This window comes from Manis javanica, chromosome 4, assembly GCF_040802235.1.
Source record: "Manis javanica isolate MJ-LG chromosome 4, MJ_LKY, whole genome shotgun sequence".
In the NCBI taxonomy this organism is placed as follows: domain Eukaryota; kingdom Metazoa; phylum Chordata; class Mammalia; order Pholidota; family Manidae; genus Manis; species Manis javanica.
The window spans coordinates 75141483-75390769 of record NC_133159.1 but is presented as its reverse complement, the minus strand read 5'-3'; the positions used below and the strand labels follow the sequence as shown (position 1 = coordinate 75390769).

The 249287-nt window shown below is 38.7% G+C and overlaps 4 protein-coding genes, 1 long non-coding RNA gene and 1 pseudogene across 20 annotated transcripts; all 6 read left to right on the top strand.

Moving 5' to 3' along the window:
- The first annotated feature begins 48286 nt into the window (after nucleotides 1-48286).
- LOC108407105 (uncharacterized) lies at nucleotides 48287-75872 on the top strand. Of its 8 annotated transcripts, XM_073234251.1 has the most exons (11): nucleotides 48313-48443; nucleotides 60673-60831; nucleotides 61515-61647; nucleotides 61956-62134; nucleotides 63677-63761; nucleotides 64091-64269; nucleotides 65810-65894; nucleotides 66224-66402; nucleotides 69709-69876; nucleotides 73261-73406; nucleotides 75545-75872. In XM_073234251.1, the coding sequence occupies exons 3-10, from the start codon at nucleotides 61578-61580 to the stop codon at nucleotides 73393-73395; spliced, it is 1080 nt and encodes a 359-aa protein (XP_073090352.1). In that variant the 5' UTR covers nucleotides 48313-48443; nucleotides 60673-60831; nucleotides 61515-61577; the 3' UTR covers nucleotides 73396-73406; nucleotides 75545-75872. The 8 variants fall into 8 exon arrangements, with proteins under 8 accessions (XP_073090351.1, XP_073090350.1, XP_073090352.1 ...); XM_073234250.1 differs by lacking the exon at nucleotides 60673-60831 and having other exon boundaries at nucleotides 48287-48443; nucleotides 61563-61647; XM_073234249.1 differs by lacking the exon at nucleotides 60673-60831 and having other exon boundaries at nucleotides 48289-48443.
- A 14237-nt stretch (nucleotides 75873-90109) lies between these two features.
- Nucleotides 90110-108720, top strand: LOC108407108 (guanylate-binding protein 1). Of its 6 annotated transcripts, XM_073234245.1 has the most exons (13): nucleotides 90110-90152; nucleotides 90257-90599; nucleotides 100216-100424; nucleotides 100976-101103; nucleotides 102280-102389; nucleotides 102654-102850; nucleotides 103211-103453; nucleotides 104504-104784; nucleotides 105562-105774; nucleotides 106499-106601; nucleotides 106905-107086; nucleotides 108251-108396; nucleotides 108486-108720. In XM_073234245.1, the coding sequence occupies exons 3-13, from the start codon at nucleotides 100235-100237 to the stop codon at nucleotides 108607-108609; spliced, it is 1917 nt and encodes a 638-aa protein (XP_073090346.1). In that variant the 5' UTR covers nucleotides 90110-90152; nucleotides 90257-90599; nucleotides 100216-100234; the 3' UTR covers nucleotides 108610-108720. The 6 variants fall into 6 exon arrangements, with proteins under 6 accessions (XP_073090346.1, XP_036852262.2, XP_036852261.2 ...); XM_036996367.2 differs by lacking the exon at nucleotides 90110-90152 and having other exon boundaries at nucleotides 90177-90599; XM_036996366.2 differs by lacking the exon at nucleotides 90110-90152 and having other exon boundaries at nucleotides 90177-90677.
- A 13267-nt stretch (nucleotides 108721-121987) lies between these two features.
- LOC140848924 (uncharacterized) lies at nucleotides 121988-152567 on the top strand. The gene is made up of 4 exons (XR_012130231.1): nucleotides 121988-123319; nucleotides 124294-124472; nucleotides 140953-141051; nucleotides 151117-152567. It is a non-coding gene; the product is annotated as an uncharacterized lncRNA (long non-coding RNA).
- A 13215-nt stretch (nucleotides 152568-165782) lies between these two features.
- Nucleotides 165783-191182, top strand: LOC108389119 (guanylate-binding protein 3-like). 2 transcript variants are annotated; one of them, XM_017647687.3, is made up of 11 exons: nucleotides 165783-165943; nucleotides 167491-167686; nucleotides 177395-177522; nucleotides 179396-179505; nucleotides 179694-179890; nucleotides 183636-183881; nucleotides 184730-185010; nucleotides 186374-186586; nucleotides 187599-187701; nucleotides 188039-188232; nucleotides 189117-191182. In XM_017647687.3, exons 2-11 carry the CDS (start codon nucleotides 167497-167499, stop codon nucleotides 189321-189323), a joined length of 1869 nt encoding a protein of 622 aa, XP_017503176.2. In that variant the 5' UTR covers nucleotides 165783-165943; nucleotides 167491-167496; the 3' UTR covers nucleotides 189324-191182. The 2 variants fall into 2 exon arrangements, with proteins under 2 accessions (XP_017503176.2, XP_017503177.2); XM_017647688.3 differs by lacking the exon at nucleotides 167491-167686.
- Nucleotides 191183-197850: 6668 nt separating this feature from the next.
- LOC118967985 (U6 spliceosomal RNA) lies at nucleotides 197851-197944 on the top strand (annotated as a pseudogene).
- Nucleotides 197945-211298: 13354 nt separating this feature from the next.
- Nucleotides 211299-248162, top strand: LOC108389118 (guanylate-binding protein 3-like). 3 transcript variants are annotated; one of them, XM_036996317.2, is made up of 16 exons: nucleotides 211308-211570; nucleotides 214706-214901; nucleotides 216457-216584; nucleotides 218386-218495; nucleotides 218694-218893; nucleotides 219528-219773; nucleotides 220587-220867; nucleotides 221750-221962; nucleotides 223038-223140; nucleotides 223471-223664; nucleotides 224555-224720; nucleotides 229760-229953; nucleotides 230844-231015; nucleotides 232042-232235; nucleotides 243860-243927; nucleotides 247545-248162. In XM_036996317.2, the coding sequence occupies exons 2-15, from the start codon at nucleotides 214712-214714 to the stop codon at nucleotides 243923-243925; spliced, it is 2457 nt and encodes an 818-aa protein (XP_036852212.2). In that variant the 5' UTR covers nucleotides 211308-211570; nucleotides 214706-214711; the 3' UTR covers nucleotides 243926-243927; nucleotides 247545-248162. The 3 variants fall into 3 exon arrangements, 2 of the variants coding, with proteins under 2 accessions (XP_036852213.2, XP_036852212.2); XM_036996318.2 differs by lacking the exon at nucleotides 221750-221962 and having other exon boundaries at nucleotides 211307-211570; XR_012130230.1 differs by lacking the exons at nucleotides 230844-231015; nucleotides 232042-232235; nucleotides 243860-243927; nucleotides 247545-248162 and adding an exon at nucleotides 226435-226558 and having other exon boundaries at nucleotides 211299-211570; nucleotides 229760-229897.
- The last annotated feature ends 1125 nt before the right edge of the window (nucleotides 248163-249287 follow it).

Genomic DNA, 249287 nt, shown 5'->3' with positions numbered 1-249287 from the left:
GCCTACAACAACTACACAGTTTAAGGCAGAGGCTTCTCCCTGTGCATGGCTAACTGGCCCAGATAGGAGAGACAGGAAGGGATTTTGTCCTCCCAGAAGACACCTGCACCACTCACCTGTGACCACTCCCATCACTCCAGGACTATGAAAAGGCAGAGGAACCTTGTTCAATGCAAGATCCCTCAAACACCATCCCTCAAAAACTGAAATAACAATCTTCCTGAAAAAGAATACAAAATAAAAGTCATAAGCATGCTAATGGAGGTACAGAAAAATATTCAAGAGCTGAGGGACAAATTCAGGTAGGGGATAGACAACTTAAAAATACAGTAACTGAAATGAAACAAACAATGGAGGCATCTAAAAGATTAGATGAGGTAGAGGAAACAGTAAGTGGAATAGAAATCAGAGAACAGGAATACAAAGAAGCTGTGACAGAGAGAGATAAAAGGATCTCTAGGAATGAAAGAATATTAAGAGAACTGTGTGACCAATCCAACCGGAACAATATTCGCATTATAGGGGTGGCAGAAGAAGAAGAGAGAGAAAAGAGGATAGAAAGTGTCTTTGAAGAAATAATTGCTGAAAACTTCCCCAATATGGGGAAGGAGATAGTCTCTCAAGCTATGGAGGTGCACAGATCTCCCAACACAAGGGACCCTAGGAGGACAACACCAAAAACATATAATAATTAAAATGGCAAAGATCAAGGACAAGGATAGAGTATTAAAAGCAGCCAGAGAGAGAAAAAAGATCACCTACAAAGGAAAACCCATCAGGCTATCATCAGACTTCTCAGTAGAAACCTTACAGGCCAGAAGGGAGTGGTATGATATGTTCAGTGTAATGAAGCAGAAGGACCTTGAACCATGAATACTCTACCCAGCAAGATTATCATTTAAATTTGAAGAAGGGATTAAACAATTCCCAGATAAGCAAAAGTTGAGGATATTTACCTCACACAAACTGTCTCTGTAGGGTATTTTAAACATACTGCTCTAGATGGAAGTGCACCTAAGGCTAAACAGTTGTCACCAGAGAAAATAAAAAACAGCAAAAGAAGTAGACCAATTAAATACTAACCAAATGCCAAATTAAATCAGCTACCTGCAAAGCTAGTCAAAGGATACCCAAAGAGCACAGAATGTGATACCTAAGATATAAAGAGTTGAGGAGGAAGAAAAAGAAGGGAAAAAAAGAATCAGATTGTGTTTATAATAGCATAATAAGAGAGTTAAGGCAGACTGCTAATTAGTAAAGAAGGTGCCCTTGAACCTTTGGTAACCACGAATCCAAAGCCTGCAATGGCAATAAGTACATATCAATTCATATTCACCCTAAATATAAATGGACTGAGTGCACCAATAAAAAGACGTAAAATAACAGACCTATCTATATGCTGTCCACAAGAGATTCACTTCAAACCCAAAGACATACACAGACTAAAAGTGAAGGAATGGGAAAAGATATTTCATGCAAACAATAGGGAGAAAAATAAAGCAGGAGTTGTAGTACTTGTATCAGACAAAATAGACTTTAAACAAAGAAAACAACAAGAGACAAAGAAGGACATTATATAAAGATAAAGGCATCAGTTCAACAAGAAGATATAAACATTATAAATATCTATGCACCTAACATAGGAGCACCCAAATATGTACAAAAAATACTAACAGAATTAAAGGGGAAAATAGAACAGAATGCATTCATTTTAGGAGACTTCAACACACTGCTCACTCCAAAGGACAGATCAACCAGAGAGAAAATAAGTAAGGAGACAGGGGAGCTGAACAACACATTAGAACAGGTGGACCTAACAGACATCTATAGAACACTCTATCCAAAAGCAGCAGGATACACATTCTTCTCAAGTGCACATGGAACATTTTCCAGAGTAGATCACATATTGGATACAAAAACAGCCTCAGCAAATTCAAACAGACTGAAATTCTAGCAACCAACTCTTCAGATCACAAGGTATGAAACTACAAATAAATTGTACAAAGAAAATGAAAAGGCTCACAAACACTTGGAGGCTTAACAACATGCTCCTAAATAATCAATGGATCAATGACCAAATAAAAACAGAGAGCAAGAAATATATGGAGACAAATGAAAACAACAGCACAATGACCCAACTTCAGGGGGACACAGTGAGGGCAGTTCTAAGAGGAAAGTATATAGGAATCCAGACCTATTTAAGGAAGGAAGAACAATCCCAAATGAACAGTCTAAATTCGCAATTACTGAAACTGTAAAGAAAAGAAAAAATGAGGCCCAAAGTCAGTAGAAGGAGGGACATAATAAAGATCAGAGAATAAATTTAAAAAATTGACAAGCATAATACAATAGAAAGAATTAATGGGACCAATAGCTGGTTCTTTGAGAAAATAAACAAAGTAGATAACCCCCTAGGCAGACTTATCAAGAAAAGAAGTGAATCTATCCACATAAACAGAATCAGAAATGAGAAAGTGAAAATCACTACAGACAGCACAGAAATACAAAGAATAACCAGAGAATAGTATGAAAAATTATATGTTAACAAACTGGGTAACCTAGAAGAAATGGACAACTATCTAGAAAAATACAATCTTCCAGGACTGACCCAGGAAGAAACAGAAAATCTGAACAAACCAATTACCAGCAATGAAATTGAATCGGTAATAAAAAAACTACCCAAGAACAAAAGTCATGGACCAAATGGCTTCCCTGCTGAATTTGATCAGACATGTAGAGAAGACATAATACCCATTGTCCTTAAAGTTTTGCAAAAAAATAAAAGAGGAGGGAATACTGCCAAACTCATTCTATGAGACCAGCATCACTCTAATACCAAAACCAGGCAAAAATACCACAAAAAAAGAAAATTAGAGACCAATATCCCTCATGAACATAGATGCAAATATACTCAACAAAATATTAGCAAATCAAATTCAAAAATACATCAAAAGAATTACACATCATGATCAAGTAGGATTCATCCAAGGGATGCAAAAATGGTACAACATTTGAAAATCTGTCAACATCATCCACTACATTAATAAAAAGGACAAAAATCACATATTCATCTCCATAGATGCTCAAAAAGCATTTGACAAAATTCAACACCCATTCATAAAAAGTCAACAAAATGGGTATAGAGGGCAAGTACCTCAACATAATAAAGGCCATATATGACAAACCCACAGACAACATCATACTTTATACTGAAAAGCTTAAAACTTTTCCTCTAAGATCAGGAACAATACATTGATGCCCACTTTCCCCACTTTTATTCAACATAGTACTGGAGGTCCTAGCCACAGCAATCAGACAACACAAAGAAATAAGAGGCATCCAGATTGGTAAGGAAGAAGTTCATCTGTCCCTGTTTGCAGATGACATGATTTTATACATTACATAAAAAACCCTGAAGAATCCACTCTAAAACTACTAGATCTAATATCTGAATTCTGCAAAGTTTCAGGATACAAAATTAATACACAGAAATCTGTTGCATTCCTATACACTAAGATGAACTAGCAGAAAGAGAAATCAGGAAAACAATTCCATTCACAATTGCATCAAAAAGAATAAAATACCTAGGAATAAATCTAACCAAGGAAGTGAAAGACCTATGCCCTGAAAACTACAGGACACTCAACTACAAGAGAAATTAAAGGGGACACTAACAAATGGAAATTCATCCCATGCTCTTGGGTAGGAAGAATTAATATTGTCAAAATGGCCATCCTACCTAAAATAGTCTACAGATACAATGCAATCCCTATCAAAATACCAACAACACTCTTCAACGAACTGGAACAAATAGTTCTAAAATTCATATGGAACCACAAAAGACCCAAATAGCCAAAGCAATACTGAGAAGAAAGAATAAAGCAGGGGGGATCTCACTTCCCGACTTCAAGCTCTACTACAAAGCCACCAAAATCAAGACAATTTGGTACTGGTTCAAGAATAGACCCATAGATCAGTGGAAGAGAATAGAGAGCCCAGATACAAATCCACACATATATGGCCAATTAATATATGATAAAAGAGCCATGGACATACAATGGGGAAATGACAGCCTCTTCAATAGCTGGTGTTGGCAAAACTGGAGAGCTACATGTAAGAGAATGAAACTGGATTACTGCTTAACTTTTACACAAAAGTAAACTTGAAATGGATCAAAGACCTCAATGTAAGTCATGAAACCATAAAACACTTAGAAGAAAACATAGGCAAAACTCTCTTGAATATAAACATGAGCAACTTTTTCAGGAACACATTTCCTTGGGCAAGGGAAACAAAATAAAAAATGAACACATGGGACTACATAAAACTAAAAAACTTCTATACAGCAAAGGGCACCATCAATAGAATAAAAAGGCATCCTACAGTATGGGAGAATATATTCATAAATGACATATCTGATAAGGGGTTGACATCCAAAATATATAAAGAGCTCACATCCCTCAACAACCAAAAAACAAACAACCCAATTAAAAAATGGGTGGAGTATCTGAACAGACAGTTTTCCAAAGAAGAAATTCATTTGGCCAACAGGCACATGAAAAGATGCTCCACATCACTAATCATCTGAGAAGTGCAAATTAAAACCCCAAGGAGATATCACCTCACACCAGTTAGGATGGCCAACATCCAAAAGACAAACAACAACAAATGCTGGTGAGTATGTGGAGAAAGGGGAACCCTCCTACACTGCTGGTGGGAATGTAAATTAGTTCAACCATTGTGGAAAGCAGTGTGGAGGTTCCTCAAAGAACTAAAAATAGAAATACCATTTGACCCAGAAATTCCACTCCTAGGAATTTACCCTAAGAAAACAAGAACACAGATTCAAAAGGACATATGCACCTACCTGTATGTTTATAGCAGCACTATTTACAATAACCAAGATATTGTAGCAACATAAGTATCCATCAGTAGATGAATGGATAAAGAAGATGTGGTACATATACACAATGGAATATTATTGAGCCATAAGAAGAAAACAAATCCTACCATTTAGAACAACATGGATGGAACTAGAGGGTATTATGCTCAGTGAAACAAGCCAGGTGGAGAAAGACAAGTACCAAATGATTTCACTCATCTGTGGAGTGTAACAACAAAGCAAAAACTGAAGGAACAAAACAGCAGCAAGCAAACTCACAGAACCCAGGAATGGACAAACAGTTATCACAGGGAAAGGGGCTGGGGAGTGTGAGTGGGAAGGGAGCAATAAGGGGATTAAGGGGCATTATGATTAGCACACATAATATAGGGGGGGCACAGGGAAGAAAGTGTAGCACAGAGAAAACAAGTAGTGATTTTATAGCATCCTATTATGCTGATGGACAGTGACTGTAATGGGGTATGTGGTGGGGACTCCATAATAGGGGGAATGAAGTAACCACAATGTTGCTCATGTGAAACCTGAGCATCAGATTGTATATCAATGATACCTTAATTTAAAAAAAACAGTAAAGTTAGCAAATATTTTTAAAACATGATGAACAAATTTAGTTTAATTGTAAATGTAGAGCCCTGTACCCAGCAGTAGAATACGTATTCTTTTAAAGCACACATGAGGCCTTCACCGGAAGTTTACATATTGTAAGCCACAAAGCAGGGTTTATAATGTCTTAGGTCGTATTCCCTAGAAGCAGAGCCTCAGAGAGAAGATTCTTGTGCAGGTGATTTATTGATGGATGACTCTCAGTAGAAGGGGCCTAAGGGAAGCAGGAGAAGGCAAGAAAATAAAAACTAAGAGGCTGTAGCTTCAGGTGGTATCTGGCTTCGGGTTAGTCCCATGGGGTCTCTACAACATAAAAACACCAGAGTTGGTCTCTCCTTGAAGCAAAGGGCTGGATGTGTGTACCCCATGTCAGGTGTTTCCTCTGGACCTCCCAGCTTGAGCAGAGTAACTCCCATTCAATCAAAGGGAATTTTCCAGAGACAAGGGCTAACCAACCAGGTATGACAAGCAAACATGCGTACAGATACTGCCAGATGTCACCTGGGGGGCAATATCACTACTGCTAGGAGCAGGTGAGCTGGAATAATTAAAACCATCTCTATTTAATTATAACCCAATCTTATAATAGGTGTTCCAGGGTCGAAACTTCCATAAGGGTTGGAGAAAATCCTGGAAGGAGGGGCTACTGAACAGTACCTGAGGAAGATGTCAGGAAATATGAATGATGCTGACAAGCTGAAGCTATTCTTACCATACATGATTGGTTGTTAAGGGCTACCACTAAGCAAACAGTTCTCTTCTAAGTGAAGAGAAGTTTATTTCTGTTGAAACAGCAGAGTTGTTTGCAGTTTGGCAATGACCTATATTTTAAAGTTTATCTTTTCCTTCAGGTGAGGAAGTGTATATGCTGTTTTTTTAATGGCCTCCCAGCTCCATTTTTAAATAGCTCTCTTGATAATACTGACTCCATTTTTATCTTTTTTGCACAGTGTACAAAATTTCTGATTGGAAAATAGTTAGGTGTATTTGGTACCTGAATGAAGGTCCATGTGCTGAAGCTAAGACACATGTGATTGAAAGAGGGGCAGGTGGAAACCAGATGTTGTAGAATCTTACAGCCATGGTCTGGAGAAGAAAAGCTTTTAAGACATTTATGCAGCAAAGCAACATGACTTATTTGTGTTTTACAAGGCTCACCCTGACTACTGCATGAAAATGAATTGGAGAGTTCAAAAATGATTATTTCTGGCCACGCTATCAGCCCTAACATGAGCCTACTGGTGGCTTCTTAAATTTACTAGCCTCTTTGCAAAGAATTTAAAATGCTAAGTGCCATACACTTGCCATTGAAAAACAAGAGGTGCTGGAACTCTTAAATGTAGTATTTTTCCCCTTGCTTCCTCCAAATTGCACACACTTCCAGGCATTACTTTTTTTTCCTCAGCTTTAGTAAGATAAAATTGACAGATTACATTGTGTAAGTTTAGGGTAAACAGTAACTGGCTTTTAAAAACATCTAGTGTAGAGATTTTCCATTCAGAAAAACAATCTCAAGTTCCTTCAAGGCCTTTTGAAATGGCATTTCTTGTAAACATAACTGAGATCGAAACTGGAATGAAGAGCTACTTTTGTAACAGGCTAATTTCCAGGAAACCAGCTGCCTTCTAGTAGAAGCAAAACAAGAGCTTAGTTTTGATCATCTAAATCCACAGCAAAAGGTGTAAAAGGTGTTTAGACAGTTAAACCACTGTCCCTAATTTCCTCACTGTCTTTTGACACCACATTCTTGCACTGGGAACCACCTGGGTGAACCAGAAAAAAAATTCATGAAATATGAACTGCTGCTGGGCTGGGAATTTTACCAAAACTCCAGAGTTGCATAATTCAAAATGTATATTTAATTTAAGCTATATGGCTCTGTCTTCCTGTGGTACATTTTGCCAAACAGTTTCCAAAGTAAAGGTGCCTGGGCACTATTTGAACCCTTAGAGTTTTCTACATGCACAGCCTTCTGTTTCTTACAGTAGAATAGATATTGGGATAACATATAAAAAGATAAAACAAAGGTATATGCATATTTGTAAGAATTAATTGGCATGCCTATTGGAGCAAAGGGGGGAGAATACAAGGATGTTAGTGTCAGCAGAAACCTAAGCAATAAAAAATGGTGCTAAATTGCTTTGTTAGAGAAATGTTCATTGTTCCTAAAAGCAAAATCGTAAATAAAGGAAAGAAGAGAATAGGGTGAGGAAAGTGGCGCCAGCATGATAGAAAGGGTCTGGACTTTGGTGGAGTGAAATGCTCATGGTTCCCTTCGAATATGTGATGGGCAAAGAAGTCTTAGGAAAAAAGATGTCCTCCCTCTTCTGCAATAAAATCTGCCACACTCACTTGAGCTTCATGGACAGTCCTGAATTTGGCCATGAGGATATAGAAGGTGTTGTATGCAGTTCTATCTATGACTGAATTTCCACCTAAAAGGTGAGAGGCCAGCTTCTCTGTGACTGCATAAGCATGCTGCACGGATCAGATGATGACATGGCATTGTCTCAGCCAGCCCTTGAAATCACCCAAACGTCACAGGAAAATAAAGGGAATCACTCTTTGATATGCTTCTTCCTATGGGAGTCTTCGTAATTTGAGACAGTATGTTTGAATTAAATAAACGAGTTTTTATTCCAAAAAATGATCTCAGTAGAGTGAAGAAGTCTGTCATGAATTACAAGCAAGCAAGAGTGAATTCCTAGGAAAAGTAATGGAGGTCCATGCCACACGTTCTTAGACAATTTTAAGTTCTTTATTATGTCTCATGTGTCAAGACAGAATGACCTGGAAACTGGGTTCCCTACATGAGATTAGTCTGGGATAAGTACTGGAGGAAGAGCTACAGATTATGTGCCAACAAAAACCAGGGGTGATTTTTGAAATGTGGAAAACTTGCTTCATCAAAGTGAGCAAGTAAAGTGAGAGAGAGAGAGAGAGAGAGAGTTGGCAATATGGAAATCAGTGTTTTATATTTATATTTATTTTTTATTAAGGTATTATTGATATACACTCATATGAAGGTTTCACATGGAAAAACAATGTGGTTACTATCTTTACCCATATTATCAAATCCCCACCCATACCCCATTGCAGTCACTGTCCATCAGTGTAGTAAGATGCCACAGATTCACTATTTGCCTTCTCTGTGCTACACTGTTTTCCCCATGACCCCCCACACCATATGTACTAAACATAATACCCCTCAATCCCCTTCTCCCTACCTTATGACCGGCCCTCCCTCACCCCTCCCCTTCTTCTTGGAGGGGTTTCTTCTTGGAGTCTGTGTGTCTGCTGCTATTTTGTTCCTTCAGTTTTGCTTCGTTGTTACACTCCACAAATGATGGAAATCATTTGGCACCTGTCTTTCTCTGCCTGGCTTATTTCACTGAGCATAATACCCTCTAGCTCCATTCATGTTGTAGCAAATGGTAGGAGTTGTTTCTTTCTTATGGCTGAATAGTATTCCAGTGTGTATATGTACCATCTCTTCTTTATCTATTCATCTACTGATGGACACTTAGGTTGCTTCCATTTCTTGGCTATTGTAAATAGTGCTGTGATAAACATAGGGGTGCATATATCTTTTTCAAACTGGGCTGCTGCATTCTTAGCATAAATTCCTAGGAGTGGAATTTCTGGGTCAAATGGTATTTCTATTTTTAGTTTTTTGAGGAACCTCCATACTGCTTTCCACAATGGTTGAACTAGTTTACATTCCCACCAGCAGTGTAGGAGGGTTCCCCTTTCTCCACATCCTCACCAACATTTGTTGTTGTTTGTCTTTTGGAATTTGGCCATCCTAACTGGTGTGAGGTGATATCTCATTGTGGTTTTAATTTGCATTTCTTTGATGATTAGCTATGTGGAGCATCTTTTCATGTGCCTGTTGGTCATCTGAATTTCTTCTTTGGAAGTCTGTGCCTGTTTCCTCCTGGGCTCCAGTCTATTCACCTTTTGTTCTTGGGGGTTTTAACTTGTAGCCTTTCACTGTAATGAATGGTAACTTGGAGCATAAAACTTTTCTGAGTTCTCTATGTCCTTCCAATGAATCACTGAACCTGAGGAGTGGTCTTAGAGACTCTTGAGCCCAGGTTGTTCTCAAAATGGTGTTTTCTAGAATGACCCTGACTCCCTGAGATATAGAAAAAGCATGGCTTAGGTAAAGAAAAAATGAATGGTGGTGATTATAAGGTGGTTTCATTTTGCCCCAATTCAAAAGGGTCTTAGTCTTCTTGACATATAATCCTTATATGACATTGGATATAATTATTGCCATAATCATCAAAGAGATCTGAAATAGACCTATCCAATATCTAATGTGTTATTCAGTGTAGCAGATTTGACTTGATATGAAATATGGACTCTGAAAGCTCTAAAATGTGATGCATTTGTTCCCAGATTTGCCCGAGTCACCTTTTAAAGCCCAGAAGAAAATTCTTTCCTTAACCCAGCATGGAGCTTAATAATCAGTTTTCTATACAGGGTCAACATTCCATTATTTTCTAGATGTGGGATGCACCTCAATTGGAATTGAGAATTAATTAACATCAAATCTACATAAGGCATCATTTGGATTGGAACACACTATAGTTCTTGGGCCTGATCTAGTGTCAACCTCTCCCAACCCCCAGGGAGATAGTCTTGAGGGAAACTTAGGAAGGTTCAAACAATGGGTACTCAATATCTAGGTCCAAACGTATGGAAATGTTGAAATCCCATCAAAGAGTACTCTTAGGTGGTAGAGAAGTAGACATACATGCTTAGCTCTTGAAGTCATTAAATACAAAATCTCTACTCTCAGTAATTAGGGATTTTCAGTAGTGAACTTCTTTCTCTTTGATAAGTCCAAGAAGAACTACTTAATGAAAGATTTAAAAAGAAATCTGAGGGGAGATTAAAGAGATAAATCAACTAAAAGAAAAGAGATCAAGACATCAAAAACAATGAAAGCTCAAGGTTTTTATAGTTCCTTAATGCATCGGGCAACATGTTCACTGTGGGACTATACAGTGCTGCTAAGCTAGCTGGCATAAACCCACAAATGAAAGAGTTCCTATTTAGAAAATTATAAAATGAGACTTCTTTTTGCTTTAATGGTGTAATGATGTGATTCACTTTTGAAGTATGCCTAATGCTTTTTTCATCCAACAAGCATTTTAAAAATAGTTTCTGAAGAATATCAAGACCTACAATACAGAAAACAGGTTTCATGTTGATTGAAATAATTAATTTGAACAAATGGGAAACAAGTTAGAAGATGTAATGGAAGAAAGACCAAATTTGTCTATCACAAAAATGTGTACTTAGAATAAAATTATCAAGGTGTATATAACACTCAGAGAAATGTTAAAATGTTACTGAAAGAGAAAAAATATATAAAAATGTATAGAAATAAAATATCAATCCTTATCAGTAAATGTATGCATATAATATAAATATGGCAAAAAGATTTTTTTGGAAGTTGAAGTAGATATGTAAAACTAAAAGCAAGAATATCCAACACAATTCTGAAAAAAAAACAGGTAACAAATGAGGGAGATACTAGCTGTATCGTAAAAACATTTCAACAATTGGCACACTGGTACTGAAACCTGAATATTTAAACAGCAATAAAACAGACTTGAAGGTTTAGAAATAATTCAAATTCATACTGAAATTTAGCATATGATGAATTTGGTGTTTTGCATTAATGAAAGAATATGGAATATTCAGTAAATGGTATTTGAACTATAAGTAGCTATATGAAAGAAATTTAAAGTTGGAGTGGAATCTCCCTTATATCTTTTACTGAAATAAATTTCAGATGGACCAAATTGAAACATGAAAAATTGAGCTAAAAACATGGGTAGATAATATATCTGAGCTTTAAAAAAATAGTATTGTAGTAAAAATGGCCCTCTCTAAGAGTGATATGAAAGAAAGACATAAAATAAAACTTCACCTTCATAAAAATAATGAAATATATGAATGAAACAACATGGCAAATGGCAAAATGAAAGAAAATTTGAATTTATATCAAAGAAGGAAATAATTTCTCCATTGTTATAAGAAACCATTTACATATCAGTGAGAAAAAGAACAACCTCATGAAAAAATGGGCAGAAATCATATAAAAATACATATACTGATATTAAAGAAATGTGTACATTGAAACTGTGAGTTACCTGTTTTACTTTTAAATGAACAGGCAATACTGTTAGGGGGTCATCATGTATTTTCCTCAGTTCTTGTACCCGCCACAACAAAGAATAGAAGGGCAGAGACACAGTAGTGAAGCAGAGTAAAATTTTATTTAAAGTTACTTAGAGAAAAAGTATGGGTGACCTCAGGGAGGAGAGGTGCTCTGAAAGGTTTAAGTTTTATTTAAAGAGAGCAAGGGCACACTTTGAGAAAGGGGAGTGTGAGTTACCTCATAGAAGAGGTACACTGAAAGGTTGAGATAAAGTTTTAAGGCTATGCACTTAGCAAGTGCGGACGACCTCAGAGAGAGGAGCTCACTGAAAGGTTTAGAGTCTAGGGTTTTGTAGGTGGTTGAAGATTTTCAGGAAAGCGACATAGGGCCAGGTGCAGACCAGCCAAATTGGCCCAAAATGTTTATCTTTGCCAAGACATTAAGTTTCCTTTAATTTTGTTTTTAACTTAACACAAGAAATATACTGCTTTGATTCCTTTCCAGGATATCAACTTCTGTCTGGAAGCATATTAATCAAGATCTACCCTGACTCCAAGGTCGGCCACTGTCTGTTTGATTAAAATGCAATCTTAGCTCTAAGATAGAATTCTTCTTCAATAAGTTGAGCCTTTTAGCAGGTGCCAAAGTAAATCTTACAATGGTATGTTCTAATTGACATAGTGAAAACATAGGCTATTCTGAGATACTTTTCTTTATCTGGGGAGTATTCAAACTTCTAGGCCAAGTTGCTCCTGGCCTCCGAGCTTTTTATTTTTAACTGGTTTACTCTTTGAGTCTTTTCTAGTGGACTTACTGGCCTTATTCTCTTTCCACCTGCTCATATCTGTTTTCCTGCCTAACAATACCACACTTGTTGGGACACTGGGTTGACAAGGATTTGGGGAAATAGGCAATCTCTCATTTTGCTAGTGACACTGCAAATTGGTTTAATCAAATATCAAAAACTTAAGTGCACAAAAACCTCTGGCCAGTAGAGGTTTATAAATCTGTCTTATACATATATTTGCCCTCGTGTTCTAGGATATTTGTTGTGGCAATGTTGTAATGTCAAAAGATTGAAACAACTCTAAAGTCCATCTGTCATGTTCTGGTAATGTAAGTTATGGGACATACACATAAAGGAATACTCCACAGTCACTGAAATAAAAAGGGAAATGCTATTATAACAATTATGAGAAAATTTCCAAGATTTATCCTAAAATTAAAAAAAGAAATATGCAGAAACTGTGTAACTTAATTTATCACATGGATAAAATAATAATTTGTTCCAGTTCTAACCGGCTGTTGTTATGAAGCTTTGCTTTCTTATTTGCTCACCGAAATAAATACTATTATTTGGTCTCTGCAACCATATCAAATGTCCAGGTTCTGTCTAAACCACAGAGGCCAGTACAATCCCTCAGTCCAGGCAGCCTTTCCTATCTGTCCTAACTTAACATAAACAACTTAAATGTGCCCAGTTGAGCCCTAATGTGTGACAGAGTTTTGGATGTGTTGAATTAAATACCTCTCTAATAAGTAAATGAGCAATTAACTTGTAATACTTGATATGCAGATATTACTTAGAAAAATCCTACTTGAAATAAATGATACTATTTTTCAAAATGGAAAATATTTTATCATCATATATGTGTACTTTTGTGGTTAAATAATATTCATTGAAATTAAACTTATAAAGAACACAAAACTAAACAATATCAAAATAAATGTTAGTACTTTCAGTGACCTAGAAATTGTTAATTTTAGCATACATATTCTACTGTTTTATTTACAGCTTACTGCTTTATAAATTTTTAAATTTCTACTCATTTAAAAAAATATTTATTTTTGAGGTAAATACAATAAAATGCACAAATCTTAGTGTACAGCTCAATGAATTCATACTCTACATTCCACAAATTAAATTATTCTAACAGTCCAAGCTTATTTGCATGCAATAAATAACTTTAGTTTATCCAGAAATCCAGAAAGAGGTTTGGAGGATAGGCAAGATATTCATCTCATAAAGTTCACAAAAATATTCCATTGTCTCTGGAACTCTTTTTGGCCCCCCGGGTTATTTACAAAGAGTTTATTGGTCAGAAAAAAGGGCAGCTGATTTCTTAGCACCAGTCCTGTTTCAAAGTAGCCCTGCCCTACTTTCACTTTCATTCTGACTTATATTAATAGAAAAAGTATCAAATGTTGTTCTGAAACTGACACCAGAATTTTACATTCAGGAAGAAGGTAAAGATAAGCATTAGTCCATATCATCTGCAAAATGTTGATCAAATTGAAAGTTAGGGAAGGCAAGAAGAGAGACAGTCCGATTTGTTGAGTTCTTTCCAGTTTCTCTCAGATGTTCCATGTGACCCCCAAGCTGATGTGCTGGTCATTTTCACATTGAAACCTATTTTCCTGATAGCTTGGGTAAGATCTGAACTTTTGATTGGGTTTTCAATTGTCCAGATTTTCCACAAAGGCATCCAAATTCTATGCTAACTGTGACTTAAAGCGGCAACTGTTTTTCTTTTCTTCCTTTTCTTTCTATGCTTTGTTTTTGTTTGTATGTTTGCTTTGCTGCATTATAAATGGAGCTCTTATAATGAAATGTGCTAAAGAATACGTTTTATTAGTGTAAGAACTTTTGCCAGCTGTTAAACTTAAAAATTTTTTTAAATTTTTTATTAAGGTATTATTGATATACACTTTCATGAAGGTTTCACATGAAAAAACAATGTGGTTACTACCTTTACCCATATTATCAAGCACCACCCCCATACCCCAATCCAGTCACTGTCCTTCAGTGTAATAAGATGCCACAGACTCACTATTTGCCTTCTCTGTGCTACAGTGTTTTCCCTGTGATCCCCCACACCATGTGAACTAAACATAATACCCCTCAAACCCTTCTCCCTCTCTCCCCATCTGCCCTTCCACACCCCTCCCCTTTGGTAACCACTAGTTCCTTCTTGGAGTTTCTGAGTCTGCTATTTTGTTCCTTCAGTTTTGCTTCGTTGTTATACTCCACAAATGACATAAATCATTTGGCAATTGTTTTTCTCTGCCTGACTTATTTAAACTGAGCATAATATCCTCCAGCTCCATCCATGTTGTTGCAAATGGTAGGATTTGTTTCTTTCTAATGGCCGAATAGTATTCCATTGTGTGTATGTATGTACCACATCTTCTTTACCCATTCATCTACTGATGGACACTTAGGTTGCTTTCATATCATAGTTATTGTAAAAAGTGCTGCAATAAACATAGGGGTGCATATGTCTTTTTGAATCTGAGAAGTTGTGTTCTTTGGGTAAATTCCAAGGAGTGGGATTCCTGGGTCAAATGGTATTTCTATTTTGAGTTTTTTGAGGAACCTCCATATTGCTTTCCACAATGGTTGAACTACCTTACATTCCCAACAGCAGTGTAGGAAGGTTCCCCTTTCCCTGCATCCTCGCCAGCATTTGTTGTTCCTAGTCTTTTCGATGCTGGCCCTCCTTACTGGTATAAGGTGATATCTCATTGTGGTTTTAATTTGCATTTCCCTGATGATTAGTGATGTGGAGCATCTTTTTACGTGTCTGTTGGCAATCTGAGTTTCTTCTTTGGAAAACTGTCTCTTCATATCCTCTGCCCATTTGTTAATTGGGTTATTTGCTTTTTGGGTGTTGAGGTGTGTAAGTTCTTTATATATTTTGGATGTTAACCCCTTGTCGGATATGTCATTTACAAATATATTCTCCCATATTGTAGGATGCCTTTTTGTTCTGTTGATGGTGTCCTTTGCCGTACAGAAGCTTTTTAGTTTGATGTAGTCCCATGAGTTTGCATTCATTTTTGCTTTTGTTGCCTTTGCTCAAGGAGATGCGTTCAGGAAGAAGTTGTTCATGTTTATATTTGAGAAAGTTTTGCCTATGTTGTCTTCTAAGAGTTTTATGGTTTTATGACTTACATTCAGGTCTTTGATCCATTTTGAGTTTACTTTTGTGTATGGGGTTAAACAATAATCCAGTTTCATTCTCTTACATGTCGCTGTCCAGTTTTGCCAACACCAGCTGTTGAAGAGGCTGTCATTTCCCCATTGTATGTCCATGGCTCTTTTATCATATATTAATTGACCATATATAGTTGGGTTTATATCAGGGTGCTCTAGTCTGTTCCATTGGTCTATGGGTCTGTTCTTGTGCCAGTGCCAAATTGTCTTGATTACTGTGGCTTTGTACTAGAGCTTGAAGTTGGGGAGCATAATCCCCCCAGCTTTATTCTTCCTTCTGAGGATTGCTTTGGCTATTCAGGTTCTTTTGTGGTTCCATATGAATTTTAGAATGATTTTCTCTAGTTCATTGAAGAATGCTGTTGATACTTTGATAGGAATTGTATTGAATCTGTAGATTGCTTTATGCAGGATGACCATTTTGACAATATTAATTCTTCCTATCCATGAGCATGGGAATTGTTTCCATTTATTGGTATCTTCTTTAATTTCTCTCATGAGTGTCTTGTAGTTTTCAGAGTAGAGGTCTTTCACTTCCTTGGTTAGGTTTATTCCTAGGTATTTTAGGTGAATGGAATTGTTTTGCTGGTTTCTCTTTCTGCTAACTATTGTTAGTGTATAGGAATGCCACAGATTTCTGCATATTAATTCTGTATCCCACAACTTTGCTGAATTCAGATATTCGATCTAGTAGTTTTGTAGTGAATTCTTTAAGATTTTTTATGTATAATATCATGTCATCTGCAAACAGGGACAGTTTAACTTCTTCCTTGCCAATCTGATTGCCTTGTATTTCTTTGTGTTGTCTGATTGCCATGGCTAGCACATCTAGTACTATGTTGAATAGAAGTGGGGAGAGTGGGCATCTTTGTCTTGTTCCCGATCTTAAAGAAAAAGCTTTCAGCTTCTCGCTGTTAAGTATGATGTTGTGGGTTTTTCATATATGGCCTTTATTATGTTGAGGTAATTGCCCTCTATTCCCATATTGTTCAGAGTTTTTATCATGAATGGATGTTGAGTTTTGTCAAATGCTTTTTCAGCATCTATGGAGATAATCATGTGGTTTTTGTCCTTCTTTTTGTTGATGTGGTGGATGATGTTGATAGATTTTCGAATGTTGTACCATCCTTGCATCCCTGGAATAAATCCTACTTGATCATGATGGATGATCTTTTTTATGTATTTTTGAATTTGGTTTACCAATATTTTGTTGAGTATTTTTGCACCTATTTTCATCAGGGATATTGGTCTGTAATTTTCTTTTTTTGTGGTGTCTTTGCCTGGTTTCAGTATTAGAGTGATGCTGGCCTCATAGAATGAGTTTGGAAGTATTTCCTCTTCTTCTACTCTTTGGAAAACTTTAAGGAGGATGGGTATTAGGTCTTTACTAAATGCTTGATAAAACTCAGCAGTGAAGCCATCTGGTTCAGGGGTTTTGTTCTCAGGTAGGTTTTTGATTACCAGTTCAATTTCGTTGCTGGTAATTGGTCTGTTCATATTTTCTGTTTCTTTCTTGGTCAGCCTTGGAAGATTGTATTTTTCTAGAAAGTTGTCCATTTATTCTAGGTTATCCGGTTTGTTAGCATATAATTTTTCATAGTATTCTCTAATAATTCTTTGTATTTCTGTGGTATCTGTAATGATTTTTACTTTGTCATTCTGATTGTTTATGTGAGTAGACTCATTTTTTCTTGATAAGTCTGGCTAGAGGTTTATTTATTTTGTTTATTTTCTCGAAGAACCACTTTTGCGTTCATTTATTCTTTCTATTATTTTATTCTTCTCAATTTTATTTATTTCTGCTCTAATCTTTTTTATGTCCTTCCTTCTACTAACTTTGGGACTAATTTGTTCTTCTTTTTATAGTTTCTTTAATTGTGAGTTTAGACTGCTCATATGGGATTGTTCTTCTTTCTTGAGGGAGGCCTGTATTGCAATATACTTTTCTCTTAGCACAGCCTTGACTGTGTACCACAGATTCTGTGGTGTTGAATTATTGTCATTTGTTTCCATATATTTCTTGATCTCTGTTTTTATTTGGTCATTGATCCACTGGTTATTTAGAAGCATGTTGTGAAGCCTCCATTTGTTTGAGGGATTTTTCATTTTCTTTGCATAATTTATTTCTAGCTTCATACCTTTGTGGTCTGAGAAACTCATTGGTACAATTTCAATCTTTTTGAATTTACTAAGGCTCTTTGGAAAATGTTCCATGTGCACTTGAGAAGAATGTGTATTCTGCTGCTTTTGGGTGTAGAGTTCTGTAGATATCTGTTAGGTCCATCTGTTCTAATGTGTTGTTCAGTGCCTCTGTGTCCTTACTTATTTTCTGTCTGGTTGATCTGTCCTTCTGAGTGAGTAGAGTGTTGAAGTCTCCTAGATAGAATGCATTGCATTCTATTTCCCCTTTTAATTCTGTTAGTATTTGTTTCATATATGTAGGTGCTCCTGTGTTGAGCACGTAGATATTTATAATGGCTATGTCTTCTTATTGGATTGACCCTTTTATCATTATGTAATGTCCTTCTTTGTCTCTTGTGACTTTATTTTGAAGTCTACTTTGTCTGATACAAGTACTACAACTACTGCTTTTTTCTCCCTATTAGTTGCATGAAGTCTTTTTCCATCCCTTCACTTTTAGTCTGTGTATGTCTCTGGGTTTAAAGTGAATCTCTTGTAGGCAAAATATAGATGGGTCTTCCTTTTTTATCCATTCAGTGACTCTATGTCTTTTGATTGGTACATTCAGTCCATTTACATTTAGGGTGATTATTGATAGGTATATACTTATTGCCATTGCAGGCTTTAGATTCATGGTTACCTGAGGTTCAAGGTTAACTTCCTCACTATCTAAGAGTCTAACTTAACTCACTTAATATGCTCTTATAAACACAATCTAAAGGTTCTTTTTTTTCTCCTCCTTTTTCTTCCCCCTCCATTCTTTATATATTAGGTATCATATTCTGTAGTCTTTGTCTATCCCTTGATTGACTTTGTGGATAGTTAATTTAATTTTGCATTTGCTTAGTAATTAGTGGTTCTACTTTCTTTACTGTGGTTTTACTGCCTCTGGTGACAGCTATTAAACCTTAGGAATACTTCCATCTATAGCCGTCACTCCGAAATAGACTGTAGAGATGGTTTGTGGGAGGTAAATTCTCTCAGCTTTTGCTTATCTGGAAATGTTTAATCCTTCCTTCAAATTTAAATGATAATCTTTCCAGATAGAGTAATCTTGGTTCAAGGCCCTTCTGCTTCATTGCATTATTAAATACATCATGCCACTCCCTTCTGGCCTGTAAAGTTTCTGGTGAGAAGTCTGATGATAGCCTGATGGTTTTTCCTTTGTATGTTATCTTATTTCTCTCTCTGGCTGCTTTTAATAGTCTGTCCTTAACCTTGATCTTTGCCATTTTAATTACTATGTGTCTTGGTGTTGTCTTCCTTGGGTCCCTTGTGTTGGGAGATCTGTGCATCTCCATGGCCTGAGAGACTATCTCCTTCCCCAGACTGGGGAAGTTTTCAGGAATTACCTCCTCAAAGACACTTTCTATCCCTTTCTCTCTTTCTTCTTCTTCTGGTACCCCTATAATGTGACTATTGTCCCGTTTGGATTGGTCACACAGTTTTCTCAATATTCTTTCATTCTTAGACATCCTTTTTTCTCTGTGTGCCTCAGCTTCTTTGTATTCCTCTTCTCTGGTTTCTATTTCATTTATAGTCTCCTCCACCTTATCTAATCTGCTTTTAATTCCCTCCATTTGGATCTTCAATGATTGGATCTCCAACCCTAATTCATTCCTGAGTTCTTGAATGTTTCTGTACCTCCATGAACATGTTAATGATTTTTAGTTTGAACTCCCCCTTAGGAAGATTCATGAGGTTGACATCATTTAAATCTTTCTCAGGAGTTGTATTGATAATTTTACTTTGAACCAGGTTCCTTTGGTGTTTCATATTTGTATATGACACGCTCTAGTGCCCAGAAGCTCTACTTTCTGGAACTGCTCAGCCCCTTAAGCAATGTCAGGGGTTGCAGGGGAGTGGTATTGGTGCCTGCAGGGAGGAAAGCGCTGTTTCCTGCTTCCTGGATGCTATGCCTGTCTCCACTGTCTGAACCAGTGGGCCGAGCACAGAGGTGCAAGCCTCTGTGCTTTCCATTTGTGGTTGCTGTAGACAGATCTTCCCTCTGGCCAGCCTAATGCCAGGGTAGGGTTTGCCAGTTTGTGAGCCAGGTGGGGCTAGCCGGGAGAAAGGCACAGTAGGCTGCTTATCACAGAGCGAGTCCTTGGCACTGTGTAGCCAGCCAGGGAGGTGGAGCACCTGAAGAACGTGAAGCTCCCAACCTGCTGGGCAGAGTGCACCTGGACAATTTGCCTACCTGTCCTTTCTCTTGAGCAGTAAGCTCTTTGGAATCCTTGCCCCTTTAGCAGCCCTCTTGCTAAGTGCTTCCTTGTTAGGAAGTCTCTCAGACTTCCCACCTTTCTTTTGTCCCAGAGAGGCCAGATATGGATCCCTGCTTTCCACGAGTGGCTGGAATCTCAATCTCTCTAGGAATTCTGCCTGTCTTAGCTTTCCAACCCTCTAATCATGAGAGTATCATGCAAGCACCAGGAAATATAGGTTTGTGCTTCCAGAGCAGATCTCCGGAGTTAGGTATTCAGCAGTCCCAGGCCTCTACTCCCTCCCTGCTCTGTTTCTCTTCCTCCCATCAGTGAACTGGGGTGGGGGAAGGGTTTGGGGCCCACCAGGCCACAGCTTTGGTATGTTACCCTGTTCTGTGAGGTCTGCTCTTTTCTCCAGGTTTATGCAGTCTGGCAGAATCCTCTTTCTTGTTGGTCTTTCAGGAGTAGTATTAATTATATTTTTGTATTATATGAAGTTTTAGGAGGAAGCCTCTGTCTCACCTCTCATGCCACCATCTTTAGTCCTCTCCTAAACTTTTAAATTAAAGCATAACACAGAAGCAGAAAAGTGCTCAGATCAAAGGTGTGCAGTATGTTGAACACACAAAATAAACATAACCTGATAATTATTACCTAAATTAAAGAAAAAGAGAATACTCCCAATATCCCAGAAATTTTTGTTAACCTTAAAAGTGAAACAGTCAGTTATCTTACCAGAAAAAATGGCTTATTCAGGAGAGAATTGCAATTTGGGACCTGCAAGGTACAGCAAAATTATAGGCAAGTCCAGCCAACAGAGAAGGGGAATGTCATTTTATTTGAGAAGAAGGAGGAAGTTGGAAAGGAATGGAGAAAAGTTCAAGGTGAGGACACTTCCTCACTGGCTGAGGCTGAGTTACAGGGGTACTTATGGGTGACAGATGCATGTCTTTCCCTGTCAGGAGGAGTAATTGATGATTCCTTCCTGCTGAGAATTGTTTTGTTGGTCTCTGTAATTGACGGCCCTTCCTATAATTGACATGGAATGGTGGGGCTTCCCCTTCTGGCCTCCTGAATCTTTAGTGACATTTCCCTTTATTAATTTTCACATTTCCTTGTGAGCCTTCTACTCAGTCACCCACACATCCTGCCAAAGATACACACTTACCTGACTTTTCTCAGGAGGAACTAAGTTTGTGAACTTCATGAATGTGGAATCAAACTATGTATTCTGTTGTGTCTCCTTATTTTATTCAGTATTATAATGGTGAGATTAATCCATGATGCTCTGTTTAACTATAGTTTGATATTTTCATTACTATAGGACAATCCATTGTACAAAATACCTCAGTTTATTTAGCTATCTCACTAGAGATGGACACGGGTTATGCTCAGTATGTAGCTATATTCATATTGCTACTATGATCATTCCATGTATGTTTTTTATGCATATGTATCCACATTTCTGCATGACATATGCTTGGGAGTGAAATGGTCAGAGCACAGGGAATTTATTTTCAACGTAGTGGATGATTCCCAAGGTCTCAGGAGTAATCTTTAAATCATCTTGAACCTTGTAATGGTTTCTAAAAGAGAAATAGCTTTTCAAGAAGGGACTCCTCAGTCTGAAATAATTTGTATAATTTAATGATTCTATTGTAACCACCAAAGCTCAGTTCCACTGCTGCCTGATTCAGCCAATATATGGGGAGACACAGAGTGTCCAGTAGAGAAAGAGCTTTATTCCACAAGTGTGCAGATTAGAAGATGGGGAGACTATTGTCCTCAAGACCCGTCTTGTTAGCCCACTGTAGGGGACAGTTTATATAGGATGAGAGGGGAAGGGATACTCTTCAGCAGTCCTGGGCTTGCAGATGTGCTGGCATCTGTCCCGTCGATCATTTTGGCAATCCTGGCCTAGTGTGCATCCTGGCTGCTTTGTGGCCAGCAGGTGCAATTATTCTGTGAATCAAAAAGGGAGTGTCGAACTTTCTGCAAAATCCAGGAACAAAGCAGATTCACTAGTAATACTGTTACATCTACTCAGTTAGACTTACCTTCTATTGGTAGCCTGCAAGGACCCAGAGACCTTTGGAGTCCCTTAGGTCCTGCTATACCACCTTCATAGTGGCAGTTAAATCTCAACAAATACAGCTTATATTTGTTGGGAAGTGGTGTACTAGTCACAACTAGAAAAATAATGTGTGGAATGAACTTTGTGGTAAATAGAAATTTCTGATCCAATGGGAACTGTATAATATCCGAAGAAGCAGGAGGAGCAAGATGGCTGGAAAGCAGAGAAGAGGAAGAGGACAAGGTGGAGGAAGGAAAAGAGACAGGTGAAAAGGAACAAAGGGCACTTGTTCTGCCAAACTTTGGTGAAATACACCAGACCTAAAACTCAGCAAAGTTGGGCACCATGGTAAAAATAAGAGCTGTCCTCAGTTACAAAGACTTGATGTCCTCCTTCAGGTTTGGCCATGCCTCTGACAGTTTGGGAAGGATATTTCCTGGGTGGCTGGGCCACTCACTGAGCTCACTGTAGCTCTCAGATTTGGGCTGGATCACCTCAGGTCAGTGGAGGAAGCCGCACTACAACCAGAGCCCATGATGTCCTGGGTACTACGACTCGACTCTGCAGAGAGCACTTGGGAGGAGTTGGATCAGGGAATTCAGAGCCCTGTACACTTACTAGTGTGAGCCCTTTTCTTAGACTGTGCTAAGAACTCTATTAAGTTCTTTTCATCAACACAAATACTGGTTTTGAAGGCTTTAGCAGTGTAATCATGACAAATAGAGCAAATGGTAATCAGTTACTTTTTCAGAAGAAGACTCTGATTGACTTGATACAAATGTCATGAATTAGAAACTTATTTGGCCTAAAATGAATTATCCTTGAAAGTTCTGGACACAGACATTGTTGGCAGTGGAAATCCACGACTATCTGCTCATATACATATTCACCATCACCGACTGGATGTCACAGGCCCCACAGGGAGGACAAACCAGCTAACCTGCTGTAATTTTACAGACAGGGCCTTGGGACCAAGGTGAAGAGACTGTTTCCAATTAGTTTTGTTTGTAAGGCACCCAATCTGTTCCCTGGGAGGGGGGTCAGGGCAAGCTGAGGAAAGCCTAGGAGTCTGGGCTGTACCCTAGAGACCTGGTCATGGTTGTGGATGTGGCCAGAACAATATACTCATTTGGAGTGGAAGGAGGCAAAAGGCACAGCTAGCTGAAGCTGCGATGAAGGACATGAAAAAGAGGGAATATCAGGGCCTCTGAGGGAGAGGCATAAGAGACCCAAAAAGAAGCTTCTTTCTTCCCTCAAGTATATATATCCCCAAAATATGAAATTTCCTAACTCTCATTTCCGTGCTGCTCCCTAAGGCCTAGGCACAGGAATTACTGAACTGAGGGTAGACTTTCCCTCTCATCACTCACAGTGTCAATCCCCCATTCCTTTCTTCTGTATTTCTCCACTCTCAGCAATATCCAAGGTGTTCATTCTGTTGTTTTCAGCTTTATGTCACAGTGGATACTGTCTCTATCTCCTGATCACGAATTCTAAGCCTATAAATCTTGACTCTAGAAAGCATGTCTTCCTTTATTCCCAGATTTGCCCAGCTGACAAATTTCACCAAATGATGACCTGAAACTGCTTAAAGCCTGTGCAAAGGGGTTATCATCAGGTTTGTGCTCCTTCTCCTATTGCACGCTTGCTGTCTGGGAATGCCCAGACTTCCCAAAAATGAAAACACTAGGTGTCAAATAACAACTTATTCCTAGGCAAGGTGCTCAGTCAGCTTTGTCAGCGTTTGAGAATTCTTTAAATTCATGGGGCATGAAAAAACATTACTCCAATTCAATCAAGCTTGTTACTTATTAAATTCTGTCAGCTTAGGAAAACCTTCTGATTACAATTCTAATATACTCTTAACAATATACCAATGAACTTCTCGGTACTTAGAGCTTGTTGAATATCATGTTTAAAAACAGGCTTTTTGTAGCAATTACAAGCCATGGACTGAACAAAACATTCCTAGTATTTTTTTCTTTTGTTGTTTTATTTCAATACTCAAATGTTTACATCTCATGATCAAAGAGGACTTCTTGGCCAGCAGAGGTGCTCTCATTGCTCTGTCATTTGATGAAAATAGAATAAAGGTAATAAATGAGACTGGATGTCTCAAAATGTGGGATGAATTGAATTCCTTGATGGGATTTAAAAAGACAGATTTGTCTAGAAACAATTCATTGGTGTGGGATAAATGTCAGACACTTGCAGAAATAACAGCATCTGCTTAGTTTATACTAATGTATTATAAAGCTGCTATGTGATAATCAAGACAGAATACCCATACCTGATTTATAAAGGGCCCATAGAATTAAAAGAATTGGTAAGAAAGTTCACTTTCAGTACATTTTTGCATCAGATAGTGTGGTAAGAAACTGAGGGAGCAGTGTTTACTTCTGGATTCTGCATCTCACTGTGTAATATTTGGCAAGTCTGTTAGCCTTAATCTACTGAATTTGTCTTATCTACAAAGAAGGAATAAACACCTTTAATATTTAGGGTTCTTATAGGAGTCAATAAGATCATGTAACTAAAGTATCTGGACCAAGTCTGGACAATTCAATTCTATTGAATACTATTGAATAAGTAGTAAACAATATTGTTTAGTATATAGTAGCATGAAAATGTTATTACACAAGTAAATCTTCAGAGATTGGTAATACACCACGAGTCATCATTAGCAATCAGGGCCATGATGAAGAGAGACCGGTGCCGTCTGCCAATGTTGCCCTCTTCCGGAGACATTATGTCAACATGCAGGAAGATGGGTCAAGAGATGGCTTGTCTTGCAGTGTCTTCAGAGACACTTCTGGGTTTACTGAAGTCTGGACCGCTCATGCTGGATCTCATGTGTCTGGTGAAAATTAGCACCTGTCAGTGAATTAGGAAGCATTAAAGAATCCTTACAAGAGTCACAGCTTGTGTTAGTGGGAGTTGTAGGGAATGAATCACAGGAAAATCCAACCAACGCACAAGTTGTCAGGACAGAACAATGGTGAGTGAGCCTTGGTGAAACAGTAGTTAACTCATGAGAGGACAAACCAGCTCATTCTGATAAAGAAAATTTATGTTCCCACATTTATTCTGTCTCTCTCTTCCTCTTTCCTTCTCTTCCTATCTCTCTTCCACTCAAGGAAGAATTAACTTTGTTTCAGTCAAGTAACAATCCACTCCATTAGTCTTCTGCCACTCATATGCACATCCCAAAATAAAGTAATTGAGTTTGGCCCACTTTCAAACGTTATATACATGGAATTATGTTGTATGTATTTTTTTGTCTTGCTTCTTTTGTTCAATAAGATGTTAATAAGATTTAGCCATTTTACTTGCACTTGTAAGTTTATACATTCTATTGTATGAAGATATAACCCTATTATACTTTTGATATATGTCTGGGTTTTTGGTTTTTGTTTATTATGACAAATGTTTTCAAGAATTTTTTTTAACATATATACCTGTGCACATGTACATAAGATCCCCTTGTGGAGTGTACTAGGAAGTGGAATTATGTTTAACCATACGTAAGGTTAAACAGCATTTCAAAGTTGCTAAAGCAATTTAAACATCAACCAGCAAATTATGATTGTTCTCCACCTCAGAATTTTTAACATTTTAAACTTTGGCAGCTGTGTGGTGACATCTCATTGAGACATTAATTTCCACTTCCTTCACTACACATGAGATCGAGTACCTTCACATTAGCTATTTTGTTTTCCTGTGAAATCCCTGCATATGTCCCTTTTTTTTCATTGAGTTGTCTGTCCTTTTCATGTTGATCTGTAGTTTTTTTAAAAAATGTGTTTGGTTTTTTTTTAACTATAGTTAATATACAATCTTATATACCGGCCTCATGTATTTTGGATGAGCTTTTTGTGGATTAGATGATTTGCAAATGTCATCTGTTCTGTAACTGCGTTTTAACACTTTTAATAGTGTTTTTCACGAAAGATTTACTAAATTTTGATGTACTGAAACTTGACAAATACTTCATTGAGGTGGTGGTGGTGGTGGTGGTGTGTGTGTGCATACATGTTTTCTGTAAGAATCATTTTTCTCATTGAAAGTCATGGAATGATTTATGTATGTTAAGTAGTTTTTTTCCCCATCCCTAAGTTTAAATTGTATGGGGAAAATTGGTACCCATTTCCAAAAATATACTTTGGAACAATATTTCTCCCTACATGAAAAAATCAGTTCTCACTGGGTTATAGATCTAAAAGTGAAAGGTAAAATGATAAATATTTTAGAAAATAACATGAGTAAATAACACAGTAACTTTGGATGAGAGAAAAATTCTTCCAAAACACAAATACACCCCCCTCCAGCACAACCATCATAGTAATTTACAAATAATGAGGTTATCTTATGCTCTCCAATTTTTATGCTTTCTTCCTTATTTTACTTTCACACTGCAACAGACAGACCATTCTTACCCTGAAGAGTAGAAGTAATGGAAAATGTCATCCTGTGTTTTTTCTAGTTATAAAAGAGTGATTTAGCCTCTGAATATATTTGCTGTAATTTTTGTAGGTACCCTTTCTTAGATTAAGAAGCTTCCTCTTATCTCAGTTTGATGGGATTTTATACCACAGTTGAATATTAAGATTTATCACACTTTTATTTTGCATCTGTTAAGATGATCATATAATTCACTGTCTTTTAATTATATCATTTAATGTAAGTGATTATTTAGAAGTTTAATCAAAATAGTCTTGTGAGGATAAGCCAGAGTAGGTCATGGTAATTTATCATTGTGTTATATTGATGAATTTTTTTTGTTAATACTTGGTTTAGAATTTTTGCTCTCTACTCATAAGTGATGTAAACTTTTTTCATTTTTGTACACCATTTGGTCATACTTTGTTTTTAGGGATCTCCAGTTCTCAAGTAGTGAGTTTAATAATGTAGCCTATATTTTTTATGTTCTGGAGGAACTTGTGAGAAACAAATTATTTTTACTTGAATATTTGTAGAAATCACAATAAAAAACATAGATTTCTTAATAGAAAGAGTTCTCACTGGTGTCACATTGAGAATAGTTATTAGAAGTTTTCAGGTATTTATATCTTCCTTAAGTCATTTGTGGTAACTTACATTTCTCAGAATTTAGTTTACTCAACTTGTAAATAATTTACATAAAATTGTTCATACTTTATATATTTACTATTTTTAGAATTCACGATAATAGTCTTCTTAATTCCTGATACAGATTTATTTATGCATTGTACTTTATTTATATTAATTGACACTTTTATGACTTCATGCATTTCTCTCATTCGTTTGTGTAGGACTTAGAGCAATCTCTTTTTAGCAACCTTTAATGAAAGTTTGCTTGCAATAAATTCAGAAAGCTTTACTTTGAAAATTGTTTTACATTCTTTTGGAAACACATTTAGGTAGAGGTTTCTGGTTTGACATTCTTTTTCATTCAGTACACTTTAGATATGTTATTCTACTTTTTTCCTCATTTGTGTAGATTCTACGAAGAAGTCATCTGACATTTCTATTTTCGGTCTTCTGTAGGTAATGCTTTTTTTTTTCTCTAGCTGTCTTTAAGAATTTTTCTTAGTATGTGGGTTCACAACTTTGGCTGTGGTGTGCATAAGCCTGTTTCTGTTTGTTGTTCATTCTGCATGAGGTTCTCTAAACAACTGGTATATGGTTTCTTGTTTTTGATTATTTTTGGGAAAATTACATATCCCTTTCCTTTCCCTCTCCTACCTTTGCCGTTCCAATGACGTGTATATTAAATATTTTTATATATTTCTGCAGGATATCCTTTGGATAACTTGAAAGAGAACCCTCCCTCCCACACACACACCCCTTCAAATTTTAAAGTCTCTTAACTTTGATTAAATGAATTCTGATTACTTGAATAACCAAGAAATGATAAAAAAGGAAACATTAAGCTGGGAATAACGTTTCCCTCTTGATCAAAGGGACCTGAAGAGGCTTTAGAGTGTGCAACCAAAGAGTGGTAAACAAGAAACATTCAACTAGGAAAACTGTTTCCTTTGTGAAGAGGCTTTAGCCCATGTAAAGGAGTGCAGAGAGCATTAAGAGTCAGGAAAAAGAACTAATAAAACTTAGCTAAACCTTAACAGCAGACCATTCCGGAATAGTAAGAGATTCAATGTCTAAACTTAGAGAGAGGCCAGATCAAAGGAAGAGAGAGCAAGAGGCCAGCCAAGGGCTATTTGAATCCTGGTTTACTAAATCCCCATGGTTTACAACCCTGATATCCACCCTGGCAGGGCCCTTGCTTATTTTTATACTGCTTCTCACTTTAGGTCCCTGTATCTTAAACTGGCTAATAGCCTTTGTTAGGGAAAGAGTGAGTGCTGTTCAGGTGCTAATGCTGAGACCTCAGTATCATTCACTCACACAGCAGGAAGAAACAAACATTTCATGATTGGAATGGTCAAAGGAAAGTGGGGAAATGTAGAATCTAAGCATTAGTAAGATTAGTAAATTAGCATAAGCATAGCCATCTTAGAAACCTAGAAACCATTTTCTGAGGGTGTGACTCAGGAAGAAGAAGAAAAAAAAACAAAAACTGGGCCTGGGTAAGGCCTTGAAAAACAAGTTAATCATGAGCACCGGGTGGTGGGCAGCTGTGACCCTTGGTCAGCTAACCTTGGTCAGTTAACCTTACATACCAAGCTTATCATGCAGAACCTCCCTAACCATTAAGGGGTAGTCTTATCCTGCCCTTGCTTAACCCCAGGATGTATGTCTTGCAAGAATAATGTATAGTTGTGGAAGATTACTATGAGTTAAGTGCTTTGAAAATGCTATATAAACCCTTGGCTCTGAGTGCTCGGGGTCCTTGTTGAGACCCACTGCGTTGGGCTGACACTTGGACCCCAGCTAGCTGGCTGAATAAAGACTTTGCTTGAATTTACATCTGTATGCCTGTGTAGTTTGTTCTCTGGAGAAGCCTCGGAAGCCCGGACCCTAACAGCCTGAGGCTGTTTAAGTGAGATCTAAAACACAAGTCAGACACGTTCAATTTCTTGTAAGGAACTTACATGTAACATAAATGGGCCAGCCCCTGACAAACGCTGCAAATGTGTAAAGAGAGTACTTCCTGAGATGCAGCCCACAACAGTGTGCCCTTGACACTTGAACAATATTTTTTTGAATTGCACAGGTCCATTTATACATTGGGTTTTTTTTCCTATGAATCTATGGGAGGTAAAATTTTTTTGAGACGTGAAATTTTGAAAAAACCTTTTTTCTAGCATACTTTATTGTAAGAATACAGCATATAATATGTATAACATACAATAACTGTGTTAATTTGCTGCTTATGTTATAAGTAAATGAGCTCTTTTAAGCTCTGTGTTCCAGGTACAGGCAGAACAACTGGGGCTGCACCATCTCTAGGGATGCACTGCCTCTCGAGGGATGCAGTCTCACTGCAGCTTGTGAGCAAAGGGATATATTCACACAGCCAACCCACCAAGCAGGCTCCATGGCCTTACATTTTGTGTGATTCTGAAAGCCCAACCTTTTATTCTATTTCTGTGTCTAGCAGTATCTAAGGAGCTTTTAGTTTTGCTTTGTTTTTACTGTTTCATCACAGTGGGCTGTTCTCTCCAACTCTAGAATTCTTAAGGGCCCATGAATCTTGAGGGTCATTAATTCCTTTACAGCTACTTTTTCTCAGTTAAAAAACTGCACTCAACAGAATTCTGAACTGAAACTGCTTTAAGTTTGTGCTTCTCTGGAAGGTGTGATATATCTGCAGCTTTGCGGTTTTCCACTAAACTCTGTGTACAGGACATTAAAATGTGACACCACCTATCTGAGGATTTCCTCTAGGCCCCAAAGCTGAGTACACTTTGGGCCAAATAAACCAGATGCTTGATCACCCTTCCGGAGGTTAAATGAATGGATTATAAAAAACTTTGTTTCACTTATATCAAGCCTCATTAACCTCCATCAGTGTAGGAAATAATTTCAACAATCTTCCTTTATCAATATAATACTTTTGTGACTTAGATTTAGAGAACATTTTTGTAAAAACATTTTTTCTTTCAATAATTTCCACGATGAAAGCTGGGAGAAAGACTCCAGAGGTATTTTTCTTGGACAATAACAGTCACAAATACAAAATTAAAAATGGTAAAATAATATTAAAAATAAGTTAACAGACATTAAAATACGATAAATAAAAAATAACAATAATATATTATTTAAAGGGTAAACAAACTAGCCTTATATTCCTCATCTCTAGAGTCACGCTTTTATATTTTATAAAAACAAAAATGCAATATATTGGGCATGGCTTCCAGCCTCTGTCATAGGTCACCGTGGGTTTCCAGGGCCGAGAGCAGCGTACGAAGGGCCGGCGAGGCCGCTGTGGACTTGACCCCTGGCTGCAGCGCCAGTGCCACAAAAGTTCACTTCTACCCTTGGCCTTTCCTACATGTTTCCGTCAACTAACAACAGATTCCCAGGTGCACCCACACCTGCAGGTGCAGAGGGAGCAGGGGGACTGCTCTGGGCCTGATGTTGTGGCCCACTGGGCACTTTGCTCTAGGCATCTCCGCATCTTCATTGGCGTCAGGTCCTGGGAGATGCTGCTCCTCCGCGCACACCACCCAGGCTGCAGCAAGGAGCCCCGCATGGGAGGAGGAGGCATGTGACCAACCTGATCTGCCCCACAGACGCTGGAGCCTTTTAGTCACACGTGGAACCAAACCCCTGACACTGGCAGAGGCCCTGGGTGGGGTCGCTTCCTCTCCTCTGTCCCATCTCTCAAAGGTCTGGACTGGTGCCTGACACACACCAGAGAAACACAGGGAAGATGGTCCTCAACATAAAGTTTAAATATTAAAAAACTCGTTAGTTAAATATTAATTAAAGATTAAATATTAATTTCATCTTATTTAATATTCTGAAGATTCTACCGAGTTGTATTTATAGGAAAACTTCATCCTCCCTCTCATCAACTGCTAAAATAATAATAAAACTCATTTTTTTTTTACCTTGCACTGTTTTCAGATGTGTGGTTCCCACCAAAAACACTGCAGGAATTACTTTCTCTAAAAGTTCAGTGTTTTGCTCCAACTCCTTTGTGAGAATGAAAAAACATAAAATTGCAACAGAAAAATGGGAAGACAAAATGGAGCAAGAAAGCACGAGAAACAACCGGGAACTTTTTTTTGAACACAGTGCCTGGAAGATCTGTGCAGCTGAAAGTCTAATTCTTTTGCATGCAGTTTAGTCTTGGCATTATAATTCTCAATCTGTGATTCAAAATGGTATCTGAGGAATGGAGAGTCAGTGCAAGTCTGGGGAAAGGAAATCCCGGGGCGAAATACCTCTAAAAATAAAAATCAGTCAAAGGGAGAAATAAAGTTTAAAAACCCACTTATTGCTCACAAACTGCAGTCCCAGGCTGTCTTTCTTCTCTGCTCAGGCAGCAACCACACCGGCCTTCCCCCTCACCTCTCAGGTACAGATAAGCCCTCTGTTGCCCAGGTAATTACCCATTGATATGGAGATGAACTTCTGCACCCCTGAGGAAAGATGCAAATGCACTAAAGCCATACTTCTTTCCACCTCTGAACGCCTATTGATATGCAGATATACTAAAGCCAGGCGAGATATTCTGGAAATGTTTGAAATGTTTCAATGTCACCCACAGTCCACCCCTCCAGAAATCTCACCTTACGATTTACTCGATCCCCCTCTTCAAACCAATCTAGTAACATGCAATAGCAACGGCAATAAAATCTTGATAATCCTCAAGCCAGAGGATTCAGCCTATGCAGATTAAGTAAATGTACTTTACAGCACAATCTCTCACTAAGCACAAAATACATTTCTACATTTGTTTACTCATTTCTAACAATCATGCTATACTGCTCACAAAACTTCTAGTAAACATTAGACAAAGTCAAGCCTCTCTTTAAACATTATTTTCTTGACAACAGCAACACAATCATAATTCTCAAGCCAGAGGATTCAGCTAGGTTCAAAGTCCCATGCAGATTAAGTCCAAAGCTCGTCCATTCCAGCCATCACGTGGCAGCTACAGCCAGGGGGCGCGTCCAGGACACAAAGACCGTAGAAACAAATAACCGTGATTGTTGGGGGCCAATTTGCTGTTACAGGAATACACAGAAGGCCAGCTTCCAGGCAGGCCTTTTCCCCAAGGTGCCAGAAGAGCCAGCCATCGCCAATCCATGTGTTAAAATGTCCAGGGCCACGTCCATTTTACTCCTAATTGCTGTACCCATCCTTGCAACACATGTCCAATGTAGTGGGTACCTCAATGGCTCCCAGTAACCGGCGACCGACCGTAGGCTGCAGAGAGACGCTCTAGGCCCCTCTTGGTGATTTGCTGATCTGCACAATGTGCAGGGCACTCCTTCCGGGCTCGGCTGACTTCTTCAAAGGTGAAAGACAAGCCACACCGATGGGCCTACTTGTCTTTTGAGGTGTCTGTGCCATGCCACTCCATGGCCTTTGGGTCCAGTCTCTCATCCACCCTGCGATGGGATAGGTGGTTATTACCTTGGTCAGAGCTGTTCTGGTGATGGGCTCTGTAACCAGCAAGGCATGGTACACAGCAGCCAATTGCTTTTCTATCAAGGTGACCCGGACCTCTGCTCCTTTCCATAGTTTGTGGCCAGGCTCCGGCCAGCAGCAAGAGCAGCAGCAGTGGCAGAAGCAGTAGCCTTAGGCTCGGGCCACGGGCCGGGGTCGGCGTGGCCAGCAGTGGTAGTGGCGCCTTCACGACCACACGAGTGTAGATACATGTCCCTTGGAGTGAGCACCACTTCTCCCCATCATTTCTAGGGGCAGCCCTCCCAAAGGTCACACTCATTATGACAGATTTCGGGTTCAGAGGAATCCTGCTGACTTTCAGCAATTGTAAGTCTGGGAAAAGGAAATCCCGGGGCAAAATACCTCTAAAAAACAGGGAGAAATAAAGTTTAAAACCCACTTATTGCTCACAAACTGCAGTCCCAGGCTGTCTTTCTTCTCTGCTCAAGCAGCAACCACACCGGCCCTCCCCCTCACTTCTCAAGTACAGATAAGCCTTCTGTTGCCCAGGTAATCACCCATAGATATGGAGATGAACTTCTCCACCCCTGAGGAAAGATGCAAATGCACTAAAGCCATACTTCCTTCCACCTCTGAACACCTACTGATATGCAGATATACTAAAGCCAGGTGAGATATTCTGGAAATGTTTCAATTTTACCCACAGTCAGATAGTCTGGCCTTCAGGGTTCAGTGGCTGGCTTTAATTTGCAGAAAGCTTCCCTTCTCCTTTTGGAACTGCAGTGGCTGCAAAGTGACAGTTTTGCACCATGTCACATAACTGGGGTAGCAGCAAGTGGAATAGAAAGAACTGTACATGGAGAAATGAGAGTTTAGGGTCTTTATCCCACTCTTTAAAGGGGGCTAATGGGTGGAGGCACTTCCTTCATCCATGCCCCCAATTTTCCTGATTGTAATATGTGTTAGAATTGACTCATTGCTGGTTCTCTACCCTCACTCCATGGTAGATCAACCTCCTATGCTCGCTTTATTTTACTATTTATTTGAGTCAAGGCTCAGAATGTTTTAGCTGCCTTTACTTATTAGAGGGGCAAAAAAAATGAGAGAAAGAAATGCCAGACACAAATGAGCTTCCTGAAGATTGCAGCCTCACTCCCTCGCCTAGCACACACCCTTAAAAAATGGGAAACAAGCTGCTGTCTCCTTGGTCTGGCTGCTACTGCTGAGGCCAAAGCTCGCCTTTGACACCTCTCAGGGTAGCTTCTTTCTTGGTCTGAAAATTGGGAAGTACCAACTCAGCACTTGCCAGAAAATAATTAGTTCTTTCTTCTTCCACAATGTTCTTCCAGACATGATCAGGAGTTATGCAAATCCCCCGGAAGGCGAAGTTTGGTTCTGCGTCTTTTCACATGGATATTTTCAACAGTAACTTGGATGGTATAGAAACTGAGATGTCTTCCTGCTATTATTTATTGACTTTTCTACTAACATATACTATTTATTGACCTATAATAAACGTTTTTCTTGATGTTGATGCATATTTCTAGTTTGAAAAATCAAATCAGTCTCCCATTCACTCATTTCACCTGCACAGGGAATAATTCTTAAAAACTTTGTGGCCAAATGGATTTTGATGACTTCTAAAAAGGAAAAAAATCAGAAGCCATTTTTCTTTGTAACCCAAATCCCTTCAGTCTCTTGAATATCATAAATGGTTGTGTAACTATTACATTTCATTGATCTGTCATATGTCAAACTGGAGTTGTCAATTTAACAAGGCAGATTTTGATGAACACGTGCCATACTCATCACTAGTTCTAAAGCTGTTCTCAACAACTAGGACCAGGAGACAGAAGAGAAGCATGAAATCTGTGGCCTAACATTTCATGGCTTATGGCCCTGAGGTCATCCTAGTCCCAGGTCTTCCCTCAGCATTGGCCTCATTGTCTTTTAGCAGAGGCAAGGTTATCCTGATTTGTTGACTTTCTGAACCAAAATGCTTTAAGGCCACAATCATTTTCTTTTGGGTATGTTCTATAGCTATTTTCTTTGTGGTTGCTATGGGGATAACAGTTAATATCCTAAAGTTCAGTGATGAAAGACTGCAAGCTTTTCCTCTAAGATCAGAAACAAGGCAAGGATACTTGCTTTTACCACTTCCATTCAACATAGTACTGAAAGTCCTAGCCAGAAGTGTTAGGGTCCGGGCTTCCGAGGCTTCTCTAGAGAACAAACTACACAGGCATAGAGATGTAAATTCAAGCAAAGTCTTTATTCAGCCAACTAGTTGGGGTCCAAGTCAGCCCGACGCAGCGGGTCTCAACAAGGACCCCGAGCACTCAAAGCCAAGGGTTTATATAGCATTTTCAAAACACTTAACTCATAGTAATTTTCCACAGCTGCACATTATTCTTGCAAGACATACATCCTGGGGTTAGGCAGGAGCAAGATAAGACCACTCCTCAATTGTCAGGGAGGTTCTGCACGATAAGCTTGGTATGTAGGATTAGCTGACCAAGGTTAGCTGACTAAAGGCCACAGCTGCCCACCATCTGGTGTTCATGATTAGCTTATTTTTCAAGGCCTTACCCAGTTCCAGTTTTTCTTTCTAAGTCACATACTCAGAAAATGGCTTCTAGGCCTTTAAGATGGCTATGCTTATGCTAACTTATTTCTATTCTTACAGAAGTAGGCAAGAAAAAAATTAAAAGCATCCAGATTAGAAAGGAAGAAGTGAAACTTTATGCACAAATGATGTGATCTTATATGTAGAAAATCCTAAAGATTCCACAAAAAATTGTTACAATAATAAACTCATCAAAGTAACAGGGTACACAGACCACATGTAAGAATCAATTCCTTTTCTATTCATGAACAATGAACAAATTGAAAAGGAAATTAAGAAAAATAATACATTTACAATAGCATCAAATGAATAAAATACTAATAAGTTAGTTTAACCAAAGAGGTGAAACACTTGTACAACAAAAATTACAAAATATTGCTGAAGGAAATTAAAGAAGACATAAATAAATGGAAAGACATCCCGAGTTCATGGGTCAGAAAATATTGTTAAGATGTCAATACTAACTAATTGATCTACAGGTTCAATGCAATCCCTATCACAATCCAAATGACTTTTCTTTTTTTTTTTCAGAAATACCAAAATCCAACTTATAATTGACATCAGGTATCCCAAGAAGCACTGACAGCCAGAACAATGTTGGAAAAAAAGAACAAAGCTGGGTAATGTACATTTCTTGATATCAACACTTACAGAACTTACAGAGATACAATAATCAAAACAATGTGGTACTGGCATAAAGACAAGCATATAAACCAATGAAGTAGATACAAAACCCAGAAATAAGCCCTCACATATGTTTAAATAATTTTCATAAACTATGCCAAAATCATTCAGTGGGGAAAGGACAGCCTTTTAACAAATAATGCTGGGAAAACTGGATCTCCACCTACAAAAGAATGTAGATGGACCCTTACCTAATGTCATATGAAAAAAATTAAGTCAGAATTGGTCAAAGACCTAAATGTCAAACCTAAAACTATGACTATTAGAAGAAATCATAGGGTAAAACTTCACAACATTGGCTGGGGCAATCATTTCTTGAATATAACCCCAGTGCATAGGCAACAAAAGATAAATGAGACAGTGTAGGCATCATGAAATTTTGTTAAAATTTGTGCATATCAACAGAGTAGAAATGCAACTCAGATAATGGGAGAAATATTTGCAAGTCACATTTCTGATCAGGGATTAATATTCAGAATACATAGAAAACTTCTAAAACTCAACAACACAATAACAACCCTGTTCAAAAGTGGGCAAAGAATTTGAATAGACATTTATCCAAGGAGGATATACAAATGGCCAAAAGTACATGAAAAAATACTCAACACCACTAATCAATAGGGAAATACAAATCAAAATTAAAATGAGAAAGTACCTCAGACCCATTAGGATAGCTACTGTAAGGAAACAGAAACAACTAAGTGTTGGTGAGGATGTGGAGTTACTGGAAGCCTCATGTGCTATTGGGATTGTAAAAAGGTTCAGCCACTCTGGAAATAGTATGGGTGTTCCTGCAAAAATGAAAGGTAGAATCACCTAAGAGCAAGCAATTCTACTTCAGAGTTGAAAACAAAAATAATTGAAAGCAGACTCTCAAAAATATTTTTATACCCAGGTTCATAGCAGTATTATTCACAATAATAAGGTAAAATGCAGAAGCCACCCAAGAGTCCATCAATGGACAAATGGAACAGCAAAATGTGATATATATATATGTTAGAATACTATTTAACCTTAAAAAATGAAGGAAATTCTGATATAATTAGGTATAAATGAATCTTTAGGACATTATGCTGAGTGATAAAAGCTAGTCACAAAAAGTCAGATACTATGTGATTCCACTTATATGAGATACTTTGAGTAATGAAAGTCATAGAGACAGAAAACAGAATGACGGTTAGCAGGGGCTGGGGAAATGGAACATGGGGAGTTACTGTTTAATGAGCACAGTGTTTCGCTTTTATAAGATGAAAACTGTCCTGAAGATTGATGGTAGCGATGTTTGCACATGACACAAATGTCCTTAATACCACTGAACCATATACTAAAAAATGGCTAAAATGGTAAATATTTTGTGTATTTTACCTTAATTTTAAAAATTGAAAAAAACTAGACCTGTAACAATTTTCAAACTGTTTTTCAAAAGAGGAGGTTCAGTTCTCTTTACAGACCTCCCTAATGAAACACTATCCTGTCACAGACACGGTGGTTTGTAAATTCAGAGAACAAAGTCTTCCTCCAGGAGTAAACTGACCATTGTCACTGGAAGATACTGTTTATTATTTATAGAGCACTGGACAAAGGGCTTTGAAAGTCTTCATATCGGAGTAAATTTAGTCTTTACATCACAGACCTTTATCAGATAAAAATAACTCTCTAGTCAAAACAGAAGTTTTTTCACAGACCATATTTCCCTTAGAAACATCAGAATCACTGGTGGTTTTTGTTACACAAGTGAAGTCTTGGGCTTGAAAATCTGGATTTTACAACCACTCCAGATGAATTTCATGCACATCACATTTCGAACAGGAGTCAACATGCTACTTTGCTAATAAGAAGCTAAAACATGGTTCTTTCACAGCTCAGCCATGACAAGTCTGATACTCAAAAAATGACGTGGCAGTAGAACTCACATCTTTTACAGTTCCCCTTAATCATATCCCTGAAAGAGCTACTGCAAATCCTGTGATTACAATGTGGCTATTAAGCGCTCCTGTATTTCCTCCATGATACTCACTCCTCCGAGACTGAAGACTCCAGTAGAGGAAGGGTGAACAGAAATGGCGTGTTTTCAGCTGATTATACTGTTTTGTTCTGATGAAAAATTTACTTCACACCTTACATCTCTATAAGCTACAGTTTATAGCTCTCATGTGTTCATTCCTTATCCCCAGTCCTATTAGGACTGTCTTTTATTTATTTAAATGCATTAGATAAGCAACGTTTTTGTACCTGAAATTGTGCTTGCTGCCAGGAAAACATTATTTACAAACTCTGTTGCCTCTCTTCAGTGTAATTTTAGAGTAACTCTGGCAGTTAGGGTAGGCTGTGAGAAACAGACAAAACAGTGACTCCTAAACAATTTAAATCCACTACTCTCCTCACAAATCCAGGATGAGTAGTGCATGACTAGCGGGGCAGTTTACTAAACTACATTAATGGACCAATTTGGCACTGTAGTTTTTACCAATGAAATCTCATCTAATTGAACAAGCAGTTACTGAAAGCATGTTTTGTGTTGGACATCAGCTAAGATAAGGCCTTATAACATCTCTTTTAAAACTCAAAACTAATTTTTGAGGTTAGGATTCTAACCCTCATATAGTTACATAAAATGTGACTTAGCCAGGTTATGCACCTTGCTAAGGTCACACAGGATGTCAGCTGTAGAGCTGGACAATTTTGAAAGTACTAGATGTATACAAATAAAATATAAAGGTATTTGGTCATTTTGACCAAATGCTTTTATATATTCTTATAGTAAAAATTTTAGAGATATCACAGAGAACTATTATAACAAAAGAATAATCAAATATTTTCTGGGAGACTCATGCAAAAATGGTACTTTTAATACTTAATTATTACAAATTAAACTTTCACTTTGAGAAAACAATCCTGAATTACAGAGATAGTTTAAGATTACAGGGAGATATCAGGAACCTTTAAGTCAAATTTGCCCCTGGGGACATTTTGTGACAATTGCATTCTCTTTTTAAATAGATGTAGACTTTCCTCTATTTACTTACTTATTCTGATTATTATCTGAGGAGTAATTGGCAGAGGCCTTGACTCTTCACCACTAAATTCTTCAGCAACATCTCTTGACCAGACATCCTCCGACTCTCTCTCTGGGAAGGGAACCGCCCCCTTTGGGTACCCCTCATTCCCACAGAGTGGCTCTTCCCTCCCTCTCTGGCTCCTGTCCATCACTCTGGTAAATCTGGGCTCAGTGAGGCCGTCTGTGGCCTCCCTGCTGACAAGTGCAGTGAAGTCTCCGGGTACCTAACATGGCTGACCTCTCTCCTCCTCTGGAGGCTCACCCTGCCTTCCCTCTGAAAACCACCCTGCCCTCCCAAAACTATCACCCCTTACAATTCCCAAGGCTCTTCTCTGTATTCTTAAGCAACTTAAGTAACCACAATACTAATTCAATTATCCATGTCACTCACATAGACCTCTCTTCTCTGGATTGTTCAGTTTATCAAATCTATTTTGGACCAGCATGGAGACTGAACAGTGAACAAGAGAGACAGGCTTGTTAACTATAGACATGTAGGCTTGTCCTCCAGGCCTAGACTTCAGTGGAGATAGTTACAAGTGTGCTGAACCATGGACTGTGGTCAGTGTTGTACTGTCTGTTCTAGTGTGTGGCAGTTAGTCAGAGACACAGGAGCTGACCCTAACATGCATTATTCCCTTTCCCTGACTGACGGAACTCCAGCTTATTGGCTGTATTCACACTCACCTGAATAATTGCAGGCACTTCCAAGCCCTCAGCCCCTGTAGCTGTGTGTGGCTGACACATTAACTTGAGATACATTGGTTTTAAGCAAAAAAGTAATTCATTCTTAAAGAATGCCCCATCCTTCTCCCCTTTCCCCAGTAGGCTGTTAACATAGAAATATGATGAAAAATCATCTCATAGCTTGGCCTGCCCCTTAAAGATGGCTGAGCATATGAAAGAAGGGTCCTGGGTGCCCCACGGCCAAATCACCCACAGCCTGGAGCACAGACCCTGGAACTTTGTGAGAGAATGGTACATTTCAATGGTTTATGTGACATATTTTTTATTTTTATAACAGCTAATCCTAATCCTAACTGAACATTTACCTTAGTATCACTTTGAGGTGCGGCTATACTTGGTGCATCTTTTCATCTCAGGGAACACGCGCAAATACATAATTGCATATGCAGTGAAAGGCTTATGAAGTTGATCTGCACAGAGGTAGTGGTAAAATTAATAACAAAATTACAAATATTTTGCATTGAACAGGTATGACAGGAATACCATCAACCAACTACCCTAGGTTTTCTAATTTAATCCTCTAAATACTCGATAAGATCTGAACTGCAAGGCACACACAGGGTAAATAAATTGCCTGATGTTAAACATCAAGGACTGGCTGGGAGAGCGGCAGCCCGGATTAGAGGCAGCGTTATACATTGGAAAGCTAATCTAGGAAACCAGGAGGAGTGGTGTAAAGTGAATTTTGTAGTATTTGACATGCTATCCAGGCAGAGATCTTACTGGTGAAGAAAAGCCGCAAGCAGAAAAAGAGAAAATGCAAAAATGTGAATTCATCAGAGTTTAACTGACTTGAGATAACATTCCCTGGTTTACACTGCTGTGTGGGAAGATTCTAGAATGATCTAACAGAGCCCAAATCAAGTGGGGTTCCCAGGGTATCAAGCCAATATTGTAATCACATTTGATCTTATCTAATGTAAACAGGAACTGGGTTGCTTTTCCAAGGTCACTGCCTACTGTCAGGTTACCTTCAGCCACCCGAAGGGCCCAGGCAGACCCATGCTGACTCAAACTTGTAGACGTGCAGAGACACGGGAATGCTGCGCTTGGCCCCAGATGAAGATACGCTGCCTGAATCAGCATGCAGCACAGTAAAATTCTCTTTTCCTACCTGGAAGTGTTTGTATCAGGTTTCCAAATCAGCTAGCAGTTCTCATTTTCTTCAGTTTTCTCTAAAACAATGAGTGAAATTCAGACCAAAAGCTGTCTCGCAGTAGCATCTTTTTGGCTAGAGCATCTGTCTTGGCAATGGGTTTCAGCCCCAGGAAAGTTCGCTATGGATTCAGTGTGACCAAAGGAATCGGCAGCAAAACGTTCTTGGGGTGAAAGGGTTTACTACCTGGCTTGTTCTCTGGGGGAAGGTTGAGCATTAGCATCTCTACCTCCACCCAGAGCACTGGGCCGAGCTCTCTATATAGCGCAATAATAGCTTATTGCCTAAAGGTGCGGAAGTGGTAGACCAGCAACAGGCCAGTTACATCATCAGGAAGTTTAAGTTCAGTGAGAATCCTGGACATAGGAACCCCAGTGTCCCCATAGCATCTTACCAAAATTGTCCTTTTACTTGACTTAGTACCCCAGCAATAACTGGGTGATGAGGGAATATTAGGAGGTTTGTACTGCCTTTCCTCTCATTTTCCACATCCAAACCACAAATAGTCCCTGCCACAAGTATCCTCTTATGCTCTAATGAGACAGAGAGAACTTTTAAATGAAAATGCAATTTTACAAATTGTTGATATTAAATTTTGTCCTTGAAATAATGATGATTTTCAACAATTTAAATTCTACTGAACCACTTCCTTTTTTAAGAACCAAAGTGATGAGTTTACATCCCATAACAATACTTATAACACTGTATCACTGAGGCCTACATTTAGAAACACAATAATAGAACACACCAGAAAATAGAATCAAATGCATGCAGGAATCCAGTGTGTGTTAATCCTCCTTCCTTCTGGGTACCCAGTGTTAAACACTACTCTGACCTCTACCATCAAGTGAGGTTTAATCTGTTTCTGAACATCAGATAACATAACCTCATGGTGTTTATTGGCTCAAGATGTTTGAGCATAAACCTGACCTCTCATGGGGCTCACCAATAAACTGGAATGACTCAGAAGTAACTTTTAGGAAATCAATCTTAAAAACCAAAAGAAAACAATTTAAAAGTGTTACTGGGAGGCAGAACCAAGATGGAGGCATGAGTAGAGCAGTGGAAATCTCCTCCCAAAACCATATATATTTTTGAAAATACAACAAATATAACTCTTCCTAAAAGAGAGACCAGAAGACACAGGACAACAGCCAGACCACATCCACACCTATGAGAACCCAGCACCTCATGAAAGGGGTAAGATACAAGCCCTGGCCCGGAGGGACCCAAGTGTCCCTCACCCCAGCTCCTGGTGGGAGGAGAGGAGTCGGAGTGGGGAGGGAGAGGGAGTCCAGGACTGCTAAATAGCCAGCCCTAGCCATCCGCACCAGAGCGCAGACACACAGTGCGTGGGGTGCTGGATACTAGGGAAACAGGACAGTAGGACCTGTGAGTGGGTCCCCACAGCTGGCACCCTGGGGACAAAGAAACGCAAGTGCTTTTTGAAAGTCTTAAAGGGACAGGGACCCCACAGCTGGATGGAAGTGTCCCAGGACACTTAGCCCAGCAGCTGGGGATCCCAGGGAACTCCGGGCACCCTAACCCCCTTGGCTGCAGCACAGCACAGAGGTCCCTCATGGAGATAAATAGCCTCCTGGCCATTTCCCCTCTGACGTGACTCTGCCATATCAGAGCAGCAGCCTGAGGCAGGTCACACCCACAGCAACCGCAGAGCTAAACTCCATAGTGGCCAGGCAAGAATCAGAGGCCCCGTCTGCGAGCAGCTGCCCAGCACAAGCCACTAGAGGTTGCTGTTCTCCCAGGAGAGAAAGGCCACAAACCAACAAGAAGGGATGTTCTCCCAGCCGTCACATACGCCAGCTCCACAAACTATCTCTATCACCATGAAAAGGCAGAAGAATTTGATGCAGACCAAAATCACAGAGTCAACCCTTGAGAAGGAGATAGGCCTAACCAGTCGTCCAGAAAAAGAATTCAAAATAAAGGTCATAACCATGCTGACTGAGCTGCAGAGAAATATACAAGAGCTAAGGTAAGACATCCAGAGGGAGATTACAGAAATGAAACAATCTCTGGAAGGATTTATAAGCAGAATGGATAAGATGCAAGAGGCCATTGATGGAATAGAAACCAGAGAACAGGAACGCATAGAAGCTGACACACAGAGAGATAAAAGGATCTCCAGGAATGAAACAATATTAAGAGAACTGTGTGACCAAACCAAACAGAACAATATTTGCATTATAGTGGTACCAGAAGAACAAGAGAGAAGAAAAAGGGATAGAAAGTGCCTTTGAAGAAATAATTGCTGAAAACTTCCCCAAACTGGGGGAGGAAATAGTCTCTCAGACAATGGAAGCCCACAGATTTCCCAACATAGGGAACCAAGGAAGACAATATTAACATATAATAATTAAAATGGCAAAGATCAAAGATATGGACAGAATATTGAAGGCAGCCAGAAAGAGAAAAAAGGCCACCTATGAAGGAAAACCCATCAGGCTATCATCAAACTTCTCAACAGAAACCTTACCGGCCAGAAGAGAATGGCATGATATATTTAATGCAATGAAATAGGAGAACCTTGAACCAAGAACACTGTATCCAACACGATTATCATTTAAATATGAAGGAGGGATTAAACAATTCCCAGACAAGCAAAAGTTCAGGGAATTTGCCTCCCACAAACCACCTCTACAGGATATTTTAAAGGGCCTGCTCTAGATGGAAGCACTCCTAAGGCTACATAGATGTCACCAGAGAAAATAAAAACACAGCAAAGAAAGCAGACAAATGAAATACTAACTAAAGGCAAAAAATAAAATCAATTACCCACAAAAGCAGTTAAAGGAAACACAAAAGAGCGCAGAATAAAACAATGAACATATAAAGAATGGAGGAGGAATAAGAAGGGAGAGAGATAAAGAATAACCAGACAGTGTTTATAACAGTTCAATAAGTGAGTTAAGTTAGATAGTAAGCTACTAAAGAAGCTAACCTTGAACGATTGGTAACCACGAATCTAAAGCCTGCAATGGCAATAAGTACATATCTTTCAGTAGTCACCCTTAATGTAAATAGACTGAATGCACCAATCAAAAGACACAGAGGAATAGAATGGATAAAAAAGCAAGACCCATCTATATGCTGCTTACAAGAAACTCACCTCAAACCCAAAGACAAGCACAGACTAAGAGCTAAGGGATGGAAAAAGATATTTCATGCAAACAACAGGGAGAAAAAAAGCACATGTTGCAGTGCTAGTATCAGACAAAATAGACTTCAAAACAAAGAAAGTAACAAGAGATAAAGAAGGCATTACATAATGATATAGGGCTCAGTCCAACAAGAGGATATAACCATTATAAATATATATGCACCCAAAACAGGAGCAGCAGCATATGTGAAACAAATAGTAACCGAACTAAAGGAGGAAATAGAATGCAATGCATTCATTTTAGGAGACTTCAACACACCATTCACTCCAAAGGATAGATCCACCGGACACAAAATAAGTAAGGACCTGGAGGCACTGAACAACACACTAGAACAGATGGACCTAATAGACATCTATAGAACTCTACATCCAAAAGCAACAGGATACACATTCTTCTCAAGTGCACATGGAACATTCTCCAGAATAGACCACATAGTAGGCCACAAAAAGAGGCTCAGTAAATTCAAAAAGATTGAAATTCTACCAACCAACTTTTCAGACCACAAAGGTTTAAAACTAGAAATAAATTGTACAAAGAAAACAAAAAGGCTCACAAACACATGGAGGCTTAACAACATGCTCCTAAATAATCAATGGATCAACGAACAAATTAAAATGGAGATCAAGGAATACATGGAAACAAATGACAACAACAACACAAAGCCCCAACTTCTGTGGGAAGCAGTGAGAGCAGTCTTAAGAGGAAGGTATACAGCAATCCAGGCATACTTAAAGAAAGAAGATCAATCCCAAATGAATAGTCTAACATCACAATTATCGAAACTGGAAAAAGAAGAACTCATGAGGCCAAAAGTCAGCAGAAGGAGGGACATAATAAAGATCAGAAAAGAAATAAACAACATTGAGAAGAATAAAACAGTAGAAAAAAATCAATGAAACCAAGAGCTGGTTCTATAAGAAAATAAACAAAATAGATAAGCCTCTAGCCAAACTTATTAAGAGAAAAAGAGAATCAACACACATCAACAGAATCAGAAACGAGAATGGAAAAATCACAAGACTCCACAGAAATACAAAGAATTATTAAAGATTACTATGAAAACCTATATGCTAACAAACTGGAAAACCTAGAAGAAATGGACAACTTCCTAGAAAAATACAACCTCCCAAGACTGACCGAGGAAGAAACACAAAAGTTAAACAAACCAATTACGAGCAAAGAAATTGAAGTGGTAATCAAAAAACTACCCAAGAACAAAACTCCCGGGCCAGATGGATTTACCTGGAGTTTCATCAGACATACAGAGAAGACATAATATCCATTCTCCTTAAAGTTTTCCAAAAAATTGAAGAGGAGGGAATACACCCAAACTCATTCTATGAAGCCAACATCATCCTAATACCAAAACTAGGCAAAGACCCCACCAAAAAAGAAAATTACAGACCAATATCCCTGATGAACATAGGTGCAAAAATACTCAACAAAATATTAGCAAACTGAATTCAAAAAATATATCAAAAGTATCATACACCACAACCAAGTGGGATTCATCCCAGGGATGCAAGGATGGTACAACATTAGAAAACCCACCAACATCATCCACCACATAAACAAAAAGAAAGACAAAAACCGCATGATCATCTCCATAGATGTTGAAAAAGCATTCGACAAAATTCAATATCCATTCATGATAAAAACTCTCAGCAAAATGTGTATAGAGGGCAAGTACCTCAACATAATGAAGGCCATATATGATAAACCCACAGCAAACATCATACTGAACAGCGAGAAGCTGAAAGCTTTTCCTCTGAGATCAGGAACAAGACAAGAATGCCCACTCTCCCCACTGTTATTTAACATAGTACTGGAGGTCCTAGCCACGGCAATTAGACAAAACAAACAAATACAAGGAACCCAGATTGGTAAAGAAGAGTGAAACTGTCACTAATTGCAGATGACATGATACAGTACATAAAAAAAACCCTTAAGACTCCACTCCAAAACTACTAGAACTGATATTGTAATACAGCAAAGTTTCAGGATACAAAATTAACACACAGACATCTGTGGCTTTCCTATACACTAACAATGAACCAATAGAAAGAGAAATCAGGAAAACAATTCCATTCACAATTGCATCAAAAAGAATAAAATACCTAGGAATAAACCTAACCAAAGAAGTGAAAGACCTACAGCCTGAACACTATAAGACACTCTTAAGAGAAGTTTAAGAGGACACTAACAAATGGAAACTCATCCCATGCTCTTGGCTAGGAAGAATTAATATAGTCAAAATGGCAATCCTGCCGAAAGCAATATACAGATTTGATGCAATCCCTATGAAATTACCAACAACATTCTTCAACGAACTGGAACAAATAGTTCAAACATTCATATGGAAACACCAAAGACCCTGAATAGCTAAAGCAATCCTGAGAAAGAAGAATAAAGTGGGGGTAGGGGGTGGTTCTCACTCCCCAACTTCAAGCTCTACTACAAAGCCATAGTAATCAAGACAATTTGGTACTGGCACAAGAACAGAGCCACAGACCAGTGGAACAGATTAGAGACTCCAGACATTAACCCAAACATGTATGGTCAATTAATATATGATAAAGGAGCCATGGACATACAATGGGGAAATGACAGTCTCTTCAACAGATGGTACTGGCAAAACTGGACAGCTACATGTAGGAGAATGAAACTGGACCATTATCTAACCCCATATACAAAACTAAACTCAAAATGGGTCAAAGACCTGAATGTAAGTCATGAAACCATAAAACTCTTAGAAAAAAACATAGGCAAAAATCTCTTGGACATAAACATTAGTGACTTCTTCATGAACATATCTCCCTGGGCAAGGAAAACAAAAGCAAAAATAACAAGTGGGACTATATCAAGCTGAAAAGCTTCTGTACAGCAAAGGACACCATCAATAGAACAAAAAGGTACCCTACAGTATGGGAGAATATATTCATAAATGACAGATCTGATAAAGACTTGACATCCAAAATATATAAAGAGCTCACACACCTCAACAAACAAAAAGCAAATAATCCAATTTAAAAATGGGCAGAGGAGCTGAACAGACACTTCTCCAAAGAAGAAATTCAGATGACCAACAGACACATGAAAAGATGCTCCACATCGCTAGTTATCAGAGAAATGCAAATTAAAACCACAATGAGATATTACCTCACACCAGTAAGGATGACTACCATCCAAAAGACAAACAACAACAAATGTTGGCGAGGTTGTGGAGAAAGGGGAACCCTCCTACACTGCTGGTGGGAATGTAAATTAGTTCAACCATTGTGGAAAGCAGTATGGAGGTTCCTCAAAATGCTCAAAATAGACTTACCATTTGACCCAGAAATTCCACTTCTAGGAATTTACCCTAAGAATGCAGCAATCAAGTTTGAGAAAGACAGATGCACCCCTATGTTTATCACAGCACTATTTACAATAGCCAAGAAATGGAAGCAACCTAAGTGTCCTTGAGTAGATGAATGGATAAAGAAGATGTCATACATATACACAATGGAATATTATTCAGCCATAAGAAGAAAACAGATCCTACCATTTGCAACAACATGGATGGAGCTACAGGGTATTATGCTCAGTGAAAGAAGCCAAGCTGAGAAAGACAAGTACCAAATGATTTCACTCATCTGTGGAGTATAAGAACAAAGAAAAACTGAAGGAACAAAACAACAGCAGAATCACAAAACCCAAGAAGGGACTACCAGTTACCAAAGGGAAAGGGACTGGGGAGAATGGGAGGGATGGGAGAGATAAGGGCAGGGAAGAAGAAAGGGGGTATTACGATTAGCATGTATAATGTGGGGGGGGGGTCCCGGGGAGGGCTGCACAACACAGAGAAGACAAGTAGTGATTCTACAGCATCTTACTACGCTGATGGACAGTGACTGTAATGGGGTTTGTGGGGGGGACTTGGTGAAGGGGAGAGCCTTGTAAACATAATGTTCTTCATGTAATTATAGATTAATGATAACCAAAAAATTTGCTAAGTAAAAAAAAAAAAAAAGTGTTACTGAGCAGAGTCATCAGCAGGCAAAAATGGGAAATCCTCAGACTATAAGGAATTAGGCACTAAACAAACGACCCAAGCACAAAAACAAAGCAGTCCTTCGAGGGAGAATGAGAATCCACAATTACATCATTATGCATTCTCTTCCCTTTTCACTGCTATGCTGGATTTCCTTTCTGAGGGTGTGACATCCTCAGTTTGTTTTTACCTTTTTTAGCAGCAGAACAGGGGGAGGAGAAAACAGAGCAAGGGTTGCTCAGTAGTGACCGGAGCTCTTTCTCCACCAGACCAGCAGTGCAATGGAGCAGGTAAGTCCACTTATAAATTCTCTTCTATTGGCACTTCAGGTTCGGGCTTAAACTTTGACTTCTGAGATAAAAATGGGAGTTGAGAAGAGGAATGGGACACCACCCGGGCAGCCGCGGGTGAAGAGGAAACAGGCTGAAGGAGAGGCTGGGGCCCCCGCAGGGCTCCTCACCAGGGAACGGAGGGGTTTCCTCTGTGCCTTCAGCTTCCTCACTGCAGCGTGAGTCAGGAGAGAGCCCACTCAATAGTCCACACTCTGCCTGTGTTCTGACATCTGAGGAAGTACTGCCCACACCCTCTCTTCTCCCATCTGATTTAAGCATTTGGAAGGGTCCTGCACATCAGTATTTTTTAAATATTTGCTAGGTGATTTAAGAAGCATCTGGATTTGGGAAACCCTGGACTAGAAAGACCATGTCCCAAAGTTCTCTCACCCACAAAGGCCTCTACAGCCCGACTCAGAGCCGTTGGTGTGCTCTGATTTTTAACCACAGCCCGGGGACACATATGATAAAATGCTGACATGTGTGCTGCATAGAAATACAGTGCTCTCAACAAAATTTTCAGAAGTCCTTTTATGCTCATATTCAAACTGATTTTCAAAAGATAAGGCTCAGTTTTCTTGAAAGGACCTCCCTCATCAAATACAACACCTTCACAAAAATGATTGCTTGTGGATACAGAAAACAAATATAGACTTCATCTGGTTTATAGATCCATCATCAGAGTGATTGTTTCTTCTTTATCTTTCTATTAATCACACTTATTTATAGAACATCAGAGTGAGGGCCTTAATCTAGGTCTAGGAGGGATTTTAGTCCCTCCACGCTGACCTTCAACGGTTTGAAATAAGTCTGTACTGAAAACTGAGTTTTTGCATAGTCATGTTTCTCCTGGATCATCAGAATCACAGTGACTCTTGATATAAATGCCGATTTTTGGGTGTGAGCATCCAGAGTTTAACCCCTCTGGGTGATTCTCATGTGCATTAAATTTTAAAAACTGCTCAAAACACAGTAAACAACATGGCTTTGTTCATTTAAGATCATGGCTCATTCACAGTTCGGGAACAGCAGGTTTCGTTTTCATAAATAGGATTTGCAATATAATTCACATCTCCTTTCAGTTCCCTTAATCTTATCTGTGAAGAAGAGGCAATAAATCCAGCAATTCTACTGTGGCTTTCAGGGGCACCACATCCTTATGCCCCAAATCCTGCAGAATCCAACAAAGGATGGTTGAACAGAGGAAATGAGTTTTCAGCTGATTTTTGTTTTGTTCTGGTGAAAAGCTTATTTGTAAATTTGTGTCTCTGTAACCTGGACTTTACAGGATGCAATGAAAGAGAGTATCAAATGCCAATTGTTGATTGAGTTATTGATTATTAATCTTACCTAATCAACAAGCATTTACTGAAACCTTATTTTATGCTGGACACTGTCCTAATATAAAGCTCATATGTCTCAATGATAATTCCAAATATTCCACCAGGTAGGAATAATTTACCCACAATAATTACTTAGGTCAATTCCTTGTTGAAGTCATATAAATAGTCAAGAGGAGAGCCTAAAAATTTTGAATGCAATAAATACATGTTAAATATGTAAGATATAAAGTGAAATATTTGAGACATTCCAACTTAATGTTCTTTACATATTCTTGTTTTAAAAACATAGAGATATCATAGAGAACCAATAAAATATAGTTGCAAACAAGTAATTGCATGGAGGCACATGAAATAATTGCAGTGTAAACTTTATTTTATGAAAGTTACTTTTTTTTTTTTTTTTTGATAGGGCATCTCTCATATTTATTGATCATATGGTTGTTAACAACAATAAAATTCAGTATAGGGGGTCAACGCTCAATGTACAATCATTAATCCATCTCAAGCCTAATTCTCATCAGTCTCCAATCTTCTGAAGCATAACGAACAAGTTCTTACATGGTGAACGAATTCTTACAGAGTGAATAAATTCTTACATGGTGAACAGTACAAGGGCAGTCATCACAGAAACTTTCGGTTTTGATCATGCAATATGACCTATAAACAATCAGGTCAAATATGAATATTCGTTTGATTTTTGTACTTGATTTATATGTTGATCCCACATTTCTCCTATTATTATTATTATTTTTATTTTTAATAAAATGCTGAAGTGGTAGGTAGATGCAAGATAAAGGTAGAAAACATAGTTTAGTGCTGTAAGAAGGCAAATGTAGATGATCAGATGATCAGGTGTGTGCCTATGGACTAAGTATTAATCCAGGCTAGACAAGGGCAGCAAGACATCCACGGATGCAGAAGATTTCTCTCAAAGCAGGGGGGGTGAGGTTCTGAGCCTCACCTCTGTTGATCCCCAAATTCTCACCTGATGGCCCCCCTGCGACTGTGCCTGTCTTAGGTTGTTCCTCCCTTGAGGAATCTTACCCGTCTCTGGCTAACCAGTCATCTTCCGGGGCCATACAGGGAAATGTAAAGTTGGTAAGTGAGAGAGAAGCCATATTGTTTGCAAAGGTTAGCTTTTTACTTCTTTGCAGATTTATGCCCTGTGGCTTCTATGCCCAGCACTTGTCTCGAGGTATCTTTACCACCTGGAGGAATTATGATACTCGGTAAATTCGATATGAGGCACGAATTCTATTTAAGAGTTGTAATTAGGAAGGAAGAAGAAAAGCTATAGATGTAGCATATGAAGGAAACTTGGGAGGATTGATTATTTCTTTGACATATCTTCTTGTATAGTACCTTAAGTATGTATAGGTTTTAAACTAATAACTAATTTGCACACACATATTAACATAATAGGAATACGGTGACATAAACAAAGCAAATCTATAATTACCATCCATCTCCAGTGAAGCCAAGAAAACCATTTAGGCACCCTAGGCATTTGTGAAAATTTATCTATGATATGATGGATATTGTCCAACTGTACTTGAACCATCAGACAAATTAAAGCAGCCCATTTCTGGGATCTGTTCACATCCCATATGTTCTTTTAACCATAGATAGTCTATAGTCATGAGATTTTGGAGTGCTACAACTTGCACCCCTCCCAACTCCTGGTTGAGTTCCAACAGTACAGATCTGGTCAAATTCGTTGTCTCACTGTATGCACATGCCAGCCTAGACATCTCCCTCCTCCTTCTTATGGCAAGTCCAGGAGACGGTGGGCTGGATGCAGCCACAACCGCAGCATTGTCCGGATCCCTGTGGAGGCTTTTTGATGATCATCCCCCGGCACAAGTCCTCCAGAGAGTGCTGATGCCGGAAGATCCTCCTCATATCGTATCTTAGTTCATTTTCTGGGTATCCAAGCTAGGCCTTGATCTTCTGCGTAGAAACAAACAGACCCTTTGCCCACACTTTGACATGCCCTCTATACCACTGTGCAGAACTCATTGGAGGTCAGCACACAGTAACTGCTTTTTTTTTTTTTTAATTAAGAGAAAAGGAATATTATCAGAAAAGAGTACCTCCATAGCTGATCATCTGACACCCTTTAAGTGATCAACATTAAGGATATTTAAAGCATGCGTTGATCTTTGATTTACCAATACTTTTATCCTGTTAAGGAGTAATCCCCCTTTTCTTTCTTTCTTTCTTTTTTTCTTTTTTTTTTTTTAAATTTTTAATCTACACTTACATGAAGAATACTATGTTTACTATGCTCTCCCCTATATCAGGTCCCCCCTAACAACCACATTACGGTTACTGTCCATCAGCTTAGCAAAATGTGGTAGAGTCACTACTTGTCCTCTCTGTGTTGTGCAGCCCACCCTCCCCTTGCTCCCTCCCCCCCATGCATGCTAATCTTAATACCCCCCTTCTTCTTCCCCCCCCTTATCCCTCCCTGCCCACCCATCCTCCCCAGTTCCTTTCCCTTTGGTACCTGTTAGTCCATTTTTGGGTTCTGTAATTCTGCTGCTGTTTTGTTCCTTCAGTTTTTCCTTTGTTCCTATACTCCTCAGATGAGTGAAATCATTTGGTATTTCTCTTTCTCTGCTTGGCTTATTTCACTGAGCATAATACTCTCCAGCTCCATCCATGTTGCTGCAAATGGTTGGATTTTTCACTTCTTATGGCTCAGTAGTATTCCATTGTGTATATGTACCACATCTTCTTTATCCATTCATCTACCGATGGACATTTAGGTTGCTTCCAATTCTTGACTATTGTAAATAGTGCTGCAATAAACATAGGAGTGCATCTGTCTTTCTCAAACTTGATTGCTGCGTTCTTAGGGTAAATTCCTAGGAGTGGAATTCCTGGGTCAAATGGTAGGTCTGTTTTGAGCATTTTGATGCACCTCCATACTGCTTTCCACAATGGTTGAACTAATTTACATTCCCACCAGCAGTGTAGGAGGGTTCCCCTTTCTCCACAGCCTCGCCAACATTTGTTGTTGTTTGTCTTTTGGATGGCAGCTATCCTTACTGGTGTGAGGTGATACCTCATTGTAGTTCTAATTTGCATTTCTCTGATAATTAGCGATGTGGAGCATCTTTTCATGTGTCTCTTGGCCATCTGTATTTCTTTTTTGGAGAACTGTCTGTTCAGTTCCTCTGCCCATTTTTTAATTGGGTTATTTGTTTTTTGTTTGTTGAGGCGTGTGAGCTCTTTATATATTCTGGACGTCAAGCCTTTATCGGATCTGTCATTTTCAAATATATTCTCCCATACTGTAGGGTTCCTTTTTGTTCTATTGATGGTGTCTTTCGCTGTGCAGAAGCTTTTCAGCTTAATGTAGTCCCACTTGCTCATTTTTGCTGTTGTTTTCCTTGCCCGGGGAGATATGTTCAAGAAGAGATCACTCATGTTTATGTCTAAGAGGTTTTTGCCTATGTTTTTTTCCAAGAGTTTAATGGTTTCATGACTTACATTCAGGTCTTTGATCCATTTTGAGTTTACCTTTGTATGTGGGGTTAGACAATGGTCCAGTTTCATTCTCCTACATGTAGCTGTCCAGTTTTGCCAGCACCATCTGTTGAAGAGACTGTCATTTTGCCATTGTATGTCCATGGCTCCTTTATCAAATATTAATTGACCATATATGTTTGGGTTAATTTCTGGGGTCTCTAATCTGTTCCACTGGTCTGTGGCTCTGTTCTTGTGCCAGTACCAAATTGTCTTGATTACTATGGCTTTGTAGTAGAGCTTGAAGTTGGGGAGTGAGATCCCCCCTACTTTATTCTTCTTTTTCAGGATTGCTTTGGCTATTCGGGGTCTTTGGTGTTTCCATATGAATTTTTGAATTATTTGTTCCAATTCATTGAAGAATGTTGCTGGTAATTTGAGAGGGATTGCATCAAATCTGTATATTGCTTTGGGCAGGATGGCCATTTTGACGATATTAATTCTTCCTAGCCATGAGCATGGGATGAGTTTCCATTTATTAGTGTCCCCTTTAATTTCTCTTAAGAGTGACTTGAAGTTTTCAGAGTATAAGTCTTTCACTTCTTTGGTTAGGTTTATTCCTAGGTATTTTATTCTTTTTGATGCAATGGTGAATGGAATTGTTTTCCTGATTTCTCTTTCTATTGATTCGTTGTTAGTGTATAGGAAAGCTACAGATTTCTGTGTGTTAATTTTGTATCCTGCAACTTTGCTGTATTCCGATATCAGTTCTAGTAGTTTTGGAGTGGAGTCTTTAGGGTTTTTTATGTACAGTATCATATCATCTGCAAATAGTGACAGTTTAACTTCTTCTTTACCAATCTGGATTCCTTGTATTTCTTTGTTTTGTGTGATTGCCGTGGCTAGGACCTCCAGTACTATGTTAAATAACAGTGGGGAGAGTGGGCATCCCTGTCTGGTTCCCGATCTCAGTGGAAATGCTTTCAGCTTCTCGCTGTTCAGTATAATGCTGGCTGTGGGTTTATCATATATGGCCTTTATTATGTTGAGGTACTTGCCCTCTATTCCCATTTTGCTGAGAGTTTTTATCATGAATGGATGTTGAATTTTGTCAAATGCTTTTTCAGCATCTATGGAGATGATCATGTGGTTTTTGTCTTTCTTTTTGTTGATGTGGTGGATGATGTTGATGGATTTTCGAATGTTGTACCATCCTTGCATCCCTGGGATGAACCCCACTTGGTCATGGTGTATGATCCTTTTGATATACTGTTGAATTCTGTTTGCTAATATTTTATTGAGTATTTTTGCATCTACATTCATCAGGGATATTGGTCTGTAATTTTCTTTTTTGGTGGGGTCTTTTCCTGGTTTTGGTATTAGGGTGATGTTGGCTTCATAGAATGAGGTTGGGAGTATTCCCTCTTCTTCTATTTTGTGGAACACTTTAAGGAGAATGGGTATTATGTCTTCTCTGTGTGTCTGATAAAATTCTGAGGTAAATCCGTCCGGCCCCGGGGTTTTGTTCTTGGGTAGTTTTTTGATTACTGTTTCAATTTCTTTGCTTGTAATTGGTTTGTTTAACTTTTGTGTTTCTTCCTTGGTCAGTCTTGGGAGGTTGTATTTTTCTAGGAAGTTGTCCATTTCTTCTAGGTTTTCCAGCTTGTTGGCATATAGGTTTTCATAGTAGTCTTTAATAATTCTTTGTATTTCTGTGGAGTCTGTCGTGATTTTTCCATTCTCATTTCTGATTATATTGATTTGTGTTGACTCTCTTTTTCTCTTAATAAGTTGGGCTAGAGGCTTATCTATTTTGTTTATTCTCTCAAAGAACCAGCTCTTGGTTTCGTTGATTTTTGCTATTGTTTTATTCTTCTCAATTTTGTTTATTTCTTCTCTGATCTTTATTATGTCCCTCCTTCTGCTGACTTTAGGCCTCATTTGTTCTTCTTTTTCCAGTTTTAATAATTGTGATGTTAGACTATTCATTTGGGATTGTTCTTCCCTCTTCAAGTGTGCCTGGATTGCTATATACTTTCCTCTTAAGACTGCTTTCGCTGCATCCCACAGAAGTTGGGGCTTAGTGTTGTTGTTGTCATTTGTTTCTATATATTCCTTGATCTCTATTTTGATTTGTTCATTGATCCATTGATTATTTAGTAGCATGTTGTTAAGCCTCCATGTGTTTGTGAGCCTTTTTGTTTTCTTTGTAGAATTTATTTCTACTTTCATACCTTTGTGGTCTGAAAAATTGGTTGGTAGAATTTCAATATTTTGGAATTTACTGAGGCTCTTTTTGTGAGCTAGTATGTGGTCTATTCTGGAGAATGTTCCATGTGCACTTGAGAAGAATGTATATCCTGTTGCTTTTGGATGTAGAGTTCTATAGATGTCTATTAGGTCCATCTGTTCTAGTGTGTTGTTCAGTGCCTGTGTGTCTTTACTTATTTTCTGCCCGGTGGATCTATCCTTTGGGGTGAGTGGTGTGTTGAAGTCTCCTGCAATGAATGCATTGCAGTCTATTTCCCTCTTTAGTTCTGTTAGTATTTGCTTCACATATGCTGGTGCTCCTGTATTGGGTGCATATATATTTAGAATGGTTATATCCTCTTGTTGGACTGAGCCCTTTATCATTATGTAGTGGCCTTCTTTATCTCTTGTTACTTTCTTTGTTTTGAAGTCTATTTTGTCTGATATTAGTACTGCAACCCCTGCTTTCTTCTCACTGTTGTTTGCCTGAAATATGTTTTTCCATCCTTTGACTTTTAGTCTATGCTTATCTTTGGGTTTAAGGTGAGTTTCTTGTAAGCAGCATATAGATGGGTCTTGCTTTTTTATCCATTCTATTACTCTATGTCTTTTGATTGGTGCATTAAGTCCATTTACATTTAGGGTGACTATTGAAAGATATGTACTTATTGCCATTTCAGGCTTTAGATTCATGGTTACCAAAGGTTCAAGGTTAGCTTCTTTAGTATCTTACTGCCTAACTTAGCTCGCTTATTGAGCTGGTATATACACTGTCTGGAGATTCTTTTCTTCTCTCCCTTCTTATTCCTCCTCCTCCATTCTTCATATGTTGTGTGTTTTGTTCTGTGCTCTTTTTAGGGGTGCTCCCATCTAGAGCAGTCCCTGTAGGATGCCCTGTAGAGGTGGTTTGTGGGAAGCAAATTCCCTCAGCTTTTGCTTGTCTGGGAATTGTTTGATCCCACCATCATATTTAAATGATAGTCGTGCTGGATACAGTATCCTTGGTTCAAGGCCCTTCTGTTTCATTGCATTAAATATATCATGCCATTCTCTTCTGGCCTGTAGGGTTTCTGTTGAGAAGTCTGATGTTAGCCTGATGGGTTTTCCTTTATAGGTGATCTTTTTCTCTCTAGCTGCCTTTAAAACTCTTTCCTTGTCCTTGATCCTTGCCATTTTAATTACTATGTGTCTTGGTGTTGTCCTCCTTGGATCCTTTCTGTTGCGGGTTCTGTGTAATTCCATGGTCTGTTCGATTATTTCCTCCCCCAGTTTGGGGAAGTTTTCAGCAATTATTTCTTCAAAGACACTTTCTATCCCTTTTCCTCTTTCTTCCTCTTCTGGTATCCCTATAATACGAATGTTATTCCTTTTGTATTGGTCACATATTTCTCTTAGTGTTGTTTCATTCCTGGAGATCCTTTTATCTCTCTCTATGTCAGCTTCTATACATTCCTGTTCTCTGGCTTCTATTCCTTCAATGGCCTCTTGCATCTTATCCATTCTGCTTATAAATCTTTCCAGGGATTGTTTCACTTCTGTGATCTCTTTCCTGACATCTGTGATCTCCTTCCGGACTTCATCCCACTGCTCTTGCATTTTTCTCTGCATCTCATCCCACTGCTCTTGCATTTTTCTCTGCATCTCATCCCATTGCTCTTGCATTTTTCTCTGCATCTCTGTCAGCATGTTCATGATTTTTATTTTGAATTCTTTTTCAGGAGGACTAGTTAGGTCTGTCTCCTTCTCAGGTGTTGTCTCTGTGATCTTTGTCTGCCTGTAGTTTTGCCTTTTCATGGTGATAGAGATAGTTTGCAGAGCTGGTACAAGTGACCGCTGGAAGAGCTTCCCTTCTTGTTGGTTTGTAGCCTTTTCCTGGGAGAATAGCGACCTCTAGTTGCTTGTGCTGGGCAGCTGTGCGCAGACAGGGCTTCTGCTTCCTGCCCAGTTGCTTTGGGGTTTATCTCCGCTGTTGCTGTGGGCTTGGCCTGGCTGGGGCTGTTCCTCCAAAATGGTGGTGCCCCGTTGGAGGGGGAGCGGCCAGGAGGCTATTTATCTCCGTAAGGGGCCTCTGTGCTCCCTGCTGCCCAGGGGGTTAGAGTGCCCAGAGATCCCCAGATTCCCTGCCTCTGGTCTAAGTGACCTGTCCTGCCCCTTTAAGACTTCCAAAAAGCACTCTCCAAACCAAAACAACAACAGCAACAATGAGAGAGGGAACAGGAAGAAAGAAAAAAAAAAAAAAAAAAAAAGGAAAAAACAAGCGATTTTTTTTTTTTTTTTTTTTTTGTCCTCAGGTGCCAGTCCCAGGCACCCGCTCACTGGTCCTGCTGCCCTGTCTCCCTAGCACCAGGGTCCCTGTCCTTTCAAGGCTTCCAAAAAGCACCCACCCACCGGTCCCGCAGGGAAGGAACGCTCGATATTCTTTGTCCTCAGGCACTGGTCCCAGGCACCCGCTCACCAGTTCCGCCGCCCTGCCTCCCTAGCACCGGGGTCCCTGTCCCTTCAAGGCTTCCAAAAAGCACTCGCCAAAAAGAGAGAAAAAAAGGGGAAAAATGCGCGATTTCTTCTGTCCTCAGGTGCCGGTCTCAGGCACCCACCCACCGGTCCCACAGGGAAAAACGTGGGATATTCTTTGTCCTCAGGTGCCGGTCCCAGGCACCCGCTCACCAGTCCCGCCACCCTGCCTCCCTAGCACTGGGGTCCCCGTCCCTTCAAGGCTTCCAAAAAGCACTCCCCAAAAAGAGAAAAAAAAAAAAAAGGGGAAAAACGCGCGACCTCCTCCGTCCTCAGGCACCGGTCTCAGGCACCCGCCCGCCGGTCCCACAGGGAGAAACGCGGGATATTCTTTGTCCTCTGGCGCCGTTCCCAGGCACCTGCTCACCGGTCCCGCCACCCTGCCTCCCCAGCAACGGGGGCCCGTCCCTCTAAGGCTTCCAAAAAGCGCTCGCCAAAAAAAAAAAAAAAACCAAAACCGCTCCGGTTTCTCTCCAACCGCCGGGAGCCGGGGGAAGGGGCGCTCGGGTCCCGCCGGGCCGGGGCTTGTATCTTACCCCCTTCGCAAGGCGCTGGGTTCTTGCAGGTGTGGATGTGGTCTGGATGTTGTCCTGTGTCCTGTGGTCTCTATTTTAGGAAGATTTTTCTTTGTTATATTTTCATAGCTCTATGTGTTTTTGGGAGGAGATTTCCACTGCTCTACTCACGCTGCCATCCTCATGAAAGTTACTTTTTATTTTGAAAATATCATTCAGAATTAAAGGAAAATGTAAGATTACAATGAAACTCCACATAACTTACTCACCGTGTGGTAATATTTGGCAACTTTTGCATTCTGTTTTTCCATGTAGATGTTGAGCATTTCTGTTGACATCCTTATTCTGATTATTATCTGAGGAGTAAGTATCAGAGGCCTTGACCCTTCACCACTAAATTCTTCAGCAACATCTCTTGACCAGACATCCTCCGACTCTCCCTCTGGGAAGGGAACCGCCCCCTTTGGGTTCCCCTCATTCCCACAGAGTGGCTCCTCCCTCCCTCTCTGGCTCCTGTCCATCACTCTGGTAAATCTGGACTCAGTGAGGCCATCCGTGGCCTCCCTGCTGACAAGTGCAGTGAACTGTCCGGGTACCTAACATGGCTGACCTCTCCCCCCTCCTCTGGAGGCTCACCCTGCCTTCCCTCTGAAACCCGCCCTGCCCCCTCAGAACTATCACCCCTTACAGTTGCCAAGGCTCTTCTCTGCTTCTATTCTAAAGCTCATTTAAGTCATCTCAACACATGATTCGGTAACCCACTTAGCTCACATAGACCCCTTTACTCAGGATTATTTCAGTTTCACAAACCTACCATCTGCACACTGTGTGGAACCAGCAGAGAACAAGTGAGACATGACACCTATCCTTCCAAGCTTAGACCTTCAGTGAAGATAGTTACAAGTGTGATAAGCCGTGGGCTGTGATCACTGATGTATTCTCTGTTGCTCTCACAGTTTGAGATGGGTATTGGGAATCACTGGTCACTGTTCCCTTATATCCATTCTTCCCTTTCCTGCACTAATGGAGCACCTGCTCATTTGCCATGCACAGATGTCCCAGGATAGTGATGATAATTTCACCCTCTCTTATGGTTGTGTATATTACTGTGAGTATTTAAAGACGGAATTTGTTTTGTGCAGACGGGATGAGTTTTTAAAGGAGTAGTAGCCTGTCCTTCTCCTAACGCCGTTCTCTGGTTAGAATATAAATATGACAGCCACAGCCTCTCCCACGAATAGATGGCTGAGCATATGACAGAAAGGTTCTGAGCCCTCAATCCTTTATGAAACAAAATTGTCATACCACCCCTGGGCTGCTGCCCTTGAAATTTTTTATGAGAGAAGAAATAAATGTAAATTGTTTAAGAGCCATTTTTCTCTGTCTTAGCTGAGTCTAATACTAAATGAAACAGTTACCTTCATACCACTTTGAGGGTAGGGACCACTGCTTCTTTATCATCTTTTCCAAGGATGCATGCATAATTTGTGCTACATAATAGGTGCTCAAACAGTGTGGTTAAATACATAAATGAACTGTCATAATAAATAGGACTGGATATCAAGGAATAAAAAAGCATGAAAATATATCTTTCATAAACCTGAGGTGAGCAGGACATGCTGGTGAAGCCCCAGCTGTGCCAGGTGAGAGTCAGGTCAGGAAGCTGCCCAGTGGTTTGTGAGCTGAGGGTCTGACTGACTGCAGGTATAGGAGGGGCCCATCAGTCCACGGAAATGCATTAGTGAGAGTGTTTTGTGGATATGAGAGTCAATACAAGTCCCCTGGAAGTTTACGGATCAAGGAGTATGGGTGAGCAATACTTTAGGGGAAGACTTTTTTGCCAAGTAATTGGTTTCAAAACACAGAATATAGTGAAAGAGACCTTCCAGGTTTCACGTCCTGGGTCTACTGCTTATTCACTATGTACTTTGGGCAAATACCTTTAATACTTGCCCTGTCATGCCCTCTACTTACAGGGAACCATATTGGCCATAGGTTAGCAACAGTTCATACTGGATAAGTCCTGATTCTTCTGAGTGCCAGAGTGATAAAGGACTGTATTAACCTCTTTTATCTGCTTTTCCTCCAACCTAGGCACTTTATCTGAAGATCTGTCTGCCCTCTGAAACCAAACCAGCTTAGACATTCAGATGACCCCCGTGACTGAATACTCACAAATATTCCTTACGTGCTGGGAACATACCTATGTTATTTTGAGTTTGTTCATTTGCTGCGCGCTCTCTCCCATTCAAAGTAACCCAGGCTTCTTTGGATGATTCTCTTACCAGATCCTTATTTAGCACTATTTTGCTTTTAGTTGCACTGCTGTTAATCATACTCTGTAGATAGAATCACAGGATCCCACAGCTGCAAGGAACCACAGGGATTGTGTTATGCAAACCCAGGACGGACCAGGGAGTTAAGAAAGCTAACAATAGTCTCAAAGAGGGTACTTTTTCCGAGATGGGAGCAATTCAAGATTCTTTTCACAATTTTACTGAGAAATAATTCACACACCACAAATTACAAGCATTCAAAATGTACTATTCATACAAATGAAATGAATGTACATGGACAAGTTTACATGTACAGAATGTAAATGTACAATGGTTTCACATGGGAAAGGAAGGTGGCCCAGGAAACCTGCCTGAAAGAAGAGTGTGATATACATTTTGAAAAATCTGTACATACTGTCCATAGTGGGATTTTACCAGAGGAGTTACAAGCAGAAAAACAGCATGTGAAGTACACGAAAAGACAGATTTTCTGTGACAAAATGGCATGTTTTTCTGACCGGGCAGCACGTAGCACGGGTCACTGGCAGAGGAGGCAGAAGGGCAGGGAGGTAGCAGGATTGGGGAAGCTTCGCTCGTAGCCAGTGGGTAGTAACCAGGGAATGATCATCATAACAGTGTTTCTCAACATTTCAATGCAAGGTCAGCTCAGACCGCCCTGACGTGTCTTTGAGCCCCTGTGGCCTCCAGCTCTCATTGCAGGAGATGAAGGAACAAGAGGCCCAGCGCCAGGAGAGAGATGAGCGGCTGCAGGATTCAGAGAAGGCCTTGGCAGGTACGGGCCGGGCTGAGCCCACAGGCGGCTAGGGGCTCCCATAGGAAGACTGTCCGGGAGTAGGGGCTTCCTCTCCTTCCGTGAACACGCTGCTGAATCTGAAAACGGCACGCCACTTGTGGTTGCACATCCAGCCAGATGGTCAGGGCCTCTCCTGATGCATTCTCAACCGCTCTCGGTGGGCGGTCAGCAGGGAATGAGCGCAATTCCACCCTGCTTTTCCCAGATAGTTAGATCTCTGAGAAAATGGGTGCACTGTAGACAATCAGGCCTGACTGCCGTTTTCTCTCCTTTGTAAAATCCTGCAGAAGAGCAGGCCAAAATAAAGGCAGCTGAAGAGGAAAAGGAGCATTTTGCAAAAGGATGTGAGGAGCTGAAGCAAAAGATGGCGGATCAAGAAAGAACCTTCAATGATAAATTTGCCAGTGTGGAAGACAAGATGAGAGAAATAGGGAGTCAGGGGAATGAGAACTCCAGGAAGCTAGATGTAAGTCTGGGCTGGGACTGGGCAGTGACTGGGACACAGACCAGGAACCAGGGAGAAATGGGTGAAAATTAAAGTGAAGTCACAGAGAGACACCCCACCCCCTTTACAGCATTCGATTCAATAGAAACCCAGAGTTTGTCACAGCTCATGTCGCAGACTTGAATTCTGCTCACAGAAAGTCTCTGGAGAGTCCAGTAAGACCTGTTACCTCCAAGCATTTACTGAATATAAATGACCTTTCCAGAGCTTGTGCTGCTGTTCTGAGCAATTCCTGGATGATCACATGGAGCCAATATTAAATGACATGTATGTAACCAGGTGTGTGTAATATAAGCAACAATTGGCTCACTTTACCAAAATCACTGCCAATTGTCAGGAGCCTACTAGCAACCAAAGACCTTAGAGCAGATCCTTGTTGACCTAAAACTTTCAGGTATACATAGCCTTAGAAATGGAGGGACTCACTGCTCCTACCCCCGTGCACTTGCCCCCAGGTTAGAGTAGGCCAGTCAGCACACAGCTAAGGAGAATTCTCTCCTCTCCCACCTTTTAGTATTTATAGCAGATTGCCAGATCAGCTTAGAAGTTACAATTATGTTTAAGATGCAGGTGAAAATTCATGCCATTCAGATCAAAGGCCATCTCCCAAATAGCACAGTTTTGGCCAGAACACCTTGGAACTATTGTCTTCATGCCTGGTTAGTACTCTGCAAAACCCTAGTGAGTGGTGCACAGGAGGGAGGTCATCCCATACTTCCTCTCACTTTCCAAGCTTAAACAAGGAGATATTCCTGCTTTAAGTAATACCCTCTCATGATCTAATATGAGAGAATACTTTTAAAAGGAAAATGTAGACAGATTCATAACTTATATTATAAAACCTTATTCTTGAATGCCTGAGACTTTTTTAAAGTTTAGCTTCTACTTCGCTTCATACTTTTTTAGGAACAAATGAACGATCTGTCTCATGATAGGTGAAATACAGAAGGGTTACCAATACTCACCAGTATTAAAAGGGCATTTTTTCTGAGATGTGAGTAATTCAAGTTCCTTTTAAGAGTTTTATTGAGATATAATTTGCACACTACAAAATACAGCATGTAAAATGGACAATTCATGCAAATATGCAAATGTAAATGTGTGTGGAACTCACAAGGGGAAGAAAGATGGCCTAGGATATATTTCTGGAAGAGTAATGAGTTTATAAATTTTGAAAACTCTGTATACACCATCCATGGTGTGATGTTACCAGGGAGATGCAAGCAGAAAATTTAGCATGTGAAAAATGTGAAAGCACAGAAGATGATGTGTTTGCAAAAAATGCACGTTTTTCTGACTGGTCGCACCTAGCATGGGCCACGGGCAGCTGCACTGGCAGAGGTCATTGGAAGGGAGGGAGGGAGGTGGTATCTTGGAAACTTTACTTACCACCATTGGGAAGCAACTAGGAAATGCTCATCAGAACAGTACTTTTCTCAGATTATTTCAAAGGAAGGTCTGGTTTGACTGCCTGACATGTCTTTGCCTCTTTGTGGTCTCCAGGAGGTACTGCAGGTGATGAAGGAACTAGTGGTAAAGCTCAGTAAGAAAGATGAGCAGCTGCAGAATGCAGAGAAGGCCTTGGCAGGTAAGGGGCGGGCTGAGCACACAGGCGGCAGGGGCTCCCACAGTGTTCTCTGGGGCTCTCACAGGAAGGCTGTCGTGAAGTAAGGGGCTTCCTCTCCTTCTGTGAACACGCTGCTGAATCTGAAAACGGCACGCCACTTGTGGTTGCACATCCAGCCAGATGGTCAGGGCCTCTCCCGATGCATTCTCAACTGCTCTCAGTGGGCAGTCAGCAGGGAATGAGGGCAATTCCACCCTGCTTTTCCCAGATAGTTAGATCTCTGAGAAAATGGGTGCACTGTAGACAATCAGGCCTGACTGACGTTTTCTCTCCTTTACAAAATCCTGCAGAAGAGCAGGCCAAAATAAAGGCAGCTGAAGAGGAAAAGGAGCATTTTTCAAAAAGATGTGAGGAGCTGGAGCAAAAGATGGTGGATCAAGAAAGAACCTTCAATGATAAATTTGCCAGTGTGGAAGACAAGATGAGAGAAATGGGGAGTCAGGGGAATGAGAACTCCAGGAAGCTAGATGTAAGTCTGGGCTGGGGCTGGGCAGTGACTGAGACACAGACCAGGAACCAGGGAGAAATGGGTGAAAATTAAAGTGAAGTCACAGAGAGACACCCCACCCCCTTTACAGCATTCGATTCAATAGAAACCCAGAGTTTGTCACAGCTCAAGTCGCAGACTTGAATTCTGCTCACAGAAAGTCTCTGGAGAGTCCAGTAAGACCTGTTACCTCCAAGCATTTACTGAATATAAATAACCTTTCCAGAGCTTGTGCTGCTGTTCTGAACAATTCCTGGATGATCACATGGAGCCAATATTAAATGACATGTATGTAACCAGGTGTGTGTAATATAAGCAACAATTGGCTCACTTTACCAAAACCACTGCCAATTATCAGGAGCCTACTAGCAACCAAAGACCTTAGAGCAGATCCTTGTTGACCTAAAACTTTCAGGTATGCATAGCCTTAGAAATGGAGGGACTCACTGCTCCTACCCCCGTGCACTTGCCCCCAGGTTAGAGTAGGCCAGTCAGCACACAGCTAAGGAGAATTCTCTCCTCTCCCACCTTTTAGTATTTATAGCAGATTGCCAGATCAGCTTAGAAGTTACAATTATGTTTAAGATGCAGGTGAAAATTCATGCCATTCAGATCAAAGGCCATCTCCCAAATAGCACAGTTTTGGCCAGAACACCTTGGAACTATTGTCTTCATGCCCGGTTAGTACTCTGCAAAACCCTAGTGAGTGGTGCACAGGAGGGAGGTCATCCCATACTTCCTCTCACTTTCCAAGCTTAAACAAGGAGATATTCCTGCTTTAAGTAATACCCTCTCATGATCTAATATGAGAGAATACTTTTAAAAGGAAAATGTAGACAGATTCTTAACTTATATTATTAAACCTTATTCTTGAATGCCTGAGACTTTTTTAAAGTTTAGCTTCTACTTCGCTTCATACTTTTTTAGGAACAAATGAACGATCTGTCTCATGATAGGTGAAATACAGAAGGGTTACCAATACTCACCAGTATTAAAAGGGCATTTTTTCTGAGATGTGAGTAATTCAAGTTCCTTTTAAGAGTTTTATTGAGATATAATTCGCACACTACAAAATACAGCATGTAAAATGGACAATTCATGCAAATATGCAAATGTAAATGTGTGTGGAACTCACAAGGGGAAGAAAGATGGCCTAGGATATATTTCTGGAAGAGTAATGAGTTTATAAATTTTGAAAACTCTGTATACACCATCCATGGTGTGATGTTACCAGGGAGATGCAAGCAGAAAATTTAGCATGTGAAAAATATGAAAGCACAGAAGATGTGTTTGCAAAAAAAAGCATGTTTTTCTGACTGGTCGCACCTAGCATGGGCCACGGGCAGCTGCACTGGCAGAGGTCACTGGAAGGGAGGGAGAGAGGCGGTATCTTGGAAACTTTACTTACCACCATTGGGAAGCAACTAGGAAATGCTCATCAGAACAGTACTTTTCTCAGATTATTTCAAAGGAAGGTCCGGTTTGACTGCCTGACATGTCTTTGCCTCTTTGTGGTCTCCAGGAGGTACTGCAGGTGATGAAGGAACTAGTGGTAAAGCTCAGTAAGAAAGATGAGCAGCTGCAGAATGCAGAGAAGGCCTTGGCAGGTAAGGGGCGGGCTGAGCACACAGGCGGCAGGGGCTCCCACAGTGTTCTCTGGGGCTCTCACAGGAAGGCTGTCGTGAAGTAAGGGGCTTCCTCTCCTTCTGTGAACACGCTGCTGAATCTGAAAACGGCACGCCACTTGTGGTTGCACATCCAGCCAGATTGTCAGGGCCTCTCCCGATGCATTCTCAACCGCTCTCAGTGGGCAGTCAGCAGGGAATGAGAGCAATTCCACCCTGCTTTTTCCAGACAGTTAGATCTCTGAGAAAATGGGTGCACTGTAGACAATCAGGCCTGACTGACGTTTTCTCTCCTTTACAAAATCCTGCAGAAGAGCAGGCCAAAATAAAGGCAACTGAAGAGGAAAAGGAACATTTTGCAAAAAGATGTGAGGAGCTGGAGCAAAAGATGGCGTATCGAGAAAGAATCTTCAATGTCAAATTTGCCATTGTGCAAGAGAAGTTGAGAGAAATGAAGAGACAGGCGAATAAGAACTCCAGGAAGCTTAATGTAAGTCTGGGCTGGGGCTGGGCAGTGACTGGGACACAGACCAGGAACCCAGGGAGAAATGGGTGAAAATTGAAGTGAAGTCACAGAAAGATGACCCACTCCCTTTATAGCATTCAATTCAGTAGAAGCCCAGAGACATCTGATGTCATGGTCTTGAATTTTGTTCACAGGGAATCTCTGGCGTGTCCAGTACAACTTGGTACCTCCAATCATTTACAGAATATAAAGGACCTTTTCAGAGCTTGTGCTACTGTTCTGAGGGATTCCTGGATGATCACTGTCTTGCCAATGGGTTTTAGCCCCAGGCCAGTTCGCTATGGATTCAATGTGACCAAAGAAATTGACAGAAAACCGTCTTTGGGGTGAAAGGGTTTATTACCTGGCTTGTTCTCCCGGTGGTAATTCAAGCAGTAGCATCTCTCTGCCTCTGCCCAGAGCACTGGACCAAGCTGTCTATATAGTGTAATAATAGCTTACTCCCTAAAGGTGTGGAAGTGGTAGCCTAGCAACAGGACAGTTACATCATCAGGTGGTTTAAGTTCAGTGAGGGTCCTGGCCATAGGAACCCCAACTTCCCCACACTCCACCCCTCCAGGATTTTTGCCTTACAATCTGCACACTTTCAATCTCCCGTAATGGTCCCTGTGCGAGAAAGTTGGAACATTGTAACCAGATTCCACAACAGCAACAGAGGATAACAACTTAGAGATAATAACAAAAATTGAGATACAACAAGATTTTGATACAAATAACAAAAATTATAATAGTCCTTAAGCCAGAGGAAGTTCCCAATCCACAAAGACCTTAGGTGTGATAAGACACATGTTTTAATGACACCAACATAGGCAAAGCTTGTCCATCAGGTAGGATGCATGCAAGAGAATAGTCCTGTGATAGGACTGTAGCAGGAAGGGGGTCCTTCCAGGTCTAGTATACCATACTTTTCCTCCTTTCCCCATGGGGGTTACTGAAGGGTCTATATACAGTGCTACTACAGGTGTATGCCCTGGCCATAATGATGAAACAAAACTCCCCAGTAAGATGCTCCTACCTTCTGGCTGTTCAGGATATACTACTGTGACCTTTGGAGGCCACTTAGCTGTTATTCCAGGAATACATAGGAGGCCCACTTCCAGGCCTTGTCCTCAAGGTGCCAGGAGAGCCAGCCATTGTTGGTCCATGTGTCGAAAGGTCCAAGGCCACATCCACTCAATGGAGTCTCTGGGGTTCAGCGCAGTTGGTGCTGGCAGCAAGATGTTATGCTGGTGGCCAACCTCAGCTTCAGTGATTCTTCCTTGGTTTGTACTCGGAGTTATATGGGGAAGGCAGCCATATGTGTTAACATGTCTATGGGGCTCAGGGCTCCCTTTCGGTGTCTCTCGTTCAAACACCATAGCACGATCCATAAGTGGACAGATTATCCCCACAGACTATTGGTATCTGATTTTAATCTGGATTTTAACAAGCCATTGTGCCTCTCTATTGTGCCTGCTGCAGTAGGATTGTATGGCACATAAAACTTCCATTTGATTCCCAGTTGTTGCATCCATTCTTGCAGTGTATGTCCAGTAAAATGGGTGCCTAATCACTGTCAATTACCTGCGGTCTTCCAAAGGCAGCAAAGAGATGCTCCAGGCCTCTTTTGTTCGCCTGCTGGTCTGCACAATGGGTAGGAAAAGCAACCAGAAGTCCAGTAGCTGTGTCCACACAAGTCATGGCATACCGATATCCTTCTGACACAGGTAGAGGCCCAATATAGTCTATCTGCCACCTGACGAGGGGTTTTGGCCCCTTAGCTATTGTGCCATGTTGCTGTGGAACTCGGTGTAAGTCTCTTTTGGAGCACATGACGCACTCCTGCCGGGCTCCACTAACTTCTTCGAAGGTCAAAGGCAAGCCCCACCGATGGGCTACAGCCCACATTGTCTTTTGCCCTGCATGCAACAAACACTGATGAAACCACTGGGCTACATCAGAGGCAGGCTTTCCTTCTAACCAACATATCTGGACCAATTTATCTGCCTCATCATTTCCTGGAGATGTCAATGGCAAATGACCTGTCACATGGTATACTGTAATTATTTTGGTCTGACCACAGGCCCATAAGTCTTGCCACAATTCTTGCCCCCCAAAGGGGTCAGTTGGCTTGGTACCAGGTTGGTAGCCACAGGGTCAGGCCTCGACAGACAGCCCAGCTGTCAGTGCAGAGAACTATAGGGGAGGGCTCTTGGCTGATCACAAGCCACACAGCCCACAACTCTGCCCATTGACTGCTCTTCCCCTCACCATCTTCCATCCATATTGTCTCAGTCTTAGGATGGAAAGCTATGGCCCTCCATTTTGGGGACTTCCCACAGATGGAGCCATCTGTGTTCCATGAATTTTCAGGTATAGGAGCTCTTCCCTCCCAATAGCGACTCTCTGCTACTAATGGTTCAAAAACAAGTTCTTCCTTCTTTTCACTAGTATATGTCACTGGCCCCAATAAGCATTGGAATTCTTCATTCAAGGGGGTACTAGAGAGGACACTATGCTGTAGGTAAGCACACCACTTGGCCAGTGTGGGCATTTGTGCCACACCACTCCTTGGCTTTGGGTCCAGTCTTGTACCCACCCCAAGAAGGGATAGGTGGTTATTACTTTTATCGGTGCCATTCCAGTGATGGATTCTGTAGCCAGCAAGACATGATACATGGCACCAGTTGTTTTTCTATCAAAGTGTATCGTACCTCTGCCCCTTTCCAGAGATGTGACCATAATCCAATCAATTGGTGAGTTTGTTCAAGCTGCTGCCAGAGACCCCAGCCATAACCATCTTCAGTCACATGAACATCCAGCTCACAGGGCCTTGATGGGTCTATCACACTCAATGGCTGCACTGCCTTGACTGCCCATTTTGCTGTAGTAGAGGCAGATGCATATGTCTTATCCCAGTCCCACCTGATGCCCTTTCATACCAACCAGTATAAAGACTTAAGAATTTGTGCCAAATGTGGGATAAACACTCTCCAGTAGCCTAGAAGACCCAAAAACTCCTGCAGCAATGCTACAGTTGTAGGTGTAGGAAAGGCTTACGTATAACTGCTTCTGGTGTAACTTTGGTCTTACCTGACCAGATGACCCCCAAGAATTTGATGGACAAACCAGCTTCCTGAACCTTGGTACTGTTAGCAGCCCATCCTTTCTCCTGTAAATGTTGCAGCAGTCTAGGTGCTGCACCTTCTAGATCTGAAAGAGAATCAGACATGAACGTGACATCATCAATATAAAGGTACAGTCACACTATTGGCGGTTTCTCCCATGTAGCCAAGCCTGGGCTACAAGTCCATGACAGATGGTGGGGCTGTGGAGGTATCCCTGTGGAAGGATGGTGAAAGTCCATTGCTGTTCTTCCCACATGAAGGCAAACTGTTCCTGAATTTCCTGCTCAATGTCAATGGAAAAGAAGGATTTAGCAAGATCTACCACATAATGGTATGTTCCTAGTTCATGACTGAGGGTATCCATCAGGCCTGCAATAGAGCGGACAACTTCATGCATGGGGGTATGACTTTATTCAGTTCTCTGTAATCCACAGTCATATGCCAGGAGCCATCTGGCTTTTTTACAGGCCACCCTGGGAAATTGAAAGGACTATGGGTGGGCTTTATAATACCCACCATTTCCAGCTCCTGGAGAGTTTCCCCAATCACTTTATGCCCTCCAGGCAATTTGTATTGTTTGTATTAGTCACCCATAGAGGCACGGATGCCTAACATGTCCCCTCAGAACTGCCTTCACCACACATACTCTCAGTCTGAACTCACCTGCAGTGGTCTGCAACCATAAACCCTAGAGCATATTAATCCCCAATATATACTCAGGGATAGGAAATATATACACAATATATTCCTTTGGGGGTAGACGCCCTATTCCCAAAGGGATTTGGGCTTGTTTCACTCTGATAGCCTTTTCCCCATATCCATCTATGATAGTGGGGGTCCCAGGGAACTGCTCAGGGTTACCATGAATCAGTGAATATTCAGCCCCTGTGTCCACCAGAGCCAGGACACACTGTATGTTCACTGGGGACCAATGGATAGCTATTTCAACATGTGCCTCCAGTCCCCCCTGGTCCCTCAGGGCAGATACCTTGACCTTCCCCTCAGTCAAACCGTGTTCCTGAATCATTTTTCTGTGTGGGCTCAAGTAAGGTTGGCTCACTCTCCAGCAGGAAGTCTTGGAAACACACAGGCTGGACTCGTGGCTCTGTCTCTGACCTCTGCCTCTTTGGTCTTAATGGCTGGAACTGGTGCTATGGTTTCAGTTGTTGCCATAGCTCTAATAAGACCCTATTTGACTTCCCATCTAATTTCCTTTCATCTGCTCCTGCCCATATTAAGTCAACCCACATCTGGGTCCTTGTAACCTTCATGGGACCCTTTACCCTTTAAATTCTTCTTGTGAGTAGTTGACCTTATTTCTTTCTGGGTTCTCATTGTTTCAGCCTCTCCTAAGTTTGCTACTGTAGGTATCACCTCGCTTATGGGATGCCTTAAATGAGGGGAAAGAATGGACACTAGAGACCCAAAGAGGGATGTAGGAGCCATTTGAAATACAATATTTCTCCTCCCAGTAGTGAAAATCTCTTCATCTGGGCCATTCTCTGGACTATAGATGGCATTTCTTATGCCTAGTTCCTGTAACACCTGTTGTAGCTCAGCATATGTCTGCCATCTAACAGGAGAGGATGGTACATCACCTGGATTGGGCCACACAGCATGAAGTGCAGCCATAAGCCAATCAAGGAGGGAGTTACTCCCTGGGGTCTGATGTGCATTTTGTATTTGCTGCCTCAAGGCAGGCTGCACTGTCAGGGAAGCCAGCTTTCCCATCTCTGATTCTGACAGAACAATTCCATCCACCCCTAAGTCCCACAGATGCAGGAGCCAAGCTGATACGGACTCCGAGGGCTTCTGCCTAAACCGGGAACCCAAATCCACCAGCTCAGCCTGAGTATATGGGCAGAACATAGAGTGCTCCACGACCTGGGGAGGGGGCTGCTTCTCTTCTTGGGGATCTTTCAGCCGCTGGATCTTTATTTTCTTCACAACCACTGGGCGTGCTTTCCATACAGGAGAGGTCAGTGCCTCCAGCACCACCCCTTCATCCTTTCCCAGCTCCTCCATTTCTGGGGCTGATGGCACCTTTCTCTCTCCTCCCCCGAGTGCCTCCTCTGATACAACCTTTACTTTTTCTATCGTGCCTCACAGCAATGCTAGCTCAGTCTTCAGCAGCTCCCTTACCTTCACCTCAATGCTTTGCCGAGTTGGCTTTCTCATGCCACCTCTGCCTGTGCTTCCCTCAGGAGTTTGTCATTTTCATTGCTGGCCTTTTCCTCCTTCAGAGCACCTGGCAGCACTGCTGACTCCTGTAAGGAATCTTTTACCTTTTCAGTGGCACCTTGCTGCCAGCTTTCTTGTGCTGCCTCCTCTCACATCTATGCCATTTCTTCCTTCAGGGAATCCACAGCAGTTTGCAGCTCGTGTTCTCATGCTGCCATTTCTTGGGTCTTTTTCAGGAGCATGTCCTTCTCTTCTGCAGACTTTTTTAATACCATGAGAAGCAGTCAACCCATAGTCCCCGGTGCCTCACTGGTACTTTGTCTCTCAAAAGACCTACTTAGTATAACAAGGACCACCTCTACTGGCTCAGGTGTCACCTTCACTTGCCTCCAGTCCTAGGGTGGGGCCCAGTCCTCTAGGAGGCAAGCCCCTTCAGACCACATACCCATAGGGGGACAATCCACTGTCTCCCCATTCACAGGGGCAGCTGGTTGAAGCACCCCACCCATAAGGGCAGCCTGTCTTTTTCCTTGGTCAACAATGAACCCTGCCAACTATGCCAGTTGTCTTGCCAATGGGTTTCAGCCCTGGGCAAGTTCGCTATGGATTCAATGAGACCAAAGAAATTGACAGCAAATGTTCTTTGGGGTGAAAGAGTTTATTACCCAGCTTGTTCTCCCAGTGGTAGATCCAGCACTAGCATCTCTGCCTCCACCCAGAGCACTGGGCCGAGCTCTCTATATAGTGCAATAATAGCTTATTGCCTAAAGATGTGGAAGGGGTAGCCTAGCAACAGGCCAGTTACATCATCAGGTGGTTTAAGTTCAGTGACGATCCTGGCCATAGGAACCCCAACTTCCCCACAATCACATGGAGCCAATATTAGATGACATGTATGTAACCAGGTGTGTGTAATATAAGCAACAATTGGCTCACTTTACCAAAATCACTGCCAATTATCAGGAGCCTACTAGCAACCAAAGACCTTAGAGCAGATCCTTGTTGACCTAAAACTTTCAGGTATGCATAGCCTTAGAAATGGAGGGACTCACTGCTCCTACCCCCGTGCACTTGCCCCCAGGTTAGAGTAGGCCAGTCAGCACACAGCTAAGGAGAATTCTCTCCTCTCCCACCTTTTAGTATTTATAGCAGATTGCCAGATCAGCTTAGAAGTTACAATTATGTTTAAGATGCAGGTGAAAATTCATGCCATTCAGATCAAAGGCCATCTCCCAAATAGCACAGTTTTGGCCAGAACACCTTGGAACTATTGTCTTCATGCCTGGTTAGTACTCTGCAAAACCCTAGTGAGTGGTGCACAGGAGGGAGGTCATCCCATACTTCCTCTCACTTTCCAAGCTTAAACTAGGAGATATTCCTTCTGTAATAATAATACCCTCTCATGATCTAATATGAGGGAATACTTTTAAAAGCAAAATGCAGATAATTTAATATCTTATAATATAAAATGTTATTCTTGAAATATTGGGAGTTTTAAAAGTTTACCTTCTGCTAATGCTTCATACTTTTCTAGGAAAAAATCAACAGGCTGCTTCATGATAGGCAAAATATGAAAGAGGGGACTTCGGAGGAAAATGAGGAAATAAATGATTTCTTGACTTCGTTTCGTCCTTTCATTCTCATGATTCTTAAACGGCTCTTTCACTGATCTTGAAGTCGGTAATTACACATAATTTTTACAAGTTGTTTTGTTTTAAGTTGTTAAATCTGGCTTAGTTTTATATATGTATGCACTTGTTCTGTTTCTCATCAAAATTTTGATATAAAATATTGTAGTACCTATAGAGGGCATCAATGCTCAGGAAAAAAAAAAGGTAAATGTGGGTGAGTGTTTAAGTGGAAATGGAAAAGAACTGATTAGAAGACAAAAAGAAGTTCAGATCTGTGATAACCTGAAAATAAAGGACATTGGAATCTATCAAGAAATGCTTCTGAAAGTCATGTACAAATAATGATACAAATGGATATGTGCACAGTGTTCTTGAGTAGGAAGGGCCCATTCCTCATAAAATCAATTCTCTCAGTTTACCTGAAAATTTTATGTGTTCTCAGTTAGAATGTCAAAAAGATTAATTGCAAAATTAAAATGGAGCTGATCAAAAAAATTAAAAATCCAGGACAATTCAGGACAGATATAGTGAAATTTATGGAACTACAATAATGAGAGTAGTGTGTCATGAGGCACAAATATAAAGACACAGCAACAAAACCCACTAGATAGTCTACAAATAGAACCAATGGCATACAGGAATTAAGTATGTGAAAAACGTTATTTTAAATCAGTGGGAAAAATATGAACTGTACAATAACTGTTGTCAGACAACTGGACAACTTTATGGAAGAGGAAGTGATTAGATATACTATAAACCCTGCACAAGGTAAATTCCAGCTTTACCTTAAACTTGAACAGACTCCATAAAAACAGTAAATACCAGATAATTATAAAATTATCTAGGAATGTTGAATTTGTTCTAAAGTGACATAAACCAAAAGACATAAAAAGGCTGACAAAACTGCATGAAGGTAAAAATATATTTGTTGCAGTATAAAGAGCAAAAAGGAATTTAGATGCCAAAATGTTCTGAAAAGATCACCTTAATGGAGAAAAGAACTAAGTTATACAAGTTATGTATCCTAAAGAACCACAAATTAATAAATATTGAGTAAATACTACAAACTTTGAGTAAGATAGCTTATGAAAAGGTAAGACATTCAAGTTACTCAACAGAAGTGAAACTACAAGATATGTTTTACCTCATGTTATCAAATTGTGTTCCCAATGTTTTTGAAAACATGTACTTTTATGTGCATGTAAATTGTACCATATCTATTGAACATCATGCTAATACTTAATAATTTTAGTGTATGTTAATTTTGGCCCAACAGGTTTGATTTTAGGTACACACACACACACACACACACACACACACTCATACTCATACACAGAGAATTCACAGCAGTGGTGTAATGACAACATGTCCATTGCAGCACTGAATATAATTTTAAAGTTTGGAAAAACTACTTATATGCCCATCTATTTGGGATAGGCAATATAAATTTTAGCCACATTCTTATATTGGAATATTATGTAGCTAGTAAATTGGGAAACAGAGCTGTATTTGTAATGATACACAACAATTTACACAATATTTTGTAAAGTAAGACAAGTGGGAGGCAGACCAATAGGACCAGAATGGTTATTTCCGGAAAAAAATGAAGTTCTTACTGCATCGTGTACATTTATATACACATCATGTACGTTTAGGTGATCTCTAGAGTAATGCATGAGAATTAGCAACATTGACTTCTTCTAGGGGAAACTAGAGAGGCATATTTATTTTGTATAAACCTTTGTATCTTTGGAAATTTATTACTATGTAACTTGTTCAGCAGTATAAGAGAGAAGAAACAATGATGATAATGGTAAGGACGGTGAGGATGGTGCTGGGAAATTTTGCATTCCCAGAGAAGCATCAGCTAGCTCGAAAGAGAGGTCTACCAGTGAGGTCCAGATGTGAGAAAAGAAAATCCTAATCTTGTCTGTATTTTGGAGTTGGTTTCTACTTCCTTAAATTCTCTGAAAAATAAGGTATCATGTGACTTTAAAAATCCTAGTTGGTGTGCCTTTTGCTTTCCATCAGCAAAGTATAGTTTTGAAGTGTTAGACATGCAGTGTATCTACTGTGTATCCTTGGTGTTTCTGGAATTCCCTGTTAGCTTCTGTTTGTGTGCAATGTGTATGTTACAATGAACTACTTCCAGGTGCACGAGCTTGACATGTCATCTCTTTATTGTAGGTAACTATTCAGTATTCAGAATTCTTCAAAGAATTCCTCTCACTGATCTTCGGCTTTATTTTACTGACTAGTTTCCCCTTGGAGTCTTGGATTTCCTGTATCTACTAAACTGGATAGAGGACCCTCCTTTGTGCTTCCATGGTACTAACCACATAACTTTGCAAATTGAAATGACCTATTTACTTCTGTCTCCCTGATGTTACCTCACTAACAAGCTCTAATCTATGACTTCATCATTGTAATCTCAGCTGCTGTTTCCATGTCAAACACTTAAACAGTGACTGGGAAATTTTGGCCAAATAAATAAATAACCTTTCACCATAAAGTCGCCAATTTTCCAGTGTCATCATTAGACAGATGCTTCAAAAAACTGTGCAATTATAAGATCCTAATACAAATGGAGCAGAGTTCATTAGGACTACATTCTTAGCAGATAGACTGCAAAGACATGTATGCTAATGAGACTTGCCACAACATTCTTCCTGAGAGAAGGGCTGAATTCACCATGTATTCAGTTTGAGTTTCTTATGACAACTACTCATGAGTGGTGTCACTAATCTTTGACTCACAGGTCAAATGTAAGTTTTCAATTTTAAATGCATGTCCATCTTAGCTCTTCAATCAGGTGAGGGTCCTTCTTCTGAAATAAAGTCATGATTTTTATCCAAGTTACAGTACCTTACTGAAATAATGTCCAGGGAATCATTGTCTGGGTATTATGACAGCCTTCCTCTAGTCCCTTATGGAGAGAGAGGGCTGCTCTGCTCCCTGGGAGCACTGCTGGATGTCCCCAACTGAAAGCTATTAAGGTAAAAGAGCTCATGTAGCCACATAACCCCCAACAAGTGACAAGTTAAGGACTATCACCCCCACTAGGTGTTCTTTGCAATAGCCTGCTGTCTCATCTTACAGATGGAACCAAATTCGAGGGCCATGCTCCCCTTCCCCTTGAATTCTCTAGGACCGGCTCCATTCACAACCTCAGGGCCATTCCTTGACAGGCAAGAGCCTCCATGGGACTCAAGAACTGCTTTCATGAGAAATACTGTATTAGGAAACCCAACACCCACATTTCTGTAAAGCTCTTGGAGACACACAAGAGATGATTCTGCCTAAGAAAATGGTTTACAGTAAATAATGAAAAGGTTATGAGTTGGATTAATAATCACAAAAAAGAGAGTAGTGTGATTCATAAAACTTCATCCCTTGAACAGTTTGCTGACATTCATTGCTCACACTACATCTACCCCAGCTGTTGTGTTCAAGTTCAGCCCTTTTCCTTTTCTAGGCCTCCAGAGCCTAGAAGAAATGCCTGGCATATAGGAGGAACTTTATGTGTAATTGTTAAACACATGATGAATTGAAAAGTTTCCTTCAATCTCTTTCCCCACAATTTGAATCTTTCCCCAATTTGAAGATGTGGGACCTACACAACCCCCCGGTAGGTGTCTTTTAGAGCTGCGGGACTGTGCTTCTTTGGCCATTTCTGATGGAAAGCACACTTTCCACTTTGTCAGTCTGCCTGTAGCCACCCCACTTGTGGGGATTTTTCACCTGTAGGATAAAGGACAGAATTCCTCACTCAATTTATTTACAAAAGAATGAGATGAGCTCTTGGAAGACCATAAACTCTTTACAGAGTCAAAGACATATGCAAACACCCAGAACAGGGATTAAGTTGAGACATCTGGAGGAAGTAGGGAGAATGGACAGGTCCATGTAAAAGGAAATCCTTGGCCCTTTCAGGGTCTGATTGTGAAATATAAAACAGGCCAATGAAAAAGCCAAAATTGTAGCAAATCAAATATATCAATCAACAAGATAAATGTAAACGAATGACATGCTTCACTTAATATGTAACTATTTTCTTGTTTAATAACCAACAGTATGTTATTTATAAAAAATAGAAAAGAGAAGGATATAGAAACATGAGAAGTCAAAAATGTGAAAGATATAGTATGATGTGTGTATGGTACAAAGAAAACCATCCTTAAGCAACTTGATATTCAACAAGCAGGTGGTATATGAAAGGAAAAACAAAAGCCAAAGAACATTACTTCATGATAGTAGCCCACTAAACTTGTCATAATAATATACAAAGTTAAAAACAATGCTCCCAATGACATAGTTCCAGTGTATAAGGAAACAGTACAGAACTTTACGTAGAGACATACCCACAGTCATCACAAGAAATTTTAACACATCTTTCAGTAATTCCGAAAAAATACAGACCAAATACATCCACAAAGTTATAAATATTCAAAAAGTTTGATTCATGAATGTGGCCTTTGTTATAATATTGAGACCTAAAGCCAGAAAGGTAGAATACTCATGACCTACAAGCACACTTGGAACTTTGCCATAAAATTTACATCTGCTCAGTCAGATAGCAGGTTCCAACTGCTCTCTGCTAGTTTGAAGGGACTTGACACCATGCGGGACATGTTCTCTGACCACAATGTCTTTAAATTGGAAACTATTAACTTTAAGAAGCAATTAAGAAAACATCACATTTGAAAATCAAAAAAGACATTTCTAAATAGTGTAGATACCAAAGAAGTAGAAATGATTGAAAGTAGGAACTATTTTTTTGACTGATGATGAAAATTCCACAGATAACACCTAACATGCTGCTAAAGCAGTCTTCTTATGAAAGCAAATAGCCTACAAATCTTTATGTTAGGAAAAAAGAGTTAAAGTACAGTCAGTAGGGCATCTAGCTCAGAAAATTAGAGAAAAAATAACCAGAGTTACTGGAAGAATTTAAATAACTGCTATAATAGCAGAGATGAATGAAACCAAAAAATTATACAGTGGAGTGGATAAACAATGCCAAAACTTTGTTACTGGAAAAAAAACTAAGAAAATCAACAAAAGTCTTCTGAGTTTGATGAGGGAACATACAAAAGGGACATACATTGAAAATATATACAAAAGGAGATATCAGTAAACCTGCTGCAAACATCTTTACACTGGTTTATAAACTTACTTGAACTACTCACTGTTGAGAGATTTTTTCCTACTACAAATATTCCTTTTTATCTTAAGAACTTATGCACTTTTTATGTTTCGAAATTACATTTGTTTTCTTACTTCCTCACATAGACCCTTTCTGTGTTTACATTCTTGGCAGCTCTCCACACCTGCTTTCTCCTGATGAGACACTGGCATGTTGCAAAGATGGGTGATATTTTTTGTATAGTTTTATGTAGTGTTTGATGAGAGCTTAAAGGAACTCTCATGAATGGCATATACTTTGAGCTTCAACCGCATTTGAAATTATTAAATGTTGTATTGTGACTGATGCATAAAAGTACAGATTTAATCAACTTGTTCATTAAAAAACAAGTGTGCTCATATTCTAGGGACTGTCAGCTGAGCTGTTAGTCAAAGGTATAATTCCATGTACCAAGAAGCAAACTTGAATTTACTTTAGTGAAAACAGTAAAAGGCACTTAAAATAGAGCATGATAATTTATTGAGTACTTAGTACTATGAGGGACTAGTTGGGAGACATGACTGATGAACAGATTTTATCAAAATATACCAGTGAAATGCCAGATTAGAATTGTTTCCATACTTCAGCTTTAAAATCAATTTGTGGTGACATTTGAGAAAAAAAGTCCTGCAGTTGTCAATGTATACAGTGATTTATTTCAGTGTCTTCTTCTCAGTAGTCATTGTTAGTAGTGTTTTCATCATTAAATGACATGTACCACAGTTGTGTGGCCTCTAAACAGACAGGAAGGACTAGTTTGGGATTATTAAGTAATTGGACTCAGAATGACATCCACAGCTCTCACTGAAAATGCAAACCAAATCTCAGCAAAACCTTGAACTATGCTGCCTTTGTACATATATTTATCTCAGAGAGATGGGTGGGGGGGGTTTCTATGGGTCACAGAACCATCCTACCCAACCTCACATGGCAATATGACGAGGAGGAGAAGACAGCAATGATGATAACAGCATTATTTCAGCAGCGGAAAGGCTGATAACAGGCGCTCACATTCACAAAGTCAGGTTTGAACATTGGGTGATGGATTCTCCATATTTCATTTTACCGGGTCAAATAGCCAAGAAATGTGAACAGACTCAGTTGTAGACCCGAGTGACTCCAAAGCATGCCCTTTTAGCCATGACTGCACTTGGTCATTCAAGAGATATGCACTGGCCATGGACCATGTGCCAAAGGACACTGTGGAAGGCAATGGGAAGGCACTGAGGCGTGTCTGGTTGGCAAAGTCATCATAATCCCTAAGCTCATACTTTTTTTGATTGAAATTAGATATTTGTCATATCAGCAAATGTAATACTTTAAGTCCTGATAAGTATTGTAACAGAGTAGTGCAGGGCACATAAGTAAGTGTAGAAAGGACAACCACTTTAGAGTAGTTGATCAGAAATGCCTACCTGAGAAAATGAGAGTGAGCCCAGGAATGAAGGAAGTGAGTTCCAGAAGGAAGCAGAGTTAGTGCAAAACTCTCGACTGGGGAACAACGTGTTGGGTTTGGTCCTGAATGAGGCTCCATCTGGTGAAGCCAAGATAGCCACAGTTTAGAGGAGGCAAGAGGAGCCAGAGTACACAAGCTCTTGTAGGCCAGGTATGAAGACTGAACTTTACCACATCAGCAGTCTAGAGCTTTTCAGATTGTTTGGCAGAAAATGACATGATTCGATTTGTAGTTAAAAACAAACCAACCAACCACTGTACCTACTGCACGGGGAATAAGTTAGAGACAATTGACGATGATGTGAGCCCTGGCAATAGGCCCGCCTGCAGCATGTTACACAGCCCAGCCTGTCTGCAAGGAGATTTAAAAGAGCTGAATGCCATATACTGGCTTTGGAAGAACAATAGCAAACAGGGAGGTGCTGGAACTCTCTCATTAGCTCCTCCAAATTACGTGCCCTTCCAGATTCTATGTTTTGCCATGACCTAGTATAAGCGTTTCCCAGCTAGGAAAATAACCTCTTAGGCTACTCATCATGGCATTTCTGGGAATACAATTCAGATGGAAACTGAAAGCAGCTAAGAACTGTTAATGGAATAGGCTCGATTCTAGGAAATCAGTTGCTCCTCTGTTCTAGCAAAACATGCACATGATTTAAAAAATTTTTAAACTCAGAGCAGACTGCACAAAAATTTTTCAAAGGCAGAAAACCACTGTCTCTGAGGGTGCCTTGCAGACTCTAGATACCGCCTTTTTCCACTGGAGCCATCTGTGTCTCACTGCTAGAGAAGTGTAATAGAATGCATGGCATGGCTGGAAACTTCGTCAAAGACCCCGAGCCCTATAAATGTGTGCTCCCCGCTGAGCTGTGTGCATCTGACCTCCTGTAGTCCATTTTTCCACTGCTCTTCCAAAGCAAGTGTGTCTGTACAGTTTGCAACTCTTCCCATTTTTAGTACAGCCTCCTTCCTCTTGTAGCTGAAGACCTACTGGGATCATGCACTATAAAAAGATTCAAACAATTATTATTTGAACACCTCACCCAAATTTCTTGATAAAGAGGGAAAAGTGCTTGTTTGTGTCAAAATGACTGACATGCCTATTGGAGGAGAGGTGGCAAATACAAGGATGTAAGTCTTAGCAGAAACCCAAGCAATGTAAAATGACTTCTAAATTAAGCAGGGTAGTGGGTAGAGGAAAGCAGGTAGAGCAGAGAAAGAGGAGATGGTGGAGTCAGCAAGATAGAAATGGAAATATCTTCAGTGGACTGGAAGACTTGTGTGATTGGCAAAGAAGTCATCACAAAAAGATATGCCCTCCACACATCTTCAGTGGAATCTACTATACTCTCACATGCTTTTTGGATGGGCTGCACTTAGGAGTGGAGTTTGTAGGAGCTGCTCTATCTGTCTCTATCTCAGATAAATTACTATCCCAAACCTGAGAGATCACCTTCACCATGACTGCAAAATTCATGCTACAAGGGATCAAACAACAGCTCAGCATGATTTCTGTTAGCCCTGGAAAAACCACCCAAATGGCATATTATACAAATATAACAGACTCACTCTTTGATCTGATTTTTCCCTCTGGAGTGTGTTTTAGTCTGTGTTCTCCAGAAAAACAGAACTAATAGGATACTTTATATGGGGTACCAAGTAACAAGGGGTGAACTAGTGATGGTTAATTTTTTCTGTCAATTTACCTAGCCATGGAGCACCCTATAGCAATGAGGATTTGGCTTATGCAATTATGAAGGCTGAGAAGTCCATCTGAAGATGTCCATATGCCATCTGAAGCTGGAGTCCCAGAAAAGCCCATAGAGTAATTCCATCTGAGTCCCGCCTGAGAACCAGCAACACCAATGGTATAAATCTCAGTCTGAGGGCAGGGGAAAATGCGATGGCCCAGCCTAAAGGTGAAGCAGAAAAAGTGAGGTATGAATTCCACCTTTTTGTTCTATTCAGGTCCTCAGTGGATTAGATGCTGCCCATCCACACTGAAGAGTACAATCTACTGAACCCACCAATTCATATGCTAATCTCATCTGGAAGCACCTTCTCCATCACACCCAGAAATAATGTTTAATCTGGGTGCTCCATGCCAGTCAAGTAGACACATAAAATTAACCATCACTATGGCTGGTAATTGTAGATCTGCTTTGTTTATGTCACCGTATTCCTATTATGTTAATATGTGTGCGCAAGTTAGTTAGTAGTTTAAAACCTATACATGCTTAAGGTACTCTACAAGAAGATATGTCAAAGAAATAATCAATCCTCCCATGTTTTCTTCCATATGCTACCTCTATAGCTTTTCTTCTTCCTTCCTAATTACAACCCTTAAATAGAATTCGTGCCTCATATCGAATTTACCGAGTATCATAATTCCTCCAGGTGGTAAAGATACCTCGAGACAAGTGCTGGGCATAGAAGCCACAGGGCATAAATCTGCAAAGAAGTAAAAAGCTAACCTTTTCAAACAATATGGCTTCTCTCTCACTTACCAACTTTACATTTCCCTGTATGGCCCCGGAAGATGACTGGTTAGCCAGAGACGGGTAAGATTCCTCAAGGGAGGAACAACCTAAGACAGGCACAGTCGCAGGGGGGCCATCAGGTGAGAATTTGGGGATCAACAGAGGTGAGGCTCAGAACCTCACCCCCCCTGCTTTGAGAGAAATCTTCTGCATCCGTGGATGTTTTGCTGCCTTGTCTAGCCTGGATTAATACTTAGTCCATAGGCACACACCTGATCATCTGATCATCTACATTTGCCCTCTTATAGCACTAAACTATGTTTTCTACCTTTATCTTGCATCTACCTACCACTTCAGCATTTTATTAAAAATAAAAATAATAATAATAATAAAGGGAGAAATGTGGGATCCACATATAAATCAAGTATAAAAATCAAACGAATATTCATATTTGACCTGATTGTTTATAGTTTATAATGCGTGATCAAAACCGAAAGTTTCTGTGATGACTGCCCTTGTACTGTTCACCATGTAAGAACTTATTCACTATGTAAGAATTCGTTCACCATGTAAGAACTTGTTCGTTATGCTTCAGAAGATTGGAGACTGACGAGAATTAGGCTTGAGATGGATTAATGATTGTGCATTGAGCATTGACCCCCCTATACAGAATTTAATTGTTGTTAACAACCATTTGATCAATAAACATGAGAGATGCCCTCTCAAAAAAAAAAATGAACCATCACTAGTTCGCCCCTTGTCAACTTGGTACCCATATACATCTCTTTAAATCATATTTATTCTCCAAATAAAGAAAAAAGTTCATAATCCCACTTACCAAGATACAACCTCACTGTGTGTACCTGAAAGTACATTCTTTCCTCAGAGGAGGAGATAAAGTCCTTGAATGATGTTCACTCTTGTCCTTGGTACCCCATAATTTAAATACTAGGATGCAAAATTAGCAATACTTAAATACCATGATGTAAAATCAATACATCTTATGTTACATGATAAGAAAATTAGAGGAAAGAAAAACATATTTATATATACAAGCATATTCATAGCAAAATAAGGAAGAAATACTGATGACAATTACAGTCTATGTTTCTGTAACTGATCATGTGGTCATAGCTGATATTTATAACTATCTTTTTGCCCAGTCCATTCCATATTCCCTTTGCCTTCAGTAAGTACCTCATGGTTCTTTACCTGATGAGATGATTCCAAACCTTTATCTCTTAAGGGTCTGGACCATTAGAAGTTCTGCCTGTATTAGTTGTAGCTTTCCTTTGATCTTAATCACAGGGCATGGTAATACTAAGAGATTCCCTAAGGGATCCTCAGCACTCCAGATACACTCTTCCTTGCCTTCTTCGTGGGGTAGTAATCCAATTTCCCCCAGTCAACACTGTAGCTTCCCTTCTTTGCCTGTTGATTCAGAGGCATAAGCAGCCAAAAGTGGCCAGGTAGCTGTCTTAGCTTTCAGTTCAACAGATTCATTGTTGTGTCTCCTGGTAGAAGCATTCCTCCCTCTGGAACTAAGATCTCTAGACCAGCAGAGCATAACATTGTGGGAATGTTCCCACAAAAAAGCAAAAATTTTGCTAGTGGGTCACTAGAGTAATAGTGAGCTGTGCCATTTCCATTTCCTGTCCTTGATTTCTGGGCCTGTGAATTCTGGTTGTTGGAGAAACAGCATCATATATTGGACACTGATTCAGTGCACACATAGTCTTCTGAAGAACTTTGGCCAAGCCCTACAAAGGATGTGGCCAGCTAGCTGGCAGTGTAAGTTAGTTTTTAAAAGCTCATTTCACAGTTGAATCAAGTCAACTGCTTCAAGATGATGAGGAACATGGTAAGACCAGTGAATTCCATGAGCACAGGCCCATTGCCATAGTTCATTTGCTGTGAAGTGAGTTCCTTGATCAGAAGCAATGTTTTGTAGAATACCATGCTGGTGGATAAGACATTCTCTAAGTCCATGAATGGTAGTTTTGGCAGAAGTACTGTCTGTGGGGGAAGGCAAATCCATATCTACAGTGTCTATTTCAGTAAGAACAAAATGCTGCCCTTTCCAGGATGGATGTGGTTCAATGTTAATCAACCTGCCACCACGTAGCTGACTAATCACCCCAGAAAATGGTGCCATAACAGGTGCTCAGTGATGTTCTCTGTTACTGGCAGGCTAAGCACTCAGCAGTGGCAGTAGCCAAATCTGGTGAGTGGAAGCACATATTGCCGAGCCCATGACTAACCTTCATCCCTGCTATCATGGCCACTTTGCTCATGAGCCCACACAGTGATGACAGGAGCAGCTGGGGAAGGAGGTTGACTGGTATCTCCACAGAGCGGGTCATCCCATCCAATTGATTCCTAAACTCATCCTTTGCTGAAGTCATATCTCCATAAGCATTCACATGGGATGCAAATAACTGTACTTTTTTGTGCATTTAGAAAGATCTACAGACATGCCTTTTCCCCAGATTTCTTTCTCACCAATTTTCCAGTCATATGCCTTCCAAGTCCCTGGTCATGTAGCCAAACCATTTGGTCACTGCCCTGGAATCAGTATATAGCTGCATATTTGGCCATTTCTCCTTCCATGTCACATGAACAACAAGAGCACTGCTTGACACCTGCTGGCACTGAAAAAATCAACTCCAGGTGTATTGTAGATCAAAATATGAAAAGAAAACAACAAAGTGTTTAGAAAATATCAAAGACATTATTTTCCTGTCCTCCAGTTTGGGAAACAGGACACTAAATGTAAACAAAGAATTGATGAATTTATGTTAAAATTAAGAACTTACACACAACTCAAATTCAAAATATGTAAAGCAATCTTTGTATCAAGAAAAAAAATGACAACCTACTAGAAAAATAAGCACGAATTTGAATAGGCATGAAAAAAAGAGGATGTGAAAAGGTCCTTACCCCCGTAATTATCCAAGAAAAGCAAGTTAAATCCAAAATTAAAACTATGCACTCACCAGGATGACTACAATTTAAAAGTTAGATATTTCTAAGTGATAGTGTATGGAACATTGAGAATTCTTTTACATTCATGGTTAGAGTAAAAATTGGGGGCAATCCAGTGAAAAACTATTCATAAATGTATGAAGTGAAATGTTCTACTGTACCCAAAGACTTGAATGAATCTAAAAACATCAGGTTGAGCAAAAGAAGTCAAATAGAAAATAAAACATCCTGTATAATTCAACTTATATAAAAGCTAACCCTCCTATAGTCTCCCTATGGAAGTAAATAATAACTATTTTAACTCATCCTTGATTTTTATTTTTCTCTCCAGCCTTAAACTCAATCCAACAAGTCCTGTCATCTCTAAATTTGAATACATCTAGAACCAGGCAAAATCTCACCATTTCTAGCCCAAGTCGCTATCACCACTCATCTGGAATTTTAGACTTCTAACTCAATGATCACGTTCACTTTGCCCTGCTAAACTCAGGCCAGGCCTAGTAATATTCACTTAAAAAATTAACTGGAAAAATCACATACATAAAGAGTAGCAATCAAATTATACATTTAAATTAGATTATTTCCAAAAAGAAAATGCATGCTTGTACTATCATGTAAGTCAAAGAATAGATTTTTAGCACCTTGTAATTACAACTTCCTCTCTCCCCCGACAAGAAAACTGTGGTAGACAGCTTATGACACAGCCCCGGATGATCCTAGTATCATTCCACTTCCTTGTATTCACGCCCTTGTGCAATCCTCTCCCCTATGAGTGTGGCCAGAAGCGAATCACTTCTAAGAATATGACAAAAATTATGAGATTTTGCTTCCGTAACTAGGCTATAAAAGACCGATTTCTCCCTCTCCCTCTCCCTCCCCCTCCCCCTCCCCTCCCCCTCCCCTCCCCCTCCCCTGTCCAAGATGGATATCAAAGTTGTTACTAGAAGTGAAAAAATTGGAGGTAGAATGAAGAGAAGAAAATACCATAGGATCAGTTTGGCAAATTTTATCTAATGTTGCTATCCTCAGATATTTTGGATAATAAATTCATGTTTTGTTAGCTTTAGTTTCTCTAAAACCAGAGCCTGAGATAATGGCTTGCTCACAGGTGCTTTAATTGGGAGCGTGATCCCAGGGAGGAGGAACAGCAGCCCAGTTTGAAAAAGACAGATGCACCCCTATGTTTATGGCAGTACTATTTACAATAGCCAAGAAATGGAAGCAACCTAAGTGTCCATCAGTAGATGAATGGATAAAGAAGAGGTGGTACATATACACAATGGAATATCATTCAGCCATAAGAAGAAAACAAATCCTACCATTTGCAACAACATGGATGGAGCTAGAGGGTATTATGCTCAGTGAAATAAGCCAGGCGGAGAAAGACAAGTATTAAATTATTTCACTCACCTGTGGATTATAAGAACAAAGCAAAAACTGAAGGAGCAAAACAGCAGCAGACTCACAGAACCCAAGAATGGACTAACAGTTACCAAAGGGAAAGGGATTGGGGAGTATGGGTGGGAAGGGACAGATAAGAGGGAAAAGGAGGCATTACAATTAGTACGTATAATGTAGGTGGGGGACAGGGTGAAGGCAGTATAACACAGAGAAGACAAGTAGTGATTCTATAGCATCTTACTATGCTGACGGAGAGTGACTCTAATGGGGTATGTAGTGGGGACTTGATAATGGGAGGAGTCTAGTAACCATAATGTTCTTCATGTAATTGTACATTAATGATAGCAAAATTTAAAAAAAGAAAAAGTGATAAACCTAACTTAGAAGGTGAAAGACTATAAGACACTAATCTGAAGACTATAAGACACTAATGAAAGCAACTGAAGAAGACACAGATTAGACAGCCCAGATATAAACCCACACATACATGGTCAATTAATATATGACAAAAGATACATGAATATACAATGAGAAAAACAGTCTCTTCAATAAATAGTGTTGGAAAAACTGGACAGCTCCATGAAAGAGAATGAAATTGGATTACTGTCCAACCCCATAAACAAAAGTAAAGTAAATAGATTAAAGACTTAAATATAAGATGTGAAACCATAAAATCTTGGAAGAAAACATAGGCAAAATTTCTTGAACATAAGAATGAATAATATTTTTCTGTTTACTTCTCCCTGGGGAAGGGACACAAAAGCAAAAATAAACAAATGGGACTGCATCAAACTTAAAGGCTTCTGTACAGTCAAGGACACCATCAACAAAACAAAAAGGCAATCTACAGTGTGGGACAATATATTAGTAAGTGATATATCCAATAAGGGGTTAACATCCAAAATACATAAAGAACTCATATGCCTCAACACCAGAAAACAAACAACCTGATTTAAAAAATGGGCAGAGGACCTGAATAGACATTTTCCAAAGAAGACATACAGGTAGCCAACGGGCACATGAGAAGATGCTCCACATCATTAATTATCAGGGAAATGCAAATCAAAACCATAATGAGGTATAACCTCACACCAGTCAGACTGGCTACTATCCAAAAGACAATAAATAACAAAGGTTGGTGAGGATGTGGAGAAAAGGGAACCCAACTACACTGTTGGTGGGAATGTCAATTGGTGCAGCTACTGTGGAAAGCAGTATGGAAGCTCCTCAAAACACTAAAAATAGACATACCATTCAACCCAGTAATTCCACTTCTAGGAATTTACCTGAAGAAAACAAAATCCCTGATTCAAAAGACATATGCATTCCTGTTTATCACTGCATTATTTACAATTGCCAAGATATGGAAGCGACCTAAGTGTCCATCAATAGATGAATGGATAAAGAAGAGGTGGTACACACACACAATGGAATATTATTCAGCCATAAAAAAGGAAATCCTGCCATTTGCAACAACATGAATCTAGAGGGTATTACACGTTGTGAAATGAGCCAAGTGGAGAAAGACAAATACCATGTGATTTCACCTATTTGTGGAATATAAATACAAAGCAAAATGGAAGGAACAAAACAGCAGTAGACTCATAGACATTGAGACGGGACTGGTGGTTACCATGGGTTAGGGGTTGGGGCAGGTGGGTAAAATAGGTAAAGGGGATAAAGAGGCACAAAATCTCAATCATGATATATATTAGTCACATGGATGGAAGTGCAGCTTAGAGAATATAGTCAATAGTTCTGTGACATCCCTCTATGTTGACAGATAGTAACTACACTAGTTGGGGTGAGGATTTAATAATGTATATAATTGTTGAATCACTATGTTGTATCATTGAACCCAATATAATATTGTATATCAACTGTATTTCAATAAAAAATATCAAAGAATGCAAAGTCACTATCTCAAAAAGATATATGCACTCCCAAGTTCACTGCAGCATTATTTATAATAGCCAAGACATGGAAAAAACCTGTGTCCACTGATGGATAAATGGTTAAAGAAAATGTGGGGTGTGTGTGTAATGGAATATTATTCATCCATGAAAATGAAGGAAAACCTACCATTTGTGATAACAGGAATTGACTTTGAGGGCATTATGCTTAGTGAAATAATTCAGACAGAGAAAGACAAATACTGTATGATCTTACTTATGTAGAATCAAAAAAAAGAACTTATAGATACAAAGAACAGATTGGTAGTTTCCAGAAGCAGGGGGTGGAGGGATTGGGTGAAATGGGTAAAGGTGGTCAAAAGGCACAGACTTCCAGTTACAACATAAATAAATCCTGGGATGTAATGTTCAGCATGGTGACTATAGTAAACAATACTGTAGTGTATATTTGAAATTTGCTGAGAGAGTAGATCTTTAAAGTTTTCATCATAAGAAAAAAAGTTGCAACTGTATAATGATGGATATTAACTAAACCTATTGTGGTTATCATTTTGCAATATATACATATCAAATCATTATGTTGTACACCTAAAACTAATACAATATTATATGTCAATAATATCTCAATAGTAAAAACAAAAGAGTACTTCCTGTCATTAATGTCTGGGGTGGCTGATAGTTGTACATAGAGTTAAGTCATGAAGTTGTGGAAAATGTGCCAAACTATTAGACAGTAGTTTAAAATTGAGACAAATCAAATAAATATTTACATGTTTGGGAGGATGGGATTGTAGGGGAAGCAGTAGATTATCCTAACTAAAAGTTTTTCATAGAGATAATCATGTTTTTGTTCATTTCTTGCTTTTCTTTGAACACTGCCATATATAGTAGGTACTCAAAGAGCTTGGTTTGAATATTTGCCTGACTCATAAAAGATGTAGTTACAAAAACTTTGCCCCAGTAATGACTGATCATTTTTAAATTCTTTAATGTTTTTTAGCATATGATTTATCTCAGAAAGTTAATTTTTTTCACTGAAGTTATGCAGCAGTTTATGCTGTGTGTTCAACTCAAGGTTTATCAGAGAAAATTCTATTAAATCCCTAAATGTTAAACACAAAAGATGACCCTAATTGCTTAGGATGGCTGCTTCCTTAAATACAAACAAAAAACAAAACGGTGTATTTGCATAATTCAGACATACTTCGGGGTTATATTCACTGTGATTCAGCAAATTCCCTTCAGAACTAACTTGTTATTGAGCCTTCCTTGTGGTTTCAGTTTCCTGAAAAACACCTTCCAGTTTCGGTTTTTAACTTAATACTCTAAATCGCTGCCCTATGGAAGGAGGGGAGGTAAAACATCCCCAGGATTGGGTAAGGGAGAAGCATATCAGAAACCAATAAAAATAAAGAAGCAGAGTTAGAATTCTTAGCTGTTCTCACTGAAGCAGCTTTCTTATCAGCTGTCTTGCCAACAGGTTTCAGCCCTGGACAAGTTCACTATGGATTCAATGAGATGGAGGAATGACAATGGAATGTTTCTGCGGTGAAAGGGTTTATATCCAACTTTATTCCCACAGCCGCAGATCAGTCACCAGAATACCGTTCATTCAGAGCGAGTCTGCATGCAGCAAGCCGGTCTCTGCCTCCAGGACTCTCTGCCCCTGCAGCCGTCTCAGTCTCTGTCCTCGGCGCTGCCACCACTCCAGTCTCTGCTATCCTGGGGCCGTGCTGCCCAGAGCACTGGGAGGAACTCTTTATATAGAGTTAATAACAAAGTATTGCCCACACGTGTGCAGTGAGCAAGCCGACCAGGGCCAGGTGAGAATCTTTGCTATAGGAACCTTCACTTTCTCCACACCAGCTCTAAAAGATCTCTGCTACTGATTTATAGTAAAGGTAAGATTGGGGTAAGGGCAGAAAAGATTTACAAAGGTCAGTCTGTTTTAAAAGCATTCTTTCCAGGATAGAATGTGGCTGAACCGGATATGGAATATTAGCCCTCATTAAAGACTAAGTTCTGATGTATCACACAGGCAACAGATACATTTTCTTACTGCTGAACTAGATAAAGCATGTGTGGGGACTGAACTGAGAATCTAAACTATATTAACAGTTTTTCTTCCTTTGCCACTTTATGATTTATGGGGCTCATAATTGCCACTTACTCGCTTTTCTCTTGGGTAACACCTGATGAATTTAGTTCAAACTGCAGCCTGAAAGTTTAGAGAACTATGACTGTTACTTTCATGAAAAAGAGGAGTGAACAGTTTGCAGTGTAAACAGTTTGCTTACACTGTGAAGGACAAAAAACTTAAAACTTTGTAACCCAGAGTGGACAGCTGTAACAGTGAACGGCAGTTTCAGCTCCCACTGGATTCAGCCAATAAATCAAAAGACAGAGGGTCCAGTAGAGAAAGAGCTTCGTTCAACAAAATCGGCAGGGCAGACTGGCAGATGGGAGGACTATTGTCATGAAGGCTCACTTTCACTCAGGGTTCTTTCAAGCTCCTTTTATGCTAGGGAAGGGGGAGGTGGAGGAGGAACAGAGGTGACAGATAATTGGACATCTGGACTTCAGTGAGGGTCCGAGGAGGGTCCTGAAGCTCCCACGGTCCCTGTCGGTTGACTCCCTGTCGGGACAGGTCTAGTCATGAGGTTTCTGCAAACTCTTAATAAGACAATTATTGTCTCATCTCGATAAAATAGACAGTGTTGCCCTATCCATCTGGTTATCTTTATCTTAGCTCCTGGTGGTCTGCAAGGTGCTAGAGACCAACTTTTAACTCCTTCAGGCCCACTTACACAATAAAGAGGTTTCATGTAAACAGCTCTATATTTTTAGTCATAGTCTTATACTTTGTTTGAAGATGGATTTTTCTCCTTTAGAAATAGCTCTGAATTAATTCACTTTGATTTCCCAGCACCGGCTTATTCTTTAAGGCCTTTTGTGTTAGATTCTGTTTCTCCTGTTCTATTGGCTTTGCTACTGCAAATCACTTAATCCAGCAGTTGCTCAGCCTGACCCTTCCACACTGGCAATTCTGTTTACTCCTTGGAACTCTCTCCTCCTTTGAACTTCTATTTTTTTTTAATTTTGGTATCACTGATCTACAATTACCTGAGGAACATTATGTTTACTAGACTCCTCCCATCACCAAGTCCCTGCCACATACCCCATTACAGTCACTATCCATCAGTGCAGTAAAATGCTATAGAATCACTACTTGTCTTCTCTGTGTTGTACAGCTCTCCCTGTGCCCCGCCCCTCACATTACACATGCTAATCATAATGCCCCCTTTCTTCACCCCCCCTTATCTCTCCCTTCCACCCATCCTCCCCAGTCCCTTTCCCTTTGGAAACTGTTAGTCCATTCTTGGGTTCTGTGAGTCTGCTGCTGTTTTGCTCCTTCAGTTTTTGCTTTGTTCTTATACTCCAGAGATGAGTGAAATCATTTTATACTTGTCTTTCTCCGCCTGGCTTATTTCACTGAGCATAATACCCTCTAGCTCCATCCATGTTGTTGCAAATGGTAGGATTTGTTTTCTTCTTATGGCTGAATAATATTCCATTGTGTATATGTATGACATCTTCTTTATCCATTCATCTACTGATGGACACTTAGGTTGCTTCCATTTCTTGGCTATTGTAAATAGTGCTGCTATAAACATAGAGGTGCATATGTCTTTCTCAAACTGGGCTGCTGCATTCTTAGGGTAAATTCCTAGAAGTGGAACTCCTGGGTCAAATGGTATTTCTATTTTGAGTTTTTTGAGGAATCTCCATACTGCTTTCCACAACAGTGTAGGAGGGTTCCCCTTTCTCCAAAACCTCACCAACATTTGTTGTTGTTTGTGTTTTGTTGTTTTTAAGGTGATCCTTACTGGTATGAGGTGATATCTCATTGTGGTTTTAATTTGCATTTCTCTGTTGATTAATGCTGTGGAGCATCTTTTCATGTGTCTGTTGGCCATCTGAATTTCTTCTTTGGAGAAGTGTCTGTTCAGCTCCTCTGACCATTTTTTAATTGGATTATTTGCTTTTTGTTTGTTGAGGTGCATGAGCTCTTTATATATTTTGGATGTCAACCCTTTATCAGATCTGTCATTTATGAATATATTCTCCCATACTGTAGGATGCCTTTTTGTTCTATTGGTGGTGTCCTTTCCTGTACAGAAGGTTTACAGCTTGATATAGTCCCACTTGTTCATTTTTGACTGGGGAGATATATTCATGAAGAAGTTGCTCATGTTTATGTCCAAGAGAGTTTTGCTTATACTTTTTCTGATTGTTTAATGGTATCATGACTTACATTCAGGTCTTTGATCCATTTTGAATTTACTTTTGTGTATGGGGTTAGACAATGATCCAATTTCATTCTATTACATGTAGCTGTCAAGTTTTGTCAACACCAGCTGTTGAAGAGGCTGTCATTTCCCCATTGTATGTCCATGGCTCCTTTACCATATATTAATTGACCATATATCTTTGGGTAATATCTGGACTCTCTATTGTGTTCCACTGGTCTGTGCTGTACCAAATTGTCTTAATTACTGTGGCTTTGTAGTAGAGCTTGAAGTTGGGAAGCGAGATCCCCCCTGCTTTATTCTTCCTTCTCAGGATTGCTTAGGCTATTCAGGGTCATATGAGTTTTAAAACTATTTGTTCCAGTTCGTCGAAGAATGCTGTTGGTATTTTGATAGGGATTGCACTGAATCTGTAGATTGTTTCAGGCAGGATGGCCATTTTAACAATATTAATTCTTCCTAGCCAAGGCATGATATGAGTTTCCATTTGTTAGTGTCCTCTTTAATTTAATTTAAAACTACTATACCCTTGTAGTTTTAAGGGTATACGTCTTTCACTTCCTTGGTTAGGTTTATTCCTAGGTATTTTATTCTTCTTGATGCAATTGTGAATGGAATTGTTTTCCTGATTTCTCTTGCTGCTAGCTCATTGTTAGTGGAAAGGAATGTAACAGACTTCGTGTGTCAATTTTGTCTCCTGCAACTTTGCTGAATTCAGATATTAGTTCTAGTAGTTTTGGAGTAGAGTTTTTAGGGTTTTTCATGTACAATGTCATGTCATTTGCAAATAAGGACAGTTTGACTTCTTCTTTACCAGTCTGGATGCCTTGTATTTCTTTGTTTTTTCTGATTGCCATGGCTAGGACCTCCAGTACTATGTTGAATAACAGTGGGGAGAGTGGGCATCCCTGTCTTGTTCCCTATCTTAGAGTAAAAGCTTTCAGCTTCTTGCTGTTAAGTATGATGTTGGCTGTGGGTTTGTCATATATGGCCTTTATTATGTTGAGGTAGTTGCCCTCTATACCCATTTTGTTGAGAGTTTTTATCATCAATGGATGTTGAATTTCGTGAAATGCTTTTTCAGCATCTATGGAGACGATCATGTGGTTTTTGTCCTTCTTTTTGTTGATGTGGTGGATGATGTTGATGGATTTTCAAATGTTGTACCATCCTTGCATCCCTGAGATTAATCCCATTTGATCATGGTGTATGATCCTCTTGATGTATTTTTGAATTTGGTTTGCTAATATTTTGTTGAGTATTTTTACATCTATGTTCATCAGGGATATTGGCCTGTAATTTTCTTTTTTGGTGGGTTTTGGTATTAGAGTGATGCTGGCTTCATAAAATGAGTTTGGAAGTATTCACTCTTTTTCTATTTTTTGGAAAACTTTAAGGAGAATGGGTATTATGTCTTCTTTATATGTCTGATAAAATTCAGCAGTGAATCCATCTGGATCAGGAGTTTTGTTCTTGGGTAGTTTTTTTGATTACCAATTCCATTTTGTTGCTTGTAATTGGTCTGTTTAGATTTTCTGTTTCTTCTTTGGTCAGTCTTGAAAGGTTGTATTTTTCTATCAAGTTGTTCATTTCCTCTAGGCTTTCCAGCTTGTTAGCATATAGATTTTCATAGTATTCTCTAATAATAGTTTGTATTTCTGTGGGGTCCGTTGTGATTTTTCCTTTCCTATTTCTGGTTCTGTTGATGTGTATAGATTCTTTTTTTCACTTAAGAACTCTGGTTAGGGGCTTATCTATGTTGTTTATTTTCTCAAAGAATCAGCTCTTGGTTTCATTGATTTTTTCTATTGTTTTATTCTTCTCAATTTTATTTCTTTCTTCTCTGATCTTTGTTATGTCCCTCCTTCTACTGACTTTGGGCCTCATTTGTTCTTCTTTTTCCAGTTTCATTAATTGTGACTTTAGACCATTCATTTGGGATTGTTCTTCCTTCTTTAAATAGGCCTGGATTGCTTTATACTTTCCTCTTAGAACTACCTTTGCTGCATCGCACAGATGTTGGGGCTTTGTGCTGTTGCTGTCATTTGTCTCCATATATTGTTTGCTCTCTGTTTTTATTCGGTCATTGATCCATTGATTGTTTAAGAGCATGTTGTTAAGCCTCCATGTGTTTGTGAGCCTTTTTGTTTTCTTTGTACAATTTACTTATAATTTTATACCTTTGTGGTCTGAGAAGTTGGTTTGTAGAATTTCAATCTTTTTGAATTTACTGAGGCTCTTTTTGTGGCCTAGTATACAGTCTATTCTGGAAAATGTTCCATGTGCACTTGAGAAGAATGTGTATCCTGCTGCTTTTGGGTGTAGAGTTCTGTAGGTGTCTGGTTAGGTCCATCTGTTCTAGTATGTTGTTCAGTGCCTCTGTGTCCTTACTTATTTTCTGTCTGGTGGATCTGTCCTTTGGAGTGAGTGGTGTGTTGAAGTCTCCTAGAACGAAAGCACTGCATTCTGTTGCTTCCTTTAATTCTGTTAGCATTTGTTTCACATATTTTGATGCTCCTGTATTGGGTGCATATATGTTTATAATGGTTATATCCTCTTGTTGGACTGACCCTTTATCATTATGTAATATCCTTCTTTAGCTCTTGTTACTTTCTTTGTTTTGAAGTCTATTTTGTCTGATACAAGTACTGTAACACCTTCTTTTTTCTCCCTATTGTTTGCATGAAATATCTTTTTCCATCCCTTGACTTTTAGTCTGTGTATATCTTTGAGTTTGAGCTGAGTCTTTTGTAAGCAGCATGTATATGGGTCCTGTTTTTTTTATGCATTCTATTACTCTGTGTCTTTTGATTGGTGTATTCAGTCCATTTACATTTAGGGTGATTATTGAAAAATATGTACTTATTGCTATTGCAGGCTTTAGATTTGTGGTTACCAAAGGTTCAAGCATAGATTCTTTACTATCTAACCATCTAACTTAACTCACTTATTAAGCTATTATAAACACAGTCTGATTATTGATTCTTTATTTCTCTCCCTTCTTATTCCTCCTACTCCATTCTTTAAATGTTGGGTGTTTTATTCTGTACTCTTTTGTGTTTCCTTTGACTGCTTTTGTGAATAGTTGATTTTATTTTTTGCCTTTAGTTATTATTTGGTTGGTCTGCTTTCTTTACTGTGATTTTATTTTCTCTGGTGACATCTATGTAGCCTTAGGAGTACTTCCATCTAGAGAAGTCCCTTTAAAATGTCCTGTAGAGGTGGTTTGTGGGAGGCAAATTCCCTGAACTTTTGCTTGTCTGGGAATTGTTTAATCCCTTCTTCATATTTAAATGATAATTGTGCTGGCTACAGTATTCTTGGTTCAAGTTTCTTCTCTTTCATTGTATTAAATATGTCATGCCATTCTCTTCTGGCCTGTAAGGTTTCTGTTGAGAAGTCTGATGATAGCCTGATGGGTTTTCCTTCATAGGTGGCCTTTTTTCTCTTTCTGGCTGCCTTTAATATTCTGTCCATATCTTTGATCTTTGCCATTTTAATTATTATATGTTGATGTTGTCCTCCTTGGTTCCCTGTGTTGGGAAATATGTGGGCTTCCATTGTCTGAGAGACTATTTCCTCCCCCAGTTTGGGGAAGTTTTCAGCGATTATTTCTTCAAAGGCACTTTCTATCCCTTTTTCTCTCTCTTGTTCTTCTGGTACCCCTATAATGCAAATATTGTTCCATTTGGGTTGGTCACACAGTCCTCTTAATATTCTTTCATTCCCAGAGATCCTCTCTCTGCCTCAGCTTCTCTGTGTTCCTGTTCTCTGATTTCTATTACACTAATGGTCTCTTGCACCTCATCCAGTCTGTTCTTAAGTCCTTCTAGAGATTGTTTTATTTCTGTGTTCTCCCTCCTGACTTGATCCCTTAGCTCTTGCATATTTCTCTGCTGGTCCATCAGCATGGTTATGACCTTTATTTTGAATTCTTTTTTAGGAAGATTTGTTATATCTATCTCCCCAAGCCCTCTCTCAGGGGTTGTCTGGGTAATTCTAGACTGGCCCAAATTCTTCTGCCTTTTCATGGCTATAGAGGTAGTCACAGGCAGATGGTTTGTGTATCAGCTGGGTGAACAAAGTCTCTTCCTGCTTGCTGTTCACCTTGCCCTTCTCTATTGCCTGTGTCAGTTACTCACACACCAGGAGCAGTGTCCAGATTAATCTGCTGAGCTGCCACCAGTGAGGCAGCTGGCAGGGCCACACAGAGCCCTGCGGGGAGCGGCAGGTGTGCTGGGTGTGTTGTCCTGCAAGAACAGCACCCCTTTGCACCCTGCCCTGGCTTCCTCTGCCTGCACCAGGCAGCTGCACACCAGTGGTGGCCTCTTGGTCTGGTCCAGGCAGCTGGGTGCCAGGAGGAGAGTCTGGGAGGCTGTTGTGGGCAAGGCCACTCTCTGGCTGCTTGGCTGCTGTGGTGGGGCCGCACTGGCCAGGGGAACAAATGGCAGGCTGCTGATCACCGTGAGGGGCTTCAGAGCTGTGTTGCCACCCAGGAGATTGGGGCACCTGAAGTTCCTCAAGATTCCCCACCTGCTGGGCTGAGTGTGCTGGGATGATTCCATCCAGCTGTGAGGCCCCTGTCCCTTTAAGACTTTCAAAAAGAACTCGCTTTTCTTTTGTTCCAGGGGAGCCGGCTGCAGGGACCCGCTCACAGATTTTGCTTTTCCATTTCCCTAATATCCAGTTCACCATGCAATGTGTGTCTGCACTCCTGGTGCAGATTACTAGAGCTGGTTGTTTAGCAGTCCTGGGCTTTCACTCCCTCCCTGCTCTGACTCCTCTCCTCCCACTGGGGAGCTGTGGTGGTGGGAGCGCTTGGGTCCCACCGGGTCACGGCTTGTATCTTACCCCCTTCATGAGATGCTGAGTTCTAGCAGATGTAGATGTAGCCTGGCTATTGTACTGTATCCTCTGTTCTCTCTTTTAGAAATAGTTGTATTTGTTGCATTTTCAAAAATATATATGGTTTTGGGAGGAGATTTCTGCTGCCCTACTCATGCCGCCATCTTGGCTCCTCTCTGCCTAAATTTCTTATAATGGTGCATGCTTCATACATCTCCTTCTTGTTTGATTTCCATTTATCTCCTTGGTTTTTCCTCTTCCTCCAAACTCAATTGAAAAACAACACAAAACAAAGCATAAGCAAATAACAACAAAAATCACACACACAAAAAATCCCCAACCAGAGTTATATGGCTGAAAACAGATGTTTTCTTTTAGAAACCCAACACTATCAAGTACCTCTGAGCCTTTTCTCTCATATTTTTTGTTATTTTATTTCTTTACATTTTTCTCCTCTCCTGAAGCTTTCTCTTTGTTAAGCTAGCAGTTGTACTGAAACAAATATTTATTTATTTACTTTCATTTTTTTGAAAACAGTCTAAAATAGAAATGCCAATGTCCTACAGACAGTCAGTTGTAGGGCTGGGATTGGAAATCTGGTTTGCCTTACCTCAAAGCCAAAATGTGTGTGTGTGTGTGTGTGTGTGTGTGTGTTGATCTGTTCTTGAGTTGTTTTTACTTAACGAAAGTTTATGGGGCTCTAATAGAGTTAGGGAGAATGCATTTCAGAGCCTACATTATGGGCTGAGTTATGACTGGCAGAGCAGTAGTTAGGTATGGGGTGCAAACAGTTGGAATCTGTAAAAATGTTTTGGAGATTGGGCTCTCCTAAAGTCATTAAAGATGTTACCCAGATATGGAGTACAATGTAGAAAATACTTTTATTAACATAGGTACATAGTGTTAATGTTTTTCATTAGGAGGTCTGATAATTCAGTAACAAATTAGTTCCATCTCCCATTAGTGACATCATCCCAAAGCATAAGAGTTTATGAGTCTCCAATATGTGCAAATAAATTTGGATTGTGTATGTTGTTTTTCTAGCTAATTGGTGTAGATCATCACTGCCAGGTCCCCGTATCTTTCTAATCTAAAAATTATTATGGCACCTGCTATGTACAAGTTGGGCAACCAGAAATCTACAATATAATGTACAAATATTGCACTGGAATCAGATTAGAATGGAATCAGAAAGCATCTTGGCATTTGAGTCTGTAAAATCATGTGGAATCCACCCTTTGGAATTGGGTTGGCCTGGGCATTTCCTGCCTCCCATGCCCTGGTTCTATGCCATTTGCAATGAATCATCTCTTCTCTGCACCTAAGCAGTTTCTATTTTTACTTGTCACCTGGATGATCTCCACAGCATTGGCTATGAGGACGGGGGAAGAATGGGTCTTCATAATTTTTAAAAAGCAGTCAACTAGTAAGGGATCCAGATCCACTGCAGGATTCTGGTGAAAGAAAGTCAAGCAGATGGTGAAATGTTAGTTTTTGTAGTAAATAATCATTTCTAAAAGGGAAGAAAATTGGTTTTCTTTTTTCTTAAATCTCATTTGCTTAAATCTCAGATAGCTTAAAAATGTTGTATCAGGGAATCTTAAGGCTATAAGAATTGATGCTTAAAAGTTAGAAAATAAATAGTTTAGCATTATTTAAAAAGGTACTTATACTCACTTCCCCAGCCACAAAATGATCATGCATTGAAGCTCTGATTGGAGAAGGCACATTAATAACTACACACAAAAAATTTTTAAGTACAGCTCTAAGAAGTAAATGATTAGGATTTGTTAGATAATGCTACATAATGACCTGGCAGGATTTAGTATAATACAGTTTGATTACACTTAGACAGGGAGATTTGATTAGACATTGCTCTAATTAGAGAAAAGCAAGTTGGTATGGGATAAGAGCAAGAACATACAAAACAGAGTGGTCACACAGATCCAATCTGGAGATTCAAGGAGGTAAAAACTGAGAATGAAATATAAGCATGCTAAAAGCCAGTGGAGAAGAGTCAGATTCAAACTAGCAATAAATTAAACTCAGGATATGGGTTTTCTTATGCCCACCAGCTATTTAAGAACTTGGGGACGGCCTATAGCAGACTTGGTAAGGACCTGCTACTTGTTTTACTATGTCTCTTTTTGCTCTTTTTTTTTTTTTTATTTCTTTAGAAACTTAGTCCATGCTGGAGAGTAGAATGTACCCAGGTTCAGGAAGCAAATGACTTTCTCTTTCTGAAGACCAAAAATTCCAGTTCATCTCATCTCTTCCTTTGCAGACAAGGAAACACCCTCAGCATGGCCTCAGAGAGCCACATGCCAGCCCCCATGTGCCTCATTGAGAACATTAAAGGGCAGCTGGTGGCTAATCAGGAAGCTCTGAAGATCCTGTCTGCCATTACCCAGCCAGTGGTGGTGGTGGCTATTGTGGGCCTGTACCGCACAGGCAAATCCTACCTGATGAACAAGCTGGCTGGGAAGAGAAAGGGTGAGTGGCACCAGCAAAGCTCTGCCGAGTCCCCTGTGTGCACCCAGACTGCCAGCGCTGAGTATGGTGGCAGACGGAGAGAAAGTTAGGGATGGGGAGGAATCCTGAAAGCTCATGGTTTGGGCCAAGCTGGGCTAATTATCTTCTGGGAGATAAAGGGCAGAGGTCTGTCCAGACATAGCACCCCCTTTTTTTTTTTCCTAGTATCTCTTTGGCAAAAGCATACTTTCCAATCATAAGGAAATCATTGAGACATTAATGAAATAACATATATATATATATATATATATATATATATATATATATATATATATAACTATACACTATTAAAATTTTAGTAGCATAATATTCCTGTAAAAAAAACCCATCAAATTGCCAGCCTATGGTATTTGATATTCTCTTTCCCATTCCTTTGCTTCAATTCAGATCAATACTGGTTATACTTTCTGCTATCTCCTCATCTTGCTTTCTTCAAACCCTTGCTCAGTTGTTAAGAAGTCTCCAATTCCTAGATCCCCTCCTTTCCTACAACCTCTCCACTCCCCTTGCAGGTTTCTCTGTTGGCTCCACAGTGCAGTCTCACACCAAGGGCATCTGGATGTGGTGTTTGCCTCACCCCAAGAAGCCAAGCCACACCCTAGTTCTGCTTGACACCAAGGGCCTGGGCGATGTGCAGAAGGTGGGGAGCAAGGATTCCTTCTGATTCCTCATCTCTGAACATTGTTGCACGGGGAGATTGGGGGCTTTGTTTTTTCCAGATTTGTACTTGTGCTTGACCAGAGTGTGTTTTTTTCCCCTTTTTCTTTTTAATAGTCAAAGTTTGGAAACCTGAAGTGAGAAAGATGTACTTATAAGCTAGAATCATGACTGGGAGACTGAACTACTGTAGAGCTAAGCAGTTAACTGAAATGCAGAAAGATGTTGTAAATAAAATCCCATCTAGGAGTCTGATCCTGTGGAGAATAGTGATTAGTAGTGGGCTCTGGGTAAAAGGAACCTGACTTCAGACCAGGCTTTATCACTTGCAGCTCTCTGACTTTGACAATCAAGAGTAAGTCTCCCAACATTTTTAATTTTCTGTTTAGACTTATCCAACTTATCATTCAAACACTAGATACATGGGCTTTTTTCTACTGCTTTGCTCATTAAGTGTTTACAATTAGCCCTCTGGAGGGAAAGAAACTCCTTGATGTGTAGCACTTGCAGTTTTCCAAGTATCCCATCACAGCTGATGGCAGGCTACCAAAGTGAAGTCACTAAGTTTGGGGTTCAGAACAGATGTACACCATCAGCTCTTACGGGCAGGTACAAGCTGGCTTTAGCACACAACTGGATCTTTCCATTGACCTTCTCATGTTTTTTATGTTTTTATTTTGCTTTTGATTCACCACAAATTTAAAATAGCCTCAATGTGTGCTTTAGCTTCCTCACCTGTAGCATAGAGGCAGTGGCTATAAACCTATCTCACAATGTTCCTGTGAGTATAAGATAATGTGAATTTGTATATAACTACTGTGTATAATAACTACTCAGTAAAATGTATCTATTACATCTATAAGCCAACTTTGTTTTACACAATTAGAAATCTCCATTTTAAACATTCTGGTTATCGCACTAACTGACTGTTCATTTTGCAAACACCTAACTAGTTACAAGAGGGATTGGGTGAGTTAACAATATATGGTTTCTTGTAAAATTGTCAATGATAATGACAGAACTATTCTTTTCAAAGTTCATATGTTTTTCACAATCATTTTTGTTTGTCCTGTTTAACCTTTGTAGATCAGGGGTCTATTTTTAATGTGCTTATCTAGGAACACCGTAAGACATGACTTTAATTTGTTCTGACTTCTAGGGTAACCAGAATAATGATACTCATATCTTTGCACTGGCAATTCTACTGAGTAGCACCTTTGTATACAATACAATGAACAAAATTGACCAGAGAGCTGTCGACCTATTGCAGTATCCTTTGGTGGTCCAGGACGGTATCAAAGCCAGAAAGAACTCCTGTATTCACCAGCTGTGTTTGTGAGTCTTTGTGAATCAAACACCAAAATGAAAACATGATAAACATTAAAGCTACAAGAAAAAGAGTCCTTATATTTACTGATGGAATGAAGAATTAGTTAAGAGCCAAAGAGAAATGTAAGGTATAGAGAGACATGAAATTAAACATGGGCATAGCTGCATTCCTGTTCCTGCCAGTTTTCCTTAATTGCACTGCAGCTATGTCATAGAGCTGTCAAATCTGCTCAGGACCATAACCTCACCTGATGGCAGCAGGGCTGAAGATGCAGCTGACTTTCAGTGTTTCTGTCCAGATTTAGTGTGGACTCTGAGAGATTTCTACCTAGCCCTGGAAGTAGATGGGAAGCTCATCACAACAGATGAATACCTGGAGAATTCACTGAAGCCAGGGCAAGGTAACAGAGATTTCAGTTTTGGAAAGAGGTAGAAAAGTAACATAAGAAATTCTCTCTTGCATGTGGATAGTTTAATTTATACTTTCCCATACTTACTCACCTGTCTAAACTACCAAATAAATAATTTATGGTATTAATTTAGAGTGAACTTATATTTTCAATATTAAATTGTATTACTCCCCTGTTCTTGGAGAAAAATTTTCTTTTTTCCTTTCCCTGATTGGTTACCTTTCAACTTCTTGTTTAGCATTTGTGAAGACATACTGAAACAAATAACATCAGGTGGAAGGCTCATTTATTTGAGGAAAATAATTAAAATGAGTGGTAATCCTATGCTAAATCCTATTTTTCCTTCCCCAGGCACTAATCAAAGGCTTCAAAATTTCAATTTGCCTGATCAATGTATCAAGAAATTCTTTCCAGTAAGGAAATGCTTTGTCTTTGACACACCCACTCACAGGAAGAAATTTGCCCAGCTTGAGACACTGTGTAATGATGAGCTGAATCCTGATTTTGTGCAACAAGTAGAAGAATTCTACTCCTACATCCTCAACCATTCCAAACCTAAAACTCTTTCAGGAGGCATTAAGGTCAATGGACCCTGTGAGTACCTTTTTTAGGATTTTCTTTCAATACAACATAAAGAGTGGAGGCACTAAAATAAGTTTCTCCTCCCATCAACAATATTGAAAACACATAGTCGGTTTTTACTGAGAAAATGTTATGTGTCATATTATTAAATTACAGTGGGTAACAAAAATATTTCTAGTGCTTTTTAAAGCAATGCCTCCAAAGTAGGAAAAATAGAAATATAACCTGAGGAAAAGATCAAGCTAAAGAAGTTCTGTCCATAACTGATCCACAGCTGAACTAGACTACCCCATGTGGGTTGACAGCATTTGTTCCACCAATATAGTAGATATCTATGGTGTGTCACAGCCTTCAATAGACACAAGACGAGGAAGACATGTACGTTCTCTGTAGAAATGACCTCAGTTGACCCAAACATTAAACAGAGGCCCAAGCAGTCTAGAACCCTAAAAAAAAATATCTAAGCTGACTTCTTGGCCCAGGCTTTCCCAAAGACTCCATGTCAGAACTGTGTGAAGTATCGTCACTCTCTAGAGGGAAGTGGCAGCGAAGTATGCAAGGACAAGGAAGACACACAGAAAGTTCCAGCTGCCAGTAAAAGGGACCTGGCCTAACTTACTCACTTTGTGCTTTTTCAGAGGAGGTTATGCCCACATCAGCTTTACAATGAGAAGGGGAAGAGGAAAGGGAATTCTGAAGGGAACAGAAACCTGAGGAAGAGGGAAAGAAAGGAAGAGAAGAGGCAAAAGGCCTAGTCTAATCAATGAATATGCATAACTTTATATAACCATTTTCTTCTTTCTCAAGGGGAAAGGATGAAATGTGGATAATCACATAGATTTTGAGTTTCCCCTTTGAATATTTCTTTTCCCAAAGAAAAATCTGGCTTATTGGTCACACAGTTCCCCCAAAAAAACTTATTGGGGCCACTTGAATATTGTGCAGAAAAGTTCAGGCAACAAATCTTTTAATTCACATGCTAAGCCGGTTTAAAGCCTGTCCTCTTTCTCTTTATTACGTAAATAACACATGCATCTCCCTCCCTTCACCCCTGCCTTGAAGATCTAGAGAGCCTGGTGCTGACCTATGTCAATGCTATCAGCAGTGGGAATCTGCCCTACATGGAGAATTCAGTCCTGACTTTGGCCCAGATCAAGAATTCAACTGCAGTGAAAAAGGCCATTGCTCACTATGACCAGCAGATGAGCCAGAAGGTCCAGCTGCCCACAGAAACCCTCCAAGAGCTGCTGGATCTGCACAGCGCCAGCAAAAGAGAGGCCATCAGAGTTTTCATGGAGAACTCTTTCCAGGATGTGGACCAAAGTTTCCAGAAAGAATTAGAGGTGTTTTTTTTTTTCTCTAGTTAATAGGGTTTATGGATAGTAAAAGGCAAGTATACCTATCAAAGGCAAAATGGGGATTTAATTAAGAAAAGCAATCCTTACAAGAGTGGAAAGTAATGACCATCACTTATGTGACCAAGCTATCACTGCTATTCTGAAAACAAACAAACAAATAAACATGTAACTGCTCTGGGCCCCATAGATTCTGGAACTTAACATACAGCTCGCTTACCATGTTACATCCATGGACCAATTTTTTTAAAGTAATCTTATTCCTTCAAAAGTTGTATTCATGAAGTATTGTGACTTCCCTTTTTTATTTATCAAGCATACAGAATTGCAAATGGATCTACTCAAAGATTATGTCTCCAGGTTTCATAACAGACTCTCATGTCATTCTAGCCAATTACTGCATTCCACTACCTTGTTGGGAATCCCAGGCCCAATATAATACTGAAACCAGAAATGTTAAACACAGTGACATTTAATATTTAATGACATTTAATATTACAGCATGAAGCTAGAGACCTGTACTCTGAAGATTACATCTTAAGCAGAAATAGCAGGAGAAAGGGGTTTCAGGACATGTCAAACACAAAACTAAACTGTCTTTTTTCTACAGTGTACCTTCCTTGGAACTTTTCTAGGTGTGGCAGGAAGGATATAGTCTTGCTTGTAGACCTCTAGTTCCTAGAAAAAATATTCTTTTTAAGAATCATTTCTAGAAATACTGAAATGTTGCTAACATCTTTTCTGTGGACCTTTTTCCCTTTGAAGACTTTGCTGGAAGCAAAACAGAGTGACTTTTATAAACAGAACTTGAAGGCATCTTCAGATTATTGCTCAGCTTTACTTCAAGATATTTTCCAGCCTCTAGAAGAAGGTGTGAAGCAGGGGATTTATTCAAAGCCAGGGGGGTTTCGTCTCTTCGTGCAGAAGACAGAAAAGCTGAAGGCAATGTACTATCAAAAACCCAGAAAAGGAATACAGGTATCTCTAGATTTATCTGTTAGTAGTGGGTCTTCTTTCAAATGCCAGTGAGGACAGGAAGAAAATACTTAAATTCCAAGGATGGCGGTTGAATTAAGTTGAACTATCACCATAATCACCAGACTTTTATTGCAACCATCAACATACATTGTAAAAAGGGGACTTTTTTGGTCACACAGGACACAATCCCAATAACTGAAACTTAATTATGATAAAACTGTAATCCATTGGCTTCCACAAACTAAAGGCAGACTGAATTTAGCTGCCAGTATAGCTACTTTCAGGGGTTCAAGCAGTATTGTCAGTTCCCCCCCCTCCTTCTTTCTTTCAACCCCCACTTCCTTTTCCGTTCTCTCTTCCTCGCTGTTGGTTTCATTTACAGGCAGCCTCACCCCGCTTGCTAGTGAAGATGAGACCATAGCTCTCAGGTTAACAAATCCTTTGTGCCCTCAGTGTCAGGGGAGGGAGAGCACCTTTTCCCAGCATCCGAACCAGTCCTTAAAGCACCCACGTTGCATTATTTTCCCACTTGTACCCAAATCCTTTGCATCCAGTGGCCTTAGGTGCTCTGATTTAGCCAGCTCAACGCTTGTGATCACCCCTGTGAGAAAAGGGTTTTAGCAAGTACCGGCTGAGCACTTCAGGGAAGAAAAAGGACTAAGAGTTTTGTAGCACTCCTAATTACTATTTCATGCTCTGAACTGCTTGTCTTTGGGGTTCCTAGGCTGAGGAAACTCTGCAGAAATATTTACAGTCCAGGGAGTCTGTGAGCGATAGCATTCTACAGATGGACCTGGCTCTCACCAAGAGGGAAAAGGAGATAGAAGGTGAGAAGAAAATGGAAAGATGAAAGAAATGTCCATGCATTCTAAATTCATCCAGCCTGCTTCATCAGGGATCAGTAAACTGGGGTCATAATGGCACAGAGGATTCTTAGCTCCTCAGCCGCATCTAAGTAGGGCACGTGCCGCATCTGAGTAGGGCACGTACTGTTGGCTGCAATGTGGTTATCCGGCAGGGAAACACTGAGAATTTTCTTTTTGAAGTAGCAGCAATAAGAAATAAACGTGGGAAGCAGAAGGCAGGGGCTTTTAAATCCCAGAGAGCTTTGCCATTTTCTTCTTTCTCAGAGGCACGTGTGAAAGCAGAGGCTGCAAAGGCTGAAGCTCAAAGGCTGGAGGCAATTCAAAGGCGCAACCAGGAAATGCTGGTGGAGAGGGAGAGACTCCATCAGCAACAAGTGAGACGAATGGAGAGGAACAGAGCACGTGACCTGGCGATGTATTGGAGGGCCCAGGAACGTCGGCTCCAGGTACTCCTCAGTTACTGCATCTCAGGGTTAAGCGCATCTCCCTCTCTGTGTTGATGAGAGCGTGAAGCAGTGACAAAGCGAGAGAGGTAACGTGATGTTGTGGCTCAGAGCATGAGCTCGAGTCAGACGGCCTGGGTGTGAATCCTAGCTCTACTTCTTACTAAATACATGGCTTGGGCAAGCTATCTAGCCCCTCTGTACCTCAATTTCCTCTTGCGGAAAATGGAGACAGTGATAACACCCATTTTATGGGGTTATTGTGATAACTGAGTCAATTTTGTGTTTATAATGGTGCTTGGCATAAAAATCAGCACTGTAATTTGTTAAAGAAAAGCCCAGGGCATTTCTAACCCATGGCACTTAGGTTTTCTCTTGTCGTTAACTTGTTAATTGCTCTAGACAGTCTTTTCTTTGATTATAGATTACCTTATTAGATTATTTCCATATTACTGTGTCCACGCACTTGTTCTTCCCTTAATCACTGCTGGCATTGAAGGTCTTTAGCTGGAAGAGTTTGTTTCATGCAGTTATTTATTATTATCATCACTCATTAAGACTAGTTCCTAATTATCAAGCACAGCATAAAGCACTTGGCTCATTCTCTCATCCAATCTGTTCATCGTGAAGCAAAACTACTATGACCCTATTTTTCCAATGAGAAAAGTGAGGTTCTAAAGAGATAACTAAATGCCAGTATCACATAGCCTGGCAAGTCATCAGAACTGCCTTCCCAATGAGTGGGATTTGCAAGGGCTGGTTTCTGCAAACCTGGTATGAAATTCTTATGTGAGCACTCTTATGAGACAAAGGGTACCCTAACCCTCCCAGGATGGCCAGGCTCCCTGAAGGTCCTAGTTGTCCAGGCACCCTGAAGACACTTTTGAGATTACAGCCCTGCATTGACAGGCAGTATAGTCAGCCTGGGGTTCTTGATTGCCTCACTCTTTCCTTCTACTTTTGCCCCCTAACTGCGGAGACTTGGAACCAGCTATCTTGCCAGAGGCCCAGACTCCTCACCTGACTGTGAAGGTCACCTAGACATATAGTTGTTGTATCTTAGAACTCCATCTGATATTCCTCTCTGTATAAATAGGAGAGAGGATGTATAAAATTAGGGGGAAGGGAGCCTTAGGATATAATTCTTGAGACATCAATATTTCACAGATTGAGAGGATTATGTTTCCGGAGTTGGTGAAAGGTATATGGAAGAACTACACAAATGAGAAACCGAAAATGAGAGGTAAAATGGACATGCATGGAAAAGAGGGGTCAAGGACCAGCTTCTTTTACTTACTGAGGGATTCAAATAAGTAAGAAAAAGTCAATAATTTGGGCTTTTCCCCCCTTTTTGCTAACATTACTTTTGCTAATCTTTATAGTTTTATTTATTTCTCTTTAGGAAGAGGCTGAAAAGATCAGAGAGCATACTGAAGCTGAAAGAAGAAGGCTTCACAATAAGATCCAGCAACTCCAGAGAGAAGTTCCCTCACCAGAAGATCCATGTATCTTACTCTAAGAGCTAAATACCAAAACTTACTTTTCTTGTTCACTTTCACTGAAGACACAAAGGAATGATAAATTATAGAACTTGGGACAATCACCATTTAAATAAATTTCATAATGATTATATCAAACTTCTATGCAGAGTTATAGTTATGATACCCATATTTAGGTAAAGCTAATCTCAATAATTCAAGTTTCAATTGTTTCAATGACTTAATAGCTTACATGATCATTTCCTTAAAGAGATTAAATTACATAGTAAGGGATATTTTATCACTGCCTCTATGCTAGGGTGATATTGGGTTGGTTCCATCAGAAGAAACTTTCTCCAGTACCCCAATGCCACCCCTATAATTTTCAATATTTGTCAGAGGGGAGATCAGAAGAGTCCTGGTGGGGGTGCAATCTGCAAAGAGCTAAGTCCAGTGGGACTTGACCAAAGTTTTGGGCTCAGTTGGGTGTCACTCCCACCAGGTGGGGTGATCATGTGCTGGATGCCATCAAAAGGAGGCACCAATGGTAAGGATAACTGACCGAGCTTCTTAGTGGAAACAGCATATGGTTCTCCAGTGGGCAGAGATTGTTCAGTCTATAGACAGTGATATGACTCCTGGGCATGGAGAGTAGGCTGTTTGCTTAGATTCTAAGCTGTAAAGAAATAACCTGGTAGTAAAATAAAAGTACTCCAGAAGATGGATGGAACTACCAACATGGAAAGTGAGTCGTGGGCTCAAGGCTAGAGAAGATGTTTTCTTCTTGTTCACCCTCACAAAGGAGATGAATTAAATAGGCCATTTTATATCATTAAGTGATTATATTGGACTTAGTAATTATATGTTGCATGTTCATAATCCTTTAGAGCCTATAAATAAATGGTATAAGAAATGCTAAAGTGCCCCAAAATTTGATGACTCATTTAATTTTATCCTTGTATATAGTGCTGTATTATATCAAATTATTATAAATCTTTGCAACCATATATGAAAACCTACTTTTCTCTTTAAAAATTATGGATTGCATAAATATATCTATTTCTACATATTTTAACCACATATAATCATTAAAAAATTTAATAGCATAACTCTACGACTTTTTTTCACTTTCTCCAAAATTGGAAAAATTTAGAAGGTCCAAAATGCTTCACCCACATGACAGGTATCTTGAGACTTCCACTTGTACCATTGCTCTCTCTAACATGGGCCTCTGCACAGCATGGCACTCACATGTGGCTGGCTTCCATTGACTGAAATCCACATACCCACTGCTTTAAGAAAGATTTGGAGTCTTACCTAGGGCCATAGCCCAGGATGACAGTTGATCGGAGAGCTCTGATCAGACTGCTCTGTCCCTCTTCATATGAAGACAGTTTATATGCAGTTTACAGTGGGGAAGAAATCACGTTAGTTTGTCCAAGCAGTGTGTCAAGGATACATTCGGTTTAGTGTCCTGAAAAGTATACGCAATGCACATTCTGGTGCTATCTGTGTGCAAGAGTCGGCAAGGGTTAGGACTGTGGGCCTCTGAAGCTTGCAAAGCTCTCTTTTCCTGGAGAACCACTGTGGAGGGTTGTTAAATTTCATTTTTATCTCACACTTTCAAGACAGAGCGTTCCAAGCAATGAGGCAGAAGCTAAAGATCTCAACACTTTTTTGTTGTGTTCTATTGATCAGAATAGGTTACAGGGACAGCCCAGATTCTAGGCAATGGAGAATTGAAATCTACCTCTCTATGTAAGGTGTAAATAAAATAAAATTGCAGCCATTTTTAATCCATCACTGATACATCTATAGTAAAGGTGATGGTTTAATCTCAGCATTCAAAAATTGAGTAAGATTGATGTAGATCTGTTATTTGGAATACTCAGTGTGTATAGAGTCAACTGTGTTATTGGATTTCTTGTCACTCAGACTAACAAAGTAAAGACTATTTCAAAGAACCAAGTGATACAGGGACCATGGGCTTAGACAGAGTAGGGTGAGGGCCTCTGGAAAAAACAAAGCAAGATAATTCCATTGTGGGATTTGCTTTAGCCTGCTGGGGGGCCCAGCTTACTTTTCTGACTTTACCCAGATGATGCTTTTCTTCCTCCAGCCCTAATCAAGTGATTTGCCACCTGGGCAAGTTAACAAACAAGCCCAAAACAACATAGTAAAAACAGAAAGGATCCATCTTGAAAATAAGGTTGCATTTTAAAACCCAATTAGTTAAAAAGTAAGTTTCTTAACATACTCTTTAACAAATAGACAATAACTCATCCCACCTTGGGAGCAAAGCAGGCAGTCTTGAGTGATATGCTCCCAGATCAGGAAGCTGTTATCCTGGGAGGAAATCAGAGCAGTAAATTTCTTATAAATAACCAGGAAGACTAATAAGAAACTTAATATCTCTTCAAAAATAAACATTTTGGGACCACTTAGCAGGTGTACATCCCTAGCCCTTTGTCTCTCAACCCCCTATAAAATCCTTAGACAATGCACCACCCCAGAGCTCCCTTGTCCCCTCCTGGCATGAGCCAGGAGCTCTGTTCCCTCGCTTTATCTCTAAATAAGCCTCTCACTTGCTCTCCTACCTGGAGTGTTTATGAAGTTCATTCTTCAACTCCACAAACAAGTACCGTGGCATCACAAGGGACCAGAAGAGGTCACTCCTTAACTCCTGCCAATCAAATGCAAACTCCTGTACTGACAGTCTTGCTTCCTGTTCTAGCAGCTGCAAGGCTTGAGTTGTAAGGAAGCTGTGTGATACCATGATGCATATCATGTTGACACTACTACCCTGGGGAGTTTCCCAGTCCTTGGCATTCTGTAAGCATGCTTCAGGTTACACAGGTGGAGCAGAGAACCTGCATATAACCTCCTCATCACCTGAAGAACTGAACTTTGCTTGAGAGAGGATGCCAGGCAGACCTCCTGAGTCCTGTTTTACTTATGGAATTTGAATTGAGCAGTTATGTGTAAGGATATAGGCTTCAATCCATTCACACTGGGCTAAACTAGAGGTTACAAAATAGAAGACTTGCTATTAAACTGGTATTAGATTGGGTAACTTGCTTTTCACTTAACCATTTACCTATATTACTTGACATCTCTTTTTCCCATTTTCACTCCCTTACTATGCATCTAAAAGTGGTACACTGCAAATAGTCTAATTTTATACTGCTTGCAGTTGTGTGGTAGAGTAGAATTAAAGTCTCCATGCCTACACTGGTTACATTAACACATTGACTAAACTACGACTGGGCTGCTTATATCTTTACAATGCAGAAATGCAGGCCAAAGGTTTTTATGGAATTAGAGAAGTTAGTGTCATGAAATTTTCAAGAATTTCACGTCTTTCATTAAGAGTTATTATAAGTCTGGGAAGAGGATATACCGGGGCAAAATACCTCTAAAAACCGAAATCAGTCAAAAGGAGAAATAAAGTTTAAAACTCGTTTATTGCCTACAAACTGTAGTCCACGGCTGTCTCTCTCCAATGCTCAGGAAGAAGCAAGCCAGCAAGCAAGCCAGCCCCTCCCCTTAAACTTTCAGGTTCAGACATGCCCTCAGTTGCCTAGGTAATTTACCCATTGACATGGAGATGAACTTCTCTCCACCATTAGGATATGCAAATGAACTAAAGCCAGGTGAGATATTCTGGAAATGTTACAATTTTACCCACAGCTATATATATATAAAATAGTGTAGTGATACGGAGGAACCTGGGAGTCCCCTGTGTGTCATGGCTGCTCATTGGCTGAGTTGTACCAGTCTCTCACTGGCTGGGCTATTGATCAGCTAGCTGTTGCTGGAGCAGGCAGAAACTCTTCTGCTGGGTGGTAAAGCAGCCAAAATAGTATGAGTTGCAAGGTGTCTGTCTATTCCTTCCTGTGGATATTTCTATTTCCTTCCTTATTTATATATATGTATGTATATGTGTGTGTGTGTGTGTGTGTGTGTATTTAACTGTAGTTAAATATATATGCTACATAGTAATGGTTGACCCTGTATCAAATAACCACCAATCTTTATCATTAAAAGGTACGCACATTAGATCATCTTCAAAATTCTAATGATTGTTTAAACAGAAACAGCTTTCCAGAAGAAGTGTTTCTTTTAGAAAGTGAAAAAAGTGTTAATACATATATGTATTTCTGTGGTTATAGAAATAACTCACAGTGAAAGAAATGTGTAATATACAGAAAAGTATAAAAACAAAATATAACCTTTGAAACTAGCAAAATAATGTGCGGTATATACTTTGCTATAAATACATATTTCTGAGCTAGAAGTAGTTAGTTTGGGATTATATATTCTAGGAACATATATTTACTTATGTATTGTTGATTTATAAGTTTTTTTTTTCAGAAACTGAATGATACTTTACATACTACAAATTGTTCCTAATCAACATTTCAAAATTTATCTGTAGACGGTAAATTTATCTGGAAAGGGGTTTGGAGGATATAGAGAAAATTAAGTTCTTTTATATACAAATTTCACCGAAACATTGAATTGTCCCTGGAACTCTTTTTTGGTTCCTGATATAAACACTAGAGTATAATGATCATAAGGAAGAGAAGACAATTTCTCAGAATTAGTCCTATTTCAAAGTAGCCTTGCCCTATATTCACTTTCATTCTCAGCTGTATTAATAGAAAATAAAGATTTAAATTTTGTCTTGAAATTGAAACCATATTTTTACATTCATGAAGAGAGGGGAACATGAACTTTAGACCTTACCAACTGCAAAAAATTATCAGACAAAAAGGGAGATAAAAAAAGGCAGACAGAATCAGTGAGTTCTTGACTAACAGCTCTCAGATTAGAGTTGCATATACCTGCAAACACTAATGACACACTAACTGGTCATTTTAGGATGTGAGCCTATTTTCTTATAACTTAGGGAAAAATATTAATTTTTATCAGGCTTTAATTCTCCAGTAATCCCCCAAGAGTGTCCAGATTTTATGAGATAACTTTGACATAGAACAAGAAGCAATTTGGAGCATGTCTGTTTTCTTTTGCTTTATGATTGAGACAAAGATTTATAATTAAAGGCCCCATGTGGCATTTATATTAGTATAAGGAATTCTGAGAGAGATTCTTTTTAATTTTTCAATTAAAGTATAACAAAGAAACAGAAAAATGCAAGTACTAAAATTATGCAATCAGTGAAATACTGCAAAATGAGCATATACCTATAATTATTATCCAGATCAAGGAAAAAGACCTTTTTCCCAAAAAAGGTAACATTCACAGGTCATGGGGATCTAGTCCTGAACATATCTTTGACAGGCCATTTTCAAATCTTTTCCACTATTCTAGTACAGATAAGCATTTAGGATACTACAATAAGTAGCTCTATCATAAATTCTTCTGCTATTATTCTTTGATAGGCACGTGCACATATATCTATTGTATATATAATTAGGAGTGAAATGGATAGGCTATTGGATACTTTAGTTCGACTTTAGTAGATGATTCCAAACACATTCCCAAAATGATTTTAAATTATCCTCATTTAATAACTGAGCCTATTTAAAGTAAACAAACCTGTTTAGAAATGATATACTCATGCAAAGTAGCAAAATAATGTGTGTAATACACTTGGTTACAAATACATATTTCTGACTCAGAAAGCTGTGTTTAACACCCCAAGAATAGGAGAAGCAAGATGGGTAGAGAGAAGGATGAGAAAGGAGAAGGAAAAGAGAGGGGAGAAGCACAGGATGCTGATTCTGAAACCTTTCTGAAATAAGCAAGGTGTGTGATCTTAACCAAAAGTTAGCACCATAGTAAAAATAACAGCTCTCCTCAGTTTCAAGGAACTGATGTTCCCCTTCAGGTTGGTTCACTGCTCCCACAGTTTGGAGAAGGATTCATCTTTTTTTTTTTTTTTTTTGGAGGGCATCTCTCATATTTATTAATCAAATGGTTGTTAACAACAATAAAATTCAGTATAGGGGGGTCAACGCTCAATGTACAATCATTAATCCATCTCAAGCCTAATTCTCGTCAGTCTCCAATCTTCTGAAGCATAACGAACAAGTTCTTACATGGTGAACGAATTCTTACATAGTGAATAAATTCTTACATGGTGAACAGTACAAGGGCATTCATCACAGAAACTTTCGGTTTTGATCATGCAATATGACCTATAAACAATCAGGTCAAATATGAGTATTTGTTTGATTTTTGTACTTGATTTATATGTTGATCCCACATTTCTCCTATTATTATTATTATTTTTATTTTTAATAAAATGCTGAAGTGGTAGGTAGATGCAAGATAAAGGTAGAAAACATAGTTTAGTGCTGTAAGAAGGCAAATGTAGATGATCAGATGATCAGGTGTGTGCCTATGGACTAAGTATTAATCCAGGCTAGACAAGGGCAGCAAGACATCCACGGATGCAGAAGATTTCTCTCAAAGCAGGGGGGGTGAGGTTCTGAGCCTCACCTCTGTTGATCCTCAAATTCTCACCTGATGGCCCCCCTGCGACTGTGCCTGTCTTAGGTTGTTCCTCCCTTGAGGAATCTTACCCGTCTCTGGCTAACCAGTCATCTTCCAGGGCCATACAGGGAAATGTAAAGTTGGTAAGTGAGAGAGAAGCCATATTGTTTGCAAAGGTTAGCTTTTTACTTCTTTGCAGATTTATGCCCTGTGGCTTCTATGCCCAGCACTTGTCTCGAGGTATCTTTACCACCTGGAGGAATTATGATACTTGGTAAATTCGATATGAGGCACAAATTCTATTTAAGGGTTGTAATTAGGAAGGAAGAAGAAAAGCTATAGATGTAGCATATGAAGGAAACATGGGAGGATTGATTATTTCTTTGACATATCTTCTTGTATAGTACCTTAAGTATGTATGGGTTTTAAACTACTAACTAATTTGCACACACATATTAACATAATAGGAATACGGTGACATAAACAAAGCAAATCTATAATTACCATCCATCTCCAGTGAAGCCAAGAAAACCATTTAGGCACCCTAGGTATTTGTGAAAATTTATCTATGATATGATGGATATTGTCCAACTGTACTTGAACCATCAGACAAATTAAAGCAGCCCATTTCTGGGATCTGTTCACATCCCATATGTTCTTTTAACCATAGATAGTCTATAGTCATGAGATTTTGGAGTGCTACAACTTGCACCCCTCCCAACTCCTGGTTGAGTTCCAACAGTACAGATCCGGTCAAATTCGTTGTCTCACTGTATGCACATGCCATCCTAGACATCTCCCTCCTCATTCCTATGGCAAGTCCAGGAGACGGTGGGCTGGATGCAGCCACAACCGCAGCATCGTCCGGATCCCTGTGGAGGCTTTTTGGTGATCATCCCCCGGCACAAGTCCTCCAGAGAGTGCTGATGCCGGAAGCTCCTCCTCATATCGTATCTTAGTTCATTTTCTGGGTATCCAAGCTAGCCCTTGATCTTCTGCATAGAAACAAACAGACCCTTTGCCCACACTTTGACATGCCCTCTATACCACTGTGCAGAACTCATTGGAGGTCAGCACACAGTAACTGCTTTTTTTTTTTTTTTTAATTAAGAGAAAGGAATATTATCAGAAAAGAGTACCTCCATAGCTGATCATCTGACACCCTTTAAGTGATCAGCATTAAGGATATTTAAAGCATGCATTGATCTTTGATTTACCAATAGTTTTATCCTGTTAAGGAGTAATCCCCCTTTTCTTTCTTTCTTTCTTTTTTTTTTTTTTTTAATTTTTAATCTACACTTACATGAAGAATACTATGTTTACTATGCTGGAGAAGGATTCTTCTTGAGTGGCTTGTCCAGTGAGTGACAGCTCTGATGCTGAGGTTTGGTCTGGCTCACCTCGGGTAATATGGGGGAAGCCCATCTAACAACCAGAATCCAGGATGTCCTCAGACCTAGAACCCTTCAGAGCGCCCTCAGGAGGAACCTAGATCAGGGAATTCAGAGCCTTGTACTGTGAGCCTTTTTCTTAGATTATTCCACATCTATTAACTCTGTTTTATCAGTATAAATCCTGGTTTTGAGGGACTTGATGCTTTATTAATGGCAAATAGGCAAAACAGAAATCAGTTACTTTTAACAGAAGACTTTAACATAATGATGAAATCATAAATTTGAGAATGCCTTACCCTAAAATGAGCTATCCTTGAAGTTTTGGAAATATATAATGGCCACTTTGAACTTTACAATAATCTACTCACATACAATATTGACCATCTGGAAACAGATGTCACAGGCAACAGAAGGGCCCAATTCACCTCATTATTATTTTAATTTCACAGGTTGGATCTTAGGACCAAGGGTGAAGATGCTCTTTCCAGTTGGCCTCCCTTTCAAGGTGCCAACTCTGTTTCTGGGAAATGGGGTCCCAGGAAACTGAGGAAAGACCAAGAGCCCAGGCTGTACCTGCAGGAAGTGCCTGTGGCTGCCACTGATGGCGTGGCATGCAGTGAATATGCTGAGTGGGCCAAAAGAGAAGAAAAGGCACAGTCCCCACATGGCCTCCAGTGACACACAGTGTGCGGTGGTCTTACCCCTGAAAGTCTGTCTGTTCACTAGGCCTCCTCCAACACCCCCAGCAAGAAAAGGGAAGGTGTCTTGTTATCATGCAATGAAAATGAGAGCCCAAATTCCTGTGGCCCTTGTCTAATACCCTCTGGGCAGCTGTAAAAGTGCCTCTTCATAACCTGGCAAGGGCAGAAGTCTAGACCTTGCTATGGGAGGCTGGGGGTTGATTTACAGATTTTATTGTGCTGTTGGGCTGGAATAAAGTGGTTTCTTTGTCTTGTAAGGTTGCTCTTTGCTGGTTTTTCAGCTAGAGAAAAAGTGCTTTCATGGGCTTGTTTGGGAACCTATTGGTGTTTCTGGGTTGTCATCCTTTCTGGTACAAGAACTGAGATGCATTCCTAAAGGTGCATATTTCAACCTCTGACAATCTTGCTAGAGCCAATGAATATCACAAGTTTCACAAATCTTTTCTAGAATTTTATCATGCACATTTGAGCCCTACATAATATAATTTAGTTTAGCTTGCTTTCAAATTTTATATAAATGGAGTTACATTGAATGTATTCTTTTGCATCTTGCTTCATTTATAAAGATATTTATAAAATTCATCTAGCACGTTGCATGTATTGTATGAAGGTAATTTATTCATTCCACTATTGATAAATATCTGGATTTCTAAGTTACCTTAAGGATTTTTTTTAACATTTATACATTTTTTTGAACATACATACCTGTGCACATAGGTATATTGTGTCATAAACCCAGAAGAGTTCTTAGGTCACAGAGCATATGTACCTTTAGTCTTTCTAGATCAGGTTTAACATCACTTCAAAGTCTCTACAGCAATTTACCTACTTATCAGCAGAATACGATTGTTTACCACATCTCAGTTTTTAACTTTTGTTAACATGGTGACCGTTTGCTGGTATCTCATTGAAACATCAATTTTCATTTCCTCATACAAATCAGGTGGAACACCTTTTCACATGCATGCTTGATAGTTTTTTTCCTGTTTTGTGAAAGGCCTGTTGATGGTTTTTTTATATTGGATTGTCTGTTTTGTTCTTGGTTTGTAGGAGTTCTTTATATATTCTGAATATGAGTTTTTGTTAGCTATAAGATTTGCATAAGTTATTTCCTGTTCTGTGACTTGCTTTGTTAATTCTTTTTATTGTGTTTTCATAAAAAGAATTTTTTTAATTTTAATGTTGTCAAACTTAACAATATTTTTTTGGGTAATGGAGCCTGTGTGCACGAGTGTATGTATGTTTGCATATTTTGTAAGAATGCTTTTTCTTATATTGAATATTTATCATTTTATCTTTCACAATTAGGTCTATAACCCACTGAAAACTGTTTTTCCCATGTGGTGTGAAGTACAAATGCAAAGTATTTTCTGGAGGAGAACTCACTTTCTCATCAATGTAACAAAAGATAGACTTTGCCCCACCCTTACAAAGGGACAACTCTGTCATAAATTAAATGCCAATACATTAGTATCTGTTTTGGGGCTCTCCCCATTGTTCTTTTGGCCTATTTGCTCATCCAGGTACAAATTTTGCAACACATTACTAAAATTTTAACAAGTTTTTTTTAATGCTACAACCAATCCTTCTGGAATGTACTTCAAAAGTATCTTAACTTTACTTGAACACTTGCATTTTTATTTCCATACAAATCTTAGCACCACCTTATACCCCTACAATGGTTTGGGTTTCACTGAGATTACATTGAATCCATGTAAAATTTTTTCTGTCAGCTTTACTCTGAAATCTCTGCATTTCTACTCACTTTGAAACTTTTTTCACTGGGTAGAGAATTATTTTTTATTCAGCACTTTAGTCATGTTTTTCTACATTTTCTAACTTGCACACTTTTTACAAAGAAGTCCTTTCACATTCTTTTGTTTTTCTGTATTAATGTTTGCTTCTCTCTAGTAGCATTCAATATTTTCTTCTTTATATTTAGATTTCATTTCTTTGCGGTGGTGTACTTAGGTGTGTTTTTGTTTATATATATATCCTTTTTGGGTTTCTCTGAACTTCTACACTTTTCTTTTAGTAATTTTGGAAAGTTCTCAGCCATGTTCTGTTTCCTTTCCATTTCTTTTTTTGATATTACAATTACATGTATCTTCAACCTTTTGATATTGTTCCAGGAGGTGTCTTGAGTGACTGGATGCTCAGTTTTCACTCTTTGAATCTCTTCAAGTTTCAGTTCGGTTAATTTCTATTGACCTATCTAAAGTTCTCTGATTTTTTTCCTCTGCTGTGCATGTCTTCTGTTAAGCCACTAGTGGATTTCATCCCTAATACTGTGCTTTTCGTTTCTAATGATTCCATTTGACTCTCTCACCTCTGCTGAAAATCCACATGTGGTCCTGTGTTGTTCACTTTTCCACTAGATGCTTCAACACAGCAATCATAGTGATTTTAAAGACCCTTTCTGGTTGTTCCAATACTTGGTCTTCTCTGTTTCTGTTGCCTATTTTACCTCTTCACAATACAGCTTTTACTTTATTTTTCTGTGTGTTTCATAATTTTCATTTATTGAATGTTAGGCCTCATTTAAAAAGGAGTTGAGATTGAGATAATATTTATGCTTGGAAATGGGCACACCTCTGCTATGTTAAGATGTTTCTGGTGAGCACTGATTCAGCGTAGGTGTAGCTCAGCTGGATTTGGGTTTTGTTTTTCTGTAGCGACTTCAGTGTTCCACATGCCTCATATTTCTCCAGCGGAGTTCTGTGACCACAGTGTTCTTATGTAAAGCCTGGAGTGCCAGAAAGCTTGTTTCAGTACTGCCGTTCCTCTGCCAGTTTTAGTAGAGCTGGCATACTGGTGTCACATGGGGCCATTCTTTTTCTGTGTTCTTGTTCTTAGCCCATGATAGGCTGTTATTGCTTGTAAGTCACTCCAAGGCTCCCGGTGAAGCCATGCATTATCTCTGTTCTGCAGATACTGCTGTGCAACTTTGAGCTGCGGAAGGCTCAGGCTGCCTGCCCGCCCTCCCCCATGTCCCATGGCCTGCACCTATGACACAGGCCTGCTTTGTGGTCTTTCACCAAACTTTGTGTTAAAATATAAGACTCTTCCTGTCTGACTATTTCTGCTAAGCCCCATAGTTGAGCATATTAGGTAAAAAAAAAAGCCCAGTTTCTAAAACAAGATACTAGACCATCTTTTTCTGGAGTTCAATGAATGGAATATGAAAAAAAAAATGTATTTACTCATTAACCTCTTTTAGGAAACCATTTTAACAATTCTTATTATGTACCTGTGACAGACTTATTGAATATAATTTTAAAAGATATTCTTCCTTGCAGCAATTATAAACAATGGGATCTGGAAGAAAAACTCTAAATTATTTTTTCTTCCACCACCATATAATAATAAAAAAAAATCTTGTTTATAGGAAAAAGAAGAACTACCAAACATTAGATTCTTCTTTGAGTCACATCTTTATAGCCTCATAAACAAAATGAAAAATAAAGACATAAGTGATGGGGCTTCTTAGACCCAGGTAGGTGAGAAAGGGCTGTCATTATTCAGGCTTGGCCTGGCCTGGCTCCCCACCCTTCTCCCATATCACTGTCTGAGTCTCAGGAAGTACAGGATCACTATACTTAGCCCAGCTTAGGTTCAACTCTCAAAACAGCCAAGTTTAATTTCGGGTCTCATTTTAAAAAATCTGTCTCTAATATTGTTGCATATACTTTAAGAGTTATAACATTTCACTTCTGAATATTGTATGGTTTTATTTTACAAGACAATTTCATACAACCCTACTAGAAATAATATTTTTTGAGCTACGCTTGCGGCATGCTATGTGATTAAGTTCATATGTAACGTGAGCAGAAGTACTTGTATGTCACTCGCAGGTCTAAGCCAGAGAACTTTGAACCTGTACGCGATGAAATCTCTCCTCTTTCCTACTTTCTGGATCACTGACATGGCAGCAGTCAAGCTTTGACCTTGAAAATGAACACAATGACTCAGTGGGTACAGAACAGTAGGATGCAAACAACTTGCATCCCTGAATGATCCTGTGGAGCAATGTTTCCACTCAAGCCAAGAGTGGAAGGACTGTAATGTGTCTTCTAACCTCTAGCAACAGGCTCCTGAATGAGCTCTTTCTCCAATATTCCTCTTTATGCTCCCTCTTCTCCTGCCATCTAACTGACAAAACTCAAGCACAGCTCTGAGCAAGACAACCTGCCTCTGGAATAAAGTCTATGACCCAGGTTGCAATTGATCTTTCAGCATCACCCACAATGAGCCCATGGGCTATCTGGGCTGATTCCTAGCATTTGGACTGGCATTCCTAGCATTCCGAGTGGACCCTGGCTGATTCCTATTATTTACTCACTACCATTGTGTATTTGCTCATTCCCTCCCTTTGCTTTAAAATACATTTCCTCCACTTTCTTTGCTGAAATCTGAGTCATCCTTCGACATCCAGAAGAAATGGCACCTCTTCTAAAGTATCTACAATTCTTCCAAATAATTAATTTTGCCTCTAAAGAAACTCAAATATTTCATTTGTAATATTGTATTAGCACTGATCACTTCCTATTTTATTTTATAATATCTTCTCCCTTCAAGATAGTTTCTCCAAGAGTGAGAACTTCTCTTTGGTCATCTTGGAACGTTCAGTAACGATGGGTCCCACACTGGGTTACATGCGTCAGTAAAATATGCCTGCAAGTGCTGCAGGAAAAAAATTGCATTGCCCAAGTTGAATCATCCCAAGTAAAAATAACTGAAAAAACTGATAATCTAATTTTGTCATGATATTCTGTGAGCACGTTTAACACTTAATATTAAGAAGGACAATGGATGAGTTCAATTTAAAGGTAAACTTTCCAATAAAAAATGTGATTAATAGTATTACATAATATATCAAAAAAAGGGGATTCTAAAACTTCAATATGAAATTCTATTTATATGGTGTTTTATTTTATTTATTATGTACAGGTTTGTCATATTAGGAAACTGAAAAAAGCTGGGGAAAGTGAATTTCTAACATCTAAATGTTGGTACTAGTTTCTACCTCGTTATTGTCAAATAGGCAATTTCCAAAAGTGTATTGGTGAAACTGAGAGATTCCTAATGTCCTCTCAATTCCCTCAAAACATTCTGCACATAGAAAGACAACTAATGAACCAGAGACAGCACTGCTCTAGCAAACAACTCCTACCTATAAGCAATCAGATGACAAAAGATGTAGTAAAAGACTGATTTAATTTCAGTTCTTGTTCTGTTGCTCAGGAAGTACCAGAACAGATAAAAAGTGAAAAAAAAAACAGATAAAATGTAGCAATTGGCAGCTGAAAATGTTGCTTATAATTTGCAGGCCCATTGTAAATATTTACTTTTGAATTTTTGTTATGATTTTATTTAAAGCAGAACCCCACATTACCTAAGTTTCACGATATGAAAATTCGGAAGCACTTAGAATAAGCAGAGACAAAATGATGAGGAATAATGCAACAAAAATCACAGTGATTACCTCTGGACTATAATATTAAGGACCTTATGTGTGCACGTTCCTTGGTATGTATGCTTATTGTTGTGAAAAGAGTACTCATGTTAACTACACGAGTTTTTTTTTTATGTGTGGAAAGTGGAAAAGAAAAATAAGAAATTGGTAAGTAAATATTAAGCACACTGTACATACACAACCCATTCAAATAAACAAACAAAAACCCAAACGTCTTCCGTGACGAAGTACCCCTGGGAACCAGACCAGCAAACTTGGGTGCCGGGCTCCCATTCCCTCAGGCGACGCTGAGCTGACCTGGAGGACGGGGTGGGGGACAAGGAACCTGAGCCAGCCATGCAGGCAGGGCTCGCCGGGGTGTCCCGGGCCGGGGTCCCAGGGACGGAGGGCGCCTCGTCCCCCAACCTCGGTCCCCCAACCTCGCTGCAAACAGTTGGAAATCCCAGCAGCTAAAGGAGGAAGAAAGGGCGTCTCCTTTGTATTTCGGTTCTCACCCCACCCATAACTGACAAGCTGCAATATATCCGGCGTGGTTTTCAGCGTCTATAGAAAACTGGGTTTCCGGAGCAGCAGATGCGGAGCAGCGCGCCAGGGGCCAGCGAGGCAGCTGAGGACTTCTACCCCGGCTGCAGCGCCCGCGCCCCGAAAGTTCGCTCCTACACTTGCTCTTCCATGAACATTTCCGTTAACCAACACCAGATTCCCAGGAGCACCAGCACCGGCAGGTGTGGAGGGAGCAGGGGGACCGCGCTGAGCCCCGCGGGCGCTTTGCTCCTGGCGTCTCCGCGTCTCCCATGGGACCCGAGGCGGCAGCGAGGCGACCGGGGGCGCCGGGTTCCCGGAACGCGCTGCTCTTCCCGGGGTATCACTCCAGGGCTATTCCTGATGGGAGGAGGAGGAGGAGCTTAAATGCTTCCTGCGACTGAGCGACCAAACGCTTTGCACAGCTAGGCGGAGCCGCTTCCTCCCGCCACTTCCTGCCCTCGGCAGACATTTCCTTACTGCCCCCTGCCGGGTATTAGAGAAACAGAGAAAAGATGGTCTGTCTTTTACAATTTAAATACCGGAAGATTGTTTTTTTGCCTATTGTTCGTACTAACTATATATATTTCCATAGATTCTGCAAAATTGTATTATACGGAATAATTCAGTGTCGTTTACACTCACCAACTGTTAGAAATATTAAGTATACTCCTGTTTATCACGCACTTTCAAAAGGCACGGTCCATGAGAAATATCTGTGGTACTTGTTGCAAATACAGATCTGGGACATTTTTAAACAATCACTCTAGATTACCCTTCTGGACAGTAACTTTTGGAAACTGTTGAACGTCTACACAATCTAATAGAAGTACCTCATTCTGTGTTTAATTTAGAGTCAAAGGTTCTTTGCTTGGATATCTCACTCCTCCTTTGCAATAAAAACAAAAAACAAAAGCAAGAGAGCAGGCAAAAAACCCCAAACCCACAACCTTGTAAGGTCACCTACTCCTCTCCAAAGCTTTTGAAATACTAAGGAAAGAACTTTTCAGTTTCTCCTGCTTATAATGCACCAGGAAAAATTCATGCTTTACTCCATATTGCTCCCCAACAGCCAAAGTGAAATAAGATACATTGTTCAGAGAAAGTCTGTTAAACCAATCAACGTTTTTTTCTGACTAAAAGATTTCAATTAACCTAAATACTTGTTATTTTACAGCTTACAGGACTCGTTTTCGCATATGAATTCATGGCTTCACTTGCTCATTGGAGAAATGGTATATTAATCCTGAAGATTAAAAATAACTTATTAAAAACTTACTAACCTGTGCAGTAATTAATCAAGAAGGAATAATTGTTTCACCCATAATATTGATAAAAACATAGAAGCTTACAGAGGTAAGATCCTTTTTCAACATCTCATAGGCATTAAGTGATTTGAACCTAAGTTTTGAACCCTGACAGTCTAACCCCAGGATCTGTGCTGTGACAGCCCCACTCTGGGTTCCTCTTACCTGACTCATCTTTTGTGGTTGCCTTCCTAGGCAGTCCTCTCCTGCCTGCTCCTCCTCCTCACCAGACGTGCTCTCTCCTTACTTGAGAGAGATCTGCATTCTTGATTTCTTCCTTCCTCTCTCAAGATCACTCTCCATTCCATCTGCCTCCAACATCTATAGATTCACTAAAATTGTCAGTCATAAATCACCTTAGTTTTGTCTTTTTCTCAGAATACTCTTAATATTAATGCAAACCCCAATATTCTCTATCTTTGTTTCCTGCTTAGTTTCTCCAGAGCACTTTCCATCACCTAACATGCATATATTTTTGGCTTTTCTATTTGATTTATTATCTGTCTCTCCCCACGCCCACTAGAATAGAGCTTCATAGGTAGGAATTCATATTCATTTGGTTGAATCCTGGATACTGAGCACCTAGAACAGTGCCCAGCATATATAACAAGTGCTTTTTTTGTTTGCTGGCTGACTTAATTTATAAGAACAAGCCTAATGATATATTTGATCCTATGTGAACTTTCTGAATGTTTTTAAAATTATTGGTCACTGTCTCTTTCATACCCACTCCTCCTAGGCTTCTGAGGCTTATTCTTTTGGAACTCCTAGGACTGTCTCTGATCACTCCTTCTCAATCTCCCTTGTGTCTTATTCAGTCTGTAGTTATACCAAAATTATTAGTGTTTTCAGGGCTCCATCATTAATCCTTTGCTTTTCTCATTTTATTATATACACAACCCCTGGGCAAAGTGTTATAAAGATATTCCTACAGTTTCCTGCAGTTTGCTTATATTACTGTCTTACAAACATACCATGAAAGTATATCTGTCTTTCCAGATAGAATTTTCTCCTGAGCTGCACATAAGTTCAAAGTAGCAATATTTATTTAGTGTCTTATATGAGCTGAAAATTGGCTTCACATTGCAGAACATGATAGAGATAGCCCCTGTCCCCCTGAACTTATATCAAGAGATACAAATGAGCATGATAAACTGTAGGTAAAAGCTTTTCTAGCAGGAGATGCTTATATCCAGGTTTACACAATTCCATTTGAATGTTTTATGAATATACAAGAAATTAAACATGTCCAGAAAAAATTAAACATCTATTGATAAAACACTGATATGTATTTTTATTGCTTTTTGACATCAACTCAGTTACTAAAGCTAAAACCTAGGGAGCATTTACATGTCTTCTTCCCATTTTGATCCTCTAAATCATTATATGTGCTGTTACTTCTCAATTTTACTTCTCTACCTTCACCATTTATATTAACTCGCCCCATTAGAAACTTTTCTTGGCTCAGTCTTCCTTCAGTGATATTAGATTATCCTTCTTTCTACTCAAACACTCTTGTTTATACATCTATCATGATGTTTTCTCAACTCACAGTAAATCAATAATATATTTCTATCTTATCCAATACACAGTAAGTTATAGAGATATTTATGGCTACTGTGGAAGACACTACTGTTTATCTTTCAGTATCCATTATCTCCATCTCTCATAGTAAAACAGCATCTCATTTTTACATGGGCACTTGGCATACAGGTTGCGGTACAATCAGAAATTAGGATTTCTGTTTAAGTAGAATAAGAAATTACAATTAGAAAGACTAAATCCCAGCCTTCTTTGCAGATGATCTGGTCATGAGATGTAATTCTAGTAAATGGATGTCAGAAGTTAGTATGTATAATCAATCATCCAGGAAATGTCCTTAAATGGGGGTGACATAACCTCTTTCTTCCTATTTTCTTCTGCTCAATGGGAGGTACATGTAATGGTGAGCAATCTGTGTGATATGGCATGTTAAACAATGGTTAAGTAGCACATGGAAGGAGACAGTCCCTCTGATGACTTCATAAAGAAGAGGCAGGGTTTTTCATATTTTTCAGGTTTTTCTTAGAGGAGAAATAAACTTTAGGCTACCAGGGTCAGCTAACTGGGTAAGGACTGGGCATGTGCTGGACACAAAGGTGAGGTTAGCTGGGCACCAGAAATAGAACCAGGAAAAGGGTCAAAAGAGGCCTGATCACAGGAGAAAGTTCTTAGGGGAATACTGCAACCACCTAATTCCAAAACCTAACCTCAAGGAATTTGCAATATTCCTCTGAAGGCAAAACAGAAGGAAACTCACTTGCAATCCCAGGGCCAGGCAGCGCTGTCTGACAGGGGTCTTCTTCAGTAAGACAAACTTGGGAAACTTGATTGCTAGAAAAGCCAGAGATGTCATCAGACAGCAAGTCCAAATGGGGACTGAATGTCAACCATTTGCAGCTGCCTTGTCAGAATGAATTTTGGGAGGTGCCCTACAGAAGGTGCCCCCCAAGGCTGTGCAAGTGGTTGGGGCTCATCTCAAATTCCATAGACCTGAAAGGCCCTGCCTCACCAAGGTCATTTAGCAGGGCATACAGGTCAGGGTAGAGGGACCTGGAACAGGACCAGTGCCCAAGGGACAGGTCTCAAGAGTGAGCTCTTGGGCAGTGAGGAGTCTTCCAAGGGTGGGCTGGGCTGGCTCACCAGTGTTTCCTCAAAAAGAGCCTTAATTGCTAGAGGCTCAGAAAGGTTTTTTGCACTGTGGGCTCTCTTCTCTGACCTCATCAGACAGCAAGTCCAAATGGGGCCTGATGCTTATAACCTTCTACCACCTCACAGGATTTTCAGAGGATGGGCTCCCTCCACCCTGGAGGCTATACAAATGGTTGGGACCCAGCTTGAGCTCCACTGGTGCAGAAGGCCCAGGTTGCCCAAGACCAGCTGACGGGATACTTGCTGCAAGGGCCACACAAGTCAGGGACCTGGAAGAGGGCAGCTGCACAAATGCTCATATGTCCCCTGAAGGCAAGTGTCTGGACCACCTTGCCAGGGAGGGATGGAGCATGCTTGTAGGGCTTTCCGAATAAGACACGCCTAGGGGCACTAACTTCTGGGGAAGCCCAACAGGCAGTCATCCAACTGGGGACAGACTGATGCCATTTTAAAGCTGCCACTTCAAAGACTTTGATGGGTAGACTCACTTCAGCTGGAGGTTATGCAGGTGATCGGGGACCAGCCCAAACTCCACAGGCCCAGGCTGCCCAAAACCAACTGCTGGGTGTGCACTGTGCATGTGTGTTTCCGGGCTAGCCATGAAGACATGGACCTGGAACCGGGAAGGTAGCTAGAGAGGCCAGGTCACAGGAGCAGGCTCTTGGGGGTACTGGGTATCTGCTTAATTCCAAACCCTAAACTACTCAAATGCTCATATTTCTCCTGAAGGCAAAGCTAGAGATACCTGAACTTACTGGCCAAGAAGGGGACTAGCAAACCAGCTGGGTTAGCATCCAATAAGAGCTCTGATTACTGAAGGAACTCAGGATCCCATCAGGCAGCCAGTGCAAGGGGGAGGGATTGACTGTCACCATTTTAAAGGTGCCAACCCCAAATATTTTGGGAGGGTGAGCCCCCTTCACTCTGGAGGATATTCAGGTGGTTGGGGACCGCCTTAAACTGCACAAGCCTGCCGGGTGCCGCTGCTTAAGGCAAGCTGATGGATTCGGACTGCGCATGTGTGGTCTGCCCCTTAAGAAAGCCAAGATCCTAAATTTGCTTTGGTGAGGCCAGGAGGGTTGGCCAGGGTATCAACCAGTAAGAGACACCTGGAGTCTTGATAGTTAAAGAACCTCAGGACCCCATCAGGTAAACAGGCCAAATTGGGATTGGCGGCTTGTTTAAAGCAGGCGCCTCAGAAAGGTTTTCACGCTGTGGGCTCTCTCCTCTTCCCAGGTCATGCCCAGGTTTGGAGGCCAGCTGAGGCTCCCCAAGTCTGGATGCCCTACTGGTCAAGGCCAGCTGTAGGGGTGCAAACTGCACATGCAGCACCTTACAGGTCAGATAAGCCAGAGTCCTGGAGAAGAGCAAGCATCTGGGGAACCTGTGTCACAGAAGCAGGCTATTGGGAGTACCTGGCATCTCCCCAGTCCCAGTCATCAACACAGGTGCCCTTATTCCCCCTGAAGGCAGAGCTGTAGGAATCTAGACTGTTTAGCCAGGGCTAGTGCAGAGGGATGGCCAGAGTGTCCTCCAATGAGAGACCTCTAAGAATCTTGATTGCTGGAGAATATAAGGACTCGATTAGGCAGCCAGGCCACTTGGGGACTGTCTCCAGTTTAAAGCCACTACCTCAGGAAGGTTTCAGGGGTGGTCTCCCTCCACGGTATAGGTTATGTATGTGTTTGGGGACCAAACTGGATTTAGAGACCTGCAATACCCAAGATGCTCAAGGCCCTCTGGCCTGCCTGCACTTGACACAGGCTAGGGGAATCAAATAAGTCAGGGCCCTGAAACAGTGAATGTGTTTGGAGAGACCAAGACATTGACTGTCACAAATATAAGACATCTGTGTAATTCCAAGCCTTAATCTTCACAAAAGTGCATATTCCCTCAAGTGCATATCTGGAGGGTTCTGGCCTTCCTTGTTATGGTGGGGCTAAGTTTGCTAACTGAGACATCTTTAAGAAGAGACATCTGGGAGCTTTGAGAGCTGGAGATGCCTGGTTCCCCATCATGCAGCCAGTCAAATGGGGACCATGGTGCTTCAGAAATATGTTCTTTAGATGGGTTCCCTTCACTCTGGAAGCTATACATGTGGCTGTGGACCAGTCCAAGCTTTAGAGGCCTGGAGGGCCCCAATGGTCTCTGAGAGGCTCAGACTGCAGATGAGCAGGCTGTGGCAGGTCAGGGAAGCCGGGAAGCTGGAACAGAGCAGGTGTCTGGAGAAGGAAGCAGGTTATAGAAGAGAATTCTTGGGGGTACAAGGCATCTGTCTAATTCCAAGTCCTAACCTGCGCAAATGCTCATATGTCCTCTGAGAGCTGAGCTAGAGGCATCTGGGGTGCCTACCCAGGGAGGGGATGCACTATCAGGGTGGCCGGTAAGAGACAGCTAAGAACCTTGGTGTTTGGAGAAGCTTGGGACCTCAATAGGCAGCAAGTTCAAGTGGGGTCTGACCTTTGCCAGTTTAAAGCTGCTGCCTCAGACAGATTTTGGGAGGGTGGGCATTCTCCACCCTGGAGGCTATGAAGGTGGCTGGACACAGGTTGGAACTTTACAGACGTGGGGGATCTGGCTGCCCAAGGCCAGCTAATGTGTTCACAATGCACATGCAGGAGGAGTGCAAGTGAAGGAAGCCCAAAACCTGGAAAAGGACAGGTAACCAATAGGCCTGGTCAACAGGAGTGAGCTCTTGGGACACAAGGTATCTACCTAATTCCAAGCTGTAACCTATGTCAACTGAGAAAAAAGGCAAACCAAACTAAAATAAAAACACTTAGTTGAGGTCTTAGAACTGCTGTGCAGTGAGCATAGATTTGGGTAGCAACCCAAATTGTATTCCACTAGGGAACAAAAGTTAAGGTCTTTAAACATCTCTGTATACAGTGTTTACAAACAATTTTTACTGGTGTGGGAGGCAGAAAACCAATGTTGACTAACTAGAACTGGTTGCTAAGGTGATCACTAAACAAAGTCTCTTACTGTCACAAGTTGTGTATGCTGGGGATGAGTCCTTGGAATATTTGCCGTTTGACCCAGTTCAGAAAGTTCATGGTTCCACTAGTGAGGAAGCACATGAGGCCTGTCTCCTTAATGGCCTCCTGGCTCCCTTTCAAAAGCCCTTGACATGAGTGACTCCATTTTTATTTCATCTTTCATACATATTTCACACGTGTGGGCCTTACAGGTCAGGGTAGCAAGGGACCTGGAAAATGGCATGTATCCATATTTAGAGAGGCTGAGTCACAGGAGCAGGGTGCCCAGGGATACTAGGCATCTGCCTTATTCCAAACCCTGAGCTACACAATTGTGTATATTCCCTGTGAGCAGAGCTGGAAGATACTGTACTACTGACTTTATAGAAAGGATGTAATGGGCTTCTCAGTGTATTCTAATAAGTGACACCCTAGAGCCCTGGCTGGGAGAAAGCCTGGTACACAATCAACAGCAAGTCTAAATGGGGAATGACAGAGCCTCTCTGTAGCTGCCGGTGACTTTTTGGGAGTGGGCTCCCTATACCTTTGGGAGGCTATACTTGTGGTTGGCACCAGTTACTAGAGCCACGTTCCTGGCAAGCCTTGGCTGCCCCTGGCTTCCAGAAGGGCACTGTACTGTATATGCACTGACAGCACAGGTCAGGATTGTCTGTGATCTGGAACATTACAAAGGTTGGAGAGGCTGTCACAAGAGTAGGATCTCAGGGAACAAGGTGTCTGCCTAATCATAAGCGGTAAGCTACCCATTGGGTGATATTCCCCCTGAAGGTAAAATGTGAGGTTACTGGGCTCCTTGCCAGTGTGAAGCTGGGCTGGCTGACTTCAGTTTCCTCTACAAGGAGACATCTGGGAGCCCTGATTGTGGGATGAGCTTGGGACCGCATCAGACAGCAAATCTAAATGAAGACTGATTGCTGCCCATTTAAAGCTGCTGCCACAGGGAGATTTTCAGTAGGTGGGCTCCCTCTACCCTGGAGCCCATGCAGGCAGTTAGTTATGGGCTCAAGATCCACAGGCCTGGAAGTTTCCTACAACCCAAGGCCACGGGATGGGAGGTATACTTCATTTGCAGAAGGCAAATCAGCGTACCCAGGGACCTGGAACAGGGCAAGTGTCCAGAGAAGCTGGGTCATAGAAGCAGGATCTTGAGGGAACAATGCATCTACCCAATTGTAAACCCTAATATACCCAGTGGATAATATTATCTTTGAAGGCAAAATGGGAGGTTATTCAATTATCTTGGCAGGGAGTTGTGAAGACTGCTCCTAGTATCCTGCAAAAAGAGACACCTGAGTGGCATGATGGGAATATTCTCAGGTGATTAGATTAATGTGAACCCGAGGAGCTTCCATTTCTTAAAGTTAATTTGTGGCCAATCATATAATCTAATGTTGGTATGAAGATCCAACAAATTCTCAGGGGAAAGGTAGAGCATATATTTGAAGGGAGATACATCTTTAAGGGCATTGTAATTTTGCTTACCAGAGACACATTCACTGAAAGTCCTTTTAACCTTGGTTGACTAGATAACATGTGACAAAATCTATTAGTTCATACTGAGGAAATGCCAGAAAAATATCTCCATTATAATTGTCAAGAGCAAGGGATATTTTCCATTCCTATACCCTCACACACTCAAATACTCCTAAGAATTCATGCAGGGAGGAGGTTGAAGGTGGTGGCATGAGAGGTGAGAGAGAAACTTTCTTCCAAAAGGACATAAAATATGAAAATATAGCAAATACATCTAATCCTGAAAATCATAAGGAAAGAAGGCTGCAACAGGCTGCCTATACCTAGAGAAAACAGGAGACCTCAAAGAAAAGGGTAAAGTACCAAAGCCATGATCCAGCGGGACCCAAGACCTTCCCCCACCCCAGCTTACCAGGAGGAGTAAGTGAAATGGAGCAGGGAGGGGGTGAAGGCCTAGGACTGCTGAACACCCAGCCCTGGAGATCTGCTCCGGGAGCATGAACCTACATTACATGGTGCTCTGGAGATTAGTGGGGTTGGAAAGCTAAGACAGTCAGAATACTTGGAGAAACTGAGATTCCAGCTGCTTGTGAAAAATACATATCAACAACCAGCCACTCTGGGACAAAAGAAAGGTTGGCAGTCTGAGAGAATACCTAACAGTGAGAGGGATGCTAAAGAGGCAAGGACTGCACAGAGCTTGCTGCTCAGGAGAAAGTACAGGGAGACAAAATTGTCCAGGCACACTCAGCCCAGCAGGTTGGGAACTTTCAGGAGCTTCAGAAGCTCCATCCCCCTGGCTAGCTACACAGCTATGAAACCCCCACTGTGATACACAGCCTGCTCTGTCTTCCACCCAGCTGACACCAGCTAGCAACTGGCTGCCCCTGCCATTGCACAAGGGCAGCCAGAGGGCAGCCCCACCTATGGCAGCTACAAGCACAAAGCATAGAGGCTTCTCCCTGCACACTTGGCCCACTGGCCCTGGCAGTGGAGGCAGGCACAGCAGCCAGGAAAAAGGAAAGAACTCTTTCCTACCAACAGGTACCAGCACCCAGGCCTGAGATCCCTCCAATCACTCCAGGGGCTGAGCAGCTCCAGAGAATAGAGCTTCTGGGCACCACAGGGCACCACTGACAAATATGAAACATCAAAGGAACTGGGTTAAAACCAAAATCCCACAAATACCAGAAAGAGAGCCAAGTGAAACTGAATTCATCAATGTTCCTGAAAGAGATATCAAAATAAAAATCATAAACATGCTCATGGAGATACAGAAAAATATTCAGACCTCAGGGAAGAATTCAAGAATGAAATACAAACATTGAAGAATACAGTATCTGAAATGATAAATGGAATAGAAATTAGAGAATAGAACTAAAAAGAAGCTGAGGCACAGAGAGAAAAAAGGATTTCTAGGAATGAAAAAACATTGAGAGAACTGTGTGACCAATTCAAAAGGAACAATATTCACATTACAGTGGTACGAGAAGAAGAAGAGAGAAAAAAAGGGATAGAAAGTGTCTCTGAGGAGGTAATTACTGAGAACTTCCCCTATCTTGGGAACAAGATAGCTTCTCAGGCCATGGAGATGAACAGATCTCCTAACACAAGGGACCCAAGGAAGGCAACATCAAGACCTATAATAATTAAAATGGCAAAATATCAAGGATAAAGACAGACTTCTCAAAGCAGCTAGAGAGAGAAAAAAGATCACATACAAAGGAAAACCCATCAGGCTATCATCACACTTCTCAGCAGAAACTTTACAGGCCAGAAGAGAATGGCATGATATATTTAATGCAATGAAACAAAAGGGCCTCATACCAAGAATACTCTACCTGGCAAGATTATCATTTAAATTTCAAGGAGGGATTAAATAATTTCCAGATAAGCAAAATCTGAGAGAATTTACCTCCCACAAACCATCTCTATAGTGTATTTTGAAGGGACTGCTACAGATGGACATATTCCTAAGGCTAAATAGCTTTCACCAGAGTAAATGAAACCACAGTAAAGAAAGTAGAACAATTAATTACTAAACAGATGCAAAATCAAATCAACTAGCCCCAAAGTCAGTCAAGGGACAGAAAAAGAATACAGAGTAGGACTCCTAATATATAAAGACTGGAAGAAGAAGAAAAAGGGGGGGAAAAAAAGAACCTTTAGATTATGTTTGTAATAGCATAGTAAGTGAGTTAAATTAGACTGTTAGACAGTAAGGAAGTTACCCTTGAACCTTTGTTAACCATGAATCTAAAGCCTGCAATGGCAATAAGTACGTACCAATTGACAATCACCCCAAATGTAAATGGTCTGAATACAGCAATCAAAAGACATAGAGACACTGAATGGATAAAAAACAATACCCATCTATATGCTGCCTACAAGAGACTCACTTCAAACCCAAATACATACACAGAATAAAAGTGAAGGGATGGAAAAAGATATTTTATACAAACAATAGGGGGAAAAAAGCAGGAGTTGCAGTACTTGTTTAAAAAAAATAGACTTCCAAACAAAGAAAGTCACAAGAGACAAGGACATTACATAATGATAAAGGGGTCAATCCAACAAGAAGATAAAACCATTATAAATATCTATGTACCCAACACAGTAGCACTTACATATGTGAAACAAATACTAACAGAAGTAAAGGGGGAAATAGAATACAAAGCATTTATTTTAGGACACTTCAACACACCACTCAGTCCAAAGGACAGATCAACCAGACAGAAAAGAAGTAAGGAAACAGAGGCACTGAACAACAAATTAGAACAGATGGACCTAACAGATGCCTACAGAACACTCCACCCAAAAGCAGAAGGATACACATTTTTCTAAAGTGCACATGGAACGTTTTCAAGAATAGATTATATACTAGACCACAAAAAGAACCTCAGTAAATTCAAAAAGATTAAAATTGTACCAACCAGCTTCTCAGATCACAAAGGTATGAAACTAGAAGTAAATTAAGAAAAAGCCCACAAGCACATGAAGGCTTAACAACATTCTCCTAAATAATCAATGGGTCAATGACCAAAAAAACAGAGATCAAGCAATATATGGTGACAAATGACAACAATAATTCAACACCACAAAATCTGTGTGACACAGCAAAGGCCGTGCTAAAAGGGAAGTAAACTGCAATACAGGCCTACCTCAGGAAAGAAGAACAGCCCCATATGAACAGTCTAAACTCACAGTTAATGAAACAAGAAAAAGAAGAACAAATGAGGCCCAAAGTCAGTAGAAGGAGGGGCATAATAAACATCAAAGCAGAAATAACTAAAATCTAAAAGAATGAAACAATAGAAAGAATCAATGAAATCAGGTGCTTGTTCTTTGAGAAAAAAAAATAACAAAATAAACCCCTAGCTAGAACTATCAAGAAAAAAAAGGAGTTGACACACATGATCAGAATCAGAAATGAAAAAGGAAAAATCACTATGGACACCACAGAAATACAAAGAATTATTAGAGAATACTATGAAAAATTATATGCTAACAAATCAGATAACCTAGAAGAAATGGACAACTTTCTAGAAAAATACAACTTTCCAAGACTGACTCAAGAAGAAACAGAAAATATGAACAGACCAATTACCAGCAATGAAATTGAATTGGCAACTTAAATACTATGTAAGAACAAAATCCCTGAAACAGATGGCTTCATCACTGAATTTTATCAAACATTTAGTGAAGACCTAATACCCATCTTCCTCAAAGTTTTCCAGAAGTAGAAGAGGAAGGAATACTTCCAAACTCATTCTATGAGGCCAGCATCACTCTAATACCAAAACCAGGCAAAGACACCACACAAAAAAAAAAGAAAATTACAGACCAATATCCCTGATGAACAAAGATGCAAAAATACTCAACAAAATATTAGCAAACCGAAATAAAAAATACATCAAAAAGATAATACATCATGATCAAGTGGGATTTATTCCAGGGATGCAGGGATGGTACGACATTTGAAAATGCATCAACATCATACACCACATCAACAAAAAGAAGGACAAGAATTACATGATCATCTCCATAGATGCTGAAAAACATTTGACAAATTTCAACATCCATTCATGATAAAAACTCTCTATAAAATGGGTACAGAGGGCAAGTACTTCAACATAATAAAGGCCATATATGACAAACCCACAGCCAATGTCATACTTAACAGCGAGAAGCTGAAAGCTTTCTCTTTAAGATTGGGAACAAGACAAGGATGCCAACTCTCTCCACATTTATTCAACATAGTTCTGGAGGTCCTAACCACAGCAAACAGATTACACAGAAATAAAAGGCATCCAGATTGGTAAGGAAGAAGTTAAACTGTGCCTGTTTGCAGATGACATGACATTGTTGATAAAATCCCTAAAGAATCCACTCCAAAACTACTAGAATTAATATCTATATTCAACAAAGTTGCAGGATACAAAATTAATACACAGAAATCTGTGGCAGTCCTATACACTATTGATGAACTAGCAGAAAGAGAAATCAGGAAAACAATTCCATTCACAATTGCATCAAAAAGAATAAAATACCTAGGAATAAATCTAACCAAAGAAGTGAAAGATCTATACCCTGAAAACTATAAGACATTCATGAGAGAAATTAAGGAAGATACCAATAAAAAGAAATACATCCCATGCTCATGGATAGGAAGAGTTGATATTGTCAAAATGGCCTTCCTGCCTAAAGCAATCTATAGATTCAGTGTAAGTCCTATCAAAATACCGACAGTATTCTTCAACAAAATAGAGAAAATAGTTCTAAAATTCATATGGAACCATGAAAGACCCCAAATAGCCAAAACAATCCTGAGAAGGAAGAATAAAGCTGGGGATTACACTCTCTGGCTTCAAGCTCTACTACAAAGTCACAGTAATCAAGACAATTTGGTACTGGCACATGAACATATCCATAGGCCAGTGGAACAGACTAGAGAGCCCAGATATAAATCCAGTCATATATGGTCAATTAATATACAATAAAGGAGCCATGGATATACAATGGGGAAATGACAGCCTCTTCAACAACTGGTGTTGGCAAAACTAGACAGCTACATGTAAGAGAATGAAACTGGATTATTATCTAACTCCCTACACAAAGTAAATTTGAAATGGATCAAAGACCTGAATGTAAGTCATGAAACCATAAAACTCTTAGAAGAAAACATAGACAAACATCTCCTGAATATAAATGTGAGCAACTTTTTCCTGAATGCATCTCTTCAGGCAAGGGAAACAAAAGCAAAAATGAACAAATGGGACTACATCAAGCTTAAAAGCTTCTGTACGGCAAAGGATACTGCCAGCAGAACAAAAAGGTATCCTACAGTATGGAAGAATATATTTGTAAATGACATATCCAACAAGGGGTTAACATCCAAAATACATAAAGAATTCACATGCCTCAACAACCAAAAAGCAAATAACCTGATTAAAAAATGGACAGAGGATCTGAACAGATACTTCTCCAAAGAAGAAATTCAGATGGCCAACAGGCACATGAAAAGATGCTCCACATCACTAATTGTCAGGGAAATGCAAATTAAAACCACAGTGGATATCACCTCACACCAGTTAGGATGGCCAACATCCAAAAGACTAGGAACAACAAATGCTGTCATGGATGCAGAGAAAGGGGAACCCTCCTACACTGATGGCAGGAATGTAAATTAGTTCAACCATTGTGGAAAGCAATCTGAAGGTTCCTTGAAAAACTAAAACTAGAAATAACATTTGAACGGGGAATTCCACTCATAGGTATTTATCCAAAGAAAACAAGTTTTCAGATTCAAAAAGACATATGCACCCCTATGTTTATTGCAGCAGTATTTACTTAAGGGTCCATCAGTAGATGAATGTTAAAGAAGTGGTACATATAAACAATGGAATACTATTCAGCCATAGGAAAGATACGAATCCTACCATGTGCAACAACATGGATAGAGCTAGAGGGTATTATGCTCAGTGAAATAAACCAGGCAGAGAAAGACAAGTACCAAATGATTTTCCTCGTTTGTGGAGTGTAACAATGAAACAAAACTGAACAGCAGCTGACTCACAAACTCCAGAAGGGACCAGCGAATACCAAAGGTGAGGGGTAGGGAAGGTTGGGGGGGTAGGGAGGGAGAAGGGGATTGAGGGGTATTATGATTAGTACACATGGAGTGTAGTGGTCATGGGGAAGACAGTGTAGCACAGAGAAGACACGTAGTGACTCTGTGGCATCTATTACACTGATGGATAGTGACTTCAGTGGGTTTGGGGGGGGACTTGATAATATGGGTGAATGTAGTAACCAAATTAATTTTCATGTGAAAGCTTCATAAAAGTGTATAACAATGACACATAAAAGTGTATATCAATGGCTATCCTCCGTTAGGGGAATTGATGTCCTTCTTCGTGTTGGGTCATCCCTCCAGGAGGTTTAGGAAGGATTATTCCTGGGTAGCTGGTTCACTCAGTGACCTATGTTCAGTGTTCAGGTTGGGGTGGGAGCCCCTCAAGCTATATAGAAGAAGCCCATCGCCAACACAATTCTGGCCCTTGAAGCCCTGAGAGAGCTCTTGGAAGGAACGTGGATCAGAGAATTCAGTGCTTTTATACTTCCTGGTGTAAGAATGTTACTTAGACTGCTCTGCCTCTAATTAACTCCCTGTTAATCAACGCAAATGCTGGCATTGAAGGCCTTGGAACCATAATGATGACAAATAGGCGAAATGCAAATCAATTGCTTTTGAAAGTAGAGTGTGATTGACATGATGCCAGAGTCACAAATTCAAAAATTCCATAACCTAAAATGAACTATCCTTGAAAAGTTTTAAGAGACTGTATAGGAGGCTCTTTTGGCAGTAAAGATGAACAACAATCTACATACATACACATTCCCATCACAAACCAGGTGTTGCAAGCAATGAGCGGAGACCAAACTAACTGATTGGATGTTGAAACTAAGGGTGAAGATACCCTTTCCAATTAGCCTCCCTTTGAAGGCACTGAATCTGTTTCTAGGGACTGGGGTCATGGTAAGCTAAAGAATGGCCAAGATCCAGGGATATAGCTCAGCAATACCTTATTAATAAAGTGGCATGAATAATTACACTAAGTAGCGGTGGGAGAGGGTGAAGCTGCAGTGAGGTACAAGGAATAGAGGAATGCCAAGGCCTCTCAGGCGGTAGCATAAGAAACACTTTTATCCTCGTCATTCACAAATACGTAATACTAGCACCCAGTGTCCTGGTCTTAGAGGAAGCCTCATTTTTAGTCTCAGTATCCATCCTACACATATTAAAGTCTACTGCATTCTCATGTCCCTCTCACTCCCAGGCCTTAGGTAGCCTGACTGCTGACCCAAAAGCAGACTTCCTCTACAGAGGCTCAGTCCCTCCTTGGACTGTAAAACCGACAACTCACCAACCTGGTTCATTGCCTCGTATTTTGTATAGTAACAGTGTCCTTATTTCTTTATTCACAGCTGTATCCAAAGTGTCTCTTGTGTTGCTTTTAGAATCCTGTCACAGCCTAGTTTGTCTTTCTCCTGCTTAGAAATTCTCTAATCTTATAAACATGGACCAAAAAAACCATGTATTCCTCTATCTTGATACTTGCATTTGCTGTTGAATTGCACTGAACACACTTCTGAGCTGAAACTGCTTCAAGACTGTTTCCAGAAACCCAATGAAGATCAAGGTGTCATCAGCTTTGTGCTGCTTCTCGTTTTGTTGCATGATGGTTCAGAATAAGACTATTCTTGTCTGGGAATGTCCACTAAAGCCAAAAACTGAAACTATTAGGTATCAAATAATAACTCATTCCAAAGCAAGGTGCTAGACCAGCTTTTCCAGAGTGTATTAAATTCATTAAATAAAGCTCATTAAATTAAATGCATAGGGCACAAAAGAACATTGTACCAACTCAATCAAACTGACTCTAATTACCCTTTATCACTTTAGGAAAACATTTTGATTACAGTTTTGCTCTTGCCAATATACTCTTCTATAATCAGATTGAAAAACATATTTTTAAAACATGTTTCTCCTATAGGAATTACAAGTCTTGGCAATTGAAATATAGTGAAATAAAAATAGATCAATGTTTACTCCTGGATTCTGTGTCTCTGTAATCTTGGACAAATATTTCAGCCTTTATATATTACATTTACCTTATCTATTAAAGAGGAATAAAAGTCTTTAACAGGAAAGTGCTTGTAAGAATTCATAAGATAGTGTATGTAAGGCACCTGACGAGTGCTTGACATAGAGAGGGTTCAATAAATGGTAAACAACACTAGAATGTTATTACAGAAGTCAGTTTGTTATTACAGAAGAAGTCTGTGGAGACTAGTAATATACCATCACTAGTATCACCAGGGATTAGGTGCATAGTGATGAAAAGAGCTGCACCACCTGCTAAGCTAGATTATATTAAATGACATTTCAAATTTGCTGTAGCAATTTGCACATCGCAGCATAAGATTGTTTTCCATATCCTTCACAAAGCTTAGAAATCCTCAGAATTTTTATATTTCACTAATCTGGCAGCTACATAGTTGGTATGTCATTGAGACCTCAATTTGCATTTTCCTCATTACAAATGAGGTCAAACACTTTCTTGTATGACTGTTTTGTATTTTACTTTTTCCTTTCCTGTGATGTGCCTGTTCAATATTTTTTTATAATATGTAGTCTGTCCTCTTTTTGATTTATAGTAGTTTTTATGTATTGGGAATATGAATTCATTGTTAGATGATCTGCAAATGTCTTCTCACAGTCAGTGACTTGCAGTTTAGTTTTTAATGGTATTTTCAATGAAAAGAAGTAACTTTAATTTAGACAGACTTAACAGTCTTTTATTTGTCTTTCACATTTAGGACATAACACACTGAGAAATGATTTTCCATATATGGTGTAAAGTAAAAGTCCAAGTTATTTTTTTGGATGAGGATGCCTGTTTTTTATTTAGGTATTTCATTTAATCATAAAATAACAATTTCATCATATGAGAAATAACTTCCCTGCCTTTATGAAGATGAAGGTACACTTCTGTGCCAAAATATTCTTATTTGCAGCATGTTTTTGGTGCTCTTGTAAATGGTATGTATCAATTTTATATACCTGAATTTTAACTTCTTAGAGTTAATGAAGTAGAAAAATAATTGATTTATTGCTGCTGATTTTACATCTCACAAATTCTTTGAATTTGAAGTTTATACATGAGTTTCTTTCAATGTTTTATCTACAGAATCATATAACTTCATATAACTTGAAAATAATGACTATTTCTTTCACTATTTTCAGTTCTCATACATTTTCTTGCATCTTGCATTTACTGCACATTTCCTCTGTGACCCTAGAGGCAGACTCCAACTGAAGATTGGTATATTTGTGACCTCTCCAAGACAAGTCATGCCGTGGCCCTTCTCAACACTGAAGGTCTAGGGCATATAGGAAAGGTAAGTTACAAAGAAAGGTTTCTTTGGTCTTGATTTCCTCTTTAATTCTCGATGCCTCTTTGCCTCAATAATTCAATATCTGAGAACTGTTCCCAAAGTCTGCAAATCTGATTCCTTGATATTCACTGCCAGATGAGAGCTAAAATGGTACAAATTTAGGGCAACCCCTCCCTCTTTCCTAATTTAATGATTCGATTTTCTAACACTTTAGTGAACAGCTCAGTTTCAGGGTCCTGTGCCCCATACTCCAGATGTGAGAGTGAACAAGGGAAAAGCTCTGTCAGCAGAGTTTACAGGCTAGTAGGAGAGACAAAAGGTTAGCAGTCTATTTAAATCAGTGTCACCAGTGCTGCAAAACAGGTAAGTATGTTGTGCAATGGGTACATAGGTGAGTGGCATCCAGCCCAAACCTGGAGGTCAGGTAAATCCTCCTGGATTTAAAAGACCTTTAAACTGAACTTCAAAGATAAATAGGAGATCACAGAAGTATGTGAGGGTGATGGGGTGTTAGAAAAATGGTAAAAGTCACAAAACCACACAAAAACCCTTCATAAAGGCTTTGATTTACCTTTCCTAGATCTAGGGATGACCTTTTTTTTTTTTTTTTAATCTTCGTTTTTTTTTTTGAGAGGGCATCTCTCATATTTATTGATCAAATGGTTGTTAACAACAATAAAATTCAGTATAGGAGGGTTAATGTTAAGTTGAAAAAATACTAGGTACTTTGCATTAGATGAAAAGAATAAGTTGTCCTTCTTTTATCCTACATTGAGTCCAAGTTGAATGTGGTACCATGTATCTGTAAGTTTCCATTCCAGACATAAAATTCTGTGATTGCTTTCTGAAACTTTGTATAACAAATTGAAAAGTCAAATTAAATGGAATATTATTCAGCCATAAAAAAGAAAACAAATCGACAAATCAAAAAAAAGATGGCAGCGTGAGAGGAGAGACAGGGGCTTCCTCCTAAAACTGGATACAATTAGAAAATTTAATTGGTGCAACTAATCCTGAGAGAGCAACAGGAGAGAGGAGGGCATCAGACTGCACACACCTGGAGAAAAGAGCAGACCTCAGCGAATGGGGTAATGTACCAGAGCTGTGGCTCTGCAGGACCTGAGCCCCTCCCCCACCCCAGCTCACCGTGAGAGGAAGAGAAATGGAGCAGGGAGGGAGTGGAAGGCTTGGGACTGCTGAATACCTAGCTCCAGAGATCTGCTGTGGGAGCACAAACCTACATTTCATGGTGCTTTCTTGAGACTCGCATGACTACTGGGTTGGAAAGTTAACAGGCAGAGTTCTTGGGAAGACTGGGATTCCAGCTGGTTGTGGAAAGCAGGGATCCATATCTGGCTGCTCTGGGACAAAAACTTAAACCTGTGTGACCGGCCCACTGGCTCAGGCAGTGGAGACAGGCACAGCAGCTGGGAGGCGGGGAACAGCTCTTTCCTACCCCAAGTACTGCTCCCCTGTGACCCCCGACATTGCTTCAGGGGCTCAGCAGCTCCAGAATAGAGCTTCTGGACACTAGAGGGCGCCATATACAAACATGAAACGCCAAAGGAACCTTGTCCAGAGTAAAATTGTTAATACAACTCCTGAGAAAGATTTAAATGATATGGACCTCATGACTCTTCCTGAAAGGGAGTTCAAAATAAAAATCATCAACATCCTAATGGAGGTACAGAAAGACATCCAAGAACTCAGGAATGAATTCAGGTCAGAGATCCAATCGTTAAAGAACACAATGGAGGGTATTAAAAGCAGGTTGGATATGGTGGAGGAGACAATAAATGAAATAGAAACTAGAGAAGAGGAATACAAAGAAGCTGAGGCACAGAGAGAAAAAAGGATCTCTAAAAATGAAAGAATATTGAGAGAACTGTGTGACCAATCCAAATGGAACAATGTTCACATTATAGGGATACCAGAAGAAGAAGAGAGAGAGAAATGGATAGAAAGTGCCTTTGAGGAGGAAGTTGCTGAAAACTTCCCCAATCTGGGGAAGGAGAGAGTCTCTCAGGCCATGGAGATCCACAGATCCCCCTACACAAGGGACCCAAGGAAGACAACACCAAGACACATAGTAATTAAAATAGGAAAGATCAAGGATAAGGACAGACTGTTAAAAGCAGCCAGAGGCAGAAATAAGATCACACACAAAGGAAAGCCCATCAGACTAACATCAGAATTCTCAGCAGAAACCTTACAGGCCAGAAGGCAGTGGCATGATGTACTTAATGCCATGAAGCAGAAGGACCTGGAAACAAGATTACTTTATCCGGCAAGATTATCATTTAAATTTGAAGGAGGGATTAAACAATTTACAGATAAGCAAAAGCTGAGAGAGTTTACCTCCCACAGACCATCTCTGCAGTCTATTTTGTAGGGACTGCAATAGATGGAAGTGTTCCTAGGATTGGATAGCTGTCACCAGAGGTAGTAAAATCATGGTAGGGAGGGTAGAGCAGCTGATTGCAAGGCAAATGCAAAATTAAATTGACTATCCCCATAGTCAATCAAAGGATAGAGAAAAAGTATAGAATTTGATGCCTAATATATAAAGAATGGAGGAAGAAAAAGGAGGAGAAATAGAAAAGAATCTTTAGATTGTGTTTGTAACAGCATACTGAGTTAAGTTAGACTCTTAGTAAGGAAAGTAAACTGGAACCTTTGGTAACCACAAATATAAAGCCTGAAATGGCAATAAGTACATAACTATCAATAATCACCCTAAATGTAAATGGACTGAATGCACCAATCAAAACACATAGAGTCACTGAATGGATGCAAAAGCAAGACCCATCTATATGCTGCTTACAAGAGAGTCACCTCAAACCCAAAGACATGCACAGACTAAAAGTGAAGGGATGGAAAAAGATATTTCATGCAAACAATAGGGAGAAAAAAGCAGGTGTTGTAGTACTACTATCAGACAAAAAAGACTTCAAAACAAAGAAAGTAACAAGAGATAAAGAAGGACATTACATAATGATAAAGGGCTCAGTCCAAGAAGAGGATATAACCATTATAAATATATATGCACCCAACACAGGAGCACCAGCATATGTGAAAGAAATACCAACAGAACTAAAGGAGGAAATAGACTGCAATGCATTCATTTTAGGAGACTTCAACACACCATTCACTCCAAAGGACAGATTCACCAGACAGAAAAAAAGTGAGGACACAGAGGCACTGAACAACACACTAGAACAGATGGACCTAATGAACATCTATAGAGCTCTACACCCAAAAGCAACAGAATACACATTCTTCTCAAGTGCGCACGGAACATTCTCTAGAATAGACCACATACTAGGCCACAAAAAGAGCCTCAGTACATTCAAAAAGATTGAAATCCTACCAACCAACTTTTCAGACCACAAAGGTATAAAACTAGAAATAAATTGTACCAAGGAAGCAAAAAAGGCTCACAAACACATGGAGGCTTAACAAACATGCTTCTAAATAGTCAGTGGATCAATGACCAAATTAAAATGGAGATCCAGCAATATATGGAAATAAATGACAACAACAACGCAAAGCCCCAACTTCTGTGGGATGCAGTGAAAGCAGTCTTAAGAGGAAAGTATATAGCAATCCAGGCTTATTTAAAGAAGGAAGAACAAACCCAAATGAACAATCTAACAACACAATTATCAAAATTGGAAAAAAAAGGACAAATGAGGCCTAAAGTCAGCAGAAGGAGGGACATAATAAAGATCAGAGAAGAAATAAATAAAATTAAGAAGAATAAAACAATAGAAAAAATCAATGAAACCAAGAGCTGGTTCTTTGAGAAAATAAACAAAATAGATAAGCCTCTAGCCAGACTTAATAAGAGAAAAAGACAATAAACACACATCAACAGAATCAGAAATGAGAAAGGAAACATCACGACGGACCCAACAGAAATACAAAGAATTATTAGAGACTACTATGAAAACCTATATGCTAAGAAGCTGGAAAACCTAGAAGAAATGGACAACTTCCTAGAAAAATACAACCTTCCAAGACTGACCAAGGAAGAAACACAAAATCTAAACAAACCAATTACCAGCAAAGAAATTGAAGCGGCAATCAAAAAACTACCCAAGAAAAATCCTCTGAGACAGATGGATTTACCTCGGAATTTTATCAGACATACAGAGAAGATGTAATACCTATTCTCCTTAAAGTTTTACAAAAAAAAAGAAGAGGAGGGAATACACCCAAACTCATTCTATGAAGCCAACATCACCCTAATACCAAAACTAGGCAAAGACCCCACCAAAAAAGAAAATTACAGACCAATATCCCTGATGCACATAGGTGCAAAAATACTAAACAAAATATTAGCAAACCGAATTCAAAAAATATATCAAAAGGATCATACACCACGACCAAGTGGGATTCATCCCAGGGATGCAAGGATGGTACAACATTCGAAAATCCATCAACATCATCCACCACATCAACAAAAAGAAGGACAAAAACCTCATGATCATCTCCATAGATGCTGAAAAAGCATTCGACAAAATTCAACATCCATTCATGATAAAAACTCTCAGCAAAATGGATATAGAAGGCAAGTACCTCAACATAATAAAGGCCATATACGATAAACCCACAGCCAACATCATACTGAACAGCGAGAAGCTGAAAGCTTTTCCTCTGAGATCAGGAACAAGACAGGGATGCCCACTCTCCCCACTGTTATTTAACATAGTACTGGAGGTCCTAGCCACGGCAATCAGACAAAACAAAGAAATACAAGGAATCCAGATTGGTAAAGAAGAAGTTAAACTGTCACTATTTGCAGATGATATGATACTGTACATAAAAAACCCTAAAGACTCCACTCCAAAACTACTAGAACTGATATCGGAATACAGCAAAGTTGCAGGATACAAAATCAACACACAGAAATCTGTAGCTTTCCTATACACTAACAACGAATCAATAGAAAGAGAAATCAGGAAAACAATTCCATTCACCATTGCATCAAAAAGAATAAAATACCTAGGAATAAACCTAACCAAGGAAGTGAAAGACTTATACTCTGAAAACTACAAGTCACTCTTAAGAGAAATTAAAGGGGACACTAATAAATGGAAACTCATCCCATGCTCATGGCTAGGAAGAATTAATATCGTCAAAATGGCCATCCTGCCGAAAGCAATATACAAATTTGATGCAATCCCTCTCAAATTACCAGCAACATTCTTCAATGAATTGGAACAAATAATTCAAAAATTCATATGGAAACACCAAAGACCCCGAATAGCCAAAGCAATCCTGAAAAAGAAGAATAAAGTAGGGGGGATCTCACTCCCCAACTTCAAGCTCTACTACAAAGCCATAGTAATCAAGACAATTTGGTACTGGCACAAGAACAGAGCCACAGACCAGTGGAACAGATTAGAGACCCCAGAAATTAACCCAAACATATATGGTCAATTAATATTTGATAAAGGAGCCATGGACATACAATGGCAAAATGACAGTCTCTTCAACAGATGGTGCTGGCAAAACTGGACAGCTACATGTAAGAGAATGAAACTGGACCACTGTCTAACCCCATACACAAAAGTAAATTCAAAATGGATCAAAGACCTGAATGTAAGTCATGAAACCATAAAACTCTTATAAAAAAACATAGGCAAAAATCTCTTGGACATGAACATTAGCGACTTCTTCATGAATATATCTCCCCAGGCAAGGAAAATAAAAGCAAAAATGAACAAGTGGGACTATATCAAGCTGAAAAGCTTCTGTACAGCAAAAGACACCATCAATAGAACAAAAAGATACCCTACAGTATGGGAGAATATATTCGTAAATGACAGATCTGATAAAGGCTTGACATCCAAAATATATGAAGAGCTCACCCACCTCAACAAACAGAAAACAAATAATCCAATTAAAAAATGAGCAGAGGAACTGAACAGACAGTTCTCCAAACATGAAATTCAGATGGCCAACAGACACATGAAAAGATGCTCCACATTGCTAGTTATCAGAGAAATGCAAATTAAAACCACAATGAGATATCACATCACACCAGTATGGATCGCCACCATCCAAAAGACAAACAACAACAAATGTTGGCGAGGTTGTGGAGAAAGGGGAACCCTCCTACACTGCTGGTGGGAATGTAAATTAGTTCAACCATTGTGGAAAGCAATATGGAGTTTCCTCAAAATAGACTTACCATTTGACCCAGGAATTCCACTTCTACAAATTTACCCTAAGAATGCAGCACTCCAGTTTGAAAAAGACAGATGCACCCCTATGTTTATCACAGCACTATTTACAATAGCCAAGAAATGGAAGCAACCTAAGTGTCCATCAGTAGATGAATGGATAAAGAAGATGTGGTACATACACACAATGGAATATTATTCAGCCATAAGAAGAAAACAAATCCTACAATTTACAACAACATGAATGGAGCTAGAGGGTAATATGCTCAGTGAAATAAGCCAAGCTGAGAAAGACAAGTACCAAATGATTTCACTCATATGTAGAGTATAACAGCAAAGCAAAACTGAAGGAACAAAACAGCATCACACTCACAGACTCCAAGAAGGGACTAGCTGTTACCAAAAGGAAGGGGTTGGGGAGGGTGGATGTGGAGGAAGGGAGAAGGGGATTAAGGGACACTATAATTAGCAAGCACAATGTAAGCAGGTCACCGGGAAGGCAGTACAGCATGGAGAAGACATGTAATGATATGACTGCAATGGGATGGGGTGGAGGGAACTTGGTAATATGGGTGAATGTTGAAACCACATGTTGTTCATGTGAAACCATCATAAGATTGTACATTAATGATACCTTATTAAAAATAAAAATAAACAACAAAAAAACCCCACAAAAATTAAAAAAAACAGGTAGTTGGCCTGGCAACTATAGTTTGCCAGTTAGCCTTTGAAAATATATTGTGTTATAACATTTAAAAAATCAAATTAAAGTGTAGTCTCAGTGTTGAAATGTATTGTAGCTTGTTACAATTTCTGTACCTTTTCATATAAATAGTTAGAAATAATGTAATAAGGTTTGGTAAATTAACAGAATATTCATTGTAATCTTGCTGATAGTCTTCTAATATTTCAGACTCTGCCTTTGCTTAGGGCCCAAAGCACACTAAATTCTAACCTTACCGCAGCACAAGCATTGCTAACCCTGGTCTGGCCTTCAAAGGTCTTAATGATCTGACTGATGTTAGTTTTCCACCTTAGTTCTGACACCTCATTCTTTACAGTGCTTCAATTAAAGATTCCTCAATAAGTACTGAGCAAGACCTGCTTTTCAAATATTTCTGATTTGGTTTGTGCTGGAACACCCACCTGTATTCATTATCCCATCATTTCTACACTTTATCAAAAATACAAAAACAATTCAAGTCTTCCAGCAAGCTTTTAAAACATGCTGCCATAGTCTCCCACAGTCAGAAGTATTCTCTTTTCACCTTGAATTCCCATTGCACTTGTTCTTATTTATCAGGCTCACCAATATATATTTGCTATTACAGCTCTTGAATTAATAGCACTTAACCATTACTAGAATATAAATCCTTGGTAGACATTATCATGTTTGTTGTATTTTTAAAAATGTATCTTGACTTTCATCTTCTTGAATGAGGGCCTGTCATAAATAAATTTGAATCATTAAAATCAATTAGAGAGCACATAGCCAGTGTTCAACATTTGATGATAATTAAAGAGTATTGGAGTATCTACCATTAGCATCTGGAGTAGAACTCTGTAGGTGGCCCATGATCATTAAAATGTCCTGAGAACTGACTAGGCATTAAGCACTGTATATATTTTGCATGAATTAATTTCATCACCATAAAATTGAAAAAGAAAGTTAAATGTCACTAGCGCCTTTTTACAGGAAAACTACATAATAAATAAATTGGAGATTTTAATTCATACGTGCTTTCAAAGGTTATGTCATTCCCTCTAATTATTAGCTATTTCATAGCTAAAGAATAAATGAATGAATGAATGACAAATAGACTCCTATGTCCCCCACTCAAACATGCTTTCTAAATTGGTTCTAAGAACTTTTGGAGGTGATAGATAAATCTATTACCCTGATGGTGGTAATGACATCATGAGTATATGCCTATGTCTAAGTTCATCAAATCATATATGTTAAATATGTGAAGTTTATTTTAATAACAATTATACCTCAATGGTTCTCTTTTTTAAAAATACATATATATGGTGGCTCTTTGCTCTGGCCACGCTTCTGAGCCATACCTTTGTCTAAAATAGTATGTTTAGACCACCAGGCCATTGAGACACTGCAGCATCCTTCCCAAAATCAAACCAACATGTTATTAAATGAAGAAATTATGGAAATGGCAACTTCATCTATTTATTCTTTCCTCTGACTCAGTTGTCTTAGTCAGACACAAGGAAAAGCTGCTGTTATATTAATTGCTCTTAAGTGAGATATAGAAATTGTCATGTAGTGAGCATTTTTCCCTTAGCTGGGTCCTAGTTATGTGACTGGACTAACAGAGCTTATCAAGGCAAAGACCTTTCCCAGATTTGATGGAGAAGATGGCAATACTAAGTTTGTGAGCTTCTTTCCAGGCTTTGGGCTATACGGGACTTAATTCGAAGTTGAAATTAAATGGACTATCCATCACTGAAGATGAATATCTGGGGAATGCCTTGAAGCTGAATCCAGATACGTAAGCTCCGCCTAGGTTGTAGATAGTCCAGGTAGGGTTGGGATCAACTTAGCCTGGTCAGTTACTTCTGGACTTAAATTGTTATGTGAGGCCAGATTGAACACTAGAGGTGAACATAATCTTGAATATTGTTATTCCAAAAATCTTCAAGATTGAAATTCACACAGGAAGTTTAGGGCCCAAAGTAGGGCCAAATGCTTTAAGGCCAATTTGTCTCATAAAGACCATTTCTTCAGGTTGAATTCCTACAATCCTAAAAGCAAACACTTTTCTTATTAAAGAGTTCTCATTCTATATTTAGAAAAACTGCCCATCAGGTAGGCATTTAACAAGCAAAGAATAATAATGAAAAACATTACCTGGTTGTAATATGTATTACAAAGATTGCTTTTGTCTGGTGGGAATATATTTTTTCAGTATCTGTATAGTTATATTCTCCAATGAACAGTGTATATAGCATGAACAGTCATGAGGAGATACCACACAGACTTTCATTGTAGTTATCACTTCCTTCATTATACTTCCTTATTGTGTTTCCACTTCATTACAACACACTTCTATAATTTATAATTCTAAGATCATATATTTGTGTCAGATTTCACTTAGGAGCCTTGTTAAAAGTATCAATTTTCATTTCTTCATTCTCTTAATAGATACATGGTGAACCCTTATTCTGTTCCAGGAGATACTCTACCAAGAGTGGAGGAATTGTCACTAAAATATATCCCTTTAACCATGTGGGTGGTAGAGTACCAGTGAGGTCTCCTTATCTCCAGCAGGTAGTTTTGTTCTTAGTACTTTCTGCTTAGTGAATCCCTAAACCATTTTATACTGGGTGAATTATATTTGGCTTCATCAAAAGCATGTTTTTTCTTTCCTGACCTCTAGATGTCTTCTGTTGTCTTCCTAACCTTTCTATCACTTGTTCTATTTTTTGACATCTTTTAATTTAGGTCCCATAGTTCAGTTCTTTTATGGTGGAAAGTAAGACCAGGTAAGTATTTCTGATTATTAATAAAGTTAATTAAATGTGGTCATGAGTTCTTTCAGGCAAATTTAAGAACATTTTTTGAAAGCTTCAAATGTAATGTAATATACTTTTCTTCCTTTTTAAATTTAATAGGAAATCATTTTTTGAACATTTCTGAGCATATTAATTTCAGTCAGAAATGTAATGTTTAACATATGGATATGGAAAATCATAAAAGAAGGGATATAAGGAAAAGTGATTCTGTTAAAAGGAGGTGGGACATATTAAATTGTTAATGCTCATTAGCATCTTGATGATTTTAGAATACTTCTCTCAAGCTTGAAATATCAATGAATGAATACCTGCTATTTGTCCTCCCCAAATCCCTTGCCTCATTCAGAGCTGGGGAATCTGGTAGAGACCTGCATGGATACCATCGAATGGAATGGTTCCTTATTTGGAGAACACAGTAGCAAATCTGACCCAGTGTGAGAACTCAGCACTGCAGAAGGCAATCGTGGCAACATGCAGATCACCCAGCAAGTGAGTTTTCCCACAGACGTGCTCCAGGAGCTGTTGTGAGTACACGCGGTGAGTGAGAGGGAAGCTGTTGCACTCTTCATGGAGCACTCCTTCAAGGATGACAGGTGGGAGCTCCAGAAGAGTCTCATGGTTCTGTTTCTTAATATTTAACTTTCTTGATTCCTACCCTTCAGGAATAAGGCTAAGAGTCCACTTTTTAACCTCACAATAGAAGGAGCCTGGGTTTCACTTTTTCTGTGAAAGTGTTCTCTCGAAATCCATTTGGTCACAGGGGGGGAAACAGCAGACACAGACATTCTCATTGAAAGAATTCACGAGGAGTTCCAACTCTGTCAGTGTACAATCATTTCTTGATAGATTGCATTTTATTTATATTCCTTTTCATTCATAGCAACTCAGGTGCTCTGAGGAAACTCTATTTGCAGGCACAATTCAATTTTCTTTGGTAATTGTTAATAGTTGGATCCCTGTTAATCATACTATACCTGAAGGAAACAGCACTCATGGAACTGAAATGCCCAGTTTTACAGAAGGTGAGTCTGACCCCAAGAAAGCTATGAGATTTTTCACAGGTCACATGGAAAACTGGTAAGAGCTGGTGCAGAAATATATTTCCTGGCTCCTGGCTCATTCCATGTCCCAGTCTACTCTGTTGGCATCAGACTGCTTCTTCCAGAGCATCCCTTCTAAACGTCCTGTACCATCCCTTCTAACAAACTTGCCAAGATGTCAAAAGTTGACATAATTATTAGCAGTAGAAATGCCCTAAAAAAATGCTAAATGGAATCATTCAAGTTGCAATGAAAGGACACTAGACAATAACTAAAGTACATACACAAAGGAAACGAGAAGGGAATAAACTTTCACTACAAAACATTAAACACAAAGGAAGTCAGTAGGGAGGAAATAAGGAGCAAAAGACAATTAAAAAAATGGAAGCAGTAAGTCCTTCCCAATCAGTAATTATTTTAAAGGTAGATGGATTGAAATCCTCAATCAAAATACACAGATTGTCTGAATGTATTAAAAAAACAGGATCCAACTGTGCACTGTCTACAAGAGACTCAGTTTAAGGACACATTCAGGTTGAAAATTAAAGAATGAAATAAGATATTCTGTGTAAGTAGTAACCAAAAGAGAGTAGGGGTAGATATACTAATATCACACAAAACAGACTTTAATAGACTATCAGAGACAAAGGAAGATATTATATTATGATGACTGTGTCAATTCACCAAGAAGATATATCAATTATAAATAGATATGTACCCAAAATCAGAGCTAAATATTAGAAGCAAATACTGACAGAATTGAAGGGAGAAATAGATATATTTGCATAATATGTCTTAATATAGAAGATTGCACCATACATCTTTTAACAATGAATAGAATAACTAGAAACAAGATCAATAAAGAAATGTTGAACAACACTATAGGCCAGCTGGACCTAACAAACATATAAAACACTACTCCCAAAAACAATAGAATAAACATTTTTCTCAAGCACAAATGGAACACTTTCTAGAGTAAACTTTATGTGATGGCACAAAACAAGTCTTAATACATTTAAAATTATTGAAATCATACAAACTATATTTTCTGATCACAATGGCAAGGAATTAAAAGTCAGGTGAAGGAAAACTGTAAAATTCACAAATACGTGGAAATTAAACAACACACACTTAAACAATAAATGGTCTAAGAAATTTAAGAGAAATTGGAGAGAAATGAATACTAAAACTTATAGGATACAACAAAAGCAGTGTTATGAGGAAGATTTGTTGCTATATATGCTTACATTAAAAAAGAACATATTGCAAATCAACCACTTACCTTTACATGTTAAGGAACTAAAAAGAACAAACTAAATGCAAAGCTAGCAGAAAGAAGTAATAAAGATGAAAGCAGAGACAAACGAGATAGAGAATAGAAAAATAATAGAGAAAATCAGTAAAACCAAAGTTGGTCCTTCAAAAATATCAACAAATTTGACAAACCCTTAGCTGGATTAACTAAGAAAAATGAGAGAATACTCAAAATCACAAATGAAAGAGAAGACATTACAACCAATTCTATAGAAATAGAGAATTAGAGAATTCTATGAAAAATTGTATGCTAACAAATTGGATAATCTAGATGAAATGGTTAAATTCCTAGAAATACAAGCTCTGCCAAGACTGAGTCATGAAGAAATAAAATCTTAACTATAACTAACAAGGAGATTATATCAGTAACCAAAAAATTCCCAACAAAGAAAAACCCAGGACCAGGTGGCTTTACTGGTGAATTCTATCAAATACCATCAAATGAAATTCTTTAATTTAAAAAAGAATGAAAACCAGTCCTCCTCAAACTCTTCCAAAAACTGAAGAGGAAGAAACACCAAATTCATTCAATTAATTCAGCATTACTCTAATATTAAAACTGGACAATGACATTACAAGAAAAGAAAACTACAAACCAATATCCCTGATCCACACTGAGAGTCTTCAACAAAATACTAGCAAACAGAATTAAAAGAATCATACACCATGAGCAAATAGGATTTATTCCTGGGATGCAAGGATGGTACACTTAGGAAAATGGAGCCGTGGAATACACCACACAAACACAATGCAGGGAAAAAAAACACCTGATCATATCAATTGATGAAAAGGCATTGCCACCATTTCATGATAAAAATACAAAACAAATTAGGAATAGAAGAAAATTATCTCAACACAGTAAAGGCCACATATGAAAAGCCCATAGTTAGCATAATACTGAGTGGTGAAAGACTAATTTTCTTCTAAGATCAGAAATAAGACAAGGACCCTTGTTTTTACCACTTCTATTCTGCATAATACTGGAAGTCCTAGCCAAAACAATTAGCCTAGGAAAAGAAATAATAGCTGTTGAAATTTGAAATTAAAATTATCCTGTTTGAAGACATAATCTTGTATGAAGGAAATTCTAAATATTCTACCAAAAATTGTTACAATTAATCAAATAATGCATCAGTTTCAGGATACAAAATCAACACTCAAAATCAGCTGCATTTCTAAAACTTACAATCAACAAACTATAACAGAAATTAAGAAAACATTTCCATTTACAATAGCACCAAAAATAGTAAATTCTTAGGAAGAAACTCAAGCAAGGAAGCTAAAGACTTGTACACTCAAAACTATAAAACACACAGAAGACAACAAATGGAAAAGACATCTCGTGTACATAGGTTGCAAGATTTAATATTGTTTAGTGGTCAATACTTTCCAAAGAGATCTATAGATTCAATACAATCCCTATCAAAATGTCAATGTCATTTTTGCAGAAATAGAAACACACTTAAACAATCAAATTCAACAAATGTCACCCTAAAATTGACATGGAATTTCAAGGGATCCAAATAGTTAGAAGAATCTCAAAAAGAAACAACAAACTTGGAGGTCTCACACTTCCTGATTTCAAAACTTACTAAAAACTATAGTAATCAAAACAGTGTGGTACTAGCATAAAGAAAGACGTATGGACCAATGGAAGAGAAAACCCAGAAATAAACCTTAGCATTTATGATCAAATGATTTTCAATAAAGATGCCAAGATTATTCAACGAGGGAATGACAGGCAGTCTTTTCAACAAATAGTGTTGGGAAAACTGTATATCCACATGCAAAAGAATGAAATTAGACCCTCCTTATACCATACATAAAAATTAACTCAAAATGAGTCAAAAACCTAAATGTAAGACCCAAACTATAACACTCTTAAAACATAAGGGAAATTTCATGACATTGGATTTGGAAATGATGTCTTGGGTATGACACAAAAAGCAAAGGCAAAAGAAAAATAGATAAATTGGAGTACATTAAAATAAAAAATGTTGAACATCTATACTTCAAAGCAGAGTGAAACACAAATTTCAGGATGGGAAAATATAATTGCAAACCATATGTTTTAAGGGATTAATATCTAGAATATATAAAGAATTCCTACAACTCGAGGCGGAGCCAAGATGGCGGCGTGAGTAGAGCAGTGGAAATCTCCTCCCAAAAACACATAGAGCTATGAAAATATAACAAACAAAACTCTTCCTAAAATAGAGACCAGAGAACACAGGACAACATCCAGACCACATCCACACATGAAGGAACCCAGCACCTTGCGAAGGGGGTAAGATACAAGCCCCGGCCCGGCGGGACCCAGGCGCCCCTCCCTCCGGCTCCCGGCGGGTGGAAAGAAACCGGAGCGTTTTTGTTTTTTTTTTTTGGCGAGTGCTTTTCGGAAGCCTTAAAGGGACAGGGACCCCGTTGCTAGGGAGGCAGGGCGGTGGGACCGGTGAGCAGTGCCTGGGACCAGTGCCTGAGGACAAAGATTACCACGTGTTTTTCCCTACGGGACCAGTGGGCGGGTGCCTGAGACCGGCGCCTGAGGATGGAGGAAATCGCGCGTTTTTCCCCTTTTTTTTTCTTTTTTTGGCAAGTGCTTTTTGGAAGCCTTAAAGGGACAGGAACCCCGGTGCTAGGGAGGCAGGGCAGCGGGACTGGTGAGCGGGTGCCTGGGACCGGTGACTGAGGACAAAGACTATCCCGTGTTTTTCCCTGCGGGACAGGAGGGCAGGTGCATGAGACCGGCGCATGAGGATGGAGGAAATCGCGCGTTTTTCCCCTTTTTTTTTCTCTTTTTGGCGAGTGCTTTTTGGAAGCCTTAAAGGGACAGGGACCCCGGTGCTAGGGAGGCAGAGCAGCAGGACCGGTGAGAGGGTGCCTGGGACCGGTGCCTGAAGACAAAGAATATAGCGTGTTTTTCCCTGCGGGACCGGTGGGCGGGTGCTTTTTGGAAGCCTTGAAGGGACAGGGACCCCGGTGCTAGGGAGGCAGGGCAGCAGGACCAGTGAGCGGGTGCCTGGGACCGGCGCCTGAGGAAAAAAAAAAAAAATCGCATGTTTTTTCCTTTTTTTTTTTTTTCTGTTCCCTCTCTCATTGTTGCTGTTGTTGTTTTGGTTTGGAGAGTGCTTTTTGGAAGTCTTAAAGGGGCAGGACAGGACACTTAGACCAGAGGCAGGGAATCTGGGGATCCCTGGGCACTCTAACCCCCTGTGCAACAGGGAGCACAGAGGCCCCTTACAGAGAAAAATAGCCTCCTGGCCGCTCCCCCTCCAACGGGGCTCCACCACTTTGGAGTAGCAGCCCCAGCCAGGCCACGCCCACTGCAACAGTGGAGATAAACTCCATAGCAAACGGGCAGGTAGCAGAAGCCATGTCTGTGCACAGCTGACAAGCATAAGCCACTAGAGGTCGCTATTCTCCCAGGAGAGGAAGGCCACAAACCAACAAGAAGGGAAGCTCTTCCAGCGGTCACTCGTACCAGGTCTGCAAACTATCTCTATCACCATGAAAATGCAAAACTACAGGCAGACAAAGATCACAGAGACAACACCTGAGAAGGAGACAGACCTAACCAGTCCTCCTGAAAAAGAATTCAAAATAAAAATCATGAACATGCTGACAGAGATGCAGAGAAAAATGCAAGAGCAATGGGATGAGATGCAGAGAAAAATGCAAGAGCAATGGGATGAAGTCCGGAAGGAGATCACAGATGTCAGGAAGGAGATCACAGAAGTGAAACAATCCCTGGAAGGATTTATAAGCAGAATGGATAAGATGCAAGAGGCCATTGAAGGAATAGAAGCCAGAGAACAGGAACATATAGAAGCTGACATAGAGAGAGATAAAAGGATCTCCAGGAATGAAACAACACTAAGAGAACTATGTGACCAAACCAAAAGGAATAATATTTGTATTATAGGGGTACCAGAAGAAGAAAGTGGAAAAGGGATAGAAAGTGTCTTTGAAGAAATAATTGCTGAAAACTTCCCCAAACTGGGGGAGGAAATAATCGAACAGACCATGGAATTACACAGAACCCCCAACAGAAAGGATCCAAGGAGGACAACACCAAGACACAGAGTAATTAAAATGGCAAGGATCAAGGACAAGGAAAGAGTTTTAAAGGCAGCTAGAGAGAAAAAAGTCACCTATAAAGGAAAACCCATCAGGCTAACATCAGACTTCTCAACAGAAACCCTATAGGCCAGAAGAGAATGGCATGATATACTTAATGCAATGAAACAGAAGGGTCTTGAACCAAGGATACTGTATCCAGCACGACTATCATTTAAATATGATGGTGGGATTAAACAATTCCCAGACAAGCAAAAGCTGAGGGATTTTGCTTCCCACAAACCACCTCTACAGGGCATCCTACAGGGACTGCTCTAGATGGGAGCACTCCTAAAAAGAGCACAGAACAAAACACACAACATATGAAGAATGGAGGAGGAGGAATAAGAAGGGAGAGAAGAAAAGAATCTCTAGACAGTGTATATAACAGCTCAATAAGCGAGCTAAGTTAGGCAGTAAGATACTAAAGAAGCTAACCTTGAACCTTTGGTAACCACAAATCTAAAGCCAGCAATGGCAATAAGTACATATCTCTCAATAGTCACCCTAAATGTAAGTGGACTTAATGCACCAATCAAAAGACATAGAGTAATAGAATGGATAAAAAAGCAAGACCCATCTATATGCTGCTTACAAGAAACTCACCTTAAACCCAAAGATAAGCATAGACTAAAAGTCAAGGGATGGAAAAACATATTTCAGGCAAACAACAGTGAGAAGAAAGCAGGGGTTGCAGTACTAATATCAGACAAAATAGACTTCAAAGCAAAGAAAGTAACAAGAGATAAAGAAAGATACTACATAATGATAAAGGGCTCAGTCCAACAAGAGGATATAACCATTCTAAATATATATGCACCCAATACAGGAGCACCAGCATATGTGAAACAAATACTAACAGAACTAAAGAGGGAAATAGACTGCAATGCATTCATTCTAGGAGACTTCAACACACCACTCACCCCAAAGGATAGATCCACCAGGCAGAAAATAAGTAAGGACACACAGGCACTGAACAACACACTAGAACAGATGGACCTAATAGACATCTATAGAACTCTACATCCACAAGCAACAGGATATACATTCTTCTCAAGTGCACATGGAACATTCTCCAGAATAGACCACATACTAGCTCACAAAAAGAGGCTCAGTAAATTCCAAAATATTGAAATTCTACCAACCAATTTTTCAGACCACAAAGGTATAAAACTAGAAATAAATTCTACAAAGAAAACAAAAAGGCACACAAACACATGGAGGCTTAACAACATGCTACTAAATAATCAATGGATCAATGAACAAATCAAAATAGAGATCAAGGAATATACAGAAACAAACGACAACAACAACAGTAAGCCCCAACTTCTATGGGACGCAGCGAAAGCAGTCTTAAGAGGAAAGTATATAGCAATCCAGGCACACTTGAAGAAGGCAGAACAATCCCAAATGAATAGTCTAACATCACAATTATCAAAACTGGAAAAAGAAGAACAAATGAGGCCTAAAGTCAGCAGAAGGAGGGACATAATAAAGATCAGAGAAGAAATAAACAACATTGAGAAGAATAAAACAATAGCAAAAATCAACAAAACCAAGAGCTGGTTCTTTGAGAGAATAAACAAAATAGATAAGCCTCTAGCCCAACTTATTAAGAGAAAAAGAGAGTCAACACAAATCAACATAATCAGAAATGAGAATGGAAAAATCATGACAGACTCCACAGAAATACAAAGAATTATTAAAGACTACTATGAAAACCTATATGCCAACAAGCTGGAAAACCTAGAAGAAATGGACAACTTCCTAGAAAAACACAACCTCCCAAGACTGACCAAGGAAGAAACACAAAAGTTAAACAAACCAATTACGAGCAAAGAAATTGAAACAGTAATCAAAAAACTACCCAAGAACAAAACCCCGGGGCCGGACGGATTTACCTCGGAATTTTATCAGACACACAGAGAAGACATAATACCCATTCTCCTTAAAGTGTTCCAAAAAATAGAAGAAGAGGGAATACTCCCAAACTCATTCTATGAAGCCAACATCACCCTTATACCAAAACCAGGCAAAGACCCCACCAAAAAAGAAAATTACAGACCAATATCCCTGATGAATGTAGATGCAAAAATACTCAATAAAATATTAGCAAACAGAATTGAACAGTGTATCAAAAGGATCATACACCATGACCAAGTAGGATTCATCCCAGGGATGCAAGGATGGTACAACATTCGAAAATCCATCAACATCATCCACCACATCAACAAAAAGAAAGACAAAAACCACATGATCATCTCCATAGATGCTGAAAAAGCATTTGACAAAATTCAACATCCATTCATGATAAAAACTCTCAGCAAAATGGGAATAGAAGGCAAGTACCTCAACATAATAAAGGCCATATATGATAAACCCACAGCCAGCATTATACTGAACAGCGAGAAGCTGAAAGCATTTCCTCTGAGATCGGGAACCAGAAAGGGATGCCCACTCTCCCCACTGTTATTTAACATAGTACTGGAGGTCCTAGCCACGGCAATCAGACAAAACAAAGAAATACAAGGAATCCAGATTGGTAAAGAAGAAGTTAAACTGTCACTATTTGCAGATGATATGATACTGTACATAAAAAACCCTAAAGACTCCACTCCAAAACTACTAGAACTGGTATCGGAATACAGCAAAGTTGCAGGATACAAAATTAACACACAGAAATCTGTAGCTTTCCTAAACACTAACAATGAATCAATAGAAAGAGAAATCAGGAAAACAATTCCATTCACCATTGCATCAAAAAGGAATAAACCTAACCAAAGAAGTGAAAGACTTATACTCTGAAAACTACAAGTCACTCTTAAGAGAAATTAAAGGGGACACTAATAAATGGAAACTCATCCCATGCTCATGGCTAGGAAGAATTAATATCGTCAAAATGGCCATCCTGCCCAAAGCAATATACAGATTTGATGCAATCCCTCTCAAATTACCAGCAACATTCTTCAATGAATTGGAACAAATAATTCAAAAATTCATATGGAAACACCAAAGACCCCAAATAGCCAAAGCAATCCTGAAAAAGAAGAATAAAGTAGGGGGGATCTCACTCCCCAACTTCAAGCTCTACTACAAAGCCATAGTAATCAAGACAACTTGGTACTGGCACAAGAACAGAGCCACAGACCAGTGGAACAGACTAGAGACTCCAGACATTAACCCAAACAAATATGGTCAATTAATATTTGATAAAGGAGCCAAGGACATACAATGGCAAAATGACAGTCTCTTCAACAGATGGTGTTGGCAAAACTGGACAGCTACATGTAGGAGAATGAAACTGGACCATTGTCTAACCCCATATACAAAGGTAAACTCAAAATGGATCAAAGACCTGAATGTAAGTCATGAAACCATTAAACTCTTGGAAAAGAACATAGGCAAAAACCTCTTAGACATAAACATGAGTGACCTCTTCTTGAATATATCTCCCCGGGCAAGGAAAACAACAGCAAAAATGAGCAAGTGGGACTACATTAAGCTGAAAAGCTTCTGTACAGCCAAAGACACCATCAATAGAACAAAAAGGAACTCTACAGTATGGGAGAATATATTTGAAAATGACAGATCCGATAAAGGCTTGATGTCCAGAATATATAAAGAGCTCACACACCTCAACAAACAAAAAACAAATAACCCAATTAAAAAATGGGCAGAGGAACTGAACAGACAGTTCTCTAAAAAAGAAATACAGATGGCCAAGAGACACATGAAAAGATGCTCCACATCGCTAATTATCAGAGAAATTCAAATTAAAACTACAATGAGGTATCACCTCACACCAGTAAGGATAGCTGCCATCCAAAAGACAAACAACAACAAATGTTGGCGAGGCTGTGGAGAAAGGGGAACCCTCCTACACTGCTGGTGGGAATGTAAATTAGTTCAACCATTGTGGAAAGCAGTTTGGAGGTTCATCAAAATGCTCAAAAGAGACCTACCATTTGACCCAGGAATTCCACTCCTAGGAATTTACCCTAAGAATGCAGCAATCAAGTTTGAGAAAGACAGATGCACCCCTATGTTTATCGCAGCACTATTTACAATAGCCAAGAATTGGAAGCAACCTAAATGTCCATCGGTAGATGAATGGATAAAGAAGATGTGGTACATATACACAATGGAATACTACTCAGCCATAAGAGGTGGAAAAATCCAACCATTTGCAGCAACATGGATGGAGCTGGAGAGTATTATGCTCAGTGAAATAAGCCAAGCGGAGAAAGAGAAATACCAAATGATTTCACTCATCTGAGGAGTATAAGAACAAAGGAAAAACTGAAGGAACAAAACAGCAGCGGAATTACAGAACCCAAAAATGGACTAACAGGTACCAAAGGGAAAGGAACTGGGGAGGAGGGGTGGGCAGGGAGGGATAAGTGGGGGGAAGAAGAAGGGGGGTATTAAGATTAGCATGCATGGGGGGGAGGGAGAAAGGGGAGGGTGGGCTGCACAACACAGAGAGGACAAGTAGGGATTCTACAACATTTTGCTAAGCTGATGGACAGCAACCATAATGTGGTTGTTAGGGGGGACCTGATATAGGGGAGAGCATAGTAAACATAGTACTCTTCATGTAAGTGTAGATTTAAGATTAAAAAAAAAAAGAAAGAAAGAAAGAAAAGGGGGATTACTCCTTGATAGGATAAAACTATTGGTAAATCAAAGATGAACGCATGCTTTAAATATCCTTAATGTTGATCACTTAAAGGGTGTCAGATGATCAGCTATGGAGGTACTCTTTTCTGATAATATTCCTTTCTCTTAATAAAAAAAAAAACAAAAAAGCAGTCCCTGTGTGCTGACCTCCAATGAGTTCTGCACAGTGGTATAGAGGGCATGTCAAGGTGTGGGCAAAGGGTCTGCTTGTTTCTATGCAGAAGATCAAGGCCTAGCTTGGCTACCCAGAAAATGAACTAAGATACGAAATGAGGAGGAGCTTCTGGCATCAGCACTCTCTGTAGGACTCGTGCCGGGGGATGATCATCAAAAAGCCTCCACAGGGATCTGGGCGATGCTGCGGTCGTGGCTGCGTCCACCCCACTGTTTCCTGGACTTTCCATTGGAATGAGGAGGGAGATGTTTAGGCTGGCATGTGCATACAGTGAGACAACGAATTTGACCGGATCTGTACTGTTGGAACTCAACCAGGAGTTGGGAGGGGTGCAAGGTGTAGCACTCCAAAATCTTGTGACTACAGACTATCTACGGTTAAAAGGACATATGGGAGGTGAATAGAACCCAGAAATGGGCTGCTTTAATTTGTCTGATTTCTCTCAGACTGTTCAAGTACAGTTGGACAATATCCATCATATCATAGACAAATTTTCACAAATGCCTAGGGTGCCTAAATGGTTTTCTTGGCTTCACTGGAGATGGATGGTAATTATAGATTTGCTTTGTTTATGTCACCGTATTCCTATTATGTTAATATGTGTGTACAAATTAGTTAGTAGTTTAAAACCTATACATACTTAAGGTACTCTACAAGAAGTTATGTCAAAGAAATAATCAATCCTCCCATGTTTTCTTCCATATACTACCTCTATAGCTTTTCTTCTTCCTTCCTAATTACAACCCTTCAATAGAATTTGTGCCTCATATCGAATTTACCGAGTATCATAATTCCTCCAGGTGGTAAAGATACCTCAAGACAAGTGCTGGGCATAGAAGCCACAGGGCATAAATCTGCAAAGAAGTAAAAAGCTAACCTTTTCAAACAATATGGCTTCTCTCTCACTTACCAACTTTACATTTCCCTGTATGGCCCCGGAAGATGACTGGTTAGCCAGAGACGGGTAAGATTCCTCAAGGGAGGAACAACCTAAGACAGGCACAGTCGCAGGGGGGCCATCAGGTGAGAAATTGGGGATCAACAGAGGTGAGGCTCAGAACCTCATCCCCCCTGCTTTGAGAGAAATCTTCTGCATCCATGGATGGTTTATTGCCCTTGTCTAGCTTGGATTAACACATAGCCTACAGGCACACATCTGATCATCTACAATTGCTCTCCTACAACACTAAACTATGTTTTCTACCTTTATCTTGCATCTACCTACCACTTCAGCATTTTATTAAAAATAAAAATAATAATAATAATAAAGGGAGAAATGTGGGATCAACATATAAATCAAGTATAAAAATCAAATGAATATTCATATTTGACCTGATTGTTTATAGTTCATAATGCGTGATCAAAAACCGAAAGTTTCTGTGATGAATGCCCTTGTACTGTTCACCATGTAAGAATTTATTCACTATGTAAGAATTCGTTCACCATGTAAGAACTTGTTCATTATGCTTCAGAAGATTGGAGACTGACGAGAGTTAGGCTTGAGATGGATTAATGATTGTACATTGAGCATTGACCCCCCTATACTGAATTTTATTGTTGTTAACAACCATTTGATCAATAAATATGAGAGATGCCCTCTCAAAAAAAAAAAAACATCAAATTGTACGATTTAAATGTGCAGCTTATAGTATGTCAGTTATACCTCAATAAAACTGTAAAAATATACTGGTTGAATAAACAAGTAAATGCAAAAAAAAAAAAAAAGAATTCCTACAACTCAACAAAAACAAAAACTCAGTTAAAAATGGGGAAAGAACTTGAGTAGACATTTCTCCATATAAGATATACAAATGGGCAACAAACATATAAATATATGTTCAACATCACTAATCATTAGGGAAATGCAAATCAAAACCATAGTATCACCTCATACCCATTAAGATGGCTACTATTTAAAAAAAAAGGAATACAGCAAGTGATGGTAAGTGTGTAGAAAAATTAGAACCCTGTACACTGTTAGTGAGAATGTAAAATGGTGCAAGTACAGTGGAAAACAGTATGGCAGTGCCTTATAAAGAATTATCAAATGATTCACTGATACCAATTCTGAGTATATATATATTGAAAAGACTTGAAAGCAGTATCTTGAAAAGACTTGCACATCCAAGTTCATAGCAGCATTATTCAAAATAGCCAAGAGGTGGAAGCAACCCAAATGTCCATCAATGAATAATAAAAAGACATAAAGTGGTATACACACACAATGGAATATTATTCAGCCTAAAAAAAGGAGGAATTGTTACACATGCTACAATATGGATGAATCTTGAGGACGTTATGCTAAGTAAAATAAACCAGTAACAAAAAGACAAAAACCATATGATTGTACTTATGTGGGATACCTGGAGTAGTCAAATTCATAAAAACAATGTAGAATGGTGGTTGCCAGGGAACAAGGGAGAAGGAAGTTGGGATTTTTTTGTTGCTTATGAGTGCAGAACCTCAGTTCTGCGAGGTGAGAAGAGCTCTGGAAATGGGTTGCACAGGAATGTGAATGTCCTGAACACTATTGAACTGTGTGCTTAACTATACACATGGTTAGGCAGGGGCGGTTTTTTTTTTTTACCCCAATTAAAATTAAACATTTGATTGCATTTATCACATATAAAAAGAAATGGGACTATTTAAAATTTGCAATTAGAAATTTGTCTTGTGATTTTTACTCCACGAAACAGCTTTGATTCAAATCTATGATTAAAGGAACATTTTTATAGTATTCTAAAAAGTGAATCTCTACGTCTGTTAGAACTTAGTTTTTTACCATGTTACCAAACAGCCAATTTCACACAAACATAATAGTGAAATGCAATGAATTAACACTTAACATCTTTTCAATCCACTCAGAACATTTTAGGCACAGGAAAGCAGCCAGTGAATCAATGCTCCTAGAGATTCCATGACATGGTTCCGAGCAGTATCAACCCGGAAGGCAACAGATGTCCTGAAGAGTGATTACACAGTCTAGTTCTATAGCTCAATACCATGGAATGCCTTAAATTCATATATTTTATTTTCTCAGAGTGATGTTCACCCAAAAATTCAAATATATAAGGAATACCCTAATAGGAGTAAAAAACTGAAAGCTGAAGGAATAAACGTTTGTAGTATTTGCCAGCATTTTTTGTTCTGATTTCTTTGTTCATTTTAAATACCTTCTGAAATTTTCTTGGTATATATTTAAGTGAACCCTAAAATATATAAGCTCCTGTCCCCCAGAATCTGCCCTGCATCCACCCTACTAAAAAAAAAGTTGGAAAAATATAACTTCAAATAACAGTGATTTTTTTCCAAACTCTAAAATTGGGGGATACACACACATGTATTTTTATTGTTATGAAAAAATGCTGGCTGCGTTAATAACAGGAATACTTTTTTTTTAACAGTTGAGATAAGAAATGAGCAAGTAGAAAAATTTTCCCTCACAAAGTACCCCTGAGAGACAAGCTATTGAAGTATTCCCAACCTACTGTTACTTTGCTCACATGAACGTCTGCTGCTCTGTATTTATGGAGGCCAAGGAAACCAATTCGAAATGTGGAAGATCTACGGGCCTGGGTTTCCGAACTGAAGCGCGACGGGAGGAACCAAGGATGTTCCAACTTTGCTGACTGGGTTAAAAAGGGTGACAACTGAAACACGAATAAAGCATGTCCTTTCGATTTCAGTTCTTCCTCATCCTCAACCTTAAAAGAATGGTTGTAATATCCGGTTTACTCTTAACTTCTAAAGAGAACTGTGGGTTTCTCTAGGAGCAGACGCAGAGCAGCGCGCAAGAGGTGATCGAGGGCAGCTAAAAACTCGGCCCCTGGCCGCAGCGTCAGCATCAGGTAAGTTCGCTCCTAAACTTGGTCTTGCGTGCACATTTCTGTTAACTAATTAACAGCAAAGTCCCGGGCACACTCACCCCGGCGGGTGGGGAGGGAGCAGGAGGACAGCGCGGAGCCCGACGCGGGCGCTCTGTTCCCGGCGGCTCCGCGTCTCGGTTTGAACCCGAGGCGGCTGCGAGGCGACGGTGCTCGGAGTGAGTCCCCGGGACGCGCTGCCCTTCCTGGAGCACATCTACCTAGCAATGCTTGGGAGAAGGAGTGCGTCCTGCTCTAATTTAGTCATGGGAGCGTAAATCTTTTCTCTGATTGAGGAACCAAAGTGGAGGCCTTTCCGAGGCACTGGGTGGGGTCACTTCCTTCATCTCTCCCACCCCTCCTGAAATGTCCTAACTGCACCCTGCCCTGCTGTGCATTGGGAAAACAGAAAGAAAAGATGATCGTTGTCTTAGAGACAATTTAAATCTAAAATTTGGATTACTGATTATTTTTATTAACCATTCAAAATGTGTGAGGATGGTACTTTTTGAGGTATGGCCTCAAAACTGCACTTCCACATGGCTTCACCATCCCGCAGCAAATGCATGGACCGCAGGGAGGACCGTTTAGGCTGACACTTTTTAAGATATTTTCCAGAGGGGATCTTAGGAAGAATGGTGAGGTGTAATTTTCTGTTGTAAGCTTATAAACAAGAAATGTGCTTTCCGGCACCGTACACATCTTCCCTTTACATGCTGAGGCAAGCTACACGGTCTCTTCTGCCTGCTTTCACGGCCACCCCTCCATCCATCTGCCTCCTCGCACCCTTTCACTGAATCTGCCTTCTTGAAGGTCACTGATCACCTTCCTTTGGTCTCTTTCTCAGAACATCATATATATAATCACACTGCCCTTTTGCCGCATGTTTCATTACTTACTAATTTTTCTCCAGCACACTTACCGTCATCTAACACATATAGATCTTTGTTTGTTTTGCTAAATACCTGTCTGGCCCTACTAGACTAGAGCTCCATGAGGCAGGATTTTATCCATTTTGTTCACTTGTGGACACCGAGCACCTAGAATAGTGCAGCACACGGTAGATATTCAACAAATATTTATAGAGTGAATGAGACACCATATTGTCCTGGAACTCTAAAAAAAAATTCTTCTGACTATTCATCTCCTTCATGTCCCATTCTGGCTCTGTACCCCTGAAATGCTAGTTTTCTCAGGACTCCATCATCAGTCCTTTGCTTTACTCATTCTATTCACTTTGTGCATTTCCAGGACAAAGCTATTTTAGAGTTCACTTAAAGATCAATAGACAATAGACATATGGCATCTATACCAGGCCTTGACACACTAGGCTACATACATTCTCTTAGAAGTCTACAAATGAAGGAAATTGAGAGATACATAGAGGTACATATATATATATATATATATATATATATATATAGCATAAGCAGAAAGCTATTCACTATATTCACTATATATGTGTACTTCACCTAACTATTAGAGATGACTTTGGGATCTTTATTCTATTGAAGAGCTCTTCTGGGTTACAGGTCACTATGGCATCTGGACCCACCAAGACAGCACCCATTTGTCTAGTGGAAAACCAGGAAGAGCAGCTGATGGTAAATCCAGAAGCATTACAGATTCTCTATGAGGTATCTCAACCTGTGGTGGTGGTGGCCATTGCAGGGCTGTATCGGACAGGAAAGTCCTACTTGATGAACCTCCTGGCAGGGCAGAACCATGGTGAGTGTTGTCCTGGTACAGGGGCTGTTTGCTGGGAAACAGTGAGAAGGTAGATCTCACCTGCAGAGCTGATCACACCTTCTCTAGTGTCATCTTAAGGAAGAGCCTGACCCCGGCTACTGAAAACCTCCAATTCTCACCACCAAATGTACAACCTCAACCCTGCTTGTCCACAAAATCTTATTCTTTTATCTTATGCAAAAGAAGAGCCTCCCAACCCTACTGAAAGAGCCCTACACTAGTCCTCTGGATCCCATCCACTCTCACCTGCTCAAGAGCTCAGCTTCTGCCATTACTCCCTTTCTCCTGCATCCCATTTACCCGAATTACAGGGTCATTCCCAGCAGCATAAAAATTTAGTTTATTGTAGACACAATAGCCTCTTTGCTTTTTAAAAAGTAGGGGGAGGGGGAAAGGGAAAGAGGGAGGAAGCTGTGATTCCTGTATCTCAAGGGAGCCAAGAGCTGTTTTTTTTGCTCGATCTATTTCTTAACAAAAGTTTGATAAGTTATACTACCTTCTCTTTTTGTAGTTAGTATTTTCTGATATGTGAAAATACACACAGAAGAGTGTGTGAAACATACATGTACAATAAAGGTAATAAATGTAAAGTGATCACCCACATAACCACTGCTCAGGCCAGGAAGTAAAACAGTGCAAACACCCACAAGTCCAAATATACCCTTTCACGTCTCACTGGTGCTTACCAATATTTCTTATTTTCATGGCACTTCTTCCTCTTTCTTTTTAAAATAGCTTTGTAGTCTCTGTATTTCTAAAACACAGTTTAATTTATCCTGCATTTAAAGTCTATATAAAATGGAATTATATTGTATGTATTCTTTTGTGTTGTTGGTTTTTCTCACCAAGAAGTTTGTAAGAATCATCCACATTCTTATTTGTATTGTAATTTATTTGTTTTAACTAGGTTATAGTGTGCAATTGTATGAAAATATCACAATTTGTTTCTCATTTATTATTGATGGATGTTGATATTATTCCCAGGTTTTATTTTTTATGAAGTGTTTTCTTATTTATATCCTAGCATACATGACCCAAACCTCACCTATTTGTTATACCCAGTAATGGAATTGCAAGATCACAGGGTATGTGTGTCTCCAGCCTTTCGAGATAATATGAAACAGTTTTCAAACTTGATATACAATTTGTGTGATTATTAGCAGTAACTAAGATTTTTCCACATTCTTACCACCATTTGGTAATATAAGCCTTTTAAAAAAATTTTTTATATTGAGGTACATACAACAAACTGTACAAATTTTAGTGGACAGCTTGATGAATTTTGACATGTGTATGTATGTATATAACCATCACCCAGATCAAGATATCGACATTCTCACTAGTTTTTTCCCCTTTGTCTATTTCACCCACTCTCCCACACTCCCCTGTGGCAGTCTACAGTCTGTTCTCTGTGTTTATAAGTCTGTTTCAGTATTGTTTGCTTGTTTTGTTTTTTAGATTCCACATATAAGTGAAATCATATGCTATTTGTCTTTGCCTGATTTATTTCACTTGGCCTAATACCTCTAGGTACATCTATGGTGTTGCAAATGGCAAATTTCATTCTTTTTATAGCTGAGTAATATTCCTTTGTAAATGTATATATACACCACCTCATCTTTATCTGTTTATCTATGGATGTGCATTTAGGTTGTTTCCTACTTTGGCCACTGTAAATAATGCTGTAATAAACACAGGGGTGCATATATCTTTACAGATTAGTGATTTTGTTTTCTTTGGATGATTCCCAGAGATGGAATTGCTAGATCATATGGTATTTCTATTTTTGATTTTTTGAGAAACCTCCATACTGCTTTCCATAGTGGCTTCACTAATTTACATTCCCACTGATAGTGTAAGATGATTCCCTTTTCTTCATATTCTAACCACACTTGTTATTTCTTGTCTTGTTAATATAAGCCATTCTGATTGGTGTGAGCTGGTATCTCATTGCCGTTTTGATTTGCATTTCCTTGATGACTAATGATGTTGAGTATCTTTTCATGTACCTGTTGGCCATCTGTACGGTAGTTCTGTGGAAAAATGTCTATCTAGGTCCTGTGCCCATTTTTAAATCAAATTATTATTATTGTTGTTGTTGTTATTGTTATTGTTATTATTATTTTGGTGTGAGTTGCATGAGTTCTTTTTATATTTTGGATATTAGCTCCTTATCAGATATGTCATCTGCAAATATCTTCTCCCATTCAGTAGCTTGTCTTTTCACTTTGGTTGGTCTCCTTTGCTGTGCAGAGGCTTTTTAATTTGATGTTGTCCCACTTGTTTATTTTGCTTTTGTTCTTCTTTCCCAGGGAGACTCCAGACAAAAATTACTAATGCTGATGCTCAAGAATTTATTGTCTGTTTTCTTCTAGGAATTTTATGGTTTCATATCTTATATTTGAGTCTTTAATCAACTTTGAATTTATTTTTGTACATGATGTAAGAAACAAATACCATGTCATTCTTTTGCATGTTGCTGTCCAGTTTTCCCAGCACCATTCATTGAAGAGACTATCTTTTCCCCATTGTTTATTTTTGCCCCCTTTGTCATATATTACTTGACCCTGTAAGCATGGGTTTATTTCTGGACCCTCTATTCTATTCCACTGTTCTATGTATCTGTTCTTATGCCAGTATACCATACTGTTTTGATTACTGTAACTTTGTGGTATGGTTTAAAATCAGGGAGTGATACCACCAGCTTTGTTCTACTTTCTCAAGATTGCTGTGACTGTTTGGGTCTTTTTGATTCCATACAAATTTTAGGATTTTTTCTATTTCCATGAAAAATGTCCTTGGTATTTTGATAGGGATTGCATTGACTCTGTAAATTGCTTTGGGCAGGATGGCCATTTCAACAATATTAATTCTTCTAATCCATGAGCATGGAATATCTTTCCATTTATTTGTCCTATCTTCAATTTCTTTCATCAATGTCAGAGATTTCAGAATACAGGTCTTTCACCAACTTGGTTAAATTTGTTCATAGGTATTTTATTCTGTTTGATGTAATTGTAAATGGGGTTGATTTGTTAATTTATTTCTCTTTTAGTTCATTATTTGTATATAAGAAACACAATACGTTTCTATACATTGATTTTGTATCCTGAAATTTTACTGAATTTATTTACTAGTTCTAGTAGCTTTTTGGTGGAGTTTTTAGCATTTTCTTTATATAGTATCAAGTCATCTGCAAGTAGTGACAATTTTACTTCTACCCCATCAATTTGGACACCTCTCATTTCTTTTTCTTGCCTGATTGCTATGGGTAGGACTTCCAGTACTGTGATGAATAAAAATGGTGAGAGTAAGCATCTTTGTCTTTTTCCTGATCTTAGAGTAAAAACTTTCAACTTTTCACCTTTGAGCATGTTGTTAGGTGTGGGTTTGTCATGTATGGCTTTTATTATGTTTAGATGTGTTGCCTCTATACTCACTAGTTGAGAGTTTTTATCATGAATGGATCTTGGATTTTGTCAAATGTTCTCAGCATCAATTGAGATAACCGTATGGTTTTTATCCTTCCTTTTGTTAATATGCTGTATCACATTGATTGGTTTGTGGATATTGAACTATCTATCCTTGCATCCCTGGAATAAATTCCACTTGATCATGTGAGTGACCTTTTAATGTATTTTTGAATTCAGTCCTGTAATATTTTGTTATATCTATGTTCATCAGGGATATTGGCCTATAATTTTCTTCTTTTTGTAGTGTCTTTGTCTGGGTTTGCTATCAAGGCGGTTTTGGCCTCATAGAATGAGTTTGGAAGCTTTCCTACCTCTCAAACTTTTGGAATAGCTTGAGAAGGGTAGGTATTAACTTTTGTTTAAATGTTTGGTTGAGTCTCCTGTGAAGCCATCTGGTCCAAAACTTTCGTTTGTTGGGAGTTCTTGATTTCCACTTAGATTTTGTTACTAGTAATTGGTTTGTTCATATTTTCTGTTTTTTCCTGGGCCAACCTTGGGAGGTTGTATTTTTCTAGGAATTTATCTACTTCTAGGTTGTCCACTGTTTTGGCATATAATTTTTCATGGTAATCTCTTATAATTGTTTTTATCTCTGTGGTGTCAGTTGTAACTTCTCCCTTTTTGTTTCTGATTTTATTTATTTGAGTCTGCTCTTTTTTTATTGTGAGTCTGTCTAAATGTTTATTGATTTATCTTTTCAAAGAATCATATCTGAGTTCACTGATCTTTTCTAAATGTTTTAGTCTGTATTATATTTATATTTATATAAATTAATTATATAAATGTAATATAAATATAAATACAAATATAATTATAAATTCCCTTTAATTTCCTTCTTCTACTTTATAATTTCCTTATTCTACTAACTTTGGGTTTTGTTCTTTTTCTAGTTCCTTTAAGAGTTGGTTAGATTTATTTGAGATTTTTGTTCCTTGAGATAGACATGCAAAATTATAAATTTCTCTCTTCAAACTGCTTTTGCTGCATCCCAAAGATTTTGCATTGTTGTGTTTGTATTTTCATTATTCTCCAAGTATTTTTAATTTTCTCTTTAATTTCTTTGTTGATTCATTGATTGTTTGGTAGGATGCTGCTTAGCCTCCATGTGTTTTGTTTTTTCCAATAACTGATTTCCAATTTCATATTGCATGGTCAAAAAAAATGCTTGTTATGAATTCAGTCTTACTAAATTTATTAAGAGTTGTTCTGTGGCCTAACATTTCATCTATCCTGGAGAATGTACACTTTCAAAGAATGATTATTCTGCTGTTTTTATATGGAATATTCTGTATTTATCTATTAGGTCAATTTGATCTAATGCATCATTCAAAGTGGGACATTCTAATGTGCCACTGTTTCTTTATTGATTTTCTCTCTGGATAATCTATCCATTGATGTAAGTGTGGTGTTAAAGTTCTCTACTATTAGTATATTGTTGTCTGTTTCTCACTTCATGTCTACAATATTTGCTCTATGTATCTAGGTACTCCTCTGTTGGGTGTGTAGATATTTTTAATTGTTATATCTTCTTGCTGGATTGAGCCCTTAATCATTTTATAATATCCTTTTTTGTCTCTTCATAGTTTTGGTTTTAGGTCTATTTCCTCTGATGTAAGTACTACTGCACCAGCTGTCTTTTTTCATTTCTATTCTCACAGAATATCTTTTTCCATCCCTTCCATTTCAGTCTGTATGTGTCTTTAGATCTGAAGTGCGTCTCCTGCAAGCAGCATATAGATGGGTCTTTCTTTTTTTTAATCTATTCAGTCACCCTGACATTTTAATGGAGGATTTAGTCCATTTACATTCAAAGTAATTATTTATAAACATGTACTTATTGTAATTTGTTACATGTTTTCTGGTTGTTTCTGTCATTCATCTCTGATCTCTTCTTCTTGCTCTCCTCCCTTTAAAGAAAGTGATTACTTTCTTTAGTGTTATGGTTAGATTCCTTTCTCTTTATTTTTTGTATATCTATTATAGATTTTTGGTTTGTGGTTACCATGGGGTTTATATATGATGTCTTACATATATAGCAATACATGTTAAGTTGTTCACTTAAGTTCAAATGTATTCTAACAGCAGTATGTTTTTAACTTCCCCTCATCCCCATTTTATGTATATGATATCTTCTTTAATCTTTTATTTAGTAATTCCCTGAACTAATTTTAGAAATAATTGATTTTACTATTTTGTATTAACTTTCATACTAGCTTTAAGTGATTGATCTACTATCTTTGCTATCTGTTTACTAGTGAAATTTTTCTTGTCATATTTTTCTTGCTTCTAGTTATGGCCTTTTCTTTTCCTTTTAAAAAAGTCCCTTTAATATTTCTTGTAAGGCTAGTTTAGTAGTGGCAAGCTCCTTTGACCTGTATTTATCTGAGAAACTTTATCTCTCCTTCAATTCTAAATGATAACATTGCTTGGTAGAGTATTCTTGGTTGTAGGTCTGTTTGTTTCAGCACTTTGAATATATCATGCCATTCTTTTCTGGCTTGTCATGTTTCTGATGAAAAAAAAATCACCTGAAAGCCTTATGGGGTTTCCCTTGTAGGTAACTCATTGCTTTCCTCTTGCTGCTTTTAAGATTCTCTCTTTCTCTCGATCTTTGATACTTTATTATGTGTCTTGGTATAGGCCTCCTTGGATTCTTCTTGTTGGAGACTCTGTGATTCTTGGACTTGAATGTGTTTCCTTCCCTGGACTAGGGAAGTTTTCAGCTATTATTTCTTTAAATAAGTTTTCCACCCCTTGCTTTCTCTCCTTCTTTTAGTACTCCTATAATGCAAATTTTAGGATTCTTGATATTGTTCCAGAGATCCCTTAACCTATCCTCACTTCTTTCTATTCTTTTTTCTTTCTGCTATTCAGCTTGACTGCACTTCATTATTCTGTTTCCCAAGTCACTGATCCATTCTGCATCCTCTAGTCTACTGTCAATTCCCTCTAGTGTACTTCACATTTCATTTATTGTATTCTTCATTTATTGTTCCTTTTTTAAATATTTTTTATCTCTCTGTTAAGATTTTCATTAGTTCATCCACTCTCTTCTCAAGTCTAGTGAGTATCTTTATAACCATTACATTAAACTTTCTATTGGGTAGAATGATTAACAGTTTCATTTAATTCTTTTTCTGAAGCTTTGTCTTATTCTTTTGTTTCAAGCATATTCCTCTGTGTCCCTCATTATGTTTGACTTTCTGTGTTTGTTTCTATAGATTAGGCAAGAGGGCTACTTCTCCCAGTCTTGAAGGTGTGAACTTGTGTGAGGACATCGCCTTGGTAGATTGCATGTGCCTTGCAGTGTTGGCTAGCTGGAAAACTAGCTGGATGGATGGAGGATTGGTGGGCATAGTCCATGGTGTCCCAGAGCCAGAGATCCCAGGGTATGGGCTGGGACTTTATTGTGTGGTTGCCAGTTGGGGCCATGCTGCCATGCTGACAAGTTGGCAGCCAGTGTTCAAGGGGCACAGTCCAGAGAACTCCCAGGTAGGCAACATTCTGAGGATTCGCTGGTGGGGAACTATAGGTAGAGGGCTTGGCCAGTGGTCTCCTAAGTGGGTGCCAGCCAGGACCATGCTAATGGGCTAATGGTGTGGCTGCTAATGGAGAGTGCAGTCCAGGGTTCTCCCCAGTTGGCACTGGGCTGGTAATGTGAAAACAGGGTGACCAGAGACAGAAGCAGCATTAGTAGGGTGAATCTGTGTGAGCATCACACTGGTACCACCTTAGTAGGACTGCTAGATCTCTGAGAAGCATGTTTAGGGCCATCACACCTCCATCACATCTGGAGCAGGTGTTATTACCTGACCCTGCTCTTGTCCATGCAATCAATGTGCATGGGAAACATGAACAATGGTGCTCACCTTGCTCCTTTCCACACTAGCAGTGTCTGTGGGGAATGCAAACAATGGTGCTCACTAGCATATCTAGTCCCAGAGTTTCCATCAGTTCCCCTGCCATTTGGTAGGCACTTAAGTTCTGAAAGTCACTTTCCTTCTGGTATAATCATGGTTGGCTTTAAACCCTCCAACTCACAGCTTTTCTTCCTTGCCCAAAGGCAGGCAAGTGTGTGCTCCTGTAACTCAGCAATATCCCTCTCTACTGCAGGGCCACTCTGTGGGTAGGGCTCCCTCCATTTCTTGTCTCTGTATCTCCTGCCATTTTTTAATGTTGTCTTTTTATTCCTTGTTGTTCAGAAGGTGTTACTCAGGCCTCAGTTCTTCATAAAAATAAATTGCTTTGTGTGTAAATGAAGATTCAGTGTGTTTGTGGGACGAGGTGTGTTCAGGCTCCTTTATGCCACCACCTTGGACCTGCTTCCTGTCACACATTTTAGCTTTTACTAATCTGGTAACTGCATAGTCATATGCTTCACTATAAATAATTAATTGATTATAAATAATGGAGAACCTTTATTTATTTGACGTTTGTATTTCCTATTTTTTTCAGTGCAAATATTATATTTCTCCTTTGTTTCCCCTCCCCCCAACTTTAGATCTGAAATTTTACTTGATGCACAGCATTCTTTTTTTTATCATCTGTAATTAGTTATGTAAAATGTGAGGGAAAAAAAAACACTAAATCAACTTAAAATTTCAACTCCCTTCCCCATAGTAACAGCAAATTTAGGATAAATCTACAGTATTCACTTACTTTAGCTGATTCTGATAGTAAGGCATGCCTTTTTATTTGAGAATAAATGTCTGAAGTCTTGTTCAATTGTATAGTGTTGAGTCATCACTGGTAAGTATCCCAAGAGCCACAAGAAGTCTCTAAGTGACTTCTAGGTCTTGAACACTTTCAAAGATTGTGTTAATTACTAAAAAGCATTGAGCTTTCCCTTCAATGTTATGGTCTCTATGAAAACAAAAAGAATAGTTCAGGGTCAATGTACTCTGTAGTTCAGCACAATGTGAATGTTCTTATTACTCACTGGTGTGGAGTTTGTTTTTTGTGTTTGTTTTTAACTTGGTTAGGTTGTTTCTTATGGTTCTTATTGATTTTTTAGGAGAATCTCCCCATGGTCGTGTAGGATTTTCTGTTTAGAACATGCAGACATTATTTTCGAATCTATTAATTCCTCGCTGACTCAGCACTACTAGGGTTGAACTGCAGTCCACTAAACTCTGGATCCCATACATCCAACCCGCTATCTCTCTCAATCTCTCTCTTTTCCCCCCTCCTTCTCTCTTCCCTCCTCTCTCAACCTTTATTTCCTCCTTCCCTCTCTCTCCCCTCTTACTTTCCAATCTCCCATTAGCTTCTAAGCAAAATATTTTGTCTTTATCTTTCTTTCACGAGAATTCTTGTCCACCATCAGAGAACAATTTTCCTTGTCTGACCCAAGTAAATTCATAGGTTTTATTTGAGGGACTAAACAAGTTTTTTAAATGATAGATCAATATTATTTAGGGAGTTTCAACAATGTCCCTTATATTTTCTACTCAAGATGGCATCAGGTAATAACCAGGTAATCTCCCAGTGGACTAAATGGTCACTTGAGTCCATAACAGCTCTAAAATTCCAGAAGCCTTCTAACTACTCCAGGATCTCAATTCCTAGTTTCTCCCCTATTCCAATACCATACTAACTTTTCTAAATATATTTTTGATTTTGTTACTGTCCATCTCAAAAACTTAGATGATTTCTTATCTAACAAACCTTGTCTACTTATGTAGGTGTTAAGATCCTCACATTACTGATTACATGGTTACATTTCAAAAATCAGTCCTCACTACACCCAAACTAGAAGACTGTTGCAGAGAACAAGCCTAGAGTGGCACCTCAATACTGTCCTTTCCATATTAGCATCTTCTTCTCTTAACAACGACCCATGTAAAAAAAGGGTGAACTACATAAGGTGAATAGAAACCCAGAGTTCTCATCTCTGCCCTCTTTCTAATTCTACTTATGAATGCATGCTTTTCCTTCCTTTGAAGGGTCAGCTAAAAATACACAGGCTAATAGAGTTTTACATTAATCTATAATGTGATCTCTTGAGCCCATAAAGGTATGAGGGTTAGGGGACCCAAAGTGTTTCTTTAAAAAGTCCTTATATGTATAACAGTTGTGTTGACTGTCTTTCCTGAAATGAAAGCAACTACTCTCCCTGCTAGGCCCTTACTATTGTACCAGTTTAACCATTGTCACTCCTGGAATATCCTTTGTCACTGTATGTCACTGTATGTTGTTTACTCCTTCCTTGCAGGCTTTAGTCTGGGCTCCACAGTCAGATCTGAAACTAAGGGCATCTGGATGTGGTGTATACCCCACCCCACCAAGCTGAACCACACCTTGGTCCTTCTGGACACTGAGGGCCTGGGTGATGTGAAAAAGGTAAGACAGAAGGTTGAGAAGTCAGCTCTGCCCTTGCCTTTTAACTTCATCTTAGTTCAACTTCTGTGACATATTCCTGCAAATAACAAATGCAAATTATGGATAATGAGGTTAAATTCTCTTATTTTGAACTTACACTCTGAGAGCATAAATATTTTGGTATTTTAGGGCAAGATTTTCATCTTATTTTTAACACCAGGGTTACTGACACAATTTAAGAAATACTTACTGAGCAGCTGAATCTAGGACTCTGTGCTAAGTACCACAGACACAGCAGTGAAAACAGTAAAGACCTAGAGGCGAATACAGACTATAATCAGTACTGGTTGCTATGGATGCAATCTAGTTGCAGGGTTAGAGAAAGTTTGCTGGTGAAATAACACGCAAATTATCTAACTTGTAACCCATCAGGTCAGTGGGTCTACCAACCAAAGTGTGTGGATTGATAAGTTTGGCTATAGCAGCATAGAAAATAGGATGTGAGTGAAGTAGTCTATTTAAATAAACTACAGAAAAGCTTTGGTTATTCTAGGAACATTCCTTATGGTTTTAGTCTAAGTTTCTGGACTTTGAAGATTAATTCTTCACTGACTTGTAAAATGCACAATCTTGGCAAATAAACACTGTAAAAGGATAATTTTAGGTATGTTGTCTTTACAGTGTTAAATGCAGTCATTTCTCATTTTATATAAGTCTGTGTCTACATTGCAGCAGTAGACTCATTGTATTAGTGCAAAATAAGATGGAGGAAAGATTTGGAAATTCTGAGTTAAAATTTTTAATGTTTTAAAACTTCAAAAGTTCAAAAGTTCTCAATATAAAAAAAGTATAAAACTAAGGTGGAAGAGGAACTATAACAATATCTATTAGACCTCATGAATCATGTTATCATATGCTTGAATTTTCACAAGTTTGTCCCTTCTTTGAATGTACCAGCAATTTTTCAAACTAAAACAAAACTAACAACTTGTTACTTATTATTCCAGGGCCCCTCAACCTAATTCCCCATGAATTAAGTGTAGTCTAATTATTGATCAACCCTGCAAAAAATGTGAAGATGAACTCTTGATGCTGAATTATATTGTGCTTTGGCCTAAAAATTTTTTTTAATCTAATTACATTTGTTCCAGGGATCAAAACATACCAAATTACTAATGACTGATGACAGCAGAACCACTTGCTGAATTTATAACATGTGATATAATTTGGGTTGTATCTAATTCTGTTTGGCTGAACTTCAGTGTCCTTCACATCTTGTCCTGAGTCTCCTTTCCAGCCTGTCGTCTACACCCACGCATTTTTTACACATGGCTTCAGTCAAATGGAATGACTCCATAACACCTTTTCTGCTTTTAACAATTCTGACTCAGCTTGTGTGGGTAGTTTCACCTGCATGATCTCTTTATTTCTACAAGTCCACATTCTGTCATTTCTTTAAAACCCACTATTTTTCCTGCTTGCTGTCACTTCACAGTGAAATGTAGTCTCTTCTTGCTCAACATTCACAGGGCCCTTTTTTTCATTTATTAGATTTACCCCTTTATTTTTTTTTACATTATCACCTTTGGTTGAAGTCCTGGCAGAGATTATTTACTTGGTTGCAAATTAACTTATTGGTCTGCTCATCCAGAAAGTCATTTGAGGGCAGGGACTGTCACATGGAACCATGCACCCGTACAACCAAATATACTGCCTAGCATTTAGAAGATGCCCCGTGAATACATTGTGTTTTTAATGTTGACTGTGACACATGCAATTTGTAATAGAAATCATTTACTGCTTATTAGTACATATGTACTATGTTCTAGTCAATATATTAATGAATGGGAAGATCGATAGACTCCTTGGTCTTTTGCTCTAATATGCTTTCTAGGGTGACCCTAAAAATGACTCATGGATCTTTGCCCTGACGGTGCTTCTGAGCAGCACCCTGATCTACAACAGCATGAACACCATCAACCACCAGGCCCTGGAGCAGCTGCAATATCCTTCCAGGAACCAAACCACCAAGTTTTGTGAGTTTATAGGAATGGCAAGTGAGACTGTCGACTTCCCTGTGACTTAATTGTCATGATTGAGGAGGGGGCACAGGAAATGGTATTTATAAACTTTGTGTGTGTATCAGGTCCAGAAATTGTAAAGCGTTTCTCCTTCCTTAGCTTCATTCTCAGCTATGTGACTGAACTCACAGAGCTAATCAAAGCAAAGTCCTCCTCAGCACCTGATAAGGTAAAGGACTCCATCGAGTTTGTGAGTTTCTTTCCAGACTTTGTTTGGACTGTTCGTGATTTCACCCTGGAGATGAAGATAGATGACTTGCCCATCACTGAAGATGAGTACCTGGAGGATGCCTTGAAGCTAATTCCAGGTATCGGAGCCATGGCCTGGGTGGCAGAAGGTCACCTGTGCCTTCTCATTCAGTACTTGAATTCAATTTTTATTTGATGTTGGATTAAGATGCATCCTAACAGTGAGTGGTGGTGGTTGAATGGTGATCAGTGTTTGTCTGTCATGGGTTATTCCTTTCAAAATCCAGCTACTAGAGTAAGCTCACTAAGAAAACTTAAGGACCAGTGTTGAACCAAATGCTTTTAGACCAAAGGGGACTTGTAGACCTTTTCCAGGTTATAAACTGTGCTGTAATTTCTTGTGTTCCTTATTATGTGCCACTCCTGTTCCATGCTGACAAAAATAACTCATCATATGAAAAGCCAGTAAACATGGATTCATAAGAAATAAAATCACCCAAACATTTTGTTACAGAAAAAATGCAAAACTTAAAATTTACCATTTTAACCCTTTTTAAGTGCACAGCTCTGTGGCGATAAGTACATTCACATTGTTGTGCAGCCATCACCACCTGCCAACTCCTTCCTCATCAGAAACTCTGTACCCATTAAACACTAACTCCCTACTACCTGCAACCCACATCCCTTGGCAGCCACCATTCCACTCTCTGCCTCAATATTGGTAACCTCATATAAGTGATATCATACACTACATGTCTTTTTGTGACAAGCTTATTTCATTAACTATAATGTCATCAAGATTAGTCCATGCTGTAGGATGTTAGAATTTCTTTCCTTTTTGAGACTGAAATATTATTCTATTGTATGTACATACCATATTTAAATGACCTAATTATAAAGTATATTTCATGTAGAATATTTTACTAGTGCTGGAATAACACATATTTCAGAGAAAGGATACTTATACAATAAGTGTCTGGAAAAAAAATGACATGCCCTCCTAGGAAGGCTTTCAAATCCACATTTACCTTTCTCATGATTTCACTTTCTTCATTCTTACATGCTTCCACATTATATTGCAATTTATTAACTTAATATTAACTACATATACATTTTACATTCATTTTTTTTTACTTTTTTTAGTTTTATTTTAGCAAGATGGATAACTGACAGCACCTGGAAAGCATAAACTTTTTCCACATTAAAATATAGTTGATATTGAATATTATATTGTTTTGGTTGTACAACATAGCGACTCAGCTATTACATACATTACTAAATGCTCACCGTAAGTATAGTTACCATCTGTCACCATACAAAGGTACTACAATGTTATTGGCTATGTTCCCTATACTGTATTTTCATCCCCATGACTAATTTATTTTCTAATTGGACATTTGTACCTCTTTATCCCTTTCACTTATTTCACCCATAGTTCTACCAATCTGCTCTCTGTTTTGTTCTTTTTTTTTTATTTCACATATAAATAAAATCATATGGTATTTGTCTTTCTCTGATTTATTTCACCTAGTGTATATTTCCTTTGTGTATATATACCACCTCATCTTTATCGGTTCATCTTGGGATGTGCATTTGGGTTGTTACCTACTTTGGCCACTGTAAATAATGCTGTAATAAACACAGGAGTGCATATATCTTTACAGATTAGTGATTTTGTTTTCTTTGGATGATTCCCAGAGATGGAATTGCTGGATCATTTCTCTTTTTAATTTTTTGAGAAACCTCTATACTGCTTTCCATAGTGGCTGCACCAATTTACATTCCCACTGGTAGTGTAAGAGGATTCCTTTTTCTTCATATTCTCACCAACACTTGTTGTTTCTTGTCTTGTTGGTATTAGCCATTGTGATTGATGTGAGCTGATATCTCATTGTTGTTTTGATTTGCATTTCCCTGATGACTAGTGATGTTGAGTATCTTCTTATGTGCCTGTTGGCCATCTGTATTCTTTGGAAAAATGTCTATTTAGGTCCTCTACCTATTTTTAAATCAGATTATGATTATTCCTATTATTTGGTGTTGAGTTTTATGAGTTCTTTTTATATTTTGGATATTAGCTCCTTATCAGATATGTCATCTGCAAATATATTCTCCCATTCAGTAGCTTGTCTTTTCACTTATGTTGGTCTCTTTTGCTGTGCAGAAGCTTTTTAGTTTGATGTTGTCCCACTTGTTTATTTTGTTTTTGTTCTTCTTGCCCAGGGAGACTCCAGGCAAAAATTACTAATGCTGATGCTGAAGAATTTATTGTCTGTTTTCTTCTAGGAATTTTATGGTTTCATATCTTATATTTGAGTCTTTAATCAACTTTGAATTTATTTTTGTACATGATGTAAGAAACAAATACCATGTCATTCTTTTGCATGTTGCTGTCCAGTTTTCCCAGCACCATTCATTGAAGAGACTATCTTTTCCCCATTGTTTATTTTTGCCCCCTTTGTCATATATTACTTGACCCTGTAAGCATGGGTTTATTTCTGGACCCTCTATTCTATTCTACTGTTCTATGTATCTGTTCTTATGCCAGTATACCATACTGTTTTGATTACTGTAACTTTGTGGTATGGTTTAAAATCAGGGAGTAATATCGCCACCTTTGTTCTTCTTTCTCAAGATTGCTGTGACTGTTTGGGTCTTTTTGATTCCACACAAATTTTAGGGTATTTGTTCTAGTTCCGTGAAAAATGTCCTTGGTATTTTGATAGGGATTGCATTGACTCTGAAATTGCTTTGGGCAGGATGGCCATTTTAACAATATTAATTCTTCTAATCCATGAGCATGGAATATCTTTCCATTTATTTATGCCATCTTCAATTTCTTTCATCAATGTCTTACAGTTTTCAGATACAGGTCTTTCACCTCTTTGGTTAGATCTATTCCCGGGTATTTTTATTCTTTCTGATGCAAGTTTAAATAAGATTTTTTTCTTGATTTGCCTTTCTGCTAAGTTCATAATTTGTAAAGAAACACAACAGATCTTAGATTAATTTTATGTTCTGCAATTTTATTTTTTTAAACTAAAGTTTTAAGGTAGAGCCTTAAGGCTTTCAATATAAAGTATCATGTCACCTGCAAATAGGGACAATTTTACTTCTTCCTCACCAATTTGGATGCCTTTAATTCTTTTTATTGATTGCTGTAGCTAAGAAGAAGTCATACACATTTTATTTAATCATTCATTTATTCACTCATTCTTTCAAAAAGTATTTATTGGGCATCTGACATATCCCTAGAATCATTCTGTGAAGTACTTGTCAAGTCAAATATAGTCTGCTATACATAAGTGATAACATCTCCAAATTACTTTGGGTTAACTTTATCCTGTGGACCTTTCTGTTAAAATAATTCTAAACATATTTATTGAGTATGTGATTTTTTTTTCTTACCTTGGTATCATTTGTCCTCCTGATATTTTCACAATCAACATCTTATCCTTCTTTCTGTCACTACTTTATTTTAAGGTCCAGATTTTATTTCTAATATGGGGACAGTAGGATCACAAAAAGAAATTCTGACCATTTTTTTTCATTTGTCAGTCATTCAATAAACATTTAATACTTAATTCACCCAACTGCGTACAGTGCTAAGGAAATCAACCGTAAGTTTCTTCACTTGGCTGGATGCCTCTCCTCCTCCTGAAATACTTTCTTGACTCTGCTCTATGCAGAAATGGATTTTTCTTACCTTTGGTGATTGGCATAGGTTGATTTGAAGTGATTGGATTAAAGGAGATTTACATACATAGGAGATGTAATGATGCAAAGATTTTTGGAAATCAAAAGCCCTCAGACCTCTTCACTGCAAGCTGCCCTCCAATAATCTATTTTTTTCCACTTCTGCAGGCAAAAATCCCAGAGTCCAAAATTCCAACATGCCCAGAGAATGTATTAGGGAGTTCTTTCCGAACCGAAAGTGCTTCATCTTTGACCGGCCTACAAGTGACAAAAATCTCTTATTCCATATTGAGAATGTGCAAGAAGACCATCTGGATAGTAGTTTCCAGGTGCAATCAAAAAAATTTCGTTCCTATATCTTAGACAATTCAAGGACCAAGACCCTGAGAGAGGGAATCATTGTCACTGGAAATCGTAAGTTTGCCCCAAAGCATGTCTCTGTGTCAGTGTGTGTCTTGGAGCTTTGATTATAGGTTTTGTCAGTAGTTTTGTTTACATCTGCATATGGCTACAGAGTAGCAGATATTCACACTGCAAATAGACTTTATTAAAGTCTTCCTAAATGAGGGTTTGCTGAAACTTAATTATTATCTCAAGAACCTAATCCACTAATTACAAAAAAACCAATGAAGTTAAAGACATATTATCTGTACACTGAAGAATCCCATGGGGTAACTTCTTATCCATAAGGATATAGTAGATATTTTATAAATTTACATGAGTCAGATAATAAATAGGAAGCTATGAGTTCCTGCAAACCCACTGAAAAACAAAACTGCCTATAATCTTATACCCAGGGCATGAGACTTATAAAGTCCCATGGTATCCTGTGCAAAGAGGAGTCCATGCTTGATTTAATACTCTCTATCACTGTTTTGAATTCTTGATCATTTTTAACTAGGAGCCCACATTTTCATTTTGTACTGTCCCATATAAACTGTGTAGCTGATCTTGTTTGTGAAGGCCACTGTGCCTATGTAATCGATTCCTCTTTATTTTATGTGAATAGACACTTTGAATGGGAAACCAGTGACCCACGGGCATATTGGTTGTAATCAGTAATTAAAATTGTAATATAAGAAAGTGAAGAACAGTAAGAGAGGGAGCAGGAAAAACAAAAATGTTATTAGAAGATTCCTGACAGAAGAAAATAAAATTTCATTGTAGATAAGTTTTTGTAATTTTAGAATAATGTTCCATAAAATCTGGAATCCTGTGAGTGAGACATCGATATTTATCCCCAAATTTCCTGACTTATTCAGGGCTGGGGGCTCTGGTGGAAGCCTATGTGAATGCCATCAAGAGTGGTGTAGTTCCTTGTTTGGAGAATGCTGTGACAACTCTGGCTGAGCATGAGAACTCAGTGGCTGTGCAGAAGGCAGTCAACCACTACAGCAAGGAGATGACCCAAGTAGTAAGCCTTCCCACAGATTCGCTCCAGGAGTTGCTAAAGAAGCATGGAGACTGTGAGAAGGAAGCCATTGCAGTCTTCATAGAGAACTCCTTCAGGGATGATGAACGGAAATTCCAAAAAAAGCTTGTGGTAACTTGTCTTAGCATTTATCCCTCTTGATTCCTCCTTTCTGAACTAATGCTTAGACTGTGTATTTTTTACTCTGTGGTTCATCTACTCATGGTAGAAGGAGCCTGGATTTCTAAGTGACAGGGCTCTACAAGGCTACTGTTTACCTTTTATTGATTTTCTGTTGCTGCATTTTAAAAAATGCCATTAATCTAGAAGCCTCACCATCCATTCTGTAGGTCAGAAGGCAGGCACAGGATGACTGGGTGCTCTGCTCAGAGTATCACAAGGCTGAAAACAAGATGTTGGCCAAAATGAATTCTCAGCTTCAGGCTCTGAGGTGGCTCCGAATTCATTCCAGTTGTTGACTGGATCCACTTCCTTTTGGTTGTATGATTCATGCTCCCTTTCTTGCTGACTGTTAGACAGGGGGCATTTCAGTTCCTAGGAGCAGTTTTCATGTATCTCCATGTTCTCCCTTCCATCTTTAAGCCAATAATCATCAAATCATCAAAGCCAACAACACATCAAATATTTTTGCATGTTTTAGTCTCTTTGACTTCCTCTTCTGCTTGGAGCTGGGGAAAACTCTCTGCTTTTAAATACCTCAAATTCTTATTTAAGGTTCCCTATCCCTACCCCCTAAACTCAAATTATGCTATATAATATAGCCTAACCAGTGAAATAAAATTTATCAAGTTCACAGGCTCCAGGACTATGCAAGGAGTATTCATCACAGGAAGGAAATCTTGGGAGACGCCTTAATTCTGCTTTCCACAGGCACCTTCATTGGAAGTTTTTCTTTCAATCTGTGACCAGCCTGCAAGTGAAAAAAATCTCGCAGTTTATATTGAGGAAGTGCCAGAAAGTCAACTATATTGTAACTTTCAAGAGCAAGGGAAATTTCCATTTCTTTATCTTCACACACTCAAATCCTTATTAAAAGAATTCATGAAGAGTTCTAAACTGTTCAGAGTACACTTCAAGTCATTACTGGATGGTTGGTTTTCTTTGTATATTTTTCCATCCATAGCAACCCAAGCTCTCTGAGGAAAGTCTATTTCTAGCCACAATTCAACATTCTCTTGTTCATTGCTGGTGATTGGGTCACTGTTAATCATACTACAGCTTAAGGAACCATAGAGTTCATGTCTTCCAATCCCATTATTTTGCAGTTGATGAGCCTGGCCCCAAGGAAGTAAAGGGACTTTTCAGAGATCACACAGAGGATTGGTTAGAACTAAGACTAAAAGTGTCTTGACTTTTGGTCCCTTCCATGTTCCAGTCCACTAGGTGATCAGACTGCTTCTTCCAAGAGGATCACTGCTGGACTTTCCCCTCTAACAGCCTCTTTCTGTTGGATTTCTCTATGTTTCCCCGGCAGGAAGCCATAGAGGAAAAGAAGGAATATTTCTTGCAGCAGAATGAAGAGGCATCTGTCAAATACTGTCAGGCTATGCTGAAGCAGCTTTCAAAGCCCCTGATGGAAAACATTAAAGAGAAAACTTTCTTTGTTTCTGGAGGACACAAGCTCTACTTAGAAGCAAAGAAGAAGGTTGAGCATGGCTACAAGCTAGTGCCCAGAAAAGGAGTTAAGGTGAGAATAAGGGGAGAGATGATGGACAACAGAGTGGAGACAGATGGTCTTTATTACTCCCTCTGAAAATCTAAGACCTCAGCACTGATTATGGGGAGAAATCAGAGTAAGGCAATATTTCCACATTTTTAGTTTTCATATCCACAATTAATTAGGTATTTTTAAAGGTATTGTAAATGTAAAGACATTTACAAAGAAATGATTTGGAATCATGAATCCAGTTGAAATAAAATATTAATTTCATTTTCATTTATGGGACATGTAACAATATCTGTGCTAAGTCCACAGAATGCAAATATTAGAAACACAACTTTGCTCTTAAGATACTGATGATCTTACCAAAGATGCAAATAGTGAACTGGATGTGTTGTGATAAGGGTTATCATACTGGTATGCAAAGATACCAATGGTGATGATGATGATGATAATGGTTAATATATATTGAATACTCACTATATCGCTCATGGTTTTAGGTGCTTTTGTTGGATTAACAGTTTAATCCTCAGAGTAATATTATGAATAGGAACTACTGCTATCTGCATTATACAGTTGAGAAATGTGATGTACAAAGAAGGTGATTACTTGCCTAAGACTAAGTGATGGAGCTGGTAGGCAGCTCAATAAACTTGGTGACCATTCAAAGCCCAGATAGCAGCTTATAAAATGTTCTAGAAGGTAGTTCCAGGAGATATTAGATGAAGTATCCATATATAGCTCTGTTGAGAAAGGCTAGAGGAGCTAGCACAAGAATAGAATATGGTTCAGTGTAACCCATAGTGGTTTTTGGGGGGCATCAGTGAGAAAGGGGTCTGAAAAGCTAGAAAGGTGGTGATGGAGTTCCATGTACCATCAATAGCTTTGGAATTTATATTGTGGACACAGAAGGAAGTAAATCATTCAGAGATACACAATTTACAGGGTCAAACGTTGGATTTTGTTGAACAATAATTTCCCTAGCATTAGACTAGATCTTTGTTCCCTAACATGTTTTTGCTCCTTATTGGTTCCTCAGGCAAGTGAGGTCCTCCAGGGCTTTCTACAGTCACAGGCAACAGTAGAGGAATGCATCCTGCATTCAGACAATGCCCTCACTGCTCAGGAGAAGGCCGTTGCAGGTACAGGAGAGGGCTCAGCTCACAGAGGGGTGGGTAGGTTCCTGCAGTGCCCTCTGACAAATGCAACCAGAAGACTTTCCTGAAACAAGGAGCTTCCTCTCCTGCAGAACACACACTGTGTTAAGTCAAACCTGAAACTAACAAGGCAAACTATAGTTGTACATCAACCAGACAGGCAGAGCCTGTTTCTGCACATTTAGAAACTTGCCGATGGTGTGGCCATCACATGAATTTAGAGATTTCCCAGTCACCTTTTCAAAGTCAATTTAGTCTCTGAGCTCAGGAGGGTCAGGCCTGACCTGTTATTTTCTTCCCTTTAAAAACTGTCATGGGACAGTGGAACGGACCAAAAAGGAAGCAGCTGAGAAAGAACAGGAGCGGCTAAAGCAGAAAGAGAATGAGCAACAGCAAAAATTGGAGGCTCAAGAAAGAAGCTTCAACGAAAACCTAGCCCAGCTGGAAGAAAAGATAAAGAAGGAACAAGAAAGACTTCAGGAGATGCTGGAAAAGATATTGGCTCATTATCTAAGGGTAAGTATGGCCCGAATCAGGGCAGTACCTGACAGACAATTCCCTGTTTCCTTGGGAAAGGAAGGACAAAATTTGAGCAAAATCAAGGTTCAAGAGGGAAACAAAAATAGTAAATGATTTACTAACTGTCTCAAATCGACCTGGATTCTGTTGTAGCTCTTAAATCCACAATATTCCAGCACCTTCTGGAGTATACAAATAATACCTCTCAGGGAACTGTGCTGCTGTTTGTGGTGATTATAGGATGGTCTCGTGAACCTCAATTGAACAGGGTTCTTATCTGTTAGTCTTATGATCCTTAGGATTCTTGATAAAACCACTGAAGAGATCTGAAGTATATCGGTTTGGTCTTGAAAGTATCAGGTTAGGTATGATGTGAAATGCAGGATACTGAATGCTCTAAATCTTGCTGTGTTTATTTCCAGATCTGTTTGAATATACTGGGGTTACTATAAAGGGAGGAAAATCCTCCATTGGTCCAACGTGGAGCTTGATAACCAGTGTTCTACATAGTATCAGGAGTTACCACATATTGTTAGTTATGACCATGCTGCCTCGAGTGGAACTGAGAACTAATTAGAATCAAAACTCTATTCCACCCAAAGGGCATAATTTGGACTGGAACCCATAATGGGGCAAATTCTCAAGTTTGACCTACCTTGACAGCTCCCCACCACCAGAGAGATGGTGCTAAGGAAGTTTTAGAAAGTTGTAAATCATTGATCCCTTCATTATGCTGGTCGAAAGGTGTGGATACATTAGACATCCCCTAAAGAGCAATCTGAAGTGGCAGAAAAATAGAATATGCTTTTTGCTGTTTATTAAATACAAAACCCTAAGTCATGGTAATTGGAAATTTTTCAAAAGTGAATTCTTTTTTATAGATCCAAGAAGAATTGCTTAATGAAAAATTTAAGAAGAAATCCCATGAGTTGGCTATGGAGATAAATCGATTAAGAAAAGAGATTGAAGAAACTAAAAACAATGACTCATGTATGTTGAAGGCTATTGAAATGGCTGGGAATGTGCTAATTATTGCACTACCTGAAATTTTTAAACTATGGTATGGAGAGCAGAAAATTCTTGACTAAAGAAATTAAATAGGCTTAGGTTTCTTAAGGATATTTTAAAACGAGGCTTCTTTTAATAGTGTAATACTGTTTTCATTTTTGAAATACATGTCATGCTACTTTCATACAACAGAAGTTAAAAAATAAAAAGTGATTCAAAATATGTCAGTGTTTGGTATACAAAAAAACAAACTTAATTTTGATTGAATAAATTAATTTAGAGAAATGGGAAACAAATTGAATGGAAATACAGTGGAAGATAAAACTAAGTTTGGTATACTGTCACAACAAATAAAATACTTCTGAATAAAATCATAAATAAATTTGTAAAATTCACATAAAGATATGTTTTAAATATTACTGAAAAACTCGGAAATATATAACAATGGACCTAAGAAAATATATCAATCCCTGTAAGTCATATATGGTATGTGTATATGTGCATATATATATATGTGTGTGTGTGTGTGTGTGTATATATATATGTATACACATTTAATGTGATTTCAGTAAATATGTCAAACATTTTTTTGGAAGTAAATAAATTTATTTTATTTTCGATATATCCTTATATTGAAAAACTACATGCAAAAATATCCAATACAATTCTTTAAAGGGAAGAATAGTGATGGGCAGCTATCTCTAACTGTACATTAAAACATGCCAATAATTAGTGGTACTGACATTTGAATATTCAAAAATCAGTAAAAGTGAATTCAAAGTTTGGACATTAAAAAAAGTTCCTACAGACATTTAGTATATGATAAATTTGACACTTCCCATTAGTGAAGGGATAGGGAATATTCATTCAGTAAATAGAATTTGCACTACATGTAGGCATCCAGAAAAAATAAAATTGGAGTCTTCCTTATACTTCATACCAAAACAAACTTCAAATGTATCAAAGGTTTAAAAATGAAAATGAAATTGTAAAATTAGGTAATATGTTGAAAATTTTTAGAACAGTTTTGAAATAGAGGTGTACTCTTCCAGTATGAATAAGAGGATGATATAAAAGAGAAGATTAATACATTCAAACTACATAAAAATAATGAAATTATTCATAGAAAAGATACAAGAAAAGCAAAAAGACAAATGGCAATATGAAGAAAACATTTACAATTTATATCACAATGAAAATATTGTATTTAGCTATAAGAGCACTTACAAATCAATGAGAAAAGAAAACATCCCCATTAAAAATGCACAATACTCTAAGTAGAAAACACAGTTGATTTTGCTGATAATAAGAGCTGTGTAAAGTAAAACTGAGATACCAGTTTCACCATTATGATTTGCAAAGAGAAAAATATTTGACAGAAGACTAGGTTAGTAAGAATATGGGGAAACAGAAAGAGTCTGCTCAGTAGAATGGGAAACTAGAAATATACAAGGCATGCACCCAAATCCTTTTTCATCATGACTTTTCAATAAAGCCTGAAAATTCTAGTCCCTAATTTCTTTACAGATATAAAGTCATTTGGGAAGTCTTCTGGAATAACCTCTGAATTCCATTCAAATTGATAACATGGATAAAAGAGAAAAAAATTTTTCCTTTTAATTTAACTCAACTTCTGTGGAATTCCTTTCCAGCTGTACAGTGCTTTAGAGTCTGCTTTAACTAGAATGAGTTCCTTGTTCTGGAAACTTCACATTTTATCTTGACTGTGGGCCTTTGCACACAATATAGAGACTTGTTAAAACAGACCTGCTTCCTCACTTGATACTGTTTATATGCTAGTCTGTTCTTCCTTTAGGTCTCCTATCTCCTGACTTCCTGGGACTGGATAAGGTGACCCTTCTCTGTACTGCCATTGCAACTTGTCATTCCTCCCATAGCAATTTTTATGTGAAATTAAAATGACCTATTTCCAGCTGTCTCCCCTGCTGTCTCTTGATTTCAGGTACTTGGTCTTCTTCTTCAGCTCTTACAGAGCCCACCATATAATCACACAGTGTTCAAAAAATGTTGGCCACTACCATCCAACAGGGCCCCCATTTGTCATGTTTTCACTGTATTATCTGATCTCTGGGGTCTAAATATAAAAGTGCAATAGCCTCAATGCCTGGAGCAAGGCACAGCTGGCCTGAGCTACTGGACCTGGTATACCTCATGTCTTGTTCATGCAAAGGTATCAGATCTTGTTCACTTCTCTTAATCTTTTCCATACTTTAACCCCCACTGACTTAATTACTTATGCCAACCTTTGTGGCAATTAACAAATGCTAAACAAAGTGTTAGCTCAGAAAAACATGCTTCCTGTGCTAAATCACCAGCTCTTAATGTGATCATTATAGATTAGGGCACTTCACATGCTCATCAATCACACCAACGCTGTAAATTGGCATTGGCATCTAACCACATACAGCACATTGCTTATTCTGAAATATTTTAATGTAAATTTCCACATTAATAAAATAATAACTTACCCCAGTTCCAAATGGCAACTCTCATACAGTTTTGTCTCCTTTATTTGTTCACCAGGATAAAATACCTTTTTCGCCAAGTAACTATATTAAAAGCTCCTGGTGTCTGTCCAAACCAGAGGACTGGTACAATCCTTCATTCTAAGCAGCCTTTTTATCTGAACTTTACTTACTAGGACTTATACCTTACTAGAAATAACTCAAATGTGTCCAGTTAAACCCTAATGTATGAGTTTTTTACATAGTCATTGTTTTCTATATAGTCAAATGTATGAGTTTTATATATATGGTCATTGCTTCTTCAATAAGTTTAAAAAATGAACTAATTGAAAATCATTAATCAAATACATAGAAGCTACTCAGAAAATGTTTACTGAAAAAAATTATTTTCTTTTAAAAATGGAAAGTATTTTATTATGTGTGTGTGGCTGTTATAAAAATAACTGACATTCATTGAAAAATTCATAATTCTAAAAACTCTAAAAAAACTTAATCCTTTCAAAAAGCTAGCAGTACTGTTAATTTGGGAGCATATATGATTTTAGAGTTTATCTATGCATTCTTGGTTTATAAGTATTTTTCCAAATAGAATTGTACTATATATACCAGGAACCAAATTACTCAGCAATATTTCCAAATTTATCCACAGACAATAAATTTACTTTTTCTGAGAAGGGGTTGGAAGGGTAGGCAGGGAATTTAGTTTCTCTATAAACAAAGTTCACATAAAGATTCAGTAGTGTCTAGAACTATTTTTGATGCCTAATATGAACAATAGCTTCTTTTGTCAGAAGAAAAAGTAACTGATTTCTCAGCATTAGTTTTATTTCAAAATAGCCCTGCCCTTACTTTCCTTTTCAGTCTTACTTATAAGAATAAAAAGCAAAGTTCAAAAATTCATCCTAATGCCAACACAAAATTTACTTTAAAAAAATGGATATAAACCATAAACTTTATCATTTACAACGTATTCATCACAAACTAAGAAAGGTAGGGAAGGCAACAGGAGACACGAGCTTAATCAGCAAGCTCTGGCCTGGTTTTTCTCAGATTAAAGATTTGAATATAGCCATAAATTCCATTGACATACTGAATGGGCATTTTAGATTCTGAGCCTACATCCTGATGATCTGGGTAAGAAACTTAAGTTTGGATGAGTTGTAAAATTGTCCAGTGACAAAGATTCTGTACTTGACAAAACTTTAGTGAGGTTCCTTTGAATTCTCTTTCAAGTAGGCCTTGACTTTTGTGCATCCATGTTTGTCTCTGCATTGTCCAGTTTTAGGAGGAACTCTGCTAAATTACTTTAGCCAGAATCCCTCACTCTTGATATCTGACCACTGTCAATATACGATCAGGTTCTTCATTCTCCACCATCTCCCAGGAGATGTCTGCTCACTCTGGCCTGCCCTTACCGAGAATCCTGGTAGGCTGGCCTAGTCAGAATCCTCCCTTAATCCTGAAGTTTCCTCTTAGTAATTTTCCATCCACTGATGGAAAACTCCATCCTGTTCCTTGGCTTTAAATTCCCACTTTTTCTTAATTTGGAGTTGAGCCCTATCTCTTCCCTACTGCAAAATTCCATTGTGGTAGTCCCTATACCTATCACGATAATCCCCCTTGAATAAAGGTCTTCCTTACTATTTTAAGTGTCATGAATAATTTTTTCTTTATCATCATGATTCTACAAGTTCAAATTCTATTAGTTACCTGTGACACAAAAGAGATGAAAGTTCTGAACATGTTTGTTTTCTTTCTTTTTTTGACAAAAAACATTTATAGTTAAAGGACACAAATGGCCTTTCTATTGTAAGAACTTATGCTGGTAGGTTTTTGTTTTGTTTGTATTTTAAAGTATAAAATAGGAACAAAAAGAAGTTCAGCATAAAGGTGTATGGTGAAATACCATAAAATGAACACATTCCTGTAATTAATACCCTGGTCAAAAAAAAGCACCAAAAATACCCTAGTATTTTATATTATACATATAAAATATATATAGTACAGTATACTTTGTATACTGTAGTATACCTATACACTTTGTTGTGCGCTTTCCTGTCAATAACCCTCTTCTCTTGTTCAATGATGCTCATTTTTCTTATATTCCTTTTTTAATTTTTAATTTTGGTAAACTACACATAACATAAATCTGCCATCTTAACCATTTTAAAGTGTACACATTAATAGTATAGTAATAGTAATAGGACTCTTTTCATCTTATACCATCTCCCTCTTCCCCTAGGCCCTAGCTCCTGGCAACCCCCATGTTACCTTCTGTCCCTATGAATTTGACTACCTCATGTAAGTACCTTATGTAGGTGGAATCATACACTGTCTTTTTGTGACTGACTTATTTTACTTAAGATAATTTCTTCAAGACTCAACCATATTTGTAACACATGTGAGAATTTCCTCCCTTTTTAAGGCTGAATAATATTCCATTGTATGTGTATATGAACCACATTTTTTTTTTATCCACTTATATGTTTATAGACAGTTGAGTTGCTTCTATCTTTTGACCATTGCAAATTGTACTGCTATGAACATAGGTGTACAAATATCTCTTTGAGATTGTGTTTGTAATTTTTGGGGGTATGTACCCACAAATGGATTGATAGATAATATGCTATTTCTATTTTTAGTATTTTGAGGAGCCACTGTACTGTTTTCCATACTGGCTATTCCATTTTACATTCTCACCAACAGTACACAAAGATTCCAATTTCTCCATGTTCTTACTAACATTTGCTTCCTTCCTCGAAGTATAATTGCCATACAATATCCTATTTGTTTCAGGTGTACATCATACTAATTTGATTTTATATCTTATGAAATGATCCCCATGATAAGTCTAAGTGACCATCTGTCACCAAACATAGACTATTATATTGGTTTCAGGTGTATAACAGTGATTTGACAATTATATACATTATAAAATGCTCACAATGATGTGTAGTTACCATCGGTCAATATACAAAAACATTGTACTTTTATTGACTATATTCCCTATGCTATACTTTCATCCCCATAACTAATTTATTTTATAATTGGAAGTTTGTACCTCTTAATCCCCTTAACCTATTTTTCCCACTCCCTACCCTGGTGAACAATAGTTTGTTTCTTATGTCTATGAGTCTGTTTCTGTTTGTTTTCTTTTTTAGATTCCTCATAAAAATCAACTCATATAATATTTCTCTTTCTCTGTCTGACTTATTTCACTTAGCATAATGCCCTGTAGGTCTATCTATGTCATTGCAAATGGCAATGTTTTTGTTCTTTTTTATGGCTGAGTAATATTGCATTGTGTGTGGGTATATATCTACATCTTCTTTATGCATTCACCTATTGATGGTCACTTAGGTTGCTTTCATAAATTGTCTATTGTAAATAATGCTGCAATGAACATAGGGGCACATATATCTCTTCTAATTGGTGTCTTCATTTTCTGCAGTTAAATACTCAGAAATGGAACTACTGGATAATATGGTAGTTCTATTCTTAATCTTTTGAGGAACCTCCATACTATTTTCTATAGTGGCTTCACCAATTTACATTCCCACCAGCAGTGTATGAGTGGTCCCTTTTCTCCACATTCTCTGCAACACTTGCTATTCTTATCTTTTTTATATTAGCCATTCTGACAGGTGTGAGGTGATATCTTATCAGGGCTTTGATTTGTATTTCCCTGGTGATTAGTGAGGTTGAACAAGTTTTCATGTACCTGTTGGTCATCTGTATGTCATCTTTGGGAAAATGTGTATTCAATTTCTCTGCCCATTTTTTAATTGAGTTGTTTGTTTTTTTCAAATTGCCTAAGTTCTTTATATATTTTGGATATTAACCCCTTACCAGATACATCATTTGCAAATATCTTCTCCCATTCAATAAAATGCCTTTTCATTTTGATGACGGTTTCCTTTGATGTGCAAAAGCTTTTTAGTTTGATGTAATTCATTTGTTGATTTTAACTTCTGTTGCCCATGCCTGAGGAGACTGGGCCAAAAAATATTGCTAAGACCAATGTCAAAGAGCTTACTGCCTTATTTTTTCCAGGAATTTTATGGTTTCAGGTCTTACATTCAAGGCTTTAGTCCATTTTGAACTTTTTTCTGTGTATGGTATAAGAAAGTGATTCAGGTTTAATCCTTTGCATGCAGCTGTTCAGTTGGCTTTGTTTTGACAATTGTAGTCTTTTGCGGTTCCATCTTTAGGATTATTTGTTCTAGTTCTGTGAAAAATGACATTGGTATTTTAATAGGAATTGCATTGAATCTGTAGATTTCTTTGGGCAATACAGCCATTTTAACTATATTAATTCTTCCAAACCATGATCATGGAATATCTTTCTATTTATTTGTGTCGCCTTCAATTTCTTTCTTGAGTGTCTTATAGTTTTCATAGTACAGGTCTTTCACCTGCTTAGTTAATTTTATTCTTCTTGGTGCAATTGTAAATTGGATTGTTTTATTAATCTTTCTTTCTGATAGCTCATTATTAGCATATAGAAATGCAACCAATTTCTGTATATGTTGATTTTGTATCCCACAACTTCACTGAATTCACTTATTAGTTCTAATAGTGTTTGATGTATTCTTTAAGGTTTCTTATATATAATATCATGTCATCTACAAATAGTGAGAGTTTTACTTCCTTTCCAATTAGAATACCTTTTATTCCTTTTCCTTGTTTAATTTCTGTGGCTAGTATTTCCAATAATCTGTTGAACAATAGTAGCAAGAGTGGGTATCTTTGACTTGTTCCTGATCTAGGAGGAAAAGCTTTTAGCTTTTCACCATTGTTACCTTTAAGATTCTCTCTTTACTTTTAATTTTTGCCATTTTAATTAGAATATGCCTTGCTGTTGATCTCATTGGGTTCATCTCATTTAGGACTCTCTCTGCTTCCTGAATGTCTCTTTCCTTCTTCAGCTAGGAGAAGTTTCAGCTATTATTTCTCCAAATAATTTTCTGTCCCTTTCTCTCTTCTCCTTCTGAGATGCCTATAATGTGAATATTACTATATTCATTTGTTAAAATTCATTCTCTTTCTGCTGTTCTATTTGTGTTATTTCCATTATTCTGTCTTCCAGACATGAATCCACTTTTCTGTATCAATTAATCTGCTGTTAATTAATTCTAGTGTATTTTTTATTTCAGTTATTGTATTCTCCAACTATGATTGGTTCTTTCCCATATTTTCTAAATCTTCATTGAAGTTCTCATTCTGTTTCTCCATTCTTTTTCAAGTTCAGTAAGTATCTTTATGGCCATTATCTTGAACTCTTTATCAGGTAGATTATTCACTTCTCTTTCATTAGTTTTTTTTTCTTCTGGCTTTTATCATGTTCTTTCATTTGGAACATATTCCTCTGTCTCCTCATTTTGTTTAGCTTTCTGTGTTTGTTTCTATGAATTAGGTGGAATAGCTACCTTTCCTGCTGTTGAAGGAGTAGACTTGTGTTGGAGTGTTGCTGTGTAGACTGCACATGTCTGGTGACTTTGGCAAGCTGGCTGGAGCAGGAGCAGGCATGGGCCAGGGGATACTAGTATGTGCTTTGCTAGGGGTGCCTTGGCAGACTGGCTGAAGATGGAGTGGGTGCAAGCCAGGGGCATCCCAGGGTACTCCATACTGCTGCCACCCCAGCAAGAAGGCTGGATCTATATTGGGCATGGGCTGGGGGTCCCAGGGTGCTCTGTGCCAGGGCCACCCTAATGGAGTGAGTGGAAGGGGAGGGGGTAAAGGCTATGAGGTAAACTAGGGAATGCTTTCTGGGGGCCACCTTGGTGGGTTGGATGGAGCTGCTGTGGGTATGGTCTGGAGTCTCCTAGTGCATGCTGCAATGAGGCCACCTTGGTGAAAAGGCTGGATTTGGTACAGGCTGAGGGGGTCTCAGGGCACACTATGTTGGGGATGCCTTGGTGGTACAGCTAGGGCTGAACTAGGTGCAGGCCAGGAACATCACAGGGCATACCATGCCATGCTTACCTGGTGGGATGGCTGGAGCTGGAGTAGGCACAGACAGAAGGCATGCTGGGAAGCCCTAGAAAGTTGGCTAGAGTGCTTGGACCTTGCCTCTGTCCATGCTCTCAAGGTGGAAGGGGAAATTAAATGATGCTTGCCAGTGCTCGCTTTGGCAGCACATATACTAAAATTGGAACGATGCAGAGAAGATTAGCATGGCCCCTGCGCAAATTCGTGAGGTGTTCCATATTTAAAAAATAAAAATAAAAAATAAATAAATGCTGCTTGCCAGCACCTCTAACCCTGGAGAGAATTCCAATCATTCTTCACTTGTTTTGTGGACACTTTAGGTAGTACATGGATTTATCTCACTTATAGTTTGGTTTCCCTTTGAAGCATAGTTTATTCACTGTCCCAGGATGGGTGAGTCTGTGTCTAGTCCTTCAGTGATATCCCTCACTACTGCAGGTTGCCACATTGGGGATGGGGTTTCTATCATTACTGTGTCTCCATCTCTCCTACCCTTCTCTGTTTGGTCCCTTATCATTTGTTGTGAAAAAGCTGTTCAATCAGCCCTCAGTTCTTCTTCAGGATTTGCTCTACGTGTAGGTGTAGATCTGATAATGTCCAAGGGAGGAGGTGAGTTCAGTCTTCCTACACTGCCATCTTCAGCCACCTCAGACCATTTCTTTTTTCCTCCCTCCCTCCCTCCCTCTTCTTCTGCCTTCCTTGATAGTACCTATTCTAATGGGTGTGAGGCAGTTTCTTAAGTGGTTTTGATTTGTATTTCCCATTATGTTTCTATTTTTGTTGATCATTTATAAATTTTCTTTAGGGATATTTTTATTCAAGTCTTGGTCATTTTTTAGTCATTTGTATTTTGTTGTTAAGTTGTAGGAGTACTTTACATATTTTGGATATGTAAAACTTTTATTAGATACATGATTAGTAAAGTTTTTTGTAATATTCTTTGTTTCCTTCTTTCTGATACATTTGGGGTTAGTTTCTTCTTTTTCTAGCTCTTCAAGATTTAAATTTAGGTTGTATATTTGAGATTTTTTTCTTCTTTAATGTAAGCCTTTATAGCTGTAAATTCCTTCTGAGTACTATTTTTGTTGCATTCCATAAGTTTTAGTATATTTTCTTTTAGTTTCATTTGTCTCAAGATAATTTTTAATTCCCCTTTTGATGTCTTCTGTGACCTACTTGTTGTTTATGAGTATGTTGTTTCATTTCCATGTACGTGCAAATTTTCCAGCTTTTTTTTTGGCTATTGAATTTTAGTTCCATTCCATTTTGATCAGAAGAGGTTTCTTGTATGATTTCAGTCCTTTAAAATGTATTAAGGTGGGTTTAGTGGCCTAACACATGATCAATCCAGAAGACTGTCCCATGTGCATGTGGAAAAAAAAAGGGGAATTATGCTTCTCTTTAAGGATGTGTTCTTTATATATCTCATAGGGCCAATGAAACTGTAATCTTATTCAAGTTCTCTATTTATTTATAGATCTTCTGCATGATTGTTCATTCCATTATTGAACATAGAGTATTGAAGTCTTCTATCATTACTGTAGAGCTATTTCTCCCTTTAATTCTGTCACTATTAGCTTCATATATTTAGGAGCTCTGATGGTTGGTGCATATATATTTATAATTGTAATATCTTTGTGGTGAATTAACCCTTCTATAATTATGTAGTGTCCTTTTTTCTCCCCTTGTAGCAGTTTTTTACTAGAAGTCTATTTTGTCTTATATTGGTATATCCACCTCTGCTCTCTTTTGGTTACTACTTGCATTTGCATGGGATATTTTTTTCCATCCTTTCACTTTAAACCTGTATTTCTCATATTCAAAGTGAGTCTCATGTAGCGTATTGTTGAAACATCTTTTTCTTACTTTCCTGTCAATCTAGTTCTTTTGAATGGGAAGTTTAATCCATTTACATTTAAAGTAATTATTGATAAGGTAGAACTTATTATTACCATTTTAACTTTTTTTTGTATGTCTCACAGCTTTTTTGTCCCTCATTTCTTCATTAATTCCTTACACTGTATTGATATTTTGAAGTGATATGTTTTTATTTTATTTTCACTTCCTTTTATGTATATTCTGTAGATGTATTTTTCATTGTTATCATGGGCAATACACAAAATATGTGAAAGTTATAACAATCTAGTTTAAACTGATAACAACTAATTTCAGTCATATACAAAAAATCTGCTCCTTTATACTCCATCTTCCTCCCCACTTTATGTTATTGATGTCACAAATTACATCTTTATATACTGTGTGCCCATTATCATAGATTTACCTATTTTTCTGCTTTTCTTGGTTTAAATCCTGTAGAATTAAAAGTGGAGTTACAAACCAAAATTACAATAATATACCTTTTTATATTTGTCCACATATTTCCTTTTACTTAGTACTATATAGTTTCATATGGCTTTGAGTTACTGTCTAACATCCTTTTGTTTCAACTTGAAAGACTCACTTTAGCACTTTTTGTAGGCAGTTCTACTGGTAATGAACTCCCTCAGCTTTGTTTACCTGGAAATGTCTTAATTTCACCCACAATTTTAAAAGACAGTTTTGCTGGGAATAGTGTTCACAGCTGACAGTTATTAAAAATTCACTTCTGATCTTATCAAGTCTCCCTTCTACCTGATGAACTTTTTTCTTACCACTTAAATATTTTTTCTCTTTGTCTTTGATTTTCAATGGTTTGATTATAATGTGTCATGGTGTGGTGCTCTTTTGATATAGTGAACTTGGAGATCACTAAACTTCTTGTATTTGTATATCCATCTCTTTCCTCACATTTGCTAAGTTTTCAGCTGTTATTTCTCCTAATAAAATTCTCTGACCCTTTTTTTCTCTTTAATGGGACTCCTATAATGTATATATTAGACTGCTTGATGATGTCTCATAAGTCCTTTAGGATTTATTCAGTTTTTTCATCCTTTTTTCTTTTTGCTCTTTTGATTGTCAATTTCAAATAACCTGTCTTCAAGTTCATTGAGTTTTTATTTTGCATTTTCAAGTCTGCTGTTGATCCCCTGTAATAAAATTTTAAATTTAGTTATTGTATTTTTAATACAATTTTTTTTACAGTGTCATTTCTAGAAATTTCCAGAATTTCTTTAACATTTCCATCTCATTGTTCATAGTCTCATTTTACTTGTGCATTATGTTCCTGGTTTTGTTTAGTAGTCCATTTGTATTCTCTTTTAGCTCATTGGGCATCTTTAAAATGGCTTTAAATTATTTATTTAGTTAGTCAGAGACTGTTTCTGCGGGGTTGGTCTCTGAAAATTTATTTTGTTCCTTTGAATGAGACCTATTTCCTGTGTCTTTGTATACCTGTGATCTTTTGTTGAAATTTGGGAATTTGAAAAAACAACCACCTCTCCCAGTCTTTATCTGCTCGCTTTATGGAAGAAAAGACTTATGCTAATAGCACAGTGTAGAAGCTTATGGGTTCTCTCAAACCTTTTCTGGGGATGGATTTCCTTGGCATGTGTGTATGCCTTCATTCAAATTCCTAGTATATATGGCTGCTTTTAATTTCTCTGAGAGGCTCTTTCACAAGAGTCTCAACCTTGCTTCTTCTCAGTGCTTTAGACATTGTATTGTGTTCCTTTACCCATGATCTCTTGCTCGCAGGCACATGCATGTCTGTTTTCTTCCTGCAGCTCTCACATGTTGCAGCACTTGGCACAACTTTCAGTGGCATCCAGACTATTCAAAAATTTTCATCATTGTTCTGAGTCAGGTGAGACAGAAACCAGTCCCTTGGCAGCCTTTACACAAGCCAGAACATTGAAAGTAAGTTCCACTTTTTTCCTTCCATTCAAAAGCAGGAACCAAGAATTGAATGTATTCTTCCCAACTACATCATGCTGCAGGGATAAATGAGCAGACAAAGATGAGAAAAAGCACCACAAAATAGGCTACCATTTTGAATATGGTTTTCGTAGTTAGGCATTCACTCATTCACTTGGATGCTACACTTTCTAGAGTTCCTAAAAAGCTACTTTGGCCCATACATTGTTGGTTACTTGGCACACAGTAAAATGACAACTCTCTCAGTTATAGAATTGATGTCCTTCTTCCTGTTGGGTCATTCTAGGAGGTTTGCAAGGATTTTTCCTGGATAGCTGGTCCACCTGATGACCTTACTGTGGTGACCAAACTCTGGTTTGTTCTTGGACGCTCAGGATACATGGGCTCACAGATGCTGCCTTTGAAGGCCTCAATGCTATAATAATAACAAAGAATACAAATGTAAATCAATTACTTTTGCCAGCAAAGGCTGATCAATACCAAAGTCATAAATTTTAAAATTCACTAATCTAAATGAACTATCTTCAAAAAGTTTAGGAGACATGTGTAAAGGGCCCTTTCAACAGTGAAGATTCATAACATTTATATTCACCACTTTGAATATGGTTTTCGTAGTTAGGCATTCACTCATTCACTTGGATGCTACACTTTCTAGAGTTCCCCAAAAGCTACTTTGGCCCATTCATTGTTGGTTATTTGGCACACAGTAAAATAACAACCAGATATAAAAGGCAATGGAGGGAACTAAAGTTGTATTAATTCCACAGACTGGATTTTAGAAACAATGACAAAGATGCTCTTTTAAACAAGGCTCTTTCTTGTAACAAACACACTTAACATATTCCTGGGGGATGAGATCAGGGCAAGCTGAAGAATGACCAAGAGCCTAAGGATGTACCTGCAGCTACTGCGTATAGTCACCAACAGTGATGTGACCCAAAGTAAATTTTACTCAGTTAAGGGTGGAAGAAGGGGAACAGTCAGCCGAACCTGTGTGGAGCATTGTGAGTTCGGGGAGCAACAAGTCTTCTCAGGACATGGCATTATGACCCTGTCATCTTTTTCAAATTCACAAATATGTGATGCTAGCATCCAGTATCTAGGTCTTAGAGAATGCTGATTTCTTCTAGTGATATACATCATACAAATATTAAATCCTCCCAAGTTCTAATTTGTATCCTGCTCCCCAGGCTGAACTGAGGGCAGACCTTCTCTCTAGTTTCTCAGCCCTCACTCATGTTATAAACAAAGTGACAGATATAATATGGCTATTATATAAAACTAGTATATAGAGCTAGTCACTGCCCCACATTTTTGTGTAATACAAACTTGCTATTCTTTCTATGTTTTTCCATGCCCAGCAATATCTGGTGTTTTTAGCTTTGTGTCACAGTAGCTATTGCCTTTTGCTGCTGATCAAGAATTCTATAAGCCTGTAAATATTGACTCTAAAAGGATTTCTTTTCCTTGCAGATTTATCTCAGAGAAAAAATTGCTCTAAGCATAGAGCTGACATTAGACTGCTTAAAGCCCATGTTTCCAAGAACACCAAGAGGATCAGGATAGTGTCAGCTGCCTCTCCCTATATTGCTGGATGTGGAAATGGAACTCTTCCTGTCTAGGAATATGCACTAAGGGTCCAAAGCTTAGAACACTAACAACCAAATAACAATTCATTCAAAAGCAGGATGCTAGTCTAACTTTTCCAGCTTTTCCTGAGTTGGATTAGATTTATGGGGCAGGAAAAAACATTATTCTATTAACCTCTATAAATTTAGAAAAATAGTGATTATAATTCTCTCTTACCCATATATCCTTCTGTAATAAGACTTATTTAATATCATACTTAAAATTATACTTATTACAATTATGCACCATGGAAAAAGAATCACAATTAATTTTTTCTTAACATTGTTTCATGTAATGACTTACATCCTCACAATCAAAGGGGAAAAAAAGAAAGAGGATATTCTTATGAGGGAAACACTCTGATTATTCTGACTTGGGTCATGTGCTCATCTGTCCTAAAGCAAATCTGTTCTTGGCCAGGCTGCAGCCACTGTGATTATCTCAGCTTGAGATTACTCACCCTTTGAACCACCACTGATGAATGGGGATGTTAGCTTCCCAATTAGATGGTGGGGCAGTACATAGCATACACAAGTTCAGTAAAAAAACTAGAGGTGATTAGTCATTCCAATTCAAATTCAGCTTTTCCACTAAAAATATAAAACTAATTAGTAGACAAAGTACTGTAATGTTATTAATTCATTAATTCTCAGAAAAATGCTCCAAAATTGATGTTATTCTTCTGATTTCATAAATGAGAAAACTAAGACAGAAGGGATTAGGTAGAATGCTTAAGGTCACAGCATAATAGAAAGCAAAGATATACTTTGAAAATAAGCACATCAGCTTCAAATTTATGCTATTATGAACTATGCTGCATTAATCTTCCTTAGTCAATGTCCCCCACTGGATATTCTATGATTCAATTTTATAGATCATGGTAGACTTCTGGTTTCAGGGTTCCCGGCTTAAGTTCTCTTTGTCAGAATTTTTCTAGTTAGTTCATTATGCAAAAGGTAAAAGAGGTAAGCTTTGCTGTTTTGTACTGCTTACCACACCCCTCAAATCTGTTTTGCCCTACCTTCTGAGTACATGGATGTGCAATATGCAATATCCTATATATTCCTTTCAATTCCTATGTAAAGGGGATATGGGATTTTAAATGTTCCGTTAGAATGTTTATTCCAAGCTATTTTTTTTTCAGCAGGATATGTTGCAAGAGAAAGAGAACTGTTTGTACTTCTCTGTTTTGTGTTTCACTATGTAATGGACAAATTGTTCAGTCCTTTTCTTCTACAATTACTCTATCTACTAGGGGGAATAAACATAGTTAATCTGAAAGTTTTTGGAAGAATTTTTTTCATCTTTTTATGTAAGACACTTGGATCAGGTGTCTGCATACACAAGTATCCAACAAAAATCAGAAGCTGTCCTCAAATCAGGAAGCATTAAAGAATCGTTACAAGATTTCTCAGCCTGTGGCTGTGGTAGCCATTGCAGGCATGTATCATACAGGGAAAGCCAAAGTAATGAATCAGCTAACAGGAAGAACCATGACGTGTCCTGGTGACCCAGTCACATCATCCTTAGAGTCACATGAAAAGTCAACACAGCTCCTCCTGATAAAGTTTCTGTTTCCATTCTCTCTCCACTCTCTTTCCTGCTCTGCTATGAGGCAGAATTATGCCTACTACAATCAAATAGCCACTTTACTGGTCCTCTAATCCTCTTTTACTTTTACCTGCTCAGTAGCTCAGCTCCTGCAGATATTTCCTCTATTTTTCTTGTACCATCAATTTTATGCTATTATATCATTCTCATTAACATTTATTTGAAGTGAGGTTCCACGAGAAGGCATTCAGTTAGTTCATGTTGTGTATATTTACTCTGCCAACCTCTCTTTTAATGTGTAATTATTGATGTATTAGGGCTTAAGACTGCACTTTTTTTCTTTTTTTCCTTCTACTTTTTTCCTCTTTATTGAGGTTCTAATTGACAAAGTTGTTTATATTAAAGGTGTACAACTTAATGTTTCACATACATACCCATTTGAAATATCATCACAATTAAGCTAATCAACATATCCATCACTTCATAGAGTTACCTTTTATTTTGGGGGTAAGAATACATAAGACCTACCCTTTTTGCAAGTTTCAAGTATATAATACAGCATTGTTAACTATAGTCACATTGCTGTACATTATATCTCCAGAACTTTTTCATATTGTGTAACTTAAACTTTGTAACTGCTGACCAATGCATCCCCATTCCCTCCTTCCACCATCTGCTGCCAACTTCTATGCTACTCTCTGCTTGTATGGGTTTGATTACTTTAGATGCCACATATAAATGCAATCATGCAGTGTCTCTCTTTCTGCATCTGGTTTAGTTCAGTTAGCATCATGTCTTCCAGTTTCATCCATGTTGTCACAAATGGCAGAATTTCCTTCTTTTTAAAAGATAAAGGATATTGAATATACCTTATTTTCTCTATCCATTCTTATATCATGGACATTTAAATACATTCCATATCTTGGCTATTGTGAAAATGTTGCAATGAACATTGGCATGCAGATATCTATTCAAGATCCTAATTTAATTTCCTTTGGATATATACCCAGAAGTTGCTGTGCTGGATCATATAGTAGTTCTACTTTGAATTTTTGGAAACCTCCTGTTTTCCATAATGGCTATAACCAACTTATATTCTCACCAAAAGGGTACAAGGGTTCCATTTTCTCCACATGGCTCACCAACACTTTCTGATGGTAGCCATTTCTCATAGGTGTGGGACAATGCCTCATTATGGTTTTAATTTGCATTTCTTTGATTATTAGAGATGCTGAACACCTTTTAACATATTTTTTGTCCATTTGGAGTCTTCTTTGGAAAAATACCAATTCAGGTCCTTGCCTGTTTTTTAAATTGGATTATTATTATTATTTTCCTATTGAGTTGTATGAGTTTCTTATTTATTTTGGGCATTGATCCCTTATCAGATAGATGGTTTGCATTTCTTCCATTCCACAGGTTATCTTTTCACTCTGTTGATTGTTTACTTTGTTCTGTACAAGATATTTAGTCTGATGTCATTCCATTTATCCATTTTTGCTTTTGTTGCTTGTGCTTTCATTTTGGACAATTACATTCTGTTGGTCTATATGTCTGCTTTTATGCCAGCACTTTACTATTTTGATTACTGTAGCATCATAATATATTTTGAAATCAGGGAATGTGATGCCTCCAGGTTTATTCTTCTTGCCCAAGATTGCTTTGACTCTTCAGGGCCTTTTGTGACTCAATATGAATTTTAGGAATTTTTTTTTTACTTCCGTAAAGAATCCCACTATGAATCTGATAAGGATTTCATTGAATCTGCATATTACTTTGGGTAGTATGAACATTTTAACAACATGGATTCTTCCAATCCATGAACATGGGATGCCTTTCCATTTATCTGTCTTTAATTTCCTTCATCAATGTGTTATAATTTTCAGTGTCCAAGTCTTTCACATTTTTGTTAAATTTACACTTACATATTATATTCTTTTTGCTGCCCTTGTAATAAGATTATATTCTTGATTTTCTTTTCAGATAGTCCATTGTTGGTGTATTGAAACAACTAATTTTCACATGTTGATTTGTATCCTGCAACTTTGCTGAATTCACTAATTCTAACAGTTTTTTGTTGAATCTTCAAGGTTTTCTAAATATATGATCAATCACTCATCTGCAGGTTATTTTACCTCTTCCTTTCTGATTTGAATGCCTAATATCTTTTTATATCTTTTTATCTTTTTCTTGTCTAATTACTCTAGCTAGGACTTGCAGTACTAGGTTGAAAGAAGTGGTGAAGATGAATATTCTTGCCTTTATCATATCTTAGCATGAAAGCTTTCCATCTTTCCCTATTGATTGTGATATTAACTGTGGACTTTTCATATATGGCCTTATTATGTTGAGGTACATTCATTCTATATCTATTTTGTTGAGTGTTTTAGTCACAAATGGATATTGAACTTTGTCAAGTGCTTTTTCTATGTTTATTAAGATAATTATGTAGGTTTTTCTTTTATTTTGTTACTGTAAAATGTATCAATTGATTTTCCATATTGAGCCATCCTTGCATTCTAGGGATAAATCCCATTTGGTCATGATTTTTGATCCTTTTAAAGCATGGTGAATTTAGTTTCCTAATATTTCATTGAGAAATGTTACATCTATGTTCATCAGGTATATTGGCTGGTAATTTTCTTTTCTTATAGTGCTTTTGACTGGTTTTGGTATCAGGGGTCAGACAGACTGGAGGCCCCAAGAAACCCCAGGTATGGGGAAGGGTGACCAAATGTGTCAGCTGTAGGATCTGGTCATCAAAGTGGGTTATGGCTTCATTATGCATAACCTGTCATCCAAGAACAAACTCCAGGTATTCTTGTGGCCAGAAACTGGCAGCTCTTAGCACATGAGATTAGAGAAAAAAGCCAGGTTCCAACCCCAAGCTTACAGGGCTCTGTGGGGCCATGCCCACAGCATCTCAGGGAGCCCACCATCACACTCCTCACCTCATTTTTTATGCAGAGCAGGACACTTTCCTGGTCAGTACTGTATCTACCACCACCTAGAACTGCACCTGGCCCATTATTACTCCCATTTCCTCCTCTCTTTCCATTTCTGTTATGGCATAGATGCTACACCTCTTGTTACACTCCCACAAGACTTTAAGGGACTTTTTCCCAGTCCATTTTCTTTCTGTCTTCCAGATTAGATAATTTCCCCTCTAAGCAGAAGACTGTGACCAGTGTAAACAGTGACAAGATAGTGTCATAGTCATGCCTGTGCTGGGAGACAGGGTGGTGGTGGTGGAGGTGGTGATGGTGGTAGTGGTTGTAGAGAAGATGGTGGTAATGATGGTAATTATGGTGGTGATGGTGGTGGTGGTGAGTTATTTGGTGGTGATGGTGGTAGATGTGGATGGAGGTGGTTGTGGTATTGATGGAGGTGGCCATGATGGTGGTAGTGGTGGTAGTGGTAGTAGTAGATGCTGCTGCTGCTGGAGGTGGTGATGTTAGCTGTGGTAGTTATGACATCTTATATTTACTGATCATTTACTAGGGAACCACAGACTCTATACAATGTGCTCCATTTGAATGATATCAATGTAGTCCTCACAACACCCCTTTGAGGTATTACAGCAAACAGATTTAATCAATGAGAAAACTGAGGCACTTTACCCACAGTAAAACTTGTTTCAAAATTGGAGTCAATCCTCTCAAAATCTGCTGCTTATCAACTAGTTTTATGCAATATTCTAAATCCTTTATTGTCATTTCAAGAATATTCACAGCATCTTCACTAGAAGTAGTTTCTATCTCAAGAAACCACTTGCTTTGCTCATCCATAAGAAGCAACTCCTCATTCATTAAAGTTTCATCATCCAATTGCAGCAACTCAATATAATAATGAAAGTTAGAAATACTGCAAAAATTACCAAACTGTGACACAGTCACAAAGTGAATAAATTGGATAATTTCTATGGCCCTACCGTCAAGTTCACAGATTCATTCCACTGTATTCCCCATTCTGCTACTGAACACATCTGTTGATGAGTTTTAAATTTAGATTGTACTTTTAGTTACAAAATTTCCACTTAGTTCTCCTCTTATCTCCTATTTCTTTGATGATACTTAACTCTTCCTTGATACATGGGTTTAACATTGTTAATTTCATGATAAGAAGTGATTTAGCTGTATCCTACAAATTTGATACAAGGTGTCAATCCGACAAATTTGATATAAGGTATTTTTCAGGCTAAAATAATTTACAGTTTTCTTTTTGAAGTCTTAGACCCACAGATTATTTAGAAAAAATGTAAATTTAGATACATATCAGGATTTCTATTCAGCCTGTCATTATTATTTACTAATATTGCATCGTGATAAATGAGCACACTCTGCTTGGTTGAAATTCTTTTAAGTCTGAATATATGCTTTCTACCACATTTTAGCACAGTTTATCTATGCAGTAAATAATTGCTTCAATTTTGTTTATCATGTTGCTCAAATTTTCAGTATTGTTTAAGATGTGGGTTTGATCTATCAAATAGAGAAATACGATAGATGTTGCTTTAAAACTGTGAGGTTATCTCTTTTTTTGCATAACCTATTTTAGGATTACGTTTAGAGTTTATGAAAATTAACAATATTAAATCCTCCTGGGAAACTGGGACTTTCATCATTTTCTACATCTCTCTTCATCTCTAGAGATACTTTTTTTCTTAATATATTTTTTTCATATGGTCCTGTATATTATGTAACACACATACAGATACACATACATATTAAAATATTTTTAGTAGTTTTCCTCTCTGCTCTCATGTAGACCATCGATGTTCAAAGTAATTATTGATATATTTGGATCAGTATCTACCATATTCATTTCTGTTTTTTACTTGTTCTGTTCTTTGTTGCTATTTTTGGTTTTCACTTTTTTACTGCCTTTTGTGGTGTTAGCTGAGCTTTTTATGTGATTCCACTTTCTCTCCTCCCTTAGCATATTTTTTTTTTTACATTTTTTAGTGGTTGCTGTAGAGTTTACAATATGCATTTATAAGTCACTGAAGTCGACTTTGGAATAACACTATATTGCTTCACAGATAGTATGACTTCCTGAAAATAAGAATTAGCCATCTAAAATCCTTCTGAATATAACTAACTTGCTTTTGTAAACAACCAAGCAGTTTATTTGTAACATTATTTAATACCCATCACAACTCACTTTATAATATTTGCCCCATTCAAGATATAGATCCACCAAAAATGAGAACTTTGATTTGCTCTTTAAAAAACCAATAGCAATGAGACCTACATTCGGATTACCTGTACCAGTAAAATGTATGCCAAGTTTTGCAGGAAATAAATTTCTTTCATCCAATTTTAATAGCAACAAGTAAAGACAATTTTAAAAGGGGATCCAATTCACTATGATAGGATAAATAAGAGTATATTTTAACATAACATTAGGAAGGACAGTATATGAGTTCATATTGAAAGATAAAATTTCCCACTTGCCAGGTGATTGAACCACTCCAGCTCCCGAGTTCACTGCTACTCGCCTAAGGTTGCAAACCAGGCTGAAGGTGTGTACAGGTGCCCACTTGCTTGTCTAGCAGTTTCTAACTGAAGACTGGACCACTCAGCCTGCCGGTGAAAACTGGTCTGTAGCTCTCACTGTACCAGCCACTGACTGGGTAGGAACAAGCACTGGGTGGTCTTAAGCTCGTCTTCCACAGGTTCTTAAAATTGAAATAATGTTGATAGAAAGTGAAGTTTCTTTAAAACAAAACAAAACAGCAATGAAAGATAAACTTTCCATAAAAATTGGATTGGTAGCATTATATTGCATATGAAAGGAAAAAGGGAGATTTAACATTTTCAGTATGAAATTTTATTTTCTGATATTTTATTCTATTTAGTAGTTTGGGTTGTCATATTAGCACTATAAATGTTTTGATAATGCTATAAAATTTAGTGTATAAAAAGTGAATCTATAACACATGTTGGTACTTAGTTTTACCACTGTTACTGTCAAAGAGCCAATTTCACACAAATGCAATGTTGAACATGGAATTGAAACAATGATTTCTTTTCAATACACCCAGACATTCTGAAAAGATTTGTAACACTTGTCAGCTTTTTAAAATGTGATGTTAGTGATGACTTCTTTACTCATTTAAAACAAAAATTCACTGTTTCTATTTTTCTATTCATATTTTTATATTCAAATTCATATTGTTCTATTTTATTTAAAGCGAACCCCAACGCTGCATGCTCCTAGAAGACGCAGAACCAAAAACAAAACAGGAATTAGAACAAAACGTGTTTAATATTAAAGGAAGCATATATATATATACATATGTATGTATGTATGTATGTATGTATGTATGTATGTATACATACATACACCATGTATATATTTTGCTATTTTTGTTATGAAATAATACTTTTGCTACTGGCAAGAGTATTAGCTTTGAAAAGCGGGTAGAAAAGAAACGATCGAATAAATAATCACAAAAATAAACAAACAAAACCGAAACCTCTCCCCCGCCCAGCATCCCGGAGGGCAGGCGGTCGGGACGTCCGGGGGTCGGAGGCCAAGGACCGCGTCTGCTGTGCGGTCGGGGCCCGCCGGGGTGTCTCGGCTCGGGGCAGCGGAGGGGCGCGCCTGGCCGCACGACCTCGGGCCCCCAGCCTCGCTGAAAAGTGTGAATCTAACAGCTAAAGAAAGCCTGAAAAGAAGGGCGTCTCTTTCCCCTTTCGATTCTCACCCCCACCCCTGACTAACGACGGCGACATATCCGGTCGGCCGTAGCCCACGGAGAACGGGCTTCCGGAGCCGCAGACGCGGAGCTGCGCGCGACAGCCGAGCGAGGCCGCCGAGGACTTGTCCCCTGGCTGCAGCGCCCGCGCCACGTAAGTTCGCTCCAACGCTTGCTCTTCCACACATTTCCGTTAACTGACCGACACCAGATTCCCTGCGCACCCACCCCGGCAGTTGCGGAGCGAGCAGGAGGACCGCGCGGAGCCCGACGTGCGAGGCCCGCGGGCGTTTTGCTCCGGGCGGCCCCGCGCCTCCGTGGGGACCCGGGCGGCTGCGAGGCGAACCCGGGCGTCGTGTCCCCGGGACGCGCTGCCCCTCCCTGGGAACGGGGACTTTAGTCATTTCTGACATTGAGGAACCAAAGCACGACCCCTCTCAGAGGCCCTGGGTGGGGTCGCTTCCTCCCACCGCCTCTTCCCTGCATGAGAGAGTTCTGACGGACTGCCCCCTCTCGGGCAAGGGAGAAACAGAAAAGATGTTGTTTACCTTAAAATTTAAATCCTGAAAGGTTGTCTCTTCCTTATTTTTGTACTATGCACATTTAATAATCTCATAGATGCAACAAAGATAATTCAGTTGTATTCTCACTCATCGGCAGTTAAAAATCCTGAGGTTTAAATGTGTTTCTCGTGCACTCTTTATAAATGTGTGTTCCATGCACAGCCTATTGCAGAATATTCTGGGCTAGTTGTCAAAAATATGGGTTTGGTGGTATTCTTAACCATCACTCCAGATAATTCTTATGGACAGTAACTTTTGGAAACCATTGACCATCTAACTAAATCCAACTGAGCTATCTCATTCTACTTGTTTAATTTGGACTTAAAGGCATCTTGGCTTGGATACCTCAGTCCTTCTTTGCAGTTAAAAGAACAAACGACTTTGTAATCTCATCTGTTCCTCCCCAAAGCTCTTAAAAATATTAAATCTAAGAACTTTACAATTTCCCCTATGGTACAGCTGCTTTATATATACATATAATATATGCATTATATATACACACTATATATAGTATATATACACATATATACTTTTAAAATTATATGTATACAATCATATATATATATGTATGTATGTATGTATGTGTGTATGTATAATTGATTTTGCTCATTACATATCTTTCCCTAGTAGAGTAGAGCTCCATGAGGCAGGGATTTTGTATCCATTTTGTTCACTGGTGTGTACTGAGCACCCAGAACAATGCCCAATACCCAGCACATGGTAGATACACAGTATATTTGTTAAATTAATGGACATTGAGAAACCTAAGAATGTATTTGGTCCTTCTCTTAGGTGAGCTCTCCATTAATTTGGTACTGTTGATCACTTCCTCCTTCTCGATACACACTTGACCTAGCCTTCTGAGGCACATATTCTCCTGAAACTTGTATTATTTTGTATTTTGTGCATCCTCTGTGCAAGATGGTGTAAAGACATCCTTGCTGTTTTGATGCATATACTCTAGCCTCGTATACCTAACTTTCCAGGAGGACCTTTCTACTGAGCTGCACATCAGTTCAGCCTAGCAAATGTTTATTTTGTGTCCAGTATATGCTGAGAATTGTGGAGCCCCTGCCTCCATTGAAATTACTGTCAAGAGATACAAATGAGCATGATAAAGTGTGGGTTGAATGCTTATCAGCAGAAGATACTTACATTCAGGTGTACACAATACTATTTCAGTGGCTATGAATATCCTGAAACATGTCCCCCAAAAATTGAATATCCACTGCAAACATACTTCTATTTCTGTTTTTCTTTTTGACATTTACTTAGCTATCCAAGCTAAAATCCTAGGAGTCCTTTTAGATGCCTCCCTCTCATTTTAATTTTTCAGTTAATTGCCCATGCTGTTTCTTCTCATTTTTAACTCTCTCTTGTCACCATATTTACTAACTAGCATCTTTTAACCAATTCTTCTTTCAGTCTATATTAGATCACCCTTCTTTTCACTTGGACACCCTACTGTGCATATGTCTGTCAAGGCATTTCTCCACTTACGCTGCAGTCAATGAAGTACTGCCTATCTTCTCCAATTACTGTAAGCCCTAGAGGTATAACTGGAATCTGAGCTGAAGTGATGTATGCATAATCACTCATTTAGGAGATGTCCTTAAAGGAGGATGACCTAGCTTCTCGCCTTTCTTCTCCAACTGGGTGGGAGGTACATGTGATGGTGAGCCATCTTGGACCTTGAGGTGGCATTGTTAAAGGATGGGGAAGCAGGAAATACAAGAAATCAGTGCCCCTGGTGACTTTGTGAAGTAGAATATTTACCTTTGTATGCTTTTTGTACACTTGAGAGAAAGAGTAATAGACTTCTGGCTTTTTAAGTCACAGTTTTCTAGGGTTTTCTGTTACTCATAGATAAACCAAATCCTAGCTGATAAGGATTCTAAGGCATTTTGAAGGTTGGGACTCTATCTTAACTCATTTTAATATTCCTCAGCGTTGAGCATAAATCTCATCAAATATATACTGAATTTTTAAAAAATGAAGGTAATAAATTAGACTGGATGTCAAAGTTGTGCCTTTTACAAAATGAAGATGAACTCAAGTCTCCTATCAGACACACACCCTGTAAATAGATGAGTCTGTCTGGAAACATATTGGTGGTTTGATCTCCATGCAGGAATAACAGCATCCATTCAGATTGCACTATGTATCATAATGACTTCGTATGTCACTAGTTAATAATGAATGCTTGCAGTTTCTCTACCAAGAAACATTTTTTAAATACATATTTGAGGTATTTGACAGGTAAGTTTTTGTAGTAGGTAGTATAATAAGACAGATCGTATTCGTCTCCTGCTTCAGCCACTCACCAATCTTTCAGCTTACATATGTACTACCATTGCTTCATCTAGTAAGAAAAGATAAAATTCTTTAACTTTCAGTGTTTTTTAAGGAAAAAAAGATAATATAAATAAAACATTTTTGCTAGGGATTTTCATGCAGAGGGATTCATTAAGTAGAACATTATTTTTAGGGAACTAGTAATACCTATGTGTCACCAGCGATACCACCAGAGATTCTGGGTGTGATGGAGGAAGAGGCCTGTGGTCTGCCAGTGCTTGGCTGTCTACTTTCCCCTTGGAACTACACAAAAAGTAGGAGATGGACATACATGTTCCACAAACAGGGAGCTGACATGCACATTCTTTGAATGACCATTTGAGATGACTTTGAGATCTTGTGTTCTGCTGAAGAACTCTTCTGGGTTACAGGTCACCATGGCATCTGGACCCACCATGACAGCACCCATTTGTCTAGTGGAAAACCAGAAAGAGCAGCTGACTGTGAACCAGAAAGCATTACAGATTCTTGAAAAGATATCTCAGCCTGTCGTGGTGGTGGCCATTGCAGGGCTGTATCGGACAGGAAAGTCCTACCTGATGAACCGTCTGGCGGGACAGAACCATGGTGAGTGTTGCTTGGAGCAGGGACCACTTGCTGGAGAAGAGTGAGAACTGCAGGCTGATCGCACCTTCTCTGAGGTCATCTTAAGGAAGAGCCTGACTCCTCCCACTAAAGAAAACTCATAATATTTACCACCTAATTTATAACCTCAATCCCCTCTATTCATAAAACCTCACTGTTTTCTCTAACCATTCTCCATGCCCTCTCAAATTTCTGCTGTGCTGATCATCTGGATTCCACCCACATTCTCCTGCTCAGGTGCTCAGCTTCTGTTACTATTTCCTTCCTTTCTCCTGTATCACTTTTCCAAAATTGTAATGTCATTCCAAAAGCTTCAAATGTAGTTTGATATGTCCTGCTTTTAAAACTAAAATAGAAGAAGGAAGGGAAAAACCCTTTTTATCCCATATCTCAATGGAGCTACCATTTTATCTTTCTGATCCATTTCATAGCAAAATTATCGTAAGTTATATCCCCTTCTTACTCTTTTTTTGCCTCTTCAAATTTGTGAACTATAACACATACAGAAGAGTACCTAAAACACAGTGTCCAATAAAATAAAGTGAATACCTGTGTAATATTACCTTGAGTTAAGAAATAAAAAATTGCCAACACCCAATAGCCCTTACATTAGTGGCTTTTCATCATTTTCAACACCGTCTAACACTTTGATTAGTGTTCATCTATTTTGATTTTGTGGTACTTACTTCCTTGCTTTTTAAAAATGGCTTTACAGTCTATGCATTTCCAGAGCACTTTATTTTGGCCTGCTTTTAAAGTTTATATAAATGAAATGAAATTGTATGTATTCTTTGATATCCTACTTCTTTTTTGCTCAACAAGAAATTTATAAGATTAATCCAGTGTTTAGTGTGTAGCTATAATTTCATTATTTCATTGCATTATAATATGCTGTCATATGAAGATACCATAATTTATTTATCCATTTATTATTGAACATTTATATTATTTCCATTTTTACCATTTATGAACAAGGTTGTCAAAGATACTGTTGTAATTCTGTCCTGTTGCTCGTGTATACAAACTTCACTTATATAATATATCCCAGAATGGAATTTCCATGTCACAGAGTATGTGTTTCTTAAAGATTTCCAGATAATATCAAATGGCTTTTTCAACTTTATATTCAGTTTACATGTTTATTAGCAGTAAATAGGAATTGCCACATTCTTAGAAATATTTTTAACTTTTACTGTTGTGATGACTTATTATATGTCGTGTGCCTCACTCTAAATAAGGTTGAGCACCCTTTCTCATATTACTTGCCACTTGTATATCCCATTTTTTTAAATGTCTGTTCAAGTCCTTTTTTGTTTTTAATCAGCTGTCTTGTTTAGTCCTTACTGAATTGCAGGAGAATCCGCCTATGGTCCCATTAGTCCTTAGTCATTTCTCTCTATGCAGACCATGCAGCCATTTTTTTGTTTTCTGCTGTATTACCTCCCCTCTGATTCAGCACCACTAGGGGTTGAACCTCAGTCCACTAAACTCTAAGGATCCCCATGTATTCTTATTGCTTTCTCTTCTTTTCCTGTAGGCTTCCAGCTGGGCTCTACAGTGAGGTGCGAAACCAGGGGCATCTGGATGTGGTGTGTATCCCACCCCATGAAGCCGAACCACACCCTAGTTCTTCTGGATACAGAAGGTCTCGGTGATATGGAGAAGGTAAGCCAGACATACTTGCCTTTGGCTTATATTTATACTTGTCTTTTGATTTGCTACATCAACTCAAATTCTGTTACCTATTCTTTCAAACTATAAATCCAATTATAAATATGAGGTTAAGTTATTTTTCCATGAACTTTCTTCCTTGGTAAGCTCAAATATTTTGGTATATTAGTGCAAGATCTTATTTTTAATACTTACATAAATATACAATTCAGTAAATACTTACTGAACAGCTGAATCCTGGGCTCTGTACTTAGAATTACAGTACTGCAGTAAACAGGGCAAATGCCTAGAGCCTGCTGTAGGAGACAAGAACCTGGTATAATCAGTACAGGGTGCCATGCACAGATGTAGGCAACAAATCCAGTCATGTGGCTTAGAGAAAGCTTTCTGGAAGAAATAATATCTGAACTGTAACCTGTGATGTTGATAGGAGTTACCATTAAAGTATATAGGAAGAATGGAATTAAAGTAGAAGCTGTCAAATAGAATTTCAGTGAAATATTTTATTTAAATACTCTTCAGAAAAAGCTTCAGCTGCACCAGGAACATTCACAAAGGTTTTAGCTCAAGTGTCTGGTTTTGGTGATTACTTCTTCTCTGACTTCTATAAAAGAATGACCTGGACATACTGAAAATAGTATTAAGTGCAAAAAATCATTTCTCCTCCTTATTTTATGTTATTTTCAGTCTGTGTTCAAAGTAGCCACAGTAGGCATTTATATGGCTTCCATAACTGTAGAGGGACAAAAGGAGTTAGAGATTCTGTGCTCAGTTTTAAAGTTCTCTACAGTAACTTCAGTATAAAACCCAAATTATACTCTTGATGTTGAAATAGTTTGTTGTTTGGTCCAAGTCCTGCTTTAAAAAAACAAAGTGGGATACTTCTAGGGATAATAAAATAAGGACTTGAGAAAATGTTTTTTCCCCCAGAATTATGAAAAAGTTTTCCAGTCTTCCAGATCAAGTCTGGTAAGCATAGAATCCAGATGCTGTGCTTGTACAAGGGAACAAAATATGCCATATTATATTATAAACTGCTGATGGCAGCAAAACTACTTGTTAATTTTAGAATTATAGAGTGATTTGAGAGTGTCTAATTCTATTTTATGGCCTACAGAGACCTTCAGGTCTTACCCTGAATCTTGTTTCCAGCTTCATTTTCCACATTGGAAACAGAAATAACTTATCCTTCTACCTGGATGATCTACATGTTCACATTCTGTCAATTCTTTAAAATACACCAGTTTTTACTTTATTGCCATCGTAAGACCAGTTGGACGTAGTCACTTCTTGCTCTGAAGTTGTGCAATACTTGTTCCCGTGCAAGAAATTATAATCTTGGTTGCATTTACATGTGACATGTTTATCTCCTTCATAAAGTCATCTAAAGGGCAGGGACTATCATGGATGTGCAACTAAGTGCAGTGTCTGGCATGTTGCGGGTGCCCAGAGAATAGTTATTGAAGTTTCTAAATAACATTTTTGTCACAAATACAGATGTCATAAAAAATTTGCTAAAGGAATAATTGCTCACTTATTACTATGCACCTACTATGTTCTAGACACTGTATTAAACATTTTTGTACACATTGACTGTTGTTCATTTTTAATAGCTGTGAAACTGAAGCCTTGATAGAGGACTATGTTAATAGTGAAAATGAGATTGAATTTATGATATCTTAAAAACCTGCCTTCTTTGCCCTACTATTCGGCAATACATAGTCACAATATAGTAAATGAACAACAGAATGAATGCAGAGTGGCCTTCTAAGTCCCTGTCTGATGTGCTTTCTAGGGTGATCCTAAGAATGACTCGTGGATCTTTGCTCTAACTGTGCTTCTGAGCAGCATCTTGATCTACAACAGCATGGGCACCATCAACCACCTGGCCCTTGAGCAATTGCAGTATCCTTCCAGGAACTGAACCACTGAGTTTTACTGAGTACATGGGAGTGGCAACTGAGGCCATCACCTTTCCTGTGTCTCAGTTGTCATGGTTGGGGAGCAGTGAGACACAGGACAAAATTCATGCTTATACAGTTTATTTCTATGTGATATCTGAAATTGTGGTGTAAAATATTTCTTCCTTAGCTAAGTTCCCAGCTTTATTACTGAACTCGCTGAATTAATCAGGATAAAGTCCTCCTCAAGTTCTGATGGCACTCTGGAAGACTCTGTAGAGTTTGTGAGTTTCTTTCCAGACTTCATTTGGACTCTAAGGGATTTCATGCTGGAGATGAAAATAAATGACTCCCCTATTACTGAAGATGAGTACCTAGAGGATGCCTTGAAGCTGATTCCAGGTATCAGAGCATGGATTGGGTGTGGAAAGTTATTTGGTGGGTGGGATCAACTGTGCCTCGTCATTCAGAATTTGACATGTATGTTTAATTGAGTTTAGATTTAGGCCCTTGCTAGAGGTGATTGGTTTTTGTGGGGTTATTATTACTTTAAAACCTCCAGCAATTGGAGTTCAAGCTCACCAAGGAAACTAGTGCCTAGTATTAGAAGAGATGATTTTAGACTAATTAGTACCATGAAAAAAATTTTCCAGATAGCAATCAATGCTGGAACTTCCTGATGTCTACATACTTTTGTACCCTGTTAAGTGCTCTTCCTGTTCTTCATTGAAAAAAAAAAATAGCTTAACAGATTGGAAGTTGCTAAACAAAATTACAGTGAAATCAAATTATCTTGTTTTTAAAATGTAAAACAGTAACAATAGTAATGTAGTAATAGTAAAACAGTAAATATATTTTATTAGTGCCTGTAGAGTTACATCAATCACAGAAAGGATATTTATACCCTAAAAGGTCTAAAGATATGTTGACATATCTTTCCAGTAAGATTGTCAATCCTTCATGTTATCTTTCTTATAACATCATACCTTGTCTGAAGGCTGGCCATTGAAGGATTGCTCTTTTTCTACTTCTGCAGGCACGAATCAACAAATCCACAACTCCAACATGCCTAGAGAGTGTATCAGGCTGTTCTTTCCAAAACGGAAGTGTTTTGTCTTTGACCGGCCAACAAATGACAAATACATGTTATTCCATATTGATAATGTGCCAGAAGAGCATCTGGATAGTAATTTCCGGATGCAATCAAAAAATTTTTGTTCCTATATCTTTGCCCATGGAAGGCCCAAGACTCTGAGAGAGGGAATCATTGTCACCGGGAACCGTGAGTCACCTTTGTCCCAAAGCTTATCTCTATGTCAGTGTGTGTAGTAGAGCTCTGATTATATTCTGGGTTTATTAATAATTTTGTTTACATCATATGTGAATGTAGAGAAGCAAATGTTCATGCCACAAAAAGACAAACATGTTTATTAATTAAAGTCTGCCTGGGTGAGAGTTTGCTGAAACCTAATATATCTTAAGTACTGAATCCACTAATTATAAAGAGAAAATGGAGTTAAAGTTAAATGTGTATTGAGAAATCCTATGAGATAAAGGATTTAGAAGATACTTTGTGAGTTGATTCCAGTCCAGAAATAAAAAGTAGATTATGGGTCTGCAAGCTCATTGAGAGTAAATTTAATATTAGGTTCAGGGACAGTGGTCATACGGTGTCTTGTGCAGAGATGGGTCCGTGCTTGGTTTAATGTTCTGTCACTGTCTTAAAATTCTTGATTTTTTTTTACAAGAGGACCCACATTTTCATTTGTAATCGTGCCCCACAAATACGTAGTTGGATTCATTTATTACATTTACTTTGCCTGTCTGATCTACTCCTGTTTTCTTCTTGAATTTGAACGTATTTTTCCAGGAAACTCCTACTCATATTGGTGGGAATCAGTAATTTAAATTTTAATTTATGAGCTAGAGAATCATAAAGAATGAAGAAGAAAATATTAGAATGATGTAGTCGGATAAAAAAAAAATAAGTTTTTCCCAAATTGGTTTTTAGTAATTTTCAGAACGTTGGCCCCTAAATCCTATAAAACAATGAGTTGTAACTTGATATTTATCAACAAATACCTGGCTCATTCAGGACTGGGGACTCTGGTGGTGACCTACGTGAATGCCATCAGGAGGGGAATGGTTCCTTGTTTGGAGAATGCAGTGATAACTTTGGCCCAGAGTGAGAACTCAGCGGCTGTGCAGAAGGCAGCCAACCACTACAGTGAGCAGATGGCCCAGCGAGTGAGCCTCCCCACAGATACGCTCCAGGAGCTGCTGGACGTGCACACGGCCTGTGAGCAGGAAGCTGTTGCAATCTTCATGGAGCATTCTTTCAAAGATGACAAACGGGAGTTCCAGCAGAAACTCATGGTAACTGTCTTGGCAGTTGTCACTCCTGATTCCCGCCTTTCTGGAATGATGCTTAGAGTCTCTCTTTTTGATCCTCTCCTTGCCGTGATAGAAGGAGTATGGATTGTTGTGAGTGACAGGGCTCTACAGGGCTACTGTTCATGCTTTTACTATAACATGGGTATTTTATTATATTGCTGTATTAAAAATTACCATGAATTTAACAGTTTAAAACAATGAATATGAATAAGCTCACCAATCTGTAGGTCAGAAGTTCAGCCCAGGGTGGCCATGTGCTCTGCTTATGATATTGCAAAGCTAAAAACAAGGTATTAGCCTGGTTGAGTTCTCATCTCCAGACCTCTGAGGAGCCTCCACTTCATTAGGGTTGTTGACGGTGCCCAGTCCCTTGGATTGTATTTACAAGTTCAAGAAAAAAAATTATGTTCTTTTATCTTCACACACTTGAATCCTCAGTAGAAGAATTCATGAAGAGTTCCAAACACTGTTCAGAGTACATTTCAGTCATTATTGAGTAGTTGATTTTCTTTGTATACATTTCCACAACAACTCAAGTTCTCTGAGGAAACTACATCTAGCCACAATTCAGCTTTCTTTGGCTCGTGCTGTCAGTTGGGTCAGTGGTACTCGTATTACAGCAGAAGGAAGCTTGAAGTTCAGTTTACAGATGGTGAGCCTGAGTCTACGACAATTAAGGGACTGTGTATAAGTCACACCGAGAACTGGTTGGAACTGGAACTAAAGCAAGTCTCCCGACGCCTGGTTCCTTCCATGTTCCAGTCCACTCGAGCAATCAGACTGTCCCTTCCAATATGATCAAAGTGGGACCTTTCCCTCTAACAAAACTTCTTTCTGTTGGATTTCTCCTCATTTCCCTGGCAGGAAGCCATAGAGAAAAAGAAGGAAGAATTCTTGCTTCAGAATGAAGAGGCATCTGTGAAATACTGCCAGGCTATACTTGATAAGCTTTCAAAGGCTCTAATGGAAAATATTTCAGCAGGAATTTATTCTGTTCCTGGAGGGCATGAGCTGTACAAGGAAGCAAAGAACAAGGTCGAATGGAACTATAATCTCGTGCTCAGGAAAGGAGTTAAGGTGAAAAGCAAGGAAGGAGGGGTGGTAGCCAGAACCACAGTCAGAGGATGTTTGTTGCACCTTCTGAAAATCTACAATAATAGCAGTATTTTTGGGGAAAGCAGAGCATAGCAATATCTCCACACTTTTAATTGTCATATCCACAATTAGTTTTATATTCTTGAAGAGATCATAATATTCCTTCCCCAAAAAAAGGTATAGAATTGGGAATTCCAGATGAAAGAATATTTTTGTTATCAAACAAGGTAATTGTTGCTGAGCTAAGTATAGAGGATACAAAGATTAAAGACCCAACCTTTGTTCACAAGATGATGATGTTACCTGAAATACAAATAAGTAGACAACTGTATGATTATACTATTCATGAATAGGTGTTAAAAATCGTGATGCTGATTATTATGATGATAACAATAATAATGGCTGATAAACTCAGTATTATCCCTTACTACACCACACATATAATAAGACACCTGTAGTTAGGTACATTTGTTAGATTGTCAATACTCAGAATATTATGATTTATATACTACTGATAAGCAGTTGAGAAAGACGATGCACAAAGAAGTAAATAAGTTGCTCAGAGTCATGCTGCCAGCAAGTGGAGAGGCGGGATGGCAGCTCAGAATGTGTGTCATTCTTTGAAATTGGAAAGGCAGCTTAGGAAAACACCCTGGAAGAGCAAATACAGGGTACAAGATTAAGTATCTGTAATTGTTATCCTAGTTCAGAAAGGGTAGGCGAACCTTCCGGCAGAAAGAAAGATTAAGAAATTTTGAAAAAACAGAGTTACCTGTTTATAGATGCATGTAAGTCTGGTTGGCTATAACCTGGGTGGGTAGGGGAAGTCTTCACTGGAGAGAAGGATGGAGTGCTAGGAAGGAGGCTGTAATGGGGGGTTTTCATGCTCACAAAAGAACTCAGAATTTAAGGTGGAGCCATAGAAGGAAAGTTAGCATGGGAGATAAAGAAGGTGAAAAATTTATAAGGCCAGGTTTGTGACTTATAGAACACTAATTTCTCTGAAAAGATACAAGAGCTTTGTTACATGACATGTCTTTGCTCCTGGTTTCCTCAGGCAAATGACATCCTTCAGCACTTCCAACAGTCTCAGATGGCAATAGAAGAATCCATCCTGCAGGGAGACATAGCCCTCACGAGTGGGCAGAAGGCCCTGGCAGGTACAGCAGCAGGGCTGAGCTCCCAGTGGAGTGGGTAGTTCCCTGCAGTGCTTTGTGACAGGGGTGAGAGCGAACACATCCCGTTACCAAAAGCTTCCTCTCCTTCTATGCAACAGCCCTGCTAAATATAAATAAAACAATCAGAGCTGACTTTTTATATCAGGCAGGCAGACAGAGCCTTCTCTTTGTCATTCTGAAATGTGCTTTTGGTGACCCACTGAATTCAGAGGTTTTCCAGCCACATTTTCAAAGTCAGTTTTATATCTGAGCTAAGGAAGATAGTCTCAGTCTCAGAGGTGTTTCTTCCCTCCTCAAATATTTGTGGAACAGCTGAGCAGTTGAAGAAGGAGGCTGCTGAGAAGGAACAGCAGATGCTAAGACAGAAACAGCAGGAGCAGCTTCAAAAATTGGAGGTTCAAGAGAAAAGCTTCAAGGAACATATGGTGCAGCTGAGAGAGAAGATGAAGAGAGAAAGAGAAGACCTTCTGAGGGAGCAGGAAAGGATTCTGGAGCACAAGCTGAAGGTAAGTCTGCACAGAGCCGGGGTAGTGCCTGAAAGAGAGTTCAGCACAGATGGTTTCTCAGGAAGGGAAGGACCCAAACTAGTCAAAATCATGAGCCCAGGGGAAAACCTGAAAGACCTGTGATTCATGAAAACCTCAAATCCGTATGGATCCTGCTGAGGTCCTTAAATCCACAAGACTCTTGCACCTTCTGTAGTTACTAGACTTTGTAGTGTACAGTAACGTCACAGGGTGCCGGGCTGCTATTTGTGTTGATTGCAGGATGGCCTCCTTGAGCCCCAGTTAAATAGAGCCTTAGTCCCCTAGTCCTTAGGATTCTTGGCTCAACCATCAAACAGACCTGAAAGACTCCATCCTATCTTAAGTATCAGATTAGACCTGATATGAAACACAGAATTCCAAAAGCTCTAAAATTTACTTTGTATCTAGGTCTGCATGAGTCATCCTACAAAGTACAGAGGAAAATTTTTTCTCTAACTTAAGCTGACACTGGGTAACCAATGTTCTATGGCGGGTCAGCATTTCCCATGATTTGTTAGATGTGTGTGTGCATGCTACCTCAGTAGAACTGAGCAGTAATTAGAGTTCATCCTACATTCCCTCCCAAGGGGCATCCTTAGAGCTGGAACACATATAAGGAGAGTTTTCAGGTATGACCTAGCCTGACCCCATCCTCTTTTAGTGAGATGGTGCTGAGGGAATTCTAGGAAGTTAGAAGCCATGGCTACTCCTACTATCGAGGACCAGATGTGTGGAAATACTGGGTAAACTCATGAGAGAGCATTCTCAGGTGATAGAGAAGTAGACACTGTCCTTACATGGTGAAGGTGCTGAACAAAATTCTTACTCTTGATAATTGGGTATTTTCAAAATGGACTCCTCTTGTGTAGGTCCAACAGGAACTGCTTAATGAAGGATTTAAGAAGAAATCTGAGAAGATGTGTACAGAGATACAGCAACTGAGAAAAGAGATTACAGCAAATAAAAAATACTCATTTGGTTCAAGGATTTTTGATACAATTGGCAGTTTCTTAAGTGTAGATGTGCCAAGTCCTGGTAAGTCATTTGGTATACAGATGAGGTTCTAAGCTCACATGAAGGAGACCCAGATTTCCTTAGAAAATTATAAAATGAAGCTTGTTTTGTGAAATTGTGGCTCATTTTTGAGGTATATGTCATCTTACTGTTCATTGAAGCATAATCCACATAAAACATATACATTTCAGGTGGACAAGAGAATTATTCAGTATTTGTATACACTGTGAAATGATCACCTTAATAAGTCTAGTTAACATTCATCACCCTAGTTTCAAAAAATGTTTTTTTGTGATGAGAACTTTTAAGATCTACTTTGCTAGCAACTTTCAAAAATGCAATTCAGTATTATTAACTAGAGTCACCATGCTATACATTACATCCCTAAGACTGAATTTATATTATAATTGGAAGTTTGTAACTTTTGACCCTATTTCTTGCCCACCCCTCACCTCCCACCTCTGGCAACCTATAAGCTTGGTTTCTCTTTTTTGTGTGTTTCAGATTCCGTATATAAATGAGATCATACAGTATTTGTCTTTCTCTTATTTCGCTAAGTATAATGCTCTCAAGGTCCACCCATGTTATCGCAAGTGGCAAGATTTCCTTCTTTTTTATAGCTGAATAATATTCTTTGTAAGTGTATGTATGTGTGTGTGTACACACACCACACACATACAGACATTTTCTTTATCCATTCATCCGTCAGTGGACACCTAGGTGGTTTCCATATCATAGCTATTGTAAATAATGACCGTGGGAGTGTATTTATCTTCTCAAGTTAGTATTTTTGTTTTCATTGGATAAGTGCCCAGAAGTAGCATTTAACGAATCATATGGTAGTTATATTTTTAATATTTTGAGGAATCTGTTTTCCAGAATGGCTGGAACACTTTACATTCCCACAAAAGTGCACAAGAATTCACTTTTCTCCACACTTTTGCCAGCACTTATTATTTCTTGTCTTTTTCATAATAGCCATTGTAACTTGAGGTATTATCTCATTGTGGTTTTGATTTGCATTTCCTGATGATTAGTGATACTGAGAACACGTAACCCTTGGCCATTCATATGGCTGCTTTGAAAAAATATCTATTCAGATCCTTGGCTCTTATTTTATTTGGATTGTTTGTTTTTTTGCTATTGAGTTGTACGAGTTCTTTATATATTTGGGATATTAGCCTCTTATTGGATATATGATTTGCAAATATCTTCTCCTATTTGGACTTTTAAATTTGTTGATGGTTTCCTTTGCTGTGCAGAAGCTTTTTAGTTTGATATAGCCCCATTTATTTACTTATGCTTTTGCAGTCTTTGCTTTGGGTGTCAAATCTAAAAACTCATTTCCCAGACCAATGTCAATGAACTTGCCCTGTATTTTCTTCTAGGAGTTTTATGGTTTCAGGTCTACAATCAAGTCTTTAATCCACTTTTAGTTAATTTTTGTGTATGGTGTAAGATAGTAGTCCAGTTTCATTCTTTTGCATGTAACCAATTAGTTATCCCAGCACCATTTATTGAAGAGACTGTCCTTTCCCCTTTGTATATTGTTGGCCCCTATGTCATAAATTAATTGACCATATATGAATGGGTTTATTCCTGGACTCTCAATTTGATTCCATTGATCTATATGTGTCTGTTTTTATGTCAGTAACATACTGTTTTGATTACTCTAGCTTTGTAATACAGTTTGAAATCAGGGTGTGTGATGCTTACTTTGTTCTTCTTTCTCAAGGTTGCTGTAACTATTTGGGGTCTTTTGTGGCTCTATGCAAATTTTAGAATGGTTTGTTCTACTGTGAGAAAAAATGCCATTGGAATTTTGATAAGGATTGCGTTGAATCTGTGGATCACTATAGGTACTATGGACATTTTAACAATATTCTTCCAATCCATGGATATTGTATATCTTTCCATTTATTTGTCTTTTCTTCAGTTTCTTTCATCAATGTCATAATTTTCAGTGTATAGATCTTTCACCTCCTTGGTTAAATTTATTCCTAAGTATTTTATTCTTTTTGATACAATTGTAAATGGAATTGTTTTCTTAATTTCTCTTTCTGGTTATTTGTTATTAGTGTACAGAAACAAAGAAGATTTTTATATACTGATTTTGTACTTTGCAATTTCATTGAATTTGTTCATTAGTTTTAATTTTTCTTAGAAGACTTTATAGTTGTTTCTATATATAGTGTCATGTCATCTATAAATAATGATAATTTTACTTATTCCCTTCCAATTTGGATGACTTTTAGTTCTCTTTTCTTGCTTTACTAGGACTTCCAATACTATGTTGAATAAAAGTGACCAGAGTGGGTATCCTGATCTTGTTCCTAATCTAAGAGAAAAAGCTTTCAGCTTTTCACCATTGAATATGATGTTAGCTTTGGGTTTGTTATATACAGCCTTTATTATGTTGAAGTACATTCCCTTTATACCCACTTTGTTGAAAATTTTTATCATAATTGTATATTGTATTTTGTCAAATGCTTTTTCTGTACCTATTGAGATTATTGTATGATTTTTATCCTTCATTTTATTAATATGGTGTATCATATTGATTGATTTGTGGATGTTAAAACATCTTTGCATACCTGGAATAAATTCCACATAATCATGGTATATGATACTTGTATTGAATTCAGTTTGCTAATATTTTGTTCAAAATTTTTGCATCTGTGTTCGTCAGGTATATTGGCCTGTAATTTCCTTTCTTGTGTTGTCCTAGTCTGTCCTAATCAGGGTAATACTGTAATACTGGCCTTGTTAAATGACTGTGGAAGTAATTCCCTCCTCTTCTATTTTTTGAAGGAGTTTGAGAAGGATTGGTATTAATTTTTCTTTAAATATTTAGTAGAATTCACTGGTGAAACTCTCTGGTTCTGGATTTTTGTTGGGAGTTTTTTGATTATTAATTCAATTTTCTTTCTAGTGTTCAATCTGCTTGGATTTTCTGTTCTTCCTGATTCAGTCTTGATCTGTTGTTATGTTTCTAGAAATGTATCCATTTCTTCTAGGTTGTCCAATTTGTTGGTGTATAAATTGTTCACAGTAGTCTCTTATTCTTTTTCTTTTTGTCCTATCAGCTGTAATATTTCTCATTTCTGAATTTATTTATTTGAGCTCTGCCTTTTTTTCTTGGTGACCTTAGCTAAAAGTTTTTCAACTTTGTTTTTTCTTTCAAAAATAATCAGCTCCCAGTTTCAATCTTTTCTATTGTTAAGTCTCTATTTCATTTATTTACAATCTGATCTTTGTTATTTCCTTTGTTCTACTAACTCTGGTCTTTGTTCTTCTTTTTCTAGTTCCTTGAAGTGTAAAGTTAGATGGTGTGAGATTTTTCTTATTTCTTGATGTAGGCACCTATCACTATGAACCTTCCTATAAATATTTCAGTCTTCTTAAATTTATTGAGACTTGTGCTGTGGGCTAACGTGATCTATCCTGGAGAATGTGCACTTGAGAAGAAGGTAGTATTCTGTTGCTTTTGGATGGAATGTTCTGTATATATCTGTTACGTCATTGGTCTTGCTTTTTCATTTGGAAAATATTCCTGTTTCTTCATTTTCCTCAACTCCTTATGTTGGTTTCCATGCATTTGATAAAACCACCACTTTTTCCAATCTTGAAGTGGCCTTCATGTAGGAAATGAATCTTATCATTCAACCCTGCCCTAGCTATTGGTTGTCCCTCAAACCTTTTTGATTGTACAAGTATCCTATTCTATTTTTAGTGGCTCTCAGTATTTAAGGATGTTCCAAGACCTCTCAGTGTCTTAAAGGATCTCAGTCAGCATCTAGATCCAGGTTGATTGGAAGCTAGAACCTCTGACAACAGCCTTTAAAGTAAGAAGTATATATAGTCCTTGGGACCACAAGTGTAAGTCCCTTTGGCTACCAAAGCCAGGTGACTAGGAGTGTCCTCTGGGGCACCCACTCAAAACAGGGCACTAATGAGGATGAAGATACTAGTGGACTGAAGTGAGGCAGAGGGAGAGTGCAAAGATGACATCTGCCAAACTCTATTGCTGCAGAAGCCTCCATAGGCCCCTAGATATGTGCCAAACCTGAAGCCTGCCCCTGAGGTGAAAGCTCCAGGACATGGAAAGATGCTTCTTTCATAAAAATATTGACCATTTATTTCCATCTGCTGTCTTTGCAGTGCCCCAGGGGTGGTAGCCTACCAAGAACTCGCTCTCCAGTTATAGTCTTATCAGTCCTAGGAACCCAAACCCCTTTAGCGACCATTGCAAAGTGTCCAAGGAGAATTCCTTCACTCCTCAGACCATTGCTTTAGGATAACCAAATAAGCCTTTTTCACATAAAGTGTGGGTGCCTCTCAATCAGCCGCCTCTGCACTAGTCCCCAGGACAAGTCCAAGTATGAAAGCACTTTAAGAACTATTTTTCAGTTTCCTATAGCCTTGTGTGTCTTGTCAATGTGAGCCCCATTGACTTTCAAAGCTAGGTGTTTTGGGGGCTCACATCTCAGGTGCAGGTCTTAAAGTTGGGGTATTCAATGTGGGGTTCCAACCCTTTGCTCCTCAGGAAGAAACTCCAGGTTTTTTAGTTCCTTCCTGATTGTAGAGACCTGGTGCCAGGGGTGGAGTTTATGGTAAGATTATGTCTCAGTCTCTCCTAACCACTTAAAAGTGGGTTTTTTCTCTTTTTCCCAATGTATAGGAGTCACTTAGCTACTTTGGGGGATTCTTTCAAAGGATATTGTTCCATATATAGCTGTAGATTTGTTGTATCCATGGGATGAGGTGAGTTCAGGATCTTTATACATTGCCATCTTAAACCAGAACCCCCATATTAGTTTCTTTTAACAAAAGTTTAAATATTGAAAAGTGATTACCAAAGATTATTAGAGTTTGACATACAAAAACACAAACTTAATTTTGATTAAAGTAATTTAAAGAAATGGAAAACAAGATGTTAGAAGATTTAATGTAACAAAAGGTCAAATTTACAATAGTATCAAAACAAATAAATAACTGCAGAATAAAATAAGCAGACCTGACATTTCTGTTCTTGTCTCTCTAAAACGTTTGTGGAACAGCTGAGCAGGACAAGAAGGAAGCAGATTTGAAGAAACTGGAGCTGCTAACACAGATACAGACAGAGCTGCAGCAAAAAATGGAAGTTCAGGAGAGACACTTCAAGGAAAACTTAGCTCAACTGAAAAAGGAGATGGAAAAAGAAAGAGAAAACTGTCTGAGAAAGCAGGAAAGGATTCTGGAGCACAAGCTGAAGGTAAGTCTGCACAGAGCCGGGGTAGTGCCTGAAAGAGAGTTCAGCACAGATGGTTTCTCAGGAAGGGAAGGACCCAAACTAGTCAAAATCATGAGCCCAGGGGAAAACCTGAAAGACCTGTGATTCATGAAAACCTCAAATCCGTATGGATCCTGCTGAGGTCCTTAAATCCACAAGACTCTTGCACCTTCTGTAGTTACTAGACTTTGTAGTGTACAGTAACGTCACAGGGTGCCGGGCTGCTATTTGTGTTGATTGCAGGATGGCCTCCTTGAGCCCCAGTTAAATAGAGCCTTAGTCCCCTAGTCCTTAGGATTCTTGGCTCAACCATCAAACAGACCTGAAAGACTCCATCCTATCTTAAGTATCAGATTAGACCTGATATGAAACACAGAATTCCAAAAGCTCTAAAATTTACTTTGTATCTAGGTCTGCATGAGTCATCCTACAAAGTACAGAGGAAAATTTTTTCTCTAACTTAAGCTGACACTGGGTAACCAATGTTCTATGGCGGGTCAGCATTTCCCATGATTTGTTAGATGTGTGTGTGCATGCTACCTCAGTAGAACTGAGCAGTAATTAGAGTTCATCCTACATTCCCTCCCAAGGGGCATCCTTAGAGCTGGAACACATATAAGGAGAGTTTTCAGGTATGACCTAGCCTGACCCCATCCTCTTTTAGTGAGATGGTGCTGAGGGAATTCTAGGAAGTTAGAAGCCATGGCTACTCCTACTATCGAGGACCAGATGTGTGGAAATACTGGGTAAACTCATGAGAGAGCATTCTCAGGTGATAGAGAAGTAGACACTGTCCTTACATGGTGAAGGTGCTGAACAAAATTCTTACTCTTGATAATTGGGTATTTTCAAAATGGACTCCTCTTGTGTAGGTCCAACAGGAACTGCTTAATGAAGGATTTAAGAAGAAATCTGAGAAGATGTGTACAGAGATACAGCAACTGAGAAAAGAGATTACAGCAAATAAAAAAAATGAACGCTCATTTACTTCGTGGCTCTTTGATGTGATTAGCAGTGTCTTAGGTATAGAGATGCCAAGTCCTGGTAAGTCTTTTGGTGTAGGGATGAGGTTCTGAGCTCACACAAGTGAAGTATTCTCATGATTCCTTTTAAGAATTATTAAAATGAGTGAGTTTTTTGGTGATGCTATGGTTCTTTTTTATTTATTTAATATACAATTTTATATAATATTAAATAATAATACAATATTAAATATAACAACTCTACATATTATAATAGGTGCACAACGTAGTGATTCAACATTTATTTACATTACAAAATACACATCATAATAAGTGTAGTATCTCTACACCAAGTTACTACAGTATTATTGGCTATATTCCCCATGCTGGTACCTTTTGTCCCATGATTCATTTATTTTATAACTGGAACTTTGTACCTCATGGTCCCCATCACCTATTCAAGCTATCCCCACATTCTCCTCCCCAATGGCAACCACCAATCTGTTATGTAAAGTATGTGTCGTGTCAGTTTCGTCCAGGTTCATAATTTATTGTACAAATTGAGTATCACATGATGAGCTGAAATTAACTTCTCCAGGCGTGGGAACTTAACAGTAAAGTTGCAGTTCAGAATCCATTCACATTGCTTTCAAAGCTAGAGTTTTTTAGACATTAACTTGAAGTATAAGACCAACAAAGCAGTGCCCTATATTTGGCCACAATTCATTCTACCTTTGAGAGGGTAAGAGTTAAAATATTTTTTGATACCAGTGACTTGGAATTGGACATCAGCCTCTGGACCTGCATTGATTTCGATCTTTCAAAAGACAATAATTCACAGGCTGTGTCCTTAAAAGTATGCAGTTATCCCTCCTTAGTTTTTTTTCAAAAAAATTTCAAGAGAAAAACATTACCAAACATTAGTGTTTGACATACTAAACACAAACGTAATTTTAATCAGATTAATTTAGAGAAATGGGGAAAAAAACATGTTAGATTTAATGTAAGACAAGGTCAAATTTACAGTAGTATTAAAACAAAATACTACAGAATTAATTTAAGACTTGACTGTTGTTTTCTTCTCTTCATGAAAATGTTTTTGGAGCAGCTGAGCAGGCCAAGAAAGAGCTAACTGAGAAAGGATGGGAGCTACAAAGACAGATGCAAAAAGAGCTGCAGAAAATCAAGGAAGTTGAAGAGAGACACTTCCAAGAGAACTTAGCTCAACTGAAAGATGAGATGGAGAGAGAAAGAGAAGAACTTCTGAGGGAGCAGGAAAGGATGCTGGAGCAGAAGCTGAAGGTAAGTCTGCACAGAGCCTGGGTAGTGCCTGATGGACAGTTCCCTGGTTCCTCAGAAGGGGAGGAAAAAAATTTTAACCAAAACCATGATCCCTGGGGGATACATAAAATATATATGTTTCCCTAATGCTTCAGATCCATCTGGTTACTGCTGAGGCCCTTAAATCCGCAAGACTCCAACTTTTTGTGTAGTGTTAGTCATTGAGTGAATAAATTACATTGCCAGTTTGCTCTCCTGCTCTTTGTCATGATTTTAGCATGGTCTTAGAATGTCTCAAATTAGTAGAATCTGAGTCCTATAATTCTTAAAAGTCTAATACAACTATCAAATATATCTAAAATAGATCTACCTGGTCTGGAAAATGTCAGATTACGCCTGGTATGAAATACAGGATTCTAGGAGCACAATGACTGACTACATTTGTTTCCAGATCTGTGTGAGTAACTCTGTAGCACACAGAAAAATAGTCTCCTTTGTCCCTCCTGCAGCTTGATAACCTGTTTTCTATCCAGGATTAGCAGTTCCCATTATTTGTAGGTGGATGTGGTCATGCTACCTCCAGTGGAACTGAGAATTAGTTAGAATCAGACCTATATTCCCTCTACCACATGGTTTCACTTATATGTAGAATCTGAAAAGCCAAACAAACAAAACAGAAACAGACTCATAAATGCAGAGAACAGGTGATTGGTTGCCATGTGGATTGGGGGGAGGGTGAAAGGGTGAGTGGGATAAAGAGATGTAAACTTCAAATTATAAAATAGCTTAGTTGCCAGAATTGGAGGTATAGCATAGGGAATATAGCTCATAATGTTAGGGTATCTTTGTATGGTGATGGGTAGTAACTGTTCTAGTCATGCTGAGCATTTAGTAGTGTTTATAACTGATGAATCACTAAGTTGTTCATCTGAAACCAATGTAATATTGTATATAAATTATATTCCAATAAAAAAAATAGTAATAAAAAACAAAACCTACATTCCCTCCCAAAAAGCATCATTAGCATTAGCACTGGAACTGTGATAGTTCTCAGGCTGGACATAGCCCCACCATCTCCCCACTTAGTGAGAAGTTCCTGAACAAATCTTAGGAAGTTACAAGCAATGGATACTGTTACTGACAGGTCCAAATACCTGGAAATATTGAACCCATCAAAGATTACTATGATGATGGAGAAATAGACAGATATTCTTTGCTTAATTGATGGTGTTAAATACAAAAGTGAACTTTCTTATTTATAGTCCAAGAAGAAATGCTTAAAAAAGGATTTAAAATTCTGAAATCACAAATGAAATTGGGTCAGAATTCCTGTTAGGAAATTATAAAATGAAGATTCTTGTGTTATGCTATGACTCATTTTTGAGGTATATGTGTCATGTTACTTTCATTTAACAGAAGTTTAAAACCATGGTGATTATCTAAATACATGAGGGCCTTACACAGAAAAGACAAACTTAATATTGAATAAATTAAGGAAACGAGAAACAAGCTAGAAGATACAGTGGCAAAAAAGACCAAATTACAGCAAAGGACATCATCAATAAAACAAAAAGGCAACCTACAATATGGGACAATATATTCATAAATGATACATCCAATAAAGGGTTAATATCCAAAATACATAAAGAACTCTTATGCCTCAACACTGAAAAAACAAATAACCTGATTAAAAATGGGCAGAGGACCCGAACAGACACTTTTTCCAAAGAAAGCATACAGATGGCCAACAGACACATGAAGTGATGCTCCACACTGCTAATCATCAGGGAAATGCAAATCAAAATGACAATGAGATATCACCTCATACCAGTCAGAATGGCCACTATCCAAAAGACAGGAAATAACAGTACTTGTGAGGATGTGGAGAAAAGGGAACCCTCCTACACTGTTGGTGGGAATGTAAATTGGTACAGCCACTGTGGAAAGCAAAATGGAGGTTCCTCAAAAAAATAAAAATTGAAATAGCATATGACCCAGTAATTCTACTTCTAGGAATTTACCTAAACCTAAAGAAAACAAAACCTCTGATTTGAAAAGATATATACAACCCTATGTTTATTGCTGTATTATTATTTACAATAGCCAAGATGTGGAAGCAACCAAAGTGTCTCAGTAGATAACTGGATAAAGAAGAAGGGGTACATATATACAATGGAGTTTTATTCAACCATAAAAAAGAAAGAAATCCTGGCATTTGTGATAATCTGGATGGGCTTTGAGGGTATTATCCTAAGTGAAATGAGCCAAGAGGAGAAAAATACCATATGATTTCACTTATAAATGGAATTTATGAACAAAACAGCAGTGGACTCATTGACACCCAGAAGTAACCCCTACCATGGAGAAGGGTTTAGGATGGGTTGGTGAAATAGATGAAGGGCATAAAGAAGCAAAATACCTCAGTCATAATATAAATTTGTCACAGGGATGAAAATACAGCATAAAGAATATAGTCAGTAGTTCTGTAACATCTTTCTCTGTTGACAGATAGTAACTACAGTGTTGGATTGAGAATTTAATAATGTATATAACTGTTGAATAAATATGTTGTATACTTGAAACCAGTGTAAAAGTGCACATCAACTATACTTCAGTAAAAACAGAAAAAAGATCAAAATTGCAGTAGTATCAAAACTAATAAGATCTGCAGAATCAAATTATCATGAATCATCTAAAATCTATATAAATAAAATTTTGAAATGCTTTGTAAGATACAAAAATTTACAAAATGGACAGATATAAAAATGTTAACATTTTTTAATTAATGTGTACATTTAATGTGATCCAAAATATATGCCAAACATAATTTTTTAGGAAGTAGACAAATTAATTATAAAGTTGAGATGTAAGAGCCACAAGCAAAAATATCCAGTGCAATTCTGAAAAAAGACAAATGAGAGGGAACTTGCTTTAACCATATTTTCAAAGATCCCGACAGTTAGCATTGTGCTGCTAGCATTTGAATATTGAAACAGCAATAAAACAGACTTGGAAGTTTAGAAATTGGTGCAGTCATGTAGAAATTCAGTACATGGCAATTCTGACATTTTCATTAGTGAAGGAATATGGAATATTCAGCAAATGGCTACTTGAACTACAAGTAGTTATCTGAAAAAAATGTGTGTTATACCAAGAAAATTTCAAATGGTTCAAAAACATAAACATGAAAAATTAAACCATAAAACTAAATAATACTGGGAAGTTTTAAGAAATAATATTGGTAGGTCCTTTCTAAGTATGACAATGGAAATGCATAAAAGTAAAGATCAATAAATCCAATTAAAGAAAATACATTTTCTTCCTAGAAAAACAAGTAGAGCAAAAATACAAATGGCAAGATGAAGAATATATTTTAATATATATCACAAAAAAGGATGTAATTTTTCTAAGTAGTAAGGATCCCTTTACAACAGTGAGAAAAAGAACAACCCTATTAAAAAAGTGGGTAAGTGGAGATTCAAGATAGTGGCATGAGAGGTGAGACAGAACTCCTCCCAACATCACACATAGTATGAAAATATAGTTAATACAACTAATCCTAAAAGAGCAACAAGAAAGAAGGCTGCACCAGACTGCATACACCTGGAGACAGAGCAGACCTCACGAAACAGGATCCTGTGGGACCCAATCCCTTCCCCCACCCCAGCTCACCAGCGGGAGGAAAAGAAACAGAGGGGGGAGGGGTTGGAAGCCTGGAACTGCTGAACACCCAGCCCTGGAGATGTGCTTTGGAGCACAAACCTACATGGCATGGTGCTCTGGAGATTAGTGGGATTGGAAAGGTAAGACAGGTAGAATAGTAGAAAGACTGAGGTGAGATTCCAGCCATTTGTGGAGGACAGGAATCCACATTGGACTGCCCTGGGACAAAGGAAAAGTGGGTGGTCTGAAAGGCTTCCTAGCAGTGAGAGGGCTGCTGAAGCGGGGGATTGCACAGAGCTTACTGCACAGGAGAAGAGATAGGTGGACAAGGTTGACTGGGCACACTCTGCCTGGCAGGTTGAGAACTTTGAGCAGCTTCCGGCACTCCATCTCCCTGACTGGCTACTCAGCTCCAATGCCCTCCACTGTGACATGCAACCTGCTGCACTTTCCTCCTGACCTACTGGCACAGGCTTGCAAACTGGCAGTCACTGCGCTGGCGTCAAGCCAGCCAGAGGGAAGCCGCACCTACCACAGCTACACATGCAAAGCACAGGGGCTTACAACTGTGTACTCGGCCCACTGGCTCTACCAGTGGAGACAGGCACTGCAGCCGGGAAGCAGGAAGCAGCTCTTTCTTCCCCCCAGGCACAAGCACCACTCCCCTGTGACCCCCAACCTCACTCCAGGGGCTGAGCAGCTCCAGAGACTAGAGCTTCTGGGCACTAGAGGGCATCACACTGAATTATGAAACATCAAAGGAACCTGGTTCAGACCAAAATCTTACAAACCCCAGAAAAAAAACGTGAAATGAAACTGAACTCACTAATTTTCCTGAAAGAGATATCAAAATAAAAATCATAAACATGCTCACAGAGGTACAGAAAAATAATCAAGAACTCAGGAACAATTTAAGATGCAGATTCAATCATTAAGAAATTCCATATCTGAAATGAAACACACAAGGGAGGGATGTAAAAGCAGATTCGATGTAATAGAAGAGACAGACAATGGAATAGAAATTAGAGAACAGGAATACAAAGAAGCTGAGGCACAGAGAGAAAATAGGATCTCTAAGAATGAAAGAATATTGGGATAACTGTGTGACGAATCCAAATGGAACAGTATTCACTTATAGGGGTACCAGAAAAAGAGAGAAAACGAGAAAGAAAGTGTCACTGAGGAGGAAATTGCTGAAAACTTCTCCAATCTGGGGGAGGAAATAGTCTCTCAGGCAATGAAGGTGCACGGATCTCCCAACACAAGGGACTCAAGAAAGACAACAGCAAGGCATATAATAATTAAAATGGCAAAGATCAAGGATAAAGACAGACTTTTAAAAGCAGCTAGAGAGGGTAAAAAGATCACATAAAAAGGAAAACCCATCAGGCTATCATCAGATTCTCAACAGAAACCTTACAGGCCAAAAGGAAGTGGCATGATAGATTTAATGCAATGAAACAGAAGGGTCCCAAACCAAGAATACTCTACCTGGCAAAGTTATCATTTAAACTTGAAGGAGGGATTAAACAATCTTCAGATGAGCAAAAGCTAAGAGAATTTACCTCCCACAAACCACCTACAGTGCATTTTGGTGGGACTGCTATAGATGGAAGTATTCCTAAGGCAAAATAGCTGTCACCAGGGGAAATAAAACCACAGCAAAGTAGAAAAATTAATTACTAAGCAGATGCAAAATCAAATAAACTACCCCCAAAGTCAATCAATGGACAGATAAAGTACAGAATATGACACCTAATATATAAAGAATGGAGGAGGAAGAACAAGGAGAAAAAAAAAGGAACCTTTAGATCATGTTTGTAATAACATACTGAGTTAAATTAGACTGTTAGATAGTAAGGGAATTACCCTTGAACCTTTGGTAACTACAAATCCAAAGCCTGCAATGGCAATAAGTACATACCTATTGAAAAATCACCCTAAACATAAATGGTCTGAATGCACCAATCAAAAGACATATAGTCACTGAATGGGTAAAAGAACAAGACCTGTTTATGCTGCCTTCAAAGACTCACTTCAAACACAAAGACATACAGAGACTGAAAGTAAAGGGATGGAAAAAGATATTTCATGCAACTAACAGGGAGAAAAAAGCAGGAGTTGTAGTACTTGTATAAGACAAAATAGATTTCAAAACAAAGAAAGTCACAAGAGACAAAGTAGGACATTACATAATGATAAAGGGGTCATTCCAACAAGAGGATATAACTATTATAAATATCTATACACCCAACACAGGATCACATACATATGTGAAACAAATACTAACAGAATTAAAAGAGGAAATAGAATGCAATGCATCCATTTTGGGAGACTTCAACAAACCAATCACTCCAAAGGACAGATCAACCAGACAGAAAATAAGTAAAGCAACAGAGGCACTGAACAACATACTAGAACAGATGGACCTAACAGACACCCACAGAACACTCCATTCAAAAGCATCAGGATACACATTCTTCTCAAGTGCACACGGAACACTTTCAAGTATAGATCATATGCTAGTCCACAAAAAGAGCCTCAGTAAATTCAAAAAGATTGAAATTCTACCAACCAGATTCTCAGATCACAAAGATATAAAAGTAGAAATCAAATACACAAAGAAAACGAAAAAGCCCGCAAACACATGGATGCTTAATAACATGCTCCTAAATAATCAGTGGATCAATGACCAAATAAAAACAGAGATCAAGCAATATATGGAGACAAATGACAATAATTCAACACCACAAAATCTGTGGGATGCAGCGAAGGCTGTGCTAAGAGGAAAGTATATTGCAATACAGGCCTATCTCGGGAAAGAAGAACAATCCCATATGAACAGTGTAAACTCACAATTAATGAAACCAGAAAAAGAAGAACAAATGAGGCCCAAAGTCAGTAGAAGGAAGGACATATTAAAGATTAGAACAGAAATAAATAAAATCGAGAATAATAAAACAATAGAATCAATGAAAGCAGGAGCTGGTTCTTCGAGAAAATAAACAAAACAGATAAACCCCTCGCCACACTTTTCAAGAAAAAAAGAGAGTCTACACACATAAACAGAATCAGAAATGAGAAAGGAAAAATCAGTATGGACACCACAGAAATACAAAGAATTATTAGAGAATAGTATGAAAAAGTATATGCTAACAAACTGGATAGCCTAGGAGGAATGGAAATCTTTCTAGAAAAATGCAACCTTCCAAGGCTGACCCAGGAAGAAACAGAAAATATCAACAGACCAATTACCAGCAACGAAATTGAATTGGTAATCAAAAAACTATGTGAGAACAAAATCCCTGAACTGGAGGGCTTCAACACTGTATTTTATCAAACATTTAGTGGAGACCTAATATCCATCGTCCTTAAAGTTTTCCAAAAAGGAGACTATGAAAGAATATTTCCAAACTCATTCCATGAAGCCAGCATGACTTTAATACCAAAACCAGGCAAAGACACTACAAAAAAAGAAAATTACAGACCAATATTCCTGATGAACAAAGATTCAAATATACTCAACAAAATATGAGCAAACTGAATTCAAAAATACATCAAAAAGTTCATCCATCAGGATCAAGTAAAATTTATTCCAGGGATGCAAGGATGGTACAACATTCGAAAATCCATCACCATCATCCACTACATCAACAAAAAGGACAAAAACGACATGATCATCTCCATAGATGCAGAAAAAGCATTTGACAAAATTCAATATCCATTCATGATAAAAACTCTCAACAAAATGGGCATGGAGGGCAACTATCTTGCATCCCTGGAATTAATCCTAGTTGATAATGATGGATGATCTTTCTGATGTATTTTTTAATTTGGTTTGCTAATATTTGAGTATTTTTGCATTTATTTTCATCAGGGATATTGGTCTGTAATTTTCTTCTTTTGTGGTGTCTTTGCCTGCTATTGGTATTAGAGTGATGCTGGCTTCAAAGAATGAATTTGGAAGTATTTTCTCCTCTTCTACTTTTTGGAAAACTTTAAGGAGGATGGGTATTAGGTCTTCACTAAGTATTTGATGAAATTCAGCAGTGAATCCATCTGCACCAGGAGTTTTGTTCTTAGGTAGTTTTTTTTATTACAAATTCAATTTTGTTGCTGCTAATTGTTCAGATTTTCTGTTTCTTCCTAGATCAGCATTGGAAGTTTCTTTTTCTAGAAAGTGGCCATTTCTTCTAGATTATGCAATTTGTTAGTGTATAATTTTTCATAGTATTCTCTAACAATTCTTTGTATTTCTGTGGTGTCCATAGTGATTTTTCCTTTTTCATTTCTGATTCTTCTGATTGTGTGTGTGTGTAGACTTCCCTTTTTTTCTTGTAATTCTGGCCAGGAGTTTATCTATTTTGATAATTTTCTCAAAGAACCAGCTCTTGCTCTTATTGATTTGTTCTATTGCTTTATTCTTCTTAATTTTATTTATTTCTGCCCCAATCTTTATTATCTCCCTCCTTCTAGTGACTTTGGGCCTCATTTGTTCTTCCTTTTCTAGTTTTAACTTCATTAACTTCCTTTTCTAAATTCATGCATTTAGACTGTTCATATTGGATTATTATTCTTTCCTAAGGTAAGTCTGTATTACAATATACTTCACTCTTAGCACAGCCTTTACTGCGTCCCACAGATTTTGTGGTGCTGAGTTATTGTTGTCATTTGTCTCCATATATTGCTTGATCTCTGTTTTTATTTGGTCATTGATCCATTGTTTATTTAGGAGCATGTTGTTAAGACTACATGTATTTGTGGGATTTTTTAAATTTTCTTTGCAAAAGTTATTTCTAGCTTCATACCCTTGTGATCTGAGAAGCTAGTTGGAACAATTTCAGTCCATCTGAACTGACTGAGGCTCTTTGTGGCCTAGTATATGATCTGTTCTTGAAAATGTTCCATGTGCACCTGAGAAAAATGTGTATCTGTCTGCTTTGGGTAGAGTGTTGTGTAGATGTCTATTAGGTTCATCTGTTCTAATGTGTTGTTTGGTGCCTTTGTCTCTGTACTTATTTTCTGTTGATTTGTCCTTTGAAGTGAGTGGTGTGTTGAAGTCTCCTAAAATGAATGCATCACATTCTATTTCCCTCTTAATTCTCTTTGTATTTGTTTCATATATGTAGGTGCTCCTGTGTTGGGTGCATAGATATTTATAATGGTTATATCCTCTTGTTGGATTGACCCCTTTATCATTATGTAATGTCCTTCTTTATCTCTGTTATTCTCTTTTTTTTTGAAGTCTGTTTTGTCTAATACAAGTACTGCAACACCTGCTTTTTTCTCCCTATTAGTTGCATAAAATATCTTTTCTATCCCTTCACTTTTAGTCTGTGTATGTCTGTGAGTTTAAGTGAGTCTCTTGTCCACTGCATATAGTTGGGTCTTGTTTTTTTATCCGTTCAGGGAATATGTATTTTGATTGGTGCATTCATAACATTTATATTTGGGTGATTATTGATAGATATGTACTTATTGCCATTGCAGGCTTTAGATTCATGGTTACCAAAGGGTCACGGGTAGCATCATTACTGTCTAACAGTCTGACTTAACTCAGTATGCTATTACAAACAAAATCTAAAGGTTCTTTTTTTTTCCTTTTTCTTCCTCCTCCATTCTTTATATATTAGGTATCACATTCTGTACTCTTTCTCTGTTCCCTGACTGACTTTGGGGTAGTTGATTTAATTTTACATTTGCTTAGTAATTAATTCATCTAATTCCTTTACTGTGGTTTTATTTCCTCTGGTGACAGCTATTTAAGCCTTACAAACACTTCCATCTATAGCAGTCCTCCAAAAGTCACTGTACAGATGGTTTGTGGGAATAAATTCCCCCAGCTTTTGCTTATCTGGAAATTGTTTAATCCCTCCTTCAAATTTAAATGATAATCTTTCTAGATAGAGTATTCTTGGTTCAAGGCCCTTCTGTTTCATTGCATTAAATATATTATGCCACTCCCTTCTGGCCTGTAAAGTTTCTGTTGAGAAATATGATGGTAGCCTAATGGGCTTTCCTTTGTATGTGATCTTTTTTCTCTTTCTGGCTGCTTTTAATAGTCTATCCTTATCCTTGATCTTTGCCATTTTAATTATTATATGTGTTGGTGTTGTCTTCCTTGGTTCCCTTGTTTTGGGAGATCTGTAGACTTCCATGGCCTGAGATACTATCTCCTTCACCAGTTCGGGGAAGTATTCAGCAGTTACCTCCTCAAAGACACTTTCTCTCCCTTTATGTGATAGAAATACCTATATTGTGACTATTGTTTCATTTGGATTGGTCTCACTGCTCTCTCAATATTCTTTCATTCCTAGAGATCCTTTTTTCTCTCTGTGCCTCTCAGCCTCTTTGTAGTCCTGTTCTCTAATTTATATTTCATTTACTATCTCCTCTACTTCATCCAATATGCTTTTAAATCCCTCCATTGTGTGTTTTATTTCAGGTACTGTATTTTTTCAAAGTTTCTGTCTCTTTCTTGAATTCCTCCCTGAGGTCTTGAATATTTTTCTATAGCTCCATGAGCATGTATTATTTTCATTTTGAAATATTTTTCAGGAAGATTGGTGAGTTCAGTTTCACTTCACCCTCTTTCTGGTGTTTGTGGGATTTTGGTTTGTACCAGGTTCTTTTGATGTTTCATGTTTGTAATAACTTGGTATGGGAGGTGCGCTCTAGTGCCCAGAAGCTCTACTCTCTGGAATTGCTCAGCCCCTAGAGCAATGGTGGGGTTCCAGGTGAATGGCGCTGGTGCCTGCCAGAAGGAAAGAGCTCTTTCCTGCTTCCTGGCTGCAGTTCCTGCCTCCACTGTCAGGGCACACTGTGCTGAGCACACAGGGAGGAATCTCTATGCTATGCCCCTGTAGCCGCTGTAGTTGAGGCCACCCTCTGACTGGCCTGGCCCAATGGCAGAGGCAGCTGGTTTGTAAGCCAGTCCTAGCTGGGAGGAAGGAACAGCAGGCTGTGTATCATGGTTGGGGGGCCTCAGAGCTGCATTGCCAGCCAGAGGAATGGAGTGCCTGAAGCTCCTGAAAGTTCCCAACCTGCGGGCTGGTTGTGCTCAGACAATTTTATTTACTTGTCCTTTCTCCTGAGCACCAAGCTCTGTGTAATCTTTGCCCCTTTAACAGCCCTCTGGCTGTTGGGAGGTCTCTCAGAGTGCCAGCCTTTCTTTTGTCCCACAGTGGCCGGTTATGGGTGTCTATTCTCCGCAAGCGGCTGGAATCTCAGTCTCTCCAAGTATTCTGCCTGTCTTAGCTTTCCAACCCCACTAATCTCCAGATCACCATGTAATGTAGGTTCATGCTCCCAGAGCAGATCTCCAGGGCTGGGTGTTCAGCAGTCCTAAGCCTCCACCCCCTCCCCATTCCATTTTTCTTCCTCCTGCTGGTGAGCTGGGGTGGGGGAAGGGATTGGGTCCCACCGGATCAAGACTTTGGTACTTTATCCTTTTCCATGAGGTCTGCTCTTTTCCCCAAATGTAAGGCAGTCTGTTGCAGCCTTCCTTCCTGTTGTTCTTTCAGGATTAGTTGTATTTGCTCTATTTTCTTATTATATGTGGTTTGGGGAGGAGGTTTCTTTCTCACCTCTCACACCGCCATCTTTAAGCCCAAGTAGTCTAATCAGATCCTTTTAATGTGAGTGATTTTTAAAATAGTTTAATTAGTGATGCATTATTGGGACCTTGCTATATACTGCAGAATTTTGTTTGCTAATATCTGGTTTAGAATTCTTGTCTCTTCATTTATAATTGATATAAACATTTATATTACTTTATATAACCATGGTCATATTTGGTATTAAGAATGTTACAAGTCTCAAATAATGAGTTGAATAATGTACCCTATTTTTGGTGTCCTTGAAGAACTTATGTAAATCTGAAACTATTGTTACATATATGTTTGTAGAAATCATGCTTGAAATATCTAAGCCATGAAGTTTCACTATAGAAAAACATCTCATTGATTAAATTCCTTTAATAGACACTTGAAATTTCCAGTGTCCAGAGAAAGGAGGCTCAGATTCCCCAAAGATGTCATTGTGAGTGATGGTGAGTTCATGTTCTCTCTCCTTTTCACAAAGCTTTATATTAACTTTGTAGGGACATAACACTGTATAAAGGCTAAAGGTTTAAGGTGCCTACTGATCAGTGCACACACATTTAGGAATTCAGATATTATGTTACATCCTGCTTTCTTTTCTAGAGTAGCTTGTATGGAAAATACATGCCCCAAATACTGAAGTCTGTCCACTTTAATTGTGTGAACTCTTCAATACCCCCAACAATTGTAAGAAGAAAATATTAAGCTGAAGAATAGTGATTTCCCCTCTATAAATGGGACTCAAAGAGGCTTTTGAATGCACAGTTATCTGTTTAACTCTGACCTGACACTTAAGTCACAAATTTAACAATTCCTCAACTTAAAATGGACCATCCTTGACAAGTGTTGGAAAGGTATAAAGGGACCACACTTGAGACAGTACCTCAGTTCACTTACATATGCTTTCCCCACACCAAAATGGAATCCACAGGCTACAGAGGAGCTATACCAGCTGACTCTTGTTAAGATATTCCACTAATTGGGTTTCTGGAAGAAGCATGAGAGGTTTCTTCACATCAGTATATTTGTGAGTCACTTGAATCTCTTCTCTAGTGGGTCAGAGCAATCTGAGTCTATGAAGGGTCCTCCTGAAAAAAGAATGGGCAAAAGGCTGGGGCTCCACCTGTGATCACCATCAGAGATGTGGCACAAGACTAGGTTTTTGCCTCATGTAAGGGTGGACAAGGGGAGGGAGGCGCCATGGCCTGAACCTCTGTGAAGAAGGGGCACAGGGACTCTCTTAGAGAATAGCTTGAAAGATACTTCTGTAAACTCAAATCCAAGGTGATTTTGGTTTTGGACTGTTTTTACTGTTATGCCACAGTGGCTAAACTCCCCAGTTCTAGTGTTCCCTAAGCCTCTGAGTTATGTCCCTGAAGGGCCATCATTCTTTTCCACTCAGTTTTGTAGCTAAACAGTTGTACTCACCAGATTTCTGAACAGAAACTGCATCAAGTTTGTGTCTTTCTCAAAGATCTGGTTATTTGCCAATTTGTGGTTTTCACCAAACTTTGTGTAGCAGGATGTTAAAGCGAGATATTTCCTGTCTGAGAATTTATGCTATGCTGCAAAGCTGAGTGCACTAAGTGCTTCAAAACAAAATTTCTAACATGTTATGCCATCATTTTTGGAGTTAAGTTAATAGAGCATGAAAAAGTCATTTCTATTAAATCAAGTCTCATTAACTTTCAGTTTAGGAAACTGTTTTAACAATTCTTCCCTTACCATAAATATACTCTTATTACTTAGCCTTAACAAAATACACAAAAAAGTTATTTTTCCTTGCAATTTACAAGCAATGAAAGCTGAAAGAAAGATACCAATTAAATGTTTTCACTGCTATATAATAATAAGAGCATCTTGCTAGACATCTAAAAATAACTAGCCTTAGACTCCTCCTCTCTAGAATCACAACTTTGTAGCTTCATAAATAAAATGAAAACCACCACCATCAACAACAAAAGAGATACAAGAGGGGGCTTCTTTGATCCAGTTGGTGAGGAAGGACTCTTTCTATTCAGGCTATAGTCATGTGCCCACCCTTTTCTTCCCACAGTGTTTATGTCTCAGGAAGGACAGGGCCACTATACTCAGCCTAGCTTGTGTTCAACTCTCAAAATGGCCAAGTTTAATTTCAGAACCCATAAAAAAAGTCTGTCTCTAATATTGTTCATAAACTTTTATAGTAATAACAGGCATTTCAGCTGTAAATATTATAAGATTCTGTTACCAAAATGAGCTCATGACAACCTAGCTGGACATTATGTTTTTTCTAGCTCCTCTTACAGCTAACAGTGGCCATGTGATTGTATTCACACATGAGATATGAACAGAAGTATATATATGTTATTGAGGGTCTGGGTCACAGAATTTTGCTCCTGTACTCCACCAGCCCTTCTTTTCCCTCCTGCTGGATCAGATTTGGCAGCAGTCAAGCTTTGGCCTTGCTGATGATACAGTTACTCAGTGGATACAGAACAAAGTGGAAGAAACAACCCTGTGGAGCAATGCTCCACACAAACCTAAAGTGATAAGTCTATAATGTGTCTTCTAAACTGTAGCAGCAATCTCTGAGGTGATCTCTATCTCCAATGTCCTTACTTTATTGTCTTTCTCCTTCTGTTATCAGAGTGTGGAACTCACGTACTGTTCTGAGCATGCCAATAACCTTTAAAGACTCTGTCTGCCTCTGGAATAAATTTCATGACCTAGTTCCCAGTTCCCATGATTATGAATAAGATGATCTTTCAACCTCATCTTCAATAAGTCTATGGCTATAGGGGACCCCAGTTTATTCCTGGCATTTGCTCACTACCATTGTATATGTGCTTATTCCCTTCCTTTGGTGTAAAATACATTTCTTCCAATCTCTCTTTGCTATAATCTGAGTCATCCTTCAAGATCCAACAGTAATGGCACCTCCTTGGTGAGGCCATCTAAAATCCTTCTGAATATAATTAATGGTTTTTATAGATAACCAACACTTTATATGTAACATTCTTTTAACAACTATCATTTCTCATTCAATGGTAATTTATTTGTCATGTTCAAAATACGAATTAGCTAAGAATGAGAACTTTTCTTTGTTTTTCTTTAAGTATACAAAAACAATGGAAGTACTAGTATTGAAGGCCTTAGAGATACAGCAATGAAAGGTGGGCAAAACATAAAGCAGCTGCAGAGTTTGAGTGGGCTGATGACAGAGCCACAAATTTGAAAATTCCTTAACCTTAAGTGAACTATCCTCAAAAAGGTTTGATGACATTTTTAAGAGATAGATTAAAAAATGGAGATTAATAATGATATACATAAGCACTATCTTGACCAGATATCATAAATAGTAAATGAAGGCAAACTAACTATTGTTTTAATTTCATAGATCGATCCTTGGACCAAGGGTGAAGGGGCTCTGTCCAGTTAGTCTCACTGCAAGAGACAAAATTTGTTCCTGAGGTAATAGGATCAGGGCAGGCTGAGGAATGGCCTAGAAGCTAGGGTGGTGCATCCTGATAGTGCCTGTAGTCAGTATCAGAGATGTGGCATGAAACCAATTATACTCAGTTAGGAGTAGAATAAAGGAAAAGTAACAGCCAGCTGAACCTTGCTGAGGAAAATGAACAGGACATCTGGGCTTCTCAGGGAGTGGCAATAGAGATCCTTTTGCCTTTTCCACAAATACTTAATGCTAGCATTGAGAACCCATGTCATAGAGTAAGCATCTAATCCTCTGATATATATTTGCAATCCTGCAGATATAAAAACCTCACAAGCATTACTGCTCAGGAACACTGCTAAACTAAGGGCAGCCATTCTTTCTGCTGGCTCAGTCCACACTCTGATTATGAATGAGAGGATACATTTATTATAGCCAACTCACCAAGCTGGTTCATTACTCAAATTTGTGCACTAACAATTTCTTGTCCCTTTTTATGTATTTATCCAATCCCAACAATATTCAAAGTATTTGTTGCATTTAACTGTATGTCACAGTAGCTACAGCCTCTTGTTCAAGAATACTATAAGGGTATAAATCTTGACTCAAAAATATTTATTCTTTTATCTCCAGATTTATATCAGCTAAAGAATGTACCAAACAGATTGCTGACTTCAAACTGCTTAAGTTCTGCATTTCCAGCAACACCATATGGATCAGATTATTACGTCTTGTGTTTTTTCTTATATTTTATATTGTTTAAATGGGACTCTTTCTATCTGATAATGTCCACTGAAGCCCCCAAACTGAGAATATTAAGTACCAAATAACAACTAATTCCAAAGGTTATATACTGTCATCCAAGTATATGATATTATGGAAGGGCAAAAGTATAGAGAGAAAAAAACATAAGTGATTGCCAGGGATTCAGAGAAAGAAAGGGATGCATAAGTGGAGCACAGAGGAACTTTAGTGAAGTGTGACTATTCTATATGACATTTTAATGACAATATATAGTCATGAAATCCCATAGAATATACAAAAATAACTTTTAATATCATAATCACTAATAGTGACTCATTCATAAATATATCAAACTAAAATAAGATTTTAACAGTTGGGGAAACTCAGTAAATGGTATGCTTAGAAGATATAGAAATTACTTATTTTTCTGAAGCCAAATAAACCTAAAACAATAAAATCTGTAAAAAAAAATTGTGTAGAGCATTAAAGAATGTTATTCCAATTCAATCAAGACGACTGATTACACTATTGCTTTAGGAAAACATTTTGATTATAATTCTCATACCATTACTCTTCTGTAATAAGACTTATTGAATAACATGCTTAAAAATCATCCTTTGGATCAAAAAGATGTGGTACATATACACAATGGAATATTATTCAGCCATAAGAAGAAAATAGATCCTACCATTTGCAACAACATGAATGGAGCTAGAGGGTGCTATGCTCAGTGAAATAAGCCAGGCAGAGAAAGACAAGTACCAAATGATTTCACTCACCTGTGAAGTATAAGAGCAAAGAAAAACCTGAAGGAACAAAACAGCAGCAGAATCACAGAACCCAAGAATAGACTAACAGTTACCAAAGGGAAAGGGACTGGGGAGGATGGGTGGGAAGGGAGGAATAATGGGGGGGAAGAAAGGGTGCATTATGATTAGCATGTATATGTGGCAGGGGGGCAGGAGGAGGGAAGTGCAACACAGAGAAGACAAGTAGTAACTCTACAGCATCTCACTATGCTGATGGACAGTGACTGTAATGGGGTTCATGGGGGGGGGACTTGGTAAAGGGGGGAGCCTAGTAAACATAATGTTCCTCATGTAATTGTAGATAAATGATACCAAAAAAAAATCATACTTCACTTTACAATTACAAGCCATGGCAGCTAGAAGAAAGTCTCCCAACTGAGTTTTTCCTTCCTCTGTTTCATCTCTTTGGAGGTGGCATGTAAGCTGAGAACAAATGAAAAGAGCTGAGTATGTGGAAAGTTGAGAGTAGAGGTTATTCTAAGCAGGGTGTACAAGCTTTCAAATTCTGGTTGTAAATGTATGTTTGGTTATTAAATTCTCTTTGAGGAAAGGCACTATAAGATAGAAGTATATGGGGGATTTTCTCAACATGGCAGTGTGAGTAGGGCAGCGAAAATCTCCTCCCAAAACCATATATATTTTGAAAATACAGCAAGGACAACTATTCCTAAAAGAGAAACAAGAAGATACAGTACAACAGCCAAGCTACATCTACATCTGCGAGAACTCACCATCTCACGAAAAAGGTAAGAGACAAAGCCGTGACCCAGTGGGACCCAAGCACTCCCCCCACCACCCTGCCTGACAGGTGGGAGGGAAAGAA

Bases quoted from the DNA above. Each gene is read 5' to 3' on its own strand.
- LOC108407105 (XM_073234248.1), top strand. The intron at 65,895-66,223 runs GTAAGGGGCGGG...AAAATCCTGCAG, and splicing joins TGCAGAGAAGGCCTTGGCAG to AAGAGCAGGCCAAAATAAAG. The intron at 66,403-69,708 runs GTAAGTCTGGGC...TCTCCCATGTAG, and splicing joins AGAACTCCAGGAAGCTTAAT to CCAAGCCTGGGCTACAAGTC.
- LOC108407108 (XM_073234245.1), top strand. From the start codon at position 100,235: ATGGCCTCAGAGAGCCACATGCCAGCCCCCATGTGCCTCATTGAGAAC. The intron at 102,390-102,653 runs GTATCCTTTGGT...ATTGCACTGCAG, and splicing joins AGAGCTGTCGACCTATTGCA to CTATGTCATAGAGCTGTCAA. The intron at 102,851-103,210 runs GTAACAGAGATT...TTCCTTCCCCAG, and splicing joins TTCACTGAAGCCAGGGCAAG to GCACTAATCAAAGGCTTCAA.
- LOC108389119 (XM_017647687.3), top strand. From the start codon at position 167,497: ATGGCATCTGGACCCACCAAGACAGCACCCATTTGTCTAGTGGAAAAC. The intron at 167,687-177,394 runs GTGAGTGTTGTC...CCTTCCTTGCAG, and splicing joins CCTGGCAGGGCAGAACCATG to GCTTTAGTCTGGGCTCCACA. The intron at 187,702-188,038 runs GTACAGGAGAGG...GTCATGGGACAG, and splicing joins TCAGGAGAAGGCCGTTGCAG to TGGAACGGACCAAAAAGGAA.
- LOC108389118 (XM_036996317.2), top strand. From the start codon at position 214,712: ATGGCATCTGGACCCACCATGACAGCACCCATTTGTCTAGTGGAAAAC. The intron at 218,894-219,527 runs GTATCAGAGCAT...CTACTTCTGCAG, and splicing joins TGCCTTGAAGCTGATTCCAG to GCACGAATCAACAAATCCAC. The intron at 223,141-223,470 runs GTACAGCAGCAG...TTTGTGGAACAG, and splicing joins TGGGCAGAAGGCCCTGGCAG to CTGAGCAGTTGAAGAAGGAG.